This window comes from Cricetulus griseus, chromosome 3 (assembly GCF_003668045.3).
Source record: "Cricetulus griseus strain 17A/GY chromosome 3, alternate assembly CriGri-PICRH-1.0, whole genome shotgun sequence".
NCBI lineage: Eukaryota > Metazoa > Chordata > Mammalia > Rodentia > Cricetidae > Cricetulus > Cricetulus griseus.
In genome coordinates this window covers 95004328-95292685 of record NC_048596.1, presented here as the reverse complement: position 1 = coordinate 95292685, position 288358 = coordinate 95004328, and the positions used below count along the sequence as shown (strand labels likewise).

At 41.1% G+C, this 288358-nt stretch overlaps 16 protein-coding genes, 1 non-coding gene and 2 pseudogenes across 32 annotated transcripts; 10 read left to right on the top strand and 9 right to left on the bottom strand.

Moving 5' to 3' along the window:
- Nucleotides 1–8123: 8123 nt before the first annotated feature.
- On the bottom strand, nucleotides 8124–9172 carry LOC100764419 (olfactory receptor 52H1). Its single transcript, XM_027408041.2, has one exon. The coding sequence runs from the start codon at nucleotides 9069–9071 to the stop codon at nucleotides 8124–8126; it is 948 nt and encodes a 315-aa protein (XP_027263842.1). The 5' UTR covers nucleotides 9072–9172.
- Nucleotides 9173–25868: 16696 nt separating this feature from the next.
- LOC100764119 (olfactory receptor 52B6) lies at nucleotides 25869–26873 on the top strand. The gene is given in 3 exon segments (XM_027408042.2): nucleotides 25869–26022; nucleotides 26025–26452; nucleotides 26454–26873. Coding segments are annotated over 3 exon segments (1002 nt in total).
- Nucleotides 26874–32814: 5941 nt separating this feature from the next.
- LOC100763830 (tripartite motif-containing protein 6) lies at nucleotides 32815–48923 on the top strand. Of its 7 annotated transcripts, XM_035442315.1 has the most exons (10): nucleotides 32815–32899; nucleotides 39158–39646; nucleotides 40106–40201; nucleotides 41317–41547; nucleotides 44166–44188; nucleotides 45446–45546; nucleotides 45809–45835; nucleotides 46088–46152; nucleotides 46335–46367; nucleotides 48495–48923. In XM_035442315.1, exons 1-10 carry the CDS (start codon nucleotides 32861–32863, stop codon nucleotides 48546–48548), a joined length of 1158 nt encoding a protein of 385 aa, XP_035298206.1. In that variant the 5' UTR covers nucleotides 32815–32860; the 3' UTR covers nucleotides 48549–48923. The 7 variants fall into 7 exon arrangements, with proteins under 7 accessions (XP_035298206.1, XP_035298205.1, XP_027263717.1 ...); XM_035442314.1 differs by having other exon boundaries at nucleotides 46088–46367; XM_027407916.2 differs by lacking the exon at nucleotides 48495–48923 and having other exon boundaries at nucleotides 46335–46561.
- A 2825-nt stretch (nucleotides 48924–51748) lies between these two features.
- On the top strand, nucleotides 51749–63486 carry LOC100763830 (tripartite motif-containing protein 6). Of its 4 annotated transcripts, none has more exons than XM_027407918.2 (9): nucleotides 51759–51884; nucleotides 55336–55359; nucleotides 55450–55945; nucleotides 56513–56608; nucleotides 57493–57723; nucleotides 59724–59746; nucleotides 61525–61625; nucleotides 61916–61942; nucleotides 62332–63486. In XM_027407918.2, exons 3-9 carry the CDS (start codon nucleotides 55523–55525, stop codon nucleotides 62889–62891), a joined length of 1461 nt encoding a protein of 486 aa, XP_027263719.1. In that variant the 5' UTR covers nucleotides 51759–51884; nucleotides 55336–55359; nucleotides 55450–55522; the 3' UTR covers nucleotides 62892–63486. The 4 variants fall into 4 exon arrangements, with proteins under 4 accessions (XP_035298207.1, XP_027263718.1, XP_027263719.1 ...); XM_027407920.2 differs by lacking the exon at nucleotides 51759–51884 and adding an exon at nucleotides 51891–52089; XM_027407917.2 differs by having other exon boundaries at nucleotides 51750–51884; nucleotides 55336–55945.
- Nucleotides 63487–68604: 5118 nt separating this feature from the next.
- On the bottom strand, nucleotides 68605–68706 carry LOC113831179. The gene has a single exon (XR_003483875.1). It is a non-coding gene; the product is annotated as a U6 spliceosomal RNA (small nuclear RNA).
- Nucleotides 68707–68818: 112 nt separating this feature from the next.
- LOC100762680 (tripartite motif-containing protein 30A) lies at nucleotides 68819–86387 on the bottom strand. Of its 2 annotated transcripts, XM_027407921.2 has the most exons (8): nucleotides 86301–86387; nucleotides 77490–77965; nucleotides 76033–76128; nucleotides 74773–75003; nucleotides 71450–71472; nucleotides 70327–70427; nucleotides 70072–70098; nucleotides 68819–69847 (listed from the first exon to the last, which is right to left on the bottom strand). In XM_027407921.2, exons 2-8 carry the CDS (start codon nucleotides 77907–77909, stop codon nucleotides 69243–69245), a joined length of 1503 nt encoding a protein of 500 aa, XP_027263722.1. In that variant the 5' UTR covers nucleotides 77910–77965; nucleotides 86301–86387; the 3' UTR covers nucleotides 68819–69242. The 2 variants fall into 2 exon arrangements, with proteins under 2 accessions (XP_027263722.1, XP_035298203.1); XM_035442312.1 differs by lacking the exon at nucleotides 74773–75003.
- A 4843-nt stretch (nucleotides 86388–91230) lies between these two features.
- LOC100762389 (tripartite motif-containing protein 30A) lies at nucleotides 91231–103612 on the bottom strand. Its single transcript, XM_027407922.2, has 8 exons — nucleotides 103437–103612; nucleotides 100324–100885; nucleotides 99313–99408; nucleotides 98463–98693; nucleotides 94668–94690; nucleotides 92982–93082; nucleotides 92683–92709; nucleotides 91231–92434 (listed from the first exon to the last, which is right to left on the bottom strand). Exons 2-8 carry the CDS (start codon nucleotides 100741–100743, stop codon nucleotides 91725–91727), a joined length of 1608 nt encoding a protein of 535 aa, XP_027263723.1. The 5' UTR covers nucleotides 100744–100885; nucleotides 103437–103612; the 3' UTR covers nucleotides 91231–91724.
- A 14782-nt stretch (nucleotides 103613–118394) lies between these two features.
- LOC100772719 (tripartite motif-containing protein 30A) lies at nucleotides 118395–146778 on the bottom strand. Of its 6 annotated transcripts, none has more exons than XM_035442307.1 (9): nucleotides 146585–146759; nucleotides 143486–143559; nucleotides 125883–126351; nucleotides 124662–124757; nucleotides 123817–124047; nucleotides 120548–120570; nucleotides 119992–120092; nucleotides 119719–119745; nucleotides 118395–119469 (listed from the first exon to the last, which is right to left on the bottom strand). In XM_035442307.1, the coding sequence occupies exons 3-9, from the start codon at nucleotides 126300–126302 to the stop codon at nucleotides 118877–118879; spliced, it is 1491 nt and encodes a 496-aa protein (XP_035298198.1). In that variant the 5' UTR covers nucleotides 126303–126351; nucleotides 143486–143559; nucleotides 146585–146759; the 3' UTR covers nucleotides 118395–118876. The 6 variants fall into 6 exon arrangements, with proteins under 6 accessions (XP_035298198.1, XP_035298200.1, XP_027263725.1 ...); XM_035442309.1 differs by having other exon boundaries at nucleotides 146648–146757; XM_027407924.2 differs by lacking the exon at nucleotides 143486–143559 and having other exon boundaries at nucleotides 146648–146778.
- Nucleotides 146779–154103: 7325 nt separating this feature from the next.
- LOC100771630 (tripartite motif-containing protein 30A) lies at nucleotides 154104–175352 on the bottom strand. The gene is made up of 8 exons (XM_027407927.2): nucleotides 175158–175352; nucleotides 162426–162984; nucleotides 161661–161756; nucleotides 160813–161043; nucleotides 157616–157638; nucleotides 155731–155831; nucleotides 155430–155456; nucleotides 154104–155185 (listed from the first exon to the last, which is right to left on the bottom strand). The coding sequence occupies exons 2-8, from the start codon at nucleotides 162843–162845 to the stop codon at nucleotides 154593–154595; spliced, it is 1491 nt and encodes a 496-aa protein (XP_027263728.1). The 5' UTR covers nucleotides 162846–162984; nucleotides 175158–175352; the 3' UTR covers nucleotides 154104–154592.
- Nucleotides 172502–179681, bottom strand: LOC100773841 (annotated as a pseudogene).
- Nucleotides 179682–189566: 9885 nt separating this feature from the next.
- On the top strand, nucleotides 189567–190600 carry LOC100772104 (olfactory receptor 52H1). The gene has a single exon (XM_027408043.2). It carries the CDS (start codon nucleotides 189659–189661, stop codon nucleotides 190598–190600), a length of 942 nt encoding a protein of 313 aa, XP_027263844.1. The 5' UTR covers nucleotides 189567–189658.
- Nucleotides 190601–198864: 8264 nt separating this feature from the next.
- On the top strand, nucleotides 198865–199821 carry LOC100772393 (olfactory receptor 52H1). The gene has a single exon (XM_027408044.1). The coding sequence runs from the start codon at nucleotides 198865–198867 to the stop codon at nucleotides 199819–199821; it is 957 nt and encodes a 318-aa protein (XP_027263845.1).
- Nucleotides 199822–214266: 14445 nt separating this feature from the next.
- LOC100772687 (olfactory receptor 52D1) lies at nucleotides 214267–215220 on the top strand. Its single transcript, XM_027408045.1, has one exon. It carries the CDS (start codon nucleotides 214267–214269, stop codon nucleotides 215218–215220), a length of 954 nt encoding a protein of 317 aa, XP_027263846.1.
- A 152-nt stretch (nucleotides 215221–215372) lies between these two features.
- Nucleotides 215373–224206, top strand: LOC100774136 (olfactory receptor 52D1). The gene is given in 3 exon segments (XM_027407524.1): nucleotides 215373–215400; nucleotides 223181–223227; nucleotides 223229–224206. Coding segments are annotated over 3 exon segments (1053 nt in total).
- A 7682-nt stretch (nucleotides 224207–231888) lies between these two features.
- On the bottom strand, nucleotides 231889–232815 carry LOC100772975 (putative olfactory receptor 52P1). The gene has a single exon (XM_027408047.1). The coding sequence runs from the start codon at nucleotides 232813–232815 to the stop codon at nucleotides 231889–231891; it is 927 nt and encodes a 308-aa protein (XP_027263848.1).
- Nucleotides 232816–247498: 14683 nt separating this feature from the next.
- On the top strand, nucleotides 247499–248464 carry LOC100773267 (putative olfactory receptor 52P1). Its single transcript, XM_027408048.1, has one exon. The coding sequence runs from the start codon at nucleotides 247499–247501 to the stop codon at nucleotides 248462–248464; it is 966 nt and encodes a 321-aa protein (XP_027263849.1).
- A 15523-nt stretch (nucleotides 248465–263987) lies between these two features.
- LOC113834863 lies at nucleotides 263988–265167 on the bottom strand (annotated as a pseudogene).
- A 636-nt stretch (nucleotides 265168–265803) lies between these two features.
- LOC100773551 (olfactory receptor 56B1) lies at nucleotides 265804–266763 on the top strand. Its single transcript, XM_027408049.1, has one exon. The coding sequence runs from the start codon at nucleotides 265804–265806 to the stop codon at nucleotides 266761–266763; it is 960 nt and encodes a 319-aa protein (XP_027263850.1).
- An 11168-nt stretch (nucleotides 266764–277931) lies between these two features.
- LOC100774716 (olfactory receptor 52N4) lies at nucleotides 277932–278894 on the top strand. Its single transcript, XM_027408050.1, has one exon. The coding sequence runs from the start codon at nucleotides 277932–277934 to the stop codon at nucleotides 278892–278894; it is 963 nt and encodes a 320-aa protein (XP_027263851.1).
- Nucleotides 278895–288358: the final 9464 nt, after the last annotated feature.

Genomic DNA, 288358 nt, shown 5'->3' with positions numbered 1-288358 from the left:
GAGAGGGAGAAGGTGGGGCGATGTTTTTAAAAAGCAATCTTTCTGCTTGTTTGTTGTTTGCTTCAGTGTCTCTCACTATGTAGAGCAGTCTTGCTTTAAACTCTATAAAAACAAACACAGGCTGGCCTCAAATCCATGATCTTCCTACCTGAGTGCTATAATTACAAGTAAGTTCCACCATGCCTGGTTTAGAGTCCTTCATTTTTGACAACACAGTATCACACAAAATGAAATAAAACAAAGAAAGAAATACTTCAAGATCCTATATGTCAAACAGAGAGAAGGGTGAGGAACACAGAAGTAGAGGGCATTTGGGGCTGGGGATATGGCTCATTCAGTAGAGTGCTTGCCTAGCAAGAAGTCCTGGATTTGATCCCCAACCACATAAAACCAGGAATGGTGGCACAGGACTATAATCCCAACACCCAGGAGGTGGAGGCATGAGGATCAGGAGTTCACGAGCATCACTCTCTACACAGCAAGTTCAAAGTCAGATAGAACTACATTAGACCTTCTCAAAAGAGAGGGAGAGAGAAGAACAAAGAAAAGAGGGTCAAGGAGATGGCTCAAAGGTGAGGGAGCTTGCTGCCAAGCCTGACAACATCACTCATGCTCCCCCCCACCCAAACATACACAAATAAATAAATGAATTCTTTTTAGTTTAATAAAAGAAAAGATAAAAGAAAGCACTTGAGGAAATTCAAAGGTGAATTAGGTAGGGCCGGCGATTATACAGAGTCAGATGTGTCAAACAGACATGCCAAAAATATTATGAAAACAATATTGGTAAAGACTATGTGCAGTGGAACAGAAAGCCAGGCTCCAGAATTAACTTTAATCCTGCTTCCAAGATTTTAGCCATGTGGATTTGGAAAGCTATCTGAAATCTATAATTCTTAGACTCTTCACTTTCAAAAGGATCTGACGTCTCTAATTCTTCTGGTTTATGTTATGACGACATGAAACATGCCTCCCAAATACACAGTCAGGAGCACAGGCAACTTGTAGTAAGCTTTGCTCCCTTTTCGGATTGTATGTACTTCATCATGAATGCTTATCATTAGCTGTTGAAAAAAGACCACTGGATAAAAAATGAACAAGCGCATCTCGGCATACACATGCTCCTACACACTTGACTCTGCATTTTAGGTCACCTCTGTGTCCCAACACAGAAGTAGCCTGAACAACACCAAGTGTGGCCATGCTTAACTCAGCTACATTGATTGTCCATCTGGTTTAATTTTTTCATGTCCATTCAATGAAGCAATAACACAAGCACTAGTAAGGAGGCCTCAGTTTATAACAGGGGTGTTGCTTAAGGAAGAACATTCTTGTGTCGGCATCATGGTTTCTAGACAATGGAGCAACGGGCTTTTCATTTACCCTCCCCTCCCCAAATCCTACTTGCAGTCTAACCCATTCAAAGAACCAGCACTCACCTAATCTTGGGAATCAGGCCAAAGAGAAAGAAGAAAGTATGCTGGACAGATACACAGAAAATCTACAAGCAGGGAAAAAATCACAAGTGGAGAAGGAAGGGACTTCCAAGAGGTTGCTTCCATGCCCTTTTATGTTATTTGGTCAGTGTTCAATGTGGAAAAGAAACAAATAGGCAGCGCCTAAGGGACACCTATGCTGTCTCCTCTCAGTCTCAAAGGAAGGAGACAGAGATGTTTCTATTAACCCTACATATGCCATTGATGCTAGGAGCGGGCTGCATTTTTGTTTGGGATTTGCTTATACATGTTACGGTATGTATGTGGAAGGAAGTCACATCTGGAAGTCTGTCTGTCAGACCTCCTGGGTTGGAGAACTTAGGATGATGTTCTAGATCTCCCTGTAATAATAAGGACAATTAGAATAAACCTGTGCCACCAGGTTATTTTTCATCTATTTGGAGAAATACAAAGAAAACCACATAAAAAAAAGGGATGGGGGAGCTGAAGAGATGTCTCAGGGTTTAAAATCACTGGCTGCTCTTCCAGAGGACCCAGGTTTGAATGTCATCACCCATATGGCAAATCACAACCATCTGTAACTCCAGTTCTAGGGGATCCAACACCCTCTTCTGGCCTCTGTAGGCATGAGGCGTGCATGTGGTGCAAAGACATGCCCACAGGCAAAAAACACATAAATTACATAAATAAATCTAAAACAAATAATTAAAAGATTGTGTGGGGGCTGGAGAGATGTCTCAGCTGTTAAGAGCATTGATGCTCTTCCAGAGGACCCCAGTTTGATTCCCAGCACCCACGTGGCAGCTCACAACTGTCTGAAACTCCAGTTTCATGGCAAAATACCAATGCACATAAAAAATAAAAATAAATTTTAAAAAAGATGATCTGACTCCCACTTTTGTCTCTCTGTATACTGTCCATGCTATAGGCAGACTGTGTATCTGACTACACCATTTCCTAACTGAAGTTTTTCTTTTACTCCCACCTCAGAGTCCAACCATCTGCTGTCTCATCTTCCTTTAATCACCTATCCAGACCTTTATGTCATTGCCATATTTTCACTACTGAAACTCAACTCAGACTGCTGCTTCATTGTAAATGCTATAAATAAAAATAGTACATCTATTAAAATACATTTCTAGTGAGAAGATAATTAGGTCAGACTATTGATACTGTTAAGAATTCCTAAAAGCTGAGCCAGGTGATGGTGGCACATGCCTTTAATCCCAGAACTCAGGAGGCAGAGGCAGGGGGATCTTTGTGAGTTCAAGAACAACCTGGTCTACAGAGTGAGTCCAGGACAGCCAGGGCTACAGAGAGAAACCCTGTCTTGAAAAACATATATATAAACATATATATATATATGTATATATATATATATGGAATATATATATAGTCCTAAAAGCTCAAGTCTCAAATTTACTTATTTACACATTTATTCATTCATTATTCATTTTTATTAAAGAGGCTTTTATTATTGCCCAATTCTAATGGCCATGTTAACTTCCCTAAGTTTGGTGAGCCTACTACCAATAGCTCTGTTATATCTAAAAATATATTCAACAAGAAATGTAAAATGTGGAGTATAAAATTGCTAATTTGCAGTTGTGTAATTTGGTCTCCTTATGGTACTCCTAACAGTGGGAGCAGGGGCTGTCTCTGACTCTGTTGCCTGCTTTTGTGACCCTTTCCTCCTAGCAGATTGCCTTATCCAGTCTTAATAGCAGATGAGGTGCCTAAGATCACTGCAACTACCATGGCTGGCAGATATCCATGGGAGACCCACCCTTTCTGAAGAAAAAAAAGGAGGAGTGAATAGTGAAGATAAGAGGTAGGAGGGGCTGGAAGGGGAGGAGGGTGGGGAAACATTGGTCAGATGTACAAACAAAAATAAATAAGTAAATTAAAAGAAATTGCTAATTTGTTTTCCTTCAGTGTTTTTCTCTGTGTGCATGCTGTGTGTGTGTGTGTGTGTGTGTGTGTGTGTGTGTGTGTGTGTGTGGTATACATGTGTATGAGTGGTATACATGTGTATACATGCATGTTTACATGTGTGAGCACTTGCCTATGGAAGCCTAAGGTTGATATCATGAATCACCCTTAATTACTCTTCCACTTCATTTGTCAAGGCAGGGTCTCTCAATCAAACACAGAACCCACAGATATGGCTAGTATCACTAGCCAGCTTTTTCCTGGGAATCCTGTCTGAAGTTGGAATTGCAGGCAAACCACACAACCACCCAACATTTACATTGGTTGAGAGGGTTCAAACCCTGGTCCTCACACTTGTACACCAAGCACTTTAGTCACTGAACCATCTCCTGACACATTTTTAACTTTAATTGAGTCTCCTTCTGGTTAGACACAGAATATTACCAATAATTAGATTTTAAAATGTATCTTTTCAGTATTCAATATAGCAAAACTGATTATTTAAATGTCAATCAAATATAAAGGATTAGAAATACACTGTAAGTCAATTTTTTCTGGACTATCTTGTACGAAGAACAAGGTAGGTTTAAGACTCAGACATTTCTGATTCTTCTCTTTGACTTCTCTATGCCTTCATAAAATAGTCAATGTTCTTTCTTTTCCACCTGGTTACAACATCAGGTCACACTAAAGTCAGAGCCTAATTCTTTCACTAGAACCTGAGGGTGCTGGTAAATCTTCACGGTTTTCACTAAACTAAAATAAGCATTTGCTCCAATGTCCTACTCTATTTATTTGTAATTCACATCTTCAAAATATGCCATCTAATATTCTCCCCTTATTAAATAATGTTAAGAAGCAATTACACATCAATATAATTCTCTTAGCATGGTCAAGGAATGGCACCATGACAGGCAGCTGACCCTGCTCTTTCATTGTCTTGGAAGAGTTCCTATAAAATAAAATATCTTAAAATGGAAGGCCCTACAATTCAATTACCTGTATTGTATTCAGAAATTTATTTAATTTGAAACTTTGTTACTATTTTTGATGGCTAGGCACCCAAAAGACTAAAATGGCAGTTTCCTTATGTCTAATTTACTCTTGCATGTTTTAAAGATTATTTGGGCCAATTACTAAGGTTGGCCAATTACTTGAGCTCTAATTTAGCTTTTGTTTTGTTTTTACCATATGGCAATTAAGTTCTAAAAGATGCCTTAGACCCATCATCCCATGGGAAAATATTCTTTTTTATGTTTTTTATATAAGTATGTTTTTATTTATTTTTTTATTTGACCCTTCTAATAATCCATGGGAAAATATTAGAATTTGATTTTAGTCTACTATTATCAGAACTGTTTCCTTTATTTTCCAGTGACCTCATTCCTATTTATGTTTGTCTCTTTCTTTTTTTTTCCAACTTCTTTTATTTGAATTGGGAACAGGATTGTTTTACATGACAATCCCATTTCCCTTCTCCCACCCTTCCTCCCCTACCGCCCCCCCCCACTAAAACCTTATCTGTCACATATCTTCTCTGCTCCCCTGGATGGTGAGGCCTTCCAAAGGGTGTCATCAGAGTCTTTCATTTCCTTTGGGATAGGGCCTAAGCCCACCCCCGTGTGTCTTGGCTCAGGGAGTATTCCTCTATATGGACTGGGCTCCCAAAGTCCACATTCTAACTTTTCATTTCTTTATCTTTTTCCTTTTCTATGTGTGTGAGCACTTTGCCTGCATATATGTATGTGTTCCATGTCCATACCCTCCAGAAGGCTGAAGAAGATGTTACAGATGGTTGTGAGCTGTCACTTGGGTGCTGAGACTCAAATCCAGGTCCTCTAGAAGAGAAGTGTTCTCAACTGTTGAGTTATCTCTGGTATCTCTTTTCTTTTCAAATAAAATTTTAGCATTATCCTAGCCCCCTCATACAAAAAAAAATCTATGATGTTGATTTAATAATTTCATTAAGATTTTTCTTTTCATTTATTTGATAAATGTTGCCTATGCACCTGGTAGATAACAGGACACATAACTGATGTTATTTAGAAATTAATAATTACCACCGTATTAAAACACTAGAAAATTATTCCAGCAAAATGGTTCAGCAGCTAGAGGTGCTAGCCTCCAAGTCAGAAAGTATAAGGGCCAAGAGACCAGCTCCAGCCCCAACCCAGGTTTCCAAAGGTAAAATACTTCTCAGGAGCAAAGGAGTGGGCAAAAGATTTCTATAGTAACTTCCATAGCACAATCTGAGGGTCGTGCTCTTTATTTCATGTGCTCTTTATCATTCTGTTCCTGCTCTAATAATCCTGTCCAACTTCTAACTTCTCCATACTTCTTTTTTTAAGATTTATTTCTTAATTATGTGTATAGCATTCTGCATCTATGTATACCTACACAACAGAAGAGGGCACCCAATCTCATTATAGATGGCTGTGAGCCACCATGTGGTTGCTGGGACTCGAACTCAGGACCTCTGGAAGAGCAGTCAGTGCTCTTAACTGCTGAGCCATCTCTCCAGCCCCCTCCATGCTTCTTCTTATAGCTTCTTCTTCTCCTATTCTGAAAGTTCTTCTCCTACAGGAGCCTTCAAGCTATAAGGAAATCACAAGAGTTGTTTCTCATTAGTCAAGAGCACATTCCTAACGCAAGAAATAAGGAGCTGGGCTGCTTACCATGACAACACAAAGATCCATAGAAGCAAAGCAGGGGTAGGGGCACAATGCCAGATGATAGTAGACTGACAAGTGAAGAATTGGCATGCTTTTCTTAGTAACCTTGGTTGGACATCCGTGGTTCTGACCTTGTACATAGCTGGATGGTTTCAAACTTATGAACTATTTACAAAAGGCCTTTAGTCTAATTTGAGCTTGCTGAGGTGAAAGTAAGCTAGTTATGTGCAGTTAGTCTAAGCAAAAGAACAAGGCAGGCAGGCTGGAGAGATGCCTCAGCGGTTAAGAGCACCGACTGCTCTTCCAGAGGGTCTGAGTTCAATTCCCAGCAACCACATGGTGGCTCACAACCATCCATTATGAGATCTGGTGCCCTCTTCCTGTGTGCAGATATACAAGGAAGCAGAATGTTATATACATAATAAATAAATAAAATCTTTTAAAAAAATCGGGCTGGAGATATGGCTCAGAGGTTAAGAACACAGACTGCTCTTCCAAAGGTCCTGAGTTTAATTCCCAGCAACCACATGGTGGCTCACAACCATCCGTTATGAGATCTGGTGCCCTCTTCTGATATGGAAGCAGAATGTTGTATACATAATAAATAAAATAAAATCTTTAAAAAAAAGATCTGGTGCCCTCTTCTGGTGTGCAGATATACATGGATGCAGAATGTTGTATACATAATAAATAAAATCTTTAAAAAAAAATAAAAATAGAACAAGACAGGCTTTTCCGTGTCCACAGTCCTTGTGGGACAAATAGATCCAGTTATGAAGCATTTCTCAGTATATATTCTATATATCAAAACTATATAGCTAAATGAAAAGTCATCCCCTTGACCACTGACAGAAATGTGTGCACAGCAGATGGAATATTTGCATGAGATAAACACACATACAGTGGGGAAAAATCCCAAGGCTATCCTAGGGAAGAAGTGAATCGGCATATGAGAGAAATTACAGATTCTGGAATCCGGTTTTCAGAGTCAATGGTCCTGTAAGCCTTGTTAAACAGGAGTATCTCTTTCAGAGTCTGGTGAGTCCACACCTGAAATATCAATTGCCATATGCTGTATATCTCCATGGCCTCTGACAAGAAAGCTTGAGTTTCAGTCCCAAAACCTACATGGTGGAAAGAGAGGACTAACTTCCTCACAAGTTGTCTCTTGCCTCCATGTGAAAGCTGTGGCATTTATGTGCCTAAATGCATATACATACACATACATAACACATGCATGCACAGGCACACAAATACAAACAAATATAATTTTTTAAAGATTTTATTTATTTATATACACCATTCTGCTTCCAAGTATATCTGCACACCAGAAGAGGGCACCAGATCTCATTAACGGATGGTTGTCAGCCACCATGTGGTTGCTGGGAATGAAACTCAGGACTTGTGGAAGAGCAGCCAGTGCTCTTAACCTCTAAGCCATCTCTCCAGCCCACAAATATAATTTTTTAAATCTAAAAGCTACAGTAACAACACTAATTTCCTACCTTACTATGACATAAGAACACACAATTAAGCTGTATGTAAAAATAAATTCCTCAGACATATTTTAAGTGAAAATGGGATATAATAATTTTATTTTTCTAATCAAATCCCTTTTTTTTTTTTTGGTTTTTCAAAACATGGTTTCTCTGTGTAACCTGAAACTCATGTTACAGACCAGACTAGCCTCGAACTCACAGAGATCTGCCTGCCACTGCCCCCCAAGTGCTGGAATTAAAGGTATGCACTAACACCCAGCTTTAAATAAATCTTTATTACTTGGCACAACCAAAGAGAATTGCAATATTCTTATTTAAGATAAGCCGTTTGTTTTCAGAAGTGAAATAAATATCTTTTATCTCCTAATCTCTGAACTTCTTTTCCTAAAACTAAAATGGTTCAGTAGGCTTCTGCATGAAATAATTAAGAAGGCAAAAATCCCAATTCTGATTAGGAAGAATAGTTCCATGTATCCTCTCCTGAAAGCCAATGGTTATAAGTTCAGCCTTTTACCTACTATACTTTATAAACTGGCCCCCAGGTCCAAGACTTCAGGCATCTGTCACTGGGACCATTTGGGAAAGAGCAGAAGAATAGCTTTATCCCGTATCTGCTTGGTCTTCACTCCGTAGACAACAGGGTTGAGTGCAGGTGGGATAATTACATACAGGTTGGCAAACATAATGTGGAAAGTACGAGGGACATTGTGTCCAAATCGATGAGCAAGGATGGAGAAGAATGCCGGTATATAGAACATGAGAATGACACAAACATGAGAACCACAGGTGCCCAGGGCCTTCTGGCGTGCATCTCGGGAGGGAAGACGAAAAACAGCACATAGGATGAGAGTGTAGGAGATGGCAATGAGGACCACATCTGTAATCACTGTCATGATAGGAACACAAAATCCATACCAGATGTTGATGGAGATATCTGCACATGCCAGCCGGGCAACACCAATGTGTTCACAGTAGGTATGGGCAATGACGTGTGTCCTGCAGAAGGGTAGGCGATTCACAAGAAAAACACATGGGACAAAAACACAGAAACTTCGGAAAGAAATTCCTACAGCAATTTTGACAACAGCTTTGGGCGTGAGAATAGTGGTATATCTCAAGGGTGAGCAGATGGCCACATAGCGGTCAAATGCCATGGCCAGCAAGATAGCTGAGTCCAAGACAAAGCTGTAATGCAGAAAGAATAACTGGGTCAGACAGCCAGGAAAACTGATTTCCTGAGGACCAAACCAGAAGATGCTAAGGGTCTTGGGGACACAGGTTGTAGACAATATGAGGTCAGTCGTGGCCAACATGGAAAGGAAGAAGAACATGGGGGAATGAAGACTGTTTTCCACTGCGATGAGGTAGAGAAGAAGGCCGTTGCCCACAATGGCCACCAAATAGATAAAGCAGAAAGGGATGCTGATCCAGACATGGTACTGCTCAAGTCCAGGGATGCCTGAGAGGGTGAAAGGGCCAGTGTTGTAGCTACTCATGTTGTGCATGACCATTGAGATCTGAAGAATAGCCTTTCTATCCTAAAAGCAAATGTGTATTATAAGCATGAGGCATTGTGTAGTAACTCTTCCTCCTCAACTTCCTTGGAACTGGTTCTCTTCCCTATATTTGAGAAAAGAAAATCAGATTACTATTAGGAGCAATACTGGTGGGCAGGAAGATGGCTCCATGATTAAAAGCACTGGCTGCTCTTCCACTGGTTCAATTTCTGACACCCATTGCTGTGAGTGTCGTGGCTCACAGCTAAATCCAGTCCCAGGGAGACTGACACCCTCTTCTGACCTTTGTGGGCACCAGGCACACACATAATACACATATATACATTCAGGCAAAACACTGACAGAAAAAAAAAATAATAAATGCCCCAAAAGGAGAGCAATTCTCATGACTTTGAGAAAGAGCCATCAGATTCCTGGTGTTAATTCTCAAGTTTCTTCAGAAACCAAATCAGAGAGAAATAACTTGTCTAATTTATAAACTACTAATCCTATTTAAATGACTGAGTTTTCTCTGAGTCTATATAATTCATTGTTGTATGGATGTGTTTAGGGGAAAGTGCTCTAACTGCATACAGGAACAGGGATACACTAAAGAGACTGTCTCACTACTGGGAACATGAGGTAATTAGCAATTTTGGATACCTACTACACTCCAACATCTCTTATGTGTTATCTTATTTAGAAGACCCTCATTAAAAATGAATTTTGTCTTTTTACTTTCGTTTTGTTTTGAGAAACCGAACATCTGTGAAGTCATCTATCTGGCAAGGAAAATCTCATCTTGAGTAACTGGCAGTGGCAAGATATTTGATTCCATGACCAGCACTCTTTCATGGTGCTATCCTTTACCAGGTGATGCCTGCAGACGCTGTGAAATGCTGATGACTCACAAGAGATATGAAGCTGTAGAAAGAACAGTAATATACAGAAGCGAGATTTGTCCAAACACCAACACCACACCAGTTTCCATCACTATCCTCCAAGCCTGAGACTTTCAGACCAACACATTCTGAGACGGGGTTACCTCCTCATGGAGAACAAGATGTGAAGCTGGGCCTCCATCTACCCCTTAAGGATGAAGGAAGAAAATCTGTAAGAATTAATCCAATTGTACTTTTTAAAAATAATGCTGGGAGGACCTCTAGTGGATGAAATGCAGAATTTAATTTTTTTGTTGTTTTTCAAGACAGGGTTTCTCTGTGTAATTTTGGAGCCTATCCTGGCCTTGAACTCACAGAGATCCTCCTGCCTCTGCCTCCCAAGTGCTGGGATTAAAGGCATGTGTCACCAATGCCAGCACAGAATTTAATTATTCTAAACCCTGAGTCAAAGTAGAAACAAAGAAACTTGGTAAGATTTGAGAATTTTCAGTGTTTGACAATTGAAAAATCTTAACATGAAGCCACTTTTGTAACTCTCCTAAAAGTCTTCTAAGAAGGCTGGGGACCTGACTCAGATGGTATAGTGCTTGCCTAGCCTGTTGGAAGCCATGGCTATTATAAAAGCATTGCATACATCCTGGATGCCATCATGTTCCTGTAATCCCAGCACTGAAGAGGATCAGAAGTTAAGGCCATCTGGGGGTAAATAGATACACCATATTATCATGCATAGTTTACAAATGTAGAAAGTAAATCAGAGAAATAACTCTTCAAAAGCTACACAATGGCTGGGCAGTGATGGCGAATACTTTTAATCCCAGCACTCGGATGGCAAAGGTAGGTGGATCTTTGTGAGTTTGAGGCCAGCCTGGTCTACAGAGTGAGTGCCAGGACTGTTTCACAGAGAAACCCTGTCCAAAAATAAAAAGCTACACAATAAGTATAAAATACATATGAGAGTCAAACACCAAATCTTAAAACTTCTATGTACATAAGCAAAATTCATGATGGAGCTAGCAAGCTCTGTGGAGAACAGAAAGCACATGATGTCAGCATAGCAATAGACTGTGACCCAACTCCAGAGCCACAGTTTGAAGCACTGTAATTCAAAGCTGATCAGAGGTCGAAGCAGATGACACGGCTGTGCAAACACAGTGAAGTACATTTTCTGTCCATGCCCTTTTTTTCTTTTTTCTTTTTGGGTTTTCTAGACAGAGTTTCTCTGTATAACAGCCCTAGCTGTCCTGATACTAGCTTTGTAGATCAGGGTGGCCTCTAACTCACAGACATCCACTTGCTTCCACCTCTGGAGTGCTGGGACTAAAGGCATGCACCACCACTGCCCAGATCCATGCCCATTCTTAATGAGGCTGGGTGCCTATGTCTCCCTCGATGTAAAGTACTTCTCCTAGCCCTTCTCCTGCTTCTGGCAAAGCTGTGTTTCACTCATCACTTCAGCCTCAGACAAGCCTATTCCACTCCATGCACATAAAGGATACATCCCTGGAAATAGTTTCCAGATTCCCCTATCTTGCAAAGTAATATTTCTTCTTTTAGGAAATTCATAGTATTTATATTACTTTTTTAACATTTCTCTTCCTGGCTAGACTATAAGACAAAATCATGTGAATTTTGTTCATTTTTCATGTTATCTTCAATGTCTATACAACAGTGTCACTCAAGAACCTTTATAAACTGAATATCATTAATTAAGCCAAATAAAAAAGTGAATATTCTCATAGTCTTAAGTTTCCCCACAATAAATTTTCATACATTAAAACTGTATTACTTTCTATGTAAAGCAAAATAAGCCTACATAAATTGGAAGCCAGTATATGCCAAGCCACATACAAATGCTAAAAGCATTCATTAGCTATATAAGTAAGATCATAATTGTCATTTTATTGACACTTCCCAAGAGATTCTCACCAATAACATAGGACACTTTTAGGACAGATTGTCTTTGCCTATGCCTTTCATTTTGGCTTATGCCAGTGGCCATGTCAGAGGCGCTGGAGTCAGCAATGGAGCTTATGGGATACAGCCCAGTGAATGGCAAAGCTACTCTTGGTATATCCTGGAGAGGCATAGCTCCAGCTGGATTTTTTTCTACAATGCCCCTTGCTTCTGCTGTGCTTCCTTGTGTTTGCTGCTGCCGTGTTCCTGCTGTATTTGGCAAGTGTGATCACTATATGAAAGGATTCCACTGTATCTAGTACCGTGTGGTTTTTCCTTGGAAAAATCCCACCTTCTCACTGGGCAACTTACTTTGCAGATCATAATGAAGATGATTTTGTAAGAGTAATTACGACCAGTTAGATCTATGATTTAATGGGACTTTCTGAGTTAGCCTAAAAGATACAGGTTGTTAGGACAGTTAGTAAAGATGATTAGGGAAATGGTTTAGGTTTTTCTGCCAGTCGCTCCAATATGACACACAGAAAAGGCAAGAATGGGCTAAAAGTCACCTTCCCCTCTGTTAGACATGAGATTTGAAGACCATGAAAAGTAAGATCAAGGACACTTTATGCATTAAAGACCCATGAATTCTGCCTGTGGAAAAACAGGCTGATGATCAAGAAAGCAATTATGTCCCTACACCCAATGTCAGGCCTGAGTTCCTTGGTCATGTAACTTACAGAATTAATCACAGGCTTTGGTATGCACCTAGGAAAAAAAAACAAAGTTGTAAAAGAAAACTATCTGAACCTATTGTGTGTAAAGAAAAATAAGGAGCTAGCTGACCACTCATTTCAAGTTTCTCTAGAGTAGAAAATCAAAATCTGCTGCACTGAAACTGCAAACCGCTGCTTGCCAGTACAGAAGGAATGGCCGAAATCTACTTAGCTTGCCTAAAACTTGGTTAATCGGTAATAAAAGAATCATTGCTTTAGGGTGAAGATGTTATGGTGAGGAAATTAATACAAAGAAAAATATTTAACTACTGGGGGCTTTTTTGTTTTGTTTGTTTGGTTTTTGGTTTTTCGAGACAGGGTTTCTCTGTGTAGCTTTGGAGCCTATCCTGGCACTCGCTCTGGAGACCAGGCTGGCCTCAAACTCACAGAGATGCACCTGCCTCTGCCTCCCAAGTGCTGGGATTAAAGGTGTGTGCCACAAACACCCGGCACTACTGGGGGCTTTTAAGGAAAACATGTAACTTTTCATCTTACAGTGACTTCTTATATAGAGATTTTAAATTGTTTTTGGAAAATATATAACTTGTGGTTGTGAGGTAATCTTTTCTTGCTTAGAAATATCTGTCTTGTGTGGTATAAAAGGGATAAGGGAGGGCTGGAGAGATGGCTCAGAGGTTAAAAGCACTGACTGCTCCTCCAGAGGTCCTGAGTTCAATTCCCAGCAACCACATGTTGGCTCACAACCATCCATTATGAGACCTGGTGCCCTCTTCTGGTGTGCAGATATACATGGAAGCAGAATGTTGTATAATAAATAAATAAAATTTTAAAAAAGGGGGGGGAAATAAGGGAAAATGTAAATCAGGAAAACCAGCAGAGAGAAAAATAAAATGAAGAATTAAACTTCGGCCCTCAGAAAGAAGTTTCCTGTGTGTGAAGCAGTGCCGACTCCACACCTCCTTTCCAGTTCCTGTGACCTTCTCAAAGCTGCTCTTTAAGCAACAGGCTTAGCTGAAAGTCAGTCCAGGAAATGTTTCACTGCATGAAGCGTCCTACCAGTGTGTGGCAGCAAGTGCCTTGGTTTAGTCTATCTTGCTTAAGGTTGAGATATTTCCATATTCACAGCTTTACTGCCTAACTTTAAAGTTCAATTGCTGTAAAACACTAACTACCCTAAATTGATCATATGTAAAGCACATCACACTGACTTTTGTTGCCAGAGAGCCCGTCTACCATCCTTTCCACCCCACTTCTGCCCTTATTCGTCACTATAATTAATGGATGGATAAAATGAACGGGTGAACATTGAATGGAGTGGAAATGTACATTATAATGATACATATGCCCAGATACACACAGACTCAAAATTTAGTCACAGTACAGCAAAGAGAACGGCTTAAAAAATCCAGTGTAGATGAATATGGTGACCTATAATCTGAGTTCTTGGAAGGTTGCCACAAGTTTAAGGCCAGCCTGGACCAAGTAGTGAGTTCCAGACCTATAATACAGAGTAAGACACTGTCTCATAAACCATAAGTAAAGTAAAATACATGATAATTTAAAAATAACCTTTAGAGCTAAGTTGGATAAGAGTTTGATCTGTTTCCTACTTCTGTTATATTGAGCACATGATTTAATATCCCCAGAATGCTTTTTCTTCACAGAAGTAGGGAACTTATAAGCTCTTAATAGAAGTGCACTGCTTACAAGCTGTTAATAAACAGCAAAGTTTAGGGCATGCAAATGGCTCAAGACACCTGCCACCTGAGTTCAGTCCCCAGCATCTCCACATAAGGTGGAAGAAAAGAATTGATGCCACAAGTCATCCTCTGGCCTCCATATGCGTGCTGTGACACCTGTAACACACATATGTCACCCTCTCTCACCGCACCCCTCCCTCTCTCTTTCCGTCTCTCCCTCTCTTTCTCTATCTCTCTCTCTCTCTCTCCTATACACACACATAAACACACAAATACATAATAAATAAAATTTTAATGAATAATGAACTGTTATGAAATACTTTTATTATTACAGGCATATGCTAATATGCATGGATATTAGAAACCCTGGAAATTCATAAAAGCCTCAGAGCAGAGTCAGAATCCATCCTTCTGGATCCAAGCTCTCTATCCAGCCTCATCATTCCTCTACTCCACTTATCCACAGTCATTCCATTCTCTGATACCTGATAATCAGACCCCCAGCCTTGAAGACTTACAGAAAGTAGACTAGACTCATCCTTATGTTTGTTAGCCTTCTTCTGCTGCTCGCTGCCTTAGCTTCCACAACTTGACTCACTTTGGCTTGCCAATCTTGCCTTCCTTGTCCAAACCCAACACTTCCCAAACTCCAGATTCTTGATGAGGACTGAAGGACAAAGAAAAAGTAGGTCTACTTAAAGGAAATCCTCTTACTCTTCTTCCTAGACCTTCAGAGAGGGCTGCTCTGAGCTTGCAGGCCCCTGAAGGACCGTACACATGAACCTTAGCAGTGAATTGGGGATTGCACAGATACCCATCCCAAGGGTGAGACTGGTAAGGGACTGAGGTCCCAAAGGTTGAGGTGCACTGAGTCCCCACTGCAGTCTCAGCTCTTCCAGGACAGGTGGCATCCTGAGAGAAGAAAGTCCCAGGAGAATTTCAAACTATGCCTTCTCCACTGCCCAATACAACAACCTTCAGGGGGCTCTGTGTGTCATCTGCTTGTTTTGAAATAGTTAGTATTTCTGTGCCTACCTTCTCACACATGATGTGTCTATAGCTCTGTAGAGTTATAAAACAAGATGGAGAAGGAAAAAAAGGTAATAGTGGTTTTCTAATTCCTTCTTCCTTTCTTCCATTCTTTCTTTCTTTCTTTTGGTTTTTTGAGACAGGGTTTCTCTGTGTAGCTTTGGAGCCTGTCCTGGAACTTGCTAGGGGAGATCAGGCTGACCTCTAACTCACAGAGATCCTCCTGCCTCTGCCTCAGAGTGCTGGTATCAAAAGCATGCACCACCAATGCCCAGCTGGTTTTCTTTTTTTGTTTGTGTGTTTGTTTGTTTGTTTTTGGTTTTTTCGAGACAGGGTTTCTCTGTGGCTTTGGAGGCTGTCCTGGAACTAGCTCTTGTAGACCAGGCTGGTCTCGAACTCACAGAGATCTGCCTGCCTCTGCCTCCTGGGTGCTGGGACAAAAGGCGTGCACCACCACTGCCCAGCTATAGATCAAAATTTATCCTAGGCAAAATTCTTTCTTTAATACAACATTTTCAAAGCTGACTTCTAGGTCAAATCTTTAATTACCTACCCAAATTAGAAAAAAAAATCAACAGCAATGAAAAAATTTTTTCAGTCAAGTCATCATCATACTGGCAGCTTAAAATAAGTATAGTAGAAATATGTTCACCTTGGCACTCAGAAACCTTACAAACCAACCTGAAAGCTGGAAGACAAACATGTACCAACCCAACCTCTGCCACATCCTCTTGACTCAATCTGAGCTGCACTTAAGCTTCAGACATGTCATTAGCTTTTTCTGAACTCTGGTTGTTTTTTGATGGGGGTGGGACTTGGTCACATCTTTTATCATCATTCAAATTTCTAAGTTTTGCTGTATCCTTGGAGTATAATAACATCTTATTGCATTTACTTGTGTGTGGTTGCAAGGAATGAAGAAAAAAGGGTGGACATGTAAAATGTGGATGGGTGTAGCAGCTAACAAGAATCGTGGAGTTGAGGGCTCAGAGGTTAAGAGTATTTGCTATTCAAACATTTGGACCAAAGTTCAGATTGTAGCATCCACACAACAAGCCAAGTAGCCCATACACACAGATAATACCTGCTCCAAGGGGAATGGAGTCAGGAGGATTGTTGCAGCTTGCTGGATTCTAGCCTAGCTGAGAAAATGCAAGCCTCAGACTCAGTGAGAGACCCAGCCTCATAGAAACATGCAGAGGGTTGGGCAGTGGTGGTGCACAGCTTTAATCCCAGCACTCAGGAGACAGAGGCAGGTGGATCTCTATGTGTTTGAGACCAGCCTGATCTACAAGGGCTAGTTGCTAGTTCCAGGACAGCCTCCAAAGCCACAGAGAAACCCTGTCTCAACCTCCCCATCTCGAAACAAAGAAACATGCAGAGGGTGATAGAAGAACTCAATCACGTCTCTGTGCACAAAAGCACGTTCACATATACTCTCACACGTAGACAGCTACACACAAACATCTTTAAAAAGAAAAGAATTACAGAGTTGACTTTTATGGAAATAGAAAACTTACATCTGGCAATTTACGTTGAGCTGCCCTGAGTTTTAAATATTCACTTTATCAATTTTACCATAAATGTGCTCTAGACAAAAATACCTTTTCATTATTGAATTTAAAAGTAAACAAAAATTGCATGGTTCTAGTTGGGGTATTGTCTTCCTCATTATAGTGATTCCATTTAAATTCCTTTTATATATGTATAATGTGGTGGTTTGAAAGAAAATGGCCCCCAAAGGGAATGGCACTATTAGGAGATGTGGCCTTGTTGAAGTAAATGTGGTCTTGTTGGAGAAAGTAGGTCACAGTGGGGGTGGGCTTTGAGGTCTCTTCTGAAGCTTCACTCAGTGTGACAGTCAACCTCCTGCTGCCTTCTGGTCAAGATGTAGCCAGCTCCTTGTCTGCCTACATGATACCATGCTCCCCATCATGATGATAATGGACTGAACCTCTGAAACTCTAAGCCATCACCTCAATTAAATATTTTCTTTATAACAGTTGCCCTGGTCATGGTGCATTCTCACAACAATAAAAACCCAAACTAAGGTCAGGCGGTGGTGGCACACACGTTTATTCCCAGCACTCAGAAGGCAAAGGAGGCTGATCTATGGGAATTCAAGGCCAGCCTGGTCTACAAAGGAAGTTCCAGGACAGGCTCCAAAGCTGCACAAAGAAACCCTGTCTTGACAAAACAAAAACAACCAACCAAACAAAACACTAAGACATATACAATGTATGAAGCTTCTACAGTAGGTTTTCACATGACTTTTCAAAAAGCCTTTAGTGTTAGCTGTCTCTCCCTATTCCCTCCTCTATACCACCCTCCCATCTGTCACCCTCTTTAATCCCCTTTTTCAAATTTCCCTATTATCCCTTTATAACACTATAATCTTAGGGTGATCCCCTTCTCCCCACACATACATAAATCATGAAAGCTAACATAAGGTGGTTGTTATGGTCACGCAGGATGATTGCATCTAGTTCCATCCATTTACAGGCAAATATCATTCCATTTTTCTTAACAACTGAATAATGTTTCACTGTGTAAATATACCACATTTTCATCATCAATTCATTAGTTGATTGACATATTGACTCTTTACAAATTCAAGGTATTAGGAACAGAGCAGCAATGAACATAGATGAACAAAAAGAGAGGTAGAGATACTTTCTCTCCTTCTACTCCTTCCCTTCCTGAGAAAGTTTTGTCAGACGTTATCCTTTCCAAGATTGTTAGCATCCTCACAAATCAGGAATTCTCCATACTTCCAACACTAGGTAAATCTCTATGGAATGCTCTTAATATCCATAGAATTATAAATTAATTCGCAAGCTTTGCTCATAGTCCAACATCCCAAACTTCTAATGAAATAAAAATGTATTCCAGACCAGAACAAATGTACAAACACTTTCTTTGTACTACACCCTGTGCCAGGGATCTCAGCACTCATCTGGAAAGAAACAGTGTCCCTGGTTGGGAAGCATGGTAAGGTGTCCATCAGAGTCACATGAGACTTCTAAAGGATGGGAAGAGCCCAGCAGCAACCAGCCCCAGCTGGCAGGTAGATGTGTCAACAGAGCACCTAAATAGGGCTGTGCTGATGCCCATCCAAAGGGGTGGTGCACACCTGAGAGGGAAATGTGTGCAGGCCCTCTGCTATTGCTAACAGTGTCTAATGGAGTCAGGGAAGAGGAGAGAGGTATGCCACTGCTGTGGATAATAAGGAACTTGCTTGTTTTGCTTTCAACTTTTGACCATAAAGAGAGAAAAACTCAGACCAGAAAATCAAATGACATTAAAAATAACAACACTGACTAAGAACATATCGCAGTGGTAGAATACCTGCCTAGTATACACAAGGCCCCAGGTTCAGTCCCCTAAATCACATTAACAAGGGATGGTATCACACCCCTGTAACCTTCTGCTTGCAAGGTGGAGGCAGGAGGACAGATCAAACTTTCAAGGTCATCATCAACTAAACAGATTATTTCAAAGCCAGCCTGGGCTACATGGAACCTGTTTAAAAACAAACAAACAAACAAAAAACACCCTCTCAAAAAAATTGAATAAAATAGCAGTTCCTATTAATCTACATATTAGTTGTTTAAACACTACATTAGTTGTCTAGTTAATACAATGGAATACCAGACCAAAGAAACTTAAGGCAAAAAGGGTTTGTTATGGCTTGGGTATACGGTAGCTTAAGACATTTGTTCACATTGAGTCCACAGTCAGGAATCAGGAGACAAATACTGGTGCTCAGGTCACTTTGTTTGTTTGTTTGTTTGTTTGTTTGTTTTGTCTAATCTGTCAGATAGGGTGGGTCCTCTTACTTCTGTAAGACCCTCGGAAAGCTGAGGCTTCCAGAATCTTAGTCCAGGACCTCGGCCACCCCAATCACAGAATGGAGGCGAAAGCTTGATGCAAATTGCATGAGGCTTTATTGTTTAACGAGCTAACCCCATGTTAGCTCGGATCTTTGACCCACCCACCATGGCCGATGGCTAGCAAAGACAGTTCGAAGCCGCTGTGTACAGATCTTTATAGGGCAGCGTAAGGGAAGTGTCTAGGGGTATGCACAGGCTCAGGATTGGTGTGCCTCCAGGCTTGGAGGGCTTGCCCTGTGTTGATTGGTCAACTGGTTGTTATGGCCCATAGGCCCTCCCAGGGTGGTTGCTATGCTCTCTGCTTCATTGCTGTGCGCTTGTCTGTAAAGCACACCCAGAGCCATAAAGCATAGCGCCACCAGCTAACTTCTGATTGGTTCCTTGTCACGAGACAGGCATCTGACTTTCTAGTGACTAACTTCTGATTGTTTCCTTGTCACGAGGTAGGCATCTGACTTTCTAGTTTCTAGGACAAGGTCATAGAAGCATGTGTTTGGCCATTATTGCTGCCAAAAGGGAAGCTGGTCCCTTCACTTCAACCTTATCTAGCAAGTCCCTCACAACCAAGCCCAGGGATTTGTCCGAAAGATCATGATGCATCCCATCAGTACATACCATCACAAATGTGTATAAGTGTAAGGGATTCTTCGGGCCAGGAAGTGGGGAAGAAAGAACTAAAGTGGAGAGTCAGTGGCAGTGGGGCAGGGGCCTCCACTCAGATGAAGATGGCTTTCTTGTCTTCACCACAGAAAAGGACTTCAGGACCAGTCAGTATGAAGCAAGGTTTATTAGGAAGACGTTTTAACATGGATTTAAGCACAAGGGTTAAAAGAGAGCACTCGGGAAATGGTCAGCATGGGCTTGTTTTGAAAAACAGAAAGGATGTGTCAGTCTGAGTGTGTGCATAGGTGACTTCAGAGTCTTCTGGTCTTTTGGAACTTAAGTTAGAGGTGTCTGTGAGCCACACAATGTGAGTGCTAGGATTTCTAGTCCCCATGGTAGAACAGCATGCATTCCCAAATGCTGAGCCATCTATCCAGGCTTCCTTTTTTTTTTTTTTTTTTTTTTTGTTTTTGTTTTTAGAGACAGGGTTTCTCTGTGGCTTTGGAGGCTGTCTTGGAACTAGCTCTTGTAGACCAGGCTGGTCTCGAACTCACAGAGATCCGCCTACCTCTACCTCCCGAGTGCTGAGATTAAAGGCGTGCGCCACCAATGCCCCGCTTATCCAGGCTTCTTAAGAGCCATCTTTGGTTGTTTTTTGTAACAGCCGTGTGTGTGTGTGTGTGTGTGTGTGTGTGTGTGTGTGTGTATCTGTGTGTCTGTGTGTGTCTGTGTGTATCTGTATATGTGTGTGTGTGTGTGTGTGTGTGTGTGTGTCTGTGTGTGTATGTGTATGTGTGTGTGTGTGTGTCTGTGTATGTGTGGGAGTGTGTGTGTATATGAGAGAGACAGAGACAGACAAACAGATTTGGTTGGGTTAGTTCTGAAGTTATATGTCAAAACATAGCTAAAGACTTTAAGTGAGATCATAGGGTGTGTCCTGGGGTGTGCTGAATAAGATCACAGCTACTAAGGTAACACCCTAGATCAAGAGGTAGAAAGGGAAGTTAGAATGTTTTTATTGTAAACCAAAGTTGATAGTATTGTTTGTAAGATTCCCAGAAAAATGTCTGGAAAAGCAGTAATACCAAACTCACTGTTCAGTGATATTTAACAATGTTTTGTTTTGTTTTGGTTTGGTTTGGTTTGTTGGGACACAGTTTCTCTGTGTAGTCCTGGCTGTCCTTGTAGCCCTGACTGGCCTCAAACTCACAGATCCACCTGCCTCTGCCTCCTGAGCACTGGCAGATTTCTACAGAAAAGGAGAACTATCTTTAGGGTAGGTGACTGTAACAGGAAATTTTGCTAACTGTACTGGAATTCTAGATTTTCAGCTGGCAAGAAATTTCAACCAGACTCTGGAGTTGGCCGTTCCATTTTCTCCCCATGGCACTCTTAGTTTTCCTTGACTTTCTATCCTGCCTCAAAAGATATACTTAGCCTTGAAAAGCAATGAGGAAAGTAATTGGGAAAAGAACTGGAAGAAAATGCTTCAGGAACATTAATAGAGAGGAAGAGAGGGGAAAAAATGGGATTGACATCAGGAAAAAGTAACATTAGAACAGGGAAAATGTGCTGGAGAGATGGCTTACCAGTTAAGAGCACTGGTTGTTCTTCAAGAGGACGGGGGTTCAATTCCCAGCACCCACATGGCAGCTCACAACTGTCTGTAACTCCAAGATCTGACACCCTCACACAGACATACATGCAGGCAAAATACTGATGGAAATAAAATTATTAAAAAAAAAAAAAACAGAGAAAGCAAACAAAGTTAAAACAAACAAACAGTGAAGCCAAGAGCCTGAGTTGTTGCCAGGTCCCCCTCTCTACTCATCATATATTTAGCCTGTCTATCAGAACCATTCTACTCCATTTGGCTCCATGCCAGTGCTACCCTTGTGCATGTGCAATAGATACCTGTGTTAATTGGCATGGCCTCAGATTGGCCCAAATGATCGGAGAGGCAGCCGAAGCTAGCTGAGGAATGGAGGGATCCACAAACACAGGAGAATTACTTTTCTCAGAGGACCGGAAAGGATAAACAGTGAGGTAAGTCTTAGACCATATCCATACATTTAAGAAACATGAGCTCAGACGACGTGTGGAACTGAGAAACTGAAGCAGAAGGCAAGACTTACCACAGGGAAAAGTAAGTCTTGAAGAGCTTTCTCGGGTAGAGGGAAGTGTTAAGACAGAAGAAATCGAGAAAACACTACAGAAGTGCCTAACTCCTCAGTACTCTTCAGAGAGGGGTGGAGGCTAGGTGGAAAGAGCTGTGTTTTCCTGGGGGGTGGGTATGGAGGGTAGTTTGGGGGTCACATTTCAAGTGAGGATGGAGAGATAGATGGGTAGCTGATTCTTAGGTCCTGTGAAAGACTATAAATGACGTACATTAGACACTGAGGCAGAACAGAAGGAAAAGGGGGCTGCTGTGGACCATTTGGAGAGGACACACGCCTAGCTGGACACATGGTCAGACACATGGTGAAGGACAGAACAGTAGAGGAAAATTTTTTCCAGCCAAAAGAAGAGAATTAAAGGATGGAGGAGGGTGACATGGCTCAGAGGGCAAGGGTGGTTGCTGTCAAGCCTGAAAACCTGAGCTAATCAGGACCCACATGGTAGAAGGAAAGAACCAACTCCTGCAAGTTGGCTTCTGACCTCCACATGTGCACTGTGGCGTTTGTGCCAACACACTCACACACAAAAAATAATTTTTATTAATAATGGAGGAGGACAGCCAGGATATAGAGAAAACAAGATAAATTCAGCTATTTGTCTGAGTTTTTGCTGACAAAGTGGGAACACAGGAGCTGTACTCAGTCTTAGAAGAGAAAAGGGAAGAAAGCTCCAGGGCCAACATTCATTGGTTAAAAGATCAAGAAGGAATAAGAGGATGACAGACAGGTTCTAGTAACTGCGATATATACAGGGACTCTACTGCCTGCAAGAGGAAACAGAGAAGCCAGGATAAGGAAGCATTGGGACCTGGGGGAAGAGTGTGAAATCAGTAGCATGCACATTGCTCGCTTTGGGTCTCTGTCTCTGGCAGAGTGGAAGCCCAGAGCTAAGGGAAAGAGAATAAAGTTTGCTGTCTACGTAGTTTATTCTGAAGAGTTTACCTCTCTTCTTGTTCTACTCTACTGAATGTTTAGGTAGAGGAGACACTCTGAAAGGGAGAAGAGGTTCTGATGTTACAGGAGTAGGAATTGGTATGAAAGAGTCTTGGGCATATGAAGATAGAGGGTCTGGAAGAAAGGATTGTTTGATGGGTTTTTTAAGTGGGGTTGCTGGACTTGCTGGGTAGTGGTGAGGTGTGACTCCATGGGTGCCTGAACTGGAGGGCAGAGATCACTGGAATAGAGGGAGATGCAAGGAGCTTAGGCTGCCTTGGACGAGCAGACAGCATCCAAGGTGGAGAAGGTTAGTACAGATACTGATGTCACCCACAATGTGGACACCACCAGTAGATGACTGTGGAAAGAAGGAGCTCAAATGGTACCAAACAGACTAGAAAAGAGTAGAGACTATGATGATAAACCCACCAGTCCTGCAGTATCCATGGACATTCTCACCACTAGGAACTTGGCTGAGTGACAGGAACACTCCTATTCTCTCATCCTCTCAATGGCCCACCTCATAGAAATTCTAAGGCAGACATCAGTGAAGAAGACACAGTTCTGACCCAGGAAGCATATCTTATAGTACTGCTGAAAAATTACCAATGTGTTAGAAGGAGAGAAAAGAAGGGAGGGGTGGCAGAGGGTGTGGAGAGAGTATGAATAGAGGATTATAAAGGACCTACTACTGCCTCAGCCCTAGTCACTCTGGGGATGAGAAAAGTATTTCTGCATAAAACATCTAGACTTTCTTAGGTAAGACAATGAAAGTAAAGGGAACAGAAGACACAGAGTGTTACAGAGGAGGAAGAGGGCAGGTTAACTGGCATACCTGTAAGAGTATTGTATGCATGCATAAACAGGTAATTTCTGCACGTAAAAGTTGTGGGAGAGAGATGGAGAAATGGCTCAACAATGAAGAGTACATACTGCTCTTTCAGTGTACCTGAGTTCGATTCCCAGAACCCATGTCAGGCACTCACAACCAATTGTAATTTCAGTTCCAAGGACCCAAAGCCCTCTTTTGCCCTTCATGCTTACATGCACACATATGGCATACATTCACACAAAATAAAAATAAAAGAGAGAGAAGTGAGATTCAGACAGTGGTCAGAGTTGCATATTGATTTAGGATAATTTAAAAGGATTGAAAAGCACTCAAGGAACCTAATATGTAGTTAAAACACTGAGTGCAGAAGCCATTTTCTTTGTATCATGCCTCTCTAAGCTGAGGGTGGAGCCATTAGACTCAACTAAGCCTGAGCACGCTCAGGGCTGATGCAGTAAAAGCCAAGGAAGTGTGAAAAGCTAAAGATGCCTGCAGAAGTGGGGACATCTAGACTATAAGGAAGAAAGCATAGTCCTTAGATTTGTGGTCATGAACTTCAGCTGAGTCAGAATCACCTAAGGGTATCAAAGCACAGATTGCTATCCCTCAGCCCATATTTTCTAGGTCAGCAGATATTAAGGCCAAAGAATTCAGATGTTCCCTGATGATATTAATGGCAGGAATCTGGGGATCGTACTGCAGAAACATGGTGATATAACTCCCTTCCAGCACTGGGCAGTAATATCATACTGAAAGCCACACAAGGGACTGGGGACAGGCCAGATGATTTAATGGCCTCAATAAATAAGATTCAATCTAATATGCCAACAATGTAAAATTATGCTCATCCTAAAAACTTGGAAAATGAGAGCTGGGGAGAGAGCTCAGTTGGTAAAGTGTTTCCTGTGCTAATATGAGGACCTGAGTTTGATCCCCATCACTCAAATTAAAAAACAAACAAACAAACAAAAGACTTGGGAGCTGGAGAAATGGCTTAGCAGTTAATAGCACTGGCTGTTCTTCCAGAGGACATGGGTTCAATTCTTAGCACCCACACGTGGCTTCGAAACCATCTGTAACTCTAGCTCCAGGGGATCTGACGTCCTCTTCTGGCCTCCATGAGCACCAAACAATAACAAAGTTGACAGAAGTACACTCAGGCACACATTCATATACATTAAATTAAGTTAAATTAAAAACAGAGAAATACAACTCACTGTTTAGAATCCCAATTTCTATAGGAATATTTTTACAAATGATATTTAAATAAATCTTCCAGTTATAAAGAAGAAAGGTTGGAAATAAAGCACAATGTTTTTTCATCACACATAGATATATTTACAAAATAATGAAGCTTCTCAGTCAATACAAAAAACACTGTTCTTTTCATTTTTGGGGGCTGCAGATGAGTCAGAGGTAGACATAGCGTTTTATTGCACATATGTATAAAAAAAATGCAGTGTGTGCTAATGCCAGCAGAGGCCAGGAAAGGGAGTAAGATCCCCTGGAATTGGAGTTAATTGTAATGTAAATGATACAAATCAACATATGCATGAAATAAAACCCTGGTCCGCAGAAAGAGCAATCAGTGCACTTAACTACCTCTCAGGCCCATTAGTGGCTTTTGGTTTTTATCATTCATTTAGAAGCTGACAGGCTATGTCTACCTCTGACACATCTGCAGCTCTAAAGATTGCTTTCAGGGATATGTAATAGGTACGGTTTTATTTGGGGGGAGGAAGGGAGGGAGAAGAAGGGAGGGAGAAGGGAACTGGGATTGTCATGTAATTCAATCTTGTTTGTAATTCAAATTAAAAACAAAAAGATTGCTTTCAGGGTTTTAGATTTTGGTACCATTCAGAACCCATTCAACATGCCTTAACTTGATAGCTTCCAGAAAGTTTGAGGATGCAGAGCTGATCTGTGAGAAAGGCCTGCAATGGTGCTCTGTGGGTAGATTTTCTGAGGTTTTGTGTGTGTAACATGGGCTTCTATACTGCCCCCTTGATTGTGGTAGGGCATGTGAGCATGAGCTGGTCTGTCTGTTTACAAGACTGCTTATACTCTGCTGAGTGTGGTCAAACTCTGAACATGCTTTCCTTCTATGGCACAGGCTCTACAGAAAGTCATGGGTTTCTTACCCGCTCACAGAGAGGCTGCTGTGAACCACTCCGACACTCGCACAGCAGGCTGCCTCCTCACTGGCATCCCTGGGCTGGAGCATCTTCATGTCTGGCTGTCCATTCCCTTCTGTACTATGTAATAGCTGCCCTGGCAGGCAACAGCATTCTAATCTGTGTCATCCTCTCCCGGGGAAACCTCCATGAGCCCATGTACATATTCCTGTCCATGCTGGCCAGTGCCGATGTCCTGCTGTCTACCTCCACCAGGCCCAAGACCCTGGCCAACTTCTGGCTAGGTTCCAGGCACATCTCTTTTAATGGCTGCCTGACTCAGATGTTCTTCATCCACTTCCTCTTCGTGGCTGACTCAGCTGTCCTGCTGGCCATGGCTTTTGACCGCTATGTGGCTATATGCTCTCCTCTGAAATACACCACAATCCTGACGAGGCAGGTCATAGGAAAGATTGTTGCTGCTACCCTGGCCCGCAGTTTTATAATCATGTTCCCATCAATCTTTCTTCTCAAGCGGTTGCACTACTGCCGGATCAATGTCATCGAACACACAATTTTGTGAGCACATGGGTATTGCCCGTCTGTCCTGTTCTGACATTTCCATCAATGTCTGGTATGGGCTGGCAGCTGCTCTTCTCTCCACAGGCCTGGACATCATTCTCATTGCTGTTTCCTATGTCCACATCCTCCACGCTGTATTCTGCCTCTCTTCCCAAGAAGCCCGGTCCAAGGCCCTGAGTACTTGTGGATCCTATGTCTGTGTCATCCTATTGTTCTACATCCCTGCCCTCTTCTCTGTCTTTGCCTACAGGTTTGGTGGGAAACACATCCCTCGTTATGTCCACATCCTGCTGGCCAACCTCTATGTGGTTATCCCACCTATGCTCAATCCTGTGATTTATGGAGTAAGGACAAAGCAGATACTGGAAGGAGCTAAGCAAATGTTTACAAATATTACCAAAGAATTTAAATAAATGCCCACAATTTGGCCTCAACCTGACTCTGTTTCTGTATTTATCAAATACCCTGTGTTTACTGCATCCTCACATGTACACTTCTAGTTATCCCTATATGATTCTCACCCATGTCCCATTTATCCAAAAATATCATTTATTCAAACCAACCTCTGATTGCTTCTCCTAGAAAACTATAGTAGTGCCCACTCCACTCTCTCACATTCTTCAAATGTGGCCTCTTCCCCTACCACTTTAGTAACTGAGAGACACATGATAACCTACTCTGAGTTTACCATCTAAACAGAACTTTACTCCACATCCATTTGATTGGCTCCTTAATAGTTTCTTAATTATTTCTTCTTTTCGTAATTTTTTTATTAGTTCAAATTAGGAACAAGCTTACTTCATATGTCAATCCCTTCTCCCTCTTCCTCCCCTCACCCCTAACCCTCACCCCCACGCCCCGCCCCGTAACCTCCCAGTTGCCTCCCACCTCATCCACCCTCCACTCCCCAGGCTGGGTAGGGCCCTCCATAGGGACTCCCCAAAGTCCACCACATCATCCTGGCCCGGGCCTAGGCCCTCCCCCATGTGTCCAGGCCGAGATGTGGGATGGGCTCTCAAAGTCCCTTCTTACACCAGGGAAACATACTAATCCACTAACAGGGTCCCCCTAGAGTGCAGAGGCCTCCTCATTGACATCCATGTTCAGGGGTCTGGATCAGTCCCGTGCTGGCCTCCCAGGCAGCAGTCTGGGGTCGATGTGCTCCCCCTTGTTCAGGCCAGCTGTTTCTGTGGGTTTCACCAGCCTGGTACCGACCCCTTTGATCTTCATTCCTCCCTCTCTGCAACTAGGTTCCAGAGGTCAGTTCAGTGCATATCTGTGGGTGTCTGCCTCTGCTTCCATCAGCCACTGGATGGGGGCTCTCGGTAGGGGTCAGGCCGGCCTCTTAATTATTTCTGTATAGTTTTGACATTATGTGCTGGTTCAACATATTCCTTATGGTAACCCCAGGGAACTGTCACACCCAAATACTTATAGTTCTATGAGATGATATTCTTGTTTCTTAGAAACTGTGCAAGTCCATAAACATGCAATATTTACCTTTAATATCTTTGGATTACTGTATTACTTAGTTACCAGTTAAATAAATATATAAGCACTGATTATGATTTAATAATTTGGTCACTTATCAGTAAATATTAATACCAAATACCAGCCCAGCTTGCTATGAAGGAGAACAACTCTCCCTAAACTCACCCAAGACTGACTAATTTGGGCGGTGGTGGCACAAATCTTTAAACTCAGCACTCAGGAGGCATCGACAGGTGGATCTCTGTGAGTTCAAGGCCAGCCTGGTCTACAAAGTGAGTTCCAGGACTTGCTCCAAAGGTCACAGAGAAACCCTGTCTTGAAAAAAACAAAACAACAACAACAAAAAAAGAAAGAAAAGAAAACAACTGACTAATTCATCCTTGAAAACACAGTTCACATCTCAGTCTATCATGGCCCCATCCATGCTCAGCCCCCACAGAAATACCCATCTTAAGATATTCTATCCCTCGTTTCATCAAAAGCAATAGTGTGTCTGTTTCCTGTCTTGGTAACTATTTTATTCATGTGCCTTACTTAACTCCCATCTAAGTTGTGTGTTCTTTGGCAAAGGTTACTTTGCAAGAACTTTTCCCCCATTCCTTCAAAGCATGACAGTTTGCTAATAACAGGTATAATATAAGTATACATCTAAATGCATGCAAATCTTTACTAAAGAATTTGACAGCACTGCTTCCATTTTCCAGTCTTTCTTCCTTGAGAGAGTTCTCAGCTCTGGGATATTTCCCTCTATAACACGGGATCTGCAGAAACCACTATTTTCATACCCCTATGTACTAACACTAACTGCTATGTTAGTGTTGCTCAGAAGGCTGCCTCCTTAATGGCATCTTTAAATGGAGTTTCTGTCCCACCTGGTCCCAAATAAATACACAGATGCTTATATTAATTATGAACTGTTTGGCCGATGGCTCAGCCTTCTTACTGGCCAGCTCTCTCTTAATTACTAACCCATAACTATTAATCTATGCATTTCACATGGCCTTAGTGGAGAATGTCCAGACCTACCTTCCCAGCAGCTACATGGTATCTCTCTCTATAGGCATCCCTAGGTGCAACGCCCTACGCCTTCTGTACCATGCACATAGCCATCTTGGCAGACAATGACAATTATAATTTGTGTTTACAGCCAGGAAACTGTGTCAGGTGCCAAGAGAAGTGGGTTTAAAACCCAGATGCACTGCTTATTTACTGACATTGTAAGTTTGTCTGCCAATGAACTTAATTTTCTACTCCTCTGTAAAGATGAGAATGATGCAAACACTATAGTACATATCTACAGCATAGCATGTATAGTATACTTTCTACTTCCTTTAATGACACCCAAATTTGGAGAGAATCCCATTATGATTCTTCCTATGTGAGACAGAAACCTTTAAGGAGTGGGGACCGAGTTCTGCATTCTAGATCTTTGTTGGGTCTCCAACTTTTCCTCCAGGAATCTCCCTTAACCTTCCACCAAAGGTCAAGAACTTCTGTCAAGGGCACCTCGTTCAGGATCAATCCCAACTTCCTGTGTCAGCTTGGGTCCCTCCCCACCCTGCTGACTGTCCTATAAACTCTGCTTGCTTTTCCACTTTGCCCCACCCCCTGGTGGCAGTCTTTCTTTCCTCTCACGGAGCAGTCTAGCTTAGTAGGCTCTCTGTGTCATCTCTTATAAATGAACCCAGGTAATGGGCAAGAACAACAGGCACTCTTAACTGCTGAGCCATCTCTCCAATCCATACAATTGGTTTTTCAAAGCACCGTTTTTAACTGTTTTTCTTACTCTACCCACAGACGCATGCTACATATTGCCACATTAATTTTAGAGCAGTGCTATTTACTTATTTCTAGTGATATTGTTTGAGAATTCGTTTCTGCTTTCATCCATCTCACTCACAGACAGGAATCCACTTAATATGCCTAGGGAGTGTGTATTATAGATTTTTCATATAAAAGGAATCATGTATTGTGGTATTCCGCATTTATTATGGTATTCTATGTTTGACTTTTACTCAGCATAATGATTTTAAGGTTCATCTATTTTCTAGCTTACATTCCCATTTTGTTAGACTGGATAGAATGCTGTAAGCCAGCACTTGAGAATTGAAGACAAGAAGATCAGGAGTTCAGGGCCTGCCTGGTTCTGTCTTGAAACAATAACAAATAAAACCCCAAAATGACTACATCATATTACATATCTATGAGCAACAAATGAAGGTCCCAGTTTCTCGGCATCCTCATCAAAACCTGTCACTGTCTATCTTTTTGTTTTGTTCTTTTTTATTTTATTCTATTTATTTTTTTTGGTGGGGGGGTAATTTTTGAGAGATAGTTTCTCTACATAGCCCTAGGTGACCTGGAACTTTGTAGAACAAACTGGCCTTGAATTTAGAGATCTTCCTGCCTCTGCCTTCCAATTGCTGGGATTAAAGCCAAACACTACCATGCCCAGCATTGTTCTATTCTTATAGATAGATAGATAGATAGATAGATAGATAGATAGATAGATAGATAGCACAATAGCACCAGGATATGGATAATTCAGACTAGAGCAGAAGAGTCCAGGGTCAGCCTGTGTCCCTGAAGGTGAGATTTTTAAAGCCCTACCCCCTTGCACTATGAAGTGACTGAAACATACTCCTTATGGTACATGGCTTATAGCCCATGGGGAGCTATTCCAAGTTCTATGGTATGCTCAATCAACAAGGCTAAAAATTGTATGTATGGCCTAAGAGCAAAGCCCCAGATCTTCCTTCAATAATTATGGAACAGAATAGTAAGAAAGCTACAATTCTGAGAATTGATTTGGAATGTGAAGAAACAAAGAGAAGGCAAAAGGGAAACTAAGGCTCTACAGCAGTTTTTATGTAACCCAACAACCAAGTCTGGAGTAATCAAGGGAATGTAAAACACAGGAATCTGGAAGAGCCACAATTCTGAGATCCTTTTATTCCACATTCCCTGACTTTAAGACCTTGGTGAATTCTTCTTCCATAAGACAACACCTATTTGTGCTGGTCATATATCTCTTCTAGGGGCTAGCCCCATTGGCAGAGTACTCGACAGATGCACAAAGCCCGGAGTTCAGTCCCCAACAGTGCATAAACTGGGTGAGGTAAAGCATTCTTCCAATACCAGCACTACAAAAGCTAAAGCTGAATGATATGGAATTCAAGACCATCCTTAACTACAAAGCAAGTTCAAAGTCAACCTGGGACATATATGTGTACGTACAAGGATGCCATTTGCATATGTGTATACACATATATATCACATCACCCTTTCTCAAAAATAAACATTGGCCCATGTATGTTAGACATTCAATGCACTGTCTTTTCTGTTCTGTTTTTCTATGATTCTTAAAAGTGCTTGGAGACAGGCAGTGGTGGCCCACACCTTTAATGCCAGTACTACTCAGGAGGCAGAAGCAGGTGGATCTCTGAGTTCAAGTCTACCTGGTCTACATGGTGAGTTCCAAGACAGCCAAGGGCTACACAGAGAAAGTGTGCCATCCACCCCCCCCCAAAAAAAAAGGCTTGGACCACTCCTCACACCAAGCATATATTCCTGGCTTGGTCTTTTGTTTGTTTTTTCAGTTTTTTGAGGCAAAATCCCTCTGCAGCCCAGGCTAGTTTTAAAGTTAAAGAGATCCTCCTGCCTCAGTCTACTGTTGAATTACAAGTGCAAGCCAGGAAGCCCAATTTGCTAGGCAAACATACCATTAACTGAGCCACATCCCCAGCTCCTCCCCCACTCCCCACCCTCTAAAATCAGGTGATGCTAGCTCGGGTAATCAATAACCCAGGCCAGGAAGTTTGTCATTCTTTTGCTTGTCAGAGTTTCCCTGCCTTAAAAAAAAAAAAAAAAAAATCTGTAGCCCAGTTCCTAAACACTAAAGTTTTGTATATGTAATGGATAATAAAACTTCAATTAAAAGGTATGGTCGCTGGGCGTAGGTGGTGCACGCCTTTAATCCCAGCACTCGGGAGGCAGAGGCAGGCAGATCTCTGTGAGTTTGGAGGCCAGCCTGGTCTACAGAGCGAGTTCCAGGACAGGCTCCAAAAACAATACAGAGAAACCCTGTCTCAAAAAAAAAAAAAAAGAAAAAAAAGTAGATGGTCTTTTTGTTCTGTGCATTAAAATAACAGATGCACACAGGTCTCTATATATACACATATTGTAATTTAAAGTTGATAGATTTTTTTTTTTTTTTTTTTTTTTTGGTTTTTCGAGACAGGGTTTCTCTGTGTAGCTTTGGAGCCTATCCTGGCACTTGCTCTGGAGACCAGGCTGGCCTCGAACTTACAGAGATCTGCCTGCCTCTGCCTCCCGAGTGCTGGGATTAAAGGCGTGCACCACCAATGCTCGGCTAAAGTTGATAGATTTTAATGATATGTCAAATGCAGTCACCATTTAATTATATGGCTAAACATTTCATTCTGTGTGTGTGTGTGTGTGTGTGTGTGTGTGTGTGTGTGTGTGTGTGTGTGTGACAGGGGTGGGGGTGGGGATGGGGTGGGGGTTGTTCAAGACAGTGTTTCTCTGTAGCTTTGGAGGCTGTCTTGAAACTCTCAAGAGATCTGCCTGTCTCTGCCTCCCAAGTGCTGGGATTAAAGGTATGCGCCGCCGCCACCGCCAGGCTAACCTTTTATTTTTTAGACAGTTCAATATATTGGTTACGACAGCAGGTGTATTAAACACTTACATGACGGTCGAAAGTTTAAGTATCAAATGATAGTGTTCTCATAGGCATCAACACTCACTGTTCCACAGAAGCATTTCTTTCCCTGTTCTTGGTCCCTGGTTTTCAGACTGTCCCAGGCTGCCCAGAGGCAACCCCGCCTCCTCCGCCAGCTCCTCCCTTTTGCCTGGACGACTCCTTTGGGCTGGACGAAGAGTCTCCTGGATGCAAGTCCTCGGCACTGATCCACGCCACGGATTTCAGGTTGGTGAGCAAGCCTATTTTCTGACCAGTCGCTGCTGTCCCACTTGTGTGCAGAGTCTACGCCACCTTATAGATTGTATTGGGGTTCACTCGTGGAGGATGAGTGCGGGACTGCAGCGTTGAGATTCGGAAGCATCGAGGAGGCACGTTTGCAGCTGGGAATAGGCAAAGTAAGGAGGTAACGGGCTTTGAAACCTGGATTCTGGAGGCGAAAGCGCGCTATTCTGGAAGTTTCCCATTTGGGGTCCCGCGTGGATTCAGAGGTCTTCATCCCCTCCCCCAGCGCCAGCCCGGCTGCCCAGGAAGTAAGTTTATCCCCTCCGCAGCAGGCCGCATTTGCAAGAGTTGGGAGATGAGCCACTCGACCTGCCCCGCCCCGGTCTGCACCGGCTGCAGCCAGCGGGAACTAGGAACCCTGGGGCCTCTGCTGAGGAAGCCGAGGCAAGCTGGGCGGAGTTGGGAAAAGACCTAAGCGAGGCTTCTGGCCCTCGGAATTAAAGGCTTCCGATGCGGTATGGAGAAATTTGCTCACGGGATGCTCTTCATTTGTGGACCTTCTCAGGGGTGCCTACCGTCCCATTACTCCCCTGAGTCACTTCTGGCCCAAGTGGCCCAAGATTACAAAGGAGTTCGCTGAGGTCGGGAGGGAGCATTGAATTTATGTACTATATCAACACGTGTGTAAATTCTATCAACTCTTCTTTTATTTTTTTATTTTTGAGATGTAACCCAAGCTGCCTTGTAGCTAACCATCCTCCCACTTCCACACCTCTTCCCTAGTGCTATGACTGAGCTACCAGAGCAGCAAAGGGACTTTTTTTTTTTTTTTAAGATTTATTTATTACGTATACATTATGCTTCCATATATGCCTACAGGCCAGAAGAGGGCACCATATCTCATTGCAGATGGTTGTGAGCCACCATGTGGTTACTGGGAATTGACCTCTGGAACAGTCAGTTCTCCGTAACCTCTGAGCCATCTCTCCAGCCCCGAAGGGACATTTATTTCATCAGTCTGCTGAGAAAAATGCATGCTCAAGAGAATAAGTGTTACAGCTATACTGCAGGACTTGACACTCGGACACTTTGTACCCTAAGCCTGTTACTTAGCTTTTGAGTTTCAACACTTTGTTTGTTGGTTTATTTGTTTTTTTTTTTTTTTTTTTGGTGGTGGGGGGGGTCGAGACAGGGTTTCTCTGTGTAACAGCCCTCGCTGTCCTGGAACTAGCTCTGTAGACCAGGTTGGCTTCAAACTCACAGAGACCCTTTTGCCTGCCTCTGCCTCCCAAGTGCTGGGATTAAAGGCGTGCGCCACCTCCCAGCCTTCAACACTTAATATATAGCATGGGCAGAGCAATACAATGTGTGGATCCTAGAGTTTTGGTGAAAGTTAACTGGAGCAGAGTTCTAAGTACATAGCAAACCGCCTGGAGTGGTAAATTCTCAAACGAAGTTATTGTTGACAAACCCCAGGCCTAATTCTTTTTAAATGCACAATCAAAACAATTTTGGAGAGAATGTGCTAAGAAGTTGGGGTGTGTGACTCAGTTGGTAGGGTGCTTGCCTAGCACTCACAAAGCCCTGAGTTGGATCCCCAGCAGCAAAGAAAGGTAGTAGACAAAGGGTGATACCATGCCATATATGGGGGTTGGGGAAACAAAGTGTACACCTATAATACCAGCACTTTCCATGTGGAGGCAGGGGAATCCAAAGATCAAGGTCATCCTCAGATACTTGTGAGTTGCTGACCAGCCTGAGATACTTAAGACCGAGTCTCAATAAGAAAAAGGGTATATGAAAAGTGTTAAATATGCTTTATAGTGTGTTCTTAAAAAAAGATACGGCCTCTATGTTTAAACACAGTAAAGTATAATTTTTTTTTCTTTTTTTCCGAGACAGGGTTTCTCTGTAGCTTTGGAGGCTGTCCTGGAACTAGCTCTTGTAGACCAGGCTGGTCTTGAACTCAGAGATCCACCTGCCTCTGCCTCCTGAGTGGTGTGATTAAAGTCGTGCGCCACCAACGCCCGGCAAGTATGACATTTTTAACAATAGGAATTACAAGTGTGATACCACAAATTTAATAAATCTGCAGAAATTATATTCTACCCTTTAAAAATGCAGTGGGTTATTTATCACTAACTAGGAGAAGAAAAACCTGTGTGTAAGAACAATATACCTGGATGACCCCACACCCTAATGACAGGCGGGGCACGCACAAAAAACTTGCTAAGTCATTGCCACGTCACCCACCATGCATTGCGGCCTGCGTGAGGACTCTGCGCATGTGTGAAACCCAGTGCGCATGTGCAACCTTTCCTTTAAAAGGTCCAGCCTTCCATCTTTCTCTCTCTTTGGCTCCTCTTGGGTTTGCTGACAACCCAGCTCCATCTTCCCAGCCCTCAGGTAAATAACTCCATGTGGGTTGCTATATCAGCAGCTGCAGCTTAAACAAAAGAATAACACTGTGCATGGTAGTATTTTAGGAACTTCTGATGTTAACAACTTTTTAAATGCATAAACAAATGATTCTTTAAGGGTAAATTTAGAAATGCTTAAAACTAATTGCTTTACAGTTTTATGTCTATTGAGTGCTGTGAGATCAATTCTCACAGGTTAAATTGGAATATAGGCCTACATAAAGATAGAAAATAATATTAGCCAGGTATGGTGGCACAGGCCCTTAATCCCAGCACTCTGGAAGATGCAGGTGGATCTCCATGAGTTAGTTCAAGTCCAGTCTGGTGGACAAGTTTTTTCCCCTTGTCTTTTTCCTTCCTTTTCTGAGTCCCCAGTTTTGACCCTAGTGTCCCCTGGTTATCACTAATTTTTATTGTGAGGGCTATTCTGATATCTTCATGAGCTTCTAACAGGTACTTCCGATCTAAATATCAAGTGTGTATATGTCTGATCATAATTGAGTATACATGTGCCACATGCATGCAGGAGCCCATGGAGGCCAGAAGAGGGCATCCAAGTCACGAACTGGAGTTACAAGCACATGTTACCTGCCATGTAAATACTGAGAACCAAACCCAGTTTATCTACAAGAACAGCAAGTGCTCTTACCACTGAGCCATCTCTCCAGCCCATGGGCTTCTGGTTTAACTAGGCTCCCTGGCCCTGGATTATTTTCTCTTTCATGTGCTACTACTGATTTGGTCTTCTTGCTCCAAAGAGTCAGACTCTCCCAATCCAGTCTTCATAGAACCAAGAAACATCAATTCCAGTACCATCATTTCCATTCAAGAATCTTACCTTGGTTATCTAATGTGTCCCATTTGAATTGGAAATGACAGCAATTTCTAATGAGATAGAAAATGGGGCCATTGTCATTTTAAGTATTCTATTAGCCCCATTTACATAGAAAAGTTTGGGACATGTTCACTTTCACTTACATCTATAATCCCAGCAAAAGCAGGAGCATCAAGGTAAATTCTAGGGTAGCCAGGACTCCTTAGTGGGACTTTGTCTCAGAAAAACCAAACAAACAAAAAAGATGAAGTGAGTAGATTTAGTTTTAGTTGACTTTATGGAACCCGATACATTAAAAATATTAAGACATTAAAATTAAAATTTACAAGATACTTATTTTCCCTACAAAGCTTTGAAAGTCTGTGCATATTTCTTAAATACTTAAATCTGGAAGACCCATGTCAGGTCTCAGTAGCTATGAGTAGCTGTTGTATTTAACAGCGCAGTGGTAAGTTATTTTTAGACAATCAGGCACCAAGTCATCTTATCGAATTGGTCGTGCCCACCCCCTGCCACTTCTATTTTTATTATTATTATTCTTCGTCAGCATTATTGAGTTATAATTCATATGTAGCAAGTTAGAAATCACAAGTGTACAATTCTTTTTGAGGGTATTTGTTAGTTACCTGAGATGGGGTCCCACTATGGACTCCTAGCCCATCCTAAAACTCTATGTAGACCAGACTGATCTAGAACTCACAGAGATCACCTTCCCCTGCCTCTGAGTGCTGGGATTAAAGGTGTGCACCGCCAAGCCCAGGTTGTTTCTTTAGTTTGTTTCTTGGTTTTGCTTGTTTGAGAAGGGTCTTGCCGTAATATTCCCTATTTTGCCCATGCTAGTTTCTCACACCTAGCAGGTTGTCTGCCTCTCCTGAATGCTGGAGTTTCAGGCACAAGCCACCACATCAGGCACGGTTCTTCTTGGCATACATAGTTGTATAACATCCAGCAAAGCCCTGGTGCACTTAGGCATTTCCTTTCCATTCCCAGCTACGTTTTTCTGGTGCGCAGTTCATCCACATTGGAAACCTTGGGTCTGACTTCACTGATATATTTTCAAATGCTGTTCCATTTATCACAGTTTTATTTAATTGGCACTGTTGAGTCTGGCCTAAAGCTGCCAGCCTGCATTTTAAGCTTGGTTTCATATTACATTAATGAACTGTAACCTAACTTGATATGTAAAGAAATTGTAGCTTGTTCTTGCAGCAAGTAGCCAAGTCTCTGCTAATCAGAAGCAACTGTATAAACAGTCTTAGATGTCAGAACCAATCTGGCTGTCTCTACCTAACTTCCAGTTTCTTGTGTCACTTCCTTTGCTCTGGTTGTAAACAGCTGGCCTCCGTGGTAAGGCCAGCTGTGAGCCATTTTTGGTCCAGATTAGTGTTGGATTGTAGGACTGCATATAAACTCATTTCAGATTTGTAGAACTAGGTATGGGTGTGGCTGAGTGGTAGAGCCCCTGCTAGCAAATGTATGGCCCTGGATTTCAGCTCCTTCATAGGGGAATATATACATAATTTTTAATTAGTTTTTGTTTGTTGGTTTGGTTTCAGGGGGCTTGTTTTGTTTTGTTTCTGGACAGGGTTTCTGTGTGTAACAGTCTTGGCTGGCCTTAAACTCAGAGATCTACCTGCCTCTGCCTCTCATGTGCTGGAATTAAAAGCATTCGCCACCACTGCCCAGCTTTAATTAATTAGTTTTATGGGTAAGAGTGTTTTGCCTGCATGTATGTCTGTACACCACTCGTGCGCCTGGTGCCCTCAGAAGCCAGAGGAGGATGTTGGATTCCCCAGAACTGAAGTTATAGACCATTGTGAGTAGCCATGTCAGTTCTGGGAATTGAACCCTGGTTCTCTGGAAGAGCAGCCAGTGCACTTACCCACTGAGCCACCTCTCCAGCTCCTGTAATTTTGTCTTTTGACAATAATATACCATTATATAAGTAGAGTACAATTAGTTCCTGTGCCAGTTATTCTCATAGATTCTTTCATGATGTAAAGACTCTCCAGAGAGTGGTGGATTGCAAGTATGGTTTTGCCTGAAATGAAAGTAACATTTCTGTTGGAGAGGACTCAGATTTGGTTCGCTATGCTCACATGGCAGCTCATAGCTGTCTCTAACTCCATTTCCCCTAGATCCAATGCCCTCTTCAGGCCCCTGTGGATACCAGGCATGCACGTGGTGCACAAACCTACATTCAGGCAAAGCACCCATACACATTAAAGGGAGAAGGGGGGCATGTTAGCTGTAAAACCTATTGCTTCCATTCCTATCTGTTTGGGGGTTTGGGGGAAGAAGCTGAGAAAGAGGCATGAGTGGAACAAAGAAGGGTGGACATGTCCACAAACTTAGTTAGATGCTTGTGATCCTGGAGACCACTCAAGGGTACTGAAAACCATGAGGTGAAAAGGCTCATGGGAAAGGATCAGTTCATCCACTAAAGGAGGGTCCTATGCTAGCTTCTGTGGGTACAACCATGAACAAGAAACAAAGGTCTCTGATCTCTCAGACCATTAAAGATAGCCTGGTGATGATAAGAAAAAAACAGAGCTAGTGAGAGCTTGCCAAGAATGGCTGCCTTCTGATAAAACAACATGGAGGAAGTCATTTGGTGCAGATGCCACAATGCAATGCCCCCTTGCAACTGGAACAGCAAATCCAAAAGTCCTGGCACAGTCATGTGTTTATTATTTTTAACACTGAAAACATGCTTGGGTGGGCAACTCCGTAATGCCTCTCCAGCATCCCTGTTTATCTTTCTATCCAGTAGGAGGTAAAGGAAACAGTAAGCACTGTAATAAGAGGGGAAGTTGGTGTTGGATGAGAGCTCAGGTAAAGTGTTGGAATTGGAGGGAGAGGCCTTTGTTGTAGGTAAAGTGTTGGAATTGGAGGGAGAGGCCTTTGTTACCCCATGTGTCTACCTTCTCTTCTCAGCATGCATAGCACCGTTCCTTTTTCTCTCTCCTTCTTTAACTTGTGCTTTTTCATTTGCTCTCTACCTAGGATTCTACAAGCAAGAACGGTCTATCTGTCAGAGCTGGACAGGTGGGAGCCAAGAGAGTGGCTACAATGACTTCAGCAGTTCTGGTGGACATCCGAGATGAAGTCACCTGCCCTATCTGCTTGGAGCTACTGACAGAACCCCTTAGTATAGATTGTGGCCACAGCTTCTGCCAGGACTGCATCACAGGAAGCAGTGACAAGTCAGTGCCCAACCAAGAAGGGAAGAACCGCTGTCCTGTGTGCCGGACAGCCTACCAGCCCGAGAACCTCCGGCCTAATCGACACCTGGCCATCATAGTGAAGAGGTTCAGAGGGACCGTGTTGGGCCCAGGGAAGCAGAGAGAGGTCATTCTTTGTGGGCTTCATGGAGAGAAACTCCAGCTTTTCTGCAAGGAAGATGGGAAATTAATTTGCTGGCTTTGTGAGCGATCTCAAGAACACCATGGTCATCACACATTCCTCATGGAGGAGGTGGCCAAGGACTACCAGGTGGGAGCAGGTCCAGGGCTTGAGTTTATTTCATATTCTCTAATTGTTTTGGTTTGGTTTGTTTTCTTCTTTTTTGAGACAAGGTCCCAAGTAGTCCAGCATAGCCTCAAACTGCTAAAGATGACCTTGAACTTCTGGTCTTACTGCCATCATTTTCATAGTTTTCCAGTGCTTTTTGCATGCTAGGCAAACACTCTACCAACTGAACTATACCTGAAGCCCAAATTTCCCTGTAGAACTCTTTACTTAGAAGTTGAACTAGAAGGTAGCACCCAGCTCAGCAGCAGAGATTTACTGGTTCTCTTTCTTGCCTGCTTGTCTAGTAAGACGTTTGCATTTTCTGTGTAGAGAAGGCACTTTGGAGGCTGGGGTAGGCATAATCTCATCCTGTTTGGTCCATGTGTAGGTACTAAGACAGTTTGAGGCTGGACCCTCTTTAACCTGGTATATTCCTTCCAGGAGATGTTCCAGGAGTCTCTGAAGAAGCTGAGGAAGGAGCAGCAGGAAGCCGAGCGGCTAAAAGCTCTTATCCAAGAGAAGAGGGAGTCCTGGAAGGCAAGTAGGATTCTCCTGAAGGTGATCTGGGTCAGCAACAAAGGTGACCATGGTAGCCAGGGACCAGGACTGCCTGCCCCAGTGTCTCCCATTCTGCATAAAACTTGCTCTGGTCTGGCCCTTTTCCTTGTGCAGGGTAATTGGGGTGGAAGTTATGTAACAAACAAGTCAAAAGGCAATTCCCCACCCCCACCCCCAGACAGGCTTTGGGGGCTGTCCTGCAACTCACTCTGTAGACCAGGCTGCCTTGAACTCACAGAGATCCGCTTGCCTCTGCCTCCCAAGTTCTGGGATTAAAGGTGTGCGCCACCACAGCCCGGTTTTGATTTGTTTTTTAATTTAAACTTTATTGTATTATTTTGTTTTATGTGTCTGGGTGTTTCATCTGAATATATTACTGTCTTATCACATGTGTGTTTGGTGCCTGAGGAGGCCACAAGAGGGAACTGGATTTAAAGACTGGGGGAATCCAACCCAGTTCCTCTGGAAGAGGGGAAAGTGATCTCAACATCTGAGCCATCTCCCAGGTTTTTAAAGGCAACTATATGGGAAAGAATGGCTTCCTAGGCATGGTGGTACACTCCCTCAATTCTAGCACTTGGAAGGCAGGGACAGGCTGATGGCTAGGAGTTCAAGGCCAGCCTGGTCTACAGAGCAAGTACCAGGCCATCTAAAGCTGCAATAGTGAGACCCTGTCTCGGAAGGAAGGAAGGAAGGAAGGAAGGAAGGAAGGAAGGAAGGAAGGAAGGAAGGAAGGAAGGAAGGAGAAAAAAATTTAGGTCTTATTTCCAGCTCAACCTCCGGGAAGGGTAGATTTTTGTGAGCCAGTAATTCCTCCCAGAGCTTGAAATTGGAAGCAGAGGCTGACCTGAAAGCCTAAGAGCCTACAGGAGCTTCCTGGAGTCTAAACTCACCCAAGAATCACAGGGTATATCCCCAAACTCTAGAAAAGGCAGCTTGAGGCTGAGGGCCTGAGAAGAGGCCCTACAGACCTGTGTAGCTCCACTCTTAGACTGTCAGGCCCAGGACAGCAGTGTGCAGCCTGTTTCCTGACCCTCCTCCCCCAGGGAGAACCCTTGGTCCAGCAGCCTGTTTTTTCTTCTCTGGTGCTGAAGAATCAGGTGGAGCCTGAGAGACACCGGATCCGGACGGAGTTTAAGCACCTGCGGAGCATCCTGGACCGGGAGGAGCAGAGGGAACTGAGGAAACTGGAAGTAGAAGAGAAGAAGGGTCTGAGCATCATAGAGAAAGCGGAGGGGGACCTGATCCACCAGAGTCAGTCATTGAAAGATCTCATCTCAGACCTGGAGCACCGGTGCCAGGGGTCCACAGTGGAGCTGCTGCAGGTGAGACTCGGCCAGGAACCCCAGCTCTAGGAATCAAGGAAAAGAGAAACCATTTTCCATCTTGTGTGATGCTAGGACTATCATGGAAATGAGGGGGAAAATATTCCTTTGTCTTTCTGTTACCTTTTTTATTGAACTGTGAGAAAGTAATGGGCTAAAGCCTAAAACTGTTCAGATGCAAATGCTAAGGGAAGCCCCCATTGTTATTTATTACTAGTCATGAGTAGCCCAGGAGGTTATCTGGGATTGTGAAGACCTATTGTATCCAACAATGCTCTCCAGGAAGCTTTACCAATCTCAGGACAACTGGCATTCTAAGACAGATAAACCTTAAGCTGTGAAGTACTCTTCTGTGCATGTTAGGGAATTTCCCAGCACTCCTGGCCCCTTTCCATCAGATAAGGCATTCCAAAGCCCTTTAATATTGCCCTATGTCCCCAGGGAAGATATGTCTAACCCAGCTAAAAACCTGTTCACCAGGCAGCTCATGTCTCTGTTGCTGTAATGGGAATTAGTAAGATGCTTTTGTTTAGCCTTCTCATGGGAAAACACATGCCGAAATCAAGTTAGAGCATTGGCACCTACAAACCTGCCAGGGAACCATCCCCTGCCAGTGGACAGGTTCCAGCAGAGAATGTAAGGAGTTGGGCAGGGGAAGGAATGAGCCAGGCATGGTGGTTGGGAGAATATTACAGCCCTGACTGACTAGCAAGCAGAGTGCGCTATTTATACAAAATTTAGTAAGCTGTGGTGGATTCATGTTGTTCCAAAACATAGACTATCATTTTTGTTTTTGGACTTGAGTTTTACTTCTTCTTGTTCAACTTTTAGTCATCATTAATAAACTATGACATAACAGAGTTATTTCTAATAATTTTCCCTGGTTTTGACATCATTGATGAACAAAGTTCGTTTTTATTCATTAACCCATAACCTAATTTTTTTTTTTTTTTTTTTTTTTGGCTTTTCGAGACAGGGTTTCTTTGTGTAGCTTTGGAGCCTATCCTGGCACTCGCTCTCAAGACCAGGCTGGCCTTGAACTCACAGAGATCCGCCTGCCTCTGCCTCCCGAGTGCTGGGATTAAAGGCGTGCGCCACCAACGCCCGGCTCATAACCTAATTTTTAAGACCTGTTCTCAGGCTGTTAGCTTTGGTTGCTTTAAGGATGTTTGGCCTAAACAAAATCTTCAAGCCAGCCCAGGCAGTGTACTAGTAACTCTTAATGGTCAGAGTGCCCAAGAAATATCCTCAGGCCAAAGCTGCTGCAGTTACTATTCAAATATTGGCATGGGAACTTCAGCTAATCTAACTTTGTTGCTGTATTATATCACATAATTGCCTGAGTATAGTGAGAAGAGACTTGCAGTCTTGAACTGTTACCAACTCCTCTAGCCCACCAAATCTTGTTGACCTTCTTAAGTTTACTTTGTTTTGACTATCTTGTTCCTGAGGAAATACAGGGACAGGAATTTCAAAACTGTCTGAGTCTCTTAAAGAGACCGCTGGCTTCTTTATGTGTCTCACAGACTCCAAGGCATAAGAAAGACCTTCAAGCAGGAGGGGTAGTGTATGTTCAGGACTTTCCTGGGGAAACTTAGAAGCATAAAAGATTCCTAAGAAGTTTTCCATCAATCTAATCTCCCCAAATTGTACAAATATTAAAAGTCTCCCAAGTATGCAACAAGCAGAGATGAAAACCAGAGATGGCACTGCAGCCATCACGAGGCTCAGCTTTGCTGGATGTTTGTCAAACAGCTATGCTGGCCTTAAGACTTCTGCTGTTCCCATCAGATAAAGCTGTGCCACAGCCTTTCTCTGATTTTACTCTCTGGAGTATAGAATTCCCCTATAGTAACAGATACTTACCAGGTATTTGTGGCTAAGCCTGTATGTGTAAGCGCACTGGTATGTTCGTCATCTAAGGATGAAGTTTGAGAGAGAACCACATTTAAAACCTATAACTGTCTCAGCTAAGTGGCAATGGCACACCTCTTTAGTCTCAGCAGTAGGAGGCAGGGGTAGGCAGATCTCTGAATTCGAGGCCAGGGCTACACAGAGAAACCCTGTCTCAAAAAAAGGAACAAAGATAAAATAAAACCTGTGGCTGTCAGAGACCTATGACTGTCTCAAGGGCCAGGTGCTGTATGGCAAATGGCAGGTAATACACATGCATAGCATTTCAACCACAGGAATAAGAACATAGCTCAGTGGTGGGACATTTGTCTGCCATACATGAAACCCTGGTTTCGATCCTGAGCACTGCCAAAAAACAAAGGAACTTATCGAAATTTGTACATGGGTCCTCAGGAACTCTGCTCTGAGATGGGGTTGTTTTCATTTTTTGTGAGTGTTTACTTGTTTTGAGATGGACTCTTACTATGTAACCCAGGCTGGCCTTAAACACAGTACTTGTGCCTCCGCCTCCTAAGTGCTAGGATCACAGGCATGCACCATGCCTGCTGTATCTGGCTTCCTCTGAGTTCTCATCTATACTTTGTAGCAACTGGAGGTATTTTGGGGGGTAGGGGTGGGGGTGGAGGGTCCTTAGTCACTATACCAGGTGATTAAAGTGGGAAGAAGACATAATCCTTCACTTAATTTGTCTTTTTCTACCCTAGGATGTGAGCGATGTCACAAAAAGGTATGTGAGAACATAAGTTCATTGCCTTGGGCTTACCCCTATAGAATTACCTGTGGGAGGGGCTGGAGAGATGGCTCATAGATTAAGAGCACTGGCTACTCTTCCAAAGGTTCTGAGTTTAGTTCTCCGTAGCCATATGGTGACTCACAACCGCCATCTGTAATGAGATATGGTGCCCTCTTCTGGCCTGCAGATATACTGTATACAGAGAGAACACTGTATACATAATAAATCTTTAAAGGAAAATAATTGCCAGGGGGAAAGTCACAGACAGAGTAGTTTTGTGACTGGTGTATTGAATTGCATGGGACTTTAGGGATCTCAAAGATAAGGGAGTAGGCTGACATCCATGGCTGTAGAATCAGTATGGTAAGGGGATGCTAACTGGAGACAGAATTGTCAGTAGACTTGCTTTTTTACCAACCTCTCTACCTGCCTTTGATGCTGGTTTTTCTAGTCACAGCTGCCTCAATACGCATTGTCCTTGGCTGTGCATCTTAGAGGGAAATCACCATCCATGTGTTGCCCATGCTTGAGAATTGGCTTTTCACGTGCCAGCTGTGACTTTCCCTTTCTCCCCCTGGTTGTCCAGCCCAGGTCTTGCTGCATTTCTTGCTCAGATTTCCTTTTGTGTCAATTCTAATAAAAACAGACCTGGGACAGCACAAGTCTCTTCTATAGCATTGAATCTACAAAGCCGTCCACCCGGGTGGCATCTAAAGTTGCCTACAGATCCAGATCCTTCAGGCCTCTTGGTGTACCTGTGAATTCTAAGCCCACACACCCTGTGGGGAAGCAAGCCCTTCCTTTAGGTGTTCTTTAGCCTCCGCTTCAGGGTTTCTGATCAGTGGGAGCATCTCCAGCGCCTCCTAGTGGACATCCTGATACGGCATTGACATTTTAAAACATTTTGTTCCCTTTTTAGATGTAGCAAAGGACTCCATAGCCACTGGAGTTCTGTCAGTTCTTCTCAGTTGGCTACTGTCCTTTAGGACAGAAAGAGAAAGGGGGAAATCATTGTATCTTATAGAACTTACAAAAAAAGAAACTTAATGAGGCTTTAATAAAAGTAAATATTTACTGAGGCCTATGCAGTTAGTGAGCAGCTGGCTTCTAGTCGGAGTCTTCTGGTCCAGCCCAGGGCCCTTTGCAGAATACTGACTTTGTTCAGGAAAGAATGTTGAAGTGCATTAATGGGTCTGAGAGATGGGGAGGCAGTCAGCACCCAGAAGCTCTTATAAGGTATGCTCTCACTAGGAGTGAGTTCTGGACCCTGAGGAAGCCTCAAGCTCTCCCCACCAAGCTGAAAAGTTTGTTTCGAGCCCCGGATCTGAAAAAGATGCTTCGAGTCTTTCGAGGTGAGTTGGGGAGAGTTTGGATGTGGGATTACTATAGAGGGAAGAAACAGGGCAGCGGGTGTGGTGGATGTTGGAGAATAGCAGTTATAAGAGAAGTCAGAGGACAGGTATGCTGAAGATAATGCAGTGCCTATTTAAGGGCAAATGGTGTGACCAGTTCACACCTTTCTGAATTCCCCACCAATGTCAGACATCCTCAGATGTCAGATGTCAGACCTCAGACCACCTGTTCTCTTTAACATGTTTTACTGTCTCATTACAGAGTTGACAGACGTCCAAAACTACTGGGGTGAGTAGACTCCATGGCCTCTCTGAACTGATGCTTGTGAACCTCTTTCACTGCTTCTCCCCAACAGACTTGCATGTTATTTTGGGTCTTAGGAGTCCATATCTCTCCTGCCACCTAATTCTAAATCGAGACACCCTACCCCACCCTCACCCCAACCCCCACCACTACCACCATTTCCTTTGCCCTCTCCTCTCAGAGCCATGGGACCTCTGTGCCCATTCTCATCTGCTGCTGTTGTACCTTTTCCTACAGTGGACGTGACTCTGAATCCACAGACGGCTAATTTAAATCTTGTCCTATCTAAAAACCGGAGACAGGTGAGGTTTGTGGGTGCCAAGCTGTCCAAGCCTTCCTGTCTGGAGGAACATTATGACTGTAGTGTCCTGGGCTCTCAGCACTTCTCCTCAGGAAAATACTACTGGGAGGTGGATGTGACCAAGAAGACGGCATGGATCCTGGGTGTGTGCAGTAACCAGGTGGAACCCATGTTCTCTTTCAGCCAGTATCCAGGCAAGCAGAGTGCCTACTCCAGGTATCAGCCCCAGAGCGGATACTGGGTGATTGGGCTGCAGCATAAGCATGAATACAGAGCCTATGAGGACTCCTCCACCTCCTTGCTCCTCTCTATGACAGTGCCACCTCGCCGCATAGGGGTTTTCTTAGACTACGAGGCTGGCACTGTATCTTTTTATAACGTCACAAACCATGGCTTGCCCATCTACACCTTCTCTAAATATTACTTTCCTACCGCTCTTTGTCCATATTTTAATCCCTGCAGCTGTGTAGTCCCAATGACTCTGCGTCGACCAAGCCCTTGAGAGGTCTAGCACCCCTGCCACAGCAAATGAGTAGATTCCTTCAAATACAAGTTTCCTCTCTGAGCCTCCGTTTTCTGTGTTCTCGAAGGATAACCTCCCACTTCTGCTAGTGAGGACTCTTGACAGATCTTATGGGAAATTTTTTCACATTTCTCTGTTAGGCATGGTCCTTTTTTGTTTTGTTTTGGTTTTTCAAGACAGGGTTTCTCTGTATAGCCCTGGCTGTTTTGTAATTCACTCTGTAGAGCAAACTGGCCTCCAACTCAGAGATCTGCCTGTTTCTGCCTCCTGAGTGATGGAATTAAAGGCATGCACCACCAAGGCCCAGCAAACATTGTCTGTTGATTTGTTGGGATTTTGTTTTGAAACAGGCTGTAGCTCAGGCTGCCCTGGAACTCTATGTAATTGAGAGTGGCCCTGAACTAATCATCCTGCTTCTGCTATGACTGTGTTTTAGTGGTGTTCAACATATATCCATAAATAGCCCAGGCTGGCCACAGACACTTAGTGCTTCTGCCTCAGCTCCCAAACACTGATTATAGGTCTATCTCACAACATCTGGCTAAGCATAGTATTTGATGACTTTTTTTAAAAAAAAACTGATGTCTGTGGTCAAATGTAAGAAATTCTCTATAAATTAGATAGGAGTTTTTATACTAAATATTGAGTTCAATAGAGTTTTTTTCTATAATCATTGAGATATTGTATGTCCCTTTTATTCTGCTCCTGGGCCGGCTACATTGAGTTTGAGTTGTCTTAATTGTTGAGTCCACCACTGATTCCTAAGTAAACCGTTATTATGTGAAACATTCAGTACTTTTATTTTTGCTGACTTATAGCTTAGGTTTGCTTTTTGCCTATCTTTACAAACAAAATTGCCTCTAATTTTCCATTCTTGTAGTGTCTGTCAGGTTATACAAAATGTAAAATGGACAAGGTGAAAATTGAACTGACCATTGATTTAAAAAATAGTAAAAATTCACTCACCACTTTAGTTTTGATGGTTTCAAGAAGAGATTGTAGCTTTGGTTTTCACAATAAATAAATGCTTTCACAACCCTCAACCTTCATCTTTTTTGGGACAGGGTTTCTCTGTGGCTTTGGAGGCTGTCCTAGAACTAGCTCTTGTAGACCAGGCTGGTCTCGAACTCACAGAGATCCGCCTGCCTCTGTCTCCCTAGTGCTGGGATCAAAGGTGTGGGCCACCACCACCCAGCTCATCTTAAGATTTTAAGAGTAGTGATGAAAATCAGAAAATGTGCTTAAAAGAGAGAAAAGTAAATAAGGGTGAGGACAATGATCAACCAATACCAATTATGTCAGAAGAGAAAGAAATATAGTAGCCACTTCACAGTGATAATGTATTCTGGCCCTTCTTTGGCCTCTCGGTGAACAGATTTTTCTTTGGGCCATCAGTTCAAAAAAAAATGACGCAGAGATTTATTAATTATGAAAGCTCGGCCTTAGCTTAGGCTGGTTCCTAGCTAGCTCTTATAATTTAATACACTCTTTTACGTGACTCAGTTACTTTTACTCTGTACTGCCCATCCTGCTTCCTCTCCATCCTGCGGCAACTCTGCCTTTCCCCCTCTCCAAGTCCTCTCTGTCCACACAAGTCCCACCTAAACTCTTCCTGCCTAGCTATTTGCTGTTCAACTCTTTAGTCTTTATTAAGTCAATCACAATGACATATCTTCACACAGTATAAAGGAATTTTCTGCAACACCTCCTTTCCGTTGTGGGGCTCAGGATTGAACTCAGGGCTTTTTATGTCAGGGTGGCATTCGAGTACCACACTTGACAAACCTTTTGTTTGTTTTTTTGTTATTCTTTTGACACAGGGTCTTACCAAGTTGCCCAAGCTGGCCTTGAACTTGCAGTCAAGTCCAGGCTGACTTTAAGCTTGCCTGGCATCCCGAGTAACTAGGTTTACAGGCTTATACTGCCTCTTCATCTCACCCCAGAGCATCTACTTAAGCTCAAATTGAAGTGCTAGATGGGTGAGCTGCTATGACGTTGATGGAGAGGTGCTACAAGCTTTCATATTCAACTGTGAAAAAAGTTATAGATGTAAGGGTAAAACTTGATGTCGGGGAGACAGCTGATGCTGCAACCAAGGGCCACTAGTGGTTTTTGAGCGCTCTCAGATATACTGTAAGTGTAAACTACACCCTGCATTTCCATAAAAGCAATGTAAAATAATCTAACAACTGTGTAACGATGATATTTTGGATATATTGTTTTAAATAAAACTTACTATGTACTTCAAATGTTTGTTTTATTTCAAGATGAAGTCTCATTCTGTGGCCCAGGTTAGCCCAAAATTAACCATGTAACCCAGACTAACCTCAAACCCATGGTGGTGGTGTTGGCCTCCTACAGTGTTTCTCTGTGGCTTTGGAGGCTGTCCTGGAACAGAAGTCAAAAGGTAGCCCCATTGCACTCGGAGCTTGAACTTTGCATACTAATCAAGTTATTTGGGAGTGTCTTTAGCCCTGTTTGTAGCCATGCACCAGTTTTAGTGCTCGTTACATAAATAATTTGAAAGATGCCAACAGAAGTACTGGTTTTCTAACCAAGCAAAAAGGCTTAAGAGGGTCATCAGATAGCATCTGTAGCAGAGATTTCCCCTCTTTGATTAATCCTCCCACCTGTTTGCACCAATGTATTTGGAAATGTATTGGTTTATTATTTTGTTACTATAAAACCTTTATCCAAACTGCTTGCACATTGAAACATAGAATTTGGGGTAACCAAAACTGGTGTTCCTGGGCCAAGGTCATTCATCAGTGGCTCCTGAATAAACCCTTAGCTCCTTTGTATCCACATTAGGACTATAAATCCTGTGTCCAAAGCTCTACCAGAGCTGAGCCAAATGAAGCTGCTTCTTCCTTGCAATTTTCCAATCTCCCTGTGAACTAACTCCTCCTGACACATAACCTTTCCCCCTTTTGATTTTTGGTGTCTTCCTTGTACAGCTCATGTTTAGGCAGTTATGGTGAGACTGATGGATGTAGCTGCTTACAGTACTGGGAGTCTCACAGCTAACTCGTGATCCTCTGGCTCTTATAATTTTTCCTTCCCCTCTTCACCTATGTTCTCCGAGCCTTGGGTACAGGAATGTTTTATAGATGTATCAGTTAGGACTGTACTCCACAACTCTGCATTTTGATTGGTTGTTGTTTCCTGTAATGATCTCCATCTATTACAAGAAGTTTCCTTTATGAGGAATGAGTGTTAGGTCTCAGTTCATACATCCAGAAATGACAGTCCTAGCTCAACTCAAGCTGAATACAGACATATACATGTGGCTGCATATCAAAGCCCATGCTGGCCTCCAGGCTCCTACAGTCCCTATTCTCTCTGCCTCTCTCTGTCTCTGTCTCTGTCTCTGTCTCTCTCTCTCTCTCTTTCTCTCTCTCTCTCTCTCTCTCTTGTTTTTGTTTTTCAAGACAGGGTTTCTCTGTGGAGGCTGTCTTGTAGACCAGGCTGGTCTCGAACTCACAGAGATCCGCCTGCCTTGGCCTCCTGGGTGCTGGGATCAAAGGTGTGCGCCACCACTGCCCAGCTTACAGCCCCTATTCTCAAGTACCCTTTATACATTTCAAAGGCCTTGTGCTAGCATTCTTGCTTCCTCAGGCTTACCCCTGCCTAGATACCTCTTTGTTCTCTATATAACTAGTTACCCACCACTACCATTATCTTGCCATAGCCACTATTCTCTCCCACTGTTCTCCTTCGGCTCCATTCTCTCCAAGATAGACCTGGACATGTCCAGTCTGTTTCTGCTCTGGATTCTTTCCAACTGCCTCTGAATGTTATTTCTTACCTATAATAAAAACCTCCCTGTAATCATGGAGCAACCATTGTGATTTCTTCATTGCTTTCCTTGAATACAGTGAGGACTTTTTTATCTGTGCATAGAAGGTTAAATGTTGAGATGGTTGTTAAGGATTGTGCTGGTTTAGTAAAGTAGTGGTTGTAGGTTCTCCTCCAATATCTGTGACTTTTTGTTTGTTTTGTTTTTTCAAGACAGGGTTTCTCTGTAGCTTTGGAGACTGTCCTGGAATTCTCTTTGTAGACCAGACTGGCCTCAAACTCACAGAGATCCACCTGTTTCTGCCTCCCAAGTGCTGGGTTTAAGGTTGTGCGCCACCAATGCCCAGCGATCTGTGACTTCTTTAGCACTGAGTAATTGGCTAAGTTTCCAGTACCAGGCATTATTTCCCTCTTGTTGAGTGGGTTAACTTGATAATTTTTTGTATAGAGAACTGTCTTTGCATTTAACAGCTTCTGCAGCTTGGGTTACAGGGAGTGGAGAGAAGATAATTTATATAGTGCTATGGTAGCAAGGGAAACCCTAGAAGTAAGTCAGCTGGTTTTACCAGGAGGCCTGCTTGTAAAAAAACACTATGCAGCTAGGTGTTGGTGATACATGCCTTTAAAAACAGCATTCAGGAGCAGAGGCCAGCCTGGTCTTCAGAGCAAAGACAACAGAACAGCTAGTGCTGTTACACAGAGAAACCCTGTCTGGAAAAGAACAAAACCAAAAGGCCACTATGCCTTGGAGGTGTGGGACACCAGATTGTTACAGTGGACACAGGGCATGCTGTAGATCCTATTTTCACAGCCAAAGGGCTATTGTTATTCAGAAACAACTGTGTATTTTTACGTCTACAAACTGTCTTCCTGCAACGTCTGTTCTTGTAAGCGTGCCTAACAACTTCCTTTGATGACTAAGGAACTCAAAGACCACCCTCAGAGAGTGTAAGCTCGCTGGACCATTTGTTTGATTTTTGGCTCACACATTAATAAAGATTTCTTCACCTCTCCCGAGTTCGTGACTGCCTTCTTAACTGAATGGAATCTTCCCTTAACATGGCCTCTGCCTACCTGATGTCAGCGACAGCCCTTGGTTGGCCACAATCACCAAAAAACTCTTGGCCACTTAAAATTCCAACTCTAGGTCAAGACCTCTGTTTCCCCCTGGATCACCAAGGTTGCTGCATCGCCCTCTATCGGAGGCCTAAAGTTTTGCCAGCCCTCGGGCCAAGAAGTTTCTTCCTCTTTCCTGCTCCCGCTGGTCTGGAATTTCAGTTTCGTTTCTCCGGTATCGGGAGAGGGAGGGGCTGCTGCTGATAGGCTGAACACCGGTGCTGAGCAAAGCCTGCCCTTGGCTTTTCCTCACAGCTTCAGCCTAGAGGAAAGATTTCACCTTCGGGGGCCCAGAGGTGAGGGTCCAAAGTTGTGTGCGAAAGTTTGTGCAGGGCTGAGGGAGGGAGACCCTGGGAGGTGAGAACTCAGTCAAGTTTGGGGGAGGTCATTTAGCGCGCAGAAACCATTGTGATCTGAAGGGAGAAAAGGAGTTAGGGGAGAAATCGACTTGAAAGTTGAACAGGAAAACCTTGTTTTCTGGAGGAACCCTTATTTCTCCGGGTAAGCCCGTTTCCCATTTCCTCCTGCTCTGCAACTGTGATGTTCTACCTTGCAAACAGGTCTGGAATCTCATGAGCTCTGCACCCTCTCCCCTCCCACTTCTTTCTCCCTTCCTCCCTCTTCCTCCCCTCCTCCCTCTCTTCTCTCTCCCCTTTACCTAATGGATACTGTAGTTTCAGGGACTGGGGCTAAGAAGAGCTTCTACTCCCCTCCTACTCTCAGGAATGGGCTGTCAGTGACTTTCCTGACATCCCGAGAGCCCTTGACCTACTTGAGAGCAGCAGGTTGGATAACTCTGTGTCACTTTTTTTTGTTTGTTTGTTTTTGTTTTTTTAGACAGGGTTTCTCTGTAGTTTTGGAGCCTGTCCTGGAACTCGCTCTGTACACCAGGCTGGTCTTCAACTCACAGAGCTTCACCTGCCTCTGCCTTTCAAGTGCTGGGATTAAAGGCATGTGCCACCACTTCCTGGTTCATTTATTCATTTTTTGAGACTCACTGCGTTGCTGAGACTGGCTTTAGCTTTCTGAGCTCAAATATCATCCTGCATTATCCTCATAAGTAGCTGGGACTGCAAGCCTGTGCCTCCCCTAACACCCATCTTCCTTGCTTCTGTTTAAGTGACCATAGAGTCCCCTCATCTGCCTTAGGGCTTGTTACTCACTCTTCCTTCTTGGGTCTTTGTACTGAAGGCTATGTCAGTTCCTTGTCTCCTTGCACAGTGCTAGTTAACCAGAGTTAGCTATTGCTGAGGAGTCCTTGGTGTTGACATGCTTGCTAAGATGCTTGCTCTGTGTGTTGACCCTGAGTATTCCCATGTTAGGCTAACATAGGGACATTTTGTACCTCGATGGATAGGTTCAACACCTGCCACTGTCTAAGACCCTCACTTTTCAGAGTTCACTTCACCTGCCTTCTTCTGAGTCTGCACCTGACTGCTGGAGATACTTGTTGTCCTGACAGAGTTTAGTCATGGCCAAACAGAAGATAATGCAGATTTATGTATTTATTTTTTATGAAAATGTCAATGGAATTAAAGCACATTTCTGGCATTAAAAAAGTGTGATAAACATCCATTCAATACTTTCTAACTTACGCTCTACCTGGGAATAACAATAAAAAATTAAGTAACTATACTAATTCTATGGGATGATGGGTTTTTTGTTTGGTTGGTTTTTTGTTTTTTGTTTGCTTGTTTATTTTGTTTCTTGGTTTGGTTTTGAGAAACAGGTTTTCTCTGTGTAACAGCTCTGACTGTCTTGGAACTCACTTTGTATACCAGGCTGGCCTCAAACTCACAGAGATCTGCCTGCCTGTGACTCAGAATCACAGTTTTAGAAGGTTAAAGGTTTTCAACTTCAGTTTTCAGAGCAAGGAAACTTAAGTAGAATCTTAAGCATGTGAGGAATTTGAAGGCTTTAATACAGGTTGGTTTTCCTTAGAATTGAGAGGAGGATGTTGCATTCCGAGGAGTTGCAGAGCAAGGAATAGGAGGTGGGCATGGGGGATGTTCCAATGAGAGTGTGCCTGATGAGGAAGGCTGGGGAGCTCTCTAAGGTAGACTGAGCCTGCAAGAGGCCTCTACCTGGTGTCTCTGGATTCTTGCTGAGTCAGAGAAAGAATCCAGAGAGGCACTGTGAGGAGTTGCAGGAAGTTTTAATACAGAGAACAAGTACATATTCAAGTGAAAGTGTGGGCCATGGTGGATGCTTATAGTCCCAGCACTTGGGAGGTTTAGGCAGGAGGCTCAGAAGTTAAGTTCCAGGTCATGTTTGGTTATCCAGTTTGAGGTCTGGCCCAGGCTACTTGAGACCTTGTCTCAAAAATACAAATTAAACTGGGTGGTGGTGGCATACGCTTTTAGTCCCAGTACTCAGGAGGCAGAAGCAGGCAGATCTCTGTGAGTTCCAGGCCAGTCTGATCTACAAAGCTAGGACAGCTAAGGCTATACAGAGAAACCCTGTCTTGAAAAAACAAAAACAAACAAAATAAAAAAATTAAAAAATAATAAAAAGAAAAAGGAGGATGGGAAGATTAGAGAAAGAATATGTGTGTGTGTGTGTGTGTGTGTGTGTGTGTGTGTGTGTGTGTGATGCTCGTGCTTTCAGAGGTCAGAAAATGGTTTCAAATCCCATGGTACATGAGTTATGGATAGTCATGAGTCACTATATGGGTGCTGGGAATTGAACTTGCACCCTCTGGAAGAGTAGTAACAAATGATCTTAACTTATAGAACCATCTCTCCAGACCTTAGTGATTTTTAAACTTTTCTGTTTATTACTTACCAATCAATAGGTGATTGAACATCATCTTTTAATGTTCATTAGCTTTTATTAACTTTTAAAGATAATATCTTTTGTTCTTTTAAATGTGTGCATTTCTATAATGTGTACAGATCATATGCATCCACTCTCTCTTTTTTCTGGCTCCTTTGGCTAAGATATTTTCAGCTTGTTTACCCTTTCAAAGAACTCTATTTAATTGACCCTTTTTATTCTTTTAGTTTCCATCTCATTAATTTCAGCTCTTATTTATTTCTGCTAGTTTTGGCATTGGTTTGTTCCTGCTCTTAGTAAGATCTTGATTTCAAATATATTATTTTTAAAATTTAATGAAATGAAATTAGTAGATGCTAAAAAGAGCCTTTACTTCCTTCCTACTCCCATTAAGGGGCTGTCAGAGACCTTCCTGATATCCCAAGCCCTTTACCTACTTGAGAATAGCAGCTTGGATAATCCTGTGCCAATTTTGTTTTGTTTTGTTTTGTTTTGTTTTTTGAGACAGGTTTTCTCTGTGTAGCCTTGGCTGTCTTGGAACTTGCTCTGTAAACCAGGTTGGCCCTGAACTCACAGAGATCTGCCTGCCTCTGCCTCTTTTTGAGTGCTAAGATTAAAGGCATTCACCACCACTGTCCAGCTGGTTTTTGTTTTTTAATAATGGAGGCAGGAAAACATACTCCCAAACTTGCCAGGTCCCAATCATGGTGACACCAACACTGTGCTTTGTGGTCAAATTCTAGGAAGAAAAGAGAGACCTTGCCCATTGCCAGTGTGCTACGCAGTTCCTAGGTCTTCTGCAGGTTGACTGCACTTCTGCATAGTGATAAGGCCTGTGTTAATTTTGCTTTTGGAGTTTCTCATTCTTCCTTCATTTTGCCTTAGTCTGTACTCTTTTCGGTGCCGCCACCACATTCTTCATCTGGAGAATTTCTGCTCTATTCACCAAAGTATAATTGGTCTGTGTTTCAGGTTCTATCTACTCACAGCTGAAAAGTAAGAGCTTTCTGCCATCACATCACCCACCTGGAAGGATACTAAGCGGCAGTGCTGTTTTAAGTTGCCTTCATTTTCTAATCTTCCTAGCCATCCAGCAGTCCTTAAGAAAGAAGAGCCTCAGAAGTCAGGACAAGAAAAAATAGGGCAGCAGTACAGTATAATGGCTTCAGCAGTTCCGATGAATGTAAAAGAGGAGACCATTTGCCCTATCTGCCAAGAGCTTTTGAAAGAACCCCTGAGTTTAGGCTGTGGCCACAATGTATGCCAAGCCTGCATCACCATGAACAAGAAGAATGCAGTGGTCAACAGCAAAGGGAAAAGCAGCTGTCCTGTGTGTGGTACTAGATTCTTATTTAAAAATCTACAGGTTAATCGGCATCTGGCAGATATAGTAGCAAGACTTAGGGAAGTCAAGTTGAACCCTGACACTGGGACAAAAAGAGATCTCTGTATACATCACGGAGAGAAACTCCTTCTCTTCTGTAAGGAAGATAGGAAGGTCATTTGCCGACTTTGTATGCATTCTCGGGAGCATCTTGATCACAACACCTTCCTCCGGGAGGAAGCAGTCAAGGAATATCAGGTGAGGCCACCAGGGAGCAAGATAGGGAAGAAAATGGTCCTTGGTAAGAAATCATCCCTTCTCATCCTTGATTCACATTACCACCATAGTATTGAGCTCTTACCTTATGTTCAGTTCCTAACGCCTAGAAATATCTTTTCTTTCCGTTTATATAATGGGTTGTCCTGCAGTACACACAATCTCTTGACCAAGAGCAGAAGGTTTTGGGGTTCCCTTTCCATTGTGTTACATGTGGTGAAGAATGCTTCCAGCACTCCCCTCTGCAGGGCCACCGCTGGGGAATACTGTGAACTGGTTGTGGGAAGAGCATCAGTCTGAGGAAAGGATTACACCTGCTCTGTACTTACTCTAAGGAAAAAGATGCAGGCTGCTCTGGCTGGTGTGCAGGTGATGGCTCTGCTCCTCTAGGGATAAAGAATGCATTCTCTGCAGATGTTCTGCTGTGTCATAAACACTAAGCATCAACCTCACAATTTCTATACACCGATCTTTTCAGGAGCAACCTGGTTTTTTTGTTAGCTCTCTGCCCAGGTGGAAAGCATGACAAATATGATTCCTTTCTCACAGGAGACTCTCCAGAAAGCTCTCAAGAGGCTGAGGGAGGAGCAGGAGAAGGCAGAGAAATTGGAAGCTGACATCAAAGAAGACAGAATCTCCTGGAAGGCAGGACATGCTTCCTGAGGGATGTTGATAGGAACCCTAGCCAGTTAGGCCCCTCATCTTTGTTCCCTGACATTCAATAAGTCCAAAGCTATCTATAAGTTCCTTTTTAGGGATGAGGGATGGGGAGCAGACTTGTAAATACCCACAAATATTTGGAATTGAAAGCAAAGATAAACTATATAATGCTGAAGGATGGAAGAGTCTTAGTTCTTCTCTCTACCCCCAACCCCCCCAACATCCCATCCCCATCCCACCCCCACTACCAGGCTCTGATACTTCTGCTGGAAGACACCAGGCAAAAAAAAGGTTTTCTTTAGTGTAGGGGAAGCTGTAGCCACGCCTACTTAGGGGCTGGCTACAGGTGTGCCTGACCACGCTTGTGAGGGTGTGGTCAGAGTGACGTAGTGTGACTGCGTTTGCGTAGTGTGACTGCGTTTGCGCTTTCGGTTTCACCTTGCTGCTTGCGGTACTGACCGCTACCACGCCGGCTGGCTAGGTTGCTCTGTAAGTAAGGCTTTTCCCTATTAGATACCCTTATATTTCTACCTGACTCCGTATTGGTAATTTCCCACTGTACTCTAGGTTTCAAAACCAGGAGTGCTAATTCAGGGAGCCACGAGCGCCCAAGACATTTGTCTACAATCTGAGCCTTATTCCAGTCTTGTATTATTTTTGGAGGTTGCCTAGATAAGACAAGAGGGGGTTGTTTGTTTGTTTTCCTATTTGGGATTTGTTTGTAACAAAGGGAATATTAGCATCCCCAGATTGGTGTTCTATTCCAATGTCTGCCCTGGATTGAAGTTCTACTATCTTATACCGACATCTTACCTTAGCCTGACAGACTCATTACATCTCTCTCTCTCTCTCCCTGTCCATTCCTGCAGTGCCAGATCCAGAATGAGAGACAAAGGATACAAACTGGGTTTAATGAGCTTAGGAGAACCCTGAACGAGGAGGAACAGAGAGAGCTGAAAAGACTGGGGGAGGAGGAGCAGCTGATAGAGGACAGCCTGGCAGAGGCGGAGGCTGAGCTGGCTCAACAGAGCCAGTTGGTGGAAGAACTTATCTCAGATCTGGAGCGTCGGTGCCAGTGGTCAGCCATAGAGCTGCTGCAGGTAGGAATGAGCACCTCACCTCAGAATGCAGAGACATATTGCCTCTCTTCCTAGCTAAGAACACTCAGTGTTGAATGGAAGTTGTGGAAGAGAATATTTTTTTCCTCTTTTCCAGTCTTAAGGGAAACCAGTTTTCTGCCATTAAGTTATGATAATTAGCTGGTGGGTTTATACATCTTTGAGAGGCTGAAGATGCTCCTCTGCCTTCTAATCCTGCCTGCTCTCTTTCTTGTTTTTATATCAACAGAAGTGGAACTTTGTCAAATGCTTTTTTTTTTCCCCCACCATCATTGAGATGGTGATTTTTATTCTTTTTTCTATTAATCTGGTCTATCACATTGACTGATATATTTATGTTGAACCAAATCTCTATTTATGGGATGAATCTTATTTGATCATGATTATAATAGCCACGTCCATGAGTTTTAATTTTTGTTTTGGGATTTTATGTTTTTGTTGTGTTTTGTTTTGGGGTGTGTGTGTGTGTGTGTGTGTGTGTGTGTGTGTGTGTGTGTGTGTGTGTGTGTGTGTTTTGAGACAGGGTTTCTCATAACTTTAGAGCCTGTCCTGGAAATCGCTCTGTAGATTGGGCTGGCCTCAAACTCACAGATATCCACCTGCCTCTGCTTCCTGAGTGCTGGGATTAAAGACATGCACCACCACTGCCCAGCTGGGATTTAAAACTTTTTAATTGCATTTTTTTAGTGTGTGTGTGTGTGTGTGTGTGTGTGTGTGTGTGTGTGTGTGTGCACACATGGATGCATGCATATGTGCTATAGCCCACATGAAGAGATCAAAGGACAACTTGTGGGAGTTTGTCCTCTCCTTTCACCATATGGGTACCAGGAACTGAACTCAAGTCATTGGATTTGGCAGCAGGCACCTCTCTCCACTGAGCCATCTGGACTGCCCTTTTTCATTTTTGTCTCCAGGACTCTACTGCCAGGCTGTATCTCCAGCCCCATGGTGCTTTTGATATTTCTTCTTGTGACGCTTTAACAATTTTAGTATTACATAAAGCCATTTTGTATTTTTTGGAAGAATTTTAAAAATACTGGTTTTAATTATCCTTTTAAACTTTTAGTAAAAATTCAACAGTGAAACCATGCTTGGCCTTTCCTTACACAAAGCTTGACTTCAAATCTCATCTTGTTACATGTTTTCATTCTTATACATTCTTTCTTTCTTCTTGAATCAGTATTGGTTGCTTGGGTACTTCTGGGAATTTGTTCATCTTCTCTAACTTATCTAATTTGTTTATAACACAACAAACCGGAGTGGGGAAGGGCTTAGGCATTCAATCCAGAGCCTCACACTTGCTAGGTAAAAATTCTACCTCCAAACCACACCCCAGCTCCTGTGGTTTTTTTCAATTTGTTTGTTTTGTGTGACAGAGTCTCACTATGTAGCCCAACTCTTCTGCCTCTGAAGTGAGATTGAAGGCATGCACCACCACATTTTTTTTCTTTTTTTTCTTTTTTTTAGTGTCTTTAAGGTCAGTAGCAATGTCTCATCTTTTTATTTTTTTTCTTGAGCCTGTCCTGGAACTCTCTGTAGACCAGGCTGGCCTCGAACTCAAAGATATCTGCCTGCCTCTAATTCTGGAGTGCTGAGAATAAAGACGTGTGCCAACACCGCCTGGCCAATGTCTTATCTTTTCTTCCCCATTTGAAAATTGTGCCTCTTCTTTATTTTTTCCTGGTATGTTTAGCCTAAGGGTTGCCAGTTTTGTTGATATTTTGACATAACTTTTTAAAAAGAAGATGGAAAGAAACCATATTTTTTTTTTAGCCAGTTTTGCTGGCAGTTATTTGTAACCTCAGCACTGAAGAAGGAGGATCAGTTCCTCACGGCCTTGGGCCACATTTAGAAAAGCTATCTAGAAAAAAATACAGATAAAATAATGTACTCTTCATCTCCTCCTTCTGCTTTGCTTTTTTCGCTAACCCTGCTCTGATTCACACACTCTGTGACTTATGTTTTTATTTTCTTCTCCCTAGGATATGAGCGGTATCTTGAAATGGTGCGTATGGGTGACTCCAAGTAGTGCTTTTTGTGTAAAAAAGACTGATTAGTAGTTGTCCCTATTAGTTTTTTTGTCGGTTTCACACAAGCTAGAGTCAGCTGAGAAAAGGGAGCCTCCACTGAGCAAATGAACCCATTAGAGTGGCCCTGTAGGCAAGCCTATGAGACATTTTCTTGATTCATGGTTGATGTGGGTTGTATCATATGGTCCTGGATTGTATAAGAAAGCAGGCTGAATAGCCGTGAGGATCAGGCAGCACCCCTCCATGGTCTCTGCTTCAGTTCCTGCCTCCAGGTACCTGCCTTGAGTTCCTGCCCTGACTTCCCTTCATGATGGACTGTGATCCAGACATGTAAGCTAAAATAAATCCTTTCCTCCTCAAGTTGTTTTTGTTCACGCTGTTTAGCACAACATTAGAAACCCTAACTAAAACAGGAGCCATTACAAACATTTTTATACCAGTGGGAAAAATCTCTCCAAGATCAAGGACATATGGATGCCACATTACTTAGAACTGCTGGTCCTAGGTAAAGACTTGACTGGTCCTGTCCCCACAGAGAATGAACTAGACTCAATGGTAGTGAATGTGGCAGTTTAAGTCAGATTAGGCCACAAAGGGCATTAGAGATTTCAGAGTAGTCATTTTCCTGTGACTTAATGTCACTGTTTCACATTCCCTTCCTGCTACCAGTCCTGGATCTCCTATTTCATAGTTGTTTTGTACCCAGGAAGCCTGACCAAGACCTAAGACAGGCCACCTGCTCTTCACACATAAATCAGGCCATGGGTACTGCTCTTCACACCTAAGACAGGCCATGGGGATTAGTCTTCACACTTATTTTGTTCACTGAGAATAGAAGATTTCTACTGACTTTTAAAAAGAGGCACACACCTTGGGGTTTGTGATTCTTCTCCAAGTTTTCAATAACTAATCTCTTGTTTGGCAAGCTTTACAAACTCTGATGTTAAAGTATTGATCCTTGAATCCATAATTGCCAATCTGCTAGCATCAACTTCCTTTAAACACACATGAAGTTAGAACTAGGCTCATTTGGGGGTTTGTTTTTGGTTTTTTGAGACAGAGTTCCATGCAGCTAAAGCTGCATGGTCTTGAACTTGCTGAGTAAATGAGGTTGGCCTTGAGCTGCTGAGCCTCCTGCCTCTGCCTTCTGTGTGCTGGGATTGCAGGCAGGAGCCACTATATCTGGCTGGTTATGCTCATTTTAAGTCATAACATTTTGTTTGGTAAATTTTCCCCACTACAATCTATTATTTCTGATGTAGGTCACCACTGGAGTTCAGGCTTTGTTCTCCCTCTAACTGTCTGTTCTCCTTAATGTGCCAGTAGAATCCAGGGTTTGGATTGCTCACAAACTCACCGGCTATCTGTGCAGTGCCCTACATAACAGTCAGGACCTACAGTTTTGCTCTTAATTTCCTTGAGAACTCATGTGTCTGCACCCTGTCTTCAGTGAGGCAGCCAAGTCTTCCCTTTGCTCTTCACCCAAATTTGTATGATTTCCATGAGATTTCAAGGGAGTGAAAGTTAGCCCGTATTTGGGAGAGGCAACTGTGATTTCAGGAGGTGTAGATCCTCTCAGTATCATACAGCAGGTTAAGTGGGGACATTTCGCAGAGACCTATGGCTTCTATTCAGTCAGGGCTTTCCCTGAGGCTCCTCACGTACCAAGTACACCAATGAGGGGATAAAGGCAGTATGTTAGAGAGACAGCAATCTGACAGATGTAAACATCAAAATATTTCTTCATCCCTAGGAGTCAGATCTGGACATTGAAGAAGCCAAAAGTGGTTTCTAAGAAACTGAAGGTGGTATTCCAAGCTCCTGATCTGAGCGACATGCTCCAAAAGTTTAGAGGTGAGCGAGGAGTGAATCGGAGAGTGTTCATATAGGGCTCCTATGTTGTCATGGAGTAAGTTTAAAGGGAAAGGTGATGAGAGCACGGGGTTGGGGTCCGGGTCAGGGAGGGGCATTCTGTGAGGAGGAAGATGCAGTTGTGTCTGAGGGAGAACTAACTGTAAAGGATCTGGTTTGTCCTCTCATTTACCAGTTTGTAGCTTCACTATATCAGCCTTTCCTATCTCTAGAGAGAACACTTAACAAACTTTTGCTTCTCATAAAAGTCACCAAATCTTTTATCGTTTCAGAGCTAACAGCCGTCCGGGGCTACTGGGGTAAGAAATTGCAGATCTTCAAATCGCTGTGTTGTGATCATCTTTCCAAAATGTTGGTTCAATGAGGGCTCATCACCTTCGTCTCCTGTGTTACCACATACACATAATATGTTCCTCTAAGGCTTATATGGTGGTACATGCCTATAAATATGAGCACAAGGGTGATGAGGCAAGAGAATTGCATGTTGAAGGCTAACCTGGGCTACTTAGCAATACCCCGTTCTAAAACAACAACCATATAACATGTTTGTATTGTTTTACCATCTCCCGCAATCAATCAATATTATTTTCTCCTAACCCTTCCAGTGTTTGCTTTTCACAGTGTCATCAAACAGGCTACCATTGTATCTGTCACCTGATCTTTTTCTTTTCCTTTTTTTCCCTTACAGTGGACTTCACATTTAACCCAGAAAACCTCAATTTGAATCTGATTCTTTCAGAAGACCACAGACAAGTGGCATCTGTGCCCATTTGGCCATTTAAGTGTTATAATAATAGTATCTTGGGCTCCAAATGTTTCTCCTCAGGAAAACATTACTGGGAAGTGGATGTGTCTAAGAAGAGTGCCTGGATCCTGGGAGTTTACGCTAGAAGACGTACTTTAAAGTTTGATGTTAGACGAGGCAAAAATCAGCCAAATGTTCACCACAGATACAAACCTCAGAATGGCTACTGGGTTATAGGGTTGCAGGGTGGATCAAAGTATAGTATTTTTGAGGATTCTTCCAACTGTGATCCTACTGTTCTGACCCCCTTTGTGGCTGTCCCTCTCCATCGGGTTGGGGTTTTCCTTGACTGTGAAGAAGGCATGGTGTCCTTCTTCAATGTCACGAACCATGGGTCACTGATTTACACGTTCTCTCAGTGCTGCTTTTCCCAGCCTGCTTATCCATACTTCAATCCTTGGGACTGCCCAGCCCCCATGACCCTGTGTCTTCAGAACTCCTGAGCTTTCTCATTCTCATTCATTTCTGGTATTACTTCTTGCCTTGAGGCTCCCCTCCATCTAGACATACCTGTGCCATTCAGACATCTTTTCCTGTGGCCTCGCTTCTGTACTTAAAAACTTTTGGTCATGCTTAGATGTGGTGAATCTGGAATCATTTAGGAGAGATGCTTATCCACTCTTGTTCATATCCTCAAAGACAGCTAATCAAGCCGAAAGCCAGCTAGATCAATCAGTATAACACCCATGCCCTCCACCTTCCGTATTTCCCTATGTCTTCAAGAAATGTGATGATAAAGCCAGCAAGCCACTCCCCCTTATTACTTAAGACAATCCGTAAGAACTGACCTGCTGGCCATCACTAATGAGAATATGGTGGTTTGCCCAGAATACCTCACATTCCACAGCAAGTCAAGGAATAGAAAATATAAGCAGTAATGTGTAGCCTAGAGTCGGGGTTATGTCAGGTATACAAATTCAAATTCTGCCTCTTAGAAACTAATAAATTCATAGGTTTTTAAACTGAAAGTTGAAATGCATATAACTTAAGATCATTGTAAAATACTAAACATCAGTAAATATAAAATATTCACTTGACTGTCTTGTGCATAGTATATTTATGATTTCTGGACATTATAAGCCCTATGCCTGTTTTATGTAATAGCTTTGTGCCCTTCTGAGTAATTACTGAGGTTTTAGTTTGTAAGCTCTGAAATTCTGCTCTCAGCTGTCCTAGTTTTAGTTTCTTTTTTAGCAACACATTCATTTGTCTATTTATTACTCAGGTGTGCAAGCCCATCCTCTCTTAATTTAAATAACATTCTTTCATTTATTTTACATTTTCCCCTCCCCCTTCCAAGTCTCCAGCCACCCCAACACCACCACTTCCCATCTACCCCCCTCCTTTTCCACTCCTCCTCCTTCTCCATGCAGAAAGGGGCAGACCTCCCATGGGCTTGAACAAAGCATCGCACATTAAATTGAGGCAGGACTGAGCTCCTCCCCCTTTGTCAGAGCTGGGGAAGGTAATAAAGCATGGGAAACAGGTTCCCAAAAGCCAGCTGAACTCCAGGGACAGGTCTTGATCTCATGCTAGAAGCCTTACAAAGAGACCAAGCTACACAACTGTCACACACATGCAAAGGACAAGGGCAGTCCTGTAGAGGCTCCCTAGCAGTCAGTCCAGAGGTTGTGAGCTTTTATGAGCCCAGGTCAGCTGTCTCTGTGCCACTCCCCCCCAACATCATGACCACCCCTGGCTCATACAATCCCACCTCCCTTTCTTCAAGACTCCAGGAGCTCAACCCAGTGGCAAGCCACATTCTTGTATGAAGGTCAGAGGACAACATGCTGACAATCAGGTTCCTTCTACTATGTGAATCTGAGGGTTGAGATCAGTTGTCAGGCTTGATGACAAGTGCCTTCACCATCTGAGCCATCTTCCCAGCCCTCTAGTTTTATTTTACAAAGCTTTTTATACAGATGTTAGTACACTCTTAAGGCCTTTTATTAGGGTTCAAAAACTGCAAAAGTATGAACTTCCATATTTGTTTGAATAGATAGCATCATACTTAGGAACAGCTGCTACAAGGGACGGTTCTCGGTGTTTGGTGTTCAGGGCTTGACCTTGTAAAACACTTGAATATACTCTTGTTAGTTACCACCTATGTACTTGTCTTTCTTTTGAAACTAAGTTAAAACCTGAAATGAGTAGTAACAGACTCTCTGACGATAACAAAGGCCCTGATTTGTTTGGTGAGTTCTGCTCTGTAGATTAGGATAGTAAGTATGCTTTATACATTTTTTTTTTTTTTTTAGAGCAACAGAGTTTATCAGAGGAGATGTTGATCCAGATGAGACTGCAGCACACATTCTCTTCCCTTCCTCCTCCTTAATCAAAGCCAATATACAAGCCTTAAAAAAAAAAAAAATCAATGGCTAAGTTTATTACTAAGTGTTTTTATTTATTAATAATGGGAATGACATTATTGTCTCAATTTCCTTTTTGGATAGTTTTTTTTAAGATTTATTTATTTGTTATATAGACAAGTGTTCTGCCTGCATATATGCCTGCACACCAGAAGAGAGCACCAGTTCTCATTACAGATGGTTGTGAGCCACACCATGTGGTTGCTGGGAATTGAACTCAGGATCATTGGAAGACTAGGTGGTGGGTGCTCTTAACCACTGAGCTATGTCTCCACCCCCAGTTTTTGATTTCTGTATAATAGTTCTGCATCTTTCAACTTTATTCAAACAGTACTAGTTAGTTTCATTTCCTGTTACTGTGACAGATCACCCTGCGGAAAGAAAATTTAAGAGAGAAAGGGTTTACTTTGGCTTCCAATACAACCCATCATTGCAGGAAAGTCAAAGGGGTGTTGAGGAATATTTATTTATACTTTGTGAAGATGTGTCTATGTTTTGCCTCACCTGCCTAAGGAATGTGATTGGTTTAATAAAGAGATGAATGGCCAATAGCTAGGCAGGAGAGGATAGGTGGAATTTCCAGGGAGAGAGAGGAAGAGATAATCTAGGCACACAGGAGACACCAGCAAGATGTAGAGCAAGTCAGACATACAGACTAAGAGAGAGGTAAAAGCCACATGGCAGAACATGGATTAATAGAAGCAGGATGATTTAAGTTATAAGAGGTCGTTGGTTCTCAATAAATAGTAAATATAACTAGTAATAGAAGAAAAAATCTAGTTGGGAATGATCCTAAGCTAAGGCCAAGCTTTAATAATTAATAAGTCTCTGTGTCATTATTTGTGAGTGGGCAGCCCAAAAGAAAGCCCTACTACAAAGGGGCTTGAGATGGCTAGACACATTACATCTGGTTTTTTTGTTTTTTTTGTTTTTGAGACAGAGTTTCTCTGTGTAGCTTTGGAGCCTGTCCTGGAACTCACTCTATAGACCAGGCTGGCCTTGAACTCACAGAGATCCACCTACCTTTGCCTCCAGAATGCTGGAGATTTTCTTTGGGGCCACATGTTCAGGGGCCAAAACCATGAACACAAACACAGCAAGGGTCTTCAGTTGGGTATGTCTTACTCCTTGAGAATAATTTCTTTGAAATACCCGCACCTATGCTCTCAGGTATGTTTTCTGAGGACCTCTCCTGTTTTAACCCTCTTGTATAAACCTGCATTAAAATATCTATATTGAACTGCAGCTATGGTGAAAGTAAGAAGTGACCCATCTGTAGCCCAGTAGAAACTTGTAGGGGGAAAATGGAAGAAAACTTGGATCCAGTATCACAAGAAAGGAAATTCTGCTGGGTGGTAGTGGTGCATGCCTTTAATCCCAGTGCTCAGGAGGCAGAGGCAGGCAGATCTCTGTGGGATCCAGGCCAGCCTGGCCTACAAAGTAACTTCCAGGACAGGCTCCAAAGCTACACAGAGAAGCTCTGTCTCAAAAAAAAAAAAAAAAAGGAAGGAAGAAAATTTCTGTTCTTTCATCCGCTTGCTTGAGATATTTGGGGTATTTTAAATATTAACACATTGTCTTCCAATGTTCTTCCTTGCCAGTTTGATCCCATATGTATAACCGCATGTGGAGTAGTTCTAATTTCATCTATCTAATTTGGTAGATATCTAATCTAATCTAGATAAGATATATCTAGTATCTTATTGCAAGTTTTATGATCATAGTCCATCAGACTAGTACTTTACCAGCAGGTTGCTGAAGAAGTTGAGAAAATCTATCTATGGCTGAACCCTGCAGAGAGGCTATCTGACAAAATGTACGCGTCTCCCAGTAGCTCAGAACTGTTGGGGAAGAGTGGAAATGAAATGCTAAAATGCATGGGCAGCCATCCAGCCCTGTGTGACACAATTCTGCAGACACAATTCTTCTATCTCTGTAAAGGAAACAGACTTTGGGTGGGGGAGTTGGTTCAGTGGTTAAGAGCACTTATTTTTGGAAAGGACCTGGGTTTGATTCTCAGCATTCACATGGAGGCTCACCACCTTCACAGGCACAGACATGAATGTGGTGCACAGACATGCACTCGGGTAAAACAATCATGCACCCCAAATAGTAAAATAAACCTTCAACAACAGACTTTGTCCTTCAGGTCTGCCATCAACCTCTAACCTCTGTGAAAAGGCTGAAGGTGACTAGACAAGCACAGCCCTGGCCACACTGTCCTTAAGAAATGCCAGAAATGTGTGTGATTCTAACTGTGAACAATACACACTGAAGTTTATTACAGAGGAAAGGGATTCCCATGAAACACAATTACTGAAGAAATATTTAAATAAAAGAAGATAGGTCAGCTGTGAAGTTAAGAATATTCATTTTTATTTTATTTATTTTTCTTTTTTTCTGAGACAGGGTTTCTCTGTGGCTTTGGAGACTGTCCTGGAACTAACTCTTGTAGACTAGGCTGGTCTCGAACTTACAGGGATCCACCTGCCTCTGCCTCCCGAGTGCTGGGACTAAAGGTGTGGGCCACCACTGCCCTGCCTGATACATAATCTTAATAATCATTTATTTTAGTCAGTGATAAGGACTGGCCCTCATGGAATTAAACACCATACTGGATTACTGAAACAAGACAAGTCCCTAGTAAGACTCTGTTGTTTCTTCCTTTCTTTCTTTCTTTCTTTCTTTCTTTCTTTCTTTCTTTCTTCCTTCCTTCCTTTCTGTCTGTCTTTTTTCCATATAGGGTTTCTCTGAGTAGCTTGGTGTTGTTTATGTTTTACAATACACTGAAAGAAAAATTTGCCAAATTGCCAAAAATTTGCCAAAAATGGTCATTATTACTAAAAATAATCTGAATATCACAGAATTTAGTACTTGATAAGGCTATAAATTACCCTTAAGTGTGAAAAAGAAGCAGCATACATATACATAGACACTAATGAAAAAGCTGGAGTGATCTTCCCCATTTGCCCATGGGTTCATGGGACACTAAAATACAGTGTGTATCTCCTGTAAGTCACAGAACAAACACTGAGATACTTCAGTGGATGCTCTGTACTTACCAAGTTTCTTATTTAAAAAAATTGTATTTGCTCATTTTGTGTTTATGTGTGTGTCCGGGCCTCTATATGTCACAGTGTATGTGGAATTCAGAGGAAAGTATGCAGGAGTATGGGTTCAGAGGACCGAACCCAGGGGCCCAGGTTTGGTGACAAGGGCTGAGCTGTATCACCAGCTTCATATTTACTTTCTTACACTGGCTTGAGGCACCTGCAGTATTTATGGCAAAATTATAAGAGAATAATCATGCCTGTTAAATGTGTTATTCATGCTGGGACTGCTGGCATGCTTAGAACCAGGACTTGAACTCAGGTACTCTGGATACACATTGTCTACTCTCTCAATCTTTGTAAGATGTTTTAGGACATTAATGGTCTTCAAAAATATGGAACATGAGCTGGGCGGTGGTGGTGCACGCCTGTAATCCCAGCACTCGGGGGTAGAGGCAGGCGGATCTCTGTGAGCTCAAGACCAGCCTTGTCTACAAGAGTTAGTTCCAGGACAGCCTCCAAAGCCACAGAGAAACCTGTCTCGAAAAAAAAAAACCAAAAAAAAAAAAAAAAAAAAAAAAAATGGAAATGTGCCAGGCAGTGATGGTACCAGCCTTTAATTCCAGACTTGGAAGGCAGAGGCAGGCAGATCTCTGTGAGTTCGAGGCCAACTTGGTCTACAGACTGAGTTCTAGGACAACCAGAACTGTTACACAGAGAAACCCTGTCTCAAAAAACAAAAAAAGGAACACTTCATGAATATGTGTGTCATCCTTGGGCAGGGGCCATATTATTTTCTCTGTATCATTCCACTTTTGGTAGACATGCTAAGTGAGCACACTGTCTAATTTCTAATTCCTTGATGAAGAAGCATCATGGTGAAAATGGCCTACTGCTAAGGGTGCATTTCTTAACCATGGACTCCTACATATAATTTTCAAAACTAACAGACAAGTTGTTGAAAACTTTTATTTTATCTTCTTTCATTGATGAATACAATGAGGTTACAGAGACATGGCAAAGGTAAGGCAAGTGGCTCAGTGGTGGCACACCTCTTCATTATGCACAAGGTCTTAGGTTCCATCTCTCGCATGGAGAATAAAAGAAGAATTTGGCAGCAGTGTTAGCTTAAATAAGAGGACTCAAACATTTGTCCTTGAATATATGGGAAATGATTTACTATTCTCACCTAAAAAAAACCAAAGAACTGAGAATATAGCCTAAAGAAATGACTATATCCTCTTTGGCAGTGAAAGATGTTCATACAGGAAGACTAGAGACAGCAGATATATGTATATATTAAAGGGTAAAATGCTACCCATGAGCTCAGGCATATAAGATACACACCAGAGCCTGCACAGAAACAGGTGAAGGTTTAAGAGTCTGGCCAGCATACTGTCATTGGCTCTGAACATCCCATAGGATTAAAATATGGAAAAACCCTATCAGGAAAGGAATTTGCACAGAATCTATAGATGAGAGTCCCATGGTGGGAAATATTGTAAAACGAGAGCGTGCCAGCTGCATAGTCAAGGAAAACGCCAACGCGACAGGGAGGAACCATCAGCGAGAGGGTCAAGACCCTGGGCTTGCCTGTGAAAGTACACTCCTCAAAAGCATTATACACAAACTTGTTCCACAACCCTATGACCCAGAAGCCATATTTAGGTTGATAATGTGAGTCATTGCTGATACCCAAACGAAATAAAGGATTTAGGCATCTTTCAGCATTTGAATGAAATATCGGATTGAAGAGGTAGCTTCCATCACTTAATCCCAGAACCCAGGCACCTTTTCCAGACACATCCATTTCCCAATAATGTTTTCCTGATTGGATAGCAGGGTAGCCCAGGACACCTTCACGACAGTTCTGACCCCCAGATGCAACATTTCTTGTTTGATGGTCTTCATATCTTATTTGTCTCTTGTCCGCAGTAATGACAATGTTTGGATTGTTGTTTTCAATCAATGTCACTTGAACTGCACAAAAATGACAGGAGTGTCATGAGGACAGGAAACAGCCTTATTTGTGATGTTATGAATAAAAGTTGAAGAAGAAAGGAACTCTGTGTAGAAATCACAGCAGAGGTAGATTGCAGAAGCATACTACATATCTTGGGAGAAGCAACATGACACCTAACAGAAACATAAGCTCTGCAAGACAGTGAGAAGGGGGTGGCTTATGTGCTGTATTTTCTCCTTACCCCAGTAACGTTGGGCTTCTATGAGCTCTGAAATGATAAAAATTCACAATATTAAATGCAAGCAAAGCAAAGGTATTCTAAAGTCCATTTCTTCTCAAGATCAGGGGGAAGAGTTGAAAACCATAATAGGGTCAAAGATGGTCATGTCCCATCAGAGATGGTCAAATCATCCATACGTGGTATCTACCCTTCCTTGTTCATATCTAGAAGCTACTAGATTCCCAAAGCTAAGTCATGTAACATAACTCTCCTCACCTTGCAGCACTTGCAGCATGCCTTGCAGATCAGGGGCTCGGAACACTCTTCTTCGTTCCTTGGGGATAGTTTTGGGTCTCTTGAGTGAAAAGGCATGACTCCTAAGGATAAAAACAATTGACCTCCAGTCCCTCTTAAGGACCCCCAACCACCACTGATTTCCTCTCATTTCAAACCACAGACACACTTGAGCTCTCTTGAGGATGCTGAAGAGGGTAGCCTGCCAGCTGGGGATACAACCATGTTCCCTCTAGCTTACTTTCAGTGTGGTATTGGGAAAGCCATATGTTCTCAAAATCATCGTTCTTACCTTCTAAAATTAAGCAATTTATTTTCTCCCACTCTGCTTCCTTGAACTCACAAGAGATGTTAACATAATAAAATCTTAAAGCAAACCAAAACTAAGGTACTTAGGGAAAAAGGTGTGGAAAAATATTTTCATGAATGTGGTTTCTTGGGAAAGGATCAAACAGCAGGCAACAGAACCCATACCCAGGTGCTCAAAGCAAATCAAGTATAGGAAATACATCTGGAAAAGTCCAATGTCTTCAAAACCTGTAGCTAATTATAGAGAATCATTGATAACATCTGATTTTTCAGGCTCTCTTGGAAAAATAGTTGGAAAAGATGAGGACATCAAATTAAAGCAAATATGATCCCAGTGTCTTAGGAAAATCTTTGGTGTGGCCATGTGGGTGTGCTATCCAGACACAAGGATATCCTCTTCCAGCCAGGTGTTGGTGGCTCACGCCTTTTCCAGCACTTGGGAGGCAGAGGCAGGTGATCTCTATGAGTTTGAGACCAGCCTGGTCTATAAGACCTTGTTCGAGGACAGCCTCCAAAGCCACAGAGAAACCCTGTCTCAAAAAAGCAAAAACAAAACAAAACAAACAAAGAGTACCCTAATCTTTTATCCTGAATCCCGCTACTGAGCCAAACAGTTCCCCACAACCCATTTCTAATCTATCCTCAATAGTGGCAAAACACTTGGTCCCTTTTTTTTTTTTAAATCAGAAATTCAATACTACATCTAAATGGCCCCAACCTGGGAGAAATTATGTTCTATTTGAAGACTAAGCCATTCTTACCACACAGAAAGACTGCCACTGGCAGCTATACATACCATGATATGATGCCATCCACACCCTAGATAGGAAGAGAGAAAACAGGAATTAAGACTTCTCATTGAGATGGCGGGTGAGAATCCTTGCAACTGAAACTCTGTGAAAGAAACTAGTCATGGTAACACATGATGAGCCATTTCCTGCAAGTGATAGTCTGTAAATGATCTGATTAAGGCAGCAGAGATCACTGTAGGGAAGCAGGAGCTTCCCCACAAATGGACTACTTCCAGAGCCAAGTCCACTACTGAAGTGCACACAACAAAGCAGTCAAAACATTACTAGGACCAGAAGACATCATGGTAGAGTGCAGGGGAACCACTTGGGAAGGAGTTAGAACCTATCCTTCCACACACACCAGAACACAGGGAACATGGGAGCTGTAAAGATCTATGTAAGACCCTAGCTGCTCTGACACAGCACCAAGAAGAACCTTCTAGAATCAAAGGGATCTGAGAAGCACATCTTTCAACTCAGCACAACTGTGTTAGAAATTCTCTCCAACGGCATTCTTTTTACTTATTTTCTATCATTATTTATTCCATTCTTGCATATGCCAGACTATGACTTGGCTTTTGTCTGTGACTTGGTCAGTTAGGCTTTGAGCTTTGAGATTTTTTTTTTCTCTCCACACAGTCTACTTTTGTTTTTTGTTTTTTTTTCCGAGACAGGGTTTCTCTGTAGGTTTTAGAGACTGTCCTAGAACTCTCTTTGAAGACCAGGCTGGCCTCGAACTCACAGAGTTCCGCCTGCCTCTGTCTCCCAGTGCTGGGATCAAAAGCGTGCGCCACCACCACCTGGCTAATAATGTTCTTTGTAAGACTTTTCAACCACATTTCATGGGCTTCCCTTCTTATTCCTACAGTTTTTTCTTTCTCTGGTTATTATCTCTCCTCTTTTAACTTGTTTCTAAATTTCTTTTATATTTTATTTTATGTGTGTTTTGCCTGCATGAATGTCTGTGCACCACATGTGTGTCTGCTTGATGCCCATGGAGGTCAGAAAGTGTCACATCTCATGGAAATGGGGATGGTAGTGAGTTTCCACATGGATTCTGGGATGGAACCTAGGTTCTTTGCAAGAGCAGCATGTATTCTTATGGCTGAGCCATCTCTCTGGCCCCACATTTTTACTTTTTAATTATAGCCTTTCATAGCTTTAACAATGTCTAAAATCTGTGGACCCTGGCATTATCCCAACATTCCCTCTATAGACAATTTTTCCACTTTGGCATTTAAAAACAAAACAAAACGAAACAAAACAAAACAAACAACTCATACTTGGGCTGGAGAAATGGCTCAATGGTTAAGAATGCTTGTTGCTTGCTATTCTACATGGTGGTTCATAGTCATCTGTAACTCTGGCCTTCGGAGGCACTAGGCACATGCATGGTGCATGTGCATAAAGGCAGGCAAAACACACATGCACATAAAATAAAAACCACATTTATATAAAAAAGTTGATTCACTGGGCATGGTGGTGCACACCTTAATCCCAGCACTCAGGAGGTAGAGGCAGGTCAGGAGTTCAAGGTCAGCCTGGACTGCATATTGAGTTCTAGGACAGCCAGGGCTATAATGGAGAGATACGGTTTCAAAAAAAAAAAAAAAAAAATACTCCCCCACCCCTCTCTCAGTGTGTGTATGTGTGCATTTTTTGGATAATGAGACAGGATCTTGCTCTGTGGCTCTGCCTGGTGCCTGGGGCCAGAGGAGGTCAAAGGGTGTCAGATCTCATGGAATTGGAGTTACAGAACTCACTACAAAAACCATACTGGCTTGGAATTTGTGACAATTCTCTTGTTCTGTCTCCAAAGAGCTAAGAATACAGATGTGTGCTAGCATAGCTGGCTATAGTAAATGTACACACACACACACACACACACACACACACACACACACACACACACACACACACACGATTTTGTCAGACAGGGTTTCTCCTTTAGACCAGGCTGGCCTCAAACTCACAGAGATCCACCTGGGAATAAAGGCGTACACCAACACCACCTGGTACATAAAATATTTTAAGGAGGGTAAATGACCTAGATAAATGTGATACAAAATAAAATAAAATGTTAACACTTCTTTAAATAGCAAAACAAAAACTACAATGTGTAGTGGCTTAATTAGTTGAAATGATTTTTAAAAGTAATACCAATTTATCTTTTATTTATTTATTTATTTATTTTTTCCGAGACAGGGTTTCTCTGTGACTTTGCAGGCCATCCTGGAACTAGCTCTTGTAGATCAGGCTGAACTCGAATTCACAGAGATCTGCCTGCCTCTGCCTCCCAAGTGCTGGGATTAAAAGCGTGTGCCACCACCGCCCAGCCCAAATTATCTTTTTAGACTTTTGTTATGAATTTATACATGTGAACATTTGCTTGCACATATTTCTATGCACCACTAGCAAGCCTAGTACCTGTGGAGGTCAGAAGGTGTCGGATGTCGGATTCCCTTCAACTAGAGTTACAGGTGTTTTTTTTTTATTTTACTTTTTTTGTTGTTGTTGTTTTGGTTTGGTTTGGTTTTTCGAGACATGGATTCTCTATGTAGCTTTGGAGCCTGTCCTAGAACTCGCTTTGTAGACCAATCTGATCTACAAAGAGATCCACCTGCCTCTGCCTTCGGAGTGTTGAGACTAGAGGCATGCACTACCACTGCCTGGCTATAGATGGTTTTGAACTACTATGTGGGGGCTGGGAATTGAACTCAGGCACTCTGGAGCAGCCAGTGCTCTTAATTGCTTAAAAACTGCAGATGGGGGAAGCCTCAACTCATCTTATAGTAGACAACATAAATATCTCTCATAACAAGAAGTTTCTTGTTGCCAGTGACTAGCTGGAATTAATAACAGTACTTGAAGCTGCTTGGGTGGTGGTGGTGCATGCCTTTAATACCAACAGAGGCAGATGGATTTCTGTGAGTTCGAGGCCAGTCTGGTCTACAAAGTAAGTTCCAAGACAGGTTCCAAAGCTAAAGAGAAACCCTGTCTTGAAAAATTAAAAAAATAAAACTAAATAAAAAATAAATAAAAGTACTTGAAGCACACACAGCTCTGTAAAGATCTGATGCCATAGATGCCCACACACCTAACAGATAGTCCTCCCCAAACTTTATCTTTTATGCTGCACTTGGTAAACTAAATACAAATAGAATCTCACTCCTTGTCATTTATGCATGCAATGATTCCCCAGCCTCTGAAACTGGCTCAGGAAAGAGTTCAGGAAGGTCACAGACAGGAAGATCACAGCAGCACAGAGGGAGGGAAATGACTTCCAGGTCTCCTGACTCTCAGATGCTGGGGCCTCCTGCAGTCTTACCTGCAGCATTTCCATGGTTGAGCACTGCAACTGATGCTCCACATCTGAGATGAGGTCTCCTAGTAACTTGCTCTGCTGGGCATGTTTATCTTCAGCCTCTGCCAGGCTGTTCATGATGCCTTCCTTCTCTTGCATCAGTTTCTGCAGCTCACTCTTCTTCTCAGAGTCCAGAATGTCTCCCAGTTTTCTAAACTCTGTCTGAACATTTTCTACATCTTTCTGAATTTTGTTCTTCAGAGATAAGAAATGGGAGAATTATTCAGTCTGTCAAAATGTCCTCCGTGGAGGTTTTTCTGTTTTGTTTTGTTTAATTTGTTTGTTTTCCTAGCTAGGGTTTCTCTGTGTAGTCCAGGCTGTTCTGGAACTCACTCTGTAAACCAGGCTGGGATCTATCAAAATCAGAGATCCATCTGCCTCTGCCTCCTGAGTGCTTAGACTAAAGGTGTGCACCACCAATGCCCAGTTAAAAAGATAAACAAATCTTTAAATTTTATTTTGATTAAAAACCAGATTTTAAAAATGTTTTTATTTTTATTTTATGTTTGTGTGTATTTTGCCTGCCTGCATCATGTGTGTGCCAGGTGCCCACAGAGGCCAGAAGAGAGCATTGGGTGCCCCAGAACGGGAGTTACGGATGGTTATGAACCACCATGTGGGTATAGGAAACCAATCAGGTCCTCTGGAAGAACAAGAAATACTCTTAACCACTGAGACCTTATTCCACACATTCCTTGCGTTTTGTTTTGGATTTTTGTTTATTGTTTTTTTTTTTTTTTTTTAATTTTGAGACCCATCCTCACCCTGTAGCCCTAGTTGGCCTGGAACTTGCTATGTACACCAGACTGGCCTTGAACTCACAGAGATCTGCATGCCTTTGCCTCCCAAATGCTAGAATTAAGGCACATGCCACCATACCTGCATCTCATTCCCTAGCAGAAACTGAACTCTGAGTACACATTCATGATCCAACCATTCCCAAGCATCTTAGCAACAGTCATAGTTCCAGAAAACACCACAGGAGTGAGACCCAGGACTCAGTGCCCATTCTCACCAGGCCCCTCCCTGGTTTTAGCTCCTTACATAGCCAGACTCAGTTGTGATGCACTCACTGTGCAGCCCCAGCTGCAAGGGAACAGGTAGAGAGGACTAATCAAGGCCCCTTGGCCTCATCAACTACCAGGGAATGAAGAGCCAGGGAGCTTCTTGCCCAGGTCCCTCCCAGGCATCAGGCTAACTCCCTGAGGAAGGGTCCCCACTTGCCTCCCAGGAAGCTTTCTCCTTCTGAAGATCATCTTTCCAGTTCTCTAATTTTTTCTTGTCTGCCATCAGCTTCTTCAGAGCTGCCTGGAGCTTCTCCTGTGGGAGAAGAATTATAGCAGAGTCAAGCTGAAAGGCCAAGAAACCCTTCTAGAAAGACAGGATGCCTTAGGACTGCTACATTTCTTTAAAAGGATGTGGTATACATTATGTACATAGAATATATACATATATACACACAAACATACATATAGAGGGTTTTTTTTTGTTTTGTTCTTTTTGTTTTGGTTTTTTGAGACAGGGTTTCTTTGTGTAGCCTTGGCTGTTCTGGAACTAGCTCTATAGATCAGGCTGGATTTGAACACATAGAGATCCACTTGCCTCAGCTTTCCAAGTGCTAGGACTAAAGGCATGTGCCACCATAGCCCCTACACATATAGTTTTTATCTATTATAAACAAATAGATGATAAACATTAAAAATAAGGCAAACGGACAAAATCAAGTTGGTCTCAGTAGAGTTTGCAGAAACAGAACGGCAGCTAGAACTTATGAGTTGGAAGAAAATAATAAGGTCACCATCAACTCAAAAGATTCCCTATCCTCCCATCCTCTTTTAAAAAGGTGGTCTCAATTCAGGTATGGTGGTGCATACCTTTAAAATGGCACTCAGGAGGCAGAGGCAGGCAGGTCCCTGGGTTCATGGCTAGCTTGATCTACAAGAATAAGTTCCAGAACAGCCAGGGCTACACAGAGAAAAACAAACAAGCAAACAAACTAATAATAATGTGGGCTCACTATGCAAAGAATCCTTGTTCCTCTTGCCTCAGAAATGTTGGAGTTACAAGCATCTGCTACCACACCCAACTAACCTGATTTTTTTACACTAATGTGTAAAAAAAGAAGAAACCGATAGAAGAAAAGAGGAAATGAAGTGTAACAATGCACCTCATTTAGTCTTTTTAATTAACTAATTTTGTATGTGAGTGCATGTGTGTGTCTGTGTGGGGGGGGCATGTGCTTATGTATACCCACACTCATGCCACCCTAGGTATGTACAGATCAGAGAACAATTTGCAGCTATAAGTCCTTGCCTGTAATTGTATGGTTTCTGGGTTCGAACTCAGATCATTATGCTTAGCAACAAGCCATTCAGCCATTTCTCCAAGCCTCATCTCATTTACTGTGATAACTAAAGAATAACCAGCGCTTTTCTTGGACATAAAATCTCAACAGCATACAGCAACCTGTAAAAACATTTGCTCTTGTTCTAGAGTTTGAACCCAGGAAGATGCTCTGATTAAGCCCAGTGAATAATCCTATTCTTTCAGGCCTCAAAAGGTAACAGGATGGCATGAAATCTCCATTCCATGATGATCAAGTAACTGAATGATCACAGAAGTAGAGATTTCACAGCAGGTACTGTCTCCTGCTCCATCCCCCATACCCTCCGACTTCTTACCTTGTACTCATGGGCCACCTCTTCGATGAGAACTGTTTGGTGTCCTCGGTGTTCCTGAGATCGCTCACAAAGCCAGCAGATGGCCACCTTGTCCTTCTCACAAAAGAGCTGGAGTTTCTCTCCATGCTTTGCACAGACACTGACCTTCTGCTCCTCCTCTGGACTGGACTTGAACCCTTTGAGTCTCTCCACTATGTTGGCCACATGTCGATTAGGCCTCAGATTCCCAAACAGGTAAGTAACTCGGCACACAGGGCAGATGAACTCTCCCTCTTTGCCTTTGATGGACTCGTAGTTCAGTGTGATGCAGGCTCGGCAGAAGCTGTGACCACAATCTGTACTCACAGGTTCCACCATCAGGTCCAGACAGATAGGACAGGTCACTTCCTCCTTTACATTCGCCATGAATGCTGAAGCCATAATTGCTGTGGTCCTGTGTCTGCCTGTCAGGACTTCTGACACCCCTGCTCAGATGCCTGCATGAATGAAAAGACAAAAAGAGGGCCAAATAAGAAAGAGAGGAACAGAATGAACACTGACTATGCAAAAATCAAGGATGGGCCATGACTGCACTAGTACAAGGCAAAGAAGCCAAGGGAGAAAAACAATATGAGAAACTAAGATAAAAATGCAAAAATAAATGCATCTAAACATTTAATAGGACAGTTATCCTAAATTGAATTCTGGGAACAAAGACCTGGGAAATAGTTCCAGTATAGAGAGAGTGCTGGCCTAGAATGCACAGGGTCAAAGGTTTGGTTACCAGCATTGCACAAACAAAAATTAAAATAACAAATAATTGAAATCAGAAATAACAGACAAGACAAGCAAGACTAGAGATATGCACAAACTATAATATAAACAATGGTGGAAATTGGGGTGGTCCAAGATTCCCAAATAGAAGACACAAGGAGTTACGGGAAGAAGACAAAGGCCTTAGGTATAAGAAATGGCATGCAAGAACATCCTGACACAGAGTTTGGGCATCTTCTCTGATTTTTGAACTGCCAGTGTGGCTGGTATGCAGAGAGCTGGAGGGTGTCTGGTATTACATAAGCCTCTAGGAGACAGAATATGTGATACTTCTCAAATGACTGATTAGGCCTCAGATTCTGAAACATGTAACTAATTTGGAGCTCTTTCCTAAAATTAAAGCAAAACTACCAATGCTAACTTACCAGGAAGAGTGCCCTACCACCCCGCACACAGAACACTAATTACCAATAAGAGTGCCCTACTATCCCAGCACACAGAATCTGGTTGAGCCATGAAGCTGTTTCTCCCAGCGCCCACCTCTCATGGAAAAGGAGCCCTGGTTAAGCTATGGCAATCCCACTTCTATGAGGAAGTGTCTTGGTACTCCTTAAAACCATGATTTGCCCCTGGAAATTTTCCCTGAGCCACTGATATTGCCTTCCTCCCCAAGAAGTCATCATCTTTGTTGAGGGTTCCACCTCCTATGAGATCTGAGGACTCTGCCACCTTATCTTCCACTGTGTGGCACTGCCAACAGCACTGTTCCAGATCTCTTGCATAGCGCTGTGGTCCTGAAAATTCCTAAATAGGCTGAAATGGCTTCAAACTCACAGTGATCTGCCTGCTGGGAATGAAGGTGTCTGCCACCACACCCAGCTGCTGAGGTCATCTTGCTGTATCACGTCATGATGTAAAGCTGAAGGGAAAGGGGAGATGTGTGCAGCCAAGAGTGTTTGAGGTGGAGACGCCAAACTCATGCTTTCACCAGGAATCAAACCCAAAAGCAGTGGTTATTCCTACAACTGTAACAAATATCCTCTCAGGAAGGCTACAGGCCTCAACCTTTAATCCTACTGGTTTGAGGATTGGATTTACTATGCATGTTAGTGGGCAGAGTCAAAACATGATATGCACCACTCAAGGCTTTATTCTATGGAGTCTAAGCTGCCACTGCACCCTGCTACCCAAAGCTTGAACTTCTTCCTGTTTTCTTTTTCTTCCATTTTTTTTAAATTGAAATCTATTTTTCTCTCATACAATACATCCAGACCACAGTTTCCCCGTTCTCCACTCCTCCAAGCTCTGTACTCTCCCATACTGGGAGTCCTTACAAGGGTCACTCTCATAGACTGCAGAAAGTTTCTATTACATAAGTTTTCACACCATTTCCCCCAAATGGCCCCCAGTTTCATTTGTCTCTTCCTGCACTCTTCCCCCAAGCTGATCCTTCCCACTCCTGCCCTCAGTCCATCTGCAAAAATCTGTTCCATGTCCTCTTGCCAGAAAAATCCATGTTTCCCCCTAGAGTCCTCCTCTTTATCTGTCCACTCTGGGTCTGTACATTGTAGTTTAATTATCATTTACTTAACGACTAATATCTATATATAAGTAAATACATATGATACTTGGCTTTCTTGAACCTCACTTGGGATTTTTTTTTCTAGTTCCATCCATTTGTCTGCACATGTCATGATGTTATTTTTTAACAACTGAATAATACTTCATTGTGTAAGTGTGCCACATTTTCTTTAACCTCTTTATTCTATTAAAAAGGATCTAGGTTGGAAACAACCTAGATGCCTATTATGAATAAAACAGCAATGAACATAGTTGAGCACTAAGTTTCCTTGTGGTAGGCTGGGTGTTGGTGATGCAGGCCTTTAATCCCAGCACTCGGGAGGCAGAGGCAGGTGGATCTCTGTGAGTTCGAGGCCAGCCTGGTCTCCAGAGCAAGTGCCAGGATAGGCTCCAAAGCTACACAGAGAAACCCTGTCTCAAAAAAACCAAAAAAAAGTTTCCTTGTGGTAGAATAGAGTGTCCTTTGGGTATATTCCCAAGAGTGGTATAGATGGGTCTTTAGGAAGATCAATTCCCAACTTTTTGAGGAACTGCCATATTGATTTCCATAGTGGCTAAAAGTTTGTGTTCCCAGCAGCAATGGTGCCGTGTTCCCCTTGTTCCACATTTTTACTCGAATAAGCTGTCACTTGCGTTTTTTATTCTTAGCCAATCTGTAAGATGCATTTTCCTGATGGCTAAGTATGTTGAACATTTCTTTAAGTGTTTCTCAGCCATTTGAGATTCCTCTATTGAGAATTCTCTGTTTAGATCTGTACCACATTTTATAACTGGATTATTTGGGGTTTTGATATCTAATATCTTGAATTCTTTATATATTTTGTGTATTAGACTGGTATCAGATGTGGAGTTGGTAAAAAAATCTTTCCTCATTCTGTAGGCTGATACTTTGTTCTTTGCCTAACAGAAGTTTTTAGTTTAATGAGGTCTTGTTTATTAATTGTTGATATTAGTGCCTGTGCTATCAGTGTTCTATTCAGAAAGTTGTCTCCTGTGCTAATGATTTCAAAGCTATTCCCTACTTTTTCTTTTATCAGGTTCAGTGTTACTGGTCTTTGATACACTTGCATTTAAGTTTTGTGCTCAGTGATGGATATGGATCTCTTTGCATTATTCTACATGCAAATATCCACTTAGACCAGCACCATTTGTTGAGGTGCTTTCCTTTGTCCATTGTATATTTCTGACTTTTTTTTAAATTAAAAATCACGTGTCCATAGGTGTGTAGATTTATGTCTGGGTCTTCAATTCATCTCCATTGATCAATGTGTCTATTTTTATACCAATTACATGTAGTTTCTATTACCATAACTCTGTAGTACAACTTAAAATCAGGGATGGTGTTACCTCCAGTTCTTCTATTGTTCAGGATTTATTATTCCATATGAAGTTGAGAATTATCCTTTCAAAGTCTGTAAGAGTTGTGTTTGAATTTTGACAGGAATTTGTTGAATCTGTAGATTGCTTTTTGTAGAATGGCCATTTTTACTATGTTGATCCTATAGATCCATGAATGTGGGAGATCTTTCCATTTTCTGATACCTTCTTTAATTTCTTCAAAGACTTGAAGTTTTTATCATACAGGTCTTTCACTTGCTTGGTTTGAGTTTCCCCAAGATATTTTACATTATTGAAGCTATTGTGAAGGGTTCTATGTCCCTAATTTCTTTCTCAGTCTGTCTGCCATTCTGTATAGAGTTCTTATTCATTCCTGAATCTATGATGGTGCTTTACCCTGCTCTGTTACGGAGTCAGAGCCATGGGTAGCTACGTTCCTTCTCCTCGGACCTGGGTTGCTATGTTGGGCCTGAGGGTCTCAGGTCATGCTTTGTAGTAATCTCCATCTGTTGTGATTTGAAAGAAAAAGGCCCCCAAAGAGAGTAGCACTATTAGGAGGTGAGTCTTTGTTGGAGAGGTGTGGCCTTCTTGAAGGAAGTATGTTACTGTGGGAGTGGGCTTTGAGGTCTCCCTTTCTCAAGCTATGCTCAGTGCAGTAGACAGTTTAAATCCTGTTGTCTGAGGATCAAGATGTAGAACCCTCAGCTCCTCCTCCAGCACCATATCTGCCTGCACAATACCATGCTTCGCATCATGACGATAATGGACTAAATCTCTGAAACTGTAAGCTAACCTCAGTTAAATGTTTTCCTTTATAAGAGTTGTCATGGTCTTTTCAAAGCAAAAGAAACCCTAATGAAGACACCATCTATCAGCATTTTGGTGGTGAGGAACTCATGAAGCAGTTAATACATGCCACAGTGGTTCATTTCACACATCCCTGACCGCACAGACACTCAGAGGATATACCTAAGAGAGGCTATCATTGGCCTTCATGCTTTGGAAAGGGAAAATATCAAGTCCCCTACAATCCTTCCTACTGAGGAAGGAACAACAAGCTGCATGGCTGCTGCTGCTGCTGTCATAAATGCCTGCACATCAGGCCACGGAGGCACTTTCAGATTTGGCAAGCACTGAGCCCTGCTTAGAGAACTGTATGAAGAGTCTACCACTGCACTCACTTAGGATTAGAGCCACCATACCTAATTGAGTGCCACCCTGATATGGAATGTGTAAATCCTTCTCTATAAACTCCAACCAGAAAAGTTTGGAAGAGTTGCTCCATAATATGCAGGCATTAACACAGGGACACACACAGAGACACACACACACAGACACACACACACACACCCCAAACCGAAAAAAAAAATGACCACAAAAACGAAATATTACTTTATCAAAGAACTATTAACATATTGTAGTAACTAACTTAAAGGGACAGAAATCATGACTATTCCAGATAGGAATTCAAATAACAATTAATGAGGAAAATCTGAAAAATTGATATAATTCAATAGAAAAGAACACTGAAATTCTAGAACCTAATAAGTCAGTGAATGAAACTGACCCTAGAATGGAGAGCTTCAACAACAGACACACGATCAAGCAAAAAGTCTATCAGCTTAAAGTCAGCTCACCTGAAAGTATCATGACAAAACAAATAAAAAATCAGTAAGAGTAAGAGAAAAAAAGAAAAAATACTCTACAAACAAATGTGGAATCCATTTGTGTTGACCAGCTATTCCTGAGCATGGGACTTGTCTTAAGTGTCATTGATATACCCAGTGAGCATTGGAGAAAACTAGTTTTCAATTTTTACAGGAGTTTGGGGGGGGGATGAAGTTGGGTGGGTAGAAAGGACTGGAGAATCTGGGAGAAGTTGGGGAGGGGGAAAGGATATGATCAAAATTTTAAAAATATTTTTTAGAATAAAAAGATAAGTAAATAAACCCACCTCAGAGCATCATGTCAAAGACAGAGGTCATGGAGACAACAAAGATGCTGGTTTATGGGGTGCTGTTCAGAAAATCAGTGTACTCATTATAAGTACTCCACAAGGAGATGAAAGAGAGAGGGGGCACATAGGAAATCAGTAAGGAACTGATCTTGAACTAACCCAGCCACATACATGACATTCGCTCCAAATGACAGCAGCATACACATGGGAACACTGTTCTGGAAAGATAACCCCTGGGGCTACAAAAGAAGTTCTAATAATGTAAGAAGACTGAAATGATATGAAATATTTTTTTTTTTAAATCACAGTGATATGAAACTAGAAATCACTAAAAGAGGGGTTTGGGAAAAAATTCACAAACATGGAAATTAAACCACATTCTCTAAACTAACGAGCAAAGAAGAAATCAAAGGGAGGTGTTTTTTTTTTTTTTTAAATGAAATGACAATGGAAGCACACATTTCAAGGCATTCCGTTGTGCATTCCAGACAGTCTAACAGGAAACCCTGCTAGGGCAAAACTTAAAATTAAAAAACAAAACAAACAAACACAAAAACACACACCTGTCTCAAATAAATAACTTAATTCTTGGCCTCAGGGAAGTAGAAAAAGAAGAGTAAACTAAGCCAAAAGTTATCAGAAGGGAGGAAAATGCAGAAAACAGAAATACAACAAATAGAACAGAAAGACCCTAGGAAAATATAATGAATCATCTGAGTTGTCTTTCTCAGTCTCTGTTTCTCTCTATGTCTCACACTCTGTCTCTCTGTCTCTGTAACTCTCTCATCTATTCATTTATCTTGAGGACAGGAGCTCACTGTCCTCAAGTCCTGGCTGTCCTGGAATTTCTATGGAGAACAGGCTGATCTAGAACTCACAAAGATCTTCTTGCCTCTGCCTTTCTAGTATTGCGATTAAAGGCATGTGCCATCTGCCCAGCCGCTCTGAGTGGTCATCTTCAAAACAATATGCAATGAAGTAAACAGAACCAATAGAATCATGGGCAGGTTTGTTGATGTCTTCTTGGTGCCCAGGTTAGCTTGGGTAAAGCCATGGTATCCTTGATCAAACTGGTTTCTCTCATGGTTCTCATGATCTTTTATCATTAGACATTTCCCATATAAATCAAGAATCTAATTTTCATTATTTAAAGATAGAGAAGGGGGTGGTAGCAGTGATGTGCACCTGCCACTCCAGTGACTGGAGGTGGGGATGGGAGCTGACTGAGGAGTTGAAGACCAGCCTGGGCAATACAAAATGTATCTCCAAGAAACATTAGAAAAGCTGTCACTTCTGGGAAAACCTTCAGACGTGCATCTCTAGCATTCCCCTCATCCCTTGTTTTCCCATCTTCAATCACCCTCTCCCCCCCCCTTGGTTTTTTTTTTTTTCTTTTTCTTTTTTGAGACAGGGTTTCTCTGTGTAGCTTTGGAGCCTATCCTGGCACTCGCTCTGGAGACTAGGCTGGCCTCGAACTCACAGAGACCCACCCACCTGCCTCTGCCTCTGCCTGCTTGGATTAAAGGCATGCGCCACCAACGCCCAGCTTTCCCCCTCCCTTGGAATTGAACCCAAGGCTTGAAAAGTACCCTACCACTGAGCTAAGTCACAAACATTTTAAAAATGTTTTATGAATGAATCTTATTGAGTTGCCCATAAAGGCCTTCAGCTTATGATCCTCTTGCCTTCTGTATAGCTGGAGTCTCAAGCTGGGTTGAGCACTACTTCAATTTTCAGGAAATGGTTGAAGGGAAAGGAAATAATAGCAGTCATTTTCTGACTTGGGGCTATCACACAGGATCAATGACTAGATAAAAGGCTCACAGAGAATTCCTAGAGCAGTGGTTCTCAACATTCCTAATGCTGTGACCATGTAATAGTTTCTCATGTTGGGGTGACTCCCAACCATAGAATTATATTTGTTGCTACTTCATAACTGGAATCTTGCTATTGTTATGAATCCTAATGTAAATATCTGATATGCAGCACCAAAAGGGTTTCGACCCACAGGTTAAGAACCACTGTCTTAACCTATGCAGAAGTGCCACATTATCATATAAAAACACATTACAGAGCACTCACTTAACTTAGCTGCGAGGGAAGGGACTGTGTTAGAAAACAGAGTTCACAGAAGGAGCCAGTATAGGTTTAAAGTGAAATCAGGCATTAGGGAAATGTTCAGAGATCTACAAGGATGACACCAACTAATCATCTAAGCAACAGTGGAGAGGCTACCTTAAATGCCCTCCCCTGATAAGTGAGATTGACGTCTAACTTATATACCATCCTAGAGCCTTCATCCAGCAGCTGATAGAAGTAGAAGCAGATACCCACAGCTAAAAACTGAACTGAACTGGAATCGTTGGAATCCAGTTGCAGAGAAGGAGGAGTGATGAACAAAGGGGTCAAGACCATGCTGGTGAAACACAGAAACAGCTGACCTGAACAAGAGAGAGCTCTTGGCCCCCAGACTGATCACTGGGAAACCAGCATGGGACTGATCCAGATCCCATAAATGTGGGTGTCAGTGAGGAGGCCTCGGGAATATATGGGGCCTCTTGTAGTAGATCAGTGTTTATCCCTAGCATAGGAATGACTTTGGGAGCCCATTTCACATAGAGGAATACTCCTTCAGCCTAGACACATGGGGGAGGGCCTAGGCCCTATCCCAAAGGAGATGACAGACTCTGAAGAACCCCCATGGAAGGCCTCACTCTCCCTGGGGAGCAGAAAGGGTAATGGATAGGTAGGGTATTAGTGGAGGGCAGGGAGGAGGGGAGGGAGAGGGAAACTGGGATTGACATGTAAAACAATCTTGTTTCTACTTTAAATAAATAAAAAAAAAACTAAAAAAAAAAAAGAAAAGAAAACAGAGTTCCAGATCTTTACGACAAAGTACAATTCAAAATTATAGATTCTGAAATGGCAGGAGACGACTGGATCTGGCTAAAAGCCATCTTTAAAACAGTCCCTTTTTCAGGCAGCACCCTCCCCATGTTTCTCCATCTGCATTTGCAGCCAGAGGCCGGAAGCCCCTCCCTCTCCATCCCTCTTTTAGACAACAAACTCACCCAAGCAAAAACAATGTTTTTCTTCAAGACTCCCTCAAACTCTGCACCCTAATATTGCCCAACCAACCACCAGACAACCCGAAAGTGGTAAATTACAGAGAATTAACGCACCAATCCAGAACTTCAAGGTATTTCCGTCTCCAGGCTAGTTTGAGCTCCGGAAAAGAAAGAGAAACTACAGGGGAACAGACCAATGACACGCCTCCGCATAAGCATTCTTGACTCCACCTGCTGACGGAGTTGCCCTCTGATCTGCACTGCCTCTGTATGGAGAGTGTGCACAATCAACTCTCCTACCCTTAACTGGCTTTTTAAAGTATCTTTAGAATTTCCTAAACCAATTGTTCAGGTTCAGGTCAGACTCACTTAACAAGATCCAGACCTTCAGGAAAGCTGCTCCTGAAAGAAAAGCTTTCTCCTGGACTCCTCTTGCACTTGAGCTCCAAGTTGGGTTTTTCTTTGGGTGGCAGGTGTGGCCCAAAGGGAAGGTAAAACAAGGCAAGGGACGGAACTGGAGTGTTTCTCGGCAGTTGGACTTGGACTGTTACAGGGTGAGAACAGGAAGGAAGCTGCAGCTGCCACAATCAAGATTTTTCACCCAGCAGGGACGGTATGGGGAGGATTCCCCTTCAGAGTCATGCAGAAACACTTCCCCAGACTCACAGCGGTGAGACTAGCAAGTGCAGAGGGCTCTCCAGCTGCTCAGTGCTGTCCCACAGATTATATCTTCTTTTGCTGAACAGACAAAGTCCTCTTCACAGTGCTGATATGATACACTCATTGCATCCCTTCCAGGAATCCCTCATCAGAATGTCTCAGGAGTCCCCATTTGAATTAAGGTTTCTACTAAAGACCTCTGATATTGCTTGAGCATCCTCTGAATTAGATGTTGAAAATGTGTAGACCTGAGAATGAGGGTGAGTTGGGAAAGTCTGTGTTTAGCATAGTGGAGTCCTGGGGTTGGTACCTAGGCTCTGCACACAGGGGTGTGGTGGCACATGCATGTAGTCTGTCTTACTTACTCTTCTGTTGCTATGATAAACACCATGACTGAGGCACAGTGTTTGATTTGGAACTTACAGTTTCAAAAAGTTAGGTGTTATGACAACCACAGTGGGGAGCATGGCAGCAGATAGGGAGGCATGGTGCTGGTGCAGGAGGTGAGAGGTTACCCTTGAGACACAAACCTGAGGCAGAAATAGAGAGACACTTATCGTGACCCAGCATGTCTCAGCCTTAATCCATGAGGTTCGGCCTGAGTGTGTGTGTGGGGGGTGGACCTGGAAGCTCCTAGCAACCCTAGCGGCGATAAAGACAAAACACAGGCATCTTGTCATCTTTAGAGAGCTCTCAGTTCCATGTTGTAGAACTAGAGTCATTTTTTTATTAGCCATCTTTTCTGGTGTTTCTTAACCGTCCTGTCATGACCATGAAGGAATCATTTCTCTCCTTGTTCTCCTCTCTGGTCAGGCTGCTGGCCCCTAACTTCTGTTCTCCCTAGTTACTCACACACCTCGCACCTCCGCCCAGGTGCAGGCCTATTCAAATGCTTAGGCCCACAGAGATGCAAATAGGAGGCATATTACCCTGAGGCCTTGGTAAACAATAGTAGTCCTACTGGCAATTAACAATACAATAGTGGGCCGGAGCTTTCCGGTGCCCCTGTTTGCTGAAGCTGGAGGCTGGGCCCCAAAATATTTCATAACAGAATTATTTGGTCCCCCACAGACACTGGGAATGGCCAAAATGTATTGAAATCTCAAAGCTCACACTGATTTCTCATATACTCCAATAATGCCAAACCTCCAAATCTGTCCCAAACAGTCCCACAAATTGGGAACCAAGTATTCAAAGATAGAGCCAATGGAGGCCATTCTCATTCAAACTACCACAGGAGCTCACTGCCTTGGGGCTGGCAGCAGGAGCAGGTGCTCAAAGCCCATCCTCAGCAACAGGGACTTTGATGCCAACAGCCTGAGACACATGAGAATCTTTCTTAAACAGAACATTATGTAAGGGTAACAATGGGGAAGATTGTTCAGTCCCAAATTTCAATCTCAACCCCCACTCCTGTGCTGCTCCCATTTGTTCCTTATATTCTCAGATCTACTAAAATAGGAAATAAGGAGGGGCAGTAGAAATGACACTGAGTTTTAACATACTTGTCTTCTCTTTCTACTCTTATTCTTTTTAAATTTTTTTTTTAATTTGAATTAGAAACAAGATCCCAGTTTCCTTTCCCTCCCCTCTTCCTCTGCCCTCCTAACACCCTACCTACCCCATACTCTTTCTGCTCTCCAGGGAGGGTGAGGCCTTCCATGGAGCATCTTCAGAATCTGTTATATCTTTTGGGATAGGACCTAGGCCCATCCCCTTTTGTGTGTCTAGGCTTAGGGAGTATCCCTCTATGTGGGATGGGCTCCCAAAGTCCATTCTACTCTTAATCTTTAGAGACAGGCTGGCACAGTCATTCCCGCCTGACTTCTATCTGAGCTCTAACTCTCTCAGCCCACCCAATGCTGTTTTGTTTGTTTGTTTGTTTAAGATTTATTTATTATGTATACAGTGTTCTGTTTGCATGGATGTCTGCAGGTCAAATGAGAAAAGGGCACCAGATCACATTACAGATGGTTGTGAGCCAACATGTGGTTGCTTGAAATAGAACTTCAGGATCTCTGGAAGAGCAACCAGTGCTCTTAACCTCTGAGCCATCTCGCCAGACCTCAGCTGTTGTTTTAGTTTAGTCTTTGCACTTCAAGGATTGAACCCAGGACCTTGTGAGTACCCAGCTAGTGCTCCATCCCTGAGGTACACCCCTAGCCCAAACTTCACATCTTTGATGAGGTCAAGAGCCTGAACTGTTGTTCTTGCTGTGGACACAATGACTGTCAATCAATGTTATCTTCTCATTCCTCTCAATAGTTAACTCTGTAAAATTCTTTACAATATTTGTTTGGTGTTGTTTTTGAGGCAGGAATTTTCTGGACATCCCAGACTGCTTTGGAACTCACTAGAGTTCAGGCCGGTCTCCAACTCCTGGCAGTTCTTCTCCCTCAAACTATCAAGTACATATGTTAGAGCAATAAGCCACTATGTCTCTGCCTTTTACAGATGTTTTTTTTAAATGCCTCTTTTGTTCCCTCCTAAGGCCTTCTTGGAAATTAAAACCATAAAATGCTCAGACAGCCATCTAGCTCTTCTTAAACTTTCTTTGAAGACACAATTCCACTCCCATCTCTGTGCAAAGTCTTGACTTTAGCTTCAGGTCTGCCATCAGCTTTTAACTTCAGTGAAAAGAATGAAGGTGACCAGGAGTGCATAGCACTGGTCACAATGCCCCTGAGTGGTGCCACAAATGTGTGTGATTCTAACTGTGCACAATACCCATTGGCATTCATTTCAAACAGAGGAAAGGCTTTCCCATGAAAGACAGTTATGAAAGAAATATTAAGCAAAAAGAACATTGGAGAGCTATGAAGTTGTAATAGTGTTTTCTTGAATAAATTTACAATTTGTTTAAAGTAAATATGTGTGATTTTATAATGCAGGCATTCTAATTTTTAAAACACACCATGATGATGTTTTTGAGTGGCTGGCTGGTGCATACTCTGTCAGCATGTAATGCTAGAATCTCTAATCTACACGCTGTCCTGTAACTGCCTTTCTACTGTCACAGATAGAGACACAAAATGGAGCTCTATGCAAAATGAGTCCTCAGTGGCTGCTTTGCAGGTGCCACACTAACCTAAATGAGTATTCATGAAAGAGTACCCTGCCTTGTGTCACATGTCTGCCCCTCCTCCTGTCTGGAACCAGAGAGTCTGGCTGCAGGATCTTGCTGTAAAGTTACCCCTCCTCCCCATCATAAAAAGTGTAAGAGTCTTCTTATTCTTCTACCGAAGGCCAGCTGATGCTCTCCAGACATCCCTCCATTCAGTCTTCTATGGTAGCAGGGCCTGAACTCTCCTAGAAACCCCAGCATGGTGGGCCCTTTGTGTATCTCTATCTATATGGCAATCTGTTTCTGAATAAATTCCTTATTGCTCACTAATCCCTCACAGTGTGCCCTTCAACCAATTCCCTCATCCAAAACCTGGCACATTTCCTCTATAAATGCAAAACAAAGCAGAGCAGGGGTCTGGATCAGTCCCATGGTGGTATCCCAGCTTTCAGTCTGAGGCATCTGTGATTTTATAATCCAAATATTCTAATTTTTTTAAAGCAATTTATTTATTTTTATTTTACGTGCATTGATGTTTTTTTTCTGCATGTGTGTGAGAGAGCCAGATCTTAGAGTTACAGACAGTTAGATACCATGTGGGTGCTGGGATATTGAACTTAGGACCACTGGAAAGCAAGCAGTCAGTGCTATGAACTGATAAGCCATCTCTCTAACCAGGGTATTCTAATTTTTAAAACAAAGCATGGTGATGTTCGGGAGTGGCTGATGCAAACTCTGCCAGCATGTAATGCTAGAATCTCCAATTGACATGCTGCTCTGAACTACCTTTCTATTGTCACAGATAGACACACAATGGAGCTCTACTCAAAATGAGTTCCCAGTGGCTGCTTTGCAGGTGCCACACTAAGCCTGTGTCACATGTCTGCCCTGCCTCCTGTCTAGAATCAGAGAACCTGGCTGCAGTATCCTGCTGTGAACCTACCCTCACCCCCTTAATAAAAAGTGTAAGAAGAGCCTAGGTCTTCTACCATAGGGCAGCTGATGCTCTCCAGACATCCCTCCATTCAGTCTTCTCTGGTGTTGGGGCCTGAACACCCACCATGCTGTGCCCACTCTGTCTCTCTGCTTATTTATTTTAGAAATCTGATTCCAAATAAACTCCTTATTGCCCAGTAATCCCTCACAGTGTACCCCTGAGTCAACTCCCTCATCCAAAATCTGGCACATTTCTTCTGTAAAAGCAAAACAACACAGAGCAGGTCTGACTCTGTAACTGAGCCAGCCTGGCCTCAGATGCACATCAAGGTCCTGTCTCTGACTCCTGAGTACTGTGATCGCATCAAAACCATCATGCCAGGCTGTGGTACTCAATCTCAATAATCCTTTATTACAGTCACAGCTACAAGGAGAAAAAATAGACACCATGGTGGATAACACTTACATGCCATAAGTTCCTAGAAACATCCTATAGTTTACATTTTACAATACAGCACAAGGTAAATTTATTGGTATCATTGTCATTACTATTATCCACTATAAATGGAAAATCATAGGATTTAACATAGTTGATAAGAACTAAATAGTACCACAATACTCACCCTCTCAAAAATAAATGTGAAACCTGTTTGATATCTGTCCTGTGGCCCTAAGACTCCAGAGTGCATGGGTGGTCTTAGGAACCAGGGAAGAACAGAGGCTAGGATGTAGGATGGCTGGGAATATGTATTAATAAAAAACAGCTAGGAAGTTTGCCACTAGGCAGCTTGCTTCTTGGAGGAAACAGGCTAGTTTATTTGTAACTGGCTTATGTGATCCATCAAACATCAGGGCACTGTGCAGACTTGGGTGAGGGTTTAGGATGGTGGCCCACAGACTGTCATTGGCTGTGATGATTCCATAGGATTAAAATATGGATAAACTGCATTAGGGAAGGATGGTTCATAGAATTTATAGATGAGAGCTCCATGGTTGGAGACATCATAAAATGAGAGAGTGCAAGCTTCTCTGTCCAGGAAAACTCCAACACGACTGGGAGGATGAGTCAGAGAGAGGATCAAGACACTGGCGTTGTGGGTGACAGAACACTCTACAAAGGCATTATATACAGACCTATTTGTCATCCCTATAACCCAGTAGCCATGTTTAGGCTGATAATTTATATGCTGCTTAACATCAGAATCATCATTAGCTTCATATTTAGGGAGATAACCAAATTGTTTATCATCAAAATATAATTTGCATCCAAAGCCAATAGCAAATTTAGGTTGATAATTTGTATGCTGTTTAACTTCAAAATTCTGTTTGATGCCCTTTTTATTCATTGAATGAAGTTTGGGTTGAGCACATCTTCCATCATTTAATCCCAGGATCCAGGCATCACTTTTAGACACATCTACTTCCCAGTAATGCTTCCCTGAGTGGATAGCTGGATATCCAAGGACACCTAAATCATAGGTCTCAGAAACTTGCAAATTTCTTCTATAATCATTTCGATGTTGTATTTGTCTTTTGTCCACGGTAATGACAATGTTTTTATTGTGCACTTGACACAGGAACACATGAACTGCAGAAATATGAAACATCGAAGTTAAGAGTCACATGAGAGGCAAGGTTTAGTCTTATTTGTGATGTAAGGAGAAGAAGCCTAAGCAGAAAGTGAGAGGGATCTTGGAGGGGCTGTGTTTAAAGGCAAGAAGATGCAGACTGCTGTGTATATTTGGAGAAGTAATATGAAACATGAGGGTTAATAGAGAAACAAATTCTGAAAGACAAGAGAAGAGAGTGGCATATAGCGGTGTGATTTCTCCTTACCCCAGTAGCGTTGGGCATCCATGAGACCTGAAATGATGAAAATTCACAGCATTAAATGCAAGCAAATGAATCAAAAATAAGGTCAATCTCCTCTGCAGATTAGGGGAAGGATTGTAAATAGTGATATAGGACAGGATGGATGATGATTTCCCATTAAATATGGTGACATCACTGGGACACACTATCTGATCTTCTGAGTGCCTCTGTCCATGTGCAGAAACATCACTCTATTCCCAAAGAGTGTAGCCCCAGCCACAGCTAGAATCCCCCAGTTAACCACAGAATGTAGCTATTGTCACCTTGAAACACTTGCAGCATGCCTTTCATATCTGGAGCTCGGAAGATGCTTCTCTGTTTTCTTGGGATTATTTTGGGTAGTTTCACTCTTAAGGTCTGACTCCTAGGGACAAAAGATTGACAGTGTGACCTTTGACCACCGTTGACTCCCAATCAGTCCCTATCATTCTAACTATAGATATCCTGGAGTTCTCCCGAGAATTCCGAGAAGGGAATGGAGGGTAGGTTACTACCTCTGGAGATGTGAGAGACACACTCTTAACCACCCTCACCCCCACCCCCCCCACCCCCACCCCACCCCCACCCCCCACCCCCCCCACCCCCAACCCCACCCCAACCCCACCCCCACCCCCACCCCCACCCCCATATGCTTGCTGTGTGATGGTGAGAAAGTCATACTCCTTGGACCTGAGTTCCTTGTACAGTCTAACAACCTGTTCCACACTCTCCTTCTTTCCCTCCTAGAACACTTACAAAATGATGAATTAGCAATTTTTTTAAAAAAAGTAACCTAAGACAGCAAAATATTAATGTGTGGGCTGGAAATGGATTTATAAGCCTTTCATCCTGTAGTCAAGAGGCAGAGGCACGTAGATCTCTGAGATCAAGGCGAGCCTTGTCTACAGAGTGAGTTCCAGGCCAGCCAAGGCTACACACACAAATACTCTCTGAACAAAATAGACAGATAAATAAAGTGTGGGGGGGGGGTAGAAAGGAAGGAAGGAAGAAAGGAAGGAGAAAGGAAGAAAGGAAGGAGGGAGGAAGGAGGGAGGGAGGGAGGGAGGGAGGGAGGAAGGAAGGAAGGAAGGAAGGAAGGAAGGAAGGAAGGAAGGAATGTGTATTTTCAAGAGAAGTATAAAATCTGGGTGCAGAAGCTGCTCCTGAGTATTAGAGTCATGCAGTGTGAGAAAACCATCTGGAGTCAGCAAAGATTTCAAATACTTTTGTCAATATGGTCACTCTCTCCAGCTTCTGAATCTTCAAGTTCTTTTTCAAGATGGCAATTTTGGCAAAGATGGAGCACCAAATTAATGATAACATGTTCAGAATGAGCCTGATGTTGACAGCCTGGATGTGACTGTTTACATACAAGGGCACAGCTTTCCAGTCTTCTGAAGTACATGGCTCACAGGGAACAGCTGTGCCCACAGACTCAAGTCTGTTTGTGAAAATGCTAAATGCAACAACAAAGGAACTCTGGATTTTTCCATCCCCAGGAGAAACACACAGATGCCAGGAATTGACCCAATATGCAATTCTGTGAACATTGCAAACAAGGAAAACACATCCTAGCTAGGATGAATCTATGAATCAAGTCTTGTTAACTGCAGACAGAGCCAGACACAAGCACACAGCGTGGAGAGAATGCTGGAACCACAAGGAGTCTGAAAGCACCTGTGGCTCCATGTGCCTCATCCCACTGCTGAGCCTAACTCTGGGGCTCCCCATTACCCAGTCCCCTAAAGGAGAATAAATCTGTTCTCAAGAGTTACAAAAGAGCCAGACTCTGCCTTTCCCCTCCTGCTCCTCCTCTTCCTCCTCCTCCTCCACTTCCTCCTCCTCCTCCCTGGAACTTCAGAATAACATTTGTCTAAATACCCCAAACCCATGATGCTTTTATTCTAGTTGGACACTAAATCATTCTCACCACACAGTAGGGCTAATCTTCTCTGTCAGCCCACACATACCTTGTTAGGACAGAATTCACACCCTAGGGAGGAGGGAGAAAACACAGTTAATAACATGTTCTGCATGTTCTTGCACATACTGGGAACACTCTTTACTGGCCGTAGAAACAAAGTCAAAAGAGAATCAAGCCAGTCTCCCTCAGTTCTCCAAGATGATATAAATATGATGCATGGCTCTTTACTTAATTTACATGTAAACTAACAGACTATGTTCTGTCTCATACTACAAGGCTTTGGAGACCAAAGATGAATAAACAGTTGTTTGAAAGCTTCCATAGGTTTTGCTATGTGTACTACTAAACACATAAACACATGCCTTTTCACTTGCTATATGTTAGCTATTTATTACCTTACTTGGAACTAACATGTCTGAGCTCATTTCTCTCTCTCTCTCTCCCTCCCTCTGGCCCCTCTTCTTTCTTTCCTTTGTGGTTTTTTGAGACAGGGTTTCTCGTGTAGCTTTGGAGCCTGTTGTGTAGGCCAGGCTGACTTGGAACTCACAGGGAACTGCCTATCTCTGCTTTCTGAGTGGAAGGTTGAAAACATGTGCTGCCACTCCTAGTGAGAAGATGATTTCTAAAGTAGTTTAGATATATAGACACAATTTGATAAATCAGTAATGAAGAAGCCACAAGGACCAAACACTTAGATTACCTAATACTTAAAACCAACTAACCATATCTCTCTCTTTTTCTTCTCTTTCTGTTATTTGCAGGAAAAGAGTTAACGTAAAGAGAAATGTGTGTCTCTTAATTTGGCAAATTGTTGGAACAAAGACTTCATCTCAAGTGGGAATTTCTCCAAGAATCTCACACTGGGAAATGGAAAACAACTCTAGGCTGAGGGAGAGATGGCCTCCTAAAAAGATTTCAAGCAGTTTTAATTACTTGCCAAACCACCTTAAAGTACAAGTCTGTACCCCAGACAACGATGGGAGAATGATGGACAGGACCACACCTTGACCTAGACTACTCATATGTGCATATATTTCAATCTCTATATAAACTTTGATCTTCTTAGGAAAACTGGAGATGGACAGAGGGGCTTTGTAAATCTCTTCCCTCATCACCACAATGTGGCCACATTAGTAAATATTCTTTTTTGCTTTCCAATATTAACTTGGCTGTTTTATATGGGATAGATATATGATTGACCCACCAGATCCACTTTGATTTGTTAAGTGGTCACCTCAGTTAGCTGTTTGTCCTGGGTTTGTGACCTAACACTATGCAAATGTTCTCTCATGTTTGGATTCCACAGGATATTGGTAGATTTCAGTAAAGTAACATTCTCAAGAAATGTGACCTTTCCTGGAGATCTACAAAGATGACACCAACTAACAATCTAAGCAACAGAGGAGAGGCTACCTTAAATGCCCTCCCCTCATAACAAGATTGATGACTGTCTTACATGCCATCCTGTAGCCTTCTTCCAGCAGCTGGTGGAAGTAGAAGCAGACACCCACAACTAATCACTGAACTGAATTGGAATCCATTTGCAGAGAAGGATGAGTGAAGAGCAAAGGGGTCCAGACCAGGCTGATGAAACCCACAGAAATAGCTGACCTGAACAACAGGGAGCTCTTGGTCCCCAGGCTCATAGCTGAGATATCAACATTGGCCTGATCCAGACTCCAGGTTTCAGTGAGGAAACCTCGGAAATCTACGGGACCTTCTGTAGTAGTTCAGTACTTATCCCTAGCATAGGTGTGGACTTTGGGAGCCCAATCCACATACAGGGTACTCCCTGAGCCAAGACACCTGGGGGTGGGCCTAGGCCCTATCCCAAAGGATATGATAGACTCTGATGGAAGGCCTCATCCTCCCCTGGGGAGCAGACAGGATATGTGATAGGTACCATATTAGTTGGGAGGGGGTGCTAGGGAAGGAGGGGAGGGAGTGGGAACTGGGATTGACATGTAAAACAATTTTGTTTCTAAAGAAAAAAGAAAAAGAAAAAGAAATGTAACCTTTCTCCTAACAGCTAATAATTACCAGGAGCTCCTCGGGTGTGGCTGTACTTCCTAAGAAAGTCCACTTTCCATGGTGGAATTTGGTGTGGTTTAGGCTTTCACAGTTCTTGGGTTTGGTGTCACAACTAATCTTAGTTCATGCTAAGCTGTGTCCAGAAGACACTGTTGTCCTTGTAGACCTTCATCACCTGGCTCTTACACTCCTCCTGTTCCTTCTTCTGCAATGATCCCTGGGCCTTTAGATTAGAGGTGGTATAGATAAATTCCATTTAAACCTGGACACTCTGTAGTCTCTTACACTCTCCACCTTGGCCAGTTGGTGGCTTCACTATGTAACCCTGCTGGCGTGGAAATCAGTATACAGACAAGGCTAGCTTTGAACCAATGTAGATTCACTTACTTCTGCATTCCAACTGCTGGAATTTAAGGAGTGAACTATACCTGGCTGTAAGTTGGGAAGCTTATATAACATTTACATTGTTATGTGCATCTCATATTTTTTGTTTCTGTGTATGAAAGGCTCTCAAGTCCTGGGATCAGAGGTCATAGATACTTGGCTACACATGGCTTTATTTTATATAACACAAATAAACAACAGTAGATCCCAAAGGAAAAAGAATTCTGGGGAGAACTAATCATTCAAGTTATAGGTGAATTCTGATGCTCAAACTTGTCCTCATAGAGACATCTGTATGATTATGTCCACCAAGTCATTATCATACCAGATAAAATAGAGACCACCAGAGAACTAATCAACAGAGGAATGGATAAAAATGAAATGATAAATATATATGTTAAAATATTAGATATTCAAATCAAAATTACTGCCATTTGTGGCAAATTGGCTGCACTCAGAGAATTTATAAAACACTAAACCAGCTGGGCACAGAAAAAAAAAAAACCCTAAGGGTTACTATTTAAATATGTGTCATGTAAAAAATTGATCTCATGAAAGTAAAGATTAGAATGTGGGCTGGAGGCAGAGAAAGGTGGGCAGATTCTTTGGTCAATTGATACAATTTCAGGCTCCTAGAGTATGGTGGCTGTAGTTAGTATCTACATGAACTAGCTTAGGTTAGTTTGTATCTATAATTCCATCCAATACACATGATGAATTAGTGTTCTCAGTAATATTTAAATCAACACAATGAAAACCAATAAATTAATGCAGTATGAAAAATTCCTAGAACCATCATGGTCTATAACATTGACAATTGATATAAAAGAAACAAATGCCTACAGAATATTCACCACCAGAATATGACTTTGGTTTAAATATTTTAAAAATGTGATATAGATAAAATAAAATATAAACTGTACACCTGTAAAAGGTAAAGAAGACACCTTTCACCTCAGAAACTCAAAGACAGAGGCAGAGAAAACTTTCTGAGATCTTGGAAAGTAACTCCTCTCTTACTACCACACAACTGGAATCAGATGCAGTGGGGGTGAAAGACTCCAAATATCCAAAGGGAAAAAGAATTTCTACTAAGTTAAAACTGAGGTGATGTGACTAATGACAGTTAAAAACGTGCTTTACATATGCTCAGCATTACAGCAGGTGAGTACTTACCCATGAGGCAACAGATCTTCTGCACATGGTTCAGCTTCTGTACTGTACTTAACAAGCTAAAAAATGCAGTTTCCCCTTGCTATCCATGCCTGCAACGATTCCACAGCCTCTGAAACTGGCTGAGGAAAGAGTTCAGGGAGGGCACAGACAGTCCTACTGTCCTCATCAGGAAGATCACAGCAGCACAGAGGGAGGGAAAGGCCTTCTAGGTCTCCTAACTTTCAGATGCTGGGACCTCCTGCAGTCTTACCTGCAGCATTTCCAAGGTTGAGCAGTCCAACTGATGCTCCATATCTGAGATGAGGTCTCTCACTGCCTCTCTCTGCTTCTCCAGCTCATTTTGAGACTCTGCCAGGCTGTTCATAACGTCTTCCTTCTCTTTCATCAGCTTCTGCAGCTCACTCTTCTTTTTGGAGTCCAAGAATTCCCGAAGTCCTTTAAACTCCATCTGAACATTTTCTACATCACTCTGTATTTGGTTCTTGAGGGATAAGAAAGGGGAGAGGAATTCAGACAGTCCTGATGGGACTGGGGGGACATAAAAACACTGTTGTGATGGGGACTTCTCTCAGGGAACTGGGCTTGGGAAGGGAAGGAGTCTTAGGGAAGCATGCATCTCCTTTCAGTGTCTGTTCATGACATTCGAAAACAAAGATCTTAAGTCACCTTTTCCAAGGCCACCTGAGCCAAAGTGGAATGCCTGGGTGTCTTTCGGTGTTCACACAGCTGTCCCAGACTCTATTCCTGCCTGCAATACTCCTCATGCTACCTCTGAACCCTCAGATAAGCTAACCCCAACAATAGATCTGTGACTGTTCCCAAGCATCTTCCCAACATTTATAATTCTAGAATATACCACAGGAGTGAGACCCAGGACTCAGTGCCCATTCTCACCAGGTTCCTCCCTGGTGTCAGCTCCTCACATAGCCAGGCTCAGTTGTGATGCACTCACTGTGCAGTCCCAGCTCCAAAAAGGGAACAGGTAGAGAGGACTAATCAAGGCCCCCTGACCTCATCAATTACCAGGGAATGAAGAGCCAGGGAGCTTCTTGCCCAGATCCCTCCCAGGCATCAGGTCCTTAGGAAGGGTCCCCACTTGCCTCCCAGTAATTTCTCTCCTTTTGAAGATACTTTTTCCGTTCATCACAGCTTTTCTCATTTGCCATCTGTAATTGCAGAGCTATTTGCAGCTTCTCCTGTGGGAGAGGAATTGCAGCAGAATCAAACTGTGTGCTTAGTAGGACTGCTGCTCCTATCCAAAGGCCAAGAAACTTTTGTGGAAAGACAGGAAGTCTAAGACTGTTCTGTTTTTAAAAAACTTGTGCCTGGATTTATGCACATAAAGTATGTAAATCTTCAGTTTCCACCTCAATCAGTTCTTGTATTTATCTATACACAACCCTCATAAAGACAGAAACAGAAATCTTTCTTAGTCAATCACCCCACCTAATACAAACCTGTTCCTTTCATTCTGGCATCAGAGAAGTGTGATAATTTTGTTATCTTTTCTGATCATTCATTCAAGTACAGGCATAAATCACATGCCACCTCCACATTGTTTTTTTTTTTTTTTTTGAAACTATGTCTTACTATGTAGTAGTCCTGGGTAGCCTGGAAATCATGTGTAGACCCAGATACTTTCAACCACACTAGCTGCCAGAGTTGTGAGTTTGAGCCGTGCCACACCACACTGGCCTCATGCACATTCTCTTCATTGCTGTTCATTCATTTACTATCTCCTTTGTTTATGGTCACTTGACTAGATTTCAGGGAGTATGAATAAATCTGATATAAACATTAAAAGAATATAAATATAGAATAAATTAGCAGTTCTGCTCTTGACTTTTCTTTGTCATTGACTCAACTTCACAAGGACAGTTCCTCAATAATTTTTTCTGTCCTAGGGGTTCTGTCCTAGTCCAGGCTGATTCTCATACAATTAAGTGGAATAAATCATCACTTCTTTTTAGAGCTCTAAAGGTAAGAAAGGATGGAATGATATATAAAGCCTCGAGTCCATGATGTCCCACTAATTGTCCTGTCATACCAACTGGAGATTTTCCAACTGTTACTGTCTCCTGCTCTGTGTCCCACACCCTCCCACTTCTTACCTTGTACTTATGGGCCACCTCTTCAATGAGAGCTGTTTGGTGACCACGGTGATCCTGAGATCTCTGACAAAGCCAGCAGATGGTCACCATGTCCTTCTCACAGAAGAGCTGGAGTTTCTCTCCATGTTGTGCACAGACATTGACCTTCTGCTCCTCCTCTGGGCTGGACTTGAACTCTGTTATTCTCTCCACTATGTTAGCCACTTGTCGATTAGGTCTCAGATTCCCAAACAGGTAAGTAACTTGGCACACAGGGCAGATGCCCTCCTCTTCTTTGCCTTTGCTGGACTGGTAGTTCAGTGTGATGCAGGCTCGGCAGAAGCTGTGGTCACAATCTGTACTCACAGGTTCCCTCAGGAGCTCCAGGCAGATAGGACAGGTCACCTCCTCCTTGATCTTCACAAGGACTGATGAGGCCATTGTTGCTGTGACCCTGGGTCTGTCTGTCCTGACTACTGAAATTTCTGTTCAGGTACTTGTGTTATTGGGGATGATACAAAGTGGTACTGAAATGATGGGAAAATCAGCAGGAATTCTGTGCAGAAATCAAGGGAGGATCTCCCTGATAAGGGAAAAGAATAAAGGAGAGAAATACTGAAAGGGACATGGCAAAGGGAGTGTTTCGTCATACTTTCAAGTCCTCTACTATATTTCATCCCAAATGACAAATTTTAGATGAAGGATTCTTATTTCCTTTTACTGAAATGCAGAAAGGAAGTGTTTCTTCTACCTTCTACCCTTCCCTTTTTTCTCAGGACTACATCACATGTTCAGTGTTTAAAGCATCAAATAACTCATGCCTCCACTGCTGTGCTTCCTCCTTCATCAACACCAGTCGGTGTGACTCTCTTTGATCCTCTCCTTACAGTTTCTTAGCAGAAAGCCTGGAGTGCACACAGTCCCACATCCTGTTACACATAGGCAATGGTTTCTCTTAAGAGTGCTTATTGCTTCTTGCAGAAGATCTTAGTTCAGTTCCTGGTACCCACATGAAGCAGCTCACTGGTGTCTGTGACTCCAGTTTTAGGAAATCTACCAGCTGTGACCATTGCAGCCATCCTTTCATATATGCATACACGGAGGGGGACTTACAATTGCACAACTCAAAACAAAATGAAACTCTGCTTGCTTTTTTTTTCTTTTTTTTTTTGTTTTTGTTTTTGTTTTTCAAGACAGGGTTTCTCTGTGTAGCTTTGGAGTCTATCCTGGCACTCGCTCTGGAGACGAGGCTGGCCTCGAACTCACAGAGATCCGCCTGCCTCTGCCTCTGGAGTGCAGGGATTAAAGGCATGCGCCACCAACTGCCCAGCTGTTTTTTTTTTTTTTTTTTTTTTTATCTTTTTAGGCCACTTGTGTTTGATTTTTACCCTTGGCCTCTGGGATACCGAGTCTCTGGCTCTCGGTCAACCATGCAATGTCAGGTATGGGTTCCTTTCCTAGTGGGCCTTAAATCAAATCTGATATTGGTTGGCTACTGCCACAAATTCTGTGTCACCATTGCCCTAGCATGTGCACGCAGGTGTGCACGCAGGTCAGACTGTAGAGCAAGGCTTTGTGACTTGGTTGGTATTTCCTTTTCTTTTAGCAGCCTGCAGAGAAACTTCCTGCACCAAAGAGACTAGAATGTAGGGATGAAGGCTCCATCTAGGTACCAGCTTAACTTCTTCATGGTCAATGAATTCTGTGGCTGTTGTCCTATGCAATGAGATTCTACTGTCTGTTTCTAGAGGGAAACCCTTTGTCTTATCAACAGCCTGAGTTGTTTGGGGATTTCCATGTGATTCCCCTGGCCAACAACTCAATTGAATGTGACCAAGTCCTGCCACTGGAAGCCTTGTTTGGTGACAAGAGTTTGTCTAATGAGACTCCATATCCCCATTAGTAAGAGATCTCATTAGGATTGCTTTAATATATTTTAGAAAGTTTTCAGTCACACTAGGTTGCTATATTATCCTTCAAATGCTCCCCCATTCTAGCAAATAAATCTTTTTTAAAAGAGACACCAAGGAACGATAACTAGGTTTGTTGGTTTCAAACAATGTGGCTACAGACAGCTTGCTTCTTTTGTGATTATATATGTGATGGCTAAGGAAAATTCCATTTTGTATTAGACACCCATTCTAAATCCCCAAAAGAGAAGTTCCTGGCAACTCTCACTCTTTGCTGCCATTGTCCAAATTGTAAAAGTGCTATGAGATAATTAATTGCTTCCTCTGTATTTTGTGAGCCTTCTTACTGCTGTATAGCAGGGAGTAAGAGAGCTCCTCACGGCTGAGAGGAGTATAGGCAGTTTTTCACTCAAATACACATTGCACACAAAAGAGACAATTGTGCTACCCACCTAAAAAACCCTTCCTACAGCCTCTTCTGTGTGACAAGCCTTTGACTTCTTTTTACGACTGTTGTTGGACTACTAGCAGTAATTAATAAACTCATTTAATTACAATTTCTGTTTTTTCTCTGGTCTTTACTTGGTTATTTTGAAGTTTGTAACAAGTAAAACTCTTGTTTTCGTATTTATTCATTCATTTATTTTTTGTTTTTTGTTTGTTTTTGCATCCTCACTACAATTTCCCCTCCCTCCCTACTCCAAGTCCTACCTCAACCTCTCCCCTCCCACCTACATCAGCTTCTCCTCTAGTTCTCTTCAGAAAAAAGGCTCCTATGGTTATCAACTGGCCATGGCATATCAAGTCGTAGGTGAAACTGCTTCTTTCAGGATGATGAAACTTCAAAGTATTGGTGTAGAAAGATTGGGATTTCTAATCACAGAGACAGAATCAAAGGGAACGAATCCATAGAATCATGGGTAAATCACCATCATACAGAGATGTGATTTTCTGTTTTCAAATACCATTCAGGCTTTACTCCTTCAATGAGGGGAACTTCAGTGTTTCTATTGAACCAGGGGATTTTTGGTGCAGGCCAAAATTAAACATTAAGAAAGAAAAGAATGGATTCCATCTGGAGAAATAACTGGACCTCTCAGGACCTTGAAACCTGTGTCTTTTCTCAGAGCCACCTTCTCTGTCTGATACCTCATCCCTAGAGCACCCAGCAGGAAGCCAGCCGTCCCTCTTTTCTGCCCCTTCTCAGTTTCAAATTTAACTCACCAGAAGGAAGAATGTTTTCTTTGAAATTCCTCCAAACTCTGCCCTCTAAAATTGGTCTCACATCTTCACATGACAATCAAGAGACCCCGACTGTGTTGAGAGGAGAGACTGGAGGCCACAGTAAGTATCGTGAGGATTTCCTCACTGGTGAGCCAGGAGAGAAGTGAAAGTTAAGACTTTGAGGGGTGAACTGAGAAAGAGAAACTAAAGAATCAGCCAATGGGGTGTCATCAGTTTCTAGGGTTCTACCCTCAGAGGAAGTCAGTAGTCTTGAGTCAGCTCTGCCTTGCAGAGGAGCTTGGGACATTTTTCTTTCCTACAGGAGCTTGTCAGTTGTTCAGGCTCATGTCACAATCACCTAAAACGATACTGACTCTCTGGAAAGCTGCCCCTGATGCAAAGAAAGTCTTCTCCATGGGCTCCTCTTGCACCTGAGCTATTGGCTGGGTTTTGCTTTGGGTGGTAGGTATGGCCCAAAGGGAAGGAAAAACAAGGTGAGGGAAAGAGACCTGCAGTGTTCCTCTGGAGATGGACTTGGGCACTTACAGGATGAGGACAGAAAGGAAGCTGCATTCAAGGCAGCTGACACACAATCAAGATTTCCCACCCAACAGGGACAGGATGGGGAGGATTCCCCTGCAGAGTCTTGCAAAAGCACTTCCCCACACTCACAGCAGTGAGACTAGCAAGTGCAGAGGGCTCTCCAGCTGCCCAGTGCTGTCCCACAGATTATATCTTCTGTTGCTGAACAAACCAAGTCTCTTCACACTGCTGATGTGACACACTCATTGCATCCCTTCCAGGAATCCCTCACTGGAATGTCTCAGGAGTCCCTATTTGAGTTAGGCTTTCTATTGAAGACTTCTGATATTGCTTGAGCATCCCCTGAATTAGAAGTGTAGATTTCAGAGTGTGGTTCAGCTGGCACACGTCCTGCCTAGCATTGTAGAGCCCTATCGTGGATTCTGAGCAATGTACAAATCCAGGGGTGGTGGCACATGTGTGTAGTCTGTCTTAGTTACTCTTATTACTGTGATAAGCATCAAGGCTGAGCCATCCTATAAGGACAGTGTTTGATTTGGGGCTTACAGTTTCAAAGGGTTAGAGGTCATGACCACCACAGTGGGGAGCATGACAGCACCCAGGGAAGCACAGTGTCTATGATGACTACTCTTTGTTGTCAACTTGAGTACATCTGGAATTAACTAAAACCCAAATGACTAGGCACCTATGAGAACTTTCTCCTGAATTAAATCATTTGAAGTGGTAAGACCCATTTCTAAGTGAGATCTTTGGGGTAGGAAGATACACCTTTAATTTAGATCTTTCCAGGTTGGAAGATCCATCTTTCATCTGTACCACACCTCCTGCTGGCAGCCTGTACAAACAGCTTGGATTAAGGAACCTTGTTTACTCTTTGCATGATTTTTCTTGTTTCACTAGCAAGTCCATTCTTTCACTGGCAATGGAACCTACTTCTTCAGGCTTCTGACATATACTGAAGACCAGTTGAGACATCAGCCTATGGACTGAACAAGTTCTGAATTTTTGGACCTTCCATTGGTAGGCAGCCATTGTTGGGCTAGTTGGTCTGTAAGCAATTCTAATAACTTCTCCAGTCATGTAGATTCAATCTATATGTTTCATTCCTTTAGAACAGTGGTTCTCAACCCAAGGTTCATGGCCCCTTTGGGAAACCTCTAACTCCAAAATATTTACAGCATGATTCTTAAAGCAGCAAAATTACAGTTATGTAGTAGCAATGAAAATAATTTTATGATTGGGGTCACCACAACATGAGGACCTGTATTAAAGGGTCACAGCATTAGGAAGGTTGAGAACCACTGCTCTAAAGAACCCTGACTAAAAGAGTGCTGAATCAGAAAGTGAGAGGTCAGAACTAGAGACACAAACATGAAGTAGTTGGTGGAGGGCATCAGTAATGGCCACATCTATTGAAACTTCAAAGCCTGTTCCCAATGACACCCCTCCTTCAATAAAGCAACACCTACTCATTTGTTTCTTATATTCTCAGAGCTACTAAACAGTGACAAGATGTGACAGTTAAACAGATATGTCACTACAATTTGAATTTTATTTAACATACTTTCTTTTCCTCATATTCTCTTCTTCTTTTGAGATATGGTCTACTAATGAACCTCAGCCTAATCTCTGAGCTCCTCCTCCCTCAGCCTCCTCAGTGCTGGAATCATGAGCTTTGCTGTTACTGTTTTAGTCTGGTCTTTGCACTTCTGGGGATTGATCCAGAGGTCATGGTGGTCTGTGTGTAGGAGAGCTGGTCCCACCTCTTGATGGGACTTGGGATAATATGCTCTGTATCATGTAGGCAGTGTGGTAGAGGCTGGCCCTGGTGGTGTGAGCACTGGAGAGCACCCCTCACCTTGCTGAGGCAGTGATGAAGAGGCAGCCCTTGTGGTGTGGATGAGGCAAAGCTGGCCCCAATGACATGAGCACAGGAGAGCCAGCACTGTGTTAGCTGCCACTGGCAAGAGAGCTGGCCTCCAACCTTGCCTGAGCAAAGAGGGAGAGTGCTGCTTGGTGGCATGGATACAAGATAGCAGGGTGGACTGACAAACTCAGCTACTATCAAAGCTCAGATCAAGAGCTTGAGTTGGCCCACCCCAACATCTACCCTTTCCATGAACTGCTGGAGTGCACAAAGAGTGGATTACAGAACTGCTTCAGGATCTCCATGACTCAGGACAATAACAGATGTTCCAGAGAGGATCCAGTGTTGATAGTAAAGCAGAAGCCAGAGGTCTAGAACCGGAACAATGTCTCATTGCAATGAACATTTGCAAGTAAAGCTGTTTGGACAAGAGGACATACTGTGTGATACACCATGACACACTGAAGCTTCCATGGTGACTTTTTTGTTGTTGTTGTTCTTTTTTTTTTTTCTGTTTTCTTTTTTGGGGGTATGGGAAGGTTGCAAGAGTGGAGGGAAGATATGGAGGGATGGAGCAATGAGTGTGCTTGGGATGCATGATGTGAAATTCACAAAGAATCAATAAAAATTTAAATGAAAAAAAAGTTACAGAAATCCTAAAATGTCTGGGAAGGTCCAAGGATAGAGCAACTGGGAATTCTTTGGAAATGTTGTTGTAAATGCTCAGCATGGGAGGGAAGGTGACAAGTAAAACTCTTCCCCACCCTCTGAACTTCTTTGCCTTACCCTGTTCTTTCTTTTCTTAGCCCTTCTCTCCCCTTTCGTCTCTGGCTCCCTTTCTCCCTCCAATTTCTCCTCTCTCTGTATCAGAGCTGGAGACTCCCTGTGTCTTCCAGGTTGGTCTCCTGCCTTCTGGATCAAGAAGCTCAGACTGCAGGCTCTGGATCCCAGCTATATCTATTCTGTGGTGGGCTCCAACTACCTTATGAAAGGTACCATACTTCATTGAAATTTACTGGTTGCAATGTTAAGTTTAAACCATCTTTATAGCCACACTATAACAGGTAGGTAGCCAAATACTTGGATTCCATGGTTATAGCAATGCTACATACAACATTTGAATCAAACATTGTTGATATTTAACATTTTCTGTTCTGAGTGAGAATACTGGACACAAATTGCAAACATGTAATCTTAATGTATTTTGTAAAAATCCACCTATTACAGGTGAATAAATCTTAATTACTTTATTTTTAGGTGTAAAATTTGGAATGCCCCATGGTTGTTTTATTTATTTATTCATTCATTTATTTGTGTGTGTGTGTGTGTGTGTGTGTGTGTGTTATATTTGTTGTCAGACAGGATCTCATGTAGTTTTGAACTCCTGTTTCCCCCTCCCAAGTTCTTTGATTACAGGCATGTGACACCATGACCATGCCAAGTGGTGATTTTTAAGGAGTTAATGCAATTTGAGAGTTTTATTGAATGTGGGACATGAGACATTTCTGGTATTCTGTGTGTCCTAGTGATGCTCCATAACAGCGAGGGTTTGTTCAAAGTGGTCCCCATGGTGAAACAAGTATTCTTAGAAGCCTCAGGTACTCATTCAACAATTCACAACCCTTTCCCTGACAGATGACATAACTGTTAGAATTTTGTGGCTGAGGAGTACCTTGTCAGACCTTGGAGAAGGAATGCACAGAGATCACCCATGAAACAATCATCATTCAAAAAGCACCAGCTCTGAGCTGGAGAAAGAGAGGGACCGAGAGGAGGCAGTGATGCCCTGAGCATTTATAAAGGGTATGTGACTTGTGGTGACAGTGAAATATGTCCTATTTGGTGGCTGGTGATGATGTGGCTGGTGTCACACAGTCACTGAAGGTGGGCTAAAGGTGAACTTGGTTCCTAACAGTAAAGCTACAGCCATGTGATCTCATCAAATCTGTATCAGGCGAGTGGGCTCTACCAGCAATTTCTCCCTGTCCTGAGCTCACTCTTTTGAGAATCCTTCTGTCTCAAGCTGCACTTCCCTGTAGAATCAAGCATACTCAAAGTAGCAGTTGGTGGTCCTCTGGAAAGCCACACCAGGAGTTTCAGAGCCTCATTCAAGACCTGGTGACCTATGTTTTGGGCTTATGAGATGTCAGGGGCTCAAGACACTGAGTGATCATCCTTTATGAATGACTCTTAGAACATACTGGAAAATGTAGCTGGAAAAAATAATTGTTTGAAAGTTGATTTTGGATTCTCTAACTGTGATTTCAGAAAAACATAAATATCTGTTCTTTAAATGACATGGTTTGAGCTGGGCAGTGGTTACTCAGCACTTTGGTCCCACTACTCGGGAGACAAAGGCAGCACATCTCTAAGTTTGAGGCCAGCCTGGTCTACCTATGGAGTGAGTTCTAGGTTCACCATGATACACAGAGAAACCCTGTGTAAAAAATAAAAACCTAGCTTTCAGTAATTTGCTACTAATTATTTTTATCAGAACCCCAGCACATTAGTAGTAAATTAAAGAGGTACCAATGAAGGCCCATGGCTAAGCATTGCAGAGACAGTGTGAGTATCTGATCAAGTGTCCAATTTCTCTGAACTGATGGGAAAAGGGGCATGGACCACTTGGCAACCACTGCTGACTGACAAAATTCCAGCCTTCTAACATTGCAGATCACAACTCTCCACCACCCTTTAATGTTCATTTTTAATAATTCATCAAGCTAGTTTAGCAAATGTGAGCAAAAGTTACCTGGGTCAGTGGTCCTGCAAGCCCTGCCTGGACATTTAACCTCCATCAGAGAATCGCTCCTTTGGTGGGTTGACATCTGAATACTAGTTGCCAGATGCTGTAACTCTCACAGCCTCCAACATTTCAGCAAGTAAGAGATATCTTCAAGTCCCGGAGGGAATGGAGGCTTTTGTCTATATGCCAGATGTTGAGAAAAGGAATTTCTTAAAACCTGACACCTACCCCTTAACTTTTCCACAGCCAACAACAGCCTAAGCACTTTTGTTTTGCAAACCCACTGGTCATGCTGGGCTGGGAATGAGTTTGGCCATCTTCATTCTCCTTCTTGTCCCCCACTTTTCATTCCTTAGTCTTAACCATCTGCTGGCCACTCCTTCCTCTCTGCCCTCATTCCCCAGGGAATTCCCATATCTTTCAAGGCCCGGCTTTCTTTGCCCTATCTTCTTCTGTTAGCTACCAATACTCAAAGTCACTCTTTATGTGGGAACCAGCTGGCCAAGTTGACTGGGAATCAGGTAAACAGTCTCTAGTCTTCTTCCTGTTCTCCATTTCCTGTTCCCCAGTCTCATCCCCAACTAGTAGCAGACCACATACATATAACTTGCCTTCCCTCTCTGCCCTCTTTCCCTGGGGACTTAGAAGATCCTTGTGGCAAACCCAGCTTTCCTCCCTCCAGTAGACCCTCCCAGCTGTCCCCAACCCCTGGCTCTAGTCAGTCCCCATTGCTACCTGCCAACTCCCAGTATCTAGACACATGGTCTACCTGGGACTCCCCAATGGCCCTCCTTGGCATAGACTAAAATGAACTCCCTATCAGGCAACCCAGAGCCACCACACTCCTAAGGTCAAGAGAGAATAACAGGAACCAGGGGACAAAACACCCACCCAACAAAGATAAGACCATATACCAGCACCTAGAATTACAATCTTCCCAAACCCAGTTTTCTAGACAGCAGCATAGAAACACAATCAATCTGTACCAGCACTCAACAACCCAATTGCAGTAGGCCCTCAGAAATTCAATATCGCTGAAACACAAGATGAGGACTTCACATTGCTGTTATGAGTTTGATCAAGGATCTTACTTGCACATGCCGGCAAAAACATCTCTCCACATAAAATATAAAATAATTTATAAAGACAGAATTTTGAATAATGAGGATGCCACCACTTATCAAACTGACAATTTCTGTCATGTTTTAATTTCTTATTTGTAAGCCAAATAAAAGCAACAAAACTTGCCTGATGATCATATTTTCAGTTTTAAATTTTTATAGTATTTACAATATCTCTACTCTTTCCCGGAATACAAATCATGACACAGACTGATGTGCACTAGGATACCTGCTGACTCTGTTGGGATGGCTCAGGGACTCCCTAACAGTCATCCTAATAATAATTTTTTCTGACTGGTACATGGAAGGGGTGGCCAATGGCTGGGAAACTACGTCCTAGTTTTAGAGGAAGTACTTTCAATTTTAGGCTACTTCATACAGTGTTTGCTATCATATACAGCCTTTATTATATTAAGGAATGATTCTTTTTTTCAAGATTTCATTTATTTATTTATTTAATTTATTTATTTATTATGTATACAACATTCTGCTTCCATGTATATCTGCACACCAGAAGAGGGCACCAGATCTTATAATGGATGCTTGTGAGCCACCATGTGGTTGCTGGGAATTGAATTCAGGACCTCTGGAAGAGTAGTCGGTGCTCTTAACCACTGAGCCATCTCTCCAGCCCCTAAGGAATGATTCTTGTATACTTAGGTTCTTCAAGGCATTTTTGTTGTTGTTGTTGTTCAAAAGGGGAGTTAAAAGTTTGTCAAAGGCCTTTTCTACATCAATGGATGCTCACATAATTTCTGTTTTCTGTCTATTTATGCACTAGGTTACATTTTTGAATTGTGAATGTTGAGCCAACTTTATATTTTTGGAATGAATCCAACAGGGTTACATTGTATGATCATCTTAATTTGTTTTCTAATCCAACTGCTCTGGTTATTCTCTAGTGCCTTTACAAATTTGACCCCATTAATATCTTACTTTGATACAATGTTTTAGTCATTTTTGGGAAGTTAAGTGTCAGAAACATTTTGATCACTTAGATCTTACAATGGAAAGAATCCTACAACACAATCATCTGGACAGAGTGGCAGACTACAGAATGGGAAATGTTTATTAACTACATATATGATAAAGGGCTACTATACAAAATATATAAAAAGTACTCAGAAAATTGAATATCAAACCCCAAATAATCTAATTAAACATGGAATACAGATCTAAAAAGAATTCTCAATGGAGGAAACTCAAATGACTGAGAAACCCTCAAAGAAATGTTCACTATCCTTTACCAACAGGGAAATGCAAACAAAACAAAACAAAACAAAACAAACAAACAAAACCTTAGGGATATCATCTTACACCCACCAGAATGGCTAGGATCAATAAAACAAATGACAGTTTATGGTGGTGAGGATGTGGAGTAAGGGGAACACTCATTCATCATTGGTGGGAGTGCAAACTTCCTCAGGAAGATTTGAATTATTGTCTCTGTAGATCCAGCTATATAACTTTTGGTTATATACCCAAAGGTTGTTGTAAACAGTAGAGAAACTTTTGTTCACCATATTCGTTGCTGCCCTGTTCACATAGTCAGTAATTAGAATCAACTTAGATATTCCTTGGTGGATGAATGGATAAAGAAAGTGTACAATTAAACAATGAAATGCTACTCAACCTATAAAAGGAATGAAATCATGAAATTTACAGGTAAGTAATGAAACTAAAAACAAAAAAACCCAGGTGAGGTGACCCAAACCCAGAAAAACAAATATGAAATGTTAACTGTTAAGTCAATGATATGGAGGCTACAATCTGTAGAACCAAAGAGATTATTTACAGCCTAGGGACTGTGTAGAAGGGATGATCTCCCTAGGAAGAGGAACTAGAATAGACAGTTAAAGGATGACAGAGAAGACAGGGCCCCATCTAGACATCTCTTGTTACCAAAGGAAGATCCCAGTAATGGTAATGGGTTGTATCTAATTGTGTTGTGAAACAAAGCAGTCTCTAAGAAACCCCAAAGAACCAAAGCTGCAGCCAAAACTATAGGTTTCCCTCCACAAACTGACAGCTAGGTCACATTGCTGAAGACAACATCTACAAATTTCATGGAACATGGAGAGATTGACCAGCTACCTATGTAGAACCTTCACCCCTATGTGTTAGTGTTCTTGGTACCAGAATTTACTTTGCATGCTGCCAAAGGACAAAGGTAAACACCAACCCAGCCTTGAATCTACAGTGTCCCTCCTGCAAGATACACTAGTACAATGGTCACACAAAGATTGTGGGAGTAGCCATCCAATATCTAATTTGCTTTAAGGCCTGCTCATTGAGATGGAACACGTAACTGGCATTGCTTGGGTGACCAAGAACCTGATACTAAATAGTTCAGGGACCTAGGGAAAAACAAAATATTACTGTTTTACTAAAGGAATGTAGTAATATAATGTCTCTTATAGGTCACTTTGCTGAAGACAACATCTACAAATTTCATGGAACGTGGAGAGATTGACCAGCTACCTATGTAGAACCTTCACCCCTATGTGTTAGTGTTCTTGGTACCAGAATTTACTTTGCATGCTGCCAAAGGACAAAGGTAAACACCAACCCAGCCTTGAATCTACAGTGTCCCTCCTGCAAGATACACTAGTACAATGGTCACACAAAGATTGTGGGAGTAGCCATCCAATATCTAATTTGCTTAAAGGCCTGCTCACTGCTATACCAGTGGTTCTAAACCTGTGGGTCACAATCCCTTTGAGTATCCAATGATCCTTTCACAGTGGTCACCAAAGACCATTATGGAACATAGATATTTACATTGTGATTCACAACAGTGCAAAATTAGAGTTGTGAATCAGCAATGAAAATAATTGTATGGTTTGGGGTCATCAGAACACGAGGAACTGTATTAAAGGGTGGCAGCATTAGGAAGGTTAAGAACAATTGTTTTATTCTCATAGATCACTGCCTTGCTCAACTATCATCAGAGAAGCTTCCTCCTGCAGCAGGTGAGAACAAATGCAGAGATCCATAGTCAGACAATAGGCAGAGAGTCAGAGATCTTGGAATACTGAGCCCTAAAAGAATGTCTCCCTCAAATCATTCCCCTCAAGACTGAGAACCCTGTAGAAGAGGTGTAAAAAGAGTGTAAGAGCCAGAGGGGATAAAAGACACCAAACACACAAGGCCTTCTAAACACAGCAGGTCTGATGCTCATATGAACTCATAGAGACTATGGCAACATGTGCACACCAGTACAGGTCTTCAGTCTTAGAACTGAAAGAATTGGACACACAGCCCCATCTACAACCCAGAGGGATCATCAGTTGATATCCACTTACTTTAAAATAAAAAACAGTTTTCTTCAAGGCAGGCTCACTGTTGAAACAAACTACTCTTAAGGGCAGGCTACATACCCAGCAGTAGATGGCCAACAGAAAAATGAACTCAAGGAATCTTTTGAAGTTCTTTATCTCATAATGTTGTGTCATGGCATTTTTTCAATTTACAGGTCCTTTGTGTATACATTATACTTTCCAGTTTTGGTCAAAAATGGGATTTTTTTTTTTTGGGATTTTTTAATGGGATTCCTGTGGGTATGAATATGTATGTTTCTGTGTCTATATGTATTTATTTTTTTTGTTGTTCCTTTTCCCTCTATTTGTTTTCTTTGTCTTATTTTAATTGTTTTATTTTTAGTTTGATTTTACTATTATCCTGAGATGTCTGTTTGTTTTCTAGGAAGAGACAGAAAGGATGTGGATGGAAAGGGATGTGGAGAGGAACTGGAAAGAATTACTGGAGTTGAAACCATAATTAAAATGTATTGTATAATAAAATTTATTTAAAATATCTATTTTAACAAAAAAGGAGAGTCCTATAATATAAACTCCATTTCTCAAGGCTTCTCTTAAATAGCTTAGTACTTTTTTACTTCATTCATATATTGCACAATATGTTCTGTATTGGTGAATAATTCCAGTTTATTGTTGATTAGCATTCTTCTTGTATGAGGTATATGCAATAGGCTTATTTACTGTTCTATTAATAGATAGTATCTTGGCATTTTAGATGTTATCAAATAAGGATGTGTTATGGATATAACATGTACAAGTCTTCTTGTAGGTATTTATGTTATTTAACTTGTCAATTTCCCTGAAGGTTGAATTCCTTTGTTATAGAATATATTAATTATATACAATTGTAGATTACATCATAACATTTACCATACATATACATAATGTATTTTTATTGTATGCTCCATCCCCATTTTCGTTTTTATCCCTGTTTGCTTCCTGTTGATTTCCTTCCTTTTCCCAAGTAATCTCCTTTCATTTTCCAAGTTAGGGGTCATTAGAGTTTCTTACAGGAGCCTCACCAGGAGCTACACCATGGAAGAAAATGTCTCACACCCCAAGCAAGCAACCATTCCTACCTATAAATCCTCAGGATGGATTGGACCTTGGAAATTCCTCCTACCTCTATGACTGAATGTTGACAGACTCAGGTCTGGTTTAGGTAAGCAGTGGTGGTAACAGTTCAAGAGTGCATGAAAGCAAATGAGAACAGAAGAAAGAGTTAATGAGTGCTATGGCAATGTCATGCTCTGATGACAGCATTCTTCTACATTCCTCTTCTTCCTCCAGCTCTGACATACTTTCCACTTCCTATTCTGTTGTGTTTCCTGTTATCACATTCTTGTCAAGACTTGTATTTTAAGTCATTGCAGTATTGCGTTTTAGAGAATGTATGCCTTTTTAATTGTGACTTTTATTTATGTATGATTCAATTTGTAATAATAAGAACCTTTGACATGTACAAACTGGTTATTTTATATAATAGATTTGTCTATCCATTTGGCCATGACATTTGATCACTATGTGGCTCTCTGCTTACCCTTGAGGTACAACACTAGACATTACCAAGCAGTTTGCGTACTGTGGCAGTAGACAAGATGAGATATGTCTGGCCAGCATGGACAGGAATATAAACATGGCCTCATGGATGCTATGCTCCTCTTCAGTCAGGTAGAGGAGGATGTGGTTGCCTACAATAGCCACAACATAGATGACACAAAAGGGAATCCTGATCCAGATGTGGAACTTTTCCAAGCCAGGTATCCCAACAAGGATGAAGGAAGTTGGGTTGTAACAGCTTAGGTTGCACATGGCCTCTGTGGGATCTGCTGGTTCTTGAGCCTGAGGACAGAGATTCTTTCAGAATCATTTATGACAGGGAACAGTTCCACTCTAGTGCAGAGTGTTGGTGACAAGTCAGCATTCCTGCACGAAGCTCTTTCTATTTCCAAGACGAAGAAATTCCTGTAGGTTGATTCTTTATTGCCCATTCTATTTGCCAATGGCATCATTTCATTTTGGTACGTATTTATATTGATTAATAAGCAATATAGAAAGGTCTTTATGTAAGTCAGAAATTGCATGTGATTAAAACTATTTAAAATAGTCCAGTTTTATAAAGAAAGGAGATGCATTTGTGAGGGGTAAAAAAAGGAGAGGAGTGCACATGGAGAGGGATCAGGTAAAAATACACGTATTTAAAATGCTATACTGGCACTGGAGAAATGGCTCAGAGGGTAAGATGGAGTACTGCTCTTCCAGAGATCCTGAATACTGTTCTCAGCACCCTTGTAGGGCAGATCACAATTGTCTGTAACTCCAGCTTCATTTGACCACCACAGCCTTCCCTATATAATTATATACACACAGGCAGGCACACACATACAAATCTATAACAAAATGAACCTTTTAAAATAGATACACTAAGCAACAATAACTAGGTTTGTTTGATCCAAACAAGAAGGATCCAGACAGATCTTGATTCTTCTGTGCTTGTAGTAAAACTGTTTCTTTAAGAATGAGGAAACATCAAAGTCTTGGTTGTTAGTAAATCAGGAAGCACTCACTTTCCAGAGCTGCTCCCCAGCCAGCCTTCAGAGACTCATCACCAGTGACTCATTTCTTTCCTTGCCACAAATCACTTCCCTTTACAAAGGACTCTCCTTCATTGGTTACTGTTTCCTTTTCCATGTCAGAGGCATCCATCAGCACCCCAACCCGATAAATCTCTTGCCTGAGGTCTCTTGCATGGTGTGACCTCTGTAGCACTCCAGGCACTCTGATTGCCACAAAAACCCTAACATTGATGTCACAGGCGAAAGGTGCCTTTTCCAAATAGGTGGGCAAATAAGTCATCCCCGGGTTCTCTTACTAGGTAGTATATCTGGAACAACTTAATGTGTAATCCTTAGATATTTGGCAAATTTAAAAACTGGATAACTCAAATTTGTCCAATATCCTATCTCTTAATATATGTCGGTGGAGAGAGTTGATGATGAAGTTCGGAAGGGAGGTGTCCACTACTGATTAAGAGAGGAGAAAGCAAAGGTTGGGATCCTGACAATCCTGAAAGTCAACCTGGACACAGGAGACTTGTCCTATGTCCTCTGGTGACTACATTAGCTTGGGTGAAGCTGGGATTCCATGCTCCCTGTCCTTCCTTTCATGGCTGTCAAGATCTTCCTAAGAGCAGATATCTTTCAGTCTTTACAGCATTGAATCCATTGGGAGCTTTGCTGTTCCTTGAAGGTAGAAAAGTGCTGGGGCAGCAATGTCCACCGTGTAACCCAGTTTCTGGGATGGTGACACAGGGCAGTTATATGAGGTTAGCCTGGGGTGTATAAGAATATCATGTCCCAAAGGTATATACAAAAGCTTTTCTTTCTAAAAAGTGTGCTTCTTCAGTGTTCACATTTTCTCTCTCTCTTTTCACTCTTCTTCCAATTTTCTGTTACTTTCCTTGTGGTTGAATGAGGCTACCCAAAACCCCATCCTAAAACGTGTAAGAAGAGTCTTGTTCAACTACCATAGGGCAGCTGATGTTCTCCAGACATCCCTCCATTCAGTCTTCTATGGTACCAGGGCCTGAACTCTCCTGGAACGCCCAGCATGGTGGGCCCTTTGTCTATCTCTGTCTATTTATAGCAATTGGATTCCAAATAAACTCCTTATTGTCCAGTAAACCCTCACAGTGTCCCCTTGAACACCTCCCTCATCCAAAACCTGGCACATTTCCTCTGTAAAAACAAACCAACACAGAGCAGGGTCTGACTCTGTAACTGAGCCTGGCCCCAGATGTACAGCAACGTCCTCTCTCTGCCTTGTATGTGCTTGGATTGCATCAAAACCATCATTCCAGACTCTGGTACTCAATCTCAATTTAGTCCTTTATTACAGTCACAAGGATAAGGAGATAAAACAGAAACCATGGTGGATACCACTTACATACTGTAAATTCCTAGATATGTTCTGTAGTTTACATTTCACAACACAGCACAAGGTAAGTTTACAGGTACTACTTTCATCACTATCATTCACTGTAAAATGGAAAATGATAGGATTTAACGTATTTGATAAGAAACAAGTAGAGCCCCACAGCAATTATCCTCTCAAAAAATAAAAGTGAAAACTAAAGATTACTCACACATATCTATAATGTTATTAGTGTAGACCTGATGGCAGATTTCAGTATCTAACAGCAAGACATCAGGAAAGTGAAATCTTTGTTCCCCCCAGGTGACTATTTTTGCATGGAACACCAGTCCAGGACATCTCCCCAGTAATTAACAGAACAACCATCTACTGAGTGTGAAGTGGACAAGTTATATGCATTGAAGTTCTTTTTTTAAAATCACATAATTCATTTTACATTTGTGTATGTGTCTAGGCCTGTGTGTACTGCAGCATGTATATGAACAGAGAGGTTAATCTGAAGGAGTTTGCTGCCTTCTTCTACTATGTGGGTTAAGTGACTGAACCCAAGTCACTGGGTTTGGAGGAAAATGCTTTTATCCTCAGAGCACTCTAACAGATTTCAAATTTATTTTCTTGTACAGACCTACAGTATGTGTGTACTCTCCATAGTAAAATTGTAAAAAACAACAAACAATAAAAACCAACCAAACAAAACAGCCTCACCCAGAAAACTCCCACAAAGCACAGGCTTTTGAGGATGTTATTCAGGGTTACACTACGATGTGGAGTCACAGGAATAGATACTCTGAGGACATATTCTTAGTGGGTACCATTGGAGATGTTTCAGTTTAAGTTTGATGAAGCACAAGCATTGTGGTTAAACTAAACTACCACTAAGGGCTCATTCCCAGGCTAGAGACTCCTATATATAATTTTAAAACTAACAGTTGAGAAGAACAAAAAGTTTCTATCATCTTTTGTCAGTGACAGAGGAGTGGGGTTGTGGAGACATGGCAGACCTGAGACAAGTAACTCAGTGGTAGAGCACCTCCTCAGCATTCACAAGGCCCTGGCTTCCATCTGTGGCACCACAAAACTGAGGTGGAGGGTGGCAGAGTTTTTAACCTCACCTAATGAGGAAGATGATGAGTTACTATTGCCTTGTAGTCAGACAAGCAACTGGATGAAGGGAAAGAATCCTTTATTAGCTGGGCATTGGTGGCACACGCCTTTAATCTCAGCACTCGGGAGGCAGAGTCAGGCGGATCTCTGTGAGTTCGAGACCAGCCTGGTCTACAAAAGCTAGTTCCATGACAGGGAAACCCTGTCTTGAAAAACCAAAAAAAAAAAAAAAAGAAAAAAAAAAAAAGAAAGACCAAATGTAAGTGTCAGTGCTTACTTACTGGCCAAGATCACCTGAATTGGCTGCAAGGAATGAAATCAGGCTTGGCTTGGAGGGGTCACATTAAGACTTAAGCTGTGACAATTTTATTGAGCACAATCAGACTTTTTATGCGTTTATCAGAAACAGAACCTAATGGTAATTTTCAGGATCAATACATTTGTAGTTGCCAGAAAACAATGAAGGTTGAAAGTCATACAGGGTACACAAGATTAATGTCTAAGACCAATTGTCCTGCTATACTTCCTTGACTACTAAGGGAATCTGCAAAGAAACATAAAATGGCCTTAATATTTCACTGCCTGAGGGAGTGCATTGGTCTCTCAAGACCTGGATGTCACATTGTACCCTAGGACACATGGAATCTAACCTGAGAAACCAGTGGCACACACTTCTCAAAGTGGCAAGGCCAAGGAAACTCTATGATTTCCTGCAACCAAATATAGAAAAAAAGTTAAAATCCCACAGAGCTCAGGCATATGAAATATACCAGACATGGAGGTACTGTGCAGATACAGGTGAGGGTTTAGGATGGCGGCCTACAGACTGTCATTGGCTGTAATGATTCCATAGGATTAAAATATGGATAAACTGTATGAGGGAAGGAAGGTTCATAGAATTTATAGATGAGAGCTCCATGGTTGGAAACATCATAAAATGAGAGAGTGCAAGCTTCTCTGTCCAGGAAAACTCCAACACGACTGGGAGGACGAGTCAGAGAGAGGACCAAGACACTGGCGTTGTGGGTGACAGAACACTCTACAAAGGCATTATATATAGACTTATTCTTCTTACCTATAACCCAGTAGCCATATTTAGGTTGAAAATTTACATGTTGTTCATCATGAGAACTATGCATGATGCCCTTTTGATTCTTTGAATGAAGTTGGGGTTGAGCACATCTTCCATCATTTAATCCTAGGAGCCAGGCATCACTTCTAGACACATCTACTTCCCAGTAATGTTTCCCTGACTGCATAGCTGGAATTCCAAGGACACCTAAATCATAGGTCTCATAATCTTGCAAATTTCTTCTACAACTGTATTGACATTGTATTTGTCTTTTTTCCATGTTGATGTCAACATTTTTATTGTGCACTTGACGCAGGGTCACATGAACTGCAGAAAAAGAAGACATAGAATTTAAGACTTACATGAGAGGCAAGATACAGTCTTGTTTGTGATGTAAGGAACAGAAGCCTAAGGAGCAAGTGAGAAGGAAGTTGGAGGAGCCGTGTTTAAAATCAAGAAGAGTTAGATTGCTGTGTATATTGGCAAAAGTAACAGAAAACATCAGGCTTAGTGGAGATATAAACTCTGAAAGGCATAAAGAAGAGAGTGGCATATAGTGGTGTGATTTCTTCTTACCCCAGTAGCGCTGGGCATCCATAAGGCCTGAAATCATGAAAATTCACAGCATTAAATGCAAGCAAAGGACTAAAAATATTAAAGTCAATCTTTTCTGCAGATTAGAGGAAAGATTGTAAATTGTGATATAGGATGGGATGGATGATTTTCCATTTAATATAATGACATCACTGGGACACACTATCTGCTCTTCTGAGTCCTCTACCCATGTGCAGAAACATCACTCTCTTCCCAGACAGTGTAGCCCCAGCCACAGTATGTAGCTATTGTCACCTTGATATACTTGCAGCATGCCTTTCACATCTGGAGCTCGGAAGATGCTTCTCTGTTTTCTTGGGATTATTTTGGGTAGTTTCACTCTTAAGGTCTGAATCCTAGGGACAAAAGATTGACCTCCATACTTCAGACAGTGTAACCTTAACCACTACTGACCTTTCATTCTAACTATAGATGTCCTGGAGCTCTCTTGAGGAATCCAAGAAGAAAAATAGCAGGTAGGCAACTAACTCTGTAGATATGACAGACATACTACCCCCCCACCCTACTTACTTGCTGTGTGATGTTGGGAAAACCCTACTACTCAGGAGCAGACCTCCTCAATTTACAATCAAAAACTTGCTCCCCCACTCTCTTCCTAGAACTCGTATAAAATGATGAATTACTGAGTTTAAAAAGAAATCAAGATAAGGTAGCTAAAAAACTGCTCATTAAACTTCAGAATAACATTTTTTTCTAAATCCCCCAAACCCATGACACTTTTCTTCTAGTTGGACACTAAATCATTCTCACCACACAATAGGGCTAATATTCCCTGTCAGCCCACACATACCTTGTTAGGACAGAATTCACACCCTAGGGAGGAGGGAAAAAACACAGTTAAAACATGTTCTGCATGTTCTTGCACATCCTGGTCACACTCTCACTAGCTGCAGAGACAAAGTCAAAAGAGAAGCAAGCCAGTCATGCCCCCATCCTCACCCTACCCCTGGTCTCCAAGAGTTTATAAAAATGTGATGCATGGCTCTTTACTTGACTTAGATGTAAACTAATAAGACTATTTTCTGTCTCATACTGCAAGATTTTGGAGACCAAAGATGAATAAACAGTAGTTTGAAAGCTTCCATAGTTTTTGCTGTGTGTACAATTAAACACATGCCTTTTCACTTGGTCCATGTTAGCTTTTTATTACCTTATTTACAACTAACATGTCTGAGAACCTGATTTCTTTCTTTCTTTCTTTCTTTCTTTCTTTCTTTCTTTCTTTCCTTCCTTCCTTCCTTCCTTCCTTCTTTCCTTTCTTCCTTCCTCCTCCTCCTCCTCCTCCTCCTCCTCCTCCTCCTCCTCCTCCTCCTCCTCCTTTTCTTTCTTCTGTGGCTTTTCAAGGCAGGGTTTCTATGTGTAGTTTTGGAGCCAGTTTTGTAGAATAGGCCAGTCTGGAACTCACAGGGAACTGCCTAACTCTGCCTCCTGAGTGGTGGGCTTAAAGATGTGAGCCACCACCATCTGTTGAGATGATTTCTAAAGTATTTTAGACGTTTAAACACAATTTAATATATTAGTAATGAAGAAGCCACAAGGTCCAAAAGTTTAGATTGCCTAATACTTAAAAACAACTAACCATATACCTTTCTCTCTTTCTGTTCTCTCTGCTGTAATTTGCCTTGCAGGAAAAGAAGTCAATGGAAAAAAAAAGGAATGTGTGTCTCTTAATTTGGCAAATTGTTGAAACAAAGACTCCATCTCAAGTGGGAATTTCTCCAGTAATCTGACACTGGGAAATGGAAAACAACTCTAGGCTGAGGGAGAGATGGCCTCCTAAAAAGATTTCAAGCAGTTTTAATTACTTGCCAAACCTCCTTAAAGTACAAGTCTGTATCCCAGACAACAATGGGAGAATGATGGACAGAACCACACCTTGATCTGGACTACTCATATATGCATATATTCCAATCTATATTTAAACTTTGATCTCTCTTAGGAAAACTGGAGATGGACAGAGGGGTTTTTTAAATCTCTTTCCTCATCTTCCAAATGTGGCCACATTAGTAAATATTCTTTTTTTTGCTTTCCAATATTAACTTGGCTATTTTATAAGGGTTAAATATACGATTGACCCACCAGATCCACTTGTTTATTTTAAGTAGGCACCTCAGTTAGCCGTTTGTCCTGGGTTTGTTACCTAACACTATACAAATGTTCTCTCATGTTTGGATTCCACAGGATATTGGTAGATTTAAATAAAGTTACACTCTCAAGAAATGTGACCTTTCTCCTAACAGCTAATAATTACCAGGAGCTCCTTAGGGGTGGTTGTTCTTCCTAAGGAAGCACTCTTTCAATAGTGGAATATGGTGTGGTTTAGGCTTTCACAGTTCTTGGGTTTGGTTTCACAACTAATCTTAGTTCATAGGTGCTGCTGCTAAGCTGTGTCCAGAAGACACTGTTGTCCTTGTAGACCTTCATCACCTGGCTCCTACACTCCTCCTGCCCCTTCATTTGCATGATCCCTGGTCCTTTAAATTAGAGGTGGTGTAGATAAATTCAATTTAAGCCTGGGCATTCTGTAGTCTTTTACACTCTCCACCTTGGTCATTTGGGAGTTTCACTATGTAATCCTGTTGGTCTGGAACTCACTATATAGACAAGAGCTGGGCTCGATCCCATGTGCCTTCATTTGCTTTTCAATCCCAAGTTCTGGAATGAAAGGAGTGAGACAGCATATCTGGTTGTAGGTTGGGGACATTATGTTTCACTTTCATTGTTTGTGCATCTTATGTTTTCATTTCTGTGTATGAGAAACTCTCAAGTCCTAGGAATACAGGCAGTAGATACTTGGCTATACATGGCTTTTTAAAATATAACATAAATCAACAACAGGAGCTTCCATAGTAAAAAGAATTCTGGGGCGAACTAATTATTCAAGTTATAGGTGAATTCTGATGGTCAAGCTTGTGCTCATAGAGATATCTGTATGATCATGTCCACTGAGTCATTATCATAGTAGAAAAAATAGAGTCAACTGGAGAACTAATCAAAAGAGGAATGGATATAATGCTATTATAAGCATATATGTTAAGATATTAGGCATTTAAAGCAAGAATTATTGTCGTTTGTGGTACCTTGACTGAAGTTAGAGAATTTATGTTACACTATTCCAGCTGGGCACAGGAAAAGACAACACTAAGTGTTACTATTTAAACATGTGTCAAGAACAAAAAATTTGATATCACAAAATAAAGATTAGAATGTGTGGCATCAGGGCTGGAGGCAGAGAAAGATGGGCAGATTCTTTGGTCATGAGATATAATTTCAGGCTTGTAGAGTATGGTATCTGTAGTTAGTATCTATGTGAACTAGCTTAGTTTAGCCTGTATCTATAATTCTTTCTAATATAGGTGATGAATCAATGCTCTCATTAATAATTAAATCAACAAAGTGGAAACCAATAAATTAATGCAAAATGAGAAGTTCCTAGAACTATCAAGGATTATAAGATTGACAACTGAGAAGAAAGAACCAAATTCCCACAGAGATTTTCATCAGCAGAATATGACTTTCATTAATATTATTTAAATTTTATAGAAATAAAACACAATACAAACTTTATACCTGTAAGGATAAAGAAGACACAATCCATCTTAGCACCTCAAAGACAGAGTCTGAGATAACCTTCTGAGATTTTAGGTGGTAACTCCCCTCCCACTGACCACACCACTGGAATAGGAGGCTGTGGGGGTGAATGTCTCCAAACATCCCAGGGGAGAAACAATCTCTACTAATTTCACATTCAGGTGAAGTGATAAAGACAGCTGAAAACAGGCCTCACACATGCTCAGTATTACAGCAGGGAGGTAACTACCGGTGATGCAACACATCTTCTCTACCAGTTTCTGCATCTGTACTGTACTTGATAAGCTGAAAAATGCAATTTCCCCCTGCCATGCAGTTTCCCAGCCTCTGAAACTGGCTCAGGAAAGAGTTCAGGGAGGGCACAGTGAGCTCTACTGCCATCAACAGGAAGATCACTGCAGCACAGAGGGAGGGAAATGGCTTCCAGGTCTCCTGACTCTCAGATGCTGGGATTTCCTGCAGTCTTACCTGCAGCATTTCTATGGTTGGGAAGTGCAAGTGATGCTGCATATCTGAGATGAGGTCTCTCACTGCCTCTCTCTGCTTCTCCAGCTCATTTTGAGACTCTGCCAGGCTGTTCATAACGTCTTCCTTCTCCTTCATCAGCTTCTGCAGCTCACTCTTCTTCTTGGAGTCCAGGAATTCCCACAGTCCTTCAAATGCCATCTGAACATTTTCTTCCTCACTGTGTATTTGGTTCTTGAGGGAAAAGAAAGGGGAGAGGAATTCAGACTGTCCTGATAGGACTGGAGGACAGAAAAACACTGTTGTGATGGGGACTTCACAGGGAACTGAGGTTGGGAAGGGAAGAGTCTTAGGGAAGCATGTGTCTCCTTCAGAGTCTGTTCATGACATTCGAAAACAAAGATCTTAAGTCACCTTTACCAAGGCCACCTGAGCTAAAGTGGAATGCCTGGGTGTCTTTCGGTGTTCACACAGCTGTCCCAGACTCTATTCCTGCCTGTAATACTCCTCATGCTACCTCTGAACCCTCAGATAAGCTAACCCCAACAATAGATCTGTGACTGTTCCCAAGCATCTTCCCAACATTTATAATTCTAGAATATACCACAGGAGTGAGACCCAGGACTCAGTGCCCATTCTCACCAGGTTCCTCCCTGGTGTCAGCTCCTCACATAGCCAGGCTCAGTTGTGATGCACTCACTGTGCAGTCCCAGCTCCAAAAAGGGAACAGGTAGAGAGGACTAATCAAGGCCCCCTGACCTCATCAATTACCAGGGAATGAAGAGCCAGGGAGCTTCTTGCCCGGATCCCTCCCAGGCATCAGGTCCTTAGGAAGGTTCCCCACTTGCCTCCCAGTAAGTTCTCTCCTTTTGAAGATACTTTTCCCATTCATCACATGTTTTCTCATTTGCCATCTGCAAGTGCAGAGCTGTTTGTAGCTTCTCCTGTGGGAGAGGAATTGTAGCAGAATCATGCTATGTGCTTAGTAGGACTGCTGCTTCTAACCAAATTCCAAAAAATCCTGTGGAAAGACAGGAAATCTAAGACTGTTCTCTTTTTAAAACTTGTGCCTTGATTTATGCACATAAAGTATGTATATCTTCAGTCTCTACCTCAATCATTTCTTGTTTTTACACACACACAATGCCCATACAAACAGTGACACAGAAATCTCTCTTAGTCACTCACCCCACTTAGTTCAATCCTGTTCCATTGATTCTGGCATTAGAAAACTGTGATAATTTGGTTATCTTTTCTGGTCTTTTGTATAAGTACATACATATGTCACATGCTCCACAATTGACACATCCATATTCTCTTTCTTTTCCTTCTTCCTTCCTTCCTTCCTTCCTTCCTTCCTTCCTTTCTTTCTTTCTTTCTTTCTTTCTTTCTTTCTTTCTTTCTTTCTTTCTTTCTTTCTTTCTTTCTCCTTCCTTCCTTCCTTCCTTCCTTCCTTCCTTCCTTCTTTCTTTGTTTCTTTTCTTCCTTCCTCCCTCCCTCCCTCTCTCTCTCTCTCTCTCTCTCTCTCTCTCTCTCTCTCTCTCTTCTTCGAAACTGGGTCATACTATGTAGTCCTGGGTGGCCTGGAATTCACATGTAGACCCAGATACTTTCAACCACACTAGCTGTCAGAGTTGTGGGTTTGAGCCGTGCCACACCACACTGGCCACATGCACATTCCCTTCATTGCTGCTCTTCATTCATTTACTAACCCATTGTTGATGATCACTGGACTGGATTTTAGGGAGTATGAGTGTATCTGATATAAACATTAAAAGAAGATAAATATAGAAGAATTTGCAGTTCTTCTGCTCTTGGCTTTTCTTTGTCATCCACTCAACTTCACAAGAACAGTTCCACGATAATTTTTTTGTAGTCCAGGTAGACTCTCATACAATTAAGTGGAATAAATCATCATGTCTTTTTAAGACTCTAAAGGTAAGAAAGGATGGAATGATCAAACAAGCCTGGAGGGTGTGATGTCCAGGTAATTGACTTGTCACATCAACTGGAGATTTCCCTACTGTTTCTGTCTTCTGCTCTGTGTCCCACACCCTCCTACTTCTTACCTTGTACTTATGGGCCACCTCTTCAATGAGAGCTGTTTGGTGACCACGGTGATTCTGGGATCTCTCACAAAGCCAGCAGATGGCCACCATGTCCTTCTCACAGAAGAGCTGGAGTTTCTCTCCATGTTGTGCACAGACATTGACCTTCTGTTCCTCCTCTGGGCTGGACTTGAACTCTGTTATTCTCTCCACTATGTTGGCCACATGTTGATTAGGTCTCAGATGCCCAAACAGGTAAGTAACTTGGCACACAGGGCAGATGCCCTCCTCTTCTTTGCCTTTACTAGACTCATAGTTCAGTGTGATGCAGTCTCGGCAGAAGCTGTGGTCACAATCTGCAATCACAGGTTCCCTCAGGAGCTCCAGGCAGATAGGACAGGTCACCTCCTCCTTGATCTTCATCAGGACTGATGAGGCCATTGTTGCTGTGATCCAGGGTCTGTCCTGACTCCTGACACTTCTCAGGTACCTGTATAATTGGGATGAGGAAAAAAAGGACCGGAAAGGAAAATCATCATGAACTCTGTAGAAATCAAGGAAGTATCTCAGTGATAAGGGAATAGAACAAAGAAGAGAAATACAGAAGGAAGTTTAATGACATGTTAAAAGGAGTATAGGTCATACTTTCAAGACCTCTACTATATTTCATTCCAAATGACAAATTTCAGACGCAGGGTTGTTATTTCCTTTTACTGAAGAGCAGAAAGGAAGTGTTTCCTTCCAACAATCTCATGTAACCTACCATCTGTCCTTCCCTTTCTTTCCCAGGACTACATCACATCTTCAGTGTTAAAATCATCAAGATACTCATGTCTCCACTGCTGTTTTTCCTCCATCAGTGACACTTAGTGTGACTCTCTCAAATCCTCTCCTTACAGTTTCTTAGCAGAAAGCCTGGTGCTGACCTGGAGTGCACACTGTCCCAAATCCTGACACACATAGGCAATGGTTTCTCTTATAGTTTAAGAGTGCTTATTGTTCCTTGCAGAAATCTTTTGTTGTTGTTGTTGATTTTTGTTGTTGTTCTTTTGTTTTGTCTTTTTTTGGAACAAAAGTGACTTTTATAAAAAAAATCAAATGATAAAGAAAAATGCCAGTCTGGGCGTTGGTGGAACACGCCTTTAATCCCAGCACTCGGGAGGCAGAGGAAGGCGGATCTCTGTGAGTTCGAGGCCAGACTGGTCTACAGATTGAGTGCCAGGACAGCCTCCAAAGCTACACAGAGAAACCCTGTCTCGAAAAACCAAAGGAAAAAGAAAAAAAGAAAAAAAGAAAAATGCCTTTTGCATGGTAAAACTATGCCATTAAAGCTGTATTTGAATATAACTGCTTTGGCTATTATTTGTTACATTTAGCAGACTCTTTTTTTTAAATCATTTTTTTTATTTGAATTAGAAACAAGATTGTTTTACATGACAATCCCAGTTCCTTTCTCCCTCCCAACCTTCCTCACCACTCCCCCAACTAAAACCCTACCTATCACATATCCTTTTTTCTATTTTTCCCCTGACTCAACCTATCTGCTCCCTCATGACCTCTGCATCCTTCCTCTTCTTCCCTTCTCATTCTTGTAGCTCCCTTCCCCCTCTTCCCATGCTCTCAATTTGCTCAGGGGATCTTGACCCTTTCCCCTTCTCCAGGGGACCGTGTATGTCTCTCTTAGGGTCCTCCTTGTTTACTAGCTTCTCTGGCAGTGTGGATTGTAGGCTGGTAATCCTTTACTCTGTGTCTAAAGTCCATGTATGAGTAAGTACATACCATGTTTGTCTTTTAGTGACTGGGTTACTTCACTCAGGATGGTTTCTTCTAGTTCCATCCATTTTCCTGCAAATTTCAAGATTCCATTGTTTTTTTTCCGCTGAGTAGTACTCCATTGTGTAAATGTACCACATTTTCTCTATCCATTCGTTGGTTGAGGGGCATCTAGCCTACTTCCAGTTTCTGGCTATTAGAAATAGTGCTTCTATTTTATGAACATCATTGAACAGATGTCCTTGTTGTATGAATTTGTTTCTTTTGGGTATAGGCCTAAGAGTGGAATTGCTGGATCTTGTGGTGTTAGACCCCCGGAAAACTCAGGCTTCCGGGGTCTCAGCCCAGGACCTCGGTCACCCCAATCACCAGGCAGATTTGAAAGCTTGCTGCAAACTGCATGCGGCTTTAACGAGCTTGTTGTTGTTGTTGTTTAACGAGCTTAAATTGTTGTTTAACAAGCTAACCCCATGTTAGCTCAGGTCTTTCAACCACCCGCCATGGCGGATGGCTAGCAAAGACAGCTGGAAGGGGCTGCATAGAGATCTTGTAGGGCAGTGTAAGGGGAGTGTCTAGGGGTACGCACAGGCTCAGGATTGGTGTGCCTCCAGGCTTGAGGGCTTGCCCTGTGTTGATTGGCCAACTGGTTGTTATGGCCCATTGGCCCTCCCAGGGTGGTTGCTATGCTCTGTGAGTCATTGCTGTGTACTTGTCTGTAAAGCACACCCAGAGCCGTAAAGTGCCACCAGCTAACTTCTGATTGGTTTGAAAGACCCCGCCCCCTGGCTGGTTCTCTCTCGGTGACACTCCCGTAAGCGCGCACACTCCCACACGCCTGGCGGCTGGCTCCCTCCCAAGCCGGTTCACCCAGGCGGGGGGCCCTCGACCCAGTCCCGCCTGCCTGGCGCCGCGCCCCGGGGCTGGGGCCGAGTGGGGAGAGGACGCCCCCCCCCATGGGGAACCTCCGTCCCAAGGTCAGCCATCTGGACGCGGAGGGGGGAATTGGGTCTGTTGTACCAGGTGCAGACCTTGAGAATATACTGATAACTCTGTACCTCATTAAATTGTCCAATAGAATCCCTGTAACTATGCTTTTCGCTTCTGCACTGTGCTTTTTAGCTATATAAGGACCCCTCTCCCTTGGCTCGGGGCTTAGCCTACCCAAAAGCTAAGCCCCGGGGTACCAGCGCTACTAATAAACCCTCTTGCTCTTACATCCAGAGTTCGTGGTTTCGCTGATTCCTGGGTGCGGGTCTCCTTCTACGAAAGTACCCCTTCTGAGGTCTTTCAGGTTCCTTGCCACAAGGCAGGCATCTGACCTCTTAGTGACCAAGGCAAGGTCATGGTGAGCACGTGTTACTGTCATGGCTGCCGAAATGGGGAGCTGGTCCCTTCAGTGGTAGACTGCTTCCCATTTTCTTGAGGAGTCACCATACTGATTTCCAAAGTGGCTGTATAAATTGACACTCCCACCATAAGTGGAGAAGTATTCCCCTTTCTCCTCATCCTCTCCAGCATAAACTGTCATTGCTGTTTTTGATTTTTAGCCATTCTGACAGGAGTAAGATGGTATCTCAGGGTTGTTTTAATTTTCATTTCCCTGATGGTTAAGGATGTTGAACACTTTCTTATGTGTCTTTCAGCCATTTTAGATCCCTCTATTGAGAATTGATTATTTAGTTCTGTACCCCACTTTTCAATTGGATTGTTTGGTGTTTTGGAGACCAGCTTCTTGAGTTCTTTGTATATTTTGGAGATCAGCCCTCTGTCAGATGTGGGGTTGGTGAATATCTTTTCCCAGTCTGTTGGCTGCCATTTTGTCTTGCTGACTGTGTCCTTTGCCTTACAGAAGCTTTTCAGTTTCAGGAGGTCCCATTTATTAATTGTTGATCTTAGTGTCTGTGCTACTGGTGTAATATTCAAGAAGTGGTCTCCTGTACCAATTAATTCAAGGGTATTTCCCACTTTGTCTTCTAATAGTGTTAGTGTGGCTGGGTTTATGTTGAGGTCTTTGATCCATTTTTTTTTTTTTTTCATTTTTGCGAGACAGGGTTTCTCTGGGTAGCTTTGGAGCTTATCCTGGCACTCGCTCTGGAGACCAGGCTGGCCTCTAACTTACAGAGATCCGCCTGCCTCTGCCTCCCGAGTGCTGTGATTAATGGCGTGCACCACCAACACCCGGCCTCTTTGATCCATTTTGGCTTAAGTTTTGTGCATGGTGATAGGCTTGGGTCTATCTGTAGTCTTCTACATGTCTGCAACCAGCTATGCCAGCACTATTTGTTGAAGATGTTCTCTTTGTTCCAGCATATAAATTTGGATTGTTTGTCGAAAATCAGGTGTTTGCAGGTGTGTGGATTAATATCAAGTTTTTCAACTCTATTCCATTGGTCTACCTGTGTATTTTTGTGCCAATACCAAGCTGTTTTCAGGACTATAGCTCTGTAATAGAGTTTGAAGTCAGGGATGGTGATGCCTCCAGAAGTTCCTTTATTGTACAGGGTTGTTTTGGCTATCCTGGGTCTTTTGTTTCTCCATATAAAGTTGAGAATTGTTCTTTCAAGGTCTGTGAAGAATTGTGTTGGGATTTTGATGGGGATTGCATTGAATCTGTAGATTGCTTTTGGCAAGATTGTCATTTTTACTATGTTGATCCTGCCTATCCAAGAGCATGGGAGATCTTTTCATTTTCTGGTATCTTCTTATTTCTTTCTTTAGAGACTCAAAATTCTTATGGTACAAAATTCTTATGGTTTCACATTTTTGGTTAGTGTTACCTCAAGATATTTTATGTTGTTTGTGGCAATTGTAAAGGTGATGTTTCTCTGATTTCTTTCTCCACCAATGTGTCATCAGTATATAATAAGGCTATAGATTTTTTTGTGTTAATCTTGTATCCTGCCACTTTGCTGAAGGTGTTTATCAGCTGTAGGAGTTCGCTGGTAGAGTTTTTTGGGTCACTTATGTAAACTATCATATCATCTGCAAATAGTGAGAGTTTGACTTCTTCCTTTTTGATTTGTATTCCCTTGATCTCCTTTTGTTGTCTTATTGTTCTAGCTCGATCTTCAAGGACAATATTGAAGAGTTATGGAGAGAGTGGACAGCCTTGTCTTGTCCCTGATTTTAGAGGAATTGCATTAAGTTTCTCTCCATTTAATTTGATGTTGGCTGTCGGCTTGCTGTATATTGGTTTTTATTATGTTGAGGTATGTTCCCGTAATCCCTGATTTGTCCAAGACCTTGAAGAGGTGTTGGATTTTATCAAAGGCTTTTTCAGCATCTAGTGAGATGATCATTTTTTTTCCTCAGTCTGTTTATATGGTGGATTACATTGATGGATTTTTGTACATTGAGCCATCTTTGCATCCCTGGGATGAAGCCTACTTGATCATGGTGGATGATTTCTCTGATGTGTTCTCGGATTTTATTTGCCAGTATTTTATTGAGAATTCATTCATTTCTTTTGTTTTTACATCCTGACCCTTGTTTCCCTTCTTTTTTTTCCTTCCTGTCCTACCTCCCCTCTCACCCCTATTAACTCCATCTTCAGTTCTCTTCTGAAAAGGGCAGGTCTCTGTAGGGGGAAATTCTGTCTAGAGGTAATGCTGATCACACAGCTTGAGGCTGGCTGGCCACAGGTAACACTAACCTGGCCTGCTTGGGGCTGGTCAAAGGGGCTGGTCAAACTCTGACCAACTGGGCGTGGTCAGAGTTATGTGGAAAAGGTTAAATAGTTTGGAGGTGCACACGTGGGCCCCTTCTCTTCCTCCCTGCTGTCTGGCTGAGTGGATTTGCTTGAGTACTTTTACTCAGTAAACTACCTGTTATCAATCTAGACCTGACTCCACATTGCAATAGACTTTAGGACTCCCATGAGTATCAACCAGCCCTGGCATATCAAGTTGCAGGAGAAACTGTTTCTTTAAGGTTAATGAAACTTAAGTGTATTGATGCCAAAAGAGAAATGGAACTTTTTCCAAATAGGCTGGACAAAGAATTTGTCTCAGGGCTCATTTACTAAATAGTGTTATCTGGAACAACTTATTATGTACTTTCTAGATGCTGGACAACTGTAATGTGAGTATTGTAACCTCTCCTGACATATGGACATAAAGAGATTCAATGCCTAAGTTCAGACAAGTGGTGTCCACAACTACGAGCAGGAGAGAGCAAAGGGAAAGAGGACGGGCTCATGACAATCCTGAATGTCAACCTGGACAGAGGAGACCTGTCCTGTGTCCTCTGGTATCTCCATTAGCTTGGGTGAAGCTGGGATTCCCTGCTCCCTGTCCTTCTTTTCATGATTCTCAAGATCTTCCTAAGAGCAGACATCTTTCAGTCTTTACAGCATTAAATCCATTGGGAGTTTTGCTGATCCTTGAAAGATACAAAAGTCCTGGGATTGCACTGTCCACCTGTAACCAAGTTTCTGACAAGGTTGACACAGGACAGTTACATGAGGATAGCCTGGGATATTTAAGGTTCCAAAGAAATAGAAAAGCTGTCATTTTTTAGGACGTGTGCTCTCCCAGTGTTACCACAAGCTTTTTCTTTATTTCCCTACCAACTCTTTCTCTGTCTCTTTACTTGGTATTGAATCCTGGACCTAGTGCAAACTTGAAAGTGCCACACCTACCCCACTAACTGCATCTTAATAAGCAACACCCTTTGTTTTTTTTTTTTTTTTTCTAAGATGTGGTCTTCTTGAGTCCCCAGTTAGGTCTTGGACTTTGGATCTTCCTGCATCAGCTTTCTTGTAGCAGGAGTTACTAGTCTGAGCTGGTTTTCATTTAGGCATGGCACAAATGAACTGAGGAATAGGCAGGCAAATGTAATGACTTTTAAGCAACAATAAAAATTCCCTACAGACTTGAGGCTGAGCAAAGTACAATAAACATAAGAGGCTGCAGAATGTTTGGGATTTCTAATCACAGACTCAGAAGTGAAGGGAGAGAAAGCATAGAATCATGGGAAAACCACCATCACACGGAGAGTCTTTTTTGTTTGTTTGTTTGTTTGTTTTTTGTTTTTTTTTTTTGACAGGGTTTCTCTGTGTAGCTTTGGAGCCTATCCTGGCACTCGCGCTGGAGACCAGGATGGCCTCGAACTCACAGAGATCTGCCTGCCTCTGCCTCCTGAGTGCTGGGATTAAAGGCATGCCCCACCAATGCCCAGCCACACAGAGAGTCTTAAACTGTGTTTTTAAACAGCATTCTGGCTTTAGTCCTTCAGTCGGGGGAACCGCAGTGTCTATCTTGCACCAGGGGATTCTTGGAGAACCTCAAAAGTAAACATTAGAAATTAGAGAGTGAACTCCATCTGGAGAGAGACCTGGACCTCTGTGAATCTTGAAACCTGTCTTCCTCAAGGCCAGGCCTCTATTTGTCTCCTCAACCCTAGAACACCCAGCAGGAAGCCAGCCGTCCCTCTTTACCCGCCCCTTCTCAGTTTCAATTTTAACTCACCAGAAGGAAGAGTGTTTTCTTTTAAATTCCTCCAAACTCTGCTCTCCAAAATGTCTCTTACACGCTCAGAGGCCAACCAAGAGATCCCGACTGTGTGCAGAGGAGAGACTGGAGGCTACATCAAGTGTCTTGATAATTGCCTCACTAAGTCTGAGCTCTGGTGAGCCAGGAGAGAAGTGAAAGTTAAGACTTTGAGGGGTGAACTGAGAAAGAGAAACTAAAGAATCAGCCAATGGGGTGCCATCAGTATCTGGGCTTCTACCTTCAGAAGAAGTCAGTAGACTTGAGTCAGCTCTGCCTTGCAGAGGAGCTTGGGGCAGTTTTCTTTCCTACAGGAGCTTGTCAGGTCAGTTGTTCAAGCTCATTTCACAATCACCCTTAAAGATACTGACCCTCAGGAAAGCTGCCCCTGATGGAACAAGAGACTTCTCCACGAGCTCCTCTTGCACCTGACCTACTAGCTAGGTCTTGCTTTGGTTTGCAAGTGTGGCTCAAAGGGATGGAAATACGAGGTGAGGGACAGAGAACTGGAGTGTTCCTCTGGAGTTGAACTTGGACTCTTACAGGATGAGGACAGGAAGGAAGCTGCATTCAGGGCAGCTGACACACAATCAAAATTTCTCACCCAGCAGGGACAGGATGGGAAGGTTTCCTATTCATAGCCATGTAGAAACACTTCCTCACACTCACAGCAGTGAAACTAGCAAGTGCAGAGAGCTCTCCAGCTGCCCAGTGCTGTCCTACAGATTGTATCTTCTGTTGTTAAATAGCCCATGTCCTCTTGCCAGTGCTCATATGATCCATGTATTGCATCCCTTCTATGAGTCCCATACCAGAATACCTTTGGATGTCCCCATGTGATTTAGGATTTCTATGAAAGGTCTCTAATACTGCCCTGAATTCAAAGTTGAAAATCCGAAGGGCTTGAAATGAGATGAGATTCATTTGATACACTGCTTGCTCGGAAATCATGGAGCCCTGGGGTGCATCCTCAGTGCTGTACAAATTAGATGTGGTGGCACAGACATGTTCTCTGCCTTAGTTTTCTATTGCTGTGTGTTGTTAGGATTTCTAGTGCTGTGAGAAGATACCATGATCACAGCAAGTCTTATAAAAGAAAACACTTATTAGATTTAATTAGGCCTGTCTTATATTTCTCAGGGTTTGTTCATTAGTATCATGGTGGGAAACATGGCAGATTTCTGGCAAACATATTGGAGAGATAGCTGAGACCTCCCTCTACTTCTGTATAGGTAGGCTGCAGGAAGAAAGTAAGCCACTGGGGATGGCTTGAGCTACTGAAACCCCGAAGCCCACCCCCACTGACACACATACTCCAATAGGGCCCAATCTACTCAGACAGGGTCACACTTCCTAATAATGCTACTGCCCAAGAGGCAATTGAGCCATTTTTCATTCTAACCATCCACTGTGATAAACATCACGACTGAGGCACCTTATAAGAACAGGGTTAGATTTGGGGCTTTCAGTTTCAAAGGGTTAGAGGTTATGGCCACCACAATAGGGAGCTTGGTACCAGGCAGTGAAGCACAGTGCTTATGATGGCTATTCGTTGTCAACTTGAGTACATCTGGAATTAACTAAAACTCAAATGACTAGTCACCTCTGAGAGCTTTTTCCTGAATTAAATCATTTAAAGTGGGTAAGTCCCACTTCTAAGTCAGGTCTTTGAGGTAGGAAGACACACCTTTAGTTTAGATCTTTCCAAGTTGAAAGATCTATCTTTGATCTGTACCACAGCTCTCTCTGGCAGCCAGTATAAGGAGCATGGATTAAGGAACCTTGCCTACTCTTTGCATGATTTTTATCATTTCAGGGCCAAGTCCATTCCATCACTGCCATTAGGACCTCTCTCCTTGGGATTCTGACATATTCTGAAGACCAGTTGAGACATCAGCCTATGGACTAAACAACTACTAAATTTTTGGACCTTCAGTTCTTAGACAGCCATTGTTGGGTTAGTTGCCATTGTAAGCAATCCTAATAACTCCTTCCCTCATATAGATTAAATCTATATGTTTTATTCCTTTAGATTAGTGGTTATCAACCCAAGGTTCATGGTCCCATTGGCAAACCTCTAACTCCAAAATATTTACATTATGATTTACAATAGTATCAAAATTACAGTATGAAGTAGCAATGAAAATAATTTTATGGTTGGGAGTCAGCACAACATGAATAATTGCATTAAAGGGTCATAGCATGAGGAAGGTTGAGAACCACTGCTCTTTTTTAAAAAAAAATTAAATTAGAAACAAGATTGTTTTACATGTCAATCCCCATTCCCTCTCCCTCCCTCCTCCCCTACCCCCCCACTAACCCACTAACACCCTACCTATCCAATATGATTTCTGCTCCCCAGGGAGAGTGAGGTATTCCATGGGGGGGGTCTTCAGAGTCTGTCATATACTTTGGGATAGGGCCTAGGCCCTCCCTTGTGTATCTAGGCTGAGGGAGTATCCCTCTGTGTGAAATGGGCTCCCAAAATCCATTTCTATGCTAGGAATAAGTACTGATTTACTACAAGAGGTCTCATAGATTTCGGAGGCCTCCTCACTGACACCCACATTCATGGGGTCTGGATCAGTTCCATGCTAGTTTCCCAGTGATCAGTCTGGGGGCCAAGAGCTCACCCTTGGAGAACCACTGCTCTAGAGAACCCCGACTAAAACAGTGTTGAATCAGGAGGTGAGAGGTCAGAACTTGAGATACAAACATGAAACAGAGGGTGAGAGTGTTGGTAATGGCCACAGCTATTGAAATCAAACCTGCTCCCAATGACATCGCTCTTTCAATAAAGCAACACCTACTCATCTATTTCTTACATTTTTCAGATCTACTAAACAGTGACATAAGGTGTGACACTTAACCAATATGTCACCACAATTTGAATTTTATTTAACATACTTGCTTTTCCTCCTATTTCTTCTTCTCTTCTTCTTTCCATATATGGTCTCATAGTGAACCTCAGTCTGACCTCTGAGCTCCTCCTCCCCCAGCCTCCCCAGTGCTGGAATCATAAACTTTTGTTGTTGCTGTTTTAATTTGGACTTCCCACTTCTATGGACTGAACCCTAGGCCATGGAGCTCTGTGTGAAGGAGAGCTGGTCCCACCCCTTGATAGGTGTAGCACTTTACATTCATTTTTAATGATTCATCAAGCTGGTTTATTAAATGTGAGCAACAGTTGCCAGAGTCGGTGGTCCGTGGTCCTGCAGGCCCTGCCTGGAGAGGATTAACCTCCATCAGAGAATCACTCATTTGGTGGGCTGACATGTGAATACTAGTTGCCAGATGATGTAATTGTCATGGCCTCCAATATTTCAGCAAGTAGGAACTATTTTCAAGTCCCCGAGGGACTGCAGGCTTTTGTCTATATGCCAGATGTTGGGAAAAGGAATTCCTTGGAACCTGACACCTACCCCTTACCTTTTCCTTGGTCAACAACAGCCTAAGCACCTTTGTCCTGGAAAACCACTGGTCATGCTGGGCTGGGAATGAGTTTGGCCATCCTCACTCTCCTTCTTGTCTCCCACTTTCCATTCCTTAGTCTTAACCATCTGCTGGCCTCTCTGCCTTCATTCCCCAGGGACTTCCCATATCCTCCAAGTCCCAGCCTTCTTCACCCTATCTTCTTCTGTCAGCTGTCAATACTCAAAGTCACTCTCTATGTGGGAACCAGCTGGCCAAGTTGACTGGGAATCAGGTAAACAGTCTCCAGTCTTCTTCCTGTTCTCCATTTCCTGTTCCCCAGTCTCATCCCCAACTAGTAGCAGACCACATACATATAACTTGCCTTCCCTCTCTGCCCTCTTTCCCTGGGGACTTAGAAGATCCTTGTAGCAAACCCAGCTTTCCTCCCTCCAGTAGACCCTCCCAGCTGTCCCCAACCCCTGGCTCTAGTCGGTCCCCATTGCTACCTGCCAACTCCCAGTATCTAGACACATGGTCTACCTGGGACTCCCCAGTGGCCCTCCTTGGCATAGACTAAAATGAACTCCCTATCAGGCAACCCAGAGCCAACCACACTCCTAAGGTCAAGAGAGAATAACAGGAACCAGGGGACAAAACACCCACCCAACAAAGATAAGACCATATACTGTAGGAAGCCGTTTTCCTGCATTATAATGGTGCCTAAAGACACCAAGATGTAAATTACTTCACAGGCACTGGGTAATTTCCATTCCTTTGATCTCTGCCTATCCCGTGGCTCATTTTTGCCTGAGGAGCTGAAGCCATTCATAGGGTAACACGTCCCAGGCGGCTGGTCAGCCTTTATAAGGGATGGTTTTCTTGGTTTTAGGGTCTCTGCTCTGGTCTCCACTCTGGTAAGATGCATTAAAGCTTGTCTGCAGAAGGATCCGAGTGTCCCGTGTATGATTTCTTGCTGGCGAGAAATACAGAGCGCGCGGGACATATGGTGCCGAAACCCGGGAACATATGAACATCTCCAGCACCGCGGAGACCCCTTGGCTACAAGGCGGATTCAGAACTGCAGGATGGTAAATTCGGAGAGGTATGTTTTTTTTTTCTGGACTTTGGCTTAGGAATGTTGCTATTGTGGGAGGTTAATATAGAGGCTTCTATGCTTTTACTAGGAGCTATTTTGACTTTTCTCACTGTTGTAGCAATCTTAAAGAAGTCCAGAATTACATATCAGAAACCGAATATGGTGAGAGATGGGGCGCGCCTAACAATAAAATATAAGAAAAAAGGACCTCCCGGGATGTCTAGTGATAAGGGAGTAAATAATTTGTTAAGAAAAACAACAATAAATAAGAAAAAAGGACCTCCTGGAATGTCTACTGACAAGGGAGTGAAAGGAACAGCTCAGCTGGATGAGGGAGAGACAGAGAAGGAGGGAGAGAGAATGGGGAATGGCCGGTCACACCCCGGTAAATTTAAGAGAAATAAAGACTCAAAACCTAGCCTCTGCCCTATGAGGCTATCGCCTGTTAATTCAGCGGGTGTACTTTCATCAACACACCCACTATTTGGTACCGACTCCTTTTTACCATCAGAGGAGTGGAGAAAATTACAGATGGCTTTCCCAGTCTTTGATAGGGGAAAAAGCCATGCCTGCTATTCAACACTTCTTAAAGGCCTGGAATGCCTGGGGCTTTAAAGCCTCATAAACATTAACGCTGGGGGCCATACCGAGGCCAAGCGTCTCACCTCAAAACCTAAAAGGCCAAAAGGAAATGATAAAATGGAAAGATATCTTAACTGATCTTTGGAGAGGCCCGGATCCTATTCTCATAAGATCCAGGGGAGCGATATTGTGTTTTCTCACAGGATGAAGAAAATCCTCTGTGGATCCCAGAAAGACTCACCCGAAGAGCCCCTTCAGACCTTCAAAACTCCACCCTCTCCCCGGGAATTGAGAGCCGCTATTGTTATCCAGATTAACTCCTGCCCTTGGCGGAGAGATTGTCACTGCTTAAGGGGTGGAGGTGATTGTTTGATGCCGCCGTTTGCAGATTGCTGTTATTTTTGGCTGGTCTGTGAGAAAAGGGGTGGGGGTGAAATTGTTTGATTTCATATGTCCCGCGCGCGCGCTCTGTATTTCTCGCCAGCAAGAAATCATACACGGGACACTCGGATCCTTCTGCAGACAAGCTTTAATGCATCTTACCAGAGTGGAGACCCTAAACCAAGAAAACCATCCCTATATAAAGGCTGACCAGCCGCCTGGGACGTGTTACCCTATGAATGGCTTTAGCTCCTCAGGCCAAAATGAGCCACGGGATAGGCAGAGATCAAAGGAATGGAAATTACCCAGTGCCTGTGAAGTAATTTACATCTTGGTGTCTTTAGGCACCATTATAATGCAGGAAAACGGCTTCCTACAATATACCAGCACCTAGAATTACAATCTTCCCAAACCCAGTTTTCTAGACAGCAGCATAGAAATACAATCAGTCTGTACCAGCACCCAACAACCCAATTGCAGTAGGCCCTCAGAAATTCAATATCACTGAAACACAAGATGAGGACTTCACATTGCTGTTATGAGTTTGATCAAGGATCTTACTTGCACATGCCGGCAAAACATCTCTCCACATAAAATATAAAATATATTATAAAGACAGAATGTTGAATAATGAAGATGCTACCACTTATGAAACTGATAATTTATGTGAGGTTTTAATTTGTAAGCTAAATAAAAGCAATAAAACTTACATGATGGTCCTAATTTCAGGCTTAAAATTTTAGAGTATGTATAATATCTCTACTCTTTCCTGCCATCATGACACAGACCGATGTGCACTAGGATACCTTGTGACTCTGCTGGGGGCCTTAGGGACTCCCTAATAGTCATCCTAGTAAAGACTTCTTCTGACTGATGCCTCTAAGGGATATTCAATGGCTAGGAAACTACTTCCTAATATTTTAGAGGAAGTACTTTCAAATTTAGGCTACTATACACAGTGTTTGCTGTAATATCTATTGTCTTTATCATATTAAGGTATGATTCTACTATTCCTAGGTTCTTCAAAGCATTTTTGTTGTTGTTAAAAAGGTGAGTTAAAGTTTGTCAAAGGCCTTTTCTGTATCAATGGATACTCACAGAATTCCTAATCTCCATTTATTTATGAACTAGGGTACAGCTATTGATTTGTGTATGTTGAGCCAACTCTATATCTTTGGAATGGAACCAAGGGTTACACTGTATGATCACCTTAATTTGTTTTCTAATTTAACTTCTTTGGTTTTTCTCTAGTATCTTTACAAATTTGACCCCTCTCATGTCTACCTTTGCTACATAGTTTTAGTTATTATTGGGAAGATTAGTGTCAGAAATGCAACCAATGTTTTGAACATTTAGATCTTACAATGGAAAGAGTCCTATAACACAGTCATCTGGACAGAGTGGCAGCCTACAGAATGGGAGATGTTTACTAACTACACATATGATAAAGGGCTACTATACAAAACATATAAAGTACTCACTAAATATCAAAACTCAAATACTACAACTAGAAATGGAATACAGATATAAAAAGAATTCTCAATTGAGGAAACTCAAATGGCTGAGAAACATTCATAGAAATGTTCACCATTCTTTACCAACAGAGAAATGCTAACAAAAACTTTGGGATTACATCTTATACCCATCAGAATGGCTAAAGTCAATAAAACAGATGACAGTTTATGGTGATGAGGATGTAGAGTAAGGGGAACACTAATTCATCATTGGTGGGAGTGCATACTTTCTTTTTTGCAGATTTTTTAAAATTTGAATTAAAAACAAGATTGTTTTTCATGACAATTCCAGTTCCCTTCACCCTCCCCTCCTCCCCTACCAACCCCTTACCCCAACTAAAACCCTATCTATCACATATCCTGTCTGCTGGGAGTGCATACTTTTACAGCCATTACGGACATCAATGTTGAGCTTCCTCAGGAAGATGCAAATTGTTTTTTCTGAAGATCTTGCTATATGACTTTTGGTCATATACAATTGTTCTGTCTGAAGATCTGCTGTATGACTTTTGGTCATATACACAATGGATATTTTAAAGTACCATAGAAACTTTTTGCCAACCATGTTCATTGCTGCCCTATTCACATAGTCAGAAATTGGAATCAACTTAGATATTCCTTGATGGATGAATGGATAAAGAAAGTGTGGTACAATTAAACAATGGAATGCTACTCAACCTATAGAAGGAATGAAATCGGCCGGGCAGTGGTGGTGCATGCCTTTAATCCCAGCACTTGGGAGGCAGAGGCAGTTGGATCTTGATTTGCTGTAAGGCCTGTTCATTGAGATGGAACCCATAACTGGCATTCTTAGGTGATCTAGAACCTGACACTAGATATTTCAGGGACCTAGGGAAACACCAAGTACTACTGTTTTACTGCAGTACCAAATGCAAGGACAAAGGTTTCTTTATTGACTGGAGGATACGAACTGCAGCAAGGACCCCATTCGTTCGGGAACAAATGGAGTACTAACTTTCGACTGAGGGGTGTTTTTATAAGGGAAAATTGTAGGGCTGGAAGTCTCAAGATTACAGAACTTCCATGGTTATACAGGACAAGGCAATTGTTGTATGCTTCAGACAAGGTGCAATTAAGCAGGATGCTGCAGAGGAAATGAGTTTGTTAATTATCTCCTGGGATGGGGACTTTTACAAGTGATAACTATCTGATCCTCTTTGGACCAGAGGAATGTTGACACCACTCAAGGGTATGAAGGCCTTGAGTCATGTGGACCTTTGTTTAACCTTCTCTGTTGGGCTGCCTTTTGGGAACTCAGAGAAGCTTAAGAGTTTTTCTATTTGGGCTTTGGAGTCCGGGTTTTAGACTTTTATTAATTTTTCCCTTTCAATGGAACATGGAAAAGTTTCTCTGGTGCCAACATAAAGCCTTCACCCCTATATGATAGTGTTCTTGGTGCTAGAATTTACTTTGCATGCTACCAAAGGACAAAGGTAAACACCAATCCAGTTACAAAGCCTTTAATCTACAGTGGTGTCCCTCCTGCAAGACACAGTACTACAATGGTCACAAAAAGATTGTGGGAGTAACCAACCAATATCTGATTTTCTTTAAGGCCTGTTCATTGAGATGGAACCCAAAACTGGCATTGCTTGGGTGACCAAGAACCTGATACTAGATAGTTCAGGGACCCAGGGAAACACCAAATACTACTGTTTTTACTAAAGGAATGTAGCAATAAAATGGCTCTTAAAGACATTATGCTATACCAGTGGTTCTAAACCTGTGGGCCACAATCCCTTTGAGTGTCCAATGACCCTTTCACAATGGTCACCAAAGACTATTAGGGAACACTGATATTTACATTATGATTTGCAACACTAGCAACATTATAGTTGGTCAAGTAGCAATGAAAATAATTGTATGTTTTTTGGGTCATCAGAACATGAGGAACTCTATTAAAGGGTGGCAGCATTAGGAAGGTTGAGAACCAGTGTGTTATTCTCATATATCATCATCAGAGAAGCTTCCTCCTGCAGCAGGTGATGCAGAGATCCATAGTCAGACAATAGGCAGAGAGTCAGAGACCTTGGAATACCCAACCCTAAATGTAATGTCTCCCTCAAATCCCTCACCACATGGCTCAGAACCTTGTAGAAGAGGTAGTAGAAAGAGTGTAAGGGCCAGAGGGGATAAAAGACACCAAACACACAAGGCCTTCTAAACAGCAGGACTGATGTTCATATGAACTCATAGACACTGTGGCAGCATGTGCAGGCCAGCACAGGTCTTCATCAGATGGGGTCTTAGAAATGAGAAAAAGTGGACACACAACTCCATCTACCACCTAGAGGGATCTTCAATTGATATCCACTTATATTAAAATAAAAAAGTAGCTTTCTTCAAGGAAGTCTCACTGTTGAAACAAACTACTCTTAAGGGTAGGCTGCATATCCAGCAGTAGATACCAACAGAAAAATGAACTCAAGAGCACCTTTTGAAGTTCTTTGTCTCATAATGCTGTGTCGTGGCATGTTTTTCAATTTTGCAGGTCCTTTGGGTACATATTATACTTTCCAGTTTTGGTCTTTATGGGATTCCTGTGGGTGTGAATATGTATGTTTCTGTGTCTATATGTGTTTCTTCCTCTTTTTTGTTCCTTTTCCCTCTGTTTTCTTTGTCTTATTCTAATTGGTTTCATTCAGCTGATTTTATTTTATTATTATCCTTAGATGTATGTTTTCTAAGAAGAGACACAAAGGAGGTGGATGGAGGGTAGATGAAGAGGAACTGAAAGGAGTTACTGGAGTTGAAACCATAATTAGAATGTATTGTATGAATATTTTAAGAAAAAAGGAGAGTCTTATATTATAAACTGCATTTTGTAAGGCTTCTCTCAACTGGCTTAGCACTTTTGTTCTTCATTCGTATATTACATAATGTGATCTGTATTGGTGAATTGTCCCATTTTATTGTTGATTAGCATTCCTTTGTATGACTGTATTCAATGAGCTTATTTGTGGGTCTATTAGATAGTGTCTTGGCATTTTAGATGTTATCAAATAAAGATGTGTTATGGACATACATGTACAAGTCTTCTTGTAGATATATCTTTTATTTAACTTGTGAATTTGCCTGAAAGTTGGATTCCTTTGTTATAGAATATATTAATTATATACAATTGTAGATTACATCATGACATTTACCACACATATACATAATGTATTTTGATTGTATGCACCATTCCTATTTTCCTTTTTATTCCTGCTTGCTTCCTATTGATTCTTTCCTCTTCCCAACTAGTCTCCTTCCATTTTCACAGGTTAAGGTTATTAGAGCTTGTTACAGGGGCCTCACCAGGAGCTACACCATGGAAGAAAATGTCTCACACCCCAAGCAAGCAACCATTCCTACCTATAAATCCTCAGGATGGATTGGACCTTGGAAATTCCTCCTACCTCTATGACTGAATGTTGACAGGCTCAGGTCTGGTTTAGGTAAGCAGTGGTGGTAACAGTTCAAGAGTGCATGAAAACAAATGAGAACAGAAGAAAGAGTTAATGAGTGCTATGGAAATGTCATGCTCTGATGACAGCATTCTTCTACATTCTTCCTCTTCCTCTAGCTGTGGCATACTTCCCACTTCTGTTGCATTTCCCATTACCGCATTCTTGGCAAGACTTGAAATTTAAGTCATTGCAGTATTGCATTTTAGAGGGGTGTATGGCTTTTTACTAGTAACTTTAATTTATGTATGGTTCAATTTTCAATAATAAGAATCTTTGACATGTACAAACTGGCTATTTTATATAATAGATTTGTCTATCCATTTGGCCATGACATTTGATCACTATGTGGCTCTCTGCTTACCCTTGAGGTACAACACTAGACATTACTAAGCAGTTTGTGTACTGTGGCAGTGGACAAGATGAGGTCTGTGCTGGCCAGCATGGACAGGAATATAAACATGGCCTCATGGATGCTATGCTCCTCTTCAGTCAGGTAGAGGAGGATGCGGTTGCTTACAATAGCCACAACATAGATGACACAATAGGGAATCTTGATCCAGTGGAACTTTCCCAAGCCAGGTATCCCAACAAGGATGAAGGAAGTTGGGTTGTAACAGCTTAGGTTGTACATGGCCTCTGTGGGATCTGCTGGTTCTTGAGCCTGAGGACAGAGATTCTTTCAGAATCATTTATGACAGGGAACAGTTCCACTCTAGTGCAGAGTGTTGGTGACAAGTCAGCATTCCTGTAGGAAGTGCTTCCTATTTCCAAGACAAACAAATACCTATAGGTTAATTATTGCCCATTCTATTTGCCAATGGATTCACTTAATTTTGGTATGTATTTATATTGAGTAATAAGCAATATATAAAGGTCTCTATGTGAGTCAGAAATTGCTTGTGATTAAGACTATTTAAAATAGGCCAGTTTTTAAAAGGAGAGAAATGCATGGGTGAGAGGTTAAAAAAAAAGGAGAGGAGTGAACATGGAGAGGGAAAGATTAAAAATACACATACTAAAATGCTATACTGGCAGGGGAGAAAAGGCTCTGAGGTTAAGATGGAGTACTGCTCTTCCAGAGATCCTGAATACTGTTCTCAGTACCCTTGTAGGGCAGATCACAATTGTCTGTAACTCCAGCTTCATCTGACCACCACAGCCTTCCCTATATAATCTTATACACACAGGCAGACATGCACATATAAATCTATAACAAAATGAATCTTTTAAAATAGATACACTAAGGAACAATAGCTAGGTTTGTTCAATCCAAACAATGAGGTTATAGACAGATCTTGTTTCTTCTGTGCTTGTAGTAAAACTGTTTCTTTAAGAATGAGGAAACATCAAAGTTTTGGTTGTTAGTAAATCAGGAAGCACTCATTTTCCAGAGCTGCTCCCCAGCCAGCCTTCAGAGACTCATCACCAGTGATACATTTCTTTCCTTGCCACAAATCACATTCCCTTTACAAAGGACTCTCCTTCATTGGTTACTGTTTCCTTTTCTATGTCTGAGGTAGCGATTAGCACCCCAACCCGATAAATCTCTTGCCTGAGGTCTCTTGCATGGTGTGACCTCTGTAGCATTCCAGTCACTCTGATTGCCACAAAAACCCTAACACTGATGTCATAGGAGAAAGGTGCCTTTTCCAAATAGGTGGGCAAAGAAATTCTCTCAAGCTTTCTTTACCAAGTAATGTTATCAGAAACAACTTAATGTTTTCTCCTTAGGCATTTGGCAAATTTAAAAACTAGAAAACTCTAATATGTGCAATATAATATCCCATAATGCAAGGCAGTGGAGAACTGAGTTGATGCCGAAGTTCAGAAGGGAGGTGTCCACTACTGATTAAGAGCAGGAGATTAAGAGCAGGAGAGAGCAATGGATGGGGTCCTGATAATCCTGAAAGTCATCCTAGACATAGGAGGCTTGTCCTGTGTCCTCTGATGTCTATACTAGCTTGGGTGAAGCTGGGATTCTCTGCTCCCTGTCCTTCCTTTCACGGCTCTAAAGATCTTCCTAAGAGCAGACATCTTTCAGTCTTTCCAGCATTAAAGCCATGAGGAGCTTTGCTGATCCTTGAAAGATAGAAAAGTGCTGGGGCTGCAATGTCCACCAGTAACACTGTTTCTGGGGAAGTGACAAAGGGCAGTTACATGACTTTAGCCTGGGTATGTAAGAGTATCATGTACCAAAGGAATATAAAAACTGTTCTTTCTAAAAGGTGGGCTCCCCCAGTGTTCATAATTTCTCTCTCTCTCTTTTCACTCTTCTTCCAATTTTGTCTTACTTTCTTTGGGTTTGGGTTGGAGTCTGATACACATTTGAATGTGCTCCCCAGTGCCCACCCCAAGAACTGCCCAATAAACTATAGCCTCTGGGTATTTTGTTTTTTTAAGTCATGGTCTTATTAAGACCCCAGGCAGGACTTGGATTTAGGACCTTCCAATATCAGCTATCCTTGTAGCTGGAATTGGTATTCTGGGCTGAATTTAGCCATGGCTGACGTGGACCAAGGGAAGGGCAGGTAAATGTGATAACTTTACAATAACATTAGCAATTCTCTACAGACTTGAGACTTTTTCATAGAAGAAATAAATGTATAGGAGGCTGCAGAAAGATTGAGAGACAGAAGCAAAGGGAACACAGAGACAGAAGCAAAGGGAAAAAACCCATAGTATCATGGGCAAATACACTATTACACAATATTACACAGAGCGAGCTTAAACTCTGTTTTCAAATACCCTTCTGGCTTTACTCCTTCAGTGAGGGCAGGGAAGGGGTGGAATCAGGTATGGACAGTAGGGGATTCTTGGTGCATCCCAAAATTAAACAGGAAAGAAGTGAGTGAACCCCATCTAGAGAAATACCTGGACCTCTTTGGATCTTGAAACCTGTCTTCCTGAATTCCACACCTCCATTTGGCTCCTCATCCCCAGAGCACCCAGCAGCAAGCCAGTAGTCCCCCTTTCCCCACTCCATTTTATTTCAAAGTAAACTCACCAGAGCAAAGACAGTATTTTCTTTTAAATTCCTCCAAACTCTGCCCTCCAAAATTGCTCTCACCTCAAGATGACAACCAAGAGATCCTGACTCTGTGTAGAGGAGCAAATGGAGGCCACAGTAAGTGTCCTGAGAATTTAGTCGCTAAGTCTGATCTCTGGTGAGCCAGGCGAGAAATGAAAGTTAAGACTCTGAGGGGTGGAACTGAGAAAGAGAAACTCAGAAACTATCAGGCAATGGGATGCCACCCCATTGGTATCTGGTATTCTACCGCCAGAGGGAGCCAGTCTCCTTGAGTCAGTTCTGCCTTCCAGGAGCTTGGGACATTTTTCAGTGTTCCAGTAATTTGTCAGTTCACTTGTTCAGGCTCATGTCACAATCACTCTAAAAGATCTTGACCCTCTGTTAAATGTTCCTAATGGAAAGAAGCCTTCCCCATGGGTTCCTCTTGCACTTGAGCCCCAGCCTTTGTTTTGCTTTAGGTGGCAGGTGTGACCCAAAGTAAAGGAAATGCAAGGTGAGGGACAGAAACCTGCAGTGTTCCTCTGGAGATGGATTTGGGCACTTACAGGATGAGAACAGGAAGGAAGCTGCAGTCAGGGAAGCTGCCACACAATCAAAATTTCCCACCCAGCAGGGACAGGATGGGAAGGATTCCTCTGCAGAGTCATGCAGAAGCACTTCCCCACACTCACAGCAGTGAGACTAGCAAGTGCAGAGGGCTCTCCAGCTGCCCAATGCTGTCCTACATATGGTTTCTTCTTCAAAGTGCTGATGTGATACACTCATTGAATCCCTTCTAGGAATCCCTTACCAGGATGTCTCAGGAGTCCCCAAGTGAGTTAGAATTTCTTTTGAAGACCTCTGATATTGCCTGAGAATCCCCTGAATTAGTAGTTGAAAATGTGTAGGCCTGGGAATGAGGGTGAGTTGGCACTGTCTGTGTCTAGCATAGTGGAGTCCTAGGTGGATCATCAGCTCTGTATTAACAGGGGTGTGGTGGTGCATACATGTAGTCTGTCTTAGTTATTCTTCTATTGCTATGATAAAACACCATGACTGAGGCACCTGATAAGGACAGTGTTTGTACATGGTCCCCTAGAGAAGGGGAAGGGGACAAGATTTCCTGAGCTAATTGGGAGACTGGGGGAAGGGGAAAGGGAGTTAGGAGATAGAGAAGGGGAGAAGAGGACATGAGAGAGCCAGGAGATCGAGTCAGGGGAAGAATATAGAAGAGCAAGAAAAGAGACACTATAACAGAGGGAGTCATTATAGGTTTAAAGAGAAATCTGGCACCAGGGAAATGTCCAGAGATGTACAAGGTTGACCCCAACTAACAATCTAACCAATAGTGGAGAGGCTACCTTTAATGCCCTTCTCTAATAATGAGATTGATGATGACCTTATAGGTCATCCTAGAGCCTTCATCCAGTAGCTGATGGAAGCAGAGGCAGACACCCACAGCTAAACACTGAGCTGAACTCTGGAATCCAGTTGCAGAGAGGGAGGAGTGATGAGCAAAGGGGTCAAGACCAGGCTGGAGAAACCCACAGAAACAGCTGACCTGAACAAGGGGGAGCTCATGGACCCCAGACTGATATCTGGGAAAACAGCATAGGACTGTTTCAGACCCCCTGAATGTGGGTGTCAGTTTAGAGATCTGGTTAATCTATGGGTCCTCTGGTAGTGGATCAGTATTTATCCCTAGTACACGAATGGACTTTGGGAGCCCACTCCACATAGAGGGATACTCTCTCAGCTTAGACACCCAGGGGAGGGTCTAGGCACAGCTCCAAATGATATGACAGACTTTGTAGATTCCTCCATGGAAGGCCTCATCCTCTCTGAGGAGCAGAAAGGGGATGGAATAAGGGCTTGGTGTGGGGGCAGGGAAGGATGGGAGGGAGAGTGAACTGGGATTGACATGTAAAACAAGCTTGTTTCTAATTTAAATAAAAATTACTTAAAAAGGATAGTGTTTGATTAGGGGCTTACAGTTTTAAAGAGTTAGAGGTCATGAGCACCACAGTGGGGAGCATGGCAGCAGAGAGGGAGGCATGGTGCTGGTGCAGGAGGTAAGAGGTCACCCTTGAGACACCAGCCTGAGGTAGAGAAATAGCAAAACTGGGAATGGCCAGAGTGTATTGAAATCTCAAAGCTCACACTCATATTACATATACTCCAATAATGCCATACCTCCACATCTTTCACAAAGTGTCCCACTAATTGGGAACCAAGTATTCAAGGATAGAGCCTATGGAGGCCATTCTTATTCAAACCACCACAGGATCCCATGACTTGATGCTGGCAGCAGGAGGATCAGGCTCTCAAAGCCCATCTTCAGCAACAGGGGACTTAGATGCCAACAGCCTGAGATACATGAGAATCTTTCTTAAAGAGGAAGTTGTGTAAGGGAAGCAATAAGCCGTCACCATTTTCAGTCTCACCCCGACTCCTATACTCCTATCTCATTTGTTCCTTATATTCTGCTAGCTGCTAACGTATCACATAAGGGGTGACGTCAGACATGACACTGTAGTTTGAGTTTTCTTGAACATACTTGTCTTTGCTCTTTGTATTCTTAGTCTTTGGAGACAGGCTCTCACAGTCACCTCCACCTGACTTATATCTGAGCTCTAACTCCCTCAGCCTACCCAGTGGTGAGACTGTGGGCTTTTGCTGTTGTTTTAGTTTGATTGTTGCATTTCAGGGATTGAACCCAGGACCTTGAGTATGCTGGGCTAGTGCTCCATCCCTGATATACCCCTACCTGTACTTTACATCTTGAGGAGGTCAAGAGCCTGAACTGTTGTTCTTGCTGTGGACACATGGCTGTCAGTCAATGTTACAATGTCCTCATTCTCCTCAATAGTTAATAACTCTGTAAAATTCTTTATAATTTTTGTCTGGTGTTGTTTGTGAGGCAGGGTTTTAGTGGACATCCCAGACTGGTTTGAAACTCACTAGTTAGTGTTCAGGATGGTCTTCAACTCCTGGCAGTACTTCTCCCTCAAACTATCTATCAAAAACTTTATAAGTCCAGCTTCTAAAATTTTCACTCAGGGTTAGAAAAGAAAAAAAAAGAAACGAAATGAAAGAGGAACTACAAATAAGAGAGGGAACTAAAATCTGAGGGAAACAGGAATTGGCTCACACACAATTGCTCCTCTGCATGTTTTTTATTCTTCTTCTGTTCTCTTTCTCTCCTGCTGTTCTGTTTCTCTGTTTCTGCTTTCTATCCACTTCTTTGTCTCTCCAATTGTTGTCTTCTCCCAGTTCTTGGGGGTACAGGTATATATATGTGTTTGTGACACTAATTCTTTTTATGATACAATATGAGGCTTGACTTTCTCAGGGTCAGCAAGGCAGGTAAGATTTACACATAAAACAATGAACTAAAATTGCTAGGAGAAACTTTTAGCATCCATTACTTAGGGCTGTAGGTCAAAGAGAGGGTCTAAGTTTAATTTGCATAAGAAACAAGACCTGTTGCCTTCTAGTGCTCTAGCGTCAGTGGTGGCACAGGCCTTCAGGAAACTTTACTTTTTCCCAGAGGATGAGCAAATGGGCTGATTACCTTTGTCTTTATCTTCTCAGGAGAAACAGGAGGGAGCAGTAAATATCTGAGCTAAAATCTTCAGTTAATACAACAAGAAGTTTGAGAATCTTCTAGTACAGGGTTAGTTTAGGTTATTGCTTCTCTGTCTGCCAGTGAGGTAAAGCCAAGGGCATGCTTATGTTTTCTATCTATCTTGGCAGCTATGAATCAACAAGTTTGGATGTGTAGTAATTCTATGTCCTTGGATATCTGGGTATGTCTTTTGCCTGGGCCCTAAACACTGACCAAATGCCTACCAATAAAGGTAATTGCAGGAAGGCAGATCTCTGCAATTACAATGGAGAGGGGAACAAGGGCCCGACAGTGGGAAACAGGTGTCACTCATCGCTAAGGAAAGTAATCAATAAACTAGGACCTGTTAATGGAGAACAGGTTTTACACATAGTTAGGGAATGTAATCCATAAAACTCCAAATGCATGGGAGAAATTAGTTCCCAGTAAATAATCAGATGATGCTGATCTGTGGGAAATAAATCCTAAATTTGTTACAGAAAGGAATAAGCTACAGCAAGAATCTACAGCAAGACACAGCCAGTCTGTTCACGAGATTATAATGCCAGGCACAGCTTTGTACTGGTTTCATCTACCAGAGAAATCCGTAATTCTAAGTTTTCTTGTGATGCGAAGGGTGTATAATTACTGTATGATCTTGTAGCTTATAGCAACTATTGCGTACATGTGTTAGAGGAATGAGCCACCATAGCTTTGCCTTTTACAAATTTGAAACAATGCCTCCTCTGTTCCATCCTAAGGCCTTCTTGGAAATTAAAACCATAAAATGCTTGGAGTGCCACCTAGCTCTTCGTGAACATTTTTTGCAGACAAAATTCCATCCCATCTCTATGCGAAATCTTGACTTTAGCTTTAGGTCTGCCATCAGCCTCTAACAGTAGTGAAAAAAATGAAGGTGACCAAGAGTGCACAGCACTGGCCACACTGTCATTGATCAGTGCCACAAATGTGTGTGATTCTAACTGTGCACAAAACACATTGTCATTTGTTTCAATTAGAGGAAAGGCTTTCCCATGAAACACAGTTATGGAAGAAATAGTAAATAAAAAGAACAAGAGAACTATGAAGCTAGACAATTTTTCTCATGAATGAACTTATAATTTGCTAAAAGTAAAAACATCTGTGATTTCTTATTTGAATTAGAAACAAGATTGTTTTACATGTCAATCCCAGTTCCCTCTCCCTCCCTGCCTCCCCTCCCCTCCCCCCCAACTAAAACCCTACAAATCATACATCCTTTCTGCTCTTCCAGGATGGTGAGGCCTTCCATAGGGTGTTATCAAAGTCTATTGTGTCCTTTGGGATAGGGCCTAGCCGCCCCCCCCCCGTGTGTCTTGGCTCAGGGAGTATCCCTCTATGTGGAATGGGCTCCCAAAGTCTACACCTATGCTAGGGATAAGTACTGAACTACTACAGGAGGTCCTGTAGATTTCCCAGGTTTCCTCACTGAAACCCATGTTCCTGGGGTCTGGATCAGTCCCATGGTGGTATCCCAGCTTTCAGTCTGAGGCATCTGTGATTTTATAATCCAAATATTCTAATTTTTTAAAAGTAATTTATTTATTTTTATTTTACTTGCATTGATTTTTTTTTCTGCATGTACTTCTGTGTGAGAGAGCCAATTAGATACCATGTGGGTGCTGGGATATTGAACTTAGGACCACTGGAAAGCAAGCAGTCAGTGCTATGAACTGATAAGCCATCTCTCTAACCAGGGTATTCTAATTCTTAAAACAAAGCATGGTGATGTTCGGGAGTGGCTGATGCAAACTCTGCCAGCATGTAATGCTAGAATCTCCAATTGACATGCTGCTCTGAACTACCTTTCTATTGTCACAGATAGACACACAATGGAGCTCTACTCAAAATGAGTTCCCAGTGGCTGCTTTGCAGGTGCCACACTAAGCCTGTGTCGCATGTCTGCCCTGCCTCCTGTCTAGAATCAGAGAACCTGGCTGCAGTATCCTGCTGTGAACCTACCCTCACCCCCTTAATAAAAAGTGTAAGAAGAGCCTAGGTCTTCTACCATAGGGCAGCTGATGCTCTCCAGACATCCCTCCATTCAGTCTTCTCTGGTGTTGGGGCCTGAACACCCACCATGCTGTGCCCACTCTGTCTCTCTGCTTATTTATTTTAGAAATCTGATTCCAAATAAACTCCTTATTGCCCAGTAATCCCTCACAGTGTACCCCTGAGTCAACTCCCTCATCCAAAATCTGGCACATTTCTTCTGTAAAAGCAAAACAACACAGAGCAGGTCTGACTCTGTAACTGAGCCAGCCTGGCCTCAGATGCACATCAAGGTCCTGTCTTTCACTCCCGAGTGCTGGGATGACATCAAAACCATTATGCCAGGCTCTGGTACTCAGTCTCAATAATCCTTTATTACAGTCACAGCAATAAGGGGACAAAACAGACACCATACTTGATACCACTTACATGCCATAAGTTCCTAGATATATTCTGTTTACATTTGACAACACAACACAAGGTAAGATTACAGGTATCATTGTCATCATTATCATTCACTGTAAAATGGAAAATCACAGGATTTAACATATTTGATAAGAAACAAGTAGAGCCCACAACAATTATCTTCTCAAAAAATAAAAGTGAAAACTAAAAATTAATCACACATATCTACAACATATTAGAGTAGACCTGATGGCAGAATTCAGTATCTAACAGCAAGACATCAGGAAAGTGAAATCTTTGTTCCTCCCAGGTGACCATTTGTACATGGAACACCAGTCACGACATCTCCTCAGTAGTTAACAGAACAACCATCTACTGAGTGTGCAGTGGGCAAATGATATGCATGGATCTTCATCTTTTTTAAAAAATACATAATTCAGTCGGGTGTTGGTGGCACACATCTTTAATCCCAGCACTGGGGAGGCAGAGGCAGGCGGATCTCTGTGAGTTCAAGACCAGCCTGGTCTACAAGAGCTAGTTCCAGGACAGTCTCCAAAGCCACAGAGAAACCCTGTCTTGAAACCCCCTCCAAAAAATTACATAATTCATTTTACATTTGTGTATGTGTGCCTGTGTGTACTGCAGCATGTGTGTGAACATAGAGTTTAATCTGCATGAATTGACTGCCTTCTTCTATCATGTAGTTTAAGTAATTGAACCCAAGCCACTGGATTTGGAGAAAAATGCTTTTATCCTCAGAGCCTTCAAACATATTTCAACTTTATTTTCTTGTACTGGCCATAGTATGTGTGCACTCTGCATAGTAAAATTGTAAAAAACCACAAACAATAAAAACCAAACAAACAAAACAACCCCCCCAAAAAAAAACCCCACAAGGCATAGGCTTTTCAGCATGGTATTCAGGGTTACACTGCTATGTGGAGTGGCAGGAATAGAACCAGGTACTCTTAACACACAGTCTAAGTGGGTATCATTGGAGATGTTTCAGCTTAAGTTTGATGAAGTACAAGCATTGTGGTTAAACTAAACTACCACTAAGGCTCATTCCTAGGCTAAAGACTCCTACATATAATTTTAAAACTAACAGTTGAGCTAGAAAAGAACTTTCTTTCATCTTTTGTAAGTGACAGAGGGATGGGGTTGTAGAGACATGGCAGAGCTGAGACAATTGGATCAGTAGCGGATAATGCATGCACAAGGCCCTGGCTTTCATCTGTGGCACCACAAAACAGGAGGTGGTGGGTACCAGAGTTTTTACCTCACCTAGTGAGGAAGATGATGAGTTACTATTGCCCTGTAGAAAGACAAGCAACTGGATGAAGGAAAAGAATCCATTACTGATTTGTATGAGAAGTGAAGATTATTGAATAGAAAGACCAAATGTAAGTGTCAGTGCTTACTTACTGGCCAAGGTCACCTGAATTGGCTGCAAGGAATGAAATCAGGCTTGGCTTGGAGGGGCCACAGCAAGACTGAAGCTGTGACAATTTTATTGAGAGAAATCAGTCATTTTACACCTTTATCAGAACAGATTGCAATGGTAATTTCCCAGATCAATATAGTTGCAGTTGCCAGGAAACAATGAAGGTTGAAAGTCATACAGGGTACACAAGATTAATGTCTAAATTCAACTGTCCTGTCAAGATTCCATGCTTCCTTGACTCCTAAGGGAATGTACAGAGAAACCTGAAATGGCCTGAACACTTCACTGCCTGAGGGAGTGCATTGGTCTCTCAAGAACTGGATGTCACATTGTACCCCAGGACACATGGAATCTAACCTGAGAAACCTATGGCACATGCTTCTCAAAGCAGCTAGGCCAAGGCAACTCAATGCTTCCCTGCACCCAAAGATAGAAAAAACAAGTTAAAATGATCCCACAGAGCTCAGGCATATGAAATATACCAGACATGGGGGCACTGTGCAGATATAGGTGAGGGTTTAGGAGGGTGGTCCACAGACTGTCATTGGCTGTGATGTTTCCATAGGATTAAAATATGGATAAACTGTATTAGGGAAGGAAGGGTCACAGAATTTATAGATGAGAGCTCCATGGTTGGAAACATCATAAAATGAGAGAGTGCAAGCTTCTCTGTCCAGGAAAACTCCAACACGATTGGGAGGATGAGTCAGAGAGAGGGTCAAGACACTGGCATTGTGGGTGACAGAGCACTCTACAAAGGCATTATATACAGACTTATTCTTCTTACCTATAACCCAGTAGCCATATTTAGGTTGAAAATTTACATGTTGTTTATCATGAGAATTATACATGATGCCCATTTGATTCATTGAATGAAGTTGGGGTTGAGCACATCTTCCATCATTTAATCCTAGGAGCCAGGCATCACTTCTAGACACGTCTACTTCCCAGTAATATTTCCCTGACTGGAAAGCTGGATATCCAAGGACACCTAATGCAAAGGTCTCATTATCTTGCAATTTTCTTCCATAATTATTTAAATATTGTATTTGTCTTTTTTCCATATCAATGAGAACGTTGTTATTGTACCCTTGACGCAGGGTTACAGGAACTGCAGAAAAATGATACATAGAAGTTAAGAGTCACATGAGAGGCAAGGTACAGCCTTATTTGTTATGTAAGGAGCAGAAACCTAAGGAGGAAGTGAGAGGGAACTTGGAAGAGCCATGTTTAAACTCAAGAAGAGATTGCTGTGTATATTGGCAGAAATAACAGGAAATATCAGGCTTAATGGAGATATAAACTCTGAAAGGCATAAAGAAGAGAGTGGCTTATGTTGCTGTATTTCTCCTTACCCCAGTGGCGTTGGGCATCCATGAGGCCTGAAATGATGAAAATTCACAGAATTAAATGAAAGCAAGGGAATCAAAACATTAAAGTCGATCTCCTCTGCAGATTAGGGGAAAGATTGTAAATTGTAATAAAGGACAGGATGCATGACGATTTCCCATTAAATATGATGACATCACTGGGACACACTATCTACTCTTCTGAGTCCCTCTACCCATTTGCATAAACATTACTCACTTTGCAGATAGTGCAGTCCCAGCCACTGATAGAATCCCCCAGTTAACTGCAGAATGCAGCTCCTCTCACCTTGAAACACTTGCAGCATGCCTTTCACATCTGGAGCTCGGAAGATGCTTCTCTGTTTTCTTGGGATCATTGTGGGTAGTGTCACTCTTAAGGTCTGACTCCTAGGGACAAAACATTGACCTCCACATCTCAGACAGTGTATCCTTTGACCACCACTGACTCCTCCTCACTCCCTATTATTCAAACTCTAGATGGTCTGGAATGCTCCAGAGAATTCCAAGAAGGGAAAGAGAGGTTAGACTACTAACTCTGTAGACATGTGAGATATACTCTTCACTCCCTGCTCACCACTTACTTGTTGTGTGATGTGGGAAAGTCTTACTCCCCAGCAGTCAAAAACTTGCTCCCCCACTCTCCCTTCTAGCACTCTTATGTAATGATTAATTACTGAGTTTTAAACGAAATCAATATAAGGTAGCTAAAAAATGATGTGTGGGCTGGGCATGAAGTCACAGGCATATAATCCCCGAACTTAGGGGGTGGAGTCAAGAGGATCTCTGAGTTCCTGTCAGGCGGGTACACAGAGTGAGTTTCAGGCAAGCCAAGGCTACCCAGAGAAACCTTGTGTGAAAAACAAATTAGAGAGAGAGACAGAAAGGAAGAAAGAGAAAAAAGAAAGAAAGAGAGAAAAAAAGAAAGAAAGAGAAAGTTGGGTTTTCATGGACAGTCTAGAGTAGGTGATTCAGAAGCTGCTCCTGGGTAATAGGGTCATGGAGTATGAGAAAACCATTTAGAGAAAGCCAAGATCTCAAGCACTTTTGTCAATATGGACACTCTTGCCATCTTCTGAATCTTCAAGTTTTTTACGATGACAATTTTAGCCTAGATGGAGCACCAAATTAATCATAACATGAGCCCCATATGTTCAGAACCAAACTGATGCCGACAGCCTGGGTATGACTCTTTACATACAAGGGCACAGCTTTCTAGTCTTCTGAAGTGTGTGGCTCATGTGGAACAGCTGTGCCCACAGACTCAAGTCTGTTTGTGAAAAAGCTAAGTACAATGACAAAGGAACTCTGGGTCTCTTCCATCCCCATAAGAAACATACAGATACCTAGGAATTTTCCCAATACACAATTCTGCCAACATTGGAGACAAAGAAGACACACTCTAGCTAGGATGAATCTATGAATCAAGTCATGTTAACTGCAGACAGAGCCAGACACAAGCACACTGTGGACAGAATGAGGAACCACAGGGAGTCTGAAAGCACCTGTGGCTTCATATGCCTCATCCCACTGCTGAGTCTAACTCTGGGGCTCCCCATTACCCAGTCCCCTAAAGGAGAATCAATCTGTTCTCAATAGTTACAAAACAGCCAGACTCTGCCTTTCCCCTCCCCCTTTTCCTTACTGCATCTCCAGAATAACATTTGTCTAAATCCCCCAAACCCATGATACTTTTGTTCTAGATGGACAATAGATCATTCTCACCACTGAAAGGTTCAGGCATTATGCTGGCCTGCCCCTGTTTCCTGGCAGAACAGGCAGTACCCTGGTCAGCCCAGGTTTCCATGGGAACTAAGTCTGAATGCAGGTGCAGAGGATCCCTTTAAAAGACAGACCCCTGCCCATTTACTCTCTCTCTCTCTCTCTCTCTCTCTCTCTCTCTCTCTCTCTCTCTCTCTTCTCTCTGCTCTCCTTCTCTGCTCTTCTCTTCTCTCACCTATACGATGTCTCTTTCTCTATGGTGACCGGCCATGGTGGTCAGCCATTTAACCCTGCTTCTCTTCTCTCTTAGTCTCTCTGCTCTGCCGGGCTTATAATAAACTAGTTAATATGTCTAATATGTCTCATCTTGAGCCTCGTCTTCTTCTTTATTTCTAATTTAAACAAAAATCTAACAACCACACACCCAATCTTCCCTGTCAACCCACACATACCTTGTTAGGACAGATTTCACACCCTAGGGAGGAGGGAAAAAACACAGTCAAAACATGTTCTGCATGTTCTTGTGCATCCTGGTCACACTCTCACTGGCTGCAGAGACAAAGTCAAAAGAGAAGCAAGCCAGTCCCATTCTCCCCCACCCCCCTGCCTCAGTTCTCCAAACATGATATAAATACAATGTATGGCTCTTTACTTGACTTACATGTAAACTAACAGACTGTTTTCTGTCTCATACTACAAGGTTTTGGAGACCAAAGATGAATAAACAATAGTTTGAAAGCTTCCATAGGTTTTGCTGTGTGTACAACTAAATATATAAACATACGACTTTTTACTTGCTCCATGTTAGCTTTTTATTACCTTACTTGCAACTAACATGTCTGAGAAGCTGATTTCGAAATTATTTTAATCAGTTAGACACAATTAAGAAAAATTAGTAATGAAGAAGCAACAAGGACCAGAACCTTAGATTATCACATCTCTCTCTCTCTCTCTCTCTCTCTCTCTCTCTCTCTCTCTCTCTCTCTCTCTCTCTCTCTCTCTCTCCTTCTCTCTGTAATAGTCCTGGCAGGAGAAGAAATTAATCTAAAGAGAAATGTGTTCTTTCTAGTTGACAAACCATTTAAACAATGACTCTCATCCCCCAAATGGTAATTTCTCCAGGAATCTCATACTGGGAAAGGAAAACAACTCAAGCCTGAGGGAGGGAGAGCTAGCTTCCTAAACAGTTTCAAGCAGTTTTAATTACTTGCCAGTCCACTTTAAAGTACAAGTCTGTACCCCAGATCATGATGGGAGAATGATGGCCAGGACCACACCTTGACTTTGACTACTCACATTTGCAAATATTTTGCTCTCTATTTAAACTTTGATCTGTCTTAGGGAAACTGAAGATGGACGGAGCCAGTTTTCAAATCTTTGTCCATCTTTGAAATGCAGCCAAATTAATAAATATCCCTTTTCTGGTTTCTCTCTCTCTCTTTTTTTAAAAGATTTATTTATTCTGTATACAGTGTTCTGTCTGCAAGTATCCCTGCAGGCCAGAAGAGGGCATCACATCTCATTACAAATGGTTGTGAGCCACCATGTGGTTGCTGGGAATTGAACTCAGGACCTTTGGAAGAATAGCTGGTGCTCTTAACCACTGAGCCATCTCTCCAGCCCCCCTTTTTCTGTTTTCTAATATTACCTTGATTCTTTAATATGGGACACATATCAAGACTTGATCCACCAGATCCACTTCGATATGTTAGGTAGGTACCTCAGTTAGCCATTTATCCTGGGTTTGAGACTAACACTATGCAAGTATTCTTGCATGTTTTGATTTCAATGGATATTGGTAGATTTCAGTAAATTTACATTCCCTATCTGCTAGCAATTACTAGGAGCTCCTTGGGGCTGGTTGTACTTCCTAAGGAAGCCCACTTTCCACAGTGGAATTTGGTGTGGTTTAGGTTTGCAAAGGTCTTGGGTTTAGTGTGACAACCGATTGTAGTTCATATGTGCTGCTGCTAAGCTTTGTCCAAAGACACACTGTTTTCCTTGGAGACCTTTATCACCTTTGGCTCCTACATTCCTTCTGCCCCTTCTTCTATAATTATCCCTGGGCTTTTAATTAGAAGTGGTGTTGATAAATTCCATTTAAGCCTAGACATTTTGTATATCTTACACTCTCCACTTTGGCCAGTTGGGGGTTTCACTATGTACCCTTGCTGTCCTGGAAATCACTATATAGTCCAGGGCTGGCCATGAACATGTGTAGCTTCATTTACTTCTGCATTCCAACTGTTGGAATTAAAGGAGTGAGCCAGCACACATGGCTGTAAGTTGGGAAGCTTATATATCATTTTCATTATTTTGTGCTTCTCATGTTTCCCTGTGTGTATATGAGAAGCTCTCAAGTCCTGGGATCACAGACCATAGATACTTCTACACATGGCTTTATTTTATATAACATAAAACAACAACAGTAGATCCCATAGTAAAAGGAATTCTGGTGATAACTAATCATTCAAGTTATAGGTGAATTCTGATGCTCAAACTTCTCATAGAGACATCTGTCTGATCATATCTATTGAGTCATTATCATAGCAGATAAAATAGAGACCACTGGAGAAATAATCAACAGAGGAATGGATCAAAGTGATATCGTGAGCATATATGTTAAGATATTATGTATTCAAAGCAAGAATTATTGCCATTTGTGGGAACTAAGCTGCACTCAGAGAATTTATGTAACACTAAACCAGCTGTGCACAGGAAAAAACAACACAAAATGTTACCATTTAAATATGTGTCATGTGAAAAATTGATCTCACAAAAGTAAAGATTAGAATGTGTGACATCGGGGCTAGAGGCAGAGAAAGGCGGGCAGATTCTTTGGTCACGAAATATAATTTCAGGCTTGTAGAGTATGGTGGTTATAGTTAGTATGTATGTGAACTACCTTGGTTTAGTCTGTATGGATAACTCCGTCTAGTAATGGTGATGAATGAGTGTTCTCAGTAACAATTAAACCAACACAATGGAAACCAATAAATTAATATAGTGTGAGACGTACCTAGACTACCAAGGTCTATAACATTGACAATTGAAATAAAAGAAACAGATTCCTACTGAGATATTCATCACCAGATTTTGACTTTGGTTTAAATTATTTAAAAATGTGATAGAGATGAAATACAATACAAACTTTACACCTGTAAGGATAACAAAGACAACTTTCATCTCAGAAACTCAAGAGAGTGGCAGGACAAACTTTCTGAGATCTTAGATGGTAACTCCCTCCCACTGGCCACATCACTGGAATCAGAGGCAGTGGGGTGAAAGTCTCCAAACATCCCAGGGGAGAAACAATCTTTATTAATTTCAGGTGCAGCAATAATGATAGTTGAAAATGTGCTTCACACATTCTCAGCATTACACCAGGGTAGTAACTACCCATGACCAACCAGATCTTCTCTACAGGGTTAAGGTTCTGTACTGTACTTGATAAGCTAAAAAATGCAATTTCCCCCTGCCATGCATGCATACAGTGATTTCCCAGCCTCTAAAACTGGCTCAGGAAAGAGTTCAGGGAGGGCACAGTGAGCTCTACTGCCATCAACAGGAAGATCACTGCAGCACAGAGGGAGGGAAATGGCTTCCAGGTCTCCTGACTCTCAGATGCTGGGATTTCCTGCAGTCTTACCTGCAGCATTTCTATGGTTGGGAAGTGCAAGTGATGCTGCATATCTGAGATGAGGTCTCTCACTGCCTCTCTCTGCTTCTCCAGCTCATTTTGAGACTCTGCCAGGCTGTTCATAACGTCTTCCTTCTCCTTCATCAGCTTCTGCAGCTCACTCTTCTTCTTGGAGTCCAGGAATTCCCACAGTCCTTCAAATGCCATCTGAACATTTTCTTCCTCACTGTGTATTTGGTTCTTGAGGCATAAGAAAGGGGAGAGGAATTCAGACTGTCCTGATGGGACTGGAGGACAGAAAAACACTGTTGTGATGGGGACTTCTCACAGGGAACTGAGTTTGGGGAGGGAAGGGAGTCTTAGGGAAGCATGTGTCTCCTTCAGGGTCTGTTCATGACATTCAAAAACAAAGATCTTAAGTCACCTTTACCAAGGCCACCTGAGCCAAAGTGGAATGCCTGGGTGTCTTTCAGTGTTCACACAGCTGTCCCAGACTATTCCTGCCTGTAATACTCCTCATGCTACCTCTGAACCCTCAGATAAGCTAACCCCAACAATAGGTCTGTGACTGTTGCCAAGTATCTTGCCAACAGTTATAGTTCAAGAACACACCACAGGAGTAAAACCCAGGACTCAGTGCCCATTCTCACCAGGTCCCTCCCTGGTGTCAGCTCCTCACATAGCCAGGCTCAGTTGTGATGCACTCACTGTTCAGTCCCAGCTCCACAAAGGGAACAGGTAGAGAGGACTAATCAAGGCCCCCCTGGCCTCATCAACTACCTGGGAATGAAGAGCCAGGGAGCTTCTTGCCCAGATCCCTCCCAGGCATCAGGTCCTTAGGAAGGTTCCCCACTTGCCTCCCAGTAAGTTCTCTCCTTTTGAAGATAATCTTCCCATTCATCACATCTTTTCTCATTTGCCATCTGTGTCTGCAGAGCTGCCTGGAGCTTCCCCTGTGAGAGAAGAATTGTAGCAGAGTGAAGCTGTGTGCTTAGTAGGACTATTGTTTTAAGCAAACACCACAAAAACCCTTGTGGAAAGAAAGGAAGTCTAAGACTGTTCTCTTTTTACAAACTTTTGCCATGATTTATGCACATAAATCATGTAAATCTGCAGACTCCACCTCACTCAATTCTTGTCTTCCTATATACACAACCCCCATATACACAAAGACACAGAACTCTTAGTCAGTCATCCTACCAAATAGAAACCTGCCCCATGCACATTTTCTTCACTGCTGTGTGTCATTCGTTTACTAACCCCATTGTTGATGGTCACTAGATGGATTTTAGGTAGAATGAGTGAGTCTGATATTGACATGGAAAAAACATAAATATGGAATAAATTAGCAGTTCTGCTCTTGGCTTTTCTTTGTCATCCACTCAACTTTACAGGGACAGTTATAAAACTATTTTGTTTATTTCTGTAGTCCAGACAGATTCTCATATGATTAAGTGGAATAAATCATCATGTCTTTTTAGAACTCTAAAGGTAAGAAAGGATGAAATGATACAACAAGCCTTGAGTCTATGATGTCCCAGTAATTGACCTGCCACACCAACTGGAGATTTCCCAAGTGTTTCTGTCTCCTGCTCTGTGTCCCACACCTTCCCATTTCTTACACTGTACTTAAGGGCCACCTCTTCAATGAGAGCTGTTTGGTGACCATGGTGATCCTGAGATCTCTCACAAAGCCAGCAGATGGCCACCATGTCCTTCTCACAGAAGAGCTGGAGTTTCTCTCCATGTTGTGCACAGACATTGAGCTTTTGCTCCTCCTCTGGGCTGGACTTGAACCCCTTGAGCCTCTCCACAATGTTGGCCACATGTCGATTAGGCCTCAGATTCCCAAACATATACGTAACACGGCACACAGGGCAGATGCCCTCCCCTTCATTGACTTTACTAGACTCATAGTTCAGTGTGATGCAGGCTCGGCAGAAGCTGTGGTCACAATCTGCAATCACAGGTTCCTTCAGGAGCTCCAGGCAGATAGGACAGGTCACCTCCTCCTTGATCATCATCAGGACTGATGAGGCCATTGTTGCTGTGATTCTGGGTCTGTCTGTCTTGACTCCTGACACTCTGCTCAGATACTTGTGTAATTTCGATGAGGAAAAGGGGGACCAGAAATATGGGAAAATCAGGATGGACACTCCAGGGATGATGGAAAACCCTCAACTATAAAGGAAAAGAACAAAGGAGAGAAATATAGAAAGAAGTTTAGTGACATGGCAAAGGAAACATTTTGTCATACTTTCAAGTAGTCTATCATATTTCATCCCAAATGACAAATTTCAGATGCAGGATTGTCATTTCTTTTTAATGAAGAGCAGAAAGGAAGTGTTTCCTTCCAACAACCTCATGTAACCTACCTTCTATCCTTCCCTTTCTTTCCCAGAACACATCTTTAATTAAAAGCATCAAAAATTCATGTCTCAGCCACTGGACTCCCTCCTTCATCAGCACCAGCCAGTAGAGTGACTCTCTCTGATCCACTCCATACATTTTCTTACCAGAAAGACTGGTGATGACCTGAAATGTACACAGTCCCATCTTTGATGCACCTAGGCAATGATTTCTCTTATGCTATTTAATAAATGACAACATATGTGTTTGCACACATGATAAGTTAAGCTCTGAGCAGATGTATAGAGATGGCCACTTACAAGGCTCATTTGTCTTCAATCCACTGAAAGGGGACGAAAACTGAAGGGTCCAGGACTATCAAAATATAAAATAGTAAGCAAAAACACATTTTGGAAAAAATAATATAAAACTGGCAGCTAGTTAACCTTTAACAACCACTTTCTGCCTTAAGAGGAGACATCTTAACCTTTAACAACCACTTTCTGCCTCAAGAGCAGACATCCTGGCAGCCACTGTGTACAGAGGTAAACTTTTAACAATTGTCTCCTGTCTCCCAGCTTCCCAGCTAGGCAGGTACGGCTGACAGGGTTAGCTTCTGACTATGCCTCTGTGGGACCCTCTGTGCTATATTTCCTTAAATTTTAAGTGTCCTATGTGACTCTACTCTTTGTCTTTCAGCAACAGTACAAAGAGGCTCCTAACTTAACATCCTATAAGCAAATGCTGTAAAACTTAAAATGTAATATGACTTTAAGCCTGACCCTAAGGTTGTAAAAGCTCTTTGACCATACCTGGTGCTTGATTTTAGTATAATAAGAGACCCAAAACCATTCCCCATTTCCTCAGTTTCAGAAGCTTGATCTCTGGTTGTGGTCCTACTTAACTGTTAAGCTTTTTATGGCCTGAAGGTTTTTTTTTTTTTTTTTTTTTTTTTTTGTGAGGTGGAGGAAAAAGGTTGCTTCTGATTTTATAGACTTTGGTGATCTTTCCCCCACTACTTTCAAGTTTCCCAGACCCAACATTCTTGGTGCCCAAACGTGGGACTTGAAACCTTTCTGGTTTTTAGGAGTGGGGGTATCCCACCTCTGGCATACTTTATTCTACTGGTTTTGGCCAACTGGTATGCTTTCTCTGGTTTCTGGTGTCCACACTAAGGAAGGGTCAGTATGAAGCTGAGCCACCAAAGATCTCTGAGCTGGGGGGGTGTAGGACACTTCTACCCCTCTTCTGGCCATTGGGTTGTTCATCTGTGGCCTTTTGGGACTAGTTTGGGATTCTCAGGTCCCTGGGCACAGCATTTTTCCTTCTGTATGTCTCCTCAATCTGTTTGATTGTCCTGTTGTCTATAGTCATTCTCTTTGTGGTGACTGTCAGTAAATTACTATCGACCCTGGGCTAAGGTTCCTCTGAGCCTCAGGCCCTTTCTGATCATGTTCTCTCCTTTACAGGATTTCAGGAATTGCAAAATAGTTTTTGGCCAGCCTTCCCTGGCCCTCTACACTCAGGAGTCCAGGCTCCCCAAGACAGTAGAGTGGTCTCCCATCTGTTGGAGCAGTGCTGGCAGCCAGGGAAAGGACTGTCCCTCACCCATGGATATTGCAGCCACTCACTGATATCACAGTGCCAGCTGGAATGCCAATGATAAGCCTGGCAGAGGAGGGTAGACATGACCAAAAGCGTCTGCAAGGCCAGACACCAAAGTTGTTCACTGCCAGACGCTTCTACTGGACAATGATTTTTTTAGATCCCACATAATGACACATGCTGCAAGGCTGCACAGAGAGAAATACCAGGGCCAAGTAGTGGTGGGAGCAGCCCTATCAGGAAAGGAGGAAAATACAAGCAGCCTGCCCATCCCCCATCTTTAGCCTAAAAATTCACCTGGATAAAGTAAGAAAAGCTTTGTCTGGTTTAAATGCATAAATATGGCCACTGAATGCTTATTTCTAAATGCATGACTCAACCATACTCAATACATCCTGGCTTCAGCCCTTACTGCCCAAACTTAAAATTTAATTCTGGATGCTCTGGTAATTAGATTTGATATAATAGTTAAAAAATACGGGCTGGAGAGATGGCTCACAGATTAAGAGCACTGACTGTTCTTCCAGAGGTCCTGAGTTCAATTCCCAGCAACCACATGGTGGCTCACAACCATCCCTTATGAGATCTGGTGCCCTCTTCTGATGTGCAGATATACATGGAAACAGAATGTTGTATACATAATAAATAAATAAAATCTTTAAAAAAATAATATCTTAAAATTATATTCTATGTTATTATCTCATAGTTGTTGATTGCTCATTGGATATGCTTTAACATTTATATAATTTGTAACAAAATTTGGCTTTAGACTTACAACAAAGGGTTTATAATTTAAAATGTTCCATGCAATATATATATATATATATAGTTGAACTATAGTTCAGCTCCTGTTTAAGATATATACATATATATATATATGCAGATATATGACCTAGATTTAACTCTTTCATACATATAAACATAAGCTGGATTTAATTATGTGTATATGTGTATATATGTGCTCACAATTTATATCCAATTGTTGTTTAAAAATATATTATATAACACTTCTTAGTCTTAATGAGTTCTCAGTGCTTGTGTCTCCTTCTATACTAAGAAAGCAACAAGTCTCAAATGTTTTGGATTGGTATGAACCTTTATATGATGATAAAACTATTTGGTGAGATCTGTTTCAACATACTGTATATGGTGGATATATGATCTAAAATATTCTTTATATGGTTATTAAAAATTTAAAGTTATACAGATCTATTCAGAGTAACAAAAGCTAACTTATAGATTTACTCCTAAAAATTTGTGTTTGCCAAATGTTCAACACCAAGCTTCTAGAGAATTAAGATAAATGACAACATATATTTGATAAATAAAATATTTAATAAATAAGATATGTATTCTATAATAAAATGCCTGGTCCCTCCCGGAGGGTTCTTTTTCAGAGTTGGGTATTTGGGCAGAGGCCCCTAGGGTCTGTTTAGGGCAGTGCTGGCCTCTGGCCTCACTCAGTCCTCAACTCACAAGCCCCTTTTCTCCTGTTCCCATTTAGCCTGGGATCTTTCTCTTGTCACCTTTCCTACCTTCCCAAGAGACAACCTTAACAGCTTGGTACAAACTTGTTCTGTTTTTACTCACAAAATGTCTATTTTGATTTCTTTACTGAGCCCATTATTTATGATTAAAGGTTTTTATTTTGCTACTAAAAGAACTTCAATTCAAAATCAGTCTTTTTAAGGCTAATCCTGACAGGAATGTAATGTAAAGTCCTAGTCTTATGGAAGCTGTCAACCTATTGTAGACTGTAGAGGAATACAAGTTAAGAGTCATATTATAAATGATCAAACTCTTTAATTGTAGTCATGCTTAGTACTGATATAATTAATTATAGGGTTCTTACCTAGTCCCCTATATATCTTCAGAGTAACTAGAAACAAAGTTTGTCCACTCAGATATACCTAATAGATGGACAGTCCTCAAATGTTCAGAGATCTGCAGAATATGGCATTTAAAATGTTTAATTAAAAAGCTTTTCATTATAGAGAGACATGCCAGCTCCTGGCTGCACCCCTATTTCCTCTAAAGAAGATGATGGACACAGAAGAATCTCCACCCAGAACTTGCTTCAAGGTTAGTTGGCAACACCAACTACTGAGCAAAACCTGCCTTTCACTCAACTGCTGCCCAGACCTCTTCAGACCGTGGACAACAGGACACTGGGGAATCGACTGCCTCGAGTTGCCTAGTCAAAGGTGGGCTGGTCATCCCACAAGTTCTTAGGCCACACACACAAAAAAAGTCTGTTGGACATTCTGGGGCCTGGCAGGACTAGACCTAGATGGATGTTACCCTGAGACCTCTGCCCACAACAACCATGGAGGACCCTGGAGTAGTTATCTAGATACCCAGCAAGTAAATCTCTGTTATTTTCAATTGCTAACTCAGGTAAAATTTATCCTGCTCAGAACTCCCATGCTGTTTGACAACTAGGCTAGCGGTAGCTTTGTCAAAAAAAAAAAAAAAAATTAACAGTAGCAACCAACGCTTCATCTGCCTTCTCAGTTCTCTGTATAAAATTCAGGTCACAGGCCTCACTCTTCTAGAGTTAATACTAGCATTGGACACAAACAGATTTCAGTGTAACTTTTTACCATTCTTTTGTGTAAAGGAATTTACATTGCAGTGACTGCTCTCAGTGGTCAGCCACCTGTATTTACTGGTGAATTAGATAGAAGGTGCTTTAAGTTTGTTTATATGAAGAAGGTAGGAAAGCTTAATTGATGACAAGGAGAAAGAAGATTTAAGATGTATAAAAAAAAAGAAAACATATTCCAGATTCCTTTTTCTCGCTATGTTACTGTCCATAACCTAAACACTAACTGATGAAATCCTGATAAGCTGTTAATCTGGCTCTGGCGGAGTATTAACCATTATACTATACTGCTGTATTATCATAGCAACAGGCTCAGTCAGGATTTTAGATTCCTTTGGTTGTTTTCTAACTATAGACTTAAAAGGTGCTTTTCATTGTGTTAAAAATGTCTGTCACAGTTTTATAGAGAGAAGAAAGAGTGTTAATGCTTTCAAACAGAATCATTTCTGGCAAGAGTATACTCTCATTTCTAAAACATGAATTTAAATATAGGTTTTAAACAATGGACATGTTTACGTGTCTAAAACTTACATCTTTTCACAAACTCAAAGAGTTCAAGTAAACTTTAGAGAACTAAGACAGTCCTAAGATTTACACCCACTTCTCACAGATGAAAAGGACTCCAGGTAAGTACAGCCTAAATTTCCCTACCTGTCTATTCCTGAGGATGCTGTCCTCTTCCTCTCCTGAGACTACTTCCCTTCCCCAGTTACTAGGACTATGGGTCTGAAAGTTCCAATTGTAATTGTGTTTTCTTTAAATTCCTGAATTTTAACTTTTGTCTCCAATCTATATCTGTTTCAGCAGGTTTCCCCTTGGCTGACAGACAGATCCAGGCACCAGCTGCTGTCTTCAAGCTGTGAGCCCTGGACTTGCTGAAAGCTTATATGGACCAACCCAGCTGATATGAATGCTCCTTGTCTCCAGCTGGGTCAAATCAGATAGATGCCTCTGGAAAGGGCCCCATTGCCTAAATTCCCTTTGCATCTTTGACTGGCCTTTCAGAATTCCTGGGCCCTGACCATCTATGCCCGGTTTCAGCTTGAAGTAGCTATAGAAGAGAGTACATCATCCCTGCCCCGAAACAGGCTGAAAAAAGGCCCAGTCAAAAACAAAACAAAACAAAAACCCTCCCTAATACAGGGGACAAATTAGCTACCTGTAATGTAATGCCTATTGACATACCAGAAAAAATATCCGTTAAAACTAAATAGACCCAACTCTGCCAACAGATAGTCATTAACTAAATAATTATATAATATAATAAGGCACTGAACCTACTCTAAATAAAACAGAGAGGTTGTTAAATGACCTTAAGACAATCAAAATGAATTAAAGATTTGATTCTGGTAGTAACTCAAGGGTGGAAATGAAGGGTCCAAGAATATCAAAATATAATTTTTTTAGCCCAAACATATTTTGGAAAAAAAGTTATAAAGTTGGCAGCCACTTAACCTTTAACAACCACTTTCTTTCTTAATAGCAGATATTCTGGCTGCCACTGTGTACAGAGGTAGACTTTTAACAATTGTCTCCTGTCTCCCAGCTTCCCTGTTTTCCAGCTAGGCAGGTACAGCAGACAAGGTTTGCTTCTGACTACGGCCTCTGTGGGACCCTCTGTGCTGTATTTCCTTAAATTTTAAGTGTCCTCCTATGTGACTCTACTCTGTCTTGCATTCTTTCAAGGACAGTGAAAAGAGGCTGTGTCAGCCACATGCTTTTGCAAACATCCTAACTTAACATCCTAACATCCTATAAGCAAATGTAAAACTTAAAATGTAACATGACTTTAAGCCTGACCTCAAGATTGTCAAAGCTCTCTGACCCACACCTGGTGCTTGATTTTAGTATAAGAAGAGGCCTGAAACCAGCCCCCATCGCCACAGTTTCAGAAGTCAGATCTCTGGCTGTGGTCCTGGCTAACTGGTAAGCTTTTGTGGCCCGTGGTGAATTTTTTTTTTTTTAAATTAAGTTTGCTTTTGGTTTTATAAACTTCAGTTGTCTTGCTGGCATTATTTACATGTCTCACAAAAAACGTCCTTTGGATTCTTCTTTTGGAAGTCCATGCTCTACCCCAGAGTTCACCACTGGAAAAAAAAAATGACAGCCAGGGCAGAATTAATAGCCAGAACACTGGGTGTGTGGGAATTATGCCTCCAACTCTTGTGGGTTCTGAGGAATCTTGTGTCTGTAAATTTTGAGAATTTATCTTGTGTTGTTTCTCACCAAATGCAGTGACTGCCCCTTAAACAACTGTTGTCCTAATCTGCAAGCAAAACCCCTCAATTACCAGCAGTGTTCAGGCCACAAGGACTGCAGCCTGCAAGAAATCTGTTCCCTCACGCTCTGGCCCTCTGAAGACCACTAAGGGAAACTTTGTCTAGATCTCTACCCCTCTACTGAACTCAGGATTCAAGGGATGAGGGGAATTCAGTTCTCTCAGAGAGGCTGAAGAGAAAGTAGCTAATCTTGTCTCCTTGCTCTGGCTCCCACAAGCACTGAGTCCTTCTACTCTGTCTGCACTTAAGAACCCTGACTACATAGGGATCCTTCCTACCAATTCCTGTCAAGCTAGTTGCTGATTCAGCCTCTTGACCACAGGTTAATTTTATTTAATCAAAAAACGGTACATGTCTTTGCATTGTTAACAAAAGAAGTAGGAAAAATGTAACACACCTTAAAATAATATTCCTCAACAATGTTGGTCTAGAAATTTGACAAAAAAAATTGATGGGAGACTCCAGGTTTGAATGCCAGCAAGATACTGAGTTTAAAACCCCATTCAAAGTAAACTAATTTCCCCCCTAATAGGTAATATTAGTTCAGTAGGCAAAAGAATAGACACTCCATACCTCATCAGCAAATAGAAGATAAACTCTTCCCATTCTTTGCATCAAAATATTTGACAATACACACCAGTGTTTCAGGAATACAAATACTGAGAATGTCTATGTATAGACTATATTTCCTTATTTTAAAGCCATACATGTATAGCCCACTGCTACTCTCATAATAAATTTAGGTCAGTGGAAAGTCTTTTCTGTAAAGTCATGCATAAAACAATGGTGTTTATTGTTATCATTTCCAGGAAACACAGCAGGGACAGGGAAGTACCAGCAATACAAGAGGACTGGAAAAATGAATAATACATGTGCATACTAGATTTTTTTTCAAGACAATGCTTTGTGTAGTAAGCTGCCCTGGAGCTTACTTTGTAGAACAGGCTTGCTTTGAACTCAAAGAGATACACTTCTCTCTGCCTCCTTGTGCCACCACCACCACCAGGTTACATTTGTTTTCTAGATGAAAGAAAAGGCAGTAAGCTCAGTAAAGGTTCACAATGTAATATCCAGTATAGAAAACTCACAGATAATGAGGAACCTGAAAGGAAACTAAGAAGCTGGGCCTGTTGGTGTGGCCTTTAAACCTGGATTCCTGGGAAGCTGATGCCAGAGGATGGCAAGTTTAAGGCAAACTGTTACATCTGGAACAAAGTGAAAAGAACAGATCAGTGGTTGAGCACCACCTGTTGTCACAAAGGATACCCAATGACCAGGGATCCAATCCTTATCAGTTTCCATGGCATTAGGTTGCTATATCATCCTTCAAATGATCCCCATTCCAGCAAATAAAAAAATTTTTTTTAAAGACACCAAGGAGCCATAACTAGGTTTGTTCGATTTAAACAATAAGGCTGCAGACAGCTTGTTTCTTTTGTGATTGGAGTATGTAATGGCTAAGGAAAACCCATAATAAATTCCTAAAAAAGAAGCTCCTGGAATCTCACTCCTTGCTATCCTCACCCAAATTGTAAAATCACTACAAAGTAACTGTTTCCTCTGGCTGACCCACTTTCTGCTGTGTAGCAGGGAGTGAGAGCTCCTCACAGCTGAGGGGAATACAGCAATTTCTCACTCAGATACACATTCCACACAAGAGAGACAATTGTGCTGCCACCCAAAAAATCCCCCCTCCAGCCTCTTCTGTGTGACAAGCCTTTGACTTCTCATTAAGGCTGTTGTCCTACTAGCAGTAATTAATACATTCATTTAATTATAATTTTTAAAGGAATATAAAACTATTTATTGACCACTGTTCACCATTATTTACAATAAAGTAAATATACAGTTGGATGGCATTCTGATACTACAAATTTACTTTTCTGGCTCATTGAACCAGAACCCAAATGTTGAAAAGATGGATCCTACCTATAAGGAATGAGTCAGGGTAAAGAAAAAGCATGCAAGTCATCAATTTATATTACCAAATTTTGTTCATTTATATCAATGGGTCTGAAATTGCCAACATCTTCTCTAAGTATATTCCATTTCCACAGCAAACAGATAATACACGAATCATAACCTTTTAGTAGATTTCAACTTTCTACAAAGGAATGGTTCACTACAGGAACCTTATATGCCCACTTAAGTCTTTTTGTTTGGTTTTTAGAAATAGGGTTTTCTCTGTGTAGTCCAGGCTGACCTAGTCAGAGATCCCTCTGCCTTCAGAGTGCTGGGATTAAAGGCTTGTACAACCATACCCAGTTGTTATGAAAACTGTCTAATTCCATTTTCTGAAGGGGGGAGTTTGCAATGACAAAATTTTGTAAATAAACTACTGTATTTGCTTGCTGTAAAACTATCCAACAAATTACAGAATCACCTACTTGTAAGGTTATGATTTCAGGAAAAAGTTCACAATGATGGAACCTCATCAACACATTTTCATCTACCGTTTTTTGATTATTAGAAAACAAGAAAAAACAAAAAAGTTATGTGTCTTATGCAACACACGAATACAAACAAAAAACCCAGAATGGTCCTTCTGTGTTTCAGTTAAAAATAAGTTTTGGTTGACTAATGACTGTAAAATCTCAGCGTTTAAGAAAAACTGTTCTTCAAAGCTGAGGAAATACAACATGGTATCAAACATTCTATTGTGAAAGGAAGCAACTACAGAAAGCTTTTATTTGCCCAAAGGAATCAGTCAGTGCCTTTTGATGCAAAACAATACTTTCAAAACCAGCATAGCAAACTCGATTTTCATTAGAACGCTATTTTTTCTACACTAGTAATTCAAAACCCAAGATCCAGATTATATATATATATATATATATATATATATACACACACACACACACACACACACACACACACACACACTTATTGGGCTTAATCTTCTGGACAAGAATGCCAAGTCAGCCTCTCCTCATAAAAGGCAATGACAATCTGAGGACACTTCATATTTATTTGCCTCCTTTGCCAGCACCAAGTCTGCCTCATCTGAGTCCTTCCATTTCATGAGAAACATTAATTCTCCACTGCTGTCTGTGGCACCAATTATTCGTTCAGGATCAAGACCTCTGGCAAAACCCCTTGGTTTGTCAGCAGCATCTCTGTTCTTCGGTTAGCTATCATCAGATTCACTGTCAGATAAAGATTTCCTTTTTGTACCATCTTTTTCTTTACCAGCTTTTTGAGAATTAAGAAATGCTTCAATTAGTTCTGGACAATCTAAATTTTCTTCTGGTTCCCAAGTATTATCAGCATCTGTGAACCCCTCTCACTGGAGGAAATACTCCACCTTCCCATTTACTACAAGCCGGTCGAGTACTTTTTCTACCACAAATTCTTCAGCCTCTGCCTCTTCAGCTTTTTACTCTTTCCATTCTGTTTCTTTCCCATTTTTTGCAATGTAGTTTTATTGGAGACCTTTTTTTTTTCTTTTTTTCTTTTTCTTTTTTCTTTTTTTTTTTAATCGAAGACTTGAAGAGCGTCCACGGCGTGGCGCCTTGGAAGTCTCCGGAAGGGAGGCGGGCGGGACCGCGGAGGCCTCTCTGCGTTCGCCCAGCGCTCCAAAGCCCGGCTCCGCCCACCTCCTGGTCCCGGGCCTGAGGGCTAGGGCGCTCGGTAGCGGGGTTCTCTAAGCACCGCCTCTCACAGGGCGCGGGGTCCCCAAGGCTTTTGGCCTCGGGTGCCGCCGCACTCGGACTGCACGTCCTATTGGGAGGGGCCGGCACCCCTGGGGACACGAACAAACAAAGGCCAGCACTGCTCGAGAACCCGGAGCGAGGATTGGCGAAGGCTGCTGGGAGTGCGGTCGGATGACGAGGGCCTCTCGCCTGAGCGGCAGCGTTCGATTTAATTATAATTTAAGTTTGTGGTTTTTTCCTGGTGGATTTGAACTCTGTACCTAGTACAACTCCCCCTTTTTTTTTGTATTTACTTATTCATTTCTTCTTTTTTTTGTTTTGTTTTTTTGTTTTTGCATCCCCACTCCAGTTTCCCCTCCCTCTCTCCTCCCAGTCCTACCCCCAACCTCTCCCCTCCCACCCTGCACCCTCCTCCAGTTCTCTTTAGAAAATGGCAGGGCTCCCATGGGTACCAACCAGCCATGGCATGTCACATTTTAGGTAAAACTTGTTTCTTCAAGGTTTCTGAAAATTCAAAGTATTGATGTCATAAGAGAAATGGAACTTTCCCCAAAAAGGCTGGGCAAAGAAATTGTCCCAGGGTTCATTTACTAAGTAGTATTATCTGGAACAACTTAATGTGTACTCACTAGATGTTGCCAAATCTAAAAACTGGACAACTCTAATGTGAGCATTGCAGTACCTCATAACATATGGCTGTAAAGAGAGTCAATGCCTAAGTTCAGAAGAGAGGTGTCCACAACTGATTAAGAGCAGGAGAGAGCAAAGGGAAAGAGGATGGGGCTCATGACAATCCTGAAAGTCAACCTGGACACAGGAGACCTGTCCCGTGACCTCTGGTGTCTACATTAGCTTGGGTGAAGCTGGGATTCCCTGGTCTCTGTGCTTTCTTTCATGGCTCTCAAGATCTTCCTAAGAGCAGACATCTTTCAGTCTTTACACCATTAAATCCATCAGTAGCTTTACTGTTCCTTGAAAGGTAGAAAAGTCCTGGGCTGCAATGTCCACCTGTAACCCAGTGTCTGGGGAGGGTGACAGGGTTACATGAGGTTAGCTTGTGCTATATAAGGGCATCATGTCCCCAAGAAACAGAAAAGCTGTCATGTGTGATCTCCCAGTGTTCTCATCCATTCTTTCTTTCTTCCCATCACCTCCTCCTCTTTGTCTTTCTTTGGCATTGAATCCTAGGCATAGTGCAATTGGAAATCGACAGCCACACCCCACTGACTGCACCCCAATAAATAACACCCTTTGGGTAGTTTTTTCTTTATACATGGTCTTATTGTGTTCCCAGGCAGGTCTTAGACTTTGGATCTTGCATCAGCTTTCTTTGTAGCTGGAATTACTAGTCAAGGTTGGTTTTCATTTAGGCCTGGCAAACAATGTCAAGGGAAAGGCAGGCAAATGTAATGACTTTTAAGTAATTCCCTACAAACTTGAGGCTATTTGATAATATAAGTAAATGTATACGAGGTTGCAGAAGGTTTGGGACTTCTAATCACAGAGACAGATGCAAAAGAAACAAACCCATAGAATCATGGGTAAATACACTATTACACAGAGCGAGCGTAAACTCTGTTTTCAAACACCACTTTGACTTCACTCCTTCAGTGGGCAGTTTGAGGAACAGGGATGAACATCAGTGTCTGTCTTGCAACAGGAGATTCTTGGTGCAGACCAAAATTAAACATTAGGAAAGAAGAGAGTGAACTGCATTGTAGAAATACCTGGACCTCTCAGGACCTTGAAACCTGTCTTTTCTCAAGGCCACCCTCTCTGGCTGCCTCCTGATTTCTAGAGCACCCAGCGGGAAGCCAGCAGTCGCTCTTTCCCCGCCCCTTTTTAGTTTCAAATGAAACTCACCAGAGTAAAGAGTGTTTTCTCCTAGATTCTTCCAAACTCTGCCCTCCAAAATTCCTCTCACACGTTTTGACGCCAACCAAGAGATCCTGACTCTGTGTAGAGGAGCAAATGGAGGCCACAGTAAGTGTCCTGAGCCTTCAGTCGCTAAGTCTGATCTCTGGTGAGCCAGGCGAGAAATGAAAGTTAAGACTTTGAGGGGTGGAACTGAGAAAGAGAAACTCCCAAACTATCAGCCAATGGGGTGCCACCCCATCGGTATCTGGTATTCTACCGCCAGAGGGAGCCAGTCGCTTCGAGTCAGCTCTGCCTTCCAGGAGCTTGGGACATTTTTCTGTGTTCCAGGAATTTGTCAAGTCAGTTCTTCAGGTTCATGTCACAAACACCCTAAAAGATCCTGACCTTTGGGAAAGCTGCCCCTGATGGGAAGAAAGCCTTCTCCGTGGACTCTTCTTCCACAAGGGCCCCTGGCTGGGTTTTGCTTTGAGTGGCAGGTGTGGCCTAAAGGGATGGAAATACAAGTTGAGGGACAGAGAACTACATTGCTCTCCTGGAGTTGGACTTGGACTTTTACAGGATGAGAACAGGAAGGAAGCTGCATTCAGGGCAGCTGCTGCACCACAATCAAAATTTCCCACCCAGCAGGAACAGGATGGGAAGCATTCCATTACAGAGTCATGCAGAAACACTTCCCCACACTCACAGCAGAGAGACTAGCAAGTGCAGAGGGCTCTCCAGCTTCCCAGTGCTGTCCCACAGATTGTATCTTCTGTTGCTGAACAGACCAAGTCCTCTTCACACTGCTGATCTGATAAAACTCTTTGCATCCCTTCTAGGAATCCCTCACCAGAATGTCTCAGGAGTCCCCTCGTGAGTTAGTATTTCTATTAGAGACCTCTGATATTGCTTGAGCATCCCCTGAATTAGAAGTTGAAAATGTGTAGAGGTGGTAATCAGTTCAGTTGGTACAGTGTGTATCTAGCAATGGTGGAGCTCTGTGGTTGATTCTCAGCACTGGACAAAACTAATTGTGGTACACATGTAAGTAGTCTGCTTTGTTACTTATTTTATTGCTGTGTGTCTTAGTACCAGTTTTTATTGCTGTAAAAGAGACACCATGACCACATGAACTCTTTCTTCATTTAAAAATTTTAAAATTTTACATACTAGCCCCAATTCCCTCTGACTCCCCTTCATCTGCTCTCCAATTGCCCCATTCCACCTCCCATCTACTTATCAGAAGGGGTAAGGCTTTCATTTTGGAGTCAACAACTTGATATAACAAGTTGAGGCAGGACCAAGTCCCTCCCCTCTGTGTATCAAGGCCGAACAAGGTATCCCACCATAGGAAATGGGGTCCAAAGAGCCAGTTCATGCACCCTGGATAAGTCCTGGGCCCACTGCCAGTCCCCCACCCAGTAGATGAAGCCACATAAGTAACACCCATATTCAGAGGGCTTAGTTTGCTCCCACGCTGGATCCCCAGCTGTCAGTCCAGAGTCTATGAGCTCCAGCTAGCTTGGGCCAAATGTCTCTTTGGTTTGACCAATCATGATCTTGACTCTCCTAGCTCATGTGATCCCTCCTCCCTCAGCAACTGAACTCCAGGAGCTCAGGCCAGTGCTTGGTGGTGGAGCCCTGCATCTGCTTCCATCAGTTACTGGATGAAGGTTTTTTGATGACAATTAGGGTGGTCACCAATCTGATTACAGGGAAAATCCAGTTCAGGCACCCTCTTCACTATTGCTAGGAGTCTTAGCTGGGGTCATCCATGTAGGTTCTTGGAAATTTTCCAAGCACCTGGTTTCTCCCTAACCACATAAAGCTCCCTCTATCAAGATATCTCTTTCTTTGCTCTCCCTCTCATATTTTCCCCAACTTGGCCATCTCTATCCCTCATGTTCCTAGCTCCCATTCCCTCCCTTCTACTCCTCAGCCCAGTTTACCCAGGAGATCTTATTTCCCTTTCCTTGGGCCCTCCAGACCATATGGACTCTTATAAACGAAAACATTAATTACAGCAGGCTTGCAGTTCAGAGGTTCAGCACTTTAGCATCATGTCAATAAACATGATTGCATGTAGGCAACATAGTACTGGAGAGGTAGCTGAGACCTCTATATCAGCATCAGCAGGTAGCAGGAAGAGAGTAAGCCACTGGGCATGGTTTGAGGTACTGAAACCCTAAGATTCTTTGGGAGCTGATGCTTCTTCTCAAGTTTCTTGTCTGGGTGTGCCACCTGTCACTCCAAACCCTGGGAACTGTTCTGATTCAGTCCTGACATAATCTGGATGCAGATCATTCTTATTTCTGTAAATATGTTTTGAATGGAATGTTGTTCTTGAAAATGTGTTCCTATGTCAATTGTTCTTAGTTTTGAAAAACACAGGATGTACCTGGCTTGGTATTTCGCCCAGCTAGCAAATTGGCAAGTGTTGTTTTTGGTTTAAAGATGTTTTGACATAAAAACTGGGAAAAATATATTTGACATTTTGTTTTTGCCAGAGGTTAATGTTGGAGGATGGGAAAAACTCACTTGTTAGTATGGAAAAACATGCTTGGTTTTGATGTATAAATAATAAATACATGTTTTTCATTGTCTAAACTTGGCTGTCCTGAGTTTTGCTCTGTAGACCAGGTTGGCCTCAAACTCTGATCCACCAGCCTCTGTCTTCGTAGTGCTGGGATTAAAGGTGTGCCCCACCACACCTGGATCTAAGCTTTTCTTTAGTTTCTTTTCACAATTTGGAAACTTAGCTGGGTGGGATCTTGCCCTGAGATCACTACTCTCTTTATTCCATTTCCTATTCTGTTTATCTCCATGAACACAGAATTTAGATTTATTCCTCTTCACCACAAAATTTACTTTTTGAAATTCACCCTGCTTAACTCGTTCTTTTTTTAATTACAAATCTTCATTAGAGTTACCACTAATATCCACATGACAGTCTAAATGAGGCTGTTTTACAATTTCTTCTGGCACAGGAATTAATCTGAAACTTTTTATTTTAGCCCCAGGACAAGGACAAAAGGCTGCCACTTCATCAAAGTATCACAAGAATGGTCTCTAGGCAATCCTAAATTTCTTCTCTGAAACATTTTGAGCCGGCTACCAACATTTCAAATTATTATCAGCACCATTGTCTTTCATGCTTCTGCTAGTGTGCCCCATTAAGTAGTGCTTAATGCTTAAATAATTCCACGGCTTTCTAACCTAAAGTACCAAAGTCAATATTACTGCAAACAAAAGCATGGGCACACCTATCACAGCAATACCCTATTCCTGGTACACTATGATCACAACAACTCTCTCTCTTTTTTTTTTATTTTTGATGAGCAAAATGAAAAATTTTAATGTGTTCTGGTGACAGAGACAATCTAATGGAAAACTACTGGTGATGCTTGAGCAGCAGATGAACCAAAAAGCAAAAGTTTACTTTAAGTGGAGGAAGCTATTGTAGATAGTGTGCCTCTGTGGGAGATTCAGCAGTTTTATAGCATACTCTTTGATACTGGGGATGCAGTTCTGCAAACTGAGTCTATTAAGAGCCTCTTACCATTTACAAGTTAATAATGCGAGATTGTCAGGTCAGAAGAGCAGATGAGGGCCTCTCTCCTGTTTCCAGTTGCTGCATTCTCCTAGCCACAGCATGCAGGGCATCTTGATCACAGCTGTTTCTTCTAGATCTAGATGAAAGATATAGCACTTCCTAGGACAACAACTCTCTTTTTCTCTCCTTTTTCAATTTAAAATTTGTTCTTTTTTTCACTTTACATACTAGCCCCAGTTCCCCCTTCCTCCCCCTTTTCAGCCCATCACCTCCTCCCATCCCACCCTCATATCTACTCCTCAGAGGGAGTAAGGCTTCCCTTGGGGAGTCAGCAAAGTCTGCCCTACCGAGTTGAGGCAGGACCAAATACCTCCTCTCTGTATCAAGGCTGAGCAAGGTATCCCAAGGAAATGAGCTCTCACAGCAACTCTTGTAAAGAAAAGATTTACTTGAGGGGCCTGGCTTGCAGTTTCAGAGGTTCAGTCCATTTTCATCTTGATGGGGAGCATGGCAGCCAGCAGGCAGATGTGGTGCTGGAGCTGAGAGTGCTATATCTTGCAGGCAATAGGCAATCAACTGACTGTCATACTGAGTGAAACTTGACAAAAAGAACTCAAAGCCCCCCACCCCCACTTCCCCACCCCCGCTCCCGCAGTGACATACTTCCTCCAACAAAACCACACAAGACCACATTTCTTAACACTGCCACTCCCTTTGGGGGGCATTTTCTTTCAAACCCCCACATGCCCTGAGCTGACCCTTTATTGAGAGTCCTTCAGTCTCTGTTAAGTCTCAATCCCTAAAATAAATGACTGAGGTGTCATCTAACATATCAAAGTGGACTGGCCTTTTTGTACTTTTGCCCTCTTGACTTCTGGGCTTCTCTCTGCTCTCCTGCTCACATGGCCCAGCTCACTCTGGCCATCTCCACTCTGAACTCTCCCAGGTGTCTCTGCCTCTCCTGTGCTCTCCCACATATCTATAATGAACTTTGTCCTAGAAACAGTCTTGTTCTTTCCTTTCCTTTTATTTTTTTTTCATTCATTATCAACCTGTCCTCCCCTGGAGCAAGCAGAGGCAAAGGTAGCAGTGGGAGTCCTCCAGCAAGCCATGCCAAGAGTGTCAGGAACTCACTCATGACCTGGTGACCTACCTATGTCTTGGGCTTATGAGAGGTTAGGGGCTTAAGACACTGGTGGTCATCCTTCATGAATGATTTTTATTAAAAAAGCAGAAAAGGTAGCCAGAAAAATAATTGGCTGAAAGTTGATTTTGGACTCTCTGGCTCCAGTATCAGAAAAACATAAATTTCCATTGTTTAAATGACCTGGTTTGCAGTATTTTGATACTATAGTTTTTTTTTAAAATCATAGCTCCAACATGCTGGCACATTAGTAGTAGATTAAGGAAGAACTTGAGAAAGTCCATAGCACGAGAGAGAGAGAGAGAGAGAGAGAGAGAGAGAGAGAGAGAGAGACAGAGACAGAGACACACACAGAGAGAGATAGAATCTGATCAAATGTCAAGTTTCCCAGTACCTCAGAAATGTTGGGGAAGGGCTGGAAATTAAAATGATAAAATACTGGACAAGCATCTAGCCCAGAATGAAATTCTCTTCAGACACAATTCAACTCCAGTTCTGCGAAAACGGTAGACTTTGTCCTTCAGGTCTGCAATCAATCTCTAACCTCAGTGAAAGGTGAAAGGTGACCAGGAATGCACAGCACTGGTCACACTGTTGTTGAGCAGTGCCACAAATGTGTGTGATTCTAACTGTGCACAATGCACACTGGCATTTATTTCAAAGAGAAGAAAGGATTTCCCGTGAAACTGAATTATGGAAGAAATATTAAACAAAAAGAACACTGGAGACCTATGAACTTACTTATTTTTTTTCATTGAACATCAAGTTGGATTTATAATTTGTTAAAAAAAATTTGTCTTTATAATATAGATACTCTCCTTCTTAAAACCAAGCATGGTGCTCACTGAATGAAAATGAGGCCATGACTCCTCAAAGTACAGTTGAGGAGAAGGGTTTTATTCCAGGTATGAGGAAAGTAGAGTCTGGACCATGAGAGGAGGAGGAGGTGATGGTTGGGGGAGAGCAATAGAGGAAGGAAGACAGAGAGAAGAGAAAATAGGGCAAGCAAACCAAGAAAGTCCATGGCTGAATTGTCAGGGTTATGCAGCAAAGAGAGCTGGGGGAAGGGAAGTGAAGCCCCTGGACTGGGGTTGGGGTGGTTTAGAGTGGGGGCGGGGTGTGCCATCAGGATGACTGTATAGCATGTACTTGCTTAGAGGGCCTAGAGGCTAACATGAACTTTGGTAAGCTGTTAGGCACAGCCATCACATATTAATGAATGAGACACATGTCCTCTTTGACAGAGATAAGAAGAATGACTCATTTCAGCAAGTAGGAACTCTCTTCAAGTCCCTGAGGGAACTCAAGCTTTGGTTTAAATGCCTGACTTTGAGGTCAGGAATTTCTTGAGACCTGATACTCACCCCATCCTTTGTCTCAGCCATCAACAACAGAGGCACCCTTGTCCTGGAAACTTGATGGACATGCTAGCTTGGGAATCAAGTAGGCCATCTTCACTCTCCTGACTGTGCCCCAGTTCCCATTCCTCAGTCTTAACCACCTGTTGGACACTCCTTCCTCTCTGCCCTCCTTCTCCAGTGACTTTCCATATCCTCCAAGGCCTAGCCTTCCTCACCCTATATTTGCCTGTCAGCTGTCAATACCCAAAGTCACTCCTTATCTCTGAACCAGCTGGAGAAGCAGACTGAGAATCAGGTAAACAATCTTTGGTCTTCTTCCTGCTCTCCATTTCCGGTTCCCCAGTCTCATCCGTGGCCTATAGCAGATCATGTGCATGCATGTTGTCTTTCCTCTCTGTCCTTATTCCCTGGGGACAGAAGAAGGATCTAGACCAGGCCAAACCAGGTTTCCTCCCTTCAGTAGACCTGCTCAGCTGTCTCCGCCCTTACCCTCATTCTCCACCCCACCCCCACCTCTGGTCCATTCCCCTTCCTTCCTGCCAGCTCCCAGTACCTAGAAACCTGCTCTACCTGGGACCCCCAGTGGCCACTCCTGGCAGAGACTAAGAAGAACCCCTACCAGGCAACACCCACCCACCACACTCTACTAAGATCAAGAGGGAACAATAGAAACCAAGAAACAAAACACACCCAACAAAGACAAGACCCTGTATCAGCAGCACCTAGAATTACAATATCCCAAACCCAGATACCTAGACACTGGCAAAGAAACACAGCCAATTTCCACAATAAGCCAGCAACCTTATTGCAGTAGGTCCTCAGAGATACAATATGGCTGAAGCACAAGACAAGGACTTCAAATTGCTGTTATGAATATGATCAAGTATCTTACTTGTACATGCAGGCAAAAGCATCTGTACACATAAACACAGAAAATTAAGAGGCAGAATTTTGTGTAATGAGGATGCCACCACTTATCAAACTAACAATTTCTATGGGGTTTTAATTTCTTTTTATAAATTTATTTTTATTTTTAGCCTTCATCTATGTCTGTGAGCATGTCAGCCCTTTGGAACTGGAGTTACAGGCAGTTGTGAGCTGCCATGTGGATGCTGGGAATTGAACCTAGGGTCCTTTAGAAGAGTAGCCAGGGCTTGTAACTGCTGAGCTCTCTCTCTAGCCCCTTAATTTCTTTTTAGTAAGTTAAACAAAGCACTAAAACTTACCTGAGGGTAATATTTTCAGTTTTAATTTTTTAGAGTATTTATAATATCTCTGCTCTTTCCTAGCACATAAGCTGTAACACAGACTGATGTGCACACTAGGATACCTGATGACTCAACTGGGGCAGCTCAGGGACTCCCTAATAGTCATCCTAATACCCAGTCCTTCTGAGTGATACCTGAATTGGGTGGCCAATAGCTGGGATAATTTTAGAGGAAGTGCTTTCAATTTTAGGCTATTACACCTAGTGTTTGTTATCATATATAGCCTTTATTACATTAAGACATGTTCCTTCTATTCCCAGTTTCTTCAAGGCTTTTTTTTTTTTTTCCAAAAATGGTTGTTAAAGTTCTTTCAAAGGCCTTTTCTATATCAATGGAGGCTCTCATTATTTCTGTTCTCTGTCTACTTATGTATTACATTACATTTATTGATTTGTGTATGGTGAGCCAACCTGGTATCTCTGAAATGAAACCAACAGGCTACACTGTATGATCCTCTTAATTTATTTTCTAATTTAACTTCTTTTGTTGTTCTCTAATGTCTTTACAAATTTGATCCCACTCATGTCCACACCCCTTTGGTATACTGTTGCAGTCATTTCTGGGAAGATTAATGTCAGAAATGCAACCAACATTTTGAACATTTAGATCTTACAATGGAAAGAGTCCTACAACATTTTCATTTGGCCAAAGAGGCAGCCTACAGAATGGGAGATGTTTACTAGCTACACATAAGTTAAATGATTAATATCCAAAATATATAAAGAACTAAAGAAACACTGAACATCAAGAAAATAATCTAACTAAAAATGGATTACAGATTTAAATAGCACTCAGTAGAGGAAACTCAAATGGCTGAGAAACACTTGAAAAGTTCAACATCCTTAACCATCAGGGAAGTGCAAATAAAAACTTTGGGACTGCATCTTATACCCACTAGAATATGCAATATCAATATAGCAAATGATAGCTCATGCTGGTGAGAATGTGGAGTAAGGGGAATACTCATTCATTGGTGGTGGGAGTGCACACTTTTACAGCCATTGTGAAAGTCAGTGAGGTGGTTCTTCTGGAAGAGGGGAATAGGTCTTCCTCAAGATGTACACCACTCTTTGGCATGTACTCAAAGATGCTTCAACCATGTTTGTTCAACCATGTTCATTGCTGCTCTATTCACAAAAGCCAGAAATTAGCATCGGCCTAGATGTCCTTCAGTGGATGAATGTATAAAGAAAATGTGGTACACTTACACAATGTAAGCTTTTAAAAGGAAAGAAATCATGAAATTTGCTAGTAAATGAATGGATAGAACTAGAAAACAACAACAACAAAAAAAACAAAAACAAATAAGTCCAAAACCGAAACCAAGACAAAAAGCAAAAAGCTCATCCAAAGTGAGGTAATGCAAGACCTAGGAAAACAAACATGGTGTGAATTCACTTATAAGCAGATGTTAGCTGTTATGTCAATGATAAGAAAGCTATAATCTGCAGAACCAATGAGATTATATACAGAGTAGAGACTAAGTGGAAGGGATGATCTCCCTAGGAAGGAAAATAGAATAGATAGTTATGGTTGGACAAGAGGGTAAGGAATGGGAGAATAAAACAGGGAAGGGGAGGGAATAGGGAGATGAAGAAGGGAAGATGTTGAGTAACAACTAAAATTAAGGGACATTTGAGGGCCATTTGGAAATTTAATACAATAGAAGATTCCTAAAGTATATACATATATGAAAGTGATCTAAATGCAATTGTCAAATAACAGGGGAGACGGAGCCCCATCTAGACATCTCCTGTTACCAAATGAAGATCTGAGTCCTGCTAATGGGTTGTATCTAATTGAGTTATGGGATAAAGAGTTCCCAGGAGAAACCCCAACAAACACAGGCTGTTGCCAAAAACTATTGCTTGCCTTCCACAAACTGAGAGCAAGGTCACATTGCTCTAGATTAATAGCTACAATATTCATGGAACATGGAGAAGTTGCTCTGGTGCCTACATAGAGCCTTCACCCCTATGTGCTAGTCTTCTTGGTACCAGAATTTACTTTGCATGCTACCAAAGGACAAAGGTAAACACCAACCCAGTTACAAAGCCTTGAATCTACAGTGGTGTCCCTCCTGCAAGATACGCTAGTGCTATGGATTGTAGGAGTAGACAACCAATATCTGATTTGCTTTAAGGCCTACTCCATGAGATGGAACTCATAACTGTCATTGCTTGGGTGACCAAGAACCTGAGACTAGATAGTTCAGAGACCTAGGGGAAAACCAAATACTACTGTTTTACTGAAGGAATGTAGTAATAAAATGCCTTGTAAAGACATTCTGTTATATCAGTGCTTCTCCACCCATGGGTCACAACCCCTTTGGGAATGAATGATCCCTTCATATGGCTCAGCTAAGACCATCAGAAAACACAGATGTTTATATTATGATTCATAACAGTAGCAAAATTACAGTTATGAAGTAGCAAAGAAAATAATTTTATGGTTGGGGGTCACGATAACAAGAGGAATTGTATTAAAGGGTCTCAGCATTAGAAGCATCGAAAACTACTGTGCATCAATGCCTTGCTCAGCCATCATCAGAGAAGCTTCCTTCTGCAGCAGATGAGTACAATAAAGATATCCAGAGCCAGACCATAGGCAAAGAGTCAGAGACCTTGGAACACCCAGCTAAATGGAATGTCTCCATCAAATCCTGCCATGTAGTGCTCAGAACCCTGCAGAAGTGGTGGTAGAAATAGTGTAAGAGCCAGAGGGGATGGAGGGAACCAAGGAAACAAGACCTTGTAAACACAGCAGGACCTATGGACATATGAACTTATAGAGACTGTGGCAACATGCACAGGCCAGCATAGGTCTTCATCTGATGAGGTCTTAGAACTGAAAGGAGAAGTGGATATACAGCCTCAACCCAGAAGCTACATTTAATCAATAATCACTCACAAATAAAAAAAAATAGTTTTCTCCAATGTCGTCTCACTGTTGAAACAAATTACTCTTAAAGGTAGGGTGCATGCCCAGCAGTAGAAGAACAACAAAATGAACTTTAGGGAACCTTTGGTGGTTCTCTGTCTCATCTTGTTGTATCAGGGCATTTTTTCAACCTTCCAGGTCCTTTGTGTATATACTGTGGTTCTTGGTTTTGTGTCTTTATGGGATTCCTATGTTTGTGAACATGTATGTTTCTGTATATATGAGTTTCTTGTGCTGGAGGGGTTGAACTCTCCCACTATCACAACTGAATTTAGGTTTCAGTTCTCTAAAAAGGGGTCATTGCCATCTTGTACAGGTAAATGGTGCCACATATGCTGGAATGTTAATAAATGCTTTTGCTCTTACATTCTGTTTGAGTTGGGGGTCTTCCTTCAGCATTTTTCAGATCCTACAATGCTTTTTCTTTGGTATTTTTCCTTCTGTTTATTTTCTTTGTCCTGTTCTAATTGGTTTCTTTTAGTTTGTTATTACCTTCTTTTATTATTATTTCTTAGATGTCTGTTTGTTTTCTAGCAATGGTTCTATTGATAGATAGTGACTTGGATTTTTAGATGTTAACAAATAAAGATATGTTATGGACATATATGTATAAGTCTTCTTGTATATATATCTGTTATCCCACTTGTGAATTTGCCTGAAGGTTGAATACCATGGGGTGTTCTGTGGTTTATTTAATTATTTTTATTTTTATATGCACATGTGTACCCTGCAGGTACGTGTGTGGACCACATATGTGGAGTACTGGCAGAGGCCAGAATAAGACATCAAAACCCCCTTAAACTGGAATATAGGTGGTTGTGAGTCCCCACATGGGTCCTGGGACTTAGGTCCTCTGAGATAATCCAGTGCTTTTAATCACTGAGTCACATCTCCAGCCCTGTGATGCCTTTAAAAAAATAGTACCTATAGAATATTTACATGATCTTCATATAATAAAGGACATTTTCATTTTTAAGCAAATATGACTATTATAATCCATTATTGGGAAAATTAACAAATTGCACTGATGAAGGAATGCCTTTTTGGTATTTATCATATAAACATTCTATACAATAAAATTATCAAATATTATCCTATTAGTATATTGATTCTATGCAATCAATATCTGAATTGTATTTGTTTCTATTTGAAAATTGAGAAAGTGTCACCGAAAAGCAATGGAAAAGGCAAAGAAAAATGTGGAGACTGAATTGTAGAGTTTGTTTTTCAATATCCAGAACCCAGAACATATTAATGATATTTACATAGAGTTGGTGCAAGTTTATATAAAATGACTAAAGGGCGCTGAAGTTACAGGAACACATTTAGACCTCTAAGATCTCTGCCTCAACCTATTATATGATTTGTTTCTGGATGAATCTCTCAGGGACACAATGTCTACAGGCTATTAAAACATGCAACATAAATTCCTCCTTAAGGGAAATGACACACTGTTACTCCTCTCCCTTGTGTGAAAATGAAAATGGAGAGGTGATTCCACCCTAATGACCTCCTGGGAATTGAAAAGTCATGAATAAATGTTTTCATTTACCTCTCATTTGCATCTTTCCCTTCTGAAAGTGTGCTCACCTTCTTCCAAATTATTTCCATCACTTCTGTGAACCACCAACCACTTTGGTGAGTTGACAACTGCAGTGGGATAGTGAGGAAGAATTCCGGCCCTGCATCTGTGATCTTACCAAACCACTAGGCTTCTAGTTCACTCAGTGTCTAAGGGACTGTGCTTTGAAGACATGTCTGTGGCAGAAAGGGATCTTTCTGACAACAGTGATTCTCTCTAAAACCATTTTAAAGTCACATTTATTTCTTTATTTGTGTGTGTATGTATGTACATGTGCGTGCATGTGGGTATGTGTTTGTGTGCACACATCCATATACATGCATTTGTGCCATGGTGCACATTTGGAGGTCAAAGGACAACTTGTGAGAGTCAGCTCTCTTCTTGCATTGTGTGGGTCCCAGGATCTAACTCAGAACAAAAGGCTTGGCAGCAAGTGCTTTTACCTGCTGAGCCATCTCTCTGGCCCAACACCAATGATTCTATGATAAGACAGTGGGCAATTACTAGGAAGCTACTGATTTCAAGTTAGAACACCTAATGTACCCAGAATAACTTCCAGAATTTCAGTAGAGGTCTTTTAGTGAAAGAAATGTGTTTAGAATATATTCTGACTAAACCAATATTCCTTGGTACTGATGCTTTGACCCCTTGATAGTTTCAATGGTGAGTGTTTATTTCTCTCCCTCTTTGATGTATTCACTGTGACTCTTTCTTGAGACTGGGATGGAAGTAATATCAAATCTTTACTCCAATAGGCTGAACTTAAACTTTCTAAATTACTGAGATGTTTTTGACTTTGTATGCCTTCCGCAGTTTAGTTGCTCATCAGGCAATGGTGGTCACATGGCCATCATTTTAGGGAGAACATCATGAAGTGTCTACTGTTGTTCATTGTTCATAAAAGTTCTCAGCTCTTGACTGTTTATTCTGCATCAGGTCATGCAATGGGACTTAGAAAAATGCATTTTCAGGGGCTGTGTTTGGCAATGGCCATCTGCATTTCTTCAGGTGGATGCAATGCATTCGCTTTGGCTGGTTAAGATAAGTGCCAATGACAAATTAGGAAAGAGTAGCTCACTCTTGTAAAGCACTGACTGGGGACCTAGAAGACATGTCACAAAACCTAGGAGGCACTAGGTTTGCTTTTCCTGGTTTTAAGACTACAGATCTCCACCACAGGTCCTAGTGTAGAACTATTGTCAATTGCCTGCCAAGTCATTTCCTTGCCCTGTGAATGACTTTGTAACTTTATTATGGTTAATTGCCTAGGTTTTGGAAAAGCGCCAACTCTCTCTGACTTTTACCTTTCTGTGACTCAGAATCCATAGGTCCTCAACAATGGAAGACTTTCTAGTATTGATGGCCCAATTGTCATTCCCTTTCACCTGAACAAACAATAACAACAACAAAGCTCTAAAATAGATCACAGAAACTAAGAATTCAAAGGGCATTTCCAATGTCAGTGCCATCCCTAAGTGTGAGCTCTATTTAGTGTAAAGCTGGAAATACAGGGGGGACGATCTAGACACCAGCAGACCAGAAGGGAAAACTTTGAGGCAAAACTTCTCTTGATTCTTTACTTTTGCTCTAGGAGATGAGACTCTGCAGTCACTTTACCTGGATAAACTCCCCTGTCTGGATTTTTGGTTATGGAGGCTCCTCCATTCCGGCAATGGAAGTGTCTCCTCTGTTAACCATGGAGAGGTGAGATCATTTCAGGTTTAGGACATAGGCCCTGAGGGCCTAAACTTTCGGAGTTTTCAAAAAGCATCCTTTGGGTTCATGGCTTTCTCCTATAGTTGGGTGTATATTGCACCCCTCTTTCCATTGTCCTCTGAAATGCAAGCTCTTGTATTTGCATCCTCAAAATCCTATAAACTAAACCAAACGAGAACCTGCTCTTCATCCATTCTTTCATTAGCTTTCCTCCTTTATCAAATGTATCGTCTGAAACACAGGATTTACCCTATAAAAATCAGTTCTCTTCTTTCTCACAGCTCAACTTCATCCATTACAGCATTAAAAAATATACTTAAGATTTATTTTCTTTTAAATTCTGAGGATACATGAGTATGTGAAAGTGTATATATAGATATGAGTGCAAATACGTGTGTAGACCTAAAGAAGAAGTCAGATTTCCTGGAGCTATAGTTGCAGACAATTGGGATCTGCCCTACAAGGGTGCTGAGAACACATTTCAGGTTCTCTGGAGGAGCAGTACTCTGTCTTAACCTCTGAGCCATTTCTCCACTCCCAGTATAGCATTTTAATACGTGTATTTTTATCTTTTCCCTCTCCTTCCTCACTCCTCTCCTTTTTTTACCCTCATACTCGGCACTTCTGTACTTTAAAATTTAGCCCACTTTAAGGAATCTTCATTATATTCAACAATTAAGTTCTGACTTAAATGAATGACTTCTTATATTGCCTAATAATTAATATAAATACAAACCAAAATTAAGTGAAGCCATTGGCAAATAGATTGGGTAATGAGAATCAATCTACAGGTATTTCTTCATCTTGGAGAAGGAAGAGATTCCTGCAGGAATGCTGACTTATCACCAACACTCTGCACTAGAGTGGAACTGTTCCCTGTCATAAATGATTCTGAAAGAATCTCTGTCCTCAGGCTCAAGAACCAGCAGATCCCACAGAGGCCATGTACAACCTAAGCTGTTACAACCCAACTTCCTTCATCCTTGTTGGGATACCTGGCTTGGAAAAGTTCCACATCTGGATCGGGATTCCCTTTTGTGTCATCTATGTTGTAGCTATTGTAGGCAACTGCATCCTTCTCTACCTGATTGCAGTGGAGCAGAGCCTCCATGAGCCCATGTTTATATTCCTGTCCATGCTGGCCAGCACAGATCTCATCTTGTCCACTGCCACAGTACCCAAACTGCTCAGTAACCTCTGGTTTGGCTCCCAAGAAATTACCTTCTCTGGTTGTCTTACTCAGATGTTTTTTCTGCACTTCAGTTTTGTAGTGGACTCGGCTATCCTGTTAGCCATGGCATTTGATCGCTATGTGGCTATCTGCTTGCCCTTGAGGTACAACACCATCCTGACTCCGCAGGTCATTGTCAAGATTATGGTGAGCATTGTTGTGAGGAGCTTCTCAGTCATCCTGCCAGATGTTTTCCTGCTGAAGCGGTTGCCATTTTGCAAGACCCGTGTTATCCCTCACACATATTGTGAGCATATAGGTGTTGCCAGGCTTTCCTCTGCAGACATCTCTATCAACATCTGGTATGGGTTTTCTGTTCCCCTCATGACTGTCGTCTCAGATGTCATCCTGATTGCTGTATCCTACATCTTTATCCTCAGGGCAGTTTTTCTGCTCTCCTCCCAGGGTGCCCGCCAAAAGGCCCTGAGCACATGTGGTTCCCATGTCTGTGTCATCCTCATGTTCTACACACCTGCCTTCTTCTCCATCCTTGCTCATCGTTTTGGGCACAGTGTCCCTCGTAACGTTCTCATCTTATTTGCCAATTTCTATGTGGCCATCCCTCCTGCCCTAAATCCAGTAGTTTATGGAGTAAAGACCAAGCAGATCCAGGACAAATTCCTTCTTTTCCTCTCTTTGAGAAAGACACAATAAGTGTACACTGAAAGCTGAAGTTAGGCAACATTTATTTGGTGAAACTTTTATCTTCTGTCTATTTAAAATGTGATTGATCATTCTACCCATATACAACGTACAGGTGAAGAGGAAAGGGGAGAGACTTACCAACCCACTAGAAAATCAAACTTTCTTTTGCTTTAGTTGTTATTCACTTTAGCAGATGAACCTGATGATATCTGTGCTAATGAGCAACACTACAACCGAGGTTTGCATTTCTTACTATTTCTTACTGATAGATGTTTGAAGGACTGGCATTTCCTAGCACCCTTGTGTTTCACAGCTTCTGAATAAGGGCAGTGTAGTGTACTTTTCCTTGTTCAGTACTTACCAATTGAAATCCTTTCTGTATAATTACTACTTTTTGTCCTTACACTTCTTTTGATCATTGTTCTTCCTGCTTTCTTAATTTGCTCAAAACATGAATAAAAAAGACAAGCATCTCTCTTTAATCCCTTTCTCCCTGACCTTTTTGGATTAAATAGAGTTATTCCTTTTTGTTCCAGTTTTCTTAACTGCATGCTTGAAGAAAAATCAATTTTTATGACCTATTGTGTTTTTTTAGTAGTATTATATTTATGTAAATAGTACAGCTTGCCTCAAGAGCTCCAGAACCTCCCTTTATAAAAAGTGTATCCCCCTGTTTTTCTTTATGGTAAATGGCACCACCAAAACATGGATGTTAAAGCAGAAACTGATTGCATGTATTCTCTTCTCTTATGCTACCATGTAGCAAAAACAGTCCAGCATTTGAACTGAGTGTGAGTTTGAAGTGCTCATAAGTCATTCTGGTGGAGGTGTGATTGTGTGTGTGTGTGTGTGTGTGTGTGTGTGTGTGTGTGTGTGTGTTTGAGTGTATGTGTGCTACATTTTCACCTTTGTTCTGGCATCAAGCTTGACTATGCTCCAACCTATTATCTATCTCTGCATAAGTATTTCAAGGTCTTTTTGGAAGAAGTGACAACCTTTCCCCATAATCGGCTCCATCTACAAACAGCAGAGTGAGCATTTTACAATTCACAATGTGTGTGTCACTTTTCACCTTGCTGAAACTTGTCAATGATTCCATTGTCCTAGGATCATGCACACATGTTCTTCCTCATAAAAGGTGCAAGCCCTGCATCTTGTTTACATGGATTCATGCTTAATTTATTTTCAGTTCATCTGCACTTCCATGCCTCTTTGAGAAAGCTGCTCAAGAAAGGATGTTCTGCTTCTGTGTTATCATACTCTGTATCCTGTCATTTTGTATGAAACAGGACTTAGCACCATGTTCTATGTAGTGTGGACAATGATCTCCTCTATTCATGCTTTGAATTAGTGAGTTTATTAAGTATATAAGAAGCCAAAGCACTGAAGAGATGGCTCAGTGGTTAAGAGCACTTGTTGTGCAGAGATTTATTTATTATGTATACAGTGTTCTGCCTGTATGTGTGCCTATAGGCCAGAAGAGGGCACCAGATCTCATTATAGATGGTTGTGAGCCACCACATATTATTTTTATTGATTATTTGGAAATTTCACGTAATACACCCTGATCACATCCACTTCCTAGTCTTCCCAGGTCCCCCACCTGCCCTTGTAGACCCCTCCTACACTCGCAAAAAAAGAAAAATAGTATCAAGTCCAATTTGTGTTGCCCATGTACTCACTGGAGCATGGTCAAATTCCCAGTGGCCAGCCTCTTAGAGAAAACTGAGTCCTTCCCCAACCTTACTCCCACCAGAAGCCATCACGGGTGAAGAGCTACACTTCAGCATCCCTATCACATTTTTAGAGGGTTCTCTTCAGTGGTTTCCCATCTACTGATTTTTGTGGTGTGGGGTTATTTGGCCGAGGGATAGAGGTTGTTACAGAAGCCTTCTGTGTCTGTCACTCTCAGCTCTGAGTCTGATGGATGATATCAATGTAGAGAACTTTCCTTGAAGGGTAAACTAATTTTCTCTTGAGCTGTTTTGCTGTTGTCTTTTCTTCCTGTCATGGAGTTAGAGTGGTCTTAGAGGACACTGTGGCAAATATGCTTATGAAAATGTGGGGGTGGGGCAAGCCCACTTTCAGAACCAGCTTCTCATCGAGCTGAAACAGCATATGACAATTAACTAACACCATACACATTTCACGTGGGCTAGTACATGCTGGGTGGAAGCTATGCAGAAACCCATTTTTATTAAAAAATATGTGAGGATACATCTGAGAATCTGCAGGGGAAATAAAGTCATACATATTTAGTCATGATGAAGACATCAACACCCTTCAGATTCAATGGTACAGAGTGCATCTTGAATGATAGTAGACCTGGTGTGTATGTATCATTTTTCTTGTTTTGTTCAGTGCCATTTAGAAGCTCACAAGAGACTCTGATTGTGGCTGCTTTATGAGACCACTGTTAAAATTTTTCAAATTTGAGATGGTCCAGCAGTTCTCTGGTTGGTACATGACACCAAGCCTGAGTACCTGATTTCAATCTTTGGGAACCACAGGGTGGGAAGAGACATGTCCCCTGAGCCCCAGATGCTCATGTGTGACATACTGCTTTTAACTGAGTGGCTAACATTTTTCTTCTTTTCTAACCTGCTTACATCCAGCAGTGCATTGTTTAATACATTGTATTTTTTGTTCTAAATGCACCTATCTTTCCTACATAACCATTTAAACATATTCCTAGATTTTTAAAGTCTTTTTTCTAGGTTATTTTGGAAATAGCTGAAAATACCCCACAAGGCAGGTTGATACTATTATTAATTAATTAAAACAATAACTCCCCCCAGATGGTGGTGGGCATGCCTTTAATACCAGCTCTTGGGAGGCAAAGGCAGGTGGATCTCTGTGACTTTGAGACCAGGGTGGTTTATAAGAGCTAGTTCCAGGACAGGCTCCAAAGCTACACAGGGAAACCCTGTCTTGAAAAACCAACAAAACAAAACAAAATACCCACAAAAAACAAAAGCAGCAAGTGTCACCATACTTGTCTTGTTTTAGATCTTTAAATTCATGATTTCTTCTTTCCCTTCTCTCCATAATTTTTTCCTTCACACTCCTACTTAGACTTTCCTACTGCCCTAGATCCTGTGTCCTATATCACTGTGTCTTTTAGGCATTCTCATGGCATCTGGCTTTTCACATTTAGGACTTATTACAACTTCAGTGAGATGATTCTGAGTGTATTGAGTTTTAGGATTCTATGCTGTGTTGAGGACAGGTTGTTTGAGATGCTTCTCTATATGATTCACTCCATCATCTTCAGCACATCTGGTATTCAATGAACATTCAGTAAGTGTTTGCCTTATATGTGCCCCCAAATGACCTTTAGTTAATGAGCAAAATCCATATTTTTCATGAAAATAGTCTGCCTGGACTCATGTGTCAGTCTACACAGTCAGGAAACCTGGAGACTCCTACAGAGAGATTATCCCCCCATAGAACAATGATAATTGTTATTGCATATAATATGCAGAACATTTATTTATTTATTTATTTATTTATTTATTTATTTATTTGGTTTTTTGAGACAAGGATTTCCTGTGTAACTTTGGAGTCTATCCTGGTACTCTGTAGTCCAGGCTGGTCTTGAACTCACAGAGATCTGCCTGCCTCTGCTTCCTGAATGCTGGGAGTAAAGGCATATGCCGTCAATGTCAGGCTTATTTTTAATATTTATTTATTTAGTGGAGTCTTTAAGAAAGAGTATTGGCATGTAGTTCAGACTAGCTTTGAAGTATTTAAGACTCAGGCTAGTCTTGAACTCACAATTTTCCTGTCTCAGGCTCCTCTGCTGGGGTTACAGGTGTGTGACTCTAGAAATTGTCTTTGAATATTTCCAAATTATCTTTATCCTTTCACATATGTGAAAACTGATTGCATTGACTTGAAGCACTAAAGAAGGATAGAACAGAGCAAGAACTGAATTCCAGCTCTGGACTTCAAAAGTAGATTTCCTTGTTAGGTAGAATGATTTCCCTGAACTCAGGGACTGGGTATCGATGGCTTTTGAACCTGAATTTTATCTGCACTAGAGATTTACTTCAGTCAAATAGGTTAATGCCCTATAATAAATATCCCTAATGGGCCCAGCCAAAGTTAGTGTAGTCTCACCCAAGGGGGGAGGATGAAAGAACTACCAAGGGAGAGTGGGTGCTGAAGTCTGGAAATACAGGCTGCCTTGAAGCTGCAAAGATGGGAGCCAATGGCAGAAATGCCCCAAGAGTTTTGTCATCTAAGTTTCCAAGGAGGTTTACTTCAGTTCAATAGGACTTAATGACTACTCATGATGAAGTTCTTTACACCCGTGGACGCAGAATATAACAAAAACAAGAAGTTTAAGGAATTATGTACCGGGATATAAGGCTGACTAGTTCTTATACTCTGGAGCTTCTAGATCAAGCACTCAGCTCTGTCTCTGTTGGTGCTCAGACACCCTAAAGTGCAGTTCCTTGGTATGCAACAACTTGGAACTGAAGGAAATGAGAAAGGCTTCAGAAAGTGAAATGTTCCTTCTGACTTCCTCCCTTTCTCATTCTCCTCCCCCACTTATCCCACAGAAGCATGCTGTGGAAGATACACTTCTTTAAAGCCTACCATGGAAAAACTAGAATTCTATCCCAGAGCAAGTCATAAAACTTAAACAGGTCGTGCTGTACCTTGCTTGACAGCATAGCAGAGCAGCCACATCCTGTAAGTGTGGTATCTGCTACCTGAGGAAAATTATTACTGTACAAAGAGAAAGAGAGAGAGGTCAGCAAGAATCTGAGTAAAGAAGGCTCTGTTAAGACACCTAATTTAGTACCAGGCTAACTTGGGAAATTGGTATCCAAGCCCCCCAGGCCTTGAGACTCTCTGTTCCTATTAGTTTATGATCCCTGGAGAAGACAAGGGATGTTTATCAACACTTCACCCTTAGGCTCTGCACTGGCTCCTCCCTGCTGTGAGCATGTTCCCCTATATGCTACTTTTGTCCTTCTGTCTCTCTTTCCTGACTTTGAGGCTGCTTCTTGTGTTTTTTGGTCTGCTTTTTCCTTGCTGTGTTTTTTCAGACTCTGGTCCTAACTCTGCTTTTGCAAAAGGACCAGACCTCCAAGGTATGAACCGATGGGAAGTAGGATAGAACTCCTTGAGGAAGTAAAACTTAGATCTGGAGAGAAATAGGGCTGGTGGAGTGAAGAGTAGGAGCTGTGGCAAAGGTGGGCTCTATGAAATAGAAGGAGTAAGATTAGAACTTTGAGTATATTTCTACAGCATACCTTCACATAAGACAATGGTGTAAAAGAAGAGTGCCTAAATCTTAAATCTGAGTGCATCCCAACACTCTCCTCAAAGAATTTCTAGCTAGGCTTTTGAGGAGGTCAAGTGTTCTAACCCCAAGAAAATATGAACCATGAATGACAACATGTATTCATAATATATTTTTGCCTGGCCATACCAGACTGCAGCGAGACATCTGGAGATTGAAGTCTGATAGACCACCTCAGAAACTTACGGGTGATCATTCCATATAAGCAACAAGAGGTTTGTATTTGTGAACATATTCTTTTGGTGGTGACGGGGGAAAGTGCCAAGATTATCTACCTTCTCTGGATATTATGGAAGGTGATTGGAGAAGGTGATAATTTCCCACATTGAGATGAGTCACTTTGTAGATTATTCTTTAGCAATGTGTAGTGGCTCTAGTATATTCCTCCAGTTCAAGAGTATTTAAATGTGGGAAGCTAATGTTTATGCCCTTCCAGATCTTGCAATTCCTAGAGGTAAAATGCCTGTCTTGTTCTATTATGGGGGGGGGATGTTGTGATCCAAGATTGATGGAGAAAGATGTGTAACTCTCATGGTTGGGAACAAAAAAACTTTATTCATAACATAATTGATTGTTATTGACTGATCAAATTAATTAAGGTGGAGTTTCAAGAGCCCCTCCTCATGCATTCATACTATACACATTTAGTGAGACTACATTAAACACTATCCTAAGTATATAATTAAGAATACCCATGATTTCTTCCTTCTTAAGGTTTATAGCTTATTAAATAATAAAGCATCAGGAAACAAAATAAGATGGTGTAATCAGCACTCTGACTTGATAATCATGAATGCCTGGATCTATTTTCCAACTTTCATATTGTGAGAAAATTTTGTGGGGACAGTGGATGAATACAACTTTTCATCAGAAGAATGACATTTGAGTAGATAAAACAGGGGTGGAGGGGTTTTCAGTTGGGGCAACAGTAAACTAGTTATCTCACTTGTGATGTGGAGAAAGGCCATATGAACTTTTCTCACTGAGAGTCTCACATAGGACTGTTGTTAGTTAATGCAGTCCTTTGTTTGGGCAAAGGGAAGCATTGGCAGTCTTTAGAGTGCCATTTAGGAACCACATATCTACAGTGAGATCAGTCACACCCAGGATCTGGTAAGGCAGAGAACCAAGAGATTTATGGAAATTCTTTACTGTGTATTGCAGAGGCAACACTCACAAGACAGCTAAGAATGTGAGAAGAATACATACACTCAAGAAACGTGTCTTCAAGTTACCATGTGCTTGTTATCCTTGGCAAACAGCAAAGAAGTGAGAATATTTTTAAAAATTACTAAAATTACTTTCTAAAGCTAAAATATAAAGTGGGATATATGAACAAGAAACAAATTAATAAGTGAAAACCTGCTTTATGTGATTGGGAAAAGTAGATCTTAGATCACACCTTTTCTCCAGAAACAGCAAGCCCTTACTTCCATAGTCAGCCTTGATGACAGGCAAACTACAGGGAGTAAACAGGGATATATTTTTTAAAATATGTTTTTCCTTTTCTAAAAATAATTTCTGCATCTTTTCTAAACTTTTAATTGCAAAAGAAAATCAGATGTACTTGCATTAGGCATCAGAGGTCTTGGCAGAAGTGGATGTTATGTAGGTTAGGGCAATTGGTGTATGGTTACATGGACACTCAGAGTGAATATTTACAATATTGTAATCATTTAGAGATGAGGAGTGTTCTTGTGTGTAAGGGAGATATGATTAAGATAGTGTGAAGAGATGGAAAACTTATTATGTTGAACAGTCTTTGACTTGGAAAACATCACAATAGGAATGGGGGTGGATCAATAAAAAGACCAATAAGGTAGTTTGGATGAAGAAGGCAAGCAGAGAACATTTAATTAAAAAACCAAGGAAGGACAGCTGTATATAAAATTAGAAACTTCAAAATGTTCACAATAGGGACCCAGTTAATGTTACATCATTAATAGAGACCACGTTGGTGCAGTTTGCCCAAAGAATAGATAAGAACAGAGTACTATAGAATTCTAATACTAACAGAAGCAAAATTAGAAATAATTAAAAATGAGTAGTATTGAGATTGGAGCAAAAGGGTTGTGTATCAGATCGAAAAATGAAAGTCTTAAAAGATAGACTTGCTGTTTTTAAGAAAGTCACACAAGGATGAGTCATTAAAAAAGTTAGACAAGGACAAGAGTGCCATTGTGTAGCGTAGCCAGGAGCCTGAGGGTCTCTTGCTGGGATTTTCTTTTGTTGTGGGTAAGGGGTAGTCTCTATTTCCCTTCCTAAGACAAACCTGGCATAGTCACTTGTCAGACTCTGTCTTCTCTTGAATAGGCTTCAGTCTAGGAATATCTGAGGGGCAGAATAAGCCACTAACACCTGAAGTGTGACAGGGAAAGCTTAGCAGCATGCCTCTGCTTTATGGCTGAATTTTCTATGGCAGTGATGAGAACCATGGCAGAGGGTATGGTACAGTTGAGTGGAGAACCAGGGAAGAACAAGGGACTGTATGGTCTGCCTAGGTTTCAGACATTGAGCCTGTCTTTGTGAAGAAGTGACAAGAAACTGAATAATTAAATGGATCTCTGACTAACTTTTAACCTTCTTTTATAATTTTTTGCACTTGTGGGGATGGAAAATAGGACCTTATACATGCTAGGCAAGTGCTCTACCACTGAGCAACCTACCTTGCTCATTCTTTGTGTGGTATTATTTTGTATAAAAATTTTCCAAAGAAACTTCTTTGGGTTGCTATCAGTAGTCAGGATTGGATTCAGTCATATGACTTAAGTCTCTGGAAAAACATTTCAATAATGCATGCTAAATGACTGAAAGTTTGGCAAAGGTTTATGAATAAAGAGAAGAGAAAAGCGATAGAGTGATCATTTCTGAAAGGGAAATGTGTTGGGAAAGTTTGTGTGGATCACTGTAACTATCATGCCATTTTTGTTTTCAGTTTATGACAGTCATTTAACCCATGTCCACAATGGCCACATTCAACCTCAGCAGCTTCAATCCAGACTTTTTTATCCTCCTGGGAATCCCAGGGCTCGAGCAGTTCCACATATGGATTGGGATTCCCTTCTTTATTGTCTACTTTGTGGCCTTTGCAGGCAATAGCATCCTTCTCTACCTCATTTGTATGGAGCGCAGCCTGCATGAACCTATGTTCTTTTTCCTCTCAATGTTGGCTGCTACAGATCTCATCCTATGTAATACATGTGTTCCCAAAACCTTCAGCATCTTTTGTCTGGGTCCTCAGCAGATCACGTTTACTGGATGTCTTACTCAGATGTTTTTTCTCCACTTCAGCTTTGCCATGGATTCTGCTATCCTGCTGGCCATGGCATTTGATCGCTATGTTGCTATCTGCTTTCCTCTAAGATACACCACCATCCTCACTCATCAGATTATTACTAAGATTGTGGTAGCAATTGTCAGTAGGAGCTTTTGTATCATCTTCCCATGTGTATTCCTGTTAAAGCGATTGCCTTTCTGTCGAGAGTTCATTGTTCCCCACACATACTGTGAGCACATAGGCATTGCTCGTCTGGCCTGTGCTGACATCTCTATCAATATCTGGTATGGCTTTGCAGTACCTATAATGACTATCATGTCAGATATGATCCTGATTGGCATTTCCTACATTGTTATTCTTCGTGCTGTCTTTAACCTTTCCTCCCAGGATGCTCGCCAGAAAGCCCTTAGCACATGTGGTTCCCATGTTTGTGTCATTCTTATATTCTACACACCAGCCATATTCTCTGTTCTTGCCCACCGTTTTGGTCACAACATCCCCCACTCTTTCCATATACTGTTTGCCAATCTCTATGTAGCCATCCCTCCTGCCATCAACCCAATCATCTATGGGGTAAAGACCAAGCAGATTTGGGACAAAATCAACCTCCTGTTCTTCTCCAAAGCAAACCACTGACATGGCACATAGTGCTTGGGAAAGAAAACAGGCAATGATATCGATTTGGGAGTACTTCTTGTTTCTTAAAGCTGGAATACCCACAATGGTGACTTACATTTATAGAAAGTTGTAGAAAGTCTACTCTGGATGCTAGAAAGTATAGGAGATGAAACCAAGCAAGAATTGAAGAAGATATCTTTGCATGACAAGATAGAGAAGAGGGAGATTTAGCTCTCATTTGTAATTAAGATTTCTAATCACCTCTTGGCCTTTGGGCTGAGATCAAGGATCATATCAAAAAAGATTTCCAAGATGTATGGGGCAGAATGCTGAATACATAGAATACAGATAGGTTATAACTATAAACAAGTTAAAACAGATTAATAAAAACATTACAATATGGTATGCCTCAGTAGGGTACTTTCTAGATAAGAGCTGGAAACAGCAAGTGATTACTCTTTTAAAACCATATTCTATGAAAATGAATACTCCAAGACAGTGGTTTTCTGAATTATAGTGAACATTGGGACTTGATCAAATTTAAACTTCAGGTTCGCTCTTATTCTAGCAAACCTCTGCAGTCTGTAATGATTACTTGTTTATTTATTTTATATCTTGACCACAGTTTCCTTCACTCTGCTTTTCCCAGCCCCCTATCTCCCCTCTGCCTTCCTGCTATCCACATGTCCTCCATTTCTATTCAGAAAGGTTCAGGTCTCCCTTGGACATTGACCAAACATGACATATCAAGTTGTAGTAAGACTAAGCAACTCATCTTGTACTAAGGCTGGGCAAGACAACCCAGGATGAGGAATAGGGTCCCAAAAGTCAATAAGAGTCAGAGACAGTCCTTGCTTCCACTGTTATGATTCTCACAAGAAGACCAAGCTAGATAACTGTAACATATGTGCAGAGGGCCTAAGTCAGTCTCATGAAGGCTCACTTGGTTCAGTCTCTATGAGCCCCTATGAGTCCAGGTTAGTGGATTTTGTGGGTTTTTCTTGTGATGTTATTGACTCCTCTGACTCCTACAATGCTTCTTTTCTCTCCTCAGTAGGATTCCCTGAGCTTGGCCTAATGTTTGAATGTGGGTCTCTGCATCTGTTTCCATAAGTTGCTCGATGAAGCCTCTCTGATGACTATTAAGCTAGCACCAGTCTATGAGTACAGCAGAATATCATTAGGTATCTTTACCCTGACATATTTTTTCCTCCAGTTGTATTTGGTTCTATCCTACATCTCTGGGCCATCCAGCCTCTGGGTCCTGGTACTCCAGGCACTGGCAGGCATGGGCTCACTCTCCTGGCCTGGGTCTCAGGCTGGACAAGTCATTGGTTCATCTCTCCAACAATCTGTTCCACCCTTATCCCAGCATATCCCATAGGCAGTACAGACTGTAGGTCAAAGATTATGTGGCTAGATTGGTGTCCCAATCCTTCTACTGGAAGTCTTGCCTAGTCAAAGGAGATGGTCAGTTCAGGCTAAATGTCTGCAATTAGTAGGAGTCTTTACTGGGTTCATTCTTGTAGATTTCTGGAAGTTTCCCTTTTGCCAGGTTTCTACTTGACCCCAAAATGCCCTCTTTTTCCTGTTAGCTCTCTCAGTACTCTCCGCCTACCACACCCCACATGATTCCTCATGTTCTCATCTTTACCCACCTCCATGTCCATCCATGAAATCTATTCTACTTCTCCTTCCCAGAGAAATCTGAGTTTTCCCCTTGGACCCTCCTTGTTACCTAGCCTCTCTGGGTCTGTGGATTGCGGCATGGTTATCCTTTACTTTACAGCTAATATCCACTTATAAGTAAGTACATACCATGTTCGTCTCTCTGTGTCTGGTTTACCTCACTCAGGATGATTTTTTTTCTGGTTCCATCCATTTGCTTTTGAATTCCATGATGTCATTATTTTTAACAACTGAGTAATATTCCATTATGTAATGTACCACGGTTTTCCTTATCCATTGTTGTATTGAGGGGCATCTAGGATGTTCCCAGGTTCTGGCTATTATGAATAATGCTGCTATGAACATAGTTGAGCAAGTGTCCTTATGGTATGGTAGAGCATTCTTTGGGTATATGCCCAAGAGTGGTATAACTGAGTCTTGAGGTAGATTGATTCTCCATTTTCTGAGAAACTGCCATATTGATTCCCAAAGTGCCTTGTACAATTTTGCACTCCTACCAGCAATGAGCATTCCTTTGCTCCACATCCTCTCCAGCATGAGATGTCACTTGTGTTGATCTTAGCCATTCTGACAGGTGTAAAGTAGAATCTCTCAGCCATTTTTATTTGCATTTTCCTGATGGCTAAAGATGTTGTACATGTCCTTAAGTGTTTCTTCTGTTGAGAATTCTGTGTTTACATCTTCACCCCATTTTAAAATTAGATTATTTGATTTGTTGAGTTCTTTATATATTTTAGAAATCAACCCTCTGTTGAACTTGGGGTTGGTGAAGATCTTTTCTCATTTGTTTTCTTGTGCTTCTGCTGTTTTGAAATATTCAGGGCTTGCTGTTGGGATTGCTGTGCTCTAGTGGTGACATTTTGTCCTGGCTGCTGTTTGTGTTCCTACACTTAGTTTAGGCATCTCGATTTGGAGTGAGCATAGGTCTAGGTGCTAATTTCTGGATTTGTCTTTGTTGGATGGGTGTTTTCTTCCTTGGTTTCTGTTTCATCTCTGTCTTCTGTATCCTATGGCCTGTGGTTGATTAGAGGGTCTCCACCCACATTGGGGGGCTGGACTTTTGATGATCTGATGGTCTCTGGTCCAACAGGAGGTTGCTGCCCAAGTTTTGGGTTGAAGTTTTGGCTATGTATATGCATGCCTTCTAATCTGCCTGGGGGTCCTCAGGGGTTCACATGCTGGCCTAGCTTTTGGTGGAGTAGGAGGCTTCTGCCTGGTTTTCAAGGAGTTGGCTTGAAACCAACTTCAGGGTGCTGGTCTAGGGTCTGGGGATCAGGATTCTGGCCTGGCCTCTGATGTGGTGGAAGGCTTCCACCAGAGGCGTGGGCACAGATACGGTGATGAGGAGAGGAGGGACAGTTGAAATTATGCAAAAGAAGTGCAGGCAAGGCAGAGGGCAGCATTACCTGGGGTTCAGTATGTTGACCTGACCTTTGGGGGAAGAGAAGGCTGTCCCTTCATCTTCCTTCTAAGTACAATCTTCATTACCCACAAACTGTCTTATGAAGATTGCCAACAGCTTTTGCAAGTCCTTTTTACTTCAGCAGAGGCAGGCTGGATCCCAAATGAGGCTTGCAAACATGTTCTGGGGCAGGATGGATTGACTAATGTCAATGTTACTGAGGTGGATAAGATTTTCCCTCTGACATCTCCAGCCTGGGACCCCAACACTAATTTTAGTAATGACTTGCTTGTACCAACTGTTCATTCAAGGCATCTTTGCTGCTGTGTGTTGGCCAACAAATTTATCTGAAATACAGGAGGTCACTTCAGGCTCTGCCAAATTTCCAGTGGCATTTTTTGAAAGGCTCTCTAAAGGTTATTAACTGTTTGGTCCAATTGATCCCGAAGCAGAGATTAGAAGAATTTCAAGGCAAGGTGATTTCAGAGTTCGTGAAAGTTGTGCAGAGAGTATTTAACAGTAGAGATGATCCAGCTACAGTTCAAGGAAAGAAGATGGGAAAAGTTTTGATGGATGCCCTAGACCAGGGGCAAAATGACAGATAAGGACCTAGGATGTATGACAAAAAGGAACAGATAGAGAGATTAGAGAGGGATCAATGTGCATACTGCAAGGAGAAGGGACACTGGAAGGAAGAGTGCCCCAGGAGAGAGCAGAAACTCATTTTCCAGGTGACAGTGTCAGGAACCAGTGAGTAGGAAGGCCTGGACATTTCCCTGAATCTCAGTGAAACATGGTCACCCTATAAGTGGAAGGAAAAGAAGAATTAGGCTCAAAAACAAAAGAAAAAAGGGCATTTCAAGGTAACATAGGAAAGACCCAACAGTACCCAGTTACAAAAACCTGAATCTGGAACCTGGATAAGTACCATTATGCACTCATTCCTGGTTATGCCCAACTGTCTGTATCCTTTGATGTGCAGAGATTTGCTATACAAACTGAGAACCCTGTGGGCCACTGCAGCTACTGCCATCCTGGTAACAGAAATGTGATGGTTTGAAAGAAAATGGGTCCCCAAATAAGTGGTATTATTGGCCTTGTTGGAGTAGGCATGGTCCTGTTGGAGGAAGAGTGTCACTGTAGAGGTGGGTTTGAGGTCTCATATATGCTCAAGTTCTGCCCAGTGAGACAGGCCACTTCCTGTTGCCTGTGAGTCAAGATGTAAGAACTTAGCTCTTTCTCTCACACCATGTGTACTTGCATGCTGCCTTGTTGCCTGCCATGACAATAATGGACTAAACCTCTGAACTGTAAGTGAGCCACCACAAATAAATGTTTTCCTTTATAAGAGTTGCCATGGTCATGGTGTCACTTCACAGCAATAGAAACCCTAATTAAGACAGGAAGTGATGAAGCTTTCCCTCAGACAAGATTTACTAGTGAACTGCCCCACACCCTGCAGAAATCCTTTTGAGGGCACCATCCAGAAAATGGCTGATGAACTGACAAATGCCAGGATCACCCAGTACCAGGCCCTGCTACTTGATCCCCTGAGATTCACTTTTACTAAGACTGAGGCTTTAAACTCCAACACCTTGTTGCCTGACCCTGACCTGGGTTCTTAGACAATACATGATTTTCTGGAAACAGGCGAGACAATAGCAGGCTTATGGGATAATTTAAAAGATGTGACCATTCCATGTCTGGACACCACTTTCTTCACAAATTGGAACAGTTTCATGCAGAGGGGCTCTGCTGTGCTTGGGCAGCTGAAACACTGACTGATGGAACTTTCATCTGGTCACAGCCATTACCAATAGGAACATCTGCCCAGAGGGCCAAACTGATAGCCTTGAACAGGCACTCAAATGGGGTCAATATCTACAGTATCGGGCAATATACCTTTGTCACAGTACATGTGCCTGGGGCTACCTATCTACAAAGAATGAGGGCTTCTGATTGCTGCTGGAAAGATTCAAAACCCAGAAATCTTCAGGCTCCTATAGCCTATTTGGTTGCCTAAGAGATTAGGCATCATTCACTGCAAGAACAAACAAAGAGTACCAATGTGGTGACAAATGGAAGTTATCTGACTGACAAGGAAGCCAAACAGGGGCTCTCCAGAAGGTAAGCCCCTAAATGGGGATCCTTCCCCTCTTTCCTCCTAAGTAACTTCCTCTTCAACTTTCTTACAACCACAGAGAAGTTGAGACTAGTAAAGGACCTAAAAGCCAGAGAATAAATAGGAGGATGGAAAGTCCTGCCAGATGACTGGATCTTTTGACCCCAAGCTACTATGGGGAGAGAATGGGTACCACAGGTACATTAAGGTACTCACTTGGGTACCACCAAGATTACTGAGTTGGTAAGAAGAGACTTTTACATGCACAATTTAAACACTATCATAGAATCTATTTCAAAGAGATGTCTCATTTGTGCTAAGGTTAATCAAGGGACTCAAAGAAGGTCAGAAGCTAAGGGGAACCACTCTAGGAGAAAATTAGGAATTAGACTTCACTGAATTAAAAAGTACACTAAGCAGCTATTAGTTATGGTGGACATGTTCTCTAGTTGGATCAAAGCATTCCTTCCTAGGATGGAATCAGCCCTATTGAGAGAGGTTTGACATTCCCTTAAAGCTAGGGTCAGACAACAGGTCAGCTTTTATGGCACATATGGCTGAGGCTAGAGCCAAGGTTCTACAGATAGTTTGGAAACTTCATTGTTTATATCACCTTCAACAAAAGGTCAGAACTGAAAGAGAGGATGAACAAAACCTTAGAAGTCATTCATACCAAACTGATTCTGGAGAGAGGTGATAATCAGGTAAGTCCTCTGCCACTTGCCCCCCCTTTTTTTGCAGATTTTTTTATTTGAATTAGAAACAAGATTGTTTTATATGACAATCCCAGTTGCCTTCTCCCTCCCGTCCTCCCCTACCACGCCCCCAACTAAAACCCTACCTATCACATATCCTTACTGCTCCTCCTGGATGGTGAGGCCTTCTATAGGGTATCATCAGAGTCTACCCTATCCTTTGGGATAGGGCCTAGGCCCACCCCAATGTGTCTTGGCTTAGGGAGTATCCTTCTATGTGGAATGGGCTCCCGAAGTCCACACCTATGCTAGGGATAAGTATTGAACTACTACAGAAGGTCCCGTAGATTTCCAAGGTTTTTTTCACTGAAACCCATGTTCCTGGGGTCTGGATCAGTCCCAGGCTGATATCCCAGAAATCAGTCTGGGGAGCAAGAGTTCCCCAATGTACAGGTCAGCTGTTTCTGTGGGTTTCACCAGCCTGACCTGGACCCCTGTGCTCTTCACTCGTCCTTCTCTGCATCTGGGTTCCAGTTCAGTTCGGTGATTAGTTGTGGGTGTCTGCTTCTACTTCCACCAGCTGCTGGATAGACTATCATATCATCTGCAAATAGTGAGAGTTTGACTTCTTCCTTTCTGATTTGTATTCCCTTGATCTCCTTTTGTTGCTCTAGCAAGAACTTCAAGGACAATATTGAAGAGGTATGGGTAGAGTGGACAGCCTTGTCTTGTTCCTGATTTTAGAGGAATTGCATTGAGTTTCTCTCCGTTTAATTTGATGTTGGCTGTCGGCTTGCTGTATATTGCTTTTATTATGTTGAGGTATGTCCTGTTATCCCTGATTTCTCCAGGACCTTTATCATGAAGGGGTCTTGGATTTTGTCAAAGGCTTTTTCAGCATCTAGTTAGATGATCATGTGATTTTTTCCCCTCAGTCTGTTTATATGGTGGATTACATTGATGAATTTTTGTATGTTGAACCATCCTTGCATCCCTGGGATGAAGTCTACTTGATCATGGTGGATGATTTGTCTGATGTGTTCTTGGATTCGATTTGGCAATATTTTATTGAGAATTTTTGCATCAATGTTCATGAGGGATATTTGTCTGTAGTTCTCTTTCTTAGTTGTGTCTTTGTGTGGCTTGGGTATCAAGGTTATTGAAGCCTCATTAAAAGAGTTTGGTAATGACCCTTCTATTGTGTGGAATAATTTGAGGAGAATTGGTATTAGCTGTACTTTGAATTTCTGGTAGAATTCTGCACTGAAACCATCTGGCCCTAGGCTTTTTTTGGTTGGGAGACTTCCAATGACTACTTCAATTTCATTAGAGGTTATAGGTCTATGTAAGTTTCTTATCTGTTCTTGATTTAATTTTGGTAAGTGAAATCTGTCCAGAAAATTGTCCATTTCCTTTAGATTTTCAAATTTTGAGGAATGTAGGTTTTCAAAGAATGACCTGATGATTCTCTGGATTTCCTCTGTGTCTGTTGTTATGTCCCCCTTTTCATTGCTGATTTTATTAATTTGCATGTTCACTCTTTGTTGTTTGGTAAGTTTGGATAAAGGTTAGTCTATCTTGTTGATTTTCTCAAAGAACCAACTTTTTGTTATGTTGATTCTTTGTATTGTTCTCCTAGTTTCCATTTTATTGATTTCAGCCCTCAATTTGATTATTTCCTGGTGTCTGTTCCTGTGGGGTGTATTGGCTTCTTTGTTTTCTAAAGCTTTGTGTTGTGCTGTTAATTCCTTAGTGTGATTTTTCTCCTGTTTCTTCATGTGGGCATTTAGCGCTATGAACTTTCCTCTTAGCACAGCTTTCAAAGTATCCCATAGGTTTGGATATGTTGTGTCCGAATTCTCATTGAATTCTAGGAAATCTTTAATTTCTTTTTTATTTCTTCCTGGACCCATGAATTGTGCAGTTGGGTGTTACTTAATTTCCATGAGTTTGTAGGTTTTCTGTAGTTCATGTTGTTGTTGAATTCTAATTTTAAAGCATGGTGGTCTGATAAGACACAGGGTTTTTTTTTCAATTTTTTTGTACCTGTTGAGGTTTGCTATGTTGCCAAGTATGTGGTTGATTTTAGAGAAGGTTCCATATGGCACTAAGAAGAAGGTAAATTGTTTTGTATTTGGGTGGAATGTTCTATAGGTATCTGTTAAGTCCCATTGTGCCATAACTTCTATTAGTTTTTTTGTTTCTTTGTTAAGTTTCTGTCTGGTGTTCCTGTCCAGTGGTGAGAGTTGGGTGTTGAAATCTCCCACTATAAGTGTGTGCAGTTTTATGTGTGATTTGAGTTTTAGTAATGTTTCTTTTACAAACGTGGAAATGCCTTTGTATTTGGGGCATGAATGTTCAGAATTGATACTTCATCCTGATGGATTTCTCCTGTGTGAGTAGGAAATGATCTTCTTCATCTCTTTTGACTGATTTTAGTTTAAAGTCCAATTTGTTGGATATTAGGATTGCTACCCCTGTTTGTTTCTTGGGTCCATTTGATTGGAAGATCTTTCCCCAACCTTTAGTTCTTAGGTACCGTCTGTCTTTGAAGTTGAGGTGTGTTTCTTGTATGCAGCAGAAGGATGGATTCTGTCTTCCTATCCATTTTGCTAATCTGTGTCTTCTTACAGGTGAGTTAAAACCATTAATGTTGAGGGATATTAATGACCATTGATTATTGTTCATTCTTGTTTGTTTTTGATTTGGTGATGGTGGCGAAATTATGTGTGGGATTCTATTCCTTTTTCTTTTTGGCTGTTCTTAAAGTGGATTATCTATTGCCTATATTTTTCTGGTTGTAATTAACTTCCTTGGATTACAGTTTTCCTTCGGGAACTTTCTGTAGGGCTGGATTGGTGGATATGTATTGTTTGAATCTGGTTTTGTCACGGAATATCTTGTTTTCTACATCTATATTAATTGAAAGCTTTGCTGGGTATAGTAGTCTGGACTGGTATCCGTGGTCTCTTATTCTACCTACAATAAGAGACCTCAGATGCCAATTGCTCTCTTAAGGGCCTTATGTATCCTTATGTAAGGGGAATTACTCCTTTTGAGATTCTGTTTGAAAGACCTCCCACATTATTTCAAAGCCAAGATCAGAACACCTGGAAAGTCACTAACCAAGCTTCTTAAGTCTTTAAAGCCACTGCAAATACTCTTGCCTGACTCTTGTCAGATTGTCAAAGAGGTATGGCTAAACCACTGGAATAAGGACCCATCAGAAGATAGAGACACAACCTGGAGACTGGATTTGTGTCAAGAAACACACAGCCCAACAACTGTGTCATCACTACCTCAGTGGTGGTCAGCACTAACTACCTGAGATGACTCAGCTCCTAGAACCAGGGCTTTCAAGGAAGTCTGAAAGCTTATTAGAAGGTAACAAAAAACTAAGCTCAGGAATGAGGCCTCATCCATGGGAAAGGGATGGGGAACAGGGTCCCATAGCATCATAAAAGCCATGAGGGCATAGAGCTGTGGGATTACAGGCAGCTCCAAGGGGGACGTAAAAAGGAGAAATGGTGGGCAAGGAAAGGTTGCAATATCCTAGTCAGGCCTAAGGAAACTGCAGAGTTGCAGCTCCAGGAGGTGGGAATGGGATCAGCAAAGAGGTTCAGTTGTAGCCTTAAAGACTGTGGCTGGGGATACCTCTGCCTCCAAGAGTACCAGAGAGGTGCCAAATGCTAAGTGGTAAGTTCCTCAGACTCATGGAAGCGTTTGCATCAACCAAAGGAGACACTTACCAAATTGTTGCTGTTGAATGGGATGCTGAAGGATCAGAGAGTCAGAGGTGAATTTGTTTGGGTGGACTGGAGTTGAGGGATAGGGTCTGCTGTAGCTCAGACCCTGAGGGTGATCATAGGCACTAGGAGAACATATTCGAATCATGAGACCAATGTAAGGGTTTTTCTAGTACAAGGGCACTTTGGCAGTTGGGAGCCAAGCAAGACCACAAAATCACACTATGCAATAAATCTCACATGAGAATTTTTTTGGGAGAACCAGAGCGGCAGCTGCCTTTGATTGGGAAGAAAGACATCAGAGGGTTGGGCAGAGGGGTGGGCTTTATAGGGTCCTTGGAGCATGCATAGTGAGCTAGTAGAAAAGTACAGCATAGCCAGAAAAAGTATTGCTTGGCCATTAACAGAGTTGTGGGTGCAGGAATTTCCAAGTCTAGGAGCTGAGGGTCAAACCAGGGACAAGATGTTTTTTCCCTTGGCCTTTTTGCCCCACACTCACACTAAACCATTATAAACAGTAACTAAATAGTTAATCACCTTGTAGATTTGGGAAAAAACATAAGAAAAAAAAACTTCCCTGGCAAATACACCAAAATGTTAAAGGGAAATATTATATTAACTTCAACATCAACTGTGAAGGATTCAGAATAGATAGCTATCTTCTTGAAAATAGCTAATATGAGGGACCCGGGCAGGCAACATAACAAAGCTACAAATTCAACACATTATCTATCACTTTGGATTCTTCCTTTACTCAGGAAAGTAAATTCCTTCCTTTTTCCTAAATCATTTTCACCACCAGCCTGGTACATTTTGGTTACATTATTTGTTCAAAGTCTGGGAGTCTGTAATCCTTTTAGTGTAAGGCTATGGTAACTTCTTCCCTTGGATTAGGAAAAAAAAATATTCACACTTTAAAAGCAGATCTTGCCACGGCTAGTGTGTGTGCATCCCCTGAGAGCATATCTGGAAATGTACCTCTATTTTTAGCATCAGGGACCATTAGTGCTTTGAGTCAACCTCAGCCACTCTAGACCAAGAAGTTAGGGGTAAATAGGACTTCATATACCAGGAGTTTTGTTATTTGTTCCGTGTGGAGTTTTCTGTTGGCCACTGAGACTGGAATGCGTATTTGACAAATACAATGGACTATAAATAAAGTCAAGAATAATTCTGTGAAGGCAGGAAGAAAGGTAGGTGAGAGCAGGAGAGATGACAGCTGTGAAGAAATACTGTCGCTTTTTGTTTGTTTTACCCCTCTACGGGTCATCTCAGTCTGATCCCTATTTTACAGAAACTAATTCCTTGAACCCCTTTTTTTCAGGTATCTAGGTAATTATGATGCATAATGCAAAGCAACATTTCATAAGCAAGTGGGATGTGTGTGTGTGTGTGTGTGTGTGTGTGTGTGTGTGTGTGTGTGTGTGTGTTCATGAATCCTTCATGTGGCAGTCTGAGGTTATTATCTCTGGCTGTTTTCCTTGTGGTCTCAAGATAGGGTGGATGGATCTCTAGGAGCAGTCATCTTTAAAACATCAAGGCCAGTATTTCTGGTATCTTTAAAAATATTCATTGTACATATTTAAGGTATAAAATATGATGATGAGGAATTATAGATAGTAAAATGTTCACTAAGGTGAAAAACATTAATCATATGTTGCTCTCACTCACATCAAACCAACTGGGTATTAACAGCAGCTTTTATATTTACTGATGTTTAGCATTGTTCTGGAGTTCTTAAGGACCCATACAATATCCCTAGAAAGTCCAGTTTGTCTATACAGTATCTAAACACAGATGGTACCTTTTAAATTTAATTTACCTCATGTAGATAGCCCTGGGATTTCATGTGTATAAATTTTAAAGATCCACCAAAGAAATACATCCTTGCTGCAACATTTTCCTGGTGAAAATTGGTGACTTACTGAACATACTAATAGAAAATTTTCTTTATTAAGTAATGTAATCATACTTGTATTTTACTCTGCTCTTCATATCACATAAAACATGTTTGCTCCTTATATATGAAGGAACCCAAATGCTGTAATAGTTCTTTGACCCCCAAGAAAACTGAGAATAGTTCAACAACACTGGCAACTTGGTAGGATTGGGATTGTTGAGTTTTCTCACTTCATATATTGTGGGCATTTACCTAGGCCAGATAAATGAGGACCATCCTTGAATGTGTTCAAAATGAAACCTTGATTTGATGAATGGTGAAATCATAGGCCCTCACACCTAAGAGGATGATACAACTTTCAACTTGAGCTTTTCAAGTGAAGTTTCCTCTTTTAAAGCTAAGTACATAAGCCAATGAATCAGATTTCCAAATAATGAGAAATAATAGGGAACATTTTAATTAATGTAAATTAAGTTATTTAGGCTATAGCACAGATTTCACATGCCTTCTGAATTAGTAATATATATATCAAGCACTATTATTTGTATTTAACTAAGAATTTAAGGACAGAGGGCAATTAAAAAAAAGGCCCTCAAGGATCCCTTTTGAGGGCCTTACCCTGCCTGGGGACTGGAGGGGGGATGGCTAGGGGCAGGTGGGATGTTGGGGAGGAGAGGGGGGAGAGGGAGAGGGATTGACATCTGAAGCAAGCTTGTTCCTAATTTGAACTAATAAAATAAAAAAATATATCCAAAATAAAGGCCCTCAAGTTAGTACCATTAGCAAGTTACTGTAGTAGAGGCATATTTCCAACCAAGACAGTCTACATCTAGGTTCTAGCTCTCATGTTTCAGACTGGAACATAGAACAAGAACTGCAAAAGGGTGATAATACTGGAAGCCAAGCTGCCTGAAAGATGTTTGAAGAATTTGAAGATTTGGATTTGGAGAATAGCTATTATTTCCTCCAGGAAGAATTCTGTGAGTAGAAACTGGTTTATGTGATATTTCTTCACAGCATACACCAATGCAGCATTATATTGACATTTCTTGTTGGTTTAATATATTCTCTTATTGCAAGTACAAGTCTAATGTGGTATCAAGCTGTGAAATATCTGAGACAGGCTTTTTCAAATGGACATGCCTTTCACATGGCACACTTCCCACACAAGTCTGGTGGATTTTTTGTTTTGATTTGAAGACATGGTGTCTCTGTGTAACAGCCCTGGCTCTTGTGGAACTAGCTTTGTAGGCCAGGCTGGCTTTGAATTCATAGAGATCTGCCTGCCTATGCCTCCTTAGTGCTGGGATTAAAGGTGTGCACCTCCACTGCCTAGCCACAAGTCTGTTTCTGTTTGTTACCTGACAGCTCTCCCAGAGCATCCATCTGTGTGATGTCAGGATTGAGTGGCTCTGACATATTGTACATTAAAACAGAACAGTCTTGGGATAGTCTATGAGCAAACCCATGCATATGCCTATCTAGAAACAGGCAGACTTGTATTACATAGATTCAATTCAATTAGGTTATGTATTATTAATCTTAAAAGTTAATGAATATCATATATTATGTAGTGTATTAAAGAAGAGGTGATAAAGAGACTTTCCTGGAATATATCTATAGTGACAAGAATGTGCTAGAAACCACACATCTAGGGAGGGAGGGTCTTATGTTGTTTTCTAAAAGATTTCCCAGGAGGATCATCCTATTTTTCAACAATAGTCACTTTTCAAAGTCTATTAGAAAATGTAACTGCTGAGTTCAAGCCTTTACTCATTGTTCATTAAATGTTATTTATTGACCTAATGTCAGTAAGGCACTCTTGATGGACATGAAGAAAAATTCAGACTCGGAAACCTCATAGTGTAAAAAAGTAGGGGAGGGGGAGAAACATATGCATAATTATTAAGCAATTAAAATTATTACTTTATTTACACCCCTCTGTGACTCTTTTTCTCTCTGTGTGTATGTGTGAGCAGATGCCATTTGTCAGGTGACAAATGGAAACAGTCTTTTGTGTAGAAAGGCATGTGGTTTGATAATTCACAGCACTCATATATTTCATGGCACTTGCTATGATAGAACTATGAAGTATGTGGTAAAATGTAAGGTGAAATATGCTAGGTAGGAAGGCAGAGCAAGCATAAGAAGAGCCTTGCATGTCTTATGTTAGGATCCCCAAAGGAAAGATATCAAATATTCTGTTTAGATAACATATTTAGATTCTATTTAGAAGAATGTAATTGAGAAACCATTTACTGTGTGGCAGGTATGTGTAGTGCCAATATAAGATTCTGTGGAGTTCCATAGGTAAGCAAGAGCAGGAACTGTGACAATCTGGACTGGAGATGAAAGGAAGATATTGTCACCAGAGTAAGCTAGAGCCCAAATGACAGTTCAGCTAAGGAAGCCAAAATTGTTACCAACACTTCTTCAAGACAGCAGGAGAAATAAATGCCTACCCTTCATCTCCTTCTTCTCCAGAAGAAGGCCATTTTCGATGGTCAAATCCTTCCACCAGTAAGAAAGTGAGGAATGTAGTCCATGCTGGTGACCCAGGGCCCAGAACACAATACAAGATGGTGGAGGACAAACTAGAGAACTTGAATACAAAGTATTCTGCACAACATGTGCACACTAAGAAAGGTTAAATTTACATTGACATTGACTGTATTCATGTTAGAATGTTTGGGACTTGATGCTGAAGTCTTATTAGAAGATAGAGATCCTGGAAATGAGATAAACACTGTTACTTAAAGAATTTTAGTAATGTATACTAGAAGCAAGGGAGGCATGATTTTGAGCAGGATTGGTGTAAATGAAGGACAAAAAAATAGAATGGATGGCATTTGGGATGACATCCTTTCATTTTCTAACCACTTTTAGGAGGAAATTCTGTTCTCTGCATCATGATGCTCTCTGCCTTGGTCCCCAATGACACTGCCTTCCACCCTTCCACGTTTGTTTTGCTTGGAATCCCTGGGATGCAGGACCAGCATGTGTGGATTGCTATTCCCTTCTGCTCCATGTACATCCTTGCTCTGGTTGGAAATGGAACCATCCTCTACATCATTATAACTGACAGAGCTCTCCATGAGCCAATGTACCTCTTCTTATGCCTACTTTCTATTACTGACCTAGTTCTCTGTTCAACAACATTGCCTAAAATGCTGGCAATCTTCTGGCTCAGATCCCATGTCATTTCCTACCATGGCTGCCTCACCCAGATGTTTTTTGTTCATGCAGTCTTTGCCACAGAGTCAGCTGTTCTGCTAGCCATGGCTTTTGACCGCTATGTGGCTATCTGCCGGCCACTTCACTATACCTCTATCCTCAATGCCATGGTGATTGGCAAGATTGGTCTGGCATGTGTGATGCGTGGCCTTCTCTTTGTCTTCCCCTTTGTCATTCTCATTGAACGCTTACCTTTCTGTGGACATCACATCATCCCTCACACCTACTGTGAGCATATGGGTATAGCCAAGCTGGCCTGTGCCAGTATTAAGCCTAACACTGTCTATGGTCTTACTGTAGCACTTTCAGTCACTGGCATGGATGTGGTCCTCATTGCCACCTCCTACATCCTGATCCTGCAGGCAGTGCTGCGACTGCCCTCAAAGGATGCCCAGTTCCGAGCATTCAGCACGTGTGGAGCCCACATTTGCGTAATTCTTGTCTTCTATATCCCTGCATTCTTTTCTTTTTTCACCCATCGCTTTGGCCACCACGTGCCTCCTCAGGTACACATCATACTTGCAAATCTTTATCTCCTTGTGCCTCCTGTTCTCAACCCCTTAGTCTATGGCATTAATACCAAACAAATTCGACTGCGAATATTTGACTTCTTTGTAAAGAGCAGGTGACAATAATCTCTACATGTACAAGGGACTAATGAGTTTCAGGTTTGAGGTTGCCTCTTCTGCTGATCTCAGTAAGTTAGTATCATGTAGTATCTGAGATTCTGAAGATCTCAGAGCAACTCTTTCATACCTATAAAGTCAGGTGTAGGCTACAGATGGATCTTCAGGTCTTGAGAGGAAAAGGTGAGGAAGAAATATAAAACACTTGAAAGAAAAGCCATGGAGATTTACTGTGTCTCTATACAAAGCTCATGTGTTGGAAGTAGAAGAAAATGGGCTTAACGACCTATTATTTGTCACTTCAAGTAATTAAGAATGCACATGTGCTGATAGCCATGCTTTCTTAGAACCAGTGTCACCAATGAGAATCTGAACCTTGGCCATGGAAGGCTATAACAGAGTTAGGTCCTTTATACTTGAGGTTGGGTTTGATCCTCAGATGAAGATGACAGCTGGTTGAGTCAATGTGAGATGCCTGGAAGCATGTGATTGCAGAGGGAGGGAAGAGCAGAAGTTTCTCAAGGAATTACTTCAAAAGATGCCACTCTGTAAAGGATGTACTCACCTCATAACTGTTGACCTCTGCTTTCTAGCTTTCTAAGCATGATGAGTTCAACCTGCAAGGCATTTTAAAGGCCACAGTGGATTTGGTATGATCTTTGGTTACCTCAGTAGGTAGCCTTCCGGGTGTACAAGGATTCCAACGACAGTTTCCTGCTAGTAGCATCCAGTTGGGGTGACAAGAATCCTCAAGCAGCTGGGCTTCCCACATATTTCCTTTGAGTGTGGGAACTGAAGTAGCAGTTGTTGTGAGCTTCCACATGGGAGCTGGAGATCAAATCCAGGTCCTCTAGATCAGCAGCCACTGTCCTTAATAACTCAGCACTCTAGTCCCATTACCAGACATTCTTGATCATTGAAGGCATCCATCCTACTTTGCAGCTTGGGTATCTTTCCTTTTAAAGGTGTAACATGCAGCCTATCCATAGTTGGTTCAATTTATTATGTGGTGTTTGGTGAATAAGAATCATATCAACAGAGAACATAAACTTTTACTTTGGTATCATAAAACTATTCATACCATGAACTTTGTCATTTTATGCATTTTAAGCATTGCAATTTAGGGACTTATGCTTATAATGTTGGGAGACCTTCAACTCTATTTGTAAAACTTCATCACTACAAGTAGAAACTCTGTAACCAGTCAGCAATAACTATGCATTCCTCAGTCTGCTCTGCCAAAGAAGTTCACAGAGAGCATATATGTTGTAAGAGCTTTAAGAGAGCAAGGCTTATTTATTCAAATTGAGTTTCCATTAAAAATACTTATCAAGGAACAACTGTATACTGTCAAGTTTATGGATAAATAGGCTTAAGTGCCAGACTTTAGGAAACTCACCACACGGGTAGGTGAAGAGATGAGGATGTGGATTCAGCAAAGCATGCCATTTGTGGTGATTCAGCATAAAAAGCATGGGAGTCTTCTAGACTGTCAGTGATGTGGTGAATTCAGATATGGAGTTCCATTGATTATGGGTCAAGATCCAGCCTTGAAAACACTGAAAGTCAAATTTAACAATGGAAGGAAAACAAGATTGAGAGTATGTGAAAAAACTTCAATTAAAAAGTTAATAAATATGCTAAGTGAGATTATATGGGGCCAATAAATCTAATAATCCACTGGGTTAAGAGGAGTAGCTGTGTCTCTGTCTCTGTCTCTGTCTCTCTCTCTCTCTCTCTCTCTCTCTCTGTCTCTCTCTCTGTCTCTCTGTCTCTCTGTCTCTCTCTCTCTCTCTCTCACACACACACACACATCCATGCTCAAGAGTTGTACTTTACATTAGATAGCAAAGAAATATTTAATGAAACTAGGTTGTGACTATAGTAAAAAATATTTCAGTGAATTGAACAACCTTCAGGCATTCATTAAGATACACTGAATTAATAAACAATATTTGTCATGAAACAAAGAAAAACAGTGATAAAAATCTTAGTTGTTCTGTTGTCTTACCCAGAGGCTGTGCATTCTGTGTCACTGGTATGCAGAAAGGTGGGCTTGCTGTGGCCCTCTTAGGAGTCCCTGCTTATGAGGAGCCTCTGGCTGGTGATCATAACAACATACACTGGAAAAGGGACAAAGCACGTGTGCAGGAATGAATGTCTCAGAGCAGGGCTGATTTTTGTTTACACCCAAGAAATTGGCTCTAGTAAGGGTCTAGAGCAATCTTTTGATTTCTTGCTTTCTAAAATAGCCAATACTCCTTTTAAGATTATTTGGTAGAAGATAGCAGGAATTTAGTTTAGGGAGGTGACCCTTACCTGTTGGAGATAATTTTAAACAACATTGATCAGTTTGGCATATCAACCAGCATTAAATAGTACAAAATAGACCATCCAATTTATGTATAAGATGCAATTAAGTTTTAGGAACTATCAGTGTGTGATTATTCTGACAGCAAAAATAGAGACATTGAAAGCTTTATTAAATCACTGAGTCCTCTCATTTATTTGACAGTGTATTTTATGAATAGTTTCTGAGTCTAATTTGTAGTACCAGTGTAAATGAATCTTTCATTAAATTCTAAAGCAAATACTCATAAATATGTTTGTCCCATACTATATAAAGAACAAAACTCTCATTATATCATTACTTGAATTTGGACAACAATATGCCTAATTTTTCTTCATCATTTTAAAATTATATGATTTTAAAATTATTTTTTGAGAATTCCATAAATGCATGTAATATATTTTGATTATATTCAACCCATCTCTCCTACCCTTTTTAAAACATAAAAGAAAATCTTTATGACATGTATTCATCATGTAGAGACCCTAAAGTTTAAGTGCAAAAGACATCTTAATGGTTTTTATTATTTTGAAACTAGGGCCTTAGTGAAACCAAGAATAAAAAACCCCTATATATGAATGTAAAATACAGTATTGTCAAGTCAAAAATAGTTGTAAATAATGTATAAAAACCAAAGTAATAAAAATTTGTTTATGAAAATTTCTTTTTTTTTTAAAGAGAGGGAGTTTTGATACAATGATGCAATATGGCTAACCCCAAGAGGATATTTAAAGGTCCATAGTTTTGAACTCTTAAATTAATTTCTTCACTAACTTAAAGTTCCAAAATTATTTTAATATGCACTTATGGAAATAGAAATGTATAGTTAGAAAAACAGTAACATAAGAACATAATAAACAAATGAGCAAACTATAAATTCAGAGCTATTAACATTAGTTTTAAAAACATGACCAATTATAGCAGTACATTACTAAAACAGTAATTACTGAATTTGTTTATTATTGAATTTGTAACCCCAATGAACAGCTTTTATAATAAACATAAGATTTTGCATTAAATATGTACTTCTAGTTTAACTTTTTTCTTTCATCTGTCTCTTTAATGTATGTATATGTGTATGTGTATGCGTGTGAACCATGACATGTGTGTGGAGGTCAAAGGACAACTTTCCAGACTATTTTTTTCCTACCATGTGGGCTACAGGGCTCTAATTCAGATCATGAAGGGGGGCAAACACCTTTACCTTCTGAGCCATCTCAAAGGTTCCTAAATTTTTATATTAATTTTTTATTTTGTTTGTGTATATGAATGTATGACATGTGGGCCCATATGCTACAGTGTGTGTGGGGTAGGTCAGAAAACAACTCTGTGGATTTCTCTCTTTCTGCCCTTATGTGGGCTCCAAGAATTGAGCTCAGTTCACTAGGCAAGTGCTTCTATAATAATTCCAGTAAACCATTTGGTTCACTACATTAGTGTTGGGTACAGTTGTTTCTTTGACCTCCAATTGGTGCCCTATGACATGGATAGACGTTTGCTCCTGTCACCCCTGGAAATGGCATGTAACACATTGTTGCCTAAAATGGGGCTGACAGAACCAAAAAACTGAGTCAAACAGGAGTGGCTTAGTGGGTCATGTAATGAGTAATAAGAATTCAATAAAGATTCAACCATTTAGGGAAAAGAGTACATGGGAACAATCCTAAAGTGATAACCTGTCTCCATGTGGCATGGGAAGGTGTTCCTCCTCTCTGTAATGACAGTTTTATGTTATCTATGATAGATGGCAAGATGTTTTAAGCTGAGCTGTCAGAGGGTAGAACAACCTTGGGTGGGGAGTCCATCTGTGGTTGCCTCTATTCACATAATATATGGTAGCATGACTCTTTGATGAATAGCGTCTACCTTGTAGGTAGGAGGACATGCTGAAAATGGATGATGGACTAAATTATTTATTATAGCCTTGAAAGTAGCACATGTAGGACAGGTCATAGGCAGACTGTAGTAGCTCTTAGCCTTTGTTGTGGATCATTAAGACATGATACTGAGGCTCAGCTGCCTACCCAAATGGAACATGCCTGAGTAAGGGAGGAATTATAATGAGAAAAACATCCAAATGGTATCCTCTGTGCTAGCTTCTGATGTGGCAGGGAAAGTGGGAAAACAAGTAGATGAGATGGAGGTGTAGTCTTGCTGCTCTTACAGCAGGGAGGGTGCAAGAAAAAAGATGTACAAGTCCTGTGCTAAAGAGCTCCTCCTGGGATTAAAAACCCTAGAAATCATGAGAATAGTCAGGCAGTGAGGAGACAAAAGTAGCATGGAAGTTATGCTTTGGCATGCACTGACATTTTTTGGCTTTACACTGAGTGTTAAAAAAACATTTAAGAAGGAATAACCATATCTATCGCCATGCACAGAACTTAAGTCCAAATGGATCAAAGACCTCAACATAAACCCAGCCACACTGAACCTCTTAGAAGAGAAAGTGGGAAGTACCCATGAGCAAATTGGTACCAGAGACAGCTTCCTGAACATTACACCTGTAGCACAGACACTGAAATTGACAATTAATAAATGGGACCTCCTGAAACTGAGAAGCTTCTGTAAGGCAAATGACACAGTCAGCAAGACAAAATGGCAGGCCACAGACTGGGAAAAGATATTCATTAACCCCACATCACACAGAGGACTGATTTCCAAGACATAAAAAGAACTCAAGAAGCTAGTCACCAAAACACCAAATAATCCAATTAAAAGTTGGGTACAGAACTAAATAGACAATTCTCAGTAGAGAAATCTAAAATGGCTGAAAGACACATAAGAAAGTGTTCACATCCTTAGCCATCAGGGAAATGCAAATCAAAACAACTCCGAGATACCATCTTACTCCTGTCAGAATGGCTACAATAAAAAACACCAATGACAGTTTATGCTGGAGAGGATGTGGAGAAAGGGGAACACTTCTCCACTGCTAGTGGGAGTGCAAACTCGTACAGCCACTTTGGGAATCAGTATGGAGATTCCTCAGGAAAATGGGAATCAGTCTACCACAAGATCCAGCAATTCCACTCTTAGGCATGTACCCAAAGGATGCCCATTCATACAACAAGGACATCTGTTCAACTGTGTTCATAGCAGCATTATTTGTAATAGCCAGAAACTGGAAACAACCTAGAAGCCCCTTAACTGAAGAATAGACGGAGAAAATGTGATACATTTACACAATGGAGTACTACTCAGCAGAAAAAAAAAAACCAAAACAAAACAATGGAATCTTGCAATTTGCAGGCAAATGGATGAAACTAGAAAAAAACATCCTGAGTGAGGTAACTCAGTCACAAAAAGACAAACATGGTATGTACTCACTCATTTATGAAATTTAGACATAGAGCAAAGGAGTACCAGCCTACAATCCACACCACCAGAGAAGCTAGGAAACAAGGAAGAGCCTAAGAAAGACACACATGGTACCCCAGAGAAGGGAGCTAATTGGGAGATTGGGGGGAGGGGAGAGGGATTTAGGAGAAGGAGAAGGGGAGAAGAGGAGGGGAGAGGAGGACATGAGGGAGCAGGAAGGTTGAGTCGGGGGAAGAATAGAGGAGAGCAAGAAAAGAGATACCATAGTAGAGGGAACAATTATGGGTTTAAATAGAAATCTGGCACTAGGGAAATGTCCAGAAATCTACAAGGATGACCCCAACTAACAATCTAAGCGATAGCGGAGAGGCTACCTTAAATGCCATCCTGGAGCCTTCATCCAGTAGCTGATGGAAGCAGAAGCAGATACCCACAGCTAAACACTGAACTGAACTCTGGAATCCAGTTGCACAGAGGGAGGAGTGATAAACAAAGGGGTCAAGACCAGGCTGGAGAAACCCACAGATACAGCTGACCTGAACAAGGGGTTGCTCATGGACTCCAGACTGATATTTGGGAAACCTGTATAGGACTATTCCAGACCCCCTGAAGGAGGAAGTCAGTTTGGAGGTCTGGGCAATCTATGGGGCCTCTGGTGGTAGATAAATATTTATCCCTAGTGTATAAATGGACTGTGGGAGCCCACTCCACATAGAGGGAGACTCTGTGCTGCTCTATTTAAGGATGTCACAAGGCATTCAATTCCAGTCCCCTTTCAGTGTCCTTGCTTCAGTATTCCTGACAATCATGCTTTATTGTCATCTTTCTGCAAGCAGGGCTTCATTGGAATTTAACAGAGTCCAGCTTTTGTTGAGTTTTCCTGATTTTGTGATTTTGATTTTGTTAAATAGTGTAAGGAACAAATGAAGCCATCCTATTATCTTACTTATTTTTCCTTCCCATGATCAAACGCTATAATTCAGCAAAAGTCTTGAACATGGTGCACTGTATCAGCTCCAGCTCTCACTCGTACCTGGAGTTTTTGAGTTCCTATCTGATGTATCTGCTTCATGATAAACTTCTTCCATTTCCTCCCTCCACCTGGTTTCACACTAAGTATCCTTTTATTTTCTGTCTGAATTTTGTATGTTTTCCCCAGATTATTCATAAAAGTAAGATCATGAAATAGTTTTATTTTTCCTGTATGTGTCTTATTTCATTTAGTATATTCTCCACCAAATCCATTTCTGTTGTGGAAAGAGCTAAAATTTTCTTCCTCGAGACTAACAATGTTTAGACACAAACACACTGCATATTTTCTTTCACTATTCGTTCACTGACTCATTGTTAACCTTGATCTCTCTATCTTTAATCAAGACTGAGCATTTCCAGAATCCCTAAGATCAAGCAGCTTTATCTTCTGGGAGTTCAGTCAGTCTCCAGGGTCAGTTTTTCCCATAATAGCTACGGTTCCTTGTGGTTCTGTGTTGCAGGGTGGGGTTGTCAAGGAGACCTTGGGGGCCTCTTCTTAGGTGGCTTAAAGAGGCATGCCATGGCTCCCAAGTGCCTGAGAGGAGAGTGGAGAGATGCAGGGCGATGAGTGTGGATGCTTCTTAAAATATACCTCCATACATATGTACACATGCCCCTCAAAATATTTGCTGGAGACGGCTGAGACCAGTTGCCCAGGTTCTCACCGCCTCACATTCAGGTAAGAGGGTATAGGGAGAGTCAGCTTTACACTCACAATGCATTACACAGCATGCTCACTGAGTTTCAGCTGCCTGGTTACCCAGTACTTACTTCTACTTTCATTACCACTGCCAAATTCTATCTCTTACATACAAAATGTCTCATGCCTGCTAGAAATGGACATTCTTTAATTCTCAGATGTAGAATTTTGAAGTATTCTTAGATTATACCTTTCTCATTGATGCATTTTTTTTCTGATTGCTTCTGGAAGTAAATGTCTCTATTTCTCCTTTTGATTTTTTTTGTTCATTTTCTGACATGCTTTAAGCTATTTTTCTTAGAAACAATGTATCTATTTCATATATTAACCTACATTATTAATGTTTTAACAATGAGCGATCAATAGCTTTTCTTTATTAAAAGCATTTCTCACAGCATACATTCTCTCAGATATTGATGTGGTCATGTAAACTCTACATTGTTACTGCACATTACAGTGTAGTGCCATGTCACTTTGCATATACTATTATTGTTTCAGATTGTTTTGTGTATTGTAATATTCCATTTTTCCTTCTTAAACATCTGATTGTTTGAAAATTTAAGCCCAGGTAGTTTCTTTGTTGCTCCCTTCAGGTACTTGACCAGGGTCCCACCATGATGCCTTGTAACAGCACTGGCCACCCTTCTTTCTTCATTCTTCAAGGCATTCCTGGAATGGAAGACAAGCACAGATGGATATCCATCCCCTTCTCCTCCATGTACTTCATCACTGTGATGGGGAACTGCACTATTCTTCTCACCATCTCTACAGAGCGCTCCCTGCACAAGCCCATGTTCCTGCTTCTCTTCCTATTGGCTCTCACAGACTTGGGGATGTCTACTACCACCATTCCTAAGGTTCTCTGCATATTCTGGTTTGGACAGACTGAGATAAGCTATGAAGGCTGCTTGGTCCAGCTGTTCTTCATCCACTCCATCTCAGCCATGCAGTCATCTGTCTTGATGACCATGGCCTTTGACCGGTATGTGGCTATCTGCAAGCCCTTGCGTTATTCCACCATCCTTTCCAATAGTCGCATTGGACTCATTGGCCTGGTGAGCTTGGTACGAGCAATCCTCTTTATTCTCCCCATGCCTATACTTCTCCAGCGTATGCCCTTTCATGCCAATCAAGTCATCCCCACCACCTACTGTGAACACATGGCTGTTGTAAAGATGGTATGTGTGGATACCACAGTCAATCGGATATACGGTCTAGTTGTAGCCTTGTTGGTGGTTGGGATAGACATCTCAGCTATTGCCTCATCTTACGTGCTAATCATACGCGCTATCATGCATCTCTCTTCCAAGGAGGCCCACCACAAAGCAGTCAACACCTGCACCACACATATCTGTGTCATGCTAGTCTCCTACACCCCCTGCCTTTTCTCTTTTCTAACTCACCGCTTTGGAAGAGGCATTCCACCTCATGTCCATACCATTCTTGGCAACCTTTATTTCCTTGTACCACCAATGCTTAATCCTATTATTTATGGTGTGAAAACTAAGGAATTTCGGGACAAAGTCACCAAATACTTATTCAGGATGAAGGAGCCTATACTTCTTTCTCACAGTCACAAAGTTGTTTGATAATCTAGAGATTGTATTAGGAAGCCATGGTTAAGTGTCGAGGAGAAACTAATGGTAGAAATACATTAAAATGTCATGTTATTTATTATTTGATAGAGATTCTAAGACAAGGGAGAACTTCTTGGTTTCAGTAACTCAAAGGTAATGCAATTATCCCCCATGGAATAACATAATGATATCTGCTCTTAATATCTAACAGTGTTGAGCAAATTACTTGTGGTAACATATGTAAAAGCACTTTGGATGCCACCATACACTGAATCCATGTGAGAGAGTGTGGAACATTTTTATACAGAGTATCACAGCAAAAACTGCAACTTGTTTATTCTCAATCTGTGGCCAAATAATATAATAAATATAACATAATAATACTTTGCCAAGGCACATACAGTCAAACTGGGTGCAGGGTTTTGTGTGTATATTTGTGCAGTGGAGAGGATGTTGGGAGATAGAAAAGGTGTTCAAGGGGGGTTAAAAGGATCAAGGAAGTTTGAAGATGAATTTAGAGTTATTGTTTTTCACCCCAGACTGGGACTAATGCTTCTTTTTGAGCCTATTATCTGTATATTGGACACAAACTCAGATTTCTAAAGAATCTTCAGAGGAGAAGGAATATATTGGGAAACTCTTGTTAGAATGAAAAAGTTAATATAGGTTTTAATTAATTTCATTCTAGCAAAAACTGCTGGAGTCAAATGCTTTTGTTTCTCACAACCAAATCCAGTATGTGAGAAGGGTGCCTCTCATTCTCTCTTTCTCAAAAAACTGTTTTTAAATTTACCCATTTTAATTTCATGTGAATTGGTATTTTGCTAGCATTTATGTCTGTGTTTCATTTCCAGAAGCCCTGGAACTGAAGTTACAGACAATTGTGTACTGCCATGTTGGTGCTGGGAATCAAACCCAGATCCTTTGGAAGAGCAGCCAGTGCTCTTACCTGTTAAGTCATATCTGCAGCTCTGAGAAGAGCCTCTTGTGAAGAGACAACTCTGAGAATGTCTTAAGAGCCAAAGCTGGGAAAGTCAGCTTTACACTGGAAATCACTATGAAATGTAAGGGTTGTCTGACATAAAAGTCTATAGACTGGGTACAGACCCAAGGTTTACTCTGGGATTAGTAGCCAGTCCATTCCATGGGCTTGCCCCATCTATTTTGTTTTTGCTTTGTGTTGAGACAGGGTATCACTACATACTTGAGTAGTGTGAAACTTGCTATGTATACCTGATTGGCCTCAAACTGAGAGATCCACATGCCTCTGTCTTCACCATGCTGAGATTAAAGTGGTGTACACTCACATTCAGCCCCACAGATTAAAAACCAGTTTCTAATATTTAATACAAAAGTCATTTATCTTTGTTAAGAGAATTTAGAACCCACAACTCTAGCTCATCCAGGCTGCTTTAGAAGGTGTCCATTAGGAAACAAATAAAATAAATAAAACGATTCTAGAAAGATCTTCTACAGGTGGCATAGTTCTCAATCTTTACATCTTCTGAGTCTTAGTTTTTATGCAAAGAGTAATAAAAATGTTGTCATTATTATTGCTCCCCATTACATCGTTACAAAGAAATATGTGTATTTGATAAGGTAATCAAGTGTGCTAGAATATTTAATATAAAAGCCTCCTTTAGCTGTATGTATACACACACACACACACACACACACACACACACACACACACACACACTAGTTCTGTGGAAAACTGAATTTTTTGTCTAATATATGAGCAAGCCAAGGTGACTTCAAATATGATTTTGTGATTGAAAGACATTTTTGTTGATTTCATAGATCAAGAATTTAAAAATGCTAATACAATATATATGACTTTGCTTTGCTTTTCTTGAGGGAGGGATCACATTCATCCTTTTAGTTTTTTTTTTAACAAAATCAAATACAATAAGATAAAACAAAACCATCATATCAAAAAACAAAAGGCAACAGAAAAACAAAAGAGCTCCACAAGAAGGCACAAGAATCAGAGGCTCACTCGTTTACACATTCAGGAGTGCCACAAAAATATAAACTGAAAGCTGCAGTACATATGCAGAGGACCATGGAAGCTGCAGTATATCTGCAGAGGACCTGGTACAGACCTGTGTAGGCCCTGTGCGTACTGCTTTGGTCTCTGTGAGTTTATATGAGCTTTGCTCAGTTGTTTTAGAGGATCTTTTTCTGCTGATATTCTCCATGTCCACTGTCTCCCTTATTCCTTCTGTTTCCTCATTGGTGGAGTTCCCTGAGCTATAAGGTGATGCCTCATTTAGAAGACATACATTGAATATTTTAAAATTGAATGAACTAAATAATATACTTCATATAATAAGAATAAGGAGTAAAATACTACTCATTTATTAGGACCAAAAAAAATTAAAATCTTCACCAATGTATAGAAGATTTTGATATTAATTGAGCACTATTGATATTAGTTACAATGCAACAGAGCTGTCTCAAAAGCAGCCCAATTTCCTGGCAATCTCACTTTGACTTATTCAGACAACCTGGAATTCAATCACATAAAGCTTAAGCAATGGTTAGACATGTGATAAGTGGAAAAGATTGTAATTTGTATAAAGTCTCTCCATTTAATTTTGTATGAATTGTCTGCCACTTCCTCAAATACAATATTAATGGTAAAATCATTCAAGCTTGTTTTTGTATATTTTTAAAAGATTATGTGTAAATTTTTGCAATACAAAGTATCATGATGACACCATTGCTTACTTTAATATAATCAGAATTGCTACTTAGATAACCTAAAAAAATGTAAAAACTAGAAGTGTATCATTGATGTCTGGGCAGATGTGACAGCTTGGCTCACTGTGGCAGAATATTTTGAGTTTTAGTAAAAGACGAAATGTGAATTTAAGAAAAGCATGCCCTTGACATGAGACAGTCATCTTAAAAGTCTTCTCTGAAAAAAAAAAACATTTACTATGAAGCCAATATTGTCTTTGGACAGGACTGAATTGCTGTTTACAGTTTACACAAATGGGAATTGTTGTGCTGGGCGTTTGGATCATACTGGTTTGTAGAAGAAACAGGGTCACTCTAGGATGATTTTTAGCCTTTTCAGGGGAGTCAGCTTCTGGTGAACTGACCAACAGACTGACTGTTGCTTCTCAGAAAGCATTTTATTGATACACAATTTACACCTTAGAAAGTCATTTCCCGAATACCCAAATCTCTCATCTGAAGCTCCTTAAAGAGACAAATGCCAAAGCAATTCCCAGTCATGGGACATCTCAGTTTTCTGAGTCCTTCCACAATCAAGTTTTGCATAGGCTTTGAGCCTTTTAGGAAATATTCAGATAAGATTTATATAATTAAAACAGAAGGTAGTGGACACAAAGGGTAGCAGTCACAAAAGGCAGATCAAAGCCAGGTGCTAACATAAAACACCAGAATCAAAGCAGCAGCAAAGCTCTGCAGGACCTCCTGCTATAGGGAGTACAATAAGTTTGTCTTGTTTGTTTGATTACATCTCTTTGCGATTATTCCATACTAGCACAGATATATTAGGTAGTTATCATTAGTTATTATTAGTTTTTAATCTAATCAGTTATTTTGAAGTTATAGAGTAGTAGTTCTCAACCTTCCTAATGATGCAATATTTTAGTACAGTTCCTCATGACGTAGTGACCCCCAACCATAAAATTATTTTTGTTGTTACTTCATAACTGTAATTTTGCTATGGATACAAATCGTAATGTAAATATTTTTGGAGATGGAGGTTTGCCAATGGAGTCACGACCCACATATTGAGAACCATTGCTCTAGAGAATTGTGTTGTATGTCTATGAACATAGGTTAAACAGTCACCTATTGATAGGTATTTATTTGTAGGGTTTTGTTGCTTAGTAGAACCACGTGAGGATTCTGTTATACAGATCGTTCGTTCACTGTTTGCACAAATCAGTATTATTGAAGAATAAATATGTGGAGATAGGATTATGGGAGAAAAGAGCATACACATTTTTCCTATTTATTTATTTATTTATTTATTTATTTATTTATTTTGAGACAGGATTTCTCCATGTGTAGCCCTGGTTGTCTTAAAACTCTCTTTGTAGATCAGACTGGCCATGAACTCACAGAGATCTAGTTATCTCTGCCTCCTAAATTCTGGGATTAAAGGTGTGTGCCACCATTCCCAGTTTACTTTTTTTTTTAATGTAGTAGTTTTTGACTGATCAATAAAAAAATCAAACACAACATAAACTTTTTACTATAACATATGTTGAACCTACACACCCCTCAGATGATAATTGGAGCTGTTATAACATGTGTTAGCATTTCAGAACTGGTGTAAAAAATCATCAAAATCTAGGTAGCTTGTGCAGGTCTTGCACCTGCAGTCACATTTGCTATGTATTCCTATGTGTACCTACAGCCTTTAGCTAAGCTTACATTAATAAACACATGAACACATGGACTGATTCCAATTATTTTATTTTGCATTTGAAAAAATATTTTAACTATTTCAGTTAGTGTGTACAAAACAGTAAGTTTCATTATGATATTTTTGCATGTTCTTTTACTCATTCCGCCATCTCCCTTAACTGCTCAACCCAGATAGATTCTATTTTCTTTCATGCCATATGTACACTAAATCTAAACATAGATTCTGAACATGAGATAAAATATGTGATACTTCTCTTTCTTTCCCCCCATTACATTCTCCAACAGCTTTAATCCCTTTCCTCCCATCTTACTAATGGTAAGTCCCAGAGAAATTGTCCCAGTGAGGAATTCTGGGGATTTAGGGTGAAGGTATGCTACCTGCTACATTCTCCTTTGACAGGATAAAACACTTGAACACAGAGATGCAGTAAGCAGCCACCAGGCTGATCTAACTCTTCCCAGAAGCCAAGCTCCCTTTCAATCTTGAAGCACACTGTGTCAGGGCTAGTCTGTATAGAGACCAGAATGTGTCAGAGATGGTGCTGTATCATTTCTGATTCTAGGTCATCTTTCTTTTAGTCCATTTGCTCTTGGGGAAACCAGAGACCTTATCATGGGTTGCACAGTGGCCGAATGGAAAGTTGTCTGTGACAAAAACTGGGTCTCCAGTCAGCATTGATACTGGGATTTGTTTTTAGAACTGGATCTTTCAGCTCTACTCAAGTCTTAAGACTTTTGCTTCATTTGACATCAATACTAAACCTTATAAAAAAGCCTGACCCATAAGCACCTACCAGGTTATCATCAGATTCCCACTTCTCAAATGCTTCATGAAAAAAAGTTGGGTGTTAGATGTTGCTTTATTTTAGGTAAAATATTTCAGCCATTCTTTATTATCTTATTAAAGTGCTTAGAACAAAAAATATACAAGATGTTATATAACATGAACACTGGAAAATATGTTTTTTTCTACATTTTAAGAAAAGTAGCTATGGAAACTTCAGATCCTAATTTCCTATGCCATGCTCTTGCCCAGCCCTTGGCTTTTGAGTAACTACCCCATGTAACCACACCCTGCCCAGTTGAGATATTTTTTTCAGTGATGATAGATAGCCATCCTTCCAGAATTCTCTATAATGATCTGGATTTTGTCAGACCTGCCAGTTTATACATCAGAACTATGAAGTTATAAGGCCAGGAGTTTATCATGCTACATGGTGATTGAACTTCAGCAGACCCACTGGGTACAATAAATTGCCTGAGTATGTGATCAATTTCAGAAGAGTAGAAATGGGATGGAGGCATTTCAAGGCTTTCAAAATACAGGGTAAGTATAATAGAAAAAGGAAGGTATTTATTTCTCCAAATACTTTGCAACTGTTTATGCTTCAACCAAGGCAGAGTTTTAATTAAATTTTGTTGTTGGACATGAGGTAGTCACATAATTGTTGCCATGTTTCTTGAGATTGAGGGCTTTTTTAAAAATTACATATTCCACTTAGTCTTGCTTCATGACTTTTCAGTCCTTGTACTCTACAAACAGGAATAACTGTCAGATCAATCATTATCTGAGTGCAGGTTTAACTGTTCACTGCCTGTATGACTGTGATAGAAGGTATACAAAGAAGCCAAGCCTTTTAAAGTTAATATGCAAAGGGTATTATTATACAGTTTCATTTATAACTGAAATACTATATATAAAATGCCTATGGTAACTAAGAGAACTACTCTAACATATGGTACTTCTACTGGAATCAGTGGAAAGTAGAAACATAGAAAATTAGGCTTTCCATTAATGGAGAAATATTCCAACTTTAGCTGTTGCCCTGAACTTTTCTTAGAGTTTCTTATTACCAAGTATATTAACTCACTTGCTCAGAATTTTGTTCCTATAGTATAATGGCATCCTATGATACTTCATAAATGAGATTATACTTGGAGGACAATGAATCATGAATCAATCATGAATTTTCTTAGTATGTACTCTGCCATGCTGATCATTATGGTGGCTGAAAGTTAGCATTAGGTGCAATTCCTCTCTGAATGCTTGAAACTTCAACAGCAAACAAACCTTGAAGAAGCCACCATAGACCCATGATAATGCTACAGTTTCCTCCCATGACAACAACATCCCCCTCAAATAGTCCATAAAAACATGTTTATGTTACGAATGAACTGGGTTTTGTTTTAACAGATTGATCAGTGATTTCTCTAACACCTTATATGGAAAATGCATATATGTTTTGTTTTAGGCATCTTCCTAGTCTAGGCAGGACCAAGTGAAATCCAGGGGAAGGGTCTTCATACAGAAAGTCTTCTTTGCTCTAACCTAAAAGAGTTGAAATTGCTATTAGAATTTATAGACTGTCCTATTCTAAGAATAAATATGGGTAGGCTAAAGGTGATATCTAGAGATAAAGACTACAAATGTCTCACTCATAATTGCCCATTTAAAAATTTCAAGCACTATTTACTGAAATTAGAATTCAGAAATATAAAACATTTTCTACTGTATTTAAGCTCAATGAGCACATCTGTTTAATTTTATACTAACATGATGACTAAAAGTTGTCCTTTCATTTCATACTTGCATTTTGTGCACCTTGTTTACACTGAAACATTACCAAAAATTTTATTCTTACAATGTTTTGAAATACAGCAAGAGAACAATACTTCATCACAATAATGTAAGCTGACCTTTGTCATGAAATAAGCCACTATTTGTGGATTCATGTGAGGTTAATGCCATTACAGGACCAAATAGTTTCTGCTTCACATGCATTTTTCTTAGGGTAGAGTTCCCTCTCACAGGAGTATTTTGAATTATGGATCTAGGCCCATCATACTTTGAAATGAGAAAATTCAAATTATGTATTTCTATAGTCTACAAATCTGGACTGTATATGTCATATACGTACACATTTTATCATAATAATCTGATTTGTCTTGGGAAAATTCCACATCACTATCACATTAAAAAGTCACAATGAACTTAATAGCTACTTTTCAGCCCCTAAGCAGCTGTCATAAAGTGGAATATAATGAAAGGCACACCAGGATCCTTTTACAAGAAGATAGAAATTAGAAATAAACAGAATTTGAGAATTAACACATAGAAAAATTGGAGGAAGACAAGTTCTTTGTGGTGTATTCTTTCCACACTTTGCACAGCTTATCTGGAGATATTACTGGGCCTTGGATGATTGTCAAAGGTCTTGTCAGATATCTTCATCATTCATTTAGTTGATGGATTATTACTCGGATTCAAAATCCTCTGAAGCTCATCGGCACAAGCATTTTGCCACCTTGTCTCGTATCTCTTTCATTTTTATACCATAGATAATTGGGTTGAACACTGAAGGTACAAGAAGGTAGAGATTGGCAAGAATAATGTGAGCATGAGATGGAATGTTGTGGCCAATTCGATGGGTGATAGATGAAAACAGAGCAGGTACATAAGTGATAAGGATGACAAAGAGGTGAGCTGAGCAGGTGTTGAGAGCTTTAAAGATAGCATCTCGAGAGTTGAGGTGTACCACAGCCTGCAGGATGAGGGCATATGAGAAGCCAATTAGAAGCAGATCAAGTCCCACTACAAGCAAGATCACAAAGAGTCCATAAATTCGATTGGGTCTGGTGTTACTACAGGCCATTTTTACCACAGCCATGTGGTCACAGTATGTGTGAGGAATGATTGTGTGACAGAAAGTCAGCCTTTGAAGTAGAAGAGGCATGGGCAGGATAAGGATCACACCCTTGGCAAGCGCCACCAGTCCTAGGCGTCCAACTAGAGAATGGCTCAGAATTGTGTTGTAGCGTAATGGCTCACACACAGCCACAAAGCGGTCAAAGGCCATTGTAACAAGTAGGGCGGATCGTACCACTGAAGCTCCGTGGATGAAAAACATCTGTGTGAAACAGGCATGCACACCTATGTCTCGATCATCAAACCAAAAGAGACACAGGACCTTTGGCACAAGAGCTAGAGTAGAGGCGAGGTCAGCCACCATCAGCAGGGCCAGAAGAAGGTACATTGGTGTGTGAAGTGTAGGCTCTGTGATAACCAGGAAGAGGATAGCACCATTGCCAATGAGGATGGCCAAGAGCAGGGAGAAAAATGGAACAGAAAGCCACAAGTGTTGTGACTCTAAGCCAGGCACGCCCATCAGAGTGAAAGTCATGGAACTGGAGTGGTTGAAGATTAACATGGCAGAAACCAGTAGTAATTGGTTAAGAAAGTTGAAATACCTGCCAATGAGACATGGGTGTATGTTGCATTTACTGTTTTGGTTCCAATAGTTTGTTGATTTGGGAGCCTGAGGAAAATGTCATAATGCCTTCTTAAAGTCATGAAATCCACAGCCTATTTTCAGTCCCATCTCTAAGACCTTTTGTTGTTTGCATAAGCAATTTTTATGGAGCTTGGATTTCAATACAAAGGATGTATAGGTCTTTATTTTAACCTTTATCAGCTCACCAGTCCTATGCTTTTTTAAAAAAGCCCCAAGACAGCAAGATGACTTAGCAGGTAAAATGCTTGCCTTGCAAACTTGATGACCTTTTTTAGATTCTAGGAGCCCATATAATGGTGGAAAGAGAGAAATGACTCCACAAAGTTGTTACACACACACACACACACACACACACACACACACACACACACAAATAAATAAAACTTAAAAGTTTCTGAAATTATAAATGATAATAGGAGAAACATTTTTATACTTGAAAGAAGGTTGAGACAACCTGATAGAATCTCACCATATTTTCATTTGTATGGTTTGTATATATAGAGTGAAAGGGGGAGGCATGGGTACACGTCTTTACTCCTTGTTCCAGGAAGGCTGAACTGCCAGCGGAACTGTTATTTGAGATCTTTTAGTTTTACATGCTATCCTTCTTTCAGAGATGTCTCTTGTGGTTACATCCTCTCTCTCCCTGGGGCCTCTGATTGGTGGATAAAAAAATGGAAGAGAAGGGTCTATATGGGGCTACTATGAAGCACCTGCCTCCCCTCATGTATTGAACTGTGCACATATGCACTTTCTGGATAATTCCTTGAGGTATCACTCTCTTTTTCACTATAACTGTCCTTAATATGTAGAATGTAGACTTTTAAAATATTTAATCATGAATATTTACTTCAAATTAGCCCACTGGGTCCCCATAAATACTCACTCATTCCTCAGTTTCCATCATAGATCTGCAGGTATTGTCTTTCCAGAGATCTTTGAACAATCTACATAGTAATCAAATCAAGACTACATTTCACTAATGACAGCTTTGGGGGTGATGGATGCATGATGTGAAAGCACAAGGGGGACTATTTGGGAAGGACCAGAAATGGGGGGGATAAGAAAGGGTGGTTGTGGGTGAATAAACATAAAACATGGTATATGAAAATGTAAATATGAAATCCATTACTTTGTAGAATAACTAAAAAAAAGGAAAGAAGTCATTATATTCAAATAAGTTTCTTATACTTCGGTGGCCTTTTCTTAAAAAAGAAAATAACAACCTCTATATTACCTATTGTTTTCTATCTTCCACTTTTCTCATTCCATCTATTTTTTTCAAAAACAAGACATTCAGTGTGAGCCTATAATCTCTGCTCATGCATCTATTTTTTTTGAGAAATTTAGTATTATGGTGGGAAGTGATATTCAGAAAATTTCTGAGCTGATGCGACCAAGAGGAAGATTGATGATTCCTACAAGGAGTAGCATCACTTTGTTTGCATAAAGAATGCATCTGAACTTCCCTTGGATTTCTAATAAGAAGGTAATATGTATGTAGTAAGAGAGGGAAGAGAGGATCAAAACCAGGAAAATTCTAGGCAGAACAAATAATACTATCATCATTATTTCAAACATGTTAAGGAAAGCATGGCATAGAATGCACTTAGAAGGCTCCTTGACTGCCTGATAAGCAGACATTGAAAACAGTTCATTCTGTTGTAGGCAAGAACATTCCAGAGGGTTGCTGAGGATAATCTATAGATCCTGCACAATACAAGATGGCATGGAGGATTCATCTGGTCATGCTGTTTGAGCTCCTTTGTTATATTAGAAGCCAACTGTTGAAACATGGGGTAGTTTTGTGACTTTCTGACAAGACTTTGTGAATCTGTGAATGTGGGGACACTGCCATTTAAACAAACTGTACATCTGTCAGGATCTTTATCACATCCCGTGTGAGGTAGAAACATAAACATTTAAGTAGCTTACTGTAAACATTTTCTGCATTGTCTTTGTCTTTCAAAAATCCATATATACAATGTCTTTTGATTCACATTGCAGAACCTGAGTTTCTTCATAATTATTTTACTTTTCCTTTTATTGTTGCTTTTATAAAATTATCAAAGACCTCTTTGCTTTTCATATCGTTATCTGACTCAAATTGACTTTTAACAACTAAAGTACTTTGGCAGCATCACCCCTTGCCTCTTACACTTATTATTTTAACAACATAAAATTGATATCTTTGTTGAAATAAAAAAATACATAGACTTTAAATTGCCAGATTTTTCAATCTTTAAAAATGATCTCTAGTCAGAGTATTTGGAGTAGGTTTGGGCTAAGCATTCAGCATAAAAATAATCAACATGACATTGACTATTTTTTATTGATTATGGAGCTAAAAGGACAAACACAGAATGGGAATAATAGTATGGATGTAGAAATGGAAGGTAACATTAAAAAAGAGAAATGTTATAGACCATATTATTTTGTTTTACTTTAAATTTCTTCTGGGTAATTAATGTGCTCAGGCCATAGACTGACTATGCACAGTCAGATGAAGGACGCTTTGTGCATTTCATTGCCCATGGACTACAGGTTGTAATAGTGGAGTATGTATGAGATCTTCTCCATTATGCTGCCCAGATATTTGCTTCTTTTTGCTTCCCAAAGCCAGGCCCCACTGAACTCACCAGTCATCAGATCATTCTGTTTTCAGTCTTTGTTCACTCATCTTTCCTCTTCACGTTTATTTTCTGCTATTTGTATAGAAAAGCCGCTTTTCTCTCCCTTTATCAATCCTTCTATCATAATTTTACCTGAGGTTAATTCATATCATCAATGAAATAAAGATTTTGGTCATTTAATTTTTGGACTCCTGACTTCCAGGGATCTTCTCTTCAACTTGCTTAGCCACTGATAATATTGAAAATAATCTATAGCATAGTCATACGACTTTCGAATTTCTTATTTTCTAAAATCAGCTTCCTTAGGTTTCTTAGTTTATTTTCCTAGCAAATTTTATATCTTTGCATATCACATTTTATCACCTCAGCCAGTTACCAAACATGACAATGGGCACTTTCTTGTGCTTTGTTTCCATCCCTTCATAGTCTCATAGAGAAACAACGCAACCGTGGTCACATTCACCTGATCTGCTCCACAGCTCCTGAGAGCAACTAACCAATGGTCATGATTATGCTTGTTAGAAGTTATCTTAATTGCACTCATCATGAATGGTTATCACTCAGGATGCCTAATGTAGCATCTGGGCTCAGCTCATCTTGTTAGTCTCAGTTTCTGCCACTTTCCCCCAAGCTCACTGCATTCTTAATCATTTTGATCATCCTTCAGCATGATAAACTTTGATAGATTTACGGTGCTTTTTATTACTATTCTATCCTCACAAAATGTCATTCATGTATTATTGTATATAGATTTATGAAAATTCCATTGCTTCTTTAAGTATCTCTGTGAATGATACCAAACAAGATATAATGTTCTTGTTGCTGATCTTAGGTCCTTATTTTTTTCTGAAAACTTCTCACACAATATATTTTAATCATATTCTTTTCTATCCCCAACACCCCCAAGATCCCCGACTCTCAACCCAACCAACTTCATGTTCTTTCTCTCTCAAGAAAATCAAACTCAAACTTTTAAAACAAACTTTGTTTCTAAAAGCACTTATACTTCATGGAATCATAGTGAGTCACAGCACTGCCATGCATTATAAATACTAAGAGGTGTAACAGTTCTCATACCTAGACCTAGATAACTGCATCCAAAGGTCCAGTATTATTCCCTGCGCTGCCATGTTGAGAATGACCAACCCAAGACATTGTGTTTCTTGGTACAAAGTTAAGTAAATATTATAACCAAGACAGACAAGAGTTTGTGGCATGTGAAGGAGAACTTTCTTGTCAGGGACAAAGAAAACTGCAAAGAAGTAAAATTTGTCAGGCTCTTAGGGGAGCAGAGAGCATTCTGGATGGGAGTATGTGAGGAAACACACAATATCAGAAAATTTAGATGTGTTTAGGAAATAGTTAGAAATGAATTGTGATCTTGCTGCCAACAACATGGAGTCTTAGAAGCAGGTTCATAGTTTATTTTTTATTGACAGCATGTTTTCTAAATTCCCTTACTGACAAACTCATAGCCTCCTCTGTTTTAACCCACACCATGGCATTTCCTATATTTATATTTTTCTTAAGCATCAATTAGTTCAAGTTTCCTCTCTTTTAGAAGTTCTTTCCATTTAACTCATGCTTATTAAGTACTCACCATGAGGCTGAGTTTCTAAAGTATTGGCTGTATCTGATGTCACATTTCTTCACCATTAAAAGAATCCCCAGATTCTTTGATTTTTGCTTCCTCACCTTTTAAATCTGCTGTAAACTTTCTCATTTTTCAGAAGGGAGACAGTGCTTTCAAGTGTTTGAGGTAAAAGTTTCTGAGTGACTAGGGAATAAGTGCCAGTTAACAGTATCAATGAGAGCTATTGGGAGACATTTAGAAGAAGCAAGCTGATCAAAAGAAATATATGTTTTTTAAAAAATTTTTTAAATTAACTTACCTGGCTGGAAATGTCCTATTACCTTCTTACCAACCACCTTGCTCCTGACAAGCAGCGTATTCCTATTAGAGGGTCATAACATGAATGCAGTTTTCATTTTCTATTGAGTTGGAAAGGAAAAACACCCTCTCCCTGTATTTCTTTCTGTAAGGTGACATAAAAGTTTCCTTGTTGCTGGGGGCCAAGGCTCTCTCACCATCTAAGGGAAGTGTTGCAGTCTATTATTTCATCTTCAGAGGACTCTGAGCATAGTGATGGGTCTTCCGAGACCAAGGAAAGAGGGAGTCACACAATAGCCCATTAAGGAATCCCACTGGATCTTTTATTAGAAGTCCAGCATGTCATGAAAAGTCCCCAGAGGAAAGAGAACCATCTTCTTCTTCTTCTTTTTTTTTTTAAGATTTTATTTATTTATTATGTATACAACATTCTGCTTCCATATATATCTGCACACCAGAAGAGGGCACCAGATCTCATAACGGATGGTTGTGAGCCACCATGTCGTTGCTGGGAATTGAACTCAGGATCTCTGGAAGAGCAGTCGGTGCTCTTAACCTCTGAGCCATCTCTCCAGCCCCGAAAGGGAACCATCTTGATCATTCCCGGCTTCCAGGTAATGGTAAGATCTATTTATTGCTTCTCACTTTTCTGAAGATAGGAACAGCTTTTCAATGATGACTTCACTCTATGAAAATAAAGGCTCATTTAATAATTCAGATTTTTCAATTCAACTTTCTCCCTCTTTTGATTTTTGCTAAATAGTGTTGTTCTTCATTTTCAGATGGTAGGGAGTTGGTTAGAATCCTTTCTGGAAATCTAAATTGGTTTGAGAAAATTTTGCTCTTTCACATTACTGTGTATTTTATTACTGGGCAATGGGTTGCTCCATGTCTTGCTAAAATATAGCATTTCTGTATTCCAAATAATGGAATTGCATGCATAATCACTTAATAGTCATGAATACACACTATCATAATGGTAATATAGCATTGGAAAAATATATTAAAAAGAAGAGTTGCATGTATAATCCATATAATATACATATAACATGTATATATATGACAACACATATAATATATACAGCAGACACATGTCTATGTGCAATGCTTAGGCATAGAAAGAATAGAATTATAGGGAAGAAGATGGATACCAAACATAGACAAAGGTGCATGTTGTGGATAATGTAAGTAAAATAAGTTACATCCTATCAGCATTTTAACCATTTTTGGCAATTTTCTACACAAATGAAGGAAGAAATAGTAATTAATTTTTAGGTAGATTCATACAGAAACACCATGGCTTAAAATCATTTATTAATTGAAAATTTCATACATATTTACAAAGTATTTTGATCATATCTATTCTATACTCTGTCTCTGAAATGCTCCCTTAATGTATCTCCTCCATATGTCATATTCTTTTTTTGGTTTTTAGAAATTCCATGTTAATAGACAAGCAAGCATGTTCATGTGGATTATGACCTGGGTGACAGTGACTTGCTTTGAGCGTCGGAATCTATGTCAAAATGACAAAAGACACACTTTAATTGGTTTGTGAGGTTAAGCTTCTAGTCCAAGAAGAGCTAGCTCCATGATTTGCCTCTTCAGGCCTGAATGAACATATTTGGAGCTAATATGAAACCAGTCAAATCTTGAGGACACCTTCTGACAATGTTCCTCATCTACAGAGTTGTCTAACTAAGCCTAGACTAGAGTCAACCTATCTATCTATCTAGGACTGAAACAAATTACTAGTTGTTCCAGGTTGATATTTCTCTATAACAGAAAGCAACACAACTTTATCATCTTACTGTTCTAGTATCTAAAAGTGCAGAGTGGGCCCAGCTGGGGATGTGAGCTATTGAGTTTCAGACATTTCATTATGCAATAATATCATAATGAAACCATGAACACAAAGTGCTTTGTATTTACTTTAGTTTTAGCCTAAATGCTGAGTTAGATATTTTTACTTACAGGAATAAATCTTAGTGGTCATAAGGCAGTTTTTTTCCTTTAAAAGACATTTTAAATTATTTATTCCTATTTTATGAGCATTAGTGTTGTTTTGCCTCCATGTATGTCTGTGTAAGGATGTCAGATTCCCTGGAATTGGAGTTATAGACAGATGTTAACTACCATGTGGGTGCTGGCAACTGAGCCCATGTCTTCTGGAAGAGCAGCCAGTGCTCTTTTAACCTCTAAGCCATCTCTCCAGTCCTATACAATTCATTTATTTCTTTTAATTCACATTTTCTAACTTTTTGGCACATGAAAATAAAGCTTTAGCAACATTGTTTTTCAGATTCCTGGGGGAGGAAAGACATCCATGGTCTCCCCCAGGGCTGGACCTCATATGCTAGAGTACCAACTTGCCTGCCAAGATGCACCCAATGGTGCATGAGTGGCACTATCTACGGGGATAACCAACCATTTTCTGATCGGATATGAGACCCCACTTATAAGAGGAATTTCATGCCATACCTACTCTAACCTGATCAAAAGCCCATTACTGGGGAGAGACAGCTAGAACTAAGGGGCATTTGAGGGGAGATATGGAAACCTAGTATAGTGGAAATTTCCTAAAATATGTGAAAGCAATCCTAATGAAGTCTTCAAATAATGGGTGAGACAGAATCTCACATGGCCATCTCTTGTCACCAAATGAAGCTACCAGGACTGGGTTACACCCAATTGAGCTTTTGGCCAAAGGGGTCCTATGGAAATCTCCAAATAACCCAGGCTGTTGTCAAGGCAACAGGTAGTTTTCTCCTAACTGACAGCAAGACCTCATTGCTGAAGACAATATGCATACAACTCATTGAACATGGAGACGTTGAGCTGGTGCCTATATAGAACTGGCACCCCCTACAATCTAGTGTCTTTGGTGTGGACGGGCATTCTGTAGGCTACCAAAATAAAACATAAACACCAAGCCAACCACTAAGCCATTGTCTGCAATGCTGTCCTTCTTGAAAGATATTCTAGGGCAATGGTGGCACAAAGCTTGTGGGAGTAACTAATCAACCTGATTTGATTTAAGGCTTACTCCATGAGATAACCCATACCCAACACTGCTTGGGTTACTAAGAACCTGAAATTAGATAGCCTAGAGACCAAGGGTAAAACCAAATACTACTTTTCTTAAAAAAGTAGTGATAAAATGATTCCTAATGATATTTTTCTCTACATATAGATCAGTGCCATATTCAACCATCATCAGAGAAGCTTCCTTCTGCAGCAGAATTACAGCCAGACATCACACACACACACACACACACACACACACACACACACACACACACACACACACACAGAGAGAGAGAGAGAGAGAGAGAGAGACAGAGACAGAGAGAGAGACAGAGAGACAGAGAGAGGGGGAGAGAGAAAGAGAGAGAGAGAGAGAGAAAGAGAGAGACCTGGGAACACATAGCTCTAAATAGGATGTCTCCATAGAATTCCCCCCTCAGAGCGCAGGGAACCCTAAGGAGGGGATGGAGGACACCATGATAACAAAGCTCTCTAAATCAGCTGAGCAAAGCTCACATGAACTCAGAGACTGAAGCACCATGCACAGCACCTGCATGGATCTGCACCAGGTCCTCTGTGTATATATTATGGTTTTGGTTTAGTGTTTTTATGGGACTCCTGAGTGTGTGAATGACTGGGTTTCTGATTCTTGTGCTTTCTCTTGGGGCTCTTTTCCTCCTGTTGGTTTGTCTTCTCCAACTTTGGTGTAATGGTTTTTGTTTCATTTTTTATTTTGTCATGTTTGGCTGTTTTTCTCTTAGAAGCCTGTTCTTCCTTAATGAGAGACAGAAAGAGAATGGATCTAGCGGGAAGAGAAGAGGTGGAGGTGGGGGCTTCGAGGATTAAATAGAGGCAAAACTATAATCAGGATATATTAGATGAGAAAATATCTATTTTCAATGATAATTGGGGTGTGTCTGCTTCCTGCTCGCCAAGAAGACCTTTGTCTGAATTCCAGAACCGCAACTGCCTGAAACTCTCTTTTTAGGACATCTGGTGCCATCTTCTGGTCTCAACTGGAGCTGCATGCATGAGGTACTTACATATATACCTGTAGGCAAAACACGTACACATAAAAATAATAAATTAATTAAAAATTAAAATCTCTGGGCTGGAGAGATGTCTCTTTTTCTCTCTGTGTGTTTTAAAAATTATTCTTTGGGTAGTTTTGTTGTTTTCCTGTTTTGCTTTCTAAACAGAGAGAGAAAGAAAGGTATGGAGTTGGGTGCATGGAGAGATGAAAAGGATCTGGAAGGAGTTGGGGGAGGGAAATCAAAATCAAAATCAAAATATATCATCTGAAAAAAGACTTTTTTAATAAATAAAAGCACTACCTGAACTGCAGAGGACATGATAGGCTTCCCAGCACCACTTCAAGAGGTTCACAGCAATCTGCAGCTACACTTCCACTGAATTTGATGGCCTCCTCTGATCTCTATAGGAGCCCTCCAAAAAAAAAAAAACACATACACACGAGACAGACACTTGAATCCACGATGCAAGTACCATTCATGCTATGAAACTCAGCACATAGACATTGTCACCTGCCAAAACTAAAAGGAAGGCCTAATCCTTCAATGTGAATAGTTCTGGGAAAGTCTCTAAATGTACTAACCTTGCCTTTTGGCTTCTGTAGTTCTGTTTTGGCTAACTGTTCTTATTGACTGAAGTATGTCAATCCTGAGCATGTTTTTTGTGCTTAAAAGCTCATCCTGAGAAAGGCTCAGGGCAGCACTGGGATCCTGAGCACCCAGTGTAGTTGCCAGCCGGTTAATAAAGACTTCTTATTGACTTAAAGCCATGTCCAAGCAGCAATGAATATTCCTGCTGAATATCCCACAGCAATTTCCTCTTTGGAATGTGCTATCCACGACTTTTCCCAGAACTTACTGAGTTGACTTGCTTGTGGAGGATGAGCAAAAGAGTTTCAAAGTCTATTTCTGAACAGGGTTTGTAATATTAGCACTTGAGAAGTTGAGGCTAAACAATCAAGAGTTCAATGCCTCCCACTTTGCTATATAGGGAATTCCAGATCAACGTGGTGAGATCTTTGCTCACCCAGCCAACCAACCACCTAAATCATGCCGTTTCTTCTCTCTTTTGTTCTTATTGTTGCATTGTTTAATTATTAGCAATGCAATGGATTAAACCACTTAGCTTTAGTTAGATATAGAATTTGGGGGCAATGTCCAGGGAAATGAAAGTTCCTCATACCTATTCTGCTCTAGATTTTTAAGATATCTCACTAAAACTGATTGTTACTCTGCCCTCTCAAACACACCCAGAGTGAGATTAACTAGCAGGGGTGGAGGAACACCCAGTCAGTTGTTGGTGTCTTAATTTTTCATTGTCTTAGAGTATCTGTTAGTTACAGGCCCAGCACTTGAAGCATCAAAATTAATTGGAACCTTCTTAAAAGGGGAAATTTGGAGGTCCTGCTTGTTATTTACACTGTAAAATTTTACAGAATCAGTAACTGCTAAGGTATAGTCTAGCAATTTGAGTTTAACAAAAGCCACATGTAGGATGGAAGTGCAGTAGAAATAGTATTCCACTGGCTTAGAGAGTCTCTCAGAAACTGTGGTCAAGCATATGCAGTTGACCAGAACTCGGACCTAACTGCAGCTGTGGGGAAAGCTCATGATGGCTGAGTTAGTTTTGGAAGGGTAAATAGCAAGAGGAGTATTTGGACAGGCGAAGAGAGACCACCTGCAGTACTTCATGGAAAGATCTCTAATTCCTCAATCTAGGGAACTTCTCTACAAAATGCCAGGACCTAGGGTTTTCAGGAGCCGTTTCTCTGGGATGAGGATATTAAGATTCTCGTTTGTGTTCTGAAGGGGGTTTGGGATGTACAGTGTAGTAAATTATATTCATGATAAGATTCTTTTAAATGTGTTCTTTATGTGGGGGAGAGCTGGTGGCAGGAGTGATTGAGTCCTGTGGAAAACTGGGTTAGAGGCTTAAAGCAAAAGATCTCTTAGACAAAACATTTTGCTGAGATGAGCAGTGATGCTATAGGTATATGCATAGGTTCCCAGAAGAATGTATGTAGAGATACAAGTTTTGTGATGTTTAATGTATAAGCCTTCCCCATCTTTCTCATTTTCTAAGATAATTCCATGTGGTGAAACACCACTAACAAGTCACATCACCTAGGTTTTACAAATGAGTATAATTGCCTTTTGTTGAGTTCTATCATCATCTTGCTATAGCTTTCATAGGTGATATAAAGAAGAAAACAAAGGAGAGGCATCTCACAAGGCAAACAATGCTGAGCAGTAGAGGCCAGTTTGGGGACACTATAAATAGAAAATGCAAGCCATAGCAGAATGGGACAGGGTTTAACCACAGAACAAACAGTTGGGTAAATACATCTTAGTATCCTGAGGGAAATGGAGCTGCATTAGAAATGGAGAGAGATTACAATCACATGATCACTGATAGCCTCAGTAGCTCTAAAATGTCAGATGCTGTTTGGTAAATAGGTACTGAAATGTGGGAAATTAAAAAGCAAACCAAAACAAAGAGATGTAAAATTGCCTAAGGAATAAACTACAATGTTTTCTTCCCTGCTTTGTCTATACATTCTGACCTGGTCAACTCGGATGGAAAATGTGGTGCTTAATTTTAAGGAAACACAGAAATTCCCTAGATGGTAGTAAGTTTTAAGCAGTGCAATCTACCAAACTCCCCTGGGTCCCTTTCTTTGGTATAACAGCCTCTGAGCTCTTCATTCTGATGGCTGAGGCTGTGTGGACACAGAAAGGCTCTTTGATTTTGTGAGCCTCTTCTAGGATGCAGCATCTTCTCCTTAATGTTCTTCTGGAGTTCTGTGAGTCTGGGTGGGAAGACGCTCTAGAAGAAGGGATTCTTTACTCTTTGAGAGAGATCTGTCCACACAACTGGTCGTGAGAAGTTTGTTTCATAGCAGAGGAAATGAGGGATTTCTTGAAAAATCATCTTTGTATAGTCTGATTTGAAGTTTTAATTAGCAGCTTCCTTGAGGAGTTCCAGTTTGCCATTAGTCTGAGTTCATGAAACTAGCACAATGGGGCCCAGGACAATGAAGGAAGAAGGAAGCTGCATGCTAACCAAACCTATAAATGGGAGGCACTGTGAAGACAGATTAAGAAATTTATTCATTTTAACAGTTTGGAAATTACTAAATAGAAAACAAACTAATTCTTAAGGGAAATTTGTGTGGTGTAGATGTTGCAGAGGTGAACAGTAAGAAACTGGGTAGTTGAAATCAGTCTAACTTTGGTGATTCGTGATCTTTTGTTTTCCCCTTAACACACACACACACACACACACACACACACACACACACACACACACACACACACATTGATTCTCAGCTCCCAATTAAATTGTTAGAACTTTTATAGCTTAACATTAAGGCATTGGCTATAATGGCATAGTAAGACTTGGAATAGTGACTACTGGGAAAGTGAGAATGATGACAAAAGTTTAGCAGTTCCACAAAGTGTTTTGTGCAGGTGGTGTGTGAAACTGCAGACTCGGGAGGTAGGTGGAATGAGGCTGGTGGAACTGAACAGAGGATGAGAATATGACCCTATGAAGGCCTAGCAAGGGGAAAGTTTGGAGTTCTCTAAAAAGAAAAGGACCTGTAAGTAATACTCAGTTATGTTAGGTCACCTAGTTAAATGATATGTGGTTATCTGTACTTCCCGCAGCTTCTACAGGAAATCAAATCCTAAAGTATAGGACCAAAAATCTACTGAGAAGGAAAGAAATACTAAGAATGACCAGGTTACACATACTGGATGTGGGTGAGTACCTTTGAGAGAAATCTGAAAATCAAGAATGTGTGTTGTGTGGTATAGACTCAGTTGGGGTAAATATTAGTAAGCAGGACCTCTGGGCTTTTGCAGTCTGACTCTAGGTAGACCATCTGTGCTAAACAGAGACCCACATTATCCCAGGAAGGAAATCTGGTTCACATGTACTACAGCTGAGTGCCTTCAGTTTGTCCAAGCAGTCAGGAAATCTGATTTCCAATAGCCTAATCACATGCTAAAGAACATACAGGAAAATCTGTAAAAGATACATGTTTGTGAATGCTGGCTTCATAATAGCACAGATTGAGTATAGTAAACAGCATTTGTTACGAAATTTAAATGGGCTACAGAGTTTAGTAAGTGTTTTTATCTAAATTCTCGTCATCTTGCAATGCATTGCTATTTCTGGTTATGGTTCAGGAAATTATAGGGATCCAATGAAAAATACAAATGCTACTAATGAGAGGTAAGCACGAAGATTTATTCCCAGTGGACTCTAGCACATATGTATTGCATGGGATATGCTATATACTCTTACTTAACTTTAACCAAGTAGATGTCTAGAAAATGCAAATCACATCAATAAAGGCCATATATCTGATCAAGTCCCAAAACATCTTGATGTGCTTCTCCTTAGAGAAGATGAGTTCCTGGCTCAAAGGGATTGGACACAAAGATCTTTGCTCACTTGTCTGCAAGGCAAAAACCTCATATACCAGCATATTTACAACCATTTTCAAGCTCTCTTCTATTAAGCCACAATTATCTCTCTCTCCTTTTGAGTCATGTGCTTTATTGAAATTGATCAATAATTAGCTTCATTTCTTTTGGTAATCCTCATGTCTGAGAAAGACAGTTAAAAACTATTGAAAGCTGATCTTGGCCTAGTTTAGTTTTTCTATATCTCTTTATATTGTACCTGTGTGGTAGGGATTTGTAGCTAGTTGGTCCATTAAAGATCAGGAAAGTTTATGTATCCCTTTTAACATGTCTACTGAGTGAGAGAGAGTTGTGGCAAAAAAAAATCGATTCCCTCCTATTGAGTTGTCTTCAAACACCCACACATCTTGGTCCTTTTGTAAAGATTTCTATATCATCTCCAGCATCTAGAGCAGGGCCAGTTATATACAGTACTGCACACAGTGATTGAATACGTACAGTTAGACTTCCAGGCTGTGAGCCTCTGGCCCTTATTTTGAAAACTTTCAGAAAAAATGATTTTCACAGAGATGAGTTGTTACTGTCTAGGTACAAATCCTAGAAAAACTCTCCTTGACGTTATGGAAGAGTCAGGATGAACTAGGATTTGATGCAATTTTGTCTTTTAGAGATGACCATGTACTATAGATAAACAATAGAGGAGTTATGAAAGAGTGATGAAGGTGAAATTTTCCTTTCAGAAATACATGAAGGTTGAAAGAAAGTTAACTTCGCTATATAAGGGGGAGTTGAAACTTGTTTTTGAAATTTATGATGAAAATGGAGGAACTAAGTGTTTAAATTTCTGTGAACATTTATAGTAACTTTGAGTTACATATAGACATCAAGAAAATCAGTCAAAATGGGCAGAATCTTTGACTATTTAGCATAAACTAACATAGGGACAGTTACACAGCCTTTTGTTCACTTACATTTTGTTGGGAATTATTAAAATTAAATGGGCAATGTAAATGTGATTGAGTATATACAAAATATAAATGCCAACATATGTATATATATGTATTTATGCAAAAATATTCATGGATTAATGAAGAGTGGAAACTACTGTAGGTGCAACTTGAAAACTAATTACTAAGAACCAGATCTCAAATAAGAAACTGTTTTAACCTGTGTTTTCAGGACTGATGGCCACAAACAAATATTTTCCTATATTGTGTGAGTATTTAGCTACATTCCCAGAATAAAGGTTGTGTTCCTTTCTTCGAAGACAAGAAACATTAAGCAGACTGAAATCATAGTTCATTTAAGTACTGACTTGAACACTTTCTCACAGTTACTTATTTTGTTACACACTCATATATTACGCACTATGTGAATATTTCTGCAAATATTATTACTTAAAATTCCCTAACCTCAGGAAATAAATAATATGATTATGGCTTTCATAAGAATAATAGTGTCCTAAATATTCTATTGCTAGTGAAAGTTATTGTGATCTTATTCATATACTCATCCTACGCTGTCTTTCCAGGCAATATGATATGGTATGGGGATTTCTGACCAGAGGTACTATAGGCTAGACCATGGAGTCTCCCAATCACACAGACCTGGATCCTTCCATCTTCTTTCTCCTGGGCATCCCAGGTCTAGAGAAATTCCATATGTGGCTCTCACTTCCAGTGTGTTGTCTTGGCACAGCCACAATTGTGGGCAATATAACCATCTTGGTTGTTGTTGCCACGGAGCCAGCCTTGCACAAACCCGTGTATCTTTTTCTGTGCATGCTCTCGACCATTGATTTGGCTGCCTCCTTCTCCACGGTACCCAAGCTACTGGCTATTCTCTGGTGTGGAGCTGGACATATCTCTGCCTCCGCCTGCCTGGCACAGATGTTTTTCATTCATGCCTTTTGCATGATGGAGTCCACAGTGTTGTTGGCCATGGCCTTTGATCGTTATGTTGCCATCTGCCACCCACTCCGCTATTCTACCATCCTCACTGACACCATCATTGCTCGCATTGGGGTGGTGGCTATGATGAGAGGCTCCCTGCTCATGCTTCCATGTCCCTTCCTCATTGGGCGTCTGAGCTTCTGCCAAAGTCATGTGATCCCACATACATACTGTGAGCATATGGCCGTGGTGAAGCTGGCCTGTGGAGACACCAGGCCCAACCGTGTGTATGGGCTGACAGCCGCACTGCTGGTCATTGGGGTTGATTTATTCTGCATTGGTCTCTCCTATGCCCTCATCGCACAAGCTGTTCTTCGCCTCTCATCGCAAGAAGCACGGTCCAAGGCCCTAGGTACCTGTGGCTCCCATGTCTGCGTCATTCTCATCTCTTACACACCAGCCCTCTTCTCTTTTTTTACACACCGCTTTGGCCACCATGTCCCACTCCACATTCATATTCTTTTGGCTAATGTCTATCTGCTTTTCCCACCAGCTCTTAATCCTGTAGTATATGGAGTGAAGACCAGAGAGATTCGTGAAAGGGTTGCCAAGGTGTTTCAGTGGGGACAAGGAACTCAGCTCAAAACATCTAAGTAATTATGAAGTATAGTATAGAGTACAGAAAATTAAAAAAATCTTTTCAAGATTAAAAAAGTCTCAGTATTTGAAACTTGGAAAATATTTTAATGCTGGGAAAAAAATCTAAAAACTTCTATTCATTTACAATATCCATAAACCACAGAGGAGGGGAAGGGTTTCTGTGTTTCTTCTCTTTTGAAGTGTAACATAAGATCATTTTTCCATCTAGATAGCTGCTAGACATAAAAAAAGCTTCCCTTGCCCTGGACAGGGCCTACTCAGTTCAGAAGAGCTTCTGCATCTCCACGGGGTTTTCATACTTCCTGGACCTATCCCAGCACCCCAAGCATGAAGTTCAAATTCACAGCATTGTGAAAGGTCAGATGACAGGACAAAAAAGCCACAGCTAAAGAACAGCAAAGGAATTCTTAAGCTTTATCACAAATTCTGCCTTTCCCCATTACCCTCAAGAGGGAAAGAGAGAAGAGAATTGCCAACAAACCCAATGTGAGTGAGCATCTCTACAGAGACTTATCTGAAAAACTGAACAAGACATTAGAACCTCTGTGGATGAGGGGACTGAAGAAGTCAGTACATAACCTCCCTTTCTAACTTCAAGTAGGCCATCTCACACATAGCTCTCTGCCTCCAGTCAGTATAAATCCAAATGACCTTGGATATTATCCCTGGTAATATGCATTTATATTTAAGATGTATTTACATATTATCCCTAGGAGGAACTCTGCAAAGTCGTTGACTTTTATCCCCCGACCTTGGAAAGAATAATCATGAACACAAACAAGATTGGGAAATTTTATCCTTTTATTCACCCAATATTTCTTAATCAATTTCTTTTGAATAAGAAAGAATGGGTTATCCTAGATAACTGAATGTAGTAAAAGGTTCTTCAAAAATTATTTTGAGTTATTTTAATGTGTGTGGGTGTTGAACCTAGTGTGCATGTATTTCTGTATATCATCTGTGTATATTGTTAGTGGACTCCAGAATGGGCATCAGAACCCCTAGGCTGGAGTTAGAGATGGTTGAGAGCTGCAATATGTGGGTGGTAGAGACTGAACCTAGGTCCTCTGAAGAGTAGCAAGCTCTTAACCCGAAGGCCATCTCTCCAGGCCCTGGTAAAGAGTTCTTAACTGCATTAGTGAAACTGGGATTAGAAACTGGCCACTATACACACAAGCCTTCAGGTCTTCAAGAAGAGTAACTTCAAATGGTTGGTGTGTTGCTACATGCTATTAAAAGTAATCATCTTTAATTTGATGGGAGACTTTTTTTTTTGCTTGTCATCCTGTTGTCCTGTGTAGATGGGGCATAAGACTTCTGGATATTTCCATATTCTCCTGTCCTCAGAAAGCATTTATCTTGAGAGAAAAAATTAAGATCTATCCTTTGAAAATTCCCATGTTTGAGAAAATACGCATTGTTTTTTGTTTTTTGTTTTTTTTTTTTTTTTGGTACTTCAGACAGGCAGAGAAAATGGTTTGCATATATTTTAATTTAATAAAGTATGCAAGGTACCATTTTAAGGGAAATATTATACTAGTCAATGGGAAGACCAAATAGTGCAAGGCATATCCAGTTTTCACTTTGCATTTCAGTTCTCGGATTGAGATAAACTTAACATATCTTTAAGAATTGTGCCCAGTTCCAGCTGGGCATAGTAACACAGGCCTATGACCCCACCAATTTGGAAATGGAGGCAGTAAAATCACAAGTTCAAGACCAGCTTGTGCTATATAGCAAGCCTCTGTCTCAATTCTTACTCTACTCCCACCCTGAAAAGAAAAAAAAGTATATTCAAATCAAAATATGTCACTTCTTCACTGAGTTAGTTTTTCATCCTCCAAATTGACATCTTGCTGGCACCAAAGTCACCAACGCACTTCTGTAACTCCAGGACTTCCTGTTCTCTGTCTCAGGTTCTTGAACTAGGGGCTGGCAATGCTTCCAGATGATGTCCTGCAAGTGCACAGACAGGTGTTCCTACTTGCTCATGACTTCTCATTTTAACGGGGCTCTCAGCACTCTGTGTCTGTGGTTTTTACTCATTGCATGGTTCATAATGATATGTTTTAAAACTCACACTCAGTTGCTTTCTACAATACCTTTCTTCTGCTTAAAATGTATACTAATTTCTGTTCCACGGAGTTAAATAAAATGATTCAAATAACTACTTCAAATTCCAATCTTTAGATGAACTCTTGAAGTCTGTAACCATTATTTCTTCCTTTCTTGATGTAGTCACTTCATGTTACTTCCTTTTATGTCTAAGAGAGCTTAAAATATACTGATGCAAGCTCATTCCATAATCCACTTCTATTTCTTGGGTTTACAATTTGATTGAGCTCACAGTTAACTTTTTCTTCATGGCTCATTTTCCTCTATATCCCTTTGCCCTTCTCTCTCTCTCTCTCTCTCTCTCTCTCTCTCTCTCTCTCTCTCTCTGTGTGTGTGTGTGTGTTGACGGAGATCAAGCTTAGTCTTACACTTTTCACTAAGTAATTGTTTAGTTACTGAATTGTGTTCTTAACCTATAACCATTCTTTTTCAAAAAGATTATTCTTAGAACACACTAATTGTATGTAATAATAAGCTTCATTGTCAAAAATTCATATATGTATATAATGGATTTTGATTGTATCTCCTAACTGCTGAACCATCTCTCCAGTCTTTGATTGCATCTCATTCCATCCTACTTTGCATCCCTTCCACTCCTGCTATTCTCCTTCCTCTTTCAAACTATCCCCCTGTCTACTTTTATGTCTTAAAAGAAATTTCTTTTTGGTTATCCAATTAGTTTAATTAGGATTTCTCACAGAAATATGAGTAAGGGGTTATTTGTCAGAGTATGAGCAATGTACTAGTGGTTATACCATTTAAGAAATACCTCTATATTTCTTTCAGCAATTAACTGCTCATAGATTCAGAGGGCAATGATGTGGCCACTTGAACCCCTCACTGCTAACAACCACTAACTGTATATATAGGTATATATAACTGTATATGTGTGTGTGACTGTGCATACACACACACACACACACACACACACACACACACACACACACACACACATTCAAGATAAGATGGGGTCTTGTGAGCTTCTCCCCATTCTAGGTGGAAAGTTGACATGTCCAATCTTGTGTAGTTTATCATAGTTAATAGGAGCTCCAGATACAAGGCAGGTCCTGGACAGAAGACAATGTTCTATATTTCACCTTTTCTCCATCTCCTACATTCTTTCTGGCACTCTCTTCTGAGATGTTGTATAAACCATGCAAGAAATCATATAGATAGATACCATGTTCATGGCTGAGCACTCAACACTCACTTATTTTCAGCACCTTGATGAATTATAAACCTCCATAGGAACCACTTTTCACTGCAAAAAGAAGTCCCTTTGGCCAAAGTGGACATAAGTGCTAATCCACGAGCACAAACATAAATATTTAGAAAACAATTTGATGGACGTAACATGTAAATTTAGCAAAACAACAACAGCATCTTCTCCTCAGGACCATGTACTCTTCAGCCATAGGCTTTTGACCAGTCTTTAATGCAAGAAACAAGTTTGCTCCTGTGGAGAAGGCCTCAAAGTCAATCATAAAGTGGTTGGTTAGCCTGAAAACAGTCATTCAACTATTGCACCAGTGGGCACATGCTGCTTGACAGTTTTGTATATAGGATTCAGGATCCTCAGTAAGTAAGATAGTTGATGACCATTCTCTCTCAGCAGACCATGAAACACCTTTTTGTGCTGTGAAAGCCAAACATCAGAGAGGATGCTTCTAGTTCAATTCCAGCTTCGATTTTCTACGTCTTGCAAACATAGCACTATTACCTTTCTTTTATACTTGAGCTTCTTAAAATATTTTTGATCCTAATCACTTTTATGTTCTTTACTATTGATTCTTCTATTACAATCTAGTTTCAACCAGAAGTTGATGTTTTCTTCCTTTTTATATAAAATTTTATTTAATTTAGAAACAATCTTATTTTACATATTAATCCCAGTTTCCTCTCCCTTCCATTCCCTCATGCCACCCATTAACCCACCCATCCCACACCCCATCCACTCCACAGGGTGGGCGAGGCCTTCCATGAGGGATCATCAAAATCTCTCCCATCATTTGGGGCAGGAACTAGGCCCTCCCTTGTGTACCTAGGCTGAGAGAGTATCACTCCATGGGGAACAGGCTCCCAAAGTCCATTCATTCACTAGGGATAAATACTGGTTCCTTTGCCAGAAGCCCTACAGATGGCCCATTTCTTAACAAACAGACAGAATTTATTTTTGAAGGTTTTGAACAACATTTTGAATTGTTCTTGTTGGTTCTTTATGACATAAGCTCTAGATATAAGCTTGATGTGCTCCCATAATAAAAAAATATAAAATCATCCACTTAAGTAAGAAACCTGCTCTCAATTAACAAAGTGGAGGGCATGTGAGGAAACTTGTTCAGCCACTGGGCGCATACATATGCACCTATTACTACACACACAAACACACACACGCACACACATGCAGACACACTACTGTAGTGGTTAGTATTTTACTAACTGGTGAATAATGGAGATTATGAATTCTGTCTTCCTGTTTTAGGAATTTTTGTTGTTGTTGTTGTTGACATTGTGGTTGCGTTTTTGAGGCCAGATTGCTCTAAGCTCAAGTTGGCCTAAGACTCAATCCTCTTATTGCAATCACCATATGCAAAGATTACAGAACTGAATTAACATATCCAACTAGAGTCCTTTAAAATAGAAAATTCTGTATCCTAGCATGTTTGCCATTTTATTAGAGACTGGGGGATAGAGACACTTGTAAGGTTGTGTTATTACATAAATTTTTTAATTTAAGTAATTATATTTATTAATTCTCTGGATATTCAAGTTCAAGTTTATAACTTGGTTTTTTTTTCACATGTAAGTCCCTTCTCCCGCTCCCTCCCCTCACCCCCATCCCTCCTCCCCCACCCCCAGCCACCCCCACCCCATCCACCTACCACTCCCCAGGCAGGATAGGGTCCTCAATGGGGGCTCTGCAAAGTCCACCAAATCTTCCTGTGCTGGTCCTGGGCCGTTCCCCATGTGGCCAGAGCCAGAGTATAACCGTTCATCCCACCTGTGGGATGGGCTCTCATGGTCCCTTCTTGCACCGGGAAAAATACTAATCCACCACCAGAGGCTTCCTGGAGTGCAGAGGCCTCCTTATTGACATCCATGTTAAGGGGTCTGGATCAGTCTTGTACTGGCCTCCCCGACAGCATCTGGGGTTGATGTGCTCTCCCTTGTTCAGGCCAATTGTTCCTGTGGGTTTCTCCAATCTGGTACAGACCCCTTCACTCTTCATTCCTCCCTCTCTTCAACTAAATTCCCGATTTCAGCTCAGTGTATATCTGTGGATATCTGTCTCTGCTTCCATCAGCCACTGGATGAGGGCTCTAGGATGGCATAAAGAGAAGTCATCAATCTCATTTTAGGGGAAGGTCTTTTAGGTGGAAGGTCTCTCCACCTTTGCCTGGATTGTCAGATCGTGTCATCCTTGTAGGTCTCTGGAGATCTCCCTGGTACCAGATCTCTTCTCAGACCTATAGTGGCTCCCTCTGTTATGGTATCTCTCATCCTGCTCTCTCTCCTCTATTCTTCCCCTTCCCAATATTTCTGCCCCTCCATTTCCTCTCCTCTACTCCTCTTCTCTTGCTCTTATTGTAGCAGCTCACTCCCCCCTCCCCTCTTGCTCCCAATTAGTTCAGGAGTTCATGCCCCTTCCATTTCTGGGGACCATCAATCCCTTAGAGTCCTTCATGTTTCTTTGGTGAAGATGATTATAGGCTGGTAATCCTTTGCTCTATGTCTAAAATTCATATATCAGTGAGTACATACCATGTTTGTCTTTTTGTGACTGGGTTACCTCACTCAGGATGGTTTCTTCTAGTTCCATCCATTTACCTGTGAATTTCAAGATTCCATTGCTTTTTTCTGCTGAGTAGTACTCCATTGTATAAATGTACCACATTTTCTCAATTCATTCTTCAGTTGAGGAACATCTAGGTTGCTTCCAGGTTCTGGCTATTACAAACAATGCTGTTATGAACATGGTTGAACATATGTCCTTGTTGTATGAACATGCACTATTTGGGTATATACCCAAGAGAGGAATGGCTGGATCTTGAGGTAGATTGATTCCCATTTTTCTGAGCAACTGCCATGCTGATTTCCAGAGTGGTCTTACAAGATCGCACTCCCACCAGCAATGGAGGAGTGTTCCTTTTTCTCCAGATCCTCTCCAGCATAGATTGTCATTGGTATTTTTGATTTTAGCCATTCTGACAGGTGTGAGGTGGTATCTCAGAGTTGTTTTGAGAGTTCCATTTCTCTGATGGTCAATGATTTTGAGCACTTTCTTAAGTGTCATTCAGCCATTTCAGATTCCTTTGTTGAGAATTCTCTATTTAGTTCTGCACCCCACTTTTTAATTTCATTGTTTGGTGTTTTGGTGGCTAGCTTCTTGAGCTCCTTATATATTTTGGAAATCAGTCTTCTGTCAGATGTGGGATCGGTGAAGATCTTTTCCCATTCTGTGGGTGGTCATTTTGTCCTACTGACTGTTTCCTTTGCCATACAGAAGCTTCTCAGTTTCAGGAGGTCCCATTTATTAATTGCAGACCTCAATGTCTGTGCTCCTGGCATAATGTTCAGGAAGCCGTCTCCTGTGCCAATTTGTTCAAGGGTAATTCCCACTTTCTCTTCTAGAAGATTCAGTGTGGCTGGATTTATGGTGAGATCTTTGATCCATTTGCACTTAAGTTTCGTGCATGGTGACAGGTATGGATCAATCTGCAATTTTCTGCATGTCCGAATCCAATTGTTCTAGCACCACTTGTTGAAGATGCTGTCTTTTTTCCATTGTATAGATTTAGCACCTTTGTCAAAAATAAGGTATTTGTAGGTGCGTGGGTCAATATCAGGGTTTTCAATTCGATTCCATTGGTCTATCTCTCTATTTTTGTGCCAATACTAAGCTGTTTTCAAAACTATGGCTTTATAGTAGAGCTTGAAGTCGGGGATGGTGATGCCTCCAGAAGATCCTTTATTGTATAGAGTTGTTTTGGCTATCCTGGGTTTTTTATTTTTCCATATATAGTTGAGTATTGTTCTTTCAATGTCTGTGAAAAACTGTGTTGGGATTTTGATGGGGATTGCATTGAATCTGTAGATTGCTTTTGGCAAGATTGCCATTTTTACTATGTTAATTCTACCTATCCAAGAGCATGGGAGATCTTTCCATTTTCTGGTATCTTCTTTAATTTCTTTCTTTAAAGTATCAAAGTTCTTATTGTACAGGTCTTTCACTTTTTTGGTTAGTGTTACCCCAAGATATTTTATGTTGCTTGTGGATATTGTGAAAGGTGATGTTTCCCTGATTTCTTTCTCATTGGATTTATCATCTGTATATAGTAGGGCTACTGATTTTTTTTGAGTTAATTTTGTATCCTGCTACATTGCTGAAGATGTTTATCAGCTGTAGGAGTTCCCTGGTAGAGTTTTTTGGGTCACTAATGTAGACTATTATGTCGTCTGCAAATAGTGAAAGTTTGCCTTCATTCTTTCCAATTTGATTCCCTTTGATCCCCTTTTCTTGTCTTATTGCTATAGCCAGAACTTCAAGTACAATATTGAAGAGGTATGGAGAGAGTGGACAGCCTTGTCTTGTTCCTGATTTTAGAGGAAACGCTTTGAGTTTCTCTCCATTTGGTTTATGTTGGCTATTGTTTTGGTGTATATTGCGCTTATCATGGTTAGATATGTTCCTGTTCTCTCCAAGATCTTTATCATGAAGGGATGTTGGATTTTGTCAAAGGCTTTTTCAGTGTCTAGTGAGATGATCATGTGGTTTTTCTTTTTCAGTTTGTTTATATGGTGGATTACATTGATGGTTTTTCGTATGTTGAACCATCCTTGCATCCCTGGGATGAAGCCTACTTGATCGTGGTGGATGATTTTTTCTGATATGTTCTTGGATTCGATTTGCCAATATTTTATTGAGTATTTTAGCATCGATGTTCATGAGGAATATTAGTCTGTAGTTCTCTTTCTTAGTCTTACCTTTGTGTGGCTTGGGTATCAAAGTGATTGTAGCCTCATAGAAAGAGTTTGACAATATCCCACCTGCTTCTATTGTGCGGAACAGTTTGAGGAGTACTGGTATCAGCTCTTGTTTGAATTTCTGGTAGAATTCTGCAGTGAAGCCATCTGACCCTGGGTTTTTTGGCTGGGAGGCTTTTGATGACTGCTTCTATTTCATTAGGGGTTATGGATCGATTTAAACTGTTTATCTGATCTTGGTTTAATTTTGGTAAGTGATATTTATCCAGAAAACTGTCCATTTCCATTAGATTATCCAATATTGTGGAGTACAGGTTTTCAAAGCATGACCTGATTATTCTCTGGATTTCCTCAGTGTCCGTTGTTATATCCCCCTTTTCATTTCTGATTTTGTTAATTAGCATGCTCTCTCTCTGCCTTTTGGTTAGTTTGGCTAGAGGTTTGTCTATCTTGTTGATCTTCTCAAAGAACCAACTCTTTGTTTCATTGATTCTTTGTAATGTTTTCCTAGTTTCTACTTTATTGATTTCAGCTCTCAGGTTGATTATTTCCTGGCGTCTACTCCTCCTTGGTGAGTTTGCTTCTTTTTGCTCTAATGCTTTCAGTTGTTCTGTCAATTCTCTAATGTGATTTTTCTCCAGTTTCTTCATGTGGGCACTTAGTGCTGTGACCTTCCCTCTTAACACTGCTTTCAGAGTGTCCCATAAGCTTGGGTATGTTGTGTCTGCATTCTCATTAGATTCTAGGAAGTCTTTAATTTGTTTTTTTATTTCTTCCTTAACCCAGGAATGGTGCAATTGGGTGTTATTCATTTTCTGAGAGTATGCAGGTTTTCTGCTATTCCTATTGTTGCTGAATTCTCACTTTAATGCATGGTGAACTGATAAGATACAGGGGGTTATTTCAATTCTTTTGTAACTATGGAGGTTTGCTTTGTGCCTACTATGTGGTCAATTTTAGAGAAGGTGCCATGTGGCGCTGAGAAGAAGGTATATTCTTTTGAATTTGGATGGAATGCTCTATAGATATCCATTAACTCTAGTTGGGTCATAACTTCTTTCAGATTCTTTGTTTCTTTGTTAAGTTTCTGTCTGGTGGTCCTGTCTAGTGGAGTAAGGGGGGTGTTGAAGTCTGCTACTATAAGTGTGTGTGGTTTTATGTGTGGTTTGAGCTTTTGTAATGTTTCTTTCACAAATGTGGGTGCCTTCGTATTTGGGGCATAGATGTTCAGGATTGAGACTTCATCTTGATGGACTTTTCCTGTGATGAGTATGAAATGCCCTTCTTCATCTCTTTTGATTGATTTTAGTTTAAAGTCCTATTTGTTAGATATTAGGATTGCGACACCAGCTTGTTTCTTGGGCCCATTTGATTGGAAAATCTTTTCCCATCCTTTTACTCTGAGGTATCGCCTGTGTTTGAAGTTCAGGTGTGTTTCTTGTAAACAGCAGAAGGATGGATTCTGTTTTTGTATCCATTCTATTAGCCTATATCTTTTTATGGGTAAGTTAAGACCATTGACATTTAGGGATATTAATTTCCATTGTTCGTTGGTTCTTGTTTGTTTTGAATTTATTGTTGGTGGTGTCATTGTGTGTGGATTTCAGCCTCCTACTTCTTTTTGTTTTTGGTGAAATTAGATTATCTATTGCCTGTGTTTTTGTGAGTGTAGTTATGCTCGTTGGGTTGGAGTTTTCCTTCCAGAACCTTCTGTAGTGCTGGATTTGTGGATATGTATTGTTTAAATCTGTTTTTGTCATGGAATATCTTGTTTTCTCCATCAATAGTGATTGTCTATAGTGATTGAAAGTTTTGCTGGGTACAGTAGTCTGGGTTGACATCCATGCTCCCTTAGTGCTTGTAGGATATCTATCCAATACCTTCTGGCTTTCAGAGTTTCCATTGAGAAGTCGGTGTGATTCTAATTGTTTTGCCTTTATATGTTACTTGGCCCTTTTCTTTTGCTGCTCTTAATATTTTCTCTTTATTCTATAGATTTGGTGTTTTGATTATTATGTGTCGGGGGGACTTCTTTTTGTGGTCCAGTCTGTTTGGTGTCCTGTAAGCTTCTTGTACTTTCATAGGCATATCCTTCTGTAGGTTGGGGAAGTTTTCTTCTATGATTTTGTTGAATATGTTTTCTGTACCTTTGAGCAGTGTTTCTTCACCTTCTTCTATACCTATTATTCTTAGGTTTGGTCTTTTCACGGTGTCCCATATTTCCTGGATATTTTGTGTTAGGGATTTGTTGGACTTGAGGTTTTCTTTGGTTGATGAATGTATATCCTCTAGCGAGTCTTCAATAGCTGAGATTCTCTCTTCTGTCTCTTGGATTCTATTAGTTATACTCACGTCTTTAGTTCCTGATCATTTATCCAGTCTTTCCATTTCCAGCATCGCCTCATTCTGTGTTTTCTTTATTGTGTCTAATTCAGCTTTCATGCTTTGAACTGTTTCAAGAGCTTCCTTTACTTGTTTGTTGTTTTTTCTTGGGTTTCTTTAGATTCTTTAAGAGATTTGTTTATTTCTTGAATTTTTTGGTTTGTCTTTTCCTCCTTTTTGTGTAATTTTTTGCTTGCTTTTTCTTCTATTTCTTTAAGGGATTTTCTTGTTTCCTCTTTAAATGTCTCTATCATCTTGCTGAGATAATTTTTGACGTCCATCTCTTCTTCATGCACTGTGTTGGGCTTTTCAGATCTTGCTGGAGTGGAGTCCCTAGATTCTGTGGTGTCATATTGGTCTTTCTGTTGTTGAGCGAGTTCTTATTCTGTCTTCTTCCCATATCTTTTTCCAGTGACTGCAGGTGGGGTCTCTCTATCTCCTCTTGTTATCCAGTAGTGTGTGTGGGTCAGGAATTCAATGTCCGAAGCTCTGGATGCTCTTGCCTCTCCTGGTAGTCTCCTCACTCTGAAGGAGTTAGACCTCCATAGGGGTCCGGTGTGTGTGGCTGGGACAGAACAGTAAGAGTGGGGTGTTTCCAGGCTCTGGGAGTTCCTCACTGCCTACGCTGGTCTACCCCAAGCAGGAGCAGGCCCGGGGAGATCGGGGTGGATGGGGCTTTGGAAGGGAATGGGTAAGACCAGTGGATCACTCACCTCCTTTCGGATCGGTTGGAGGAAAGGGAAGGAAGAGTAGCCTGTACCCAGATTCAGGGAGCTCCTCCCTGCCTGTGCGTGTCTATTTCAAGCAGGCACAAGCCTGGAGAGATCTGGGTGAATGGCGCTTTGGACCAGAGTTGGGTAAGAGCAGGGGGGTCACTCACCTCGTTGTGATCAGTCGGCAGAAAGGAAAGCAGAAGTTGATGTTTTGAATGAAACTTCTACTCCCAGCAATGATTTCTAATTGATAACCTTACAGTGTGGTGCATTATCAGTCCTAATTATCAATTGTTGACCTCATTTCCTGAGCAATTGGAACCCTACTGAAAGTCCTTGCCTATGTCTATATCTTGAAGTGTTTGTTTATCTTTTCTTCTAGCAATTTCAGAGGCTCAGGTCTTTCATCAAAGTCTTTAATCATTTTGAACTTTTATAAGAAGTATGGATCTGTGTAATTCCTATGCATGTGGCTATTCAGCTTCCTCAGAACCATTTACTGAAAAGGCCGTCTTTATTCCAATGTATCTTTCTGATACAAGAGGCTGTAGCTATGTGGAGTTTATTGTCAGTGCATTTGTCTATGTGTCTGCTTTTGTGCCTCACTAGGTACTTTTTCTTTAAGATGCTTATCTAAGTCTATATTTATGTATTTGTTTCTTCATAAATTTAATGTTATGATCCCTTACTCCCATGAGACAACAATTTTTAGGACAATAGGAGTAATGAATTGTTTATTGATCACTTCATACATGTCATGTTTTATAAACACTCTAGAAACTTTGTTTTGGGATGGATGAATATTTCTTTCTTTTTAAATTTCTTGACACTGAAGTAATTCTATTTTCTTTTAAAAATATTTATTTATTATGTATACAGTGTTCTGCTTGCAATTATACCTGCGGGCCAGAAGAGGGCACCAGATCTCATTATAGACGCTTGTAAGCCACCATGTGGTTGCTGAGAATTGAGCTTCAATACATTGTGACATGTTTCTCTTTAACAAGGACCATACAATCACTATAAATACCTATTTTAAATATTATTACACTCCATTTTGTGCTTACTCTGGTTTCTGTGGATGAATTGGTTATTTCAAAACTAAATATTTAATATGCCAAATCACAGTAGCACTGACAAAGTCTCACACAACAGTCAGTCCCTATGTAATATGTCTGTCAGTAGTCCACTTCTGCAAAGCAGTGGTTCTAAGTATGGGCTCTCCCCAGCAAAATATGCTGGTGCTTTGGGTTTGACCCAGAAGTGAAAAATCCTTTCTTTGACTTTTATGGACAACTTCACTTCTAGTCTTAATTGCATAAAAGAAACATTAACTAGGGGAAATATTTAAAAGAAAATAGTGAAAAATAAACAGATTTACCATGTGATCAAGCAATCATATTTATAAGTTTTTACCCAGAATAGTTGAAGTCAGCTTGATAAAGCAAATTTTGAAAACATATTTACTATAACCTTATTCACAAAACAAAGTTAGGGAGTCAATTTACTTGTCCATCAACAAATGACTGGAATATGATACCTATATAACAACCTTAAAAAGGCATTTCGACAACACAAATAGAATCATAGAACATTATGCTAAAGAAATAATTCCTACACAGAAAGACAATACCACATGATATCTTTCAGCTGGAGTCCAAAATAATTTTACTCAGAGAAGAGAGAGGCCGGCAATTGTCACAGTCTGCACTAGGAGGAGAAAAGATGATGAGAAAGGAAGGAAACTCTCAGGTTGGTACTCGGAAGAGTCTTGTCTTTTTAGATCAATTGCACATACTACAGAATAGAGCTGGACACTAAGAGCAATGCATTTCAATATTAGTAACAGAATACATTTCTATAAAAATAAGCATATGATATTTACTTATGTTAAGGATACATTAATCAACTTAATTTAATAATTCCACCTAATATTAAAAACTAAATGCCACATAAGAAAAATAAGTAAGCAAATAAAATTTATATCTTAAAAAGAATAAAATCAGAATCTATCAAATAAAAAGGCTGTCTGATCTGAGGCAGAAAGAAATAAGTGAGGGCCGCAGAGAAATGCCAGGCTTGTGCAATCCCATGGGTCTAACACGTTCAAACTCTCAAGCAGTGGATATTGTCCTGAGCTCCTTTGGAATGTTCAGCTAAGATCTCAGAGTAAAACTAGCCTATCTCTAAGCCTGTTTGCATTTTTTGTTCATTGAATTATGGTGTGGCTATATTAAGATTACCCTTTGTCATGTTGCATTCATCATAAACAGTCGCTCAGGAGTAAATGATTATTTAAAGAAATATGGGAGCTGTGAGAAATACACAAAGAAAGTGTATCTTGCTGTTAGTAGTTATTTCTTGGAGCTGGTGAGATAGTTAGGCAGGTAGAGGTGCTGGAAAGTAGCCTGATGATCCCAGCTTGATCTCCAGAACCCACAAAGTGGAAGGATAGAATTGAATCCTGAAGGCTGTATTCTAACCTCCACACATAACTGGCAATTCTGTGCCCACCCCACAAACACACACAAAAAAGTGTGAAAGAATATTCACAACAAATTGTTTCTTGTTGGTGTTCCCATAGGAGAATTATTTTTTCTCAATTTTTATTTCATGTTTAAAATTAATGTATCAGGAATCAACATATATTTACTATAATTAAATTGCTAACATGCTACCTTAAAGATGTTTTAAAATTTTTATACATGACTTTATAGATTGTGTGTGTGTGTGTGTGTGTGTGTGTGTGTACTCAACAAAACTACAATAGCTTCCACCATGGCATAAAAATTGAGAATGAAATACTTGAAAAATTAATAATTTTGTAAATAGCTAATATTTAAAACGTATATATATATACATACATATATATGCTTAAGGCATATTATATATACATACATATATAAATAATGCATTTGAAGTGTAGCGTATAAAGAAATTAAAGTCAAAGTGTGATACCTGATCACACGTTATGCACAATGAATGAGAGTGTAAAACCATCAGTTACTATAAGCAAGAGAATAGCAGTTTCAGAAAGCTCAGATTGTTGGAGAAAGAACAAATCACAAAGAAATGAGAAACAATTACAGCCAAATGAGTTGTAGAAGCCATAGTGCTGGAGATGTGAGTGAGGCAAAGAAAATAAATGGTACAAGGAACTCTCTGTGTGTGTGTGTGTGTGTGTGTGTGTGTGTGTGTGGTCATGTGCAAAGGACAGGGTGGTTTTCATTCAGATTATAGGCTCAGAAAATAAAGAACATGACAAATAATAGAATTTGGACAAGTATGAGTCTAATTTTAGCAACAGGATTCAGAGCACCCCACTGTAGCTCCTTCGGTACGATGGATGTGGTTTTTCATGAGGTAGGATGTGAATTTTGTTCCTTAGTTATGAAGATTCAATTCTACAGGAAAAGCCCCTGAGATCTACGTACAACAACACACATAATACTGCACTGTACACTTGATGATCTGAGGATATATCTCATATTAAATGTTTCTAATACAATAATAAAACATCATATGTGCCTAAATTCTGTCTTTGTAGATCTACTAAAGACCAACTTACACAAAACATTAAGATATGTTTCCATTATATAGCACATTAAGGTGAAAAATTAAGCTATTGTCATTTAGCATTGCTTAACCTCATTCTCTTGCAGTCTCCTCAAGTTTATTTGATATAATGTAGACTATAAAATAAAATATATTTACCCCCTAAACTTCAGCATGGCTTATTTCTGCAAATCTTTACATGTTTATGACAGTATACTCTTTGTAAAAGGCTGTATAAAATATGAATGGATATGTATACAATCATATGTAGTTAATTTACAAAATCAAATATCCCATAATTACATGCTAAAATTCTAGCTATTGTTATTGAGTAAACAACTAAGTCGAGCAATGATGAGAAAGATACAATGGAAACAAGGCACTCACTCAATTCTACAACATTTCTGAAAAGATGAAGAAATGTATAGGTAAAATTTAGATGTATTTGAGTGATAACATTGCCTGGAATAACTGTGTGTCTTGCGAAAACACATCTCTTGTTTATTCTGGAATTTTCCTAGTGAGTCAAATTGTTAACTGCAGTACATTTTTGGCAGTGGCAAGAATGAAACCCTGGGCTATGCATGATGGCATGGCTTTCTACCATGGACTCATACCTCCAACCCATATAATTATGACCTTTAAGTTTACTTCTCTTGCTACAAATTTCTTGAACTTCCTAAAGCTATAGTAACACCAAGCATGAAGTAAGAGACTGTCTGTAATATCTATTCTGCCATAGCAGTGACATGTGCATCATGATGATGGCTTTAAAACAAAAGAGATCCCCATTGCAGAGCTTGCCTTTCTGAGTTGGATCTATCTGGTTTTTTTAGCTCTATTTTGAGACAATTATGTTCTTTCCTTGTCAGTTCCAACTCTTGTTTCAAAGCACGGATCTTCAAAACACTGCTCACCTTTTTTTTACCTCCTGGTTTGATGCGGATTTAAATTCCTCATCACTTGCTGAATTTCCACCTTGTTCTTAGCTGAAGAAGTCCTACATCTTTAGATTGTAACTGTGAATTCAATAATTTCAAAGACTAGGAGTTTTTTTTATTTTATTCAAAGTATTCTTTAAAATATCTCTATCAATGCAAACCTCTTGAGAGGCATGGTGAGTCTTATTTATTGGTTCTTACACCACAGAATTTACTTCTTTGTCTGAGTTCCAGCAAGCTCCTCTTCTCCCAGTCACTTATTCTTTTCTTTAAGAAAAAGTTCTCTTTCCCTACATCCTAAAGCTGCTTCTTGATGTCTTCATACACACTGACAAGGCAAAATGTGAAGCAACTGACTCATTTCCTGAATGCATTGCAAGTAGGGTTATCATGTGTCTTCTGTGGACCTTTTCCTGATTCTGAATGCAGATACTATATTGCATTAGTGCATCCACGAGAGCCTGAAAATAGAACAGAGATCTCCACAGACAGAGCTTGTTACATGATAACACGCAGTATATACACTGGGAGTTGAAGACATAAATGTCTTATTTACATCCAGTGATTCAAGTATGAACCGAAAGAATTAGAGAACTAAGAACTCCAACTGCAGTCAGGAAACTCTGCCCTCAACCACCTCGCCCAAGAGAGTATGCTGAAGATCTTGAGAAAAGTCAGGGAATTTCACTGCAACACACAAAAGACATCTCCCTTTGTCACCAAATGGCAAAAGCTACTTGTCATCCTTCATCTTCCCCTTTATCAGGAACTATGAAACGTTTCATTGGAAAAAACAAAAACAAAAACAAAAACCCAGGTGGTCAGACATGGATAGTTAGCAAGAATTCAACGCCTAACAACAATAAAGACTTCCAGCAACACAGCTCTTACAGCAGAAAATCTCAAGGTGATTCTTATGTATCTCAAAAGTGTGCTAAATCTCTTAAGACAGCATGTAGGGCAGTGGGGAGGGGCTAAAAACCACTGCTTTTACCCATTCTGCCACCATTGCATTGCTTGAATCAACAATCAGAGCTGTATTTATAAGAATTATCTCTGAAGTTCATCATGATTTGATCAAGAGGACACTGTATCTCTCAGTGGCTCCCCCAAGACAGTATTCAAACTAGAAGTGGACTTTGACTAAAATATTGCTGAGTTTTTTAGTATGTACATTTGCACATGCTGTACATTATGTAGTTGACTTTACTTTTTTAAAAATCTTTTTTTATTTAATTTAGAAACAATCTTATTTTACATATCAATCCAAGTTCCCTCTCCTTCCCATTCTCCCAGGTCCCCCACGAACCCCCCATCCCACCCCCATCCACTCTAGAACCCCAGCTCCATATTATAAGAACCAGATGTATGACATACAAAGGAATAATGCTAAGTGTTTTAAGTATTAATGATTTTAAGTGTTTCAATAAGACAACCCTTCAATAACAGCAACATGATTTTGCTTTTCAAATAAAATCAGAAATGGGAGTTTTAGATGGGTTTTTATAAAGTATGTGAAATTCCTAAATATTCATTCATTGAATAAAAAGGAACATTTAATATAAGAGAAAAACCTCATCTAATGATGTTTATGTTCAGAGAACCCAACATTTGACACCCCGTCTTTTCATTTGCTCACAGGAAAATGTCTGCATCTCTTAAAGTCTTCAATAGCACCAAGTTCCAGGTATCTGAGTTCATTCTGATGGGATTCCCAGGCATCCACAGCTGGCAGCATTGGATCTCCCTACCATTGGCTCTGCTCTATCTCTCAGCAATAGGGACAAACGTCCTCATTCTCATCATCATCGATCAGGACCCTTCCTTGAAGCAGCCCATGTACCTTTTCCTGGGCATCCTCTCTGTGGCGGACATGGGCCTCGCCACCACCATCATGCCGAAGATCCTGGCCATATTCTGGTTTGATGCAAAGGTCATTAGCCTTCCTGAGTGTTTTGCTCAGATTTATGCCATCCACTGCTTTGTAGGCATGGAGTCTGGTATCTTCCTCTGCATGGCTTTTGATAGATATGTAGCAATTTGTTATCCTCTCCGCTACTCAACAATCATCACCAATTCCTTGATCTTCAAAGCCACCCTGTTTATGGTGCTGAGAAATGGCTTGTTTGTCATTCCAGTGCCTGTGCTTGCAGGCCAGCAGAATTATTGCTCCAGAAATGAAATCGATCATTGCCTGTGTTCTAACCTTGGCGTCACAAGTCTAGCTTGTGATGACAGGAGGCCGAATAGCATTTGCCAGTTAATCCTGGCGTGGCTTGGAATGGGGAGTGACCTGGGTCTCATAATATTTTCATATACTTTGATTCTTCGTTCTGTACTCAGACTCAACTCAGCCGAAGCTGTTTCAAAGGCTCTGAGCACTTGTAGCTCCCACCTCATCCTCATCCTCGTCTTCTACACTATCGTTGTAGTGATTTCAGTAACTCACCTGGCAGAAACCAAGACCACCTTGATCCCAGTTTTGCTCAATGTGATGCACAACATTATTCCTCCTTCCCTCAACCCTATGGTGTATGCGCTTAGGAACAGAGAACTCAGGAAAAGCTTCCAAAAGGTGCTGTGTTGGAGTTTACAAAAGAAATGAAAAACCTTCTCCATGATGTATATGAACTTTAACTTCTGTACTATATAGTGTCATTCTAGACATGATGAAGGGGAGATGGGAGTGCATCTGAGAGTCCCTTTGCATGATTTTTTTTTACATAAATGATTATGAAAATTTAACAAATGGAAAAAGAAAAAAATTCCTCTCACAATTGTTCCAAAACAGGGAAAAGCTAAATAAATATATTCAAGTATATGGAAGGACTGTCCACTAGACAAGGCATATGATGCTACAAACAGAACTAGTGACTTATATGTATGACCCAAAATAAAACCAATATAATAACAAGTACATGAATTATAGGACATGCTTGCACTTTGCTATCTGTATGTTGGTAGCAAACTCAGCTTGACTAGTTAGCAGTAGTAACATGTGATGCAGAGGCAGACATAGAAAACACTTATGTTGAGCAAAGCCTGAGCAGGCTGTGAGAGTTCTAGGTGGCCGATGAGTGGGTGACCTAGCATGAACAAGCAAACCCACTTACATATGGTTGTTGCCTTTTTGCCCCCCAGATTTGCTCTCTGCTCTTCTGTGCAGCTCATTATCTTTCATGTACTGTGAATCAAGCTCCTCTGTCTTAGGACATTCAGGTGGATTGAAACAATGGTGAGTGATAAAGAGAAGAGAATTTTAGTTATTTCAGATTCTTTATTCTTCCACTCCTAGCCTCCCTCAACATGGATCTGGTAGGATATATCTTTTATAACACTTCTCAGGTGGTCCATCTGCTATAGCAAGTGTGTCTATCCAGTGACACCTTTTTCAACTTACCTTCTCATTGAGACAAAGAAAATAATAAAGAATTCAGGTATTAGTTGGTAAGAAGTATGTTCTATTCCACTGAGCTATGTGGTCTCTTTTCTCCTGTGTGTGTCTGTGGGTCCATGTACTTGCATGTGAAAGGGAGGGGTGGGATGAGGGGAACTGCCTCTTCTTCCCCCATTCAGGGCAGTATTCTCTGCCACTATGCATGCATCCATGCTTAGACTCAGGGCCTTTCCTTAAAAGTACTAAAATAAATACAAAATATTCATTCACATGTTATGAAGAAAACACAATTATAGAAGCTGTCATTCCACAGTTATCAAAGAATCTTGGAAAAAGCATTTTGTTTTCAAATTATGTTTAAAATAATTTACCCTATGCCACATATCTAAAACAAAATGTTAAGTTCTTATGTGATGTCATTTCAGGTATACAGTAATGTTGCAAGACTAGAACAAGAAATACTTTGCTGTGTGTGGTGGTGCATGCCTGTAACCCCACTGCCAGGGAGGTAGAGGCCAGTGTATCTCTGTGAATTCAAGTCCAGTTTGATATATACAGCAAGTTCTGGTCCAGCCAAGGTGACATAATGAGATCCTCCCTCAAACAAACAAACAGAGCAAAACAAAAAAAATTACATGAACTATTTACAGAGATTTATCAGGTATTTATATATGCCCACATTATGAGTTATCTTCTTTACACATGTACGTGTGTGTATGTATGTATGTACTATTTTTCTGAGCTATCAGAAATAAATATTATTGATTCTTAAATACATCACTGTGTTTTCAAACACGAAGACAGTGACTTTTATAACCATAAAAACATCAATAAATTTAAGGTGCCAGGGGCCAACCCCAGCAGTTGACATGTCCCTGAAAGGAGATAAGGAGTCAACAAGGGAAGAAGAGAGCCAGGAATGGTGGTCAAGATGATTTTGTAGCCTGGCTGACTGACAATCAGGTTGTTTACTTATACAGACTCATAAGACAAAGACAGACTCATGGTTTTTTAAAAAGCTATAGAATATATCATTTTGTCTCCATATTTGTGTTTGATTTTCTATAACATGTCTAATGTCATAGATTCAGTTGCAATTAATAAGCACAGATATAATGGATTTTGCTTTTATATCATTAATCCTATAATCCTATTTCATAGAAGCTACAAATTATTTTGTTAGAGCAAGCATACTTAATTATTAACAACCCATTTCCAGGCTGGCAGCATTTGCAGTTTCAAAGAGCTACATAAATAGAAAATATCTGAGCCAGTTCTTTTTTCCATTGTATGCTTTTAGCTTCTTTGTCAAAAATCAGGTATTCATAGGTGTGTTGGTTAATATCAGGGTCTTTGATTAGATTCCATTTCATTGGTTTACCTGTCTGTTTTTGTCAATATCAAGCTGTTATGGAGATGCCTCCTGAAGTTCTTTTATTGTACAGTATCATTTTGGCTATCCAGTGTTTTTTGTTTTTCCATATGAAGTTGAGTATTGTTCTTTCAAGGTCTGTGAAGAATTGTATTTCACTTTTGATGGGGATTGCATTGAATTTGCAGATTGCTTTTGGTAAGATTGCCATTTTTATGACAGTCCACAGAATGGGAAAAGATCTTCACCAACCCCACATCTGACAGAGGGATGATTTCCAAAATATACAATGAACTCAAGAAGCTAGCCACCAAAACAGCAAACAAAAAAATTAAAAAGCGGGGTGCAGAACTAAATAGAGAATTCTCAACAGAGGAATCTGAAATGGCTGAAAGACACTTAAGAAAGTGCTCAAAATCCTTGGCCATCAGAGAAATGCAACTCAAAACAACTTTGAGATATCACCTCACACCTGTCAGAATGGTTAAAATCAAAAACACCAATGACAACTATGCTGGAGAGGATGTGGAACACTCCTCCATTGCTGGTGGGTGTGCAAACTTGTAAGACCACTCTGGAAATCAGTATGGCGGTTGCTCAGAAAAATGGGAATCAGTTTACCTCAAGATCCAGCCATTCCTCTCTTGGGTGTATACCCAAATAATGCACGTTCATACAACAAGGACATATGTTCAACCATGTTCATAGTAGCATTGTTTGTAATAGCCAGAACCTGGAAGCAACCTAGATGCCCCTCAACTGAATAATGTGGTAGAGAAAGATAAAGAAAATGTGGTACATTTATACAATGGAGTACTACTCGGTAGAAAAAAGCAATGGAATCTTGAAATTTGCAGGCTAATGGATGGAACTAGAAGAAACCATCCTGAGTGAGATAACCCAGTCACAGGAAGACAAACATGGTATGTACTCACTCATATATAAATTTTAGACATAGAGCACAGGATTTCCAGCCTACAATCCTCTTCACCAAAGAAATTAGGAAACATGAAGGTCTCTAGGGGATAAATGCATGGACCCCAGGAATGGGAAGGGGCAGGAACTCCTGAGCTAATTGGGAGCATGAGGGTAGGGGAGAGGGAACTGCCAGAATGAGAGTAGGAGAAGAAGAGAGGAGAGGAGGAAATGGAGGAGCAGAGATATTGAGTTGGGGGAAGAATAGAGGAGAACAGGATGAGAGATACCATATTAGAGGGAGCCATTTTAGGTCCAAGGAGAGATCTGGCACTAGGGAGATTTCCAGAGACCTACAAGGATGACAATAACGGACAATCCAGGCAAAGGTGGAGAGGATAACCTAAATGCCCTTCCCCTAAAATGAGATTGATGACTACTTTTTTTATGCCATCCTAGAGCCCTCATCCAGCTGCTGATGAAAGGAGAGGCAGACATCCACAGATATACACTGAACTGAACTCTGGAACTTAGTTGCAGAGAGGGAGGAATGAAGAACGAAGGGGTCTGTACCAGGCTGGAGAAACCCACAGAAACAGTTGGCCTGAAAAAGGGAAAGCATATCGACCCCAGACGCTCTTTGGGAGGCCAGTACGGGACTAATCCAGCCCCCTGATCATGGATGCCAATGGGGAGCCTCCGGAGGTGGACTGGCGTTTTGCCCTGGTGTGTGTGTGGGGGAATATGAGAGCCCATCCCACGTGAAGGGATGCGCTCTGTCTCTGGACACATGGGGAGGGGCCTAGACCCAGCACAGGAAGATTTGGTGGACTTTGTGGAGCCCCTGTTAGGGGCCCTACCCTGCCTGGGGGGTGGTGGGTGGATGGGGTCGGGGGTAGGTCAGGGTGGGGTAAGAGGGGTGTGGGTGTGGAGAGGGAGAGGGAGAGGGAGAAGGGATTGACATGTGAAACAAGCTTGTTCCTAATTTGAACTAATAAAAAAAAAAGATTGCCATTTTTTTTCTATGTTAATCCTACCTATCCAAGAGCTCGGGGGATCTTTCCATTTTCTGATATACCCTTCAGTTTCGTTCTTCAAATACTTAAAGTTCTAGTTATACAAGTCTTTCACTTGTCTGGTTAGAGTTACCCCAAGATATTTTATGTTGTTTGTGGCAACTGTGAAAGGTGAGGTATACTTGGATTTAGTTTGCCAGTATTTTATTGAGTATTTCTGCATAAGTGAATTATCTTGCTTTGAATAGTGTACTATTCTTAGTGTAAAAAGAACTATTCATAAATCAGCTTGTCTTTGAATTTCTATTTTTGTAGGGACATACCCTGCATAAACCCCTGTTTAGTATGTCACTTATTCAGCAAACTCTGTGCTTAATGTAAGAGGAGGCCTCTGATCTTTTGTCAGATTTCCTGGTCAGTTTGAGTTTGCCAGACTCTTTTAAGTTTACATTTATTTAAATTATTCTATTTGAGTTTGCTTCAGGGCAGGTGTCCTGAGAAGATCGTGGAGTCATGGCCTCATAAAAATGTTTTTAGCATCTTTGTGCTTATCACAATGTCCAGCACATAAGGAAGATTTCGGAATAGGGCCAGATAAAATTATCTCTGTAAAAGCAGGATGGGTGCTAAGTTTAGCACTTTCCTAAAGAGACTCAGACATAAAGACATTAAATGGATTATAATGTAGAAACCCCTCAAATATGCAGCACATGGAGACCAAATCCAAAAGAGGGAGACAGCACCACAGAGATGGTAGCATTCAGCTCAGTTGGGCTGGAACTGTGCCAAACAGCTGTGCTGGCTTCATGACTCTCACCGTTTCCAGTGGATATGGCTGTGTCGTTAAAGAAATAACATCAATATTTTAATATAATTCACATGGGTCATGTTTACATATCCAAAGCTCTATGAAATCTTCGTGAAAAAGCTTTGTGAAAATGTTTGAGATTCAATAAAGTACAAGATAAAAAACTCATTTGATTTTTAAATCTTTGTGAGACATTTTCTCATATTATTTCAGCTTTTAAGTGTACTGGGCAAAAGTGTGTATTTTTGAGGTATGCAGTATACTATTTTGATTCATGCATTTCACAGTACATGCTGTGAAATGACCAGTATACTCATGCTAATTAATGTATCATCAACTCACCAAGACAATATTCACTTTTAAAGCAGTTCATACTCTTCTTACCGAGGCCACACAACAGCAGCCAATCGTTAAAGAGAAATCATACAGATTCCCACCATAAGGCATTAGGATTGGTAATATAAATTAAACATAATTTATGTGTGTGTGCTTGTGTCTCAACACAGGTAGGCATACAGGCATGTGTGTGTGTGTGTGTGTGTGTGTGTGTGTGTGTGTGTGTGTGTGTGTGTGTGTTTGTGCATACAGGTGCACTTGAGCATGCATGTGCCCACAGAAGCCAGCAGAGGGCACTGATCCCTTGGAGCTACAAATGTTTGTGTGTTGCCTGATTTGTTGCTGGAATAAAATCTCTGTTTTTGGTGACTGAGCAGAAAGTCTTCTTAATTGCTGAGCCATCTCTACAGTCCCAGGAACACAACTCTTGAAAGCAGTATTGCTAGTAAATAAGCAACAACACAAATGACATAGGTGACAATTAGCAGCCTGCCATCAGATGGACATATCCTGTTGTCATCAAATAGTAGCCATTCTAACACACAAGTGGAATGCATTTACTTAAATTTATTCTTTGAAAATTTCATACAGGTGTACAATGTATCTTATAACCACCCCTTGCACTCCCTCTGGCTCTCCCAGGATACCTCATCTCATTTCCCACTCAATCTCTAGTTCTCTATATTTACTTAGTTATTTTTAACACACAGAGCTCAGTTAGTTCTGCCCATATTCATGTGAGTGTGAGGTCATCCGCTGGGGCATTGGGAATGAACCAGTGTCCACACTTACAGAAAAGTAGTGACTCTCCCTTCCCCAGTAGCCATCAACTGTCTAAATCCAAACAAGCACAAATTCACTAGCTTGCAAGACCCCTCCACCTTATACTTCTAGTAGTCACTTCTATCCAATAAGAACACTTTCCATTTCTATCAAATATTTTTTGAGGTAATCTCACTATTTAGCTCTGGTTAGCATAAAACTTGAACCGCTCCTGTTTGCAATCACAAGTTTCTTCTTATAAGTTTTGTGTAAAATTTTACTGTGAAAGTGTTTAGTAATTTGGCCAGGTGGATGCTGATTGGCATTTGTTATTTCTTAGGTTTAGGTTATGCTACAGACCCATTGCAAACTATGTTGCAATCAGCATTCTACTTGATGTACTCTGGTGAATGTAAGTACACATTTTGTTGGAGGGTCATGCGTACTTACCATTAAAAGACAAACACACAAAAAAACAGTTGTTTCTATTTACGCTGGTGGTTCTCCACCTGTGGGTCAAGACCCCTTTGTGACCATATATCAGATATCCTGCACATCTTGAATTTACATTACAACTCGTAACAGTAGCAAAATTATAGTTATGAAATAGCAATGAAATAATTTTATGGTTGAGAGTCACCACAACATGAGCGACTGCCATTAAATGGTTACAGAGTTAGAAAGGTGGAGAGCAACTACTTTACACTCCTAGACTGCTTTATGCTCCTACAATCAGTAGCATGTGGCAGCTCCAGGTCCTCATCTTGGGCAACACCTGGTACTTTCAGGCTTTCTCACTACCTACACATGTTGGTCTGTATCCTACATCATGAGAGATTCAATGTGCATTTTTTCTCCTGGTAATTACAAAAGTCAATGTCCATTTGCCTGTTTGGTGGTACATTCGTTCTTCCTTGCCTTTTTCTTTTTCTTGCCAATTTAGAAGGAATGATTTACATGCCAATATATATGCACACAGCTGATACCATATCCTCCTTTGTGCCCGATGTTTTAGTATTTTATCTTTTCTCAATAAAATATTAAATTTTTATTTACTCCAGTTTCTAATTTTGTGGATAACATTTTCGGGGCTTCATGTCAAAATTTTGCCTACTACAAATCACAAAGAAGATACATGTTTAAATTTTACATATTTAATTCTAATGATTTTCTGAAATTTACTTTCAGCAAGAGCCATTTAGGTGAAACGACAGGATTGTGTTTTTCACTATATATCTCAGTAATGTAACAAAGTTCAATGAAAGATATATTTATTTTCTTTGAATAAGCTGAACTCCAGATTAGGTCACTTGATGTGCATCTCAGGATCTGGTACCTGGGTTCTGCTTTCTTGTAATAATCTCTCTAATAAATATTAGGAGGATAATATGCAATTTAGGAGGTTGCATAAAGTCTCACATCTGTATGTTTAGGAATTTTAATCGGAAAAGTGAGGGCAAAATCTACATATCATTGAGACAATGCTATGGGTGTAGTGATATGATCTCACGAACATTAAAGGGTTAAAAACACCCCTTAAGTTATGTACAGGACACACACACACACACACACACACACACACACACACACACACACACACACACACACACAAAACCCTTTACATTTAAGCGCCTATCGTTAGTACATGGCAGTTTCAATTCCTTATCCTTGACAATGACAAGTGACAATGACAAATATATGTGAATTGACAAAATTTAGATCTCAAATCCAGGTATTCTTACAAATTGGTGGAATTTACATCAATTTAGTGACATTATTTTTTTTTTTTGGAAATCATACGTATTTGTAGTAACTATAGTACCATTGGGGATGGAGGGAAATGGAAGCTGACTGGGTGGCTCTGGACATTGAGGAGTGAAGGGGATAAAAGCTGGCTGGTCTGATCGGGACACCTATTCAGAATTCCTTTCACAAATCCATGTAAAAAGTGTGTGTGGATTTCCTGTTGAGTTGCAGCCTGCTCTGTAAAGGACAATCCACCACTGTGAGCAGCTTCAACTCCCAGCTCTGTGGATTCACAGAGTGTCTGTTGGGCAAAGGTTACAGTAGCCAAAAGCTCCTCTTCCCTCCCTCAGCCCTGGATTTTGTCCACAGGGAGAAAGGTATTTCCTTGAGGAAGGGAAGCACTGCCAGGTAGCCTGTCCAAGCACTGCAGAACCAACTCATGGCTCTCAGGATTCATGTGAATTCCTCATCATTTAATCTCCATCATCTAGACAGACATTGCTATCTGGTATATTAAAGTTACTGATGCTCTAGCTCCTGCCTAAAGCTTACCATTGTGACCTGGTCCTCACATGCTTGTGTATCAAGCATCTCCTAGACTCCATCACTGATTCCTGTGTTGAATGTGTTGTTCTTCCAAGAAACTGTGGCAGACAGCATCTCTTTAAGAAGTCCTTTCTGAAAAAATCACAATTCCTCTCTGAAACCTTCCATATCACAGCACACACACACACACACACACACACACACACACACACACACACACACACACACAGACCCTACCACCACCACCATCTCAAGTCCAATGCTCATTTGGGAGTCATAGGCACTGGGTTTTAGTTCTGCCACAGTTGCTGAGGTATTTGCAGTGTCTCTCCATCGAGCTCTGAGCTTCCAGCTGGATTGGTCTGTGTGAATTCTCCATGTTGGTCCACAGCAGATGGTTAGTGTTTCCCATAGGGGAAAAAAAGTGAATGTGTGGAATGCCATTTCTGTACTCCAAACACTTAGTGTAGTTTGGAAGCAGATGGAGAATTTGGGATTCAGTGACTTTCCCTCTAGGATGAGAAACAAGTATGCAATATGATTAGAAATATCAAATATAAAGCATTTTTTCCTACAAAGATGCAAAATTTAAAAAAAAATCCAAGCAATTACTATAAAAATAAAGGAGGCAGTGAAAATGCCCACTGTGTCCTTGTCTGTGGTAATACAGTATTTGTCAAGGTCACTTACACACAATTTTTATTTAGAAATATCACAGATAGTACACTAGAAGATAGTATCTCGTTAGACTCCTCTAGTGGACCCAAGGGAATGAGGACACGATTGCTGAAATATTTTGCAAACAAAACTTGTTTAAGAGGTCCTGTTTTCCTCTCCTGAGACCTTTAGTCATTGGGGGATGGATCGATGGCATCCTCCTCGTCTTGCGGGTGTGGGAGATGCCCCCCAGTGGCCACAATGCCCAGTCTGGTTCTCAGGATTCAATAAGTACCCCTTATAGTTTGGAAATGAGACGTGCTGGGTGCGTGGTACCCACCCACCCCAGCCGCATGAGACTGTCAGGGGAGTCTGGAAAGGCATGCGGCTTCATATGCAGCGCCAGGAGAGCTCGAGGTGGCTCAGGTGGCGCTGGATCGGTCTGAGAAGTCCTGTTTCCTTGGTGGGGCAGATCACCCCTGTGCCTGCTCTTTTGCTGCAGGTCCTGCTTGACCCTTGCATCTGCGAGTGTGCATGGTTTGCTCGTGCCTCCAGCAGCTCCAGTGAGTTACCAGGTTAGGTAAGAAGACCTCAGGTGTTGGGGCACCCTGGGCTCAGGGGTGCAGCATCGGGGACGCGTAATCCGACGCCACCGAGAGGTCTCCGTATTTGGGCCACAGGACCCCTGGACTTGGGAATCAGGGATTGGCCACAGGGACCCTGCTAGCACACGGTTGTCAACCTCCGGGCGCCACTGCATCTGCGGGCCATCTCAGGCGGCTCCGTTCCCAGGAAGACTGGGGACACAGTGGTGGTGGGTAGAATGGGGCTCAGAATACAGGCCTTGTAGCCACATAGACAGGATGATATGCCTTTAGGTCCTCATTGGTGTGGCCTGGGTCTTAGCGTGGCAAGTGCTCCTGGCTGCGCTCCAGACATTGGATGGCGAGGACGGAGAATAAAGTCAGTTCCATTGTTAGGGACCCAACAGAGAAGGCACGTGGGATTAATGGGGAACTGCCTGCTGGCTCATGTGGGCAGCCTGGAAGGCTTTAGCGAAATATGCTTTTTATTTAATTTTATATGGCTCCTACCCACAAGAATCCAATTAAAATGAGTTGTATTTTTATGATTATAAAACTATAGATCCAAAAGGCAGAGAGTATAGATGAGAAAATAAATATCAAAGGCGACAGCACATTATTAAAAATAGATATTAAATGGAGAAATGCTGTAACTGATAGCCTTTGGTAAGACATAGTAATATTAACTATATATGCATAATATATGCATATAGACACATGTGTATGAAATGTGTATATATTTAACACAGGCAATAGAAAATCTCCGAGGACAAGGAAGGTAAATGAGGGGGATTTGAAGAAAGAGTAACTAAACCAAAGGACTCACCATCCTAGGCACAATCAGTTGCCATTGACCTGTCTTATATGTTCAATCTGGAAAAAAAATTAACATAGCTTAGTATGTTAAAAGACAATAATGAGAAATCACGAAGAGTTAGGAAACAACAAAAATTTCACTGACTTATAAGATACTGGGATTTACCGAGTAATAAATCATTAAATTATTTTCAGAATTCTTTGCAACAGAGCGCAGTAACTAATGATAAACATCAATCACTGATTAAGAACAAGAATTTTAAAAGTCCAAGTCCTAAGTGTTTAACTACTGAGATGATGAAATCCTTCTTTCATTATTTATTTGTTTATTTATAAGTCTTGCAACATATCCCAGGCTGAACTTGAGCTCTCCTACCTCAGTCTCCCCAGTGCTGGGATTATAGGCATGCAGCCAACCTGCCCTGATCAAAACTAAATCTACTCTTTAAGATCATACCTATAGGAAGATGTGTATTGTTATTAACAGTTGAATAAAGCATTTTTTAAAAAAGTTCCTGTTTTAAAAAGTCATAATAGAATACAGTGGATTATTAATTTATCAGGATGAAAATCTATCTTTCAAAACTTCATTCAGGATCTGAGCAATAACAATTTCTTGAATGAATCACTGAATTAAAAATAAATAACAATACAAATAACACTATTTCTTTAATTACTTAAACATTAAAGTGTACTATATGATTTTTTAAAAGCAAAAGAGAGCTATTAGTAGTAATTACAACCTATATTTTCTTTTGTCCTTTCTTTAGAAAAACCTACATAATTTTAAGCAGTTTTGTGGTGGTACTAGCCTGGTCATGTCAGTGCAGAATAACACAGATCTGACCCCAGCTTCCTTTGTTCTGAATGGGATCCCAGGCCTGGAAGACATGCACGTCTGGATTTCCTTCCCATTCTGTTCCATGTATGCAGTGGCTATGGTGGGGAACTGTGGGCTCCTCTACCTCATTTTCTTTGAGGACTCCTTGCACAGACCCATGTACTACTTTTTAGCAATGCTTTCTCTAACAGACCTTGTCATGTGCTCTAGTACGATCCCTAAAGCTCTCTGCATCTTCTGGTTTCATCTTAAGGAAATTGGATTTGACGACTGTCTTGTCCAGATGTTCTTCACCCATACCTTCACAGGGATGGAGTCTGGAGTGCTCATGCTCATGGCTCTGGATCGATATGTAGCCATCTGTTACCCGCTGCGGTACTCCACCATCCTCACCAATCCTATCATTGCCAAGGTTGGGTTTGCCACCTTCCTACGGGGAGTGCTACTAATTATTCCGTTCACATTTCTCACTAAGCGCCTGCCTTACTGCAGAGGCAATGTAATAAACCATACCTACTGTGACCACATGTCTGTAGCCAAGTTGTCCTGTGGCAATGTCAAGGTGAATGCCATTTATGGTCTGATGGTTGCTCTCTTGATTGGGGGCTTTGACATCCTGTGCATCACAATCTCCTACACCATGATCCTGAGGGCAGTGGTGAGCCTGTCCTCAGCAGACGCTCGACAGAAGGCCTTCAGCACCTGCACTGCCCACATCTGTGCCATCGTTTTCTCCTACAGCCCAGCCTTCTTTTCCTTCTTTTCCCACCGTTTTGGGGGCCACACTATCCCTCCATCTTGCCACATCATCGTGGCTAATGTTTATCTGCTTTTGCCTCCCACTATGAACCCTGTTGTCTATGGAGTGAAAACCAAACAGATAAGAGACTGTGTCATAAGGATTCTTTCGGGGTCTAAGGATTCCAAAACCCACATATAAATAAGCTTTCAAGGGGGCAGATAAGAATTACATGGAATTGCATGTTGAGGCAGAAGCTGATAAAATCCTGGTAGATGTACTTTCTTAACAAGGCACTAGAAGAAGGCACCAGAATCTAGACCTTGCTAAGACTTGTATTCTTCAAAATCCTTGGCAAATCCACTAAGCTTCTTACGATTCTAGCTTCTTACTCTCTTTTTTTTTTGGTATTGGTTTTTTGAGACAGGGTATCTTTGTGTAGCCTTGGGTGCTCTGGAACAAGCATTGTAGACCAGGCTGGCCTCGAACTCTCAGAGATACTTATGTCTCTGCCTCCCAAGTGCTGGAATTAAAGGCCTGAACCACTACCACCCTGCAGCTTCTCACTCCTTTGAAGAACTAGTCTAATGGATAGACCAGGTTTCACTTGACAAAACCCAGTGAAAAAGGAGTAAAGCATGATGTTTTTAAGTCTTGTTTTAATATAACAACTTTAGTTTTTAAGGTATTTGCAAGTTGTTGTTTCTGCTAGAATATATTTTTATATATTTATTTATGCATGTATATATATATATATATATATATATATATACATATATATTTACAAAGACACAAAATAATCTCTTCAAGTACTTCTTTCTTCCTTAAAAAGATAGGGATATTTCCCATAGAGTCATGAATATAATGCACTTTAGATAACTAGGCATCTCAATAGAATCTTATTAGGATATCTAGGTTTCTCCTATCCAAGCCACTGGTATAATTACCTCACAACAGAACAACTGACTGTCCTATTTCCTTCAAGAGGGCTTAAAGAGCATACAGTTCAGAAAGAGTTAATTCTCTGAAATGCATTGAAGAAAATCTCTATATTTCCCCTAGAAATAACATATGAGAAACTATCAAATTTTATTTTTAAAGTTTTATCCAATTGTGACTACAATAAAATTAAATGTTTTTCTAATATTTGAAGATTCTATTAAATTAATAAAAATAGTTCAGAGAAATAGTATTTTTGTATTTAATGTTTTGTTCATCAGATTTTACAAGGAATGCAGAGTAAAAATATTTTTTATTCTCATATTATTCTGTCCAGAAGTCAAGAAAACACATTCTTTCTCTCAAATTAGTAAATTATATTCATCACATTTCATTCATTCATCACATAAATCCTTTTATACTGTATCACATTTAATAACACCATCTTTAAAATAGGTGCTGGAGAGTATTACCAAGATCCACAACTAGTCAAAATACACAGAATAAGTGTCTATAGGGTGTCCAACCCCAACTGCTGCCAACTAAATTATAACTTATATACCTAAGGCTCAGGGAAAATAATGGAAGATGGGGTGGGGGAAATTCTAAGAACTGGATGATTAGGGCATGTGCTGCTAGATAGTATCTTCTAGACACAATAAGAAACTGCACCCATGAAATTCTAACAGCACAGTTGCCTAAAGCAAGATCTTCCATCTATGGCCATACCTGCCTGATGCACACAATCTTGTCTGATCTCAGAAGCTAAGTAGGGATGGTGTGGTTAGTACTTGGATGGGGGACCACGTGGGAATATGGGTACTGTGGGCTTAAAAAAAAACAAAATCCAAGATCTTCCTAGTGTCAACACCAGTGGACAGTCCAGTGTGAATGGGGGAAATTTCACAAGGCCATATGCCAGATGACAAACTACTAGTAGTCACTGGATTCTGAGAGAGAAGAATAAATTTTCTCCAGGAACCATTCCCCTAATAGGTTATCTAATACCAACTGGTCAGCTCTAAACCATGTGCATCACCAAAACCACTAAAAGAATTGGGTAGATGTGATATATATGTACACAAACTTATATATGTACACACAGATGTTTTATATGTAACAATAACTAAAGAAGAGTTCATGGATTTGAGATAGGATGGGGGAGCAAGGGAAGAGTTAGAGAGGGGATAGAGAGGAATGGAAATGACGTAATAAAGTACTAGTATATGAAATTTTTAAAGAATAAAAATATTTTAAAAATTTTAATTGGGATATGATCTATTTGGTAAAGTGTTTGTCATATAATCATAAGAATCCTATGATGTTCAGAACTAACGTAAAATATCTAGGGGTGCTGGCATGAGCTTGGAATCCCAGAATTCAGGAGGTGGAAACAAGAGGATCCCCATGATTTGCTGGCCAGCTAGCCTAGTCTAGTGCTACATCCATAGATCAGCACATCCTCCAACCCCCATCAAAGAAGCTTTTTGTAATAAATGGAAATTAACACAGGCACATAACTGGTCACTCTACAGGGAAAGGAAACTGTGGAGTGCCCAGCCTTACATGGAAAGTACTTCATCATAGTCCTATAGTCACCCACAAGGCTCAGGAATTTTCATGGGTGATGGTGTGGAAAGATTGCAAGAGATGGTGGCTAACTTCAAGAAAACTGCAGGGCAGATACATATATGAACTCAGGAATTGTGACAGCATTTGCAAGACCTATGCAAACTCAAACCATACAAATATCAGCATGATGCAGAGATAGGTACACAATCCCACCATTAACATCTTGAAGTTTTATGGCTTGTGGGAGAGGGAAAGTCAGATTTCTTTAAACTGGCAGGCCCACCGCAGTCCAGGGCAAGCCACATTCTCAAGGGTAGTTGGGCAGCATGATGTGGACTTGATGTTGTTTGTTTGCTTGTTTAAAATAAAAGAAAGAGGAAATCTCAAAGTTGGGTGGATAGGGAGATGAGGGTGGAGGGGGTGGATCTGAGAATAGTTGGAGGAAAGGAGTTGAATATTATCAGTATTTACTGCCACTAGATACATGGATTTTTATATGAAATATACTACACCTGTGAAAAATATAATTTCAGTTTTTTATTACTCTGAAAGTTGAAACAACCCATATGCTCATCAAGTGATGAGGGGTAAATAAAAATGAGGATTATAAGTGCCAGAGGTTACTCAGCCATAAAGAAATGGAAGATTGATTCTTGTAATGATGTTTTAGACATTAAATTAAATGCTGCTCAATGCCATTTATTTTATTTTTTTAAAATTCTTTAATTACTACTCACATTTACATATCCATGGCCCCATTCCCTCATCCTCACATCCTCCCAAGTTCCCCACCCCCCCAACCCATCCCCAAACTCCTCCCCAGGGATAGTGAGACCCTCCACCAGGGACCTTCAAAGTCTGTCATATTGTTTGTGGGAGGGCCTAGGCCCTCCTTGCTGTATCTGGGCTGCAATAGTATCCCTCCATAGGGAATGGGCTCCCAAAGTCCATTTGTGCTCTAGGGTTGACGACTGGCTCCACTGTTAGAGGTCCCATAAACTGCCTTGGCCTCCTAGTTGGCACCCACATTCAGAGGGCTTGGTTCGGTCCAATGCTGTATCCCCAGCTTTATGACTAAGGTCTCCATGCTCTCATTAAGCCAGATCAACTATTTCTGCAAGTTTCGGCAGCACTGTCTTGGCTTCTTTGCTCATCCCTCCTCCCCCTCCACAATTGGATTCCAGGGATATGGTTCAGTGCTTTGCTGTGGGTGCCTGTTTCTGCTTCGAACAGCTACTGGATGAAGGCTCTAGGAATGGTAACCAAGGTAGACACCAATCTCATTATAGAGGCATTTTCTCCACCACTGCTTGGATTCTTAGTTGGGGTCATCCCTGTGGATCCCCTAACATTTCCCCTGTGCCAGACCTCTCTCCATACCTGTATTGTCTCCCTCTATCAAGGCATCTCCTTTTTTGCCCTCCTTTATTCCTCCCCTCTCTTAGGCCTCTTGTTCTCCTTCCCCTTCCCCTTCTGCCCTCCCCATCTCCTTCCTCTCCACCCACGCACTGTGATTCCACTTTGTTCAGGGGATTTCGCTCTCCTCCCTTTCTTTGAGGTACTATGCAATCTTCTCTTGGGGGTCCTACTTGTTTCCTAGCTCCTCTGGAAGTGTGGATTATAGACTCTGCTTTGCTCTATGTCTAAAAATCAAAAATGAGTGAGTACATGCCATGTTTATCTTTTTGTGACTGGGTTACCTCATTCAGGATGGTTTCTTCTAGTTCCATCCATTTGCCTGCAAATTTCAAGATTCCCTTTTTTTTTTTGCTGAATAGTACTCCATTGTGTAAATGTACCATATTTTTTTCTATCCATTCTTCAGTTGAGGGGCATCTAGGTTGCTTCCATGTTCTGGCTGTTACAAATAAATGATGCTATGAACATAGTTGAACACATGTCCTTGTTGTATGAATGTGCATTCTTTGGGTATATGCCCAAGAGAGGAATTGCTGGATCTTGAGGTAGACTGAGTCCCATTTTCCCAAGAAACCGCAATACTGATTTCCAAAGTGGTTGTACAAGTTTGCACTCCCACCAGCAATGGAGGAGTGTTCCTCTTTGTCTACATCCTCTTCAGCATAAACTGTCATTGGTGTTATTGATTTTAGACATTCTGATAGAAGTAAGATGATATCTCAGAGTGGTTTTGAGCTGCATTTCCATGATGGCTAAGGATGTTGAGCACTTTCTCAAGCGTCTTTCAGTCATTTTAGATTCCTCTGTTGAGAATTCTCTATTTAGTTCTGCAATCCACTTTTTAATTGCATTGTTTGGTGTTTTGATGACTAGCTTCTTGAATAAATTAATGAAACAAATCAAATTTGTATTTTTAAATTTACTTTTATTTTATGTGCATTGGTGGTTTTCCTGCATGTAAGTCCATGTGAGGTTGTCAGAAGCTCTGGAATTGGAGTTACAGACAGGTGTGAACCACGGTGTGGGTGCTGGGAATTGAACCCAGGTCCTCAGGAAGAGCAGCCAGTGCTCTTAACCTTAAGCCATCTCTTCAGCCCTCAAATTAATGTTTTATGAGGCAAAGAGAAGTGGTAATAAAATTATCATTTATAACTATCGAGTTTCCATTTGAGATAATGGAAATACCTTTGGACTGTGGTGATGGCTGCCCACCAGAGACAGTCTCTAAAGTATTTACCTCAAAGAGCTAAGATGTCCAACACAGTTTTCTGTGAATATCAACTTTATAAAACAATGAGCCATAAAAATGTTTTAAAGTATGAAGGTTGAAAAGATGGTTCAATGGTTAAGAGCACTGGCTGATTTTGAAGAGAACACTCACATGGAAGCTCACAAGCTTCTGCAGCTCCAGTTCTAAGGAATGCAGCTTCTCTTCTGCCTCCCTTGGGCATAGGCACAAGCCCAGTACATGTATATACATGAAAGTAAAACACTCATACACATAAAATGAAAATAAATAAATATTTTTATAATTTTATTTTTTTCTTCCATTTTTTAATTCAAATTAGAAACAAGTTTGTTTTACATGTCAATCCCAGTTTCCTCTCCCTCCCCTCTTCCCATGCCCACCCCCAACACCCTATCCCATACCTTTCTGCTATCCAGGGAGGGTGAGGCCTTCCATGGGGGAATCTTCAAAGTCTGTCATATCATTTGGAGCAGAGCCTAGACCCTCCCCCATGTGTCTAGGCTGAGAGAGTATCCCTCTATGTGTACTGGGCTTCCAAAGTCCATTTGTATCCTAGGGTTAAGTACTGATCTACTACCAGAGGCCCCATAGATTTCTGAGGCCTCCTCACTGACATCCTCTTTCAGGGGGTCTGGATCAGTCCTATGCTGGTTTCCCAGCATCAGTCTGGTGTCCATGAGCTCCCCCTTGTTCAGGTCAGCTGTTTCTGTGGGTTTCACCAGCCTGGTCTGGACTCCTTAGCTCATCACTCCTCCCTCTCTGCAACTGGATTCCAGGAGTTCAGCTCAGTGTTTAGCTGTGGGTGTCTGCTTCTGCTTCCATCAGCTACTGGTGAAGGTTCTAAGATGGCATATAACATAGTCATCAATCTCATTATCAGTGGAGGTCATTTAAGGTAGCCTCTCCACTGTTGCTTAGATTGTTAGTTGGTGTCATCCTTGTAGGTCTCTGGACATTTCCCTAGTGCCAGATTTCTCTTTAAACCTATAATGGCTCCCTCTACGATGGTATCTCTTATCTTGCTCTCCTCTATAATTTCCTCAACTCAACCTTCCTACTCACTCATGTCCTCCTCACCCCTGAAATAAATAAATCTTAAAGGAAATTTTCTCTACATGACTTTAAAAATTTTTCTCACAAAATAAAAGAAGCTATATAAGAAAATAAAAACATTCATGTTTTAATATTGTATCATTGTGGCTTCTACTAAAATCTATAATTTATGTTTATGAAGAAATTTTCCACATATGCTTTGGGGATTTCTGTTCTAAGACATTAAGGGAACATCCTGGTGTAAATAGAAGCTCTGCAAGAGTACATCACTGGAAAATCCTATGCCTAATAGTTAAAAAGAAAATCCAAAAGAGGTTTCATTAAAATATTCACATAGAAACATACACTGAAAAAGGCTCTACTCAGACAACACACATGTGTGTGAACTTGTTTTGATGTTATATGATAATTCAATTTGCTAAATATCTTTCCATATTTTTTCTGTTAAAAACCTATGAAAATGTAATTATGTTTATTAAGAATTTATGTTATTAAGATGATACATGGATCACAGATTTGTATTGACTAGGAAAATATAATTTATTTACACACCATTTAACAAGTTTGTTTTTTATCTCCTTTGAAACACATTTACATTTTACAGATTTATAAAAATATGTAACATTATATCTTTAAAGAAATATAAAATTAAAATCAACTATTGATGTATTATTGCTATTCTCACCATTACCATTATTACCATAAGATTTAGCATCTAATTATTTATAATTTCATATGTATGCATAACTCATGAATTTTTGACAAATTTTGACAGTGCCCTCATGTTTTATCCACAACCTCACTGTACCAAAACCATATGTTGTCTGGTCCTATATATAGTTCTTACCCTGACTTGGGACATACTGAAAATTCAATGGTATAAATGTAAATGAGACATGTAAAATGAATAAGTAAAATAACATATGGATGTGTAGTTATTAGTGGTGGAAACATTCTATACTAATTGCTTTCAGTTTCTTCCTTTCCAATTTGTACCCCTTTCTCCTTCACTTATTGTTCTGAGACTTCAAACAATCCTATTGAATAGGAGGAGAGAGAGCAACACCTTTGTTTGTTCCCAATTTTGGTGGAAATGCTTTGAGTTTTTCTCCATTTGGTAAGATGTTCTTTGACAGTTAGCTGTCAAATGTCTTTATGATGTTGAGCTACATATGTCCCTGTATTCCGAGATTCTTTAGGTTTTTTTATCATGAAGAAGTGATGGATTTTGTCAGAAGTCTTTTCTGGATATAATTAAGTGAGTATGTGGTTTCTGTATTTCAGTAGATTTGGAGGGGGGAGATTTCATTTATTGATTTATGTATGTAAAAACATCCCTTCATCTCTAAGATGAAGGTGACTTGATCTTGGAGGATGATCTTTTTGGTAGGTTTTCAAATTCAGTTTTCAAGTGTTCTACAGAGAATTTTTGTTTCTATATTTATCTGAGACACTGTGCACCAGAGTGTCTAAAAAAGAAAGAACCACAACTTTGTAATCAATGCTATAGTCCCTACTTTTCATAAAATAGCTTCTATTCATTTTTCCCTCTCACTTGTACATGTCAAACTAACAGGTCCTTAACTATGATCCATCTGCACTTTCATGTCCTCCCATAATAATTGCTCCTCACACCAATGCCTTCTTTTCTACTGTTCTTGAATATCCCCTTGGGATATGTAAGACAGATTTTCTTTTAAAAACTGAGTGCAGTAGTGGTTATCAAGGCATTTAGAAGCCAAGGGACATGCACACGACTGTGCTAGAGGACAGTGACTTTTCCTTTTGAACAAGACCCTGAATGTCTGGACCACATTGTCATGATCTTGGTGTTTGGCTGCACAGAAACTAGGTATTAAAGGGTACATAATGGTGGTAGGAGGGTGGGGGCAGGATAGTTTTTAAGGCAGGGTAACATAGTGGAAAGAGGCTTTGATTATCTATAAATAGGTTATATTGTCCCCAGAAACAAGTTTGATTCTATTCACTGCTGTGACAGTAGAAGTTTAGGAAGCATTGGGCTCTTAATTCTCACATCCATAATTCACTTTCCATGATAATTATGGTTATTTATATAGTCACCATAAGCATATAGGACTGATTGGTTCTGTTGTGATGAAAGTCAGGCATTATTCTCCCAAGAAGAAGTACAGAAAGAATTGCATTTGATCAGTTAGAATGCTGCTCTGTCTGTCCTAAATTCATCTTGTTTCTCAAAAGAGCACAGCATTTCCTTTAATTGACAGGATTCATTTATGATGTTTATCCTTTCTGATTACACTGGAGGAACCTGCTGTCATGGTCTCGTGAAGATAAAATTCTAGATATTAAACATGGCTTATAGAGGAGGTGCCATTATTGTCTATGATACTTGTAACAGGGAATAGAAGATACCTTGTGAAATCTGAATTACAGTTTTTTTTTCAGGTAGAGTCTTGATCTGTAACTTAAGTTGGCCTGGAGCTCACAATGTAGTTCAGGGTCCTTGAACTCAGGGTCCCATGTGCTTGTATTCAAGTGAGGGCCACCACATCTGGACTGAGTACTACTTTGTAAGTGATTATATCCATGTATTAAGTTAGTGTTTCAATATATTTGTCCATACTCAAAATATCACAAGATAAATTCTTTATAAAAACAATTAAATTATGATATATTGGAATTAATTTTCATAAAATATATTTTGTGGTCATTAGGTATTGCTTTGACTTGAGCACATCTCTTGCTGAGTTTGGCAAATGTACTCAGAACAAGATTTAAAGTTGTAATAATTTCCTCTTATAATTAAAGTTGTAGTACAAATATGCAAAATACCTTGGTAAAGGTTATGAAAAAAATTTTCAGAATACAGCACACATATCAGAAATACATTTTATATTTTTGATTCATGAATCTCTATGCTTTTCCTAATTTCAGTATTTGCTTCTATTGTACAGCTTCTACATAGAGTTGAGCTAGTCATGGATATTAAGGAACAATGAGTCATGATAGTCTTCTCTTTGCAACAACTTGTGGCAATTTAGTACATACTACACATTTTTCATGGAAATTAATTTAATCTTTATTCTCTGGCAACCAATTATACATGTATATATTCTAAGTGCATGTGTATACAGGCACACGCACAAACACATACCTATATACATACATATTATTTATAGCTTTCATTTCTTTTAATAATAACCATTAAGACAATCTGAAAAACATAATATATACAAGTGTGAAGCACACATTTATAGGCCAACAAAAAGACAGGATGGCATTTTGTCTTTCACGAAATACAAATTTTGTATTATGAGCTGATATTGTTCTTCTGATAAACGTACAAATTTAGCACTTTTAGCCTTCATGTTGTTTAAGAGCAATCAATTAATGATAAAAAAGAAATTTCAGATGCAAGAAGGACCCGATTATGTGATTTAGGTGACTGCTC

Bases quoted from the DNA above. Each gene is read 5' to 3' on its own strand.
- LOC100772975 (XM_027408047.1), bottom strand. From the start codon at position 232,815: ATGTTAATCTTCAACCACTCCAGTTCCATGACTTTCACTCTGATGGGC.
- LOC100762389 (XM_027407922.2), bottom strand. From the start codon at position 100,743: ATGGCCTCATCAGTCCTTGTGAAGATCAAGGAGGAGGTGACCTGTCCT. The intron at 92,710-92,981 runs GTGACAATAGCT...TCATCATTTCAG, and splicing joins CATGCTGCAAGTGTTTCAAG to GTCTCATGGATGCCCAACGC. The intron at 92,435-92,682 runs GTAAGGAGAAAT...ATATTTCTGCAG, and splicing joins GGATGCCCAACGCTACTGGG to TTCATGTGTTCCTGTGTCAA.
- LOC100774716 (XM_027408050.1), top strand. From the start codon at position 277,932: ATGTCAGTGCAGAATAACACAGATCTGACCCCAGCTTCCTTTGTTCTG.
- LOC100762680 (XM_027407921.2), bottom strand. From the start codon at position 77,909: ATGGCTTCAGCATTCATGGCGAATGTAAAGGAGGAAGTGACCTGTCCT. The intron at 75,004-76,032 runs GCAAGTGGGGAC...TTATCTCTGAAG, and splicing joins AGGAGAAAGCTTCCTGGGAG to AACAAAATTCAGAAAGATGT. The intron at 71,473-74,772 runs GTAAGACTGCAG...CTTCCTATCTAG, and splicing joins CAACCATGGAAATGCTGCAG to GGTGTGGATGGCATCATATC.
- LOC100773551 (XM_027408049.1), top strand. From the start codon at position 265,804: ATGTCTGCATCTCTTAAAGTCTTCAATAGCACCAAGTTCCAGGTATCT.
- LOC100763830 (XM_027407912.2), top strand. From the start codon at position 32,861: ATGCAAGTCCTCGGCACTGATCCACGCCACGGATTTCAG. The intron at 39,647-40,105 runs GTGGGAGCAGGT...TATTCCTTCCAG, and splicing joins AGGTGGCCAAGGACTACCAG to GAGATGTTCCAGGAGTCTCT. The intron at 45,547-45,808 runs GTGAGTTGGGGA...GTCTCATTACAG, and splicing joins GATGCTTCGAGTCTTTCGAG to AGTTGACAGACGTCCAAAAC.
- LOC100772393 (XM_027408044.1), top strand. From the start codon at position 198,865: ATGTCCACAATGGCCACATTCAACCTCAGCAGCTTCAATCCAGACTTT.
- LOC100763830 (XM_027407917.2), top strand. From the start codon at position 55,523: ATGGCTTCAGCAGTTCCGATGAATGTAAAAGAGGAGACCATTTGCCCT. The intron at 59,747-61,524 runs GTGCGTATGGGT...CTTCATCCCTAG, and splicing joins ATGAGCGGTATCTTGAAATG to GAGTCAGATCTGGACATTGA. The intron at 61,626-61,915 runs GTGAGCGAGGAG...TTATCGTTTCAG, and splicing joins CATGCTCCAAAAGTTTAGAG to AGCTAACAGCCGTCCGGGGC.
- LOC100764419 (XM_027408041.2), bottom strand. From the start codon at position 9,071: ATGGTCATGCACAACATGAGTAGCTACAACACTGGCCCTTTCACCCTC.
- LOC100771630 (XM_027407927.2), bottom strand. From the start codon at position 162,845: ATGGCCTCATCAGTCCTGATGATGATCAAGGAGGAGGTGACCTGTCCT. The intron at 161,757-162,425 runs GTAAGAAATGGG...CTTCTCTCACAG, and splicing joins AGGTGGCCCTTAAGTACAGT to GGGAAGCTCCAGGCAGCTCT. The intron at 155,186-155,429 runs GTAAGGAGAAAT...ATTTTTCTGCAG, and splicing joins GGATGCCCAACGCCACTGGG to TTCCTGTAACCCTGCGTCAA.
- LOC100772687 (XM_027408045.1), top strand. From the start codon at position 214,267: ATGATGCTCTCTGCCTTGGTCCCCAATGACACTGCCTTCCACCCTTCC.
- LOC100773267 (XM_027408048.1), top strand. From the start codon at position 247,499: ATGGAGTCTCCCAATCACACAGACCTGGATCCTTCCATCTTCTTTCTC.
- LOC100772719 (XM_027407924.2), bottom strand. From the start codon at position 126,302: ATGGCCTCATCAGTCCTGATGAAGATCAAGGAGGAGGTGACCTGTCCT. The intron at 124,048-124,661 runs GCAAGTGGGGAA...TTTTCCCTCAAG, and splicing joins AGGAGAGAACTTACTGGGAG to AACCAAATACACAGTGAGGA. The intron at 120,093-120,547 runs GTATGTGTGGGC...TTTTGTCCCTAG, and splicing joins GTGAATTCTGTCCTAACAAG to GATTCAGACCTTAAGAGTGA.
- LOC100772104 (XM_027408043.2), top strand. From the start codon at position 189,659: ATGTACAACCTAAGCTGTTACAACCCAACTTCCTTCATCCTTGTTGGG.